General features: G+C 44.0%; 3 protein-coding genes and 1 long non-coding RNA gene across 5 annotated transcripts; all 4 read left to right on the forward strand.

Moving 5' to 3' along the window:
• The first annotated feature begins 7246 nt into the window (after positions 1 to 7246).
• On the forward strand, positions 7247 to 10490 carry LOC136664369 (uncharacterized). Its single transcript, XR_010795128.1, has 4 exons — positions 7247 to 7373; positions 8780 to 8863; positions 9773 to 9855; positions 10044 to 10490. It is a non-coding gene; the product is annotated as an uncharacterized lncRNA (long non-coding RNA).
• Positions 10491 to 35442: 24952 nt separating this feature from the next.
• sdk2a (sidekick cell adhesion molecule 2a) lies at positions 35443 to 209658 on the forward strand. Its single transcript, XM_066642524.1, has 45 exons — positions 35443 to 35699; positions 128975 to 129134; positions 132589 to 132695; positions 134179 to 134326; positions 138231 to 138364; positions 139393 to 139504; positions 140244 to 140434; positions 140662 to 140745; positions 143721 to 143915; positions 144790 to 144906; positions 145714 to 145881; positions 148204 to 148306; positions 152888 to 153064; positions 153702 to 153838; positions 154425 to 154572; positions 164024 to 164164; positions 165221 to 165402; positions 166363 to 166478; positions 167745 to 167940; positions 168855 to 168953; positions 169071 to 169262; positions 170847 to 170968; positions 171056 to 171165; positions 171389 to 171539; positions 171689 to 171926; positions 172047 to 172162; positions 172295 to 172484; positions 172917 to 173015; positions 173115 to 173309; positions 174113 to 174314; positions 174443 to 174546; positions 174797 to 174867; positions 176197 to 176332; positions 176989 to 177045; positions 177448 to 177549; positions 177951 to 178066; positions 180729 to 180915; positions 184773 to 184910; positions 186466 to 186627; positions 186889 to 187014; positions 187430 to 187594; positions 188918 to 189058; positions 193020 to 193164; positions 202834 to 202963; positions 207389 to 209658. The coding sequence occupies exons 1-45, from the start codon at positions 35615 to 35617 to the stop codon at positions 207788 to 207790; spliced, it is 6597 nt and encodes a 2198-aa protein (XP_066498621.1). The 5' UTR covers positions 35443 to 35614; the 3' UTR covers positions 207791 to 209658.
• A 4829-nt stretch (positions 209659 to 214487) lies between these two features.
• cdc42ep4a (CDC42 effector protein (Rho GTPase binding) 4a) lies at positions 214488 to 232215 on the forward strand. Of its 2 annotated transcripts, none has more exons than XM_066642849.1 (2): positions 214488 to 214809; positions 229213 to 232215. In XM_066642849.1, exon 2 carries the CDS (start codon positions 229381 to 229383, stop codon positions 230419 to 230421), a length of 1041 nt encoding a protein of 346 aa, XP_066498946.1. In that variant the 5' UTR covers positions 214488 to 214809; positions 229213 to 229380; the 3' UTR covers positions 230422 to 232215. The 2 variants fall into 2 exon arrangements, with proteins under 2 accessions (XP_066498946.1, XP_066498948.1); XM_066642851.1 differs by lacking the exon at positions 214488 to 214809 and adding an exon at positions 216099 to 216116.
• Positions 232216 to 261914: 29699 nt separating this feature from the next.
• On the forward strand, positions 261915 to 264354 carry pmp22a (peripheral myelin protein 22a). The gene is made up of 5 exons (XM_066642487.1): positions 261915 to 262072; positions 262828 to 262917; positions 263032 to 263125; positions 263328 to 263468; positions 263574 to 264354. Exons 2-5 carry the CDS (start codon positions 262840 to 262842, stop codon positions 263720 to 263722), a joined length of 462 nt encoding a protein of 153 aa, XP_066498584.1. The 5' UTR covers positions 261915 to 262072; positions 262828 to 262839; the 3' UTR covers positions 263723 to 264354.
• The last annotated feature ends 24004 nt before the right edge of the window (positions 264355 to 288358 follow it).

The following is a 288358-nucleotide window of genomic DNA, read 5'->3' on the forward strand; positions in this document are numbered from 1 at the left end:
TTTATGAATGGAGATGCTGGGTGAAATGTTTAGGGACGTAATGAACCTCTGGTTTTGAACAACACACCCACACTCTAATCCACAAGACAGCATAAAGAATTACACAGACTGAAAATTCTGGCAGATATAGGTGAGCTTTGAACACAGCATCAGCTTATAGACCTGTTATGAGCTTGTATCCTACTCATTACATTTACATTTACAGCATTTAGCAGACGCTCTTAACCAGAGTGACTCACAAAAGTGCTTAATGTTCAGACAGAATGTTTATCCTCGCTAGTACAAACAAGTTCAAGTCCAATCTCCCCTCGAGGTCACCGTCAGAACACGGGCCAGTGCTAATACCTAGAAAGAACTAAACATAGTACGTGCAATACGCAAATCAAATCAAATTTTATTTATATAGCGCTTTTCACAACAAAAAGTCATCACAAAGCAGCTTTACAAAGATCCGGGTCCACACCTCCTATGAGCAAGCCAGGGGCAACAGTGGCAAGGAAAAACTCCCTCAGCACACGAGGAAGAAACCAAGACTCATACGGGGAAACCATCCTCCTCGGGTCGACACCGGAGAAACAACAGAGAACAGAAGTAAAAGTTAAATGATGACCGATGAAGGGGTTATAGTAATATAAATGTAGTATATTAGTGATGATGGAGAAGCAGAAATGAAGATGGTGAGGATGATGATATTAGTGATGTATGAGTCTGAGGAAGGAGGAGGTGATCAGTGATTCTGTGTGAGTTAAAATTAGGTGCAGAGTTAATCTGAGATAAAACAGCATGGCCAAGCATGATAGTGTAGATGAGACAAGGCCAGGATCTTGTACAGGACATGGGCTGGATCAGGGCAACACCTGGAGAGCAGCAGGACATCTCAAAGCATGAGAGAGAGACAGGAGAAAGAAATCCAGACAAAGGGAACAAATAAAAACACAGAGGTTAGTAGGGTCATGGTAAAGAACGGGCAAATTTGTCCTGGGATAAAAGCTTCCACTGGTCAGGCAAGAGAACCCAGCGACAGACAGCGTGTTGGCGGTTACTACAAAGCTAACTAAGAATGCTGTAGCTATGGTGATATGACAGGGTTAATACAGAACAGTGATAATATGAGACAATAACAGTGACAATACACAGCATCTTCTCACCCATTATTAAGGTTTCGTGGACTGTTCTTAGAACAGTAGCGACATTCTTCAAAAGTCCAATAGCTCTGCTGTGTGCTACTCTGAGTTGTAACCACTGCCATCTTTTTATTGACACCAAGTTTTCTTATCCATTGCGAATCCATCATAAACGTTACTGACATCCTGTGGTAAAATGACATCACCTCAGCTCCCAGTGTAAAACTAATCTTGCCCAAATAGGGCTTAGCACAAACAGGCCATGAAAACAACTGCAGTTCTAACTGTGCACCTACTAAATATTTCTAATAAAGTGGCCAGTAAGTTGAGTGGTGTTGATAGTAAAGAACTGAAAGGTGGAATTGAAAGGTTCATATGAGCCCAGTTCATAAGGGGTTAACGAGCAAAGAATGTTCTAATTGAGCTGGAAGTGTGACTGAACCACTGCCTTTGACGTATCTTTTGCCACATGCATCAGAGCTTGACTTCTTCTGAGAAACTGGAAATAGATTTATTTTTTTATTTATTTAATAAATAAATATGAATTCTCAGTCATTATCGCATTATAATCCGAAACCGTACCTGTACACCTGCTTTTTTCAGCACTTCTACCAACAGTTCAATGGCATTATTGAATGAAATAGTTCTTATTATGTGAAATTGAAAATTACACGCCTTAGGGAGCAATTATTATGGATTTTAAAAGGCCACACATCGACGCCATTCTTGAAATGGCAGTTATGGAGGTTTCTGCATTTATAAATATGAGCTTTTCTAAAGTGTTTTGTGAGTTTGTGCGAAATGAAAATGTACAGAGTGGTGGAAATATAAGGACGGCTTAGCCACTACACATTCAAATCTGTCCTCTCGGCATCCTATCCCCGTCTATCATTTGAATAAGCTGCTTTCCTCTGCTGTGCACTGACAATGTATGTCAGCAGACAGGAGCAGGATGACTAGAAATGGCTGCTGTGCGCCATTTGTATCACTCCAGGCCTGGAGTAGTAATTTATTCAAGGGCTCAGTGTGTGCCCTTTCGGTGTGCCATGCTTCTCTGAGCGTCCTTCCTCCAAGTCCAGATCCACGAGAGCCCTTAGTGACACTGGACACGTACATACACTGCAGGTCATAAACCCGGCGGATGTCCATTCATCACTTCTAGGATTCAAAGTGGTACCTGAGTCCTGAGCGGCTCGGTTCACACTTAAAAATCCCCCTCAATTTGAAAAACGTATTCGCCCGTGTCCTGTTTTGACAGCTCAGTTGTGTATGTGTTTTGAGCAAAATACAATAAACCTCAGTTCTGTTTGGTACCGTTTTCAATGTGTAATGGAAATTAATACAGGAAGCAGTGGTTTGTAAATCCCTTCTGACCTGAATGTAAATGAAAACGTTATAAAGTCCAGATACACTATATACATCATGGACTCTCCTTCTAATGAATGAATTCAGCTATTTTTATTTATTTGATCCAACAGCTTATTGTGGGAAATTCTACTGATACTAATTTATAGTTTGTCCCCTCCCAGTCATCCATCAACACCTAAACTCATCTCTGTTCTTCAGAATAACTCCTCAGGTTGATGGGATTGTTTCCTTAGATTTATGACATAAGAAACCCTGGTTGTCTGAACTCACCCAATCGCACTGCTGGTTCAAAGCGTTAATACTCAGGCCTGGCACTGACTGCTTATCTCGTGCAATATATGTGTCCAAAAGCCACTGCATGGACATGTTCATAAAGGAATAAACTGGATTTTCACTGGTGTTATTCATTCATTCATTCATTGTCTGTAACCAATTATCCAGTTCAGGCTTGCAGTGGGTTCAGAGCCTAGCCAAGGAGGGAATGTATCCTGGAGGGGGCGCTTGTCCTTCACAGGGCAACACACACTCACACATTCACTCACAACTAGGTATATTTTTGAGAAGCCCATTCACCTACACAATGTGTGTTTTTGGACCGTGGGAGGAAACCGAAGCACCCATAGGAAACCCATGTGGACACAGGGAGAACACACCAAACTCCTCATAGATGGTCACACGGTGTGGGACTCGAACCCACAACCCCATGACCCTGGAGCTGTGTGACAGCGACACTGCCTTGATCTAGATCAGTTCTCAAATTCATTCATTCATTCATTCATTCATTCATTATCTGTAACCGCTTATTCAATTCAGGGTTGCGGTGCGTCCAGAGCCTACCTGGAATCATTGGGTGCAAGGCGGGAATACACCCTGGAGGTGGCGCCAGTCCTTCGCAGGGCAACACACACATTCACTCATACGCTCACACCTACGGACACTTTTGGAGTCACCAATCCACCTACCAACGTGTGTTTTTGGACTGTGGGAGGAAACCGGAGCACCCGGAGGAAACCCACACAGAAACAGGGAGAACACACCACACTCCTCACAGACAGTCATCCAGAGGAAACCCATGCGGACACGGGGAGAACACACCACACTCCTCACAGACAGTCATCCAGAGGAAACCCACGCGGACACAGAGAGAACACACCAAACTCCTCACAGACAGTCACCCGGAGCGGGAATCGAACCCACAACCTCCAGGACCCTGGAGCTGTGTAACTGCGACACGTACCTGCTGCACCACGGTGCCGCCCCTCAAATTTATTTTCTCCAGTTATTCATACAATCAAAGTCATGTTTTAAGGCATAGTAAGTTCAAACTCCTATTGCAGGAGCATGTTTGAGTCAAACGTATATTTACCATTAGGTGTAATGTGTAAACAGTGTATTATTCTGAGCTGCATATCTCAAGTCCTATTGTAAATTGATATTTTTCTAGCCCGAGCCCAAATCTGCTCCCACTCATCATCTGGTGTAACAACTAACAAGTCTTTTTCCCCAAGTCTGCCTAAGATCATTTATATTGACCTTAGAGAATGTGTATAGAACTGGATCTTTGTTTCTGCATGAGACGTTTCAGAATAATTTTTCCAATGTCAGACAGAGTGGGAGTAATGCTAAGAGTGGTCTTTGTACTAATGAAGTCATCTTATAATGTAAGTTTTAAAAAGAAACTTTCTTCTAAACTAATTGCTCACAAGATTTAAGGAGGAGCCTTGAACATATTGACATTTGCATGTTTCCATACAAGCTACAACCTGGGTTTGTATGTCCCGGTGTGAAGTCTGGGTTCCTGACTGGATTCAGAGCAGGAGTGAGATGTGATCAAATTGTTTACAAACTAAGCACAAGCCTAATGTCTGTTTTGTATTATTAAGCTTCCATAAAGACTCCAAACCTTTAAGAGTCATTAACATTTTTAACATGTTTGAACAAGCTGAAGAGTCCCAATCCAGCCATGATCTAGAATTGTCTTTGAGCCATTCAGAAATAACACATAACTATTATAAAATTAGATACTATTCAAATCTGCCTTTACTTCCTGGAAGATGCAAGTTTGCCGTTTTCAGTTCGGTTTTCCCTTGATCCATTTAAAGAAACTCTTCATTCTTTATATTCCTTTAGAACTTGGTTAAAAAGTAAAATGTTCAAAATTATATGTAGGTAATATACATTTGGGAAATATATTCATTCATTCATTCTTTGTCTGTAACTGCTAATCCAGTTTAGGTTTTGCGGTGGGTACAAGGCAGGATCACACATCCTGTGCCAGAGGGGGCGCCAGTCCTTCACAGTGCAACACACACTCACACTTATGGACACGTCGAAGTCGCCAATCCTCCTACACACGTGTTTTTGGACTTTGGAGGAAACAGGAGCACCCGGAGGAAACCCACGCGGACACAGGGAGAACACACCACACTCCTCACAGACAATCACCCGGAGGAAACCCAGGCAGACACAGGGAGAACACACCACACTCCTCACAGAAAGTCACCCGGAGGAAACCCACGCAGACACAGGGAGAACACACCACACTCCTCACAGACAGTCACCCGAAGGAAACCCACGCAGACACAGGGAGAACACACCACACTCCTCACAGAAAGTCACCCGGAGGAAACCCACGCAGACACAGGGAGAACACACCACACTCCTCACAAACAGTCACCCGGAGGAAACCCACGCAGACACAGGGAGAACACACATACTCCTCACAGAAAGTCACCCGGAGGAAACCCACGCAGACACAGGGAGAACACACCACACTCCTCACAGACAGTCACCCGAAGGAAACCCACGCAGACACAGGGAGAACACACCACACTCCTCACAGAAAGTCACCCGGAGGAAACCCACGCAGACACAGGGAGAACACACATACTCCTCACAGACAGTCACCCGGAGTGGGACTCAAACCCACAACCTCCAGCTCCCTGGAGATGTTTGACTGCGACACTACCTGCTGCACCACTGTGGGAATGTATTAATTTCGATTATTCAAGTTGTTTACAGCCATGACAATGGAGTGAGCTTCCTACAATTGGAGTCACTGTGAATTTTACCCAAAATTAGATTGATACATACACTGAAATGTGGGCTTGTGTTGATATCTGGGTAAATTCAGATACTTAGCATTTAAAAGGAAACAAAGAGAGACAAACAAAAGGATGTCACTTGCATATGATGTAATTTTGTGTTGTTTGTTTCATGCTATTACCACTAATAAAATGGTCATGTCTTATGCCTGAGGTTCAGTGGCATTAGCTCAAATATAATGGTAAAAGATGACTTCAAGAGGTAAGTGTTCTGATCTATAGCCATTAGTGACAGCGTGGCTAGGGGAGAGTCATACACTATATGAATCCACCTCTTAAGCATACCACAAACTCATATTTCTGTAGCACATATAATAAAAAAACAGTTCTGGTCAAAAAAAGAGGCTTTTTCAGCAAGTAGAGATAAAGTTAGAGTATCCATTTTGTCCTTCTGTGGGATGCGGATGATATTTAAAAGCTTTCTGATATTGTGCCTGGAGCTCCATCCCTTAATTAAATCTATGTGGTTTTTAGTAATTTGAAATTTTTTTTAATGTAAGAGCCAGTATTTTGGACACCATATTTGAATCTGACTTTAACAGTTCCTTTAGTCTGTATGCTTCATTTAGGGTCTGCTAAATTACTTTTTTCACGAGCTAATATTACTTTTTGCTTTGTGATTGGGGCGTTTCCGAAATATATAAACCTTTATTATTATTATTTTTTTTTTTGAGGCCATAGATTTTGGAAAAAAAAAGAAAGAAAGTCTGCCTCAGCCCTGTAGCCTCCACTGATTAATGGTGTTTATACAAACAAATTTGAAACTGTCTGAAAATATTGTTAATTTTAACAATACTAAAGGACCTTATGCTAGCGCGACTATCCCCGAGGGACCCGCCTTCTTGAGTGTTTCGGTTGAAACCTAAGTGCTTGTGGGGCAGGTTGGCCACAGTGACACAGGGAGGTGGAGGAGTGATCATGAACGTTAGCCATCACAATATTTAGCATTAGCCTAGGCTTGCAGAGTTTCACAGAGAAATCCTGGTGCGACGTTAGGCCTAAAGTATGTTTCTTCTCCTCCGAGGGCAGATCCAGAGGATCCCTCAGGTATGTGAAGCACGTGACCATGTGTCCTGCAGCAGGCGTCACGGAGAAACCAAGAAGTAGCCAGCAGAGAGTGTGGAGCGCTCTGACGACAGCTAACTGGTCATGAATTTGGGTGTGGTCTTAGATTCAGCTCCCAAGAGTTCTCAAGGTCTTGGAAAGAATAAACCATCATTGGGGCAATGATCATCAGTTTCCCTGTGCAAAAAGCACCTGTACTGAGAGAATCAGTCCATCACGTTTTTCTGAATATGCACCTGAATTAAATAATAAAATAGAGATCATTTACTCTTTAACCCTAGCCAGATGTTTTGAGAAAAGCAGTTGTAGATGCTCTAAAGAAGCCTTCAAAGTGATTTTTTTTTCATTGTATTTATTCATTTATTTATTTTCTTGTCATTAAGATCAGCTTGTTTGTAGAAGACTTCAGTCTTCAAATGTAAGTCTATTGTATCTATTTTACAACACAAACTGCACTTTCACTAAGACAAAAAAAGTAGTCAAATATATGCCATTGTAACATGTGTTTGGTTCTGTGTGGTGTTCTTTTCTGTTTTGGATCCTTGTCATGTGATCGTCTCCCTGGTCATGTGATTACTTTTCTGGTGTCACGTGTCTTGCTTGGTTCCTAGATGTTTCTTGTCTGTGGTGTTGTTTTATAGCCTTTGTTTCTTGGTTCTGGGTCATTGTTTGCTGTCAGTCTTCTGTCCATACTTCAAGTGTCTGTTTCAAGGTATTTGTGTGGTATTTGGCTCTTTGTTAAGTCTTCAAGTCCAGTGTTTAGTTCCTTAGTTGTGTGTTTAGCCTCCATGTTTCATGTTTAGTCATTTAGTTCATTGTTATGCCCCCTAGCTCTCTGTTTAGTCTTATTTGCTCTCTCTTTGTCTCTTGTTCTTTGTTTCCCTCTGTTTGTATATTGTCCGTATTGTACTTTTTATGTCAGTTTTGTTTCTCTTGTATTTCCTGGCCTTAGTGTCTTGCATCTGGTCTTTGTTAGTGTCCTGTATTATTCATTAAACATATCTCCTACACTTACCTCCATCCCTGTTCCTTGTCCTTCAACCAAACCCCCGCATGACAGCCATTTCTATGGGGCTCAGTAAAAGGGGCTTGTTCTGTGTGGGATTTAAAGTCTGCCAGACATCTAAGCAGTTAAAATCCTCACAAATTCCTACAAGTGCCCTTGATTGCTTTGTGGGCATGGAATTTTTAACAGTGAATTTATCCATTAAGAGATCCGTTAAGCAGTAAAAATCCCCCCTTACTTTTGCTATTTCAGAGGAGAATCCTTTTGTTCTGGTTATGGCTGCTCCCATGAGGGGTCCCCACAGTGGTCCACGCCGTCAGATTGGCACAGATCTAATACTGGATGCCCTTCCTGATACAGCCGTCATGTGCCACCTGGGGGAGAGTTACTAGGAGGGGTCTGATTAGTGCAACCCCTAGCAGCTGGGAGGCGGACATGGGGAAAACACAATGGACTCCACACAGACAGTGACCTGAGGTGAAAAGGGTTTCACAGACCCCCAGGCAGACGAGCTCTGGCACAGAATCAAATTCTGTAACTTTAAAAAAAAACACAGTTAAAAAAATCAGCCGAGAAATTTGGAGGACAAGATAAATTATGGATGGACATCTCATCCCCATAGAGGACTTCTTTAATGGAGATATAGCTATCAAACCTAGCTTTAACATCTGCTTAAAAACTGGAAGTTGTACACCACTGCTGTTTGTTATAATGTAAATGAAGGAATAAAACTGTCCAGCTGTGCCTCAGGTACAGGTGCCCAACATCATCTAAATAGAGTTCTTATAGCAATAATACATCTGTCTGTTCTTTTTCGTAATGCATTCAAAACCTTTCTCACTTTAAATGGCCCATGCAAGTCCCTAACAGGCCGAGTTTTCCCATTACCCTCAAGTTTCATACCACTGACTGAGAGCTGCTTTATTGCACAGATATAAGGATTGTAAAATTATATAAAGACCATATAAATATTGTGCACCGCGACCCTGAAATGGAGAAGCGGAAAAGAAAATAAATGAATGAATGAATAAATGTCATAAAATAATGTCTAATAAGGTATTAATGTCATGTCTGAATCCCCTATTTCCCATATTTCCCCAAATTTCCCATAGTCCTGTGTGACAACATGAAAACATACTCACCAGACGAAAAGGACAGAAGCATCTAGTGGAGCCCAGCTAAGTTTCTGCACACATGTAAGTTCATCGTTCATTCATTGCCTGTAAGCGCTTATCCGCTTCAGGGTCACGGTGGGTCCAGAGCCTACGTGAAATCACTGGGCACAAGCACTCACACATGCACACCTATGGACACTATTGACACAGGGTACTTGAACCTACAACCTCCAGGTCCCTAGAGCTGTGTGACTGCGACACTACCTGCTGCACCACCGTGCCGCCCACACTAACCAGAAATACCCAGAGTAAACCTAGATGAATAATCCATTGTCTTCAAAAGTTGCAATTATTCTGGCTAGCATTAAGGAGTTGGTGTGTTCTCCCTGTGTCTGTGTGGGTTTCCTCCGGGTGACTGTCTGTGAGGAGTGTGGTGTGTTCTCCCTGTGTCTGTGTGGGTTTCCTCCGGGTGACTGTCTGTGAGGAGTGTGGTGTGTTCTCCCTGTGTCTGTGTGGGTTTCCTCCGGGTGACTGTCTGTGAGGAGTGCGGTGTGTTCCCCCTGTGTCTGTATGGGTTTCCTCCGGGTGACTGTCTGTGAGGAGTGCGGTGTGTTCCCCCTGTGTCTGTATGGGTTTCCTCCGGGTGCTCTGGTATCCTCCCACAGTCCAAAAACCCAGGTTGGTAGGTGGATTGGTGACTCAAAGTGTCCGTAGGTGTGAGTGTGTGAGTGAATGTGAGTGTGTGTGTTGCCCTGTGAAAAGCTGGTGCCCCCTCCAGGGTGTATTCCCGCCTTGCGTCCAATGATTCTAGGTAGGCTCTGGACCCACTATGACCCTGAACTGGATAAGGGTTACAGATAATGAATGAATGAATGGCTAGCATTAGCATTTTGGAATTCTGGTAATGTCATGGCATATTGCTGCCTTCAAAGCACGTCTCAAATGCAATTCAATTACAGCTACCTTCATGTCAACATTCTGCCTTTACAGGGACTGAATCATGAAAGAGCACGGGCAAGTCACTGAGGTTGCTACCTTCTATTCCGGACACAGCCAAAATAAGCAAAAACAAGGTGGTTACACCTCTAAATATAAGAGGGACAAGAGTATATGCCTGTTTTCTTCTTTTTTCCCCCCATCCTTTTCCATTGTATTAATAAATTGACAAAAAAAATCTTCAATATGTCCACAATGCCACTCACAACAAAGCCAAATAACCTTTAAAAACCTACTGTAATAGAGGTCAATTTTTTTTCTGTAGGCTGGAGAGCCAGTTTGCCAGATTTACACATATGCTCTTCCTGATGAATACTATCCCACCTTTGGGAAGCAGACCCAGTATGCCCTCCGAGGTGTTTTCTCGAGTTGAGAACATCCAAAAGTCTCAGCAGGCAACATGCAAATTTCGCTGGTTGAACCCAGGGTTATGTTGAGTTTGTCTGGGCACAGCGGAGCATATCAAGCTTCGATGTCTTGGAGACACTGGCACAACGGCTGGAATTCTCTGCATTTCTGCAGGATTGCTGCTGAGAAATTCTGATGGAGGGATATTTTATTCTAAAAATGTGTCACATCAGATTGCTACCCATCTGCTATTACCCCTGGAAAACATCACACTTAAAGGATATTCACACAGCTTTTGTATTTCGTAAGACGTTAAACAAAACACTGAACATTCTGGCTTTGTGAAACCTTCCTCAAATAAATGATTATGATGAATGGTGCTTTTTAGATTAATTAAACAAAAATATCATGGAATTACTCACCTTTTGGAATCATCTAATAAACCACTAATAAAAGGAATATTCTCTATCCATGTAAGTGCTTTATTTATTTACATTTATTCATTCATTGTCTGTAATCGCTTATCCAGTTCAGGGTCACAGTGGGTCCGGAACCTACCCGGAATCACTGGGCGACACACAATCACACATTCACACTTTTGAGTCACCAATCCACCTACCAGTGTGTTTTTCGGGAGGAAACGAGAGCACCTGGAGGAAACCCACGCAGACACAGGGAGAACACACCACACTCCTCACAGACAGTCACCCGGAGGAAACCCACGCGGACACAGGGAGAACACACTCCTCACAGACAGTCACCCGGAGGAAACCCACGCAGAGACAGGGAGAACACACCACACTCCTCACAGACAGTCACCCGGAGGAAACCCACGCAGACACAGGGAGAACACACCACACTCCTCACAGACAGTCACCTGAAGGAAACCCACGCAGACACAAGGAGAACACAACACACTCCTCACAGACAGTCACCTGGAGGAAACCCACACAGACACAGGGAGAACACACCACACCACCCGGAGGAAACCCACGCGGACACAGGGAGAACACACTCCTCACAGACAGTCACCCGGAGGAAACCCACGCAGACACAGGGAGAACACACCACACTCCTCACAGACAGTCACCCGGAGGAAACCCACGCAGACACAGGGAGAACACACCACACTCCTCACAGACAGTCACCCGGAGGAAACCCACGCAGAGACAGGGAGAACACACCACACTCCTCACAGACAGTCACCCGGAGGAAACCCACGCAGACACAGGGACAACACACCACACTCCTCACAGACAGTCACCTGAAGGAAACCTACGCAGACACAAGGAGAACACAACACACTCCTCACAGACAGTTACCCGGAGAAAACCCACACGGACACAGGGAGAACACACTCCTCACAGACAGTCACCCGGAGGAAACCCACGCAGACACAGGGAGAACACACCACACTCCTCACAGTCACCGGGAGGAAACCCACTCAGACACAGGAAGAACACACCAAACTCCCCACAGACAGTCACCCGGAGGAAACCCACAGAGAAACAGGGAGAACACACCACACTACTCACAGACAGTCACCCGGAGGGAACAAACGCAGACACGGGGAGAACACACTCGTCACAGACAGTCACCCGGAGTGGGACTTGAACCCACAACCTCCAGGTTGCAACACTACCGTACCGCCCAATCAGTATTTAATTAAATGAATGGACTATTAAAGAAACCAATAAGCCATTTTAGGGTTTTTCTAAATATGATTATCAGTTGCGAAAGTGTGACAGGTCATAGGTCTGCATTAAAATATACAAAGAGGTCACATGATCAGGATGTAGCAGATGTTTTTGTCACACCATTTCTTTTGCCAAGGTTACTTCCTGCCAGACTTTTACATCAGATGATTGTGTCTGGATGAACAATAAAACAGCTTGCTTGTTTGTTTAAAAATCTAGTAATTTTATGCAACCTTGTTTAAACACCCCCCCCCCCCCCAGGTGTCTTTTAAAGAATGAATTTACATAGACATAAGCATTTTGGTAAAGACAGTCTGACACCTAAGTGGGAATAAAAGAAAACAACATGGAAAGTAGTGAATTAAAGGAACCACATAAGCTTCAACTTAAGATGTTGACATAGTGGAATTATACCCACAAGCCTACGCCTCAGAACATCTTTTTTAAAGGCCATAGAGTCACAGGCTTTTTTCAGAGGACACAAAAACTATTACAAAATGAAATGATTTGACAGGTCCATTTTATACTTAAGGCATAGAAAGTGAAGGACCAACTGCCTCACTTCTTTCAGTTTGTGCTGAAATTACCCAAACAATATTAAAAACAAAACACTAACAATTTTCAATACGCAAGGATGGTTCAAACATTCTAAGAGCAAGGAAAAGCTTCTTTGGCTTAGAATGTATGAGTTTCCACTGGACAGAGCACACCAGCTTTGGAAAATAAAGATCAGAGTGGGATATGCGTAAGTACCACTTACAAATGGGTAACGCCTGATCCCGTTTCATCACTGCACCTGATTATTGCTACAGAATTGCTATTCAGAACAACAGCATTCCAGAAGATTAAGCCAAACTGCTTTGTGTTCAAGTCTCAACCACTTTATCAAATGCTAAGCCACCACCTCCTAACCTCAGCAAACAGGAGGGAAAGGCTTTAATCACACTGAGTGTGTACAGATCACAGTCCTGCCAGCGGACAAGGGGAGGTGTACAGAAGTGTTGAACACTGAGGATTACCATTTTAAAGTAATTACACCACTAACACAAGGTTAAGAGGTGATCACACTGGAAAACAGGTAATTCGTTTTTACAATTATTGGAAAAACAACAAGCTTCAGATTGCAGTTTATATTACTGCGTTCACCATGAAGCAACAATTCCCTGTGTGAATGGGGCATAGCTGTGCAATGGTCTTCAACTGAGGCCATCTTCTACATTGAAGAATATGGAGAAGGAACCAGCCAACTTGGTCAGGTACTTGGAAGAAACATGGGTGAAAATTAGAAGTCATTAATAGATCCATTTACAAATCACATTTATTCCCTAATGAAAGCATAAAACTCATTAGAAAAGACATGATTAAAACAAGTTTTCCTTTTTTCAAAGATGGGAAGGTGGGGGTGGTTACATAAACTATTGGATCTTGATTGCATTCACACATTCTGAGGCCAGAGATAAAGAACGTGATTACATTAACGTAATTTCACTCTCACACTTACAACAGATGTTGGTGTTTGAATGAACACATAAATATCTTGATTGTTTCTATAGTAATCAGATGTGTTTTTACACATTGTTTAAGTAATGTTCTACAGGGTGGGTCATTTATATGGAAACACCTTAATAAAATGGGAACGGTTGGTGATATTAACTTCCTGTTTGTGGCACATTAGTATATGGGAGGGGGGGAAACTTTTCAAGATGGGTGGTGATCGTGGCGGCCATTTTGAAGTCAGCCATTTTGGATCCAATTTTTGTTTTTTCAATGGGAAGAGGGTCATGTGACACATCAAACTTATTGGTAATTTCAAAAGAAAAACAATGGTGTGTGGTTTTAATGTAACTTTTTTCATGACAACAATTTATAACATAACAACCATTCCCATTTTATTAAGGTGTATCCATATAAATGGCCCACCCTGTACATCATGCTGGTTCCAGTTTTATTGAATAGTGGTTGAAAGATCAGCTTTGCAGGATGGATTTTAAATATCCAAAATCTCAATTGGACTGAGATCTGGACTCAGGCACAGATTCCCAGCAAGTTTGTTTGCCATGCCGTGGAACGGGTTCATTTTAACATGCTTTATTTCGTTTTTTTGGCAGATTTTTGTATTTTCACACAACATTCTGAGCAAACTTGTTTTCCAAAGTCATAATATCCCTTGTAAGAAAAGTATACTTGAATGGTGCTGAAGCAGTTATGTACTTACGTAATTTTGAAACTATTAAATAGTACCTAATCATTACTAATATGTAATTTAAATTATATTAAGTTACATTTAAAGTACACAGAGTATACTCATATGTTATCTTCAAGACAATTGTCATGCCCTCGTCCTGTCATGTCTGTTTTCCCTGCCATGTGCTCTCTTAGCACATGGCTCTGTTTGTTGTTGTCCATGTCTCCGCCCATGTCCTGCCTTTCTTCCGCCCCCTCGTTATCTGTCTCAGGTGCGTCTCGTCTGTGTTAAGTATTTAAGTCCCCTTGTCTCACTTCCTCTTGTCGGTCATTCGTTCCAATTCACAGTCTTGTTGTTTCCATTGTATTGTTTCGTTTCATTCCCCCAAGTCATGTTGTTTTGTTTCCACTGTAATTCTGCCTTGTCTGTTCCTCGCTCTATTGTTGTCGGTTTGCTATCTCCAGTCTGTCTGTCTTGTTACTCAGTTTAGGTTTCTCTCTTGGTCTGTTTAGCTCCTCCATGTCTAGTTCTCTGTCTTAGCTTAGCATCTTTAGTTCTTTCTGTTTAGGCTTCTGTTCAGTTCTCTCTGTCTAGGTTAGTCTGTTTAGTTCTCTTTGTCTAGGTCTCTGTTTAGCTCTGTGTCCAGGTTTGTCTATTTAGTTCTATGTCTAGGTTGAGTCTGTTTCTCTGTATGTTTAGCACTGTGTTTAGATTTAGTCTGTTTAGTACTCCGTGTTTAGGTTTCGTCTATTTTACTCTATGTCCTAGTTTAGTTCGCTTAGCTCCTTTGTCTATGTCTCTGTTATCTCTGTTTTGTTATTCTTTCATTAATAAAGTTCACTGTGTTTTAGCAAGTGCATCCACCCTGTGATTCCTGACAACAATTCAAGTATAGTTCCCTGAGCTGCCAAACTATACTCTAAAACCATAATAAACATATGATTAAATTAAGCATTAAATAATTATAAAATCATGAACTCTAATCATGTCTCTAATAAAATTGAAGCAGTAACACAAATTATGACAATATATAATTTTACCAGTTTTATACATGTAAATTAGAAGTATATGACTTGATGTGGAGCAGCTGCACGTGATCCTGCTGTCACCATGCTCTCAGTGCTCAGCATTAGTCTAGCATAAAGCCCTTAGCACAGTTTTCTCTGAAGTGATAGAGCACCAAACATTACATTGTGTATGAGTTGGGGAGGTGGTTGTAATCCTCCAGTAACGCTGTAGCGGCTAACTGCTGTCAAATCCACTCAGCAATGTTTCAACATTTCGTCTAAAGCTTTCACAGTAGAATAGAAGCTGTTACCATAGCAAAGGTGGGGAAAAGTACACATCAACACCTTTAATTTCAGTATGCTAACAGCGCTAACATACAGTCAAACCTGCATCACTCAGACTCTCAGGTCTTACAGCTAATAGCTTACTGTCTCTTCAGTGTGGATGCCAGGCTGTTGTGATGACCTTGTTGAAAACTGCTCACATTCTGTGCTTTTAAGTGTGAGTCGAGTGCTAGTTTTCTCAGAGGAGGAACTTGTTCACATGATGTGTTTTTTGTGAGAGGGAAAAAAGCAACAGAACCTTGAAAATGTGAACTGGATATTGTAGTTTATGAGCGTTCTGCCATTTACTGCTGTGCACTGATAATTTATGGTCTAATGAAGCAGTAATAAAATGTGGATTATCGGAACATTTATATTTCCATTATCATTGGGCTGTCCGCTTCTTTCCTTGGTGAAAATAGCGCTGATGTTACAGCTTTGCCACGCTGTGGTTCATCAAACATATCAACGTCCATGAATTCATCACTCGACTTTGTGTGGACTCTTGTGGAATCTCATTTACCAAGACAACTGACACCATTTCAAAGCAGCTATACTGAAACCCTTGTCTTGTCTAACGAATGCGTGAACTGGAAACTCTAAAGGTTCGGAAAAAAGCGTCAGGTTTCCTTTAAAGAACACCAGGTGAGAACACTAGATCTGTATTTTTGCTACAGTTGCAGAGTTTGGGGGAGGTGGGGTTTCCTACCCTCCTCCAAAGGTTACACAGTGTAGTTTCTGCAGTGCTTAGCCCAAAGTGGCAATGGCAAAACCTCTAATGTACCTATTACAGGTCAGTGGAGCATCACAATGATTTTGAAGCTGTAATTTTAAGGTAAAAATACTATCTAGTGTTCCTTTAAAAAGGGAAAATCTAATCACTGCACATAGGTTTTTGTGTTTGGTCACTGGCTTCATGAGTAAGTAGGGGTGGGATGTTTCAGACTGTTTGGTTTTCAGGAAGCCTTTGGAGGGCGATCTGGGCAATGTCGTGTGCTCCAGTGAGGAGGAGAAATATGTATCTTGGCTTGTGATTCATGGACTCGGAAGGCACCGTGGGTGTTTTATCCCAGTGAGGTGGTATTTTTCACGTTTCAATCTGCAGCTTGGCTTTACAAGCATCTCAGGGACAGTTGCTGGGTGTGTATGTGTGTGTGTGCGTGTGTGAAGGATGATTCCTCTCCAAGGGGAAATCAGATCTTTCCAGCACAGTGCAGTGTTTAGCTGTGGCTCAGTTAAACTGATGCTGTGATATGGCGTAATTGTATCGCTGCGACTATGTGCGGCTGTGTCCATGACCGTGTTTGTACACAAACATATGTGAAGTAGGGAACACTCAAGGCTCGAGAGAGGCGAGATTATCAGAAGAAACATCTGCGTCACATTAGAACAGCAGCCGCAGTGGGAGATAAACCAAAGAGCTCCCACTCTAATGAGCTGCTTGTGTGGAGCGCTGCAAAACACCCTCCTATCAAAAGCCCAAAAAACTGCTAATCACTGCTCCTCACACGGGGCAGCTTTCTGGGCCTCTTAGATCAGTCCGTTGCACGTGGAGGGTTCTAAGTGGATGAAAAGCAGACAGTTCTCGTACTCTCGAGGCCCAACTAATAAAGGCGCCAGGCTAATCTTAACTTTCTTTATTGCAGCAATTTCTACATCTCTGCTCAGGTCTCATATGAGTCCCAGTAGGACTCTGAAAGGATTGGCACTACACCCCCTCCTCCCTGCGCTATGATATGACTCTTTCCCAGGCGCAGTTTTATATCCTTCATTAAGCATTCCTTTTTCTCATTTCAAAAAGCTCTAAAAGTAGCTTTCCACTTAGGATCATTTAGAGGATCCGTGGCAGGTAAGTTAGTTACTCCGTTTCGCTGACAAAATGAAGACAAATGCCCTTTATTTCATTTGGTGTTCATTCCAGTTCCAGATCTAATGGTATTCATTTACAGGTTAGTCCTCTGTGGAGGTCTTGTAACTCTCCCAGACTTTGTTAGAGTGTATAGTTGGGATTGATTGCAAATTTAATCCGTATTCGTTTTCCCAACCAAGGCTAAATTTTGCCTGTTAAAATTAGAAGGTCATGTTGATCTTTCTCTGAAATGCTGGAGTGTGGCTCTAGCTGCTGAGCAGAGATAGGGACAGACGCCCTCGGATTCTTTCAGTTGTAAGCGGCAGAGGCGACTTTCCAAGAGCTTGAGCCATTGCCTTGGATGCCATTAGGGTCGTGTGAAAATCCTTTTCCTTTGATGGTAAAGCTTTCAGTTTTCTCCGTGCTTTTTCAGCTTCCCTGTTACTCAGTAGGTAGCACAGACTGCTCATCAAGTGGACAAAGTCGTGGGGTCAGATGTATGACAATTTGCGCTAGTGCAGCCGTAATGCGCTTGCAATGCACCTCAGATGAAGGGGAGATACAGTATGAAAAAAAAATCACTTTCTATAGGCATCCATCCATCCATCCCTCAATTATCCACCGCTTATCCGGGTCCGGGTCATGGGGGAAGCAGTAAGAGCAAAGAAATCCAGACATCCCTCTCCCAGCCACTGTCTCCAGCTCCTCCGGGGGTATGCCGAGGCGTTCCCAGGCTAGTCAAGATATGTAGTCTCTCCAGCATGTTCTTGGTCTGCCCCGGGGCCTCCTCCCCATTGGACATGCCCGGAACCCCTCACCAGGAAGGCGTCCAGGAGGCATCCGGACCAGATACCTGATCCACCTCAACTGGCTCCTCTCGAAGTGGAGGAGCAGAGGCTCCACTCCGGGTCTCTCCTGGATGACCGAGCCCTATGTTCTATAGGCATGTGAATATTAATTTGGGGATCTGGAATCTATCATTCCAAAGATGGGATTGCACTTCTTTCGGATTTTGTAGTGCTTTTTATGTAGAGTGCACCATTTATATGGATACACCTTAATACAATGGGAATGGTTGGTGATATTAACTTCCTGTTTGTGGCACATTAGTATATGAGAGTGGGGAACTTTTCAAAATGGGTGGTGACCATGGCGGCCATTTTGAAGTCGGGCATTTTGGATCCAACTTTAGGTTTTTTCAATGGGAAGAGGGTCATGTGACACATTAAACTTATTGGGAATTTCACAAGAAAAACAATGGTGTGCTTTGCTTTAACATAAATTTATTCTGTCATGAGATAATTACAAGTTTCTGAACACTCAGATAACCTGTTCAAAATGCTGTCCATTGTGTTGGATTGTCAATGCAACCCTCTTCTCCCACTCTTTACACACTGATAGCACCCTCTTCTCCCACTCTTCACACACTGATAGCAACACCACAGGAGAAATGCTAGCACAGGCTTCCAGTATCTGTAGTTTCAGGTGCTGCACATCTCGTATCTTCACAGTATAGATAATTGCCCTGTAGAGTGCAGACACTTTAGAACTGTCCCGCCTTTTTGTCTGAGTCTCTCCAATCACAGTGCTGAGCCTTTGTTTATGTGAGAGACAAAGTGGAGGTTAAACAGAGCAAAATATTATGAGCATAGTTTTCGAATTAGAATCACTTTATTGGCCACTGTGCTTGCACACAGAGGAAATTGTTCTCTGCATTTAACCCAATCCGTGGAGTGAAACACACATTTACACGCACACTAGTGAACACTAGGGGGCAGTGAGCACACATGCCCGTAGCGGTGGACAGCCCTAGCCACGGCGCCCAGGGAGCAGTTGGGGGTGTTAGGTATCTTGCTCAAGGGCTCTTCAGTTCCCTTACCACCAGGCCACAAGTAGTTATAAGAAATAGTAGTACTGTTTAAATGTGAGGGAAACAACAATGGAGAAAAATAGAACCAAGTAAAAATAGCTGGGTCGTGCAGCAGGTAGTGTAGGGACCTGGAGATTGTGAGTTCAAGTCCCGCTCCAGGTGATTGTCTGTGAGCAGTGTGATGTGTTCTCCCTGTGTCTGCGTGGGTTTCCTCCGGGTGACTGTCTTGTGAGGAGTGTGGTGTGTTCTCCCTGTGTCTGCGTGGGTTTCCTCCGGGTGACTGTCTGTGAGGAGTGTGGTGTGTTCTCTCTGTGTCTGCGTGGGTTTCCTCCGGGTGACTGTCTGTGAGGAGTGTGGTGTGTTCTCCCTGTATCTGCGTGGGTTTCCTCCGGGTGACTGTCTGTGAGGAGTGTGGTGTGTTCTCCCTGTGTCTGCGTGGGTTTCCTCCGGGTGACTGTCTGTGAGGAGTGTTGTGTATTTTCCCTGTATCTGCATGGGTTTCCTCCCGGTGACTGTCTGTGAGGAGTGTAGTGTGTTCTCTCTGTGTCTGCATGGGTTTCCTCCAGGTGACTGTCTGTGAGGAGTGTGGTGTGTTCTCTCTGTGTCTGCGTGGGTTTCCTCCGGGTGACTGTCTGTGAGGAGTGTGGTGTGTTCTCCCTGTGTCTGCGTGGGTTTCTTCCGGGTGACTGTCTGTGAGGAGTGTGGTGTGTTCTCCCTGTGTCTGCATGGGTTTCTTCCGGGTGACTGTCTGTAAGGAGTGTGGTGTGTTCTCCCTGTGTATTGACAACTCAAAAGTTTTTTACGTGTAAGTGAATGTGTGAGTGAGTGTCGCCCTGTGAAGGACTGGCACCTTGTGCCCAGTGATTCCGGGTAGGCTCCAGACCCACCGCGACCCTGAACTGGATAAGCGATTACAGGCATGAATGAACGAATGAATAAAAATGGCTGAAATCCAGAGATCAAGTTTTTTGTCGTTGCTCATTGTCATTTAATGGAACAGGTGCTGAAAATGGGTATTCTGGACAGGGCTGTTTAGACAGGGTACAAATGATGATTTGTTGTTTTGTTATGGTATTTTAACTACAGCAGATATGTCAGAAACTCCAGAGGACTCCAGAGAACTGTGTTAACTTATGGAAAAGGTGGGTATAATATATCTCTCCTTTTAATGTTCAGTTTACTGCAGGTAATCACACAAACCGCACATACAGTCAGCTCCATGATTAATAACATGATTTAAAATAATATGAAAAATAATTAATATCATTAATAATTAATAAAGTCTATATATTTTCAGTTTAAGTTAATTTAGGCGTTCAGGATTCCTTACGCGGCTCCCCAAACCTTCTGCTTCATATCAGAGTCTACAATAATGGTATGCTGAGACAGTGGCTCTAAAAGATGAATGACTTTCTTGCTTGTGTTTACTATTAAGGCAATAATTATGAATCTGTCTGGAAGAGCTGTTAAGTATAGTCGAGGATCCTGTGTTTTTAGTCTTGTGTGGATTTTCTTTAATAATACCTGGGAAACCTTTTAGGATACAAGGCATTGTGGACATCATGAATACTTCCTCAAAGGGATTCATGAGGGATGCATGCTGTCACAGCTGGAGGGAGGACAGGGAGGCGGACGTACATGCAAGAATAGATTTATTTAAATGAAAGTAAACATGAACGGGAGCAAACTGGAGAGAACAAAACAAGAAGCTTGGACTGATGTAGATGTGAGCAAACACAAGACAAGACAAGACAAACACAGAAGCAGACCTCTACACACGGCCAGACAAGGGAGAACTGAAACAAACGAGCCTAAAAATACACAGGACCACAGAGGAGACAGAGGTGGAGACACTGACGAGAGGGCGGAGACAAGGGAGGAGACAAGAACAAAACAAAAACAGGGCCATGTGTTCACATGGCAACAAGGCAACAACAAACAGGAACACACAAGACAGGGCAAAAGCATGACGCATGCGTATTTGTGTGTTTGTGTGTGTGTGTGTGTGTTCACAAACTCTGGTCCAATATGTGACACACAACTTCAGCCACCCTGCAGCAAATTGATTGGAGCCTCTGAGGTTTATGTGTCAGGGAGTCAGGGGCTGGCAAGTTCACAAGATGAAAGCAAACTAGTCCATGAGTAGCATATGCTATTTTTTTTTCACCGCCACTTTCTGCCATGCCAGCTGGTGATAATAAGGTATTCTCTTCTGTCTTGGGCTTCTTTGACAAAGCTCTCAGCAGTCCTTTGACCGGTCTCATTAATTCCAGGCCATGACATGGGCTGTTTATGCCTCCATTGCCATGATGAGGTGTCTGGAATTTCCACACTCATGTACTCTAGACTGATATTGAGCAATCAGGATGCAGTGTGAGTGCGTGTGTGTGGATCAGCTCACCGAGGCCAGGACAGGAGGAGTGACTCAGGAACATCTGTTGTAGTTTAGTTTGTGCAGCGTAATATGTTGTAGCACACTCTCAGCGTATGCTCTACATTCTGCTTCCAGCTCCTGCTCAGCCTCTCTGTTAACAACAAGGAGCATCAACTATGTAGCATTGCTCCCCAGGGACAAGAGGAACACCACAATGAACTTGAGAAACTTCAGACTGAATCAGTGGAAGATCATACAGCAGAGGTTCGTTATGTAATCCGCTGTCCCTGGTGACCGCCAGAGCAGTCTTTTCTGTCGGAACATACCTGGATATTATAATTGCCTGTATCCTCTAACATTGCAGCTGGCTGGTCGTTTTAATAGCAAGAACATTCATTGATTTAAAATCTGTTCATAGAAGAGTGTTTCTATAATGTTTAATAAATATATATGTGTCTATAATGAAAACAGAAATATTGATGGCTATTGCTGTATATTTTAAATGTATAACTCTATCTGTCGTAACATAATACTCCCTTTACTCATAGGTGTACTTTGTATGTCTAATTACAGGTGGCAGTCCATCTGTTGCTCTGTATATTTTGAACCCTCCGAACCCTCTCTGACACTGACATTGTGGTGGTGTGTTTGTGTGTGTTATGATGGTACGTGTGTATCATTGCTGGACTAGAGGACGAGCAACGCAAAGTGTGCCGCATCAGATGAACTACTGTCTACAAGGTCGACCAGCAAGGTAGGTGTGTCTAATAGAGTGGAGAGTGAGTAGGTACAGTTGATAAAAACTTCAGCAACACTGCTGTGTCTGATCCAATGCACCATACTACTAACACAACACCATCATGTCAGTAGCACTGCTTCACACAGAAAGAGCCACCACCCTAATCACAGCTGCTCTGTGATGGTCCTGAGAGGGTTCTGACCATTGAATAACGGGGGGTCATAAGGGGGCTACGGCGGCATGGTGGCGCAGCAGGGAGTGTCGCAGTCACACAGCTCCAGGGACCTGGAGGTTGTGGGTTTGATTCCTGCTCCGGGTGACTATCTGTGAGGAGTTGGTGTGTTCTCTCTGTGTCTGCGTGGGTTTCCTCCGGGTGACTGTCTGTGAGGAGTTTGGTGTGTTCTCTCTGTGTCTGCGTGGGTTTCCTCCGGGTGACTGTCTGTAAGGAGTGTGGTGTGTTCTCCCCTTGTCCACATGGGTTTCCTCCGGGTGCTCCGGTTTACTCTCACAGTCCAAAAACACACGTTGGTAGGTGGATTGGTGACTCAAAAGTGTCTGTAGGTGTGAGTGTGTGAATGAGTGTGTGTGTGTTGCCCTGTGAAGGACTGGCGCCCCCTCCAGGGTGTATTCCCGCCTTGCGCCCAATGATTCCAGGTAGGCTCTGGACCCACCGTGACCCTGAATTGGATAAGGGTTACAGATAATAAATGGATAAGGGGGCTAGCAACAGATGGACTACAGTCTGTAGGCACCAGTATGATCAAATAGAAATTGGCCATAGCTTAATATAAATTATATAAAATTATTAAAATAAAAATGGACATCCACTCTAGGCTTCATTCATTCATTATCTGTAACCTTTATCCAGTTCAGGGTCGCGGTGGGTCCAGAGTCTATCTGGAATCAGTGGGCGCAAGGCAAGAATACACCCTGGAGGGGGCGCCAGTCCTTCACAGGGCAACACAGACACAGACATTCACCAATCCACCTACCAACATGTGTTTTTGGACTGTGGGAGGAAACCCACGCAGACACAGGGAAAACACACCACACTCCTCAGAGACAGTCACCAAGAGCGGGAATCGAACCCACAACCTCCAAGCCCCTGGAGCTGTGTGACTGCGACACTACCTGCTGCACCACCGTGCCACCCCCGCTCTAGGCTTATTAACTTTCAAATATCAGCTGCAGTCTTAGACTCTGGCATGTTAACAATTGCTCATTTACTCCAGTCCATTGAGAATGACTTCCCTTAGGACGCTGTCTGTGGCAACAGCAAATTGGCACTTGTTAAGAGCGCAATCTCGATTTGTCTGTTTTCGTAGAACTTTATTTAGCATGTGGTCATGCTCTGTCCTGTCTGCCTCTTAAGCCAAGATCAGCACGACTCTGAAATTTCCCCTTTTAGACATGAAATCAATGTCTGAAAATGTTCAGGCAAATTGTATTCCAAATAAGAGGCTTGCTCAAAAAAAAAAAAGTGTCTACCCATCAGTGTCAAAGTGGAATTTGCCAACATTCCAAATTTGTAAAGATGTTTGCCCACTTTGTGCTGTGCCAAAAGCTTATCAACTGCTGGCAGAATATCACTGGCTGGTGAGGCTCATGAATCTAAACCTCTCCATTCAGCAACACTACCATCAATGAGCTCTATGGCATTGTCCATTGCTTTTCTATTTTTGAGATCAATTAAAGCTGGCCTGAATACCGATATTCCAAGATATGTCAGTTATATTTATGTAAATTCCTTTATGTAGTAAAAATAAATAAAGGGTAGGAATATCCACACTGGAGGGGGCACCAGTGCTTCACAGGGCAACACACACTCAGAGCTACGGACACTTTTGAGCCACCAATCCACCTTCCAACCTGTGTTTTTGGACTGTGGGAGGAAACCCACGCAGACACAGGGAGAACACACCACAGTCCTCACAGACAGTCACCCAGAGGAAACCCACGTAGACACAGGGAGAACACACCACACTCCACACAGACAGTCACCCAGAGGAAACCCACACAGACACAGGGAGAACACACCACACTCCTCACAGACAATCACCTGGAGGAAACCCACACAGACACAGGGAGAACACACCACACTCCTCACAGATAGTCACCCAGAGGAAACCCACACAGACACAGGGAGAACACACCACACTCCCCACAGACAGTCACCCGGAGGAAACCCACGCAGACACAGGGAGAACACACCACACTCCTCACAGACAGTCAGCTGGAGGAAACCCACGCAGACACAGGGAGAACACACCACACTCTTCACAGACAGTCAGCTGGAGGAAACCCACGCAGACACAGGGAGAACACACCACACTCCTCACAGACAGTCACCCGGAGCAGGACCCGAACCCACAACCTCCAGGTCCCAGAAGCTGCGTGGCTGCGTGTGCCATATCACAGATTTAAAGTTATATTTGGATTTTGGACCATTTTCAATAGTTCAGGCTTATTTACACAAAACATACACTGAAACCAAATATGGCATTAACTTAACCATAGATGTGACATTAGGTCATTAAAGTCATTCATTTTCTGTGACAACTTCTTCCTATCCAGGGCCACTCAGTTGCAAGGTGACGCAACGTGTGGTGTCATTGCCAAACAGCTCCAGGGTCCTCGGGTTGTGGGTTAAATCCTTGCTTTGGGTGACGGTCTGTTTCCTCCAGGCGCTCCGGTTTCCTCCCACAGTCCAAAAACACATTGGTCAGTGGACTGGCGATTCAAATGTGTTCATAGTTTCACACATAGTTTAGTGTGTGGGGGAATGTGAGATGACTTGTGATGGACTGGTACCATGTCCATGGTGTGTTTCTGCCTTGATTCCTGCAATATTTCTGGCTGGGCACTGGGCAGCAACCCTGAACAAGATAAAAAGTAGATAGAGTAAATAAAAGAATCAAGTCACTAACTCAGGTTAACCTTCACTTCTTAGTTCCGTAGCCTGACCTGTATTATTTGGAAGACTAAAGCGAAATAAATATTAAAGCCATTAAAATTGTGAACAATGTTTTACACAAAGAGAAACATTCATTTGTTCGTTGAAGGACATTCGGCTTTATCTGGCTCAGGTTCATGTTTGTGTATGAAGGTTTATTCACCCACACCAGGATTTAAACGTGGAGCACTATTTTAGATATGGAATGGAAACTTTTCGCTCATTAAACTGCTTTAACTCTCAATATTACAAATCTATGCAAAGAGTTTTACATTGTCAGTATCATTACTATTGTCCAGGTAAACAGACGTCCAGTCTTATTTTCTAGCATTCAGGCTAATTGCGTTTAAGATTCATTTATGCGTCTAGTATTTTCTCCAAGTCAAAACCTGGAATGTTTTAATCAGACAAATGATGGAACGTTCATTCATTCATTATCTGTAACCGCGTATCCAGTTTAGGGTCGCAGTGGGTCCAGAGCCTACCTGGAATCATTGGGGACAGGGTAGGAATATTCACACTGGAGGGGGCGCCACTGCTTCACAGGGCAACACACACACTCACTCACAGCTACGGACACTTTTGAGCCACCAATCCACCTTCCAACACCTTTTTGGATTGTGGGAGGAAACCCACGCAGACACAGGGAGAACACACCACACTCCTCACAGACAGTCACCTGGAGGAAACCCACGCGGACACAGGGAGAACACACCACACTCCTCACAGACAGTCACCTGGAGGAAACCCACGCGGACACAGAGAAAACACAACACACTCCTTACAGTCACCTTGAGGAAACGCACGTGGACAAAGAGAGAACACAACACACTCCTCACAGACAGTCACCCGGAGGAAACCCACGCAGACACAGGGAGAACACACCACACTCCTCACAGACAGTCACCCGGAGGAAACCCACGCAGACACAGGGAGAACACACCACACTCCTCACAGACAGTCACCCGGAGGAAACCCACGCAGACACAGGGAGAACACACCACACAGTCACCCGGAGCGAGACTTGAACACACAACCTCCAGGACCCTGCAGCTGTGTGACTGCGATACTTCCTGCTGCACCACATCACAGATTTAAAGCCTGTAAAATTCAGGCTATGCAGGCCAGCCCCATGTTTAATTTTGATCCTCCAGACAGAGCTTGCTTAGACCTTGCCAGAGTGTCCTGAAATGATTCCCTGCTTCACCGCTGTGCTGAATAAGACCCACAATGTTCAGTGACTGAATGTCAGACAAACCTGTCATAACAAACATCTTATCTTCAATTTTTATTTTGTTCTTTCATTCTCAGTCTGGCGCCAAATTGGCCTCGTTCCTGTTGTGGCTGCTAATCTGGGCTGTGGAGTCTTCTTGAGGCAGGCTGGAGCACGCCATCTTTTTTTTTTTTCTTTGGTCTCTGGCAGGCTTTTGTGGTCAGTGGAGCACCAGTGTGTGTTTGGAAAGGCACTGAGATTGCAGTGTCTCAGTCCATGCACTTTTGATTGAGTGTGCAAGGTCCACAAATGAAACCAGTCTCCCTTTCATTCAGAATTATTCCTTCTATTCCACCTGCGCTGAATGGAATTGTGTGGACGCTTCCCTTCTTGAGGGTGTTTTGGGGGGTATTAATAGGGAATTTGTCTCCATTTGCTGCAGTAAACATATGTACACAGGATCATGGAACACCTTTGAGAGGATTTGATGGCAGTCAACCACAAACCCTTGGGGATTCCAGGCACAGTATGTGGGGTGATTAGTTCTGAATCAGAAAACCCACTCCATCTCGTCTCATCCCAAAGGTTCTGAACGCTGCTCCACAATCTTGTGCACTTGTTTCCTAAAGTGGGGTGCAGGATGTAGCCAAGGATGGGTCTGGTTCAACCAAACTGGACCAAGGCCACCGCCAGACAAATAAATCTGCAAACCCAATTTTGCCAAAACCCAACCAACAGTCAATTTCTTGTGGTTTACCAAAGGGGGCACTGCAGAAAGGGTTGGGGAGCTATTGCTTTAGTAAATGCCAAGCTATTGCTTTACTGTTCAATGCAAAGTGCCAGCTGGTGCAGTATAAATCCCCTCGCTTTCTACCCCCTCAGCCAGCACATGCTGGTTTTAGGTTCACGTGCAGCTGCTTTAGAGCATCCCGTTTATTTGTTGATATTTTTTAATCAATTAAACAAGCCACAAAGGGTGCACATTGTTTATGGAGAACATTGCTGCACACAGATACGCTCATTAACTTTCCTGCAAGGTTTGTTTCACGGACTCTCCTGAAATTTTCTCCACCTTCCACAGTTGTTTATTGGACTTCTCTGAGTCTTTCCATTTCAGTGCTTTCACTGTGGTGCTCTTTTGAAGCCTGGTTGTATGACAATATTCTAAGGAGGCCTACTAGATGATGCCACTGAATTCCTAACAAGCTGCTGTTTCTTGATGTCTCCATGTTGTCTTACTCGTGTAATTGCAGTAACACTGGATCTTGGCTTTCTCTTTAATGCTGACTACGGCTATCTCAAATCATTTCGTCATGCAGCGCAGCAAATTGAAATGTTCTGCTAGCCTGTGCACATCAGTAATGAAAGTCTCTACCCTTTCACCCACTTCCTGGCAGGATTTGTTAAACGTAAATAACCTTATAAGAATGGCCGTAACACATCCTCGTCTGCCTACTTTTTTGATCTTTTGGGGCTGGAAAAGTGAGGATATTGTCAGCTTTGTCCACTACCTCAGTATCCTTCCCACGGTCCTTCTGAACACAGACACACCCAAATTCTCTCAGCCTCCTCTTTGGCCTTGAGTTGGGCTGCTATTCACTGGCAGAAATGTAAAATGCTTGAGTAGAAGTAGAAGGTGAGCTTCAGCAGAAAGTTAAGCACAGACCATATCTCCGATGCACCTCTGTTTACTTCCTCTGTCAATGGTAAAATTGAAAGGCCAGCATTTCACTATAGTCAGCCTTCAGAAGTGAAAAAGCAATCTCAAGTGATCTTCAAAAGTCAGTGTAAAGCTATGACAGTTCACATTAGTCATATGATCTGAGAGGGAAGTAGGACTGTAGAATAAAGGTTACCCTTGTGTCCTGTTAGACTTCTGTTAGAATTCTTCTTCCTGACGCAACCCTCCCTGTTTATCCAGGCTTTAGGATGGGCACTGCAAGGCTATGCATTCCATTGGTTAGGTACACACACTCACACATATGGACGATCTTCTGAGTCACCAGTCCGAGGGAGGAAACCCACACAGACACAGGGAGAACACACCACGCTCCTCACAGACAGTCACCCGGAGGAAACCCACGCGGACACAGGGAGAACACACCACACTCCTCACAGACAGTCACCCGGAGGAAACCCACACAGACACAGGGAGAACACACCACACTCCTCACAGACAGTCACCTTGAGGAAACCCACGCAGACACAGGGAGAACACACCACACTCCACACAGACAGTCACCTTGAGGAAACCCACACAGACACAGGGAGAACACACCACACTCCACACAGACAGTCACCTTGAGGAAACCCACGCAGACACAGAGAGAACACACCACACTCCACACAGACAGTCACCCGGAGGAAACCCACGCAGACACAGGGAGAACACACCACACTCCTCACAGACAGTCACCTGGAGGAAACCCACGCAGACACAGAGAGAACACACCACACTCCTCACAGAGGAGTCACCCAGAGCAGGACTTGAACCCACAACCTCCAGGTCCCTGGGCCTGTGTGACTGCAACACTACCTGCTGCACCACTCTGCCTCCCAACAACACAATTAATTATACCATGCTAATTACAAGACTGCATTTTTGTTTTCTCATAATCTTAAATCAATGTCTAGTGACATTTGCCTGGCTCTAGAACGTCTTGTAGTCTTTTAAGATCTGCAGAACCAAAACATTTTCACCTACTGTACTGTCTTTGTAAGACTGCATGTAAGATGTTGGAACATTTCTGTGAGGATTTTATGGTGTTCAGCAAAAAGAGCATTACTGAGGTCAGGCATGATATTGGATGATTAGTTCTGGTTCAGAAACACTACTCTTGCCCAAAGGTACTCTCAGTGGATCTTTTCCAAGCACCAGTGCAAGGAATTTTAATACCCCTCTAGCCAACGTTTGTCATTTAACATGGTGACTATAGGCTCATATTCTGCTCTCCAGAGGTTCCAATTTTTCAGGTCAGTGCTTTTATATGGATGTTAATGCAAGCTGCACATCTACAATTGAACATGAAATGTCCAAGATGAGTACTCCTTAAACTGATTTCGCTATTCACGAGGGGTTTATGAGGTTTTGTTCTGTGATGGTGTGTGAGGTAATCCAGAGACCGATATAGAACAGTCACACTGGTCAGCTCACACTGCCGCAGCTGAATTTATTCTGTGGTAAAAAAAAAACCCTTTCCCCTCAGTGTTTATTTAAACTAATGCAGAGAGTTATTTCAGGCTCTTCACCGGCTGCTTTTATTCTTGAGGCGTGCTAATGAAGGCGTCAGGCAAGTCCTAAAGCAGACACCAAGGAGGAGGCACAAAACACCCCCGCCTTTTTCCCCATAATTTACTTTTCCTCTGGAGTGGATTTACATTCTTCATTAAATGAATATTTCTCCTGTTTTTATTCAGTGCCTAAACAAACATCCAGAGCTGTTCCATTACGTCGCAAGCCACTGCATTTTGATCGCCTGAACGTAATGGAAAGGAGACGTTGAGAGATTGGTATGTAGCATGTAGGGGAGAGATTGTATTACGGGCTGATTTGTATTCATTTGGGTTCGGTGGCTAATAAAAGGTAAGGTGGAGAGGTATCTGTGGGCCGATTGTCATTTCTGAAACATTACGGAATGAAGAGCTGTCTCATGGCAAAACCCTTTGGGTGCGATATCTCTGCGATGGACTGAGCGGCCTATGAAATGTGAAACAAGGAGCCCTGCCTTAAATAGACTACCGATAAAATGTGACACTCGTGTCTGCTCTGGTAATAAGCGAACCCAATTGAATCAGCACAAAATGTCATATCATAGGGGCCTCCAATCAGGAAGTGCATGAACAGAGCTAGTGCTGCGGCCGTTCCATCTGTTGCAGCATGGAGTAACAAAAAAAACACAACAACAACAACAACAACAACAAAAACCTGTCAGAAGCAGGGCTTTGACAACGATAAATAATGAGTACTGTCAACATACCACCCGGCTCAACACTATACAGCACATAAGCCCACGTTATAATGAGGCGTACCAGCATCCCACAGCTGTAAACAACGGTCCCATTGAGAGAGCACTGAGTTTAAGCCAGTCATTAGGCTTCTCCTCAGTGTCCCCCGTCGGCTCAACACAGCGTGCACCTTCGTCAACGGCCGTTAGCCACCTCTCCCTGCTACGCTGGTCAAACCGCCGTGAATTCCACATGATTTTCTCTGTTCTTTAACGGTGTTCCACGTGATGCCGTGTGTGGGAAATTGCCTCCTCTTGTTGTGAAGCTAATATAGGCCTAGGACACTCAAAGAACATTTAAATATAATCACTAAAAAATAATAAAATGTTGCTTTTTTCCCCGACATGCCCCAGTGATTAACTACGGATTAATAAATTGCCCTTGAAAGAATGCGACTGTAAATACAGGCTTTTTCACTGCAGTTGTGTCTAAGAGTGTTATTAAGATCAGCCCAATTTTGCCCTCCTCATGCCAAAAGCAGCAGATGTCTGATGCTTGGTGTTTGATATTTCTTTAGTAGTAGGCTATTACAGCGAACGAGTAATGGACACTCATGTTGATTATACACCAGCTCTTCGTGCCTTTTTCTTCCTACCGTATATTGCTCGTCTTATTTATACTCGATGCCGTTATTAAATTGCTTCTCCTTAATTAATGTCTTCATTGTTTTGAATGTTTCTTTTAATTTGTTTACTCTCTGAGTCTGTTTACCACCTCACATCATAGTACCGACACCACATTTTCACTTATTAGTTTTACAGTCAAAACAGCCACTTTTCAGCATCTGAAAACAACGCAGAAACGTTTATTTAACACTAAATCAGCCCTCCTTCACAACCTTCATTATGTTTTTCCAGGTGACTCGCTCGCAGTTTTCCACAGACCTCTGCAGGGATGTTTTTTTTTTAAAAGCCTTCCGCATAATCCGTGTAACCCCCAACACTTTCAGTGATGCTGAGGTCTGTGCTCAGGGGACCCACAGCTACACAGCCTTAGACTCAAAGGGTTGGATTGTTTTCTCACAGTAAAGAGAAACACCTATGGATATTTTTCAGATGGGGAGCTTGATGTTCTGTTTGAGATCTTATCTGGGGAAACAAAAGTGTCTTATCTATGGCAGGGGTCACCAGAAGCGAATGAATAAAGGCTGATTAACATATTAACTGAGCGGGATCGGGTGGTGTTATGCCTGACTGAAATGGAAACCTGAAAACCTGCTGAGCCGCTGACTCCTGGTGTAGAGCACCGAGTTTCTTGCGGCTCTTTAGCTCGATAAACCTAGACAAACATAACCCCCCACAGCTGAGTCAGGACGGAGAAAAGAATGTTTCAGAACACTCAGTGGATATCGACACAGTTATTGATGGCAAATGTACAGCACAACGTCAGCTGTGGTTACTGTGTGAATGAGGAGAACCTCAGCCTTGGAGCTCCAGTGCAACAGTGAAGAAGCAACCTGACACTGAACAAGCTCTCGGCTGATTGTGAAAAATGGTGTAAAAATGGTGTAAACTGTTTTTCTTTCTGTAAAACCACTGCTTTAACGCTTTTCTGTCAACTTTGCTACTAGGCATATGATATTTTTTTCCATTGTACCTGACTGTCTCACACAGCGGAAGAAGGTAAGGTAAAGACAGATGCAGTTTGCCCCCGCAGTTTGCCCCTGCATGTGATTAGGCTCAACCCGAGGAGACAGGTGGGCCGTTTAGCTCTCACACACACCACCAGCTCATTACGAGACAGGCAGCCTCCTTCCTTGAGGGTGGAAAGCAGGGCATTGACATTAAGCTGTGGGTTAGAAGCAGTAGGTCTGCCTCCAACAGGCCTCATCTACCTTCAAATCACGCCCTGCCTGTTTTACCTGGAGGATCAAGGGCCCTGTCACAGCTACTTTTTTTCTTCTTCTTCTTCTTCTTCTTCTTCTTCTGCTGGAGCGCTTTCATTGGTTCTGTCTTCTTCCCCCACACAAGCAGATGTTAGCGTGTGTCAGTGGGGGGTGGAATAAATAGTTTGTTTACGGTGATCCTGCTTACTCAAAGTGATGAAGACTTTGGTGGATGTCCTCAATGTCAGAAGCCTACGTTGACACCCTTCACAGCTCCTGTAGAATCGCAGCTGCGTACCAAAACGCCGTGGATGCTGCGCATGATTGATGTCGCTGTGATGATGATGAACACAGGCGTAATTTCCAGGGGAGGACGGTTTTACAACCTACCCAATAATTATAATGCAGCCATATAACCCGTCCAGTAATTAGTTTAGATGATAATTACGCTGCAATAAAACATGGCAAAATATTGGTTTTGCTGATATGCTAATAAATGTATCCTGCTGATAAAACAAATATTGATTCAGATATTATAGTAGCCTTCTCCACCTGGTGCCTTCTAGGTTGAGAGTCTCATGAACGTATTAATATCTGTAACATATCACAGTCACATCTGACAGAAATAGCCCACATTTGCACTTGGTTAATGAGGGTTATTTTACCACTTATAATCACTCAACTGTGAGGAGCTTGGTGTGTTCTCTCTGTGTCTCTGGTTTCCTCCCACGGTCCAAAAACACACGCTGCTAGTGTCCAAAGCTGGACTGGTGCAACGAATGAATTAATGAATGAACAGATTACCACTTGGGGATTATATATAAGGTGAAAAAAATAAGTCAATTCATTCATTCATTCATTGTCTGTAACCTTTATCCAGGCAAGAATACACCCTGGAGGGGGCGCCAGTCCTTCACAGGGCAACACAGACACACACACATTCACTCACACCTACGGACACTTTTGAGTCACCAATCCACCTACCAACGTGTGTTTTTGGACTGTGGGAGGAAACCGGAGCACCCGAAGGAGACCCACGCAGACACAGGGAGAACACACCACACTCCTCACAGACGGTCACCTGGAGGAAACCCACGCAGACACAGGGAGAACACACCACACTCCTCACAGACGGTCACCCGGAGGAAACCCACGCAGACACAGGGAGAACACACCACACACCTCACAGACAGTCACCCGGAGGAAACCCACGCAGACACAGGGAGAACACAAAAAATAAGTTTTATTTACTTATTTGTTCTATTTCAAGTTGTTCTGTTCTTGAGGATAATCTTGGATCTGAAAGTAAACGTGAGTTTTTTGTGAGTGTGTGTCACCCTATGAAGGAATGGCGCCCCCTCCAGGGTGTGACCCCGCCTTGCACCCAGTGATTCCAGGTAGGCTCCGGACCCACCGCGACCCTGAACTGGATAAGGGTTACAGATAATGAATGAATGATTGAATAATATCATTTATGACAATGCTAATATGTTTTTTCCACATCAACCCAACCACCCACACCTGAGTGAAATCTTTTTCTAGTCCCTTCCTTATACTGTTTCATACAAAAATATGTCACATTAAGAGTGAAAATACAATAAAAGAACTGCTGAAACACTTGAAAATTCTGAGCTATGCAATAAAAAATCAATTCGCCTGGTGAGAGTGGAATAAGCCTCTAAATGCTGTAAAGATTCTGGACCAGTTCAAGGTTTGAAGCATTCATTCAAACCAGGAACCATAGGCAGCTTTAATTGTAAGAGAGTGACCCCTCCGATTACACATGAAGGTAACGACCCTCGCTGCTTTGTTTCATCTTCATGGCGTGCCTCTCTCTCGGTTGTGTTCTCTGAATGTGACCTGCTCCACGGTTGCAGGTATGTGAGTCATGCTCGTGCCCTGGTAATGAGCACCAGTCTCTGGATCTGCTCGGAATTCAAAACCACATTTGCGCCCTCAGGATCAAAGCCTGCGGTCTCAGACAGGCAGCCGGCTTATACTGCCATGGGAAGAATTCAAATCTCTCCGCCCCTCCACTGGCAAATCTGCCTAGCCGCGTTTTAACGTTGCGCCTTTCTCTTTTTTTTTTTTGAGGAAGGGGGTGTGTAGGCATGAGACGGCTTAGGAACCAGTCGAGCCCTCCGGTGCAGTCCTCAGCTCAAGTCTGCTGATTTCACTGTCTGACTTTCGATGATGCTTAAATGTCTTTGATAGCCCTTGAACACAGTCATTACATGGAAAAACAGGACTGCGTTAGACTTCTACGCACAGAAACTGGGCTAAACGAATGAGTACATCTCTCACAAACACTTATCTTGTGTTTATATGAGTGCTGTACATGTTATGTATTAAGGCTATGAAGACCTTATGCAGTGGTTACTTTTTATAGTTTGTCTTCATCAGTCACTTGTGGGACAATATTTACACGTACATATTTCCCAAGGTGCAACAGGTAGTGTTGCTGTCACACACCTCCAGGGTTGTGGGTCTGAGACACACTTCAAATAACTTTCTATGAGGAGTTTAGTGTGTTCCGTGTCTTCAGGATCATCCTCCATGTTCTTTGTTTACAAATGCTGGTAGAGGGGATTGGCCAGGTAAACATGTCCATAAGTGTGATTGTGCTAGTGTGTAATGCCCAGGGTGTATCCCTGCCTTGTGCCCAGTGATTCTGGGTAGGCTCTGGACCCCCAATGACCCTGATATTTCAACCCCACAGCCCAGGATCACAATAAATCACAGTAGGTTTGAATGTCAGTGAATGTCTATTGAAACTACTAGTTTTAAAGGTGTGTATGACCTGACTAATAACCGTTAATGAACTCGTTGTAAACCATTCATAAATGTTTATGAGGGTAGCACAAATGTAAAGTGCTGCCAGATGGGGTAAAACGTCACGACCCTTCAATTTGAGCGTCGAAGCGCTTCTGTCACTCGCCGCAAGGGGGCAACAGCTCACAGCGCAGTTCTCCAGCACGCGCTGCCCGGTATGAGGTAAATACCGGGGGATTACATGCGTTTGAGCCGCGGGCGACGTTGAACAACCCTTACTTTCCCTCAGTTTCAGTGTCATTTCGCCTTTCTCGGTTCTCATTCAACGGCGTAGAGCTCGTCGTTCGGTTCCGAAGCTCGCATGCGCGCCGCCGCGGGAGGCGTATCTCCAGCAGCAGCCCGCTTTAATTGACTTGAGGAAAGTGAAGCGCGCGCAGCTCTCCTCTCCGAGCGGCTCAACTTTCGCCTCGACTCGGGCGCGCAGAAGAAAAACAGCAAAGATACGGCAAGAAGGCGAAAGGAGAAAACGCCGGACGATGGGCGCCACTGGGGGTAGTTGGTGAACTTGACTCTGATCGTTTTCAAGCGCGCGGACGCATCCCCTTCTCTACGGGAGAGCTGCGAGCGCTCCGCGGGAAAAACGGGCACCGCTCCTCTGGCGCGCGCACCACCACCATGCTCGGGCACATGTTGACGGGGACGGGGGGAGCCGCACTGACGCTGTTGGTTTTTGCCGTTTTGAGCGTCGCTCGTGCTCAAGGTAAGCAACACGGGACTGCGAGACGGTGTGTGTGTTGTGTCTGTGTCGACGGAGCTTGCTCTCCCTTCGCGTCACTCTGGCGCACACGCTGACTGCGTCCGTACGCACGTACGCTACCGATATCCTACACCTTCTGTTTGTAAGGCTCTATGTAGTGTGCTGAAATGCAGTTTTGGACGCAGCCATTCCGGTCCTGGTCCATCAAATAAAACTATAGGTAGGACATTTTGAAACCCCCTTCATCTGTACAAGCTCCAGCGGGAGATTTGAGAACCTTAACAATCTTAAAAAGACGCGGTAAAACGTTACAATAACACGTTTAGGGTACGACACCAATGACACGAACGCGCAGGGACCCCTGGAAGGATGGGGCACATCATTAGGACACCCCTCTGGCTCGTGCCATTTCTCTTTTGTCGTACAAAACGTATTGTAACGTGGACAATACTCTGGAGACTTGGAGTGGACCTCTCACGCGCAGTCAGTTGTAGAGTAACATCCTCATCATCATCATCACCATCATCTGTTGGCTGTGGTTGCTCTACATCCACGCAGTTGGATAAGTTCAAACAGAGATGGGGCTGACCTCACGCTTAGGCAAGAGCACAAACAGACAAACAAGTAAATAAATTAGCAGTGAAGGTTGCTAAATAAACAAATAAATAGCTCAGAGCCTCTGGGAAGCATCCTGAATCTTATGCTACATGCACAAACAGGTACCACTTCATAATACGACTACCTCGGTGGTGGATTTATGCTTGATTCACGGATTAATTAGGTCTTAAAGCTCAAGGAACCATTAATTAACAGCCATAACACATAAGTCAGAAGAGTAATCAGCAAGGTGGAGGTTCCCCATTCATATTTGAATGCGATCCCACTTTTTTAGACAGCAACAGGTCAACTGTTGCCTTTTTAAATGGTGTGCTGTACGCTACACGCCTTATAAGAAGTGAATCCAGCTACTGTATCCATGCATAGGTTGTGTAATCGCCATAGAAAATGCATCTAAAAGGGGCACTCTGGTGCAGCTGTACATGAGCTCAAGGTCACAGTGCTTAAGCATCAGCTATAGGAGCCATTCACTAGACCCTGGAGCAGTAGAACTGCATTTTCCAGTGTAAGGAACCTATAAATCTATCCAACATCAGTCCTTGATCAGTCCTTCTCACAGAAATGTTCTAAAGGCTAGTCCAGTGCCTTCTCAGAGGAACAGAGTCTGTGACTGAATCAACAGGGGTTTTAGCGTCTTGTTATTTAACCTTTAAAAGGAATGTGGGTTGAGTAGGTGTCCACAGATGTTTGGCCATGGTAATGTGGCTTGTTGCTTAAAATGAAAATGAATACCCGATTAACCTTTTTGTGCTGGAGTAAGCAGCAAGGTCCAGGTTTACAGTATGGATTAATGATGGCTCATTGTTTAGAATGAAACACCTGTTATAACTTCTTATTAATAATTACTGAGGACAGCTAATTAACACCCAAACCATTCATCAACCTCGTATAAGAGCGGTTCTGTTGTAAAGTTGCATTGCCAAATGTGTTATATTGATTCTTGATTCTTGGTTTTTCTCCTTATGGCTTGTTGCTCTGAGAGAGAGAGAGAGAGAGAGAGAGAGAGAGAGAGAGAGAGAGAGAGAGAGAGAGAGAGAGAGATAGTGAGAGAGAGAGAGAGAGAGATAGTGAGAGAGAGAGAGCGATAGAGATTGAGAGTGAGAGAGATAGAGAGTGAGAGAGAGAGAGCAAGAGAGATAGGGAGTGAGAGAGAAAGAGAGAGAGAGAGAGAGAGAGAGCGAGAGAGATAGAGAGAGAGAGAGTGAGAGAGAGAGAGAGAGCAAGAGAGATAGAGAGTGAGAGAGAGAGAGAGTGAGAGAGAGAGATAGTGAGAGAGAGAGAGTGAGAGAGAGAGATAGTGAGAGAGAGAGAGAGAGAGAGAGAGAGAGTGAGAGAGAGTGACAGAGAGTGAGAGAGAGAGCGAGGGAGATAGAGAGTGAAAGAGAGAGAAAGAGAGAGAGTGAGAGAGAGAGAGAGAGAGAGAGAGAGAGAGAGAGCGAGAGAGTGAGAGAGAGAGAGAGAGCGAGAGAGAGAGAGAGAGAGAGAGAGAGAGAGCAGTGGTTTGACTTGCCTGGGTTAAGCTGCTGCCCTTTCTTTTTTTTTTTTTTTTTGGATGCCATCTTAAATTGCAGCCTTGGCCCCTTTTACAGCATGCCAAAGCTCTTTCTTTACAGTTCGGTCCGGAGGACATTTGACCTTTTGCCAACGTGTTGCACATTGTCCCTTGTGTGCTTTTCCTGTCCATTAGTTGCTATAAAAAAAAAAAGAATAGTCCTGAGGCAGATGGTTGATATACAGTTCAGCGATCTGTCCCATTCGACCGGCGGGCCTCAAAGTACTGGCCACAGTGATTCATTTACCGTGAAGTGGCTTGGCTCTGGCGTCGTGCTGTTTGATTATCACGATGCCCTAAACGACGAGGTGCTAAAAGCAGCATAATCCTCCAACTTGTTTGGCTTTGTACAAGCCGCGCTACGATCGAAAGTGCCCCCAACCTTATCCAAGAAGCACTCAGGCATCTCTTATTATGCACAGCGCAGTGGTGCAACCGCTTATTAGCATCTCACACCGGAGCAAAGACGAAGCCCAGTGTGGACAGGCCTGGAGACAGTGTTAGTGACCGTTCGAGTAGTTCCTCACATGCTTCACTTTTCCCTCATTGATCCACATTTCCTCCCCTTAGTTTGCTTTCAAAGTCCTTGAGTGGCTTCAAGGGAGCGTAGCCGCTAGTTAAAGTGGTAGTTCGATTGAAAACCAAAAAAAAATCTAATCCACACAGTTTTCTGCTTTTTCTAAGTTGATCTGTTTTTTATTTTTTTTTTTATCCAAAGTCTGCTTCTTTAGTTTTGCACGGAGAGCACAAGCAATGGTTTATACCCCACCAATTAACATCAAGAGAACCGCATATCTAAATCATCACACAATTGCCACAATCCGAGTCTTAATTAGACTTTATATGCTTCAGATAGCGTGAGCTGTTATCAGTAAAAATGAGTAGAACTGTCCTCTTAGCAAACGGGGCATGATTCACTGCTACTGTCTGAAGGATCTTAGACATCCCTTTTAATTAGTGAATTCAGTGTCCCATTGTGGACACAGATCATCAGTCGGGGCGTGCACAGCTCGGTTAATTTTCCTGAAACAGCAGGATAAGCACAGGATGCTCTGGTGAAGCCGCAGCTGTATATGAGCTTGAGATCACCATGCTCAATGCCAAGTGCCAGTCAGAAGGGAATGAAGCACCTCCCTCACAAACACTGGGCTGTGGAGCAGTGTCACTGCATTGTGACTGATAGCAAAAACGTTTAGGTGCCACATAGAAATCTTTTGTTCTTCACGGTTGGGTCCAGAGGTCATTTGACCTTTATATGAGCCTTTTAGGATAAATGAACTAATCCTGCTTAAACAGGCTAGGCTAATTCCAAACAGTGGCATTTGTCACCAGTGCTGCTTTACTCAGTTCTCTCTAAAGCTTCTTGGAACAACTCGTTAAAGATATGTTTAGGTTTACGCCGGTTGTCTTGAACCTACCGACTCAACCCAGTTTGAGGCAAGTGTGTAAAGTGTAAGACAGTTTAAGCGATGCTAACTGGAGGGTATATGCACCTACTGCTTGTTAGGAAGACGGTACATTAGATTATTATTAAAAAACAAAGAAGCATCACCGCGCTGTGGTCTGTAAGTGGCACACGACAGAAGCACTTTTACTGCTGCCCTGCACTGAGAAGTGATTAGTGGGCTCCACCTGAGGCCGCTGGCTGCTATGACACTATGGGGCCAACTCGTGTCTCCTCGCGGAGGGGGGGCAGCACAGCAGGAGCAGAGTCAGAAGCTTGGCTGGATCCTTCTCTGTGGGTGGCATCAGAGCCAAGATGGGCTTAAGAACCTCAAACATTCTCTCTCTCTCTCTCTCTCGCTGTTCCTCATGAGGTTGGTGTGTTTTTTCCTGGGCCCGCTCGCTAATGAGCGTCCGTACCACCGTCGCAGTGGTAGGTAGAGCAGGCTCACTCATCCGTTCAGAGCGCTTCGGAGCCCAGAGTGTTCCGCAAATTAGGGGTGCGCGAAAGCCGTGGAGGTCCCTGGAGAAGCAGAGGTGTCTTGTGCTTGTGTTTTCCTTTCATTTCCTCCTCTGTGTCTCCTACCTTGAGACGAGCGCTCCTCTCCTGCTGCGTTTAACAGTTTGCCGCGTTTTAATTCACGCAGGGATACCTGACAAGAGTCCACACAGGAAGCAGTTCTAACAACGTTGCGTGCATGCCAACCTATTTTATATTCACTTAGACAGCTCTCTGGAAGCAGAAAATGGGGTGGGGGGTGGGAGGAGGGGGGGTGCACCGACGTGATGCCGCTCGCCTCCTGAGAGAGGAATCAGCAAGATGATTCATGTGTTTGCAAAGATCTCTAAGAAAATCTTCCCAGCTTCTTGGTCTAAAATGCCCTAGTGTGTGCACACGCAGGCTTTTGTCTCATCTGGATGGAGACACCAATGTTCCGCTGGTCCGAGAGAGAATTTTCTAGCGGCGCATTTGTTGTGTCGCCTTGACAGCTGTCTGCCATTTCCCAATCTGTAAATCTTGTGATTATATTTGATAATCCATCATGCTTAAAAAAAGGAATTCATTCGAAATACTTAAATCCTTATGTGATTAAAACGGTCTGTTCCGGCATGGAGGCAAGATGCTACACGCTCAAAACAAAACAGATACGCACAAGCACATATGTCGAGGCATCACCATGCTTCCGTTCACGCGTGTAGACAAGGCCCGGCCGTGCGATGCACCAGGATCACCGCCCTGAAAAGTCAGAAACCATCAAAAGCACAGTCAGAGTTTAGAGCCCACAATCCGGCTGTTAACTCGTCCCGGAGCAGCCGTGAAAGCCCCCACCCGGACGAGCAAAAGCTTCTGGTTTTGATGTCCCAGATGGGATGTAATGAGCGGGGAGGGCCGCGGCACTCCGGTTGCCACGCCGCAATTATGCATACACAGACGCGTGCTCGCTCTCTCTTTGCGGCATATTTATCGCCAGGCTACGTGACACTTATTTAATTACACGTCTTGGAGGCTAGGTCTCAGAATGGGAACAGATGTCGTCTCGTGAATTTTTGACAAAACCCATGCGTTTTCCTGCAAGGGCGGCTGGCTGTCTGAGCAGCTTCCCCTCAACTCATCAAGTACAGGACCTGGGTGAAGCCAGTGACAGCTTGGCTCCCGCCACCAGACGCGGCGTCTGTGCTGTGGCTGCGAGGGCTGAAATACATTTGTAGGTCGACTATGCTACTGTGAGGATTCAGGCTTAAAGGGGACATACTATATCCTTTTTTTCCCCAGTCCCCTGGAGTCTACATTAAACGTCATGTCACATGATATGTTAAAAATGCCACAAAAACCAAACAACACAAGTCTGTCCCTGTCTAAACGTCGCTGTTCTGAATGACCCGTTTCAGCACTTGTTTCTTTATATGAGAATGAGCCACAGCTCAGTTCATTGTGCGGGTTCAGGAGTGAGGAGGAAGGAATTGCGGCCATATTTAATCAGCACACTTTTAATTCATTCTCCACACTTGTTGCATTTGTTTTGCTCCATTTAACCTCATCTTTGCGCTCTCACTGGTTCAGTCCTGTGATTGGAGAGACTCGGACGAGGAGGTGGGGCATTTCTACAGTGTCTGCACTCTACATAAGATGCAACACAATATTAGAATGACTAGTTTTATCTCATCTTTTCATACATTGTCAGTTATTTTATGTCAGATTTTGTGGGTTGATATACTCCAGGAGCACGGCACGGTGGCGCGGGAGGTTGTGGGTTCGTTTCCCCCTCTGGGTGACTGTCTGTGAGGAGTGTGGTGTGTTCTCCCTGTATCCGTGTGGGTTTCCTCCGGGTGATTGTCTGTGTGGTGTGTTCTCTCTGTGTCTGTGTGGGTTTCCTCCGGGTGACTGTCTGTGAGGAGTGTGGTGTGTTCTCTCTGTGTCTGTGTGGGTTTCCTCCGGGTGACTGTCTGTGAGGAGTGTGGTGTGTTCTCCCTGTGTCTGCGTGGATTTCCTCCAGGTGACTGACTGTGAGGAGTGTGGTGTGTTCTCCCTGTGTCTGCGTGGGTTTCCTCTGGGTGACTGTCTGTGAGGAGTGTGGTGTGTTCTTTCTGTGTCCGCGTGGGTTTCCTCCGGGTGACTGTCTGTGAGGAGTGTGGTGTGTTCTCTCTGTGTCTGCGTGGGTTTCCTCCGGGTGACTGTCTGTGAGGAGTGTGGTGTGTTCTCCCTGTGTCTGCGTGGGTTTCCTCTGGGTGACTGTCTGTGAGGAGTGTGGTGTGTTCTTTCTGTGTCCGCGTGGGTTTCCTCCAGGTGACTGTCTGTGAGGAGTGTGGTGTGTTCTCCCTGTGTCTGCGTGGGTTTCCTCCGGGTGACTGTCTGTGAGGAGTGTGGTGTGGTCTCTCTGTGTCTGCGTTGGTTTCCTCCGGGTGCTCCGGTTTCCTCCCACAGTCCAAAAACACACGTTGGTAGGTGGATTGGCGACTCAAAAGTGTCCGTAGGTGTGAGTGTGTGAGTGAATGTGTGTGTCTGTGTTGCCCTGTGAAGGACTGGCGCCCCCTCCATGGTGTATGTAGATACTTTATACTTGATACATTGACATGTGTGATAACAAAAGGTGCTAGATTTACATCGGAAGTGTTTGCTTTTTGGTTATTTACCTGTCAAAACATGAAGGTTATATACAAGCTACAAGCCAGCTATATCTGCGCAGTGAGATAACTGTGAAAATGTCACATGAAAGTAATACTAAACTCAGCCACTAAAATTATAACCTACTGCTCCCAGAGAAACTTAACTTATAGCACCAGAATCAAGATAAATCAACTAATTTGGGGCTGTAAAATCATACATCGCAGTGTTGAGTCATGTTAAATCACCGCACAGGACTTTTTTTTTTTACTGCGACAGCCCTAGAAAGAACCTAAATAAACAAAACATAAAACAAACAAACAAAAAACACTGTTTCTAAACAAATACACATAATGGCTCCAACATAGAGACCAGAGAAAACCAGGGAACAGAGCGAGCAGCTAAAATATTGGAGTGTATTCTGTGAACACAGTGGGCAATATGGAGGTCAGAACTTTATTGCGGAAACATCTATATATCGTACAATAATTCAATAATGTAACAAATGCGACATGCCTACAATTATGTTCCCTAATTAATAGTCCTGTATATGTATATTTTCCCATTATCCTGTGGATCCAGGGGCATTCTGGGAAACGTGTATGCATGGCAAAATTAATTGTGCTTAGAACATTTGTGATTTTCAAAAACACTGCGTATTTTTTCCACAAAGGAATCGGCTTAGACTCTAATATTAGTTCCTAATACGGGCTTGACACTTGACGGCAGAGGTGTATCCTGTTTCAAGCCCCTGGAAATGTTTCTACAAATGGATTGCAGTAGAGGGAGTATGGATAGATGAAATGAAATCTTTATATTTATTGTTTGTTTTAGTTTTGGGTGCCATCCCCACACCCTCATCACTAGTAGATGAAGGTAGTAGTCGCTAGCGGAGTCAGGATCAAACCCATACCCTTCCTCTGCTTCTTCCCAAAAATAAAACTCATCCTTGACTCGCCGCTTGGCTCCCTGCTCGACCGTGGTTGCTCTCGCAGCCTGACACTATTTATTCATCCAGCAAGGGCGCCAGGGTTTGGCCGGCAGATTGGAGACACTGCCAGGAAATCGAGCACCCCAGCGACCCCCAGATAGCTCTGGACAGTCTGCCACTCGGACGGAATGTCATCCTCCCTCCTTCATGTTTTGGCACTGATTAATTTGCCAGAGGAGAGATGGTGGCCTGATAGAGGGAGAGCGCGAATGTTGCCCTCATCGCTCTTCGGGAGGCCTTTTTAACCGACTCGCTCGAGCGGCAAAACAGTGTTTGTAGTTCAGAATGAAAGTGTAATCAGATTAGTTCGGACTTCAGGCCTTGGCACGTCGAGGCCCTTGCTCGGTAATTGCCATGAGCTGCAGGGTTATGACTTGTCAGTGCGTGCGTGAGGCCAAAGTGCGCCATGCCCAACGCCGGGGCCATGACTCGCTGCCATGTAAATGTCACCCCCACCGAAGAGATCCGTGCCTTTGCCTCCATGCGAGCACAGCGTCATTATTATACAAGCCATTATTATTTCGCTGCTTAATACTGAAGACAACCGATTCATTACAACAAATTGTTGGTGGTTTGCCAGCAAGGCTTTGTCAAATCTTTCTCAGTTGGTTCACGTCGGTTCAGCGCACTTGATATTCAGTTCATAAAATCCCCTCGTCGGAAGCTGATATCATATGAAATGCTTTTACTGCTTGATGCTATTAAGACAGTGAGAGATATGGGAGTTTTAAAAACTATTCATTTGATTTAACGTGATAAGCCCGTTAGAGGAGAGAGAGAGAGAGGGAGAGAGAGAGTGGGGATAGAGAGAGTGAGAGATAGAGAGAGTGAGAGTGGGGATAGAGAGAGAGAGAGATAGAGAGAGTGAGAGTGGGGATAGAGAGAGAGAGATAGAGAGAGAGAGAGGGGATAGAGAGAGAGAGGGAGAGAGAGAGAGTGGGGATAGAGAGTGAGAGTGGGGATAGAGAGAGAGAGGGGATAGAGAGAGAGAGAGAGAGATATAGAGAGAGTGGGGATAGAGAGAGAGAGAGAGAGAGAAGGATGAGTAAGGAAAAGCAGAAGGAAGGAAGACGGATGGAAAGAGAGCATGCCCCTTAGATTAAATGCTTGATGAGGGAGGTGTCAATAATGAAATTCTTGCCTTTAGAGAAAACCCATTATTTCAGGGCTCATTTAAATCAAAGGGAATCGGCTCCAGTGAGTTTTTCCTTCTCCTTCTCCTTCTCCTTTTGGGTTGTTTACTGACAGGGGAAGGAGAGAGAGCCCTTGGGGTGTAATACGCTTAATAAATGTTCTACATGTGAACTTGCTTACGGGAAAGTCGTGCCAATTTACCCAGGAAACCAAAGAAGCTGTGTTTCGTGCATCGGAGCCAGAAATGTAAATGGATTAAAACAGGGGGCTTGGTGGAGAAGGGTGGTCATGAAGAAAAAGCGCGAGGAGATGGTGGATGTATCTGTATGCGCTGTAGACGAAAGACCTCAGTGCTCCGCAGGTTTCTTTTTGAACAGACCTTGGCCACTGACTCATGCAGAATGGATGTGAAATTATCAAATTCTTTTCACACTGTTGCCCTGGGAAAGGGTGGGGGGGTGTGGGGGGGGGTACGTATAGTGAAATTGTGACAGTGTGTCATGTGCTCGGTGCATACGGTCTCGTTCTGAGCCCCTGGGCTCTTCAGTGTAAACATTTAAAGAACAGAGCGCCTCAGCTCAAGGAAAACTGCAGCAAGAAACAAAGGCCGATACAGCTCCTCTCTCGCCCCCCCCCCTCCTCCTTCTCCTCCTCCTCCTGGGAAATTTGGAGCGTATTCTTGTGTTGCGAATAAAACTGCAAAAACAGAAGCAACTGCAAAAAAAAAAAAAACCTACTGATAGAGGCATTGATAGAGAGATTGGAAAGAGGAAGGGTTGGGGATAGAGGGAGAGAGGGAATGAGGAAAGGAGCAAGCTTACATTCTGCATGTGTTTTTTCTTATATATACCCTTTGCAAGGAAAAAAAACACACTAGGGCGCTGAACCCATTTTTATGTACAAAAGAATGAGTTCAGCCGCCGCAGTTCTTTTCTTCTGAATGCAGCAAGAGACAGACTCAATTCAGGTAGAGCCAATCAGAAGGTGCAGATAATTTTACCAGCCACACGGCCGGAGCCTCATTGTAAAACACGCCGTCTCATATAGCGCAGAGCGGTTCTGCACCGAAGAGCGAGGCGCCTTTCTTCACTGGCCACAGGGTGGACATGGTCATCTGCAAGTGCTACATGCCCAAGCATTGCTTTTATTATTAGCTGCTTCTTTCAAGGGAAATAAACGAAGCAGTGCCCTCTGAGCACACTTAGCATTGGAGAAACTGAAAGGGTCCTATATGCTGTCGACTGGCTACAAGCCCATGTTTCCTGGACCTGAGAGAGAGAGGCGGCTTGACTCTTGAATATTTGTGAGATGTGATGGTGGGTGTGCGATTAGGGGGCTGCTGAAAATCCTCAGCACGTGCATTCTGCCTGTGGCTGGAGGGGGGGTCCTTTCTTATTCCCCTAACATTATCCACCCTCCGAGCCAACAGCACTTCTATAACTACGGTTTCAGGGCATATTCAGGTCTTAAGTTTGTGCCCGCTGGCAGTCGGGTTAGAGCAGTGGTCTTCAGAATATTTTACAGCACGCACCAGGGTGGTGCAACAAGCAGGGTGTCAAGGGCCCTGGAGCCACAGTGGGTCCCTGAAGTTTGACCTAAAATTCGAGAGGAATTCGAATGCGTTCTTTATAGATCTTTATAGTTTTAGGGTAAAGAAAGACTTTCACACGTTCTGAAGGAGAAACCTGAGAAGGAGGCCAAGATTCAATTAAAGGAACCCATCCTCCTCTAGTCCACACCAGAGCAAAAAAACAAAGAGCAGTGTGTAAACAATAAGTAGTATACATAAAGAATTCGTTATAAGGAGTGTAGGCTGCTGTATGACACATTGTTCTGAGTATATTTAGAGCTGTGGTAATAAAATATAGGGCGAGGCAGGTGAACAAATCTAATGCAAGCAATTCTAGGTGTCTGCGGTGTGAAGGTGAGAGACATTGGCACATACAGGGGGCTCAATAAGAGATGAGTAAGAATCTGCAGATCTTGAGATTTGTTCTGGGGGAATATATCCCAAACCACCAGGGAGCCAACACATGCCTCCAGAGCTGTCTTCTATTTTTTAAGCTTAAATGAATATTTTACCCTTCAACATCTGCAGTGTACTTCTCTTATAAATAAGTTTAAGTTCAGTGTAAATCAATATCTCAGACATAATCTGTGTACGACCGTTTCATTGTGTTTTCCGATGTGCCTTTTAGAAGCACTGAGGTTTCTTGAGAAGATACAAGACCCTTTGCCGTGAATGACATCAGAGTAAACATCGCCCAGAATTAATGCAGATTTACAGAGTTATAATGTATGAATAGTAGGTTTTAAGGTGTTGTTATGAGTGTTTTTAAGGCCATGTCTAAAGCACATGTAGCCTGTGTTTTTGATCGTTTCATTGTAATAGTTTCCTGGTAGTTTTGGAGTTCATTGAACACTTCAGTCGTGTAGTTCCTCCACAGCTGGGGACACTTCTGAGTCCGAAAGTTTCTCCAGAAAAGAGAATTTCACATCAGCGCACTCCAAATGACTTTGTTTACAGCTCAAGTGTTTAATTATGCAGTAATTTAGGAAAATCATTGGAATTCCCCTTTAACTTTTAATTAATCCTTAATTATTTGTTCTTTCTTGCATACGAAATAATATGATTGGAGTAGTTGGGGACTAACTAGTAGGATGTTGCCTGGGGCCCACAAATGTTCACGAGTGGCCCCAACAGGCTCAGGCTCATCTTCATTTAGTGCAGCGATTCTTCTAATTAATGGACAGACTTCATCTGAGAGTTTGTTCTTACCTCGGTTTAAGTGTTTTGTAGATTGAATTCGAAATATATACATTTTTCACCAGATGTTGTGGCAGTGAAAACGCAATTACATTGTGAACATCTGCTCACACAGAACTTCTTCTGAAATCAAGAGGATTAACAGGAAGTTTGCCCCTTTCTCTGTAGTAACAGCCTCTTCTCGTACGGAACGGCTAAGCCCTAGAAGCTGGAACACGCTCCCCATGGATTTGATGGCATTCTGTCACAGTAGAGTTAGTGGTATTGTCTGGTGTTGACATTTAGTGATGTGTAGCTGCTCCAGAGCTTCCCGTTTTGTTTTGATGGCTTCCGGTAGCTATTCACTGTTGTAATTGGTGTCTCCAAACTTTAGGACATAAGGTGGACTATGTTAATATTTAACGATTAATTATTAATCATTTGATGTCAGCCTGTTCTTCTCAGTGTTAATTGGAAATGATGGAGATTCTACGAGTGCCACATGATGAGCTTTGACTGTGCAGATGAGCGCATCTTTGCACACCCACAACTTCACAACCCCCCCCCCCAGCACCCCTCCACACCCTCCCGTGGTCTTGGCAGGCAGCCGGGGCTCAGGCCTGGCTGGGAGCCTCTGGCCGCATCTAAATGCTCGGCGCTCGCTATCGATTAGGACAAACGCAGGGCCCTCCCCACCGGCTCGCCTCGACCCGCCTGGACTCACAGGGGACAGCGAGAGCAAGGCGTTTTGATGTTGCTGTTGTTTTTCTTCTCCTTTTCCACCCTTGCCTTTTTCCCTCCCTCGCCTTGGGCCACTTTACATGCCAGGGACGTAGCCGGTACAGATGTAGCTAGTATCCCCTCTTGATGAGAAGCGGGGCCCTCGCTGCTCAGCTACAATTCCTCATTGTGCAAAACAGTCTTGCAGAACAAAACCGAGTGTGGCACTGGGGGCGGACCGCATTCCCCCGCGCGTATCTGCGCGTCCCCACCTGTGAACGTCTCTGCCTGCTCCACTCATGCTGGAAAAATGTAAATGACTCACTACACCGCAGCGCTAAACTTTTAATCGGAAGGCGGCGAACGCCAGGCGAATGCCTTCACATTTGGCATTTAGGGAAATGGCTCTTGAAGGTTGATGCTGATATTTTGTTCGGGCGAAATCAAACATCCTAAAAATGTCTTCGAGTCGGGAACGAATTAGGTCCTCGTCTTCTCCTCCTCGTCTTGCTGCCATTGATGAGCTCTAGTACTGAGGGAGTTGAGGTGGAGAGACTTCAGTCAAAGCATAGATTCTCTTTTTCCTTTTTTCCCTTTTTTTTCCCCAGCCTCCTTCAAGGACGCTTCTACTATATATGCCTTGTAAAATTGACAGTTTCATTGGACTCATAGATTAGTACCAGTTAATTAGGTCTATTGTTATGACAGTGAGGTATGAATCTCTAAAAAAAAAAGTTAATTCCCATGCAGCGTGGGCTTGTGCCCTGAATGATTTAATAAGCGCTCGTGCAGCTGTGAAAGACTGGGAGGTTAAATGTGCAAACTGTAGTGCTTGGCAATTTGCACCTCTCAAGGCAATGAATACTGACAGGGATAAAAGAGATCCTCGGCAGATATGTTTGGCTATTTATTTTCATTTCAAAGCACCAAAGTAGAATCCAATAAAACAGTCTTTATGGCTTTGATGCGTTTAAACAGATGTGAAAATACGCGCTCGGAATTCGCAAAAGCTCTCGTTTGAGCGCATTCGCAGGTGCGCAGTTGCCTGATGGGCTCCAGATTTGAAGGTGCCGCTTCTGACACCGGGACATGAAACACTTCCAGAACCGAGCAGCGTTTCCAGAATTAGGCAAAGCTAAATCCACCAAGTCTGCCATCAGAATCAATTCCGGTCAGCGGAGGGTTTCAGGAGAGAGGAAAACACTTTTTAATGTATACTGCCGTACCTGTCTCAGCTCATTTGCATGAAAAGCCAACATCTACCCAATAATGGTCTTGAGACTTTTTAAATACTGACCTTTTTACTGCACGCTTTTGCCTCTCGGGTCACGTTTTGTCGATTACTGAACCTGAGAGGTTTCTTCATAAACAGGAACATGTTTTCAAACAAAGAGAAGCTGTGAACTCTCTCAGCAGTCGTCTACACGAGGCTCAAAACAGCACCAAACGTTTAGCATCTGAATCTGAAATGTGAGGGTTCTTTATTTATTTTTTTGTTTTTTTTCCGAACATGGTATGAAAGTCAAACCTAAATGCCCAATGTCTTTGTCATTAAAATTAACACCCTGATCTCTTTGCCTTTCAATCAGAAAAAGCCCATATACTGTTCAGCCAGCAGAATGAATATAACAGTCAGTGAGCTGTTTAATGGACTGTATTATAAGCCATGTTCTTTATGGATTTCACATTGACATTGCATTGACTACACAATACAATGAGAAGAATGGCCTAATAACGATGTTGAGCCCCCCGCAATTCCCCGACGTTAGTACTGTGGACAAACACCCTCAGCTAAATTTTGACATCTGCCAAACCTGGAAATGACTCACATATAATTACACTGGAAGCGTAGCTCATGTCATGTAGAATTAATTCAGCTCTCTTTGAACCGGTTATTAGCAGTCAAACATGGATTGATATCTGCGTGGAGTGAGTAAAGCATAAATGTTCTCCACCTACAACTCCCCTCGCAAATCTAGTAGCCCATTGGCACTGGAGCACCGTGGCCCCAACACTGCGGCTGTCTTGGCTGCTGCTTTAGATGAATTAATATTTGCAGTGGGATTTGTTTGGTCAGAGGGGGAGTGTGAGACCAGAGTTAAGAATCAATGTCACACCAGATGTGTGAAGGCTGGCAACTCCGAATGCGAGGGAGCGAGAGAGAGAGAGAGAACTAAACAAAGCAGCGTGGACTGGGTCTGTAGATGTGGGTATTGCTATGTTACACAGCCGCCCACATCCCACCGTCTGTCCCAGTGCCAGTTAGGAAATGGCTGACAGTTAAAGTATAGGGTTTTAGGTGTATGTTTATGGATGTTTATACAGAGCTGGTGGAGAGCAAGGATTGTTGAATGTGGTTTCTGTAACATTTCCACTGGGTGCAAACCCACCATCTTCAAGTGAAACCACACCCTGGACACCACGCCCTGGATAAGTGTTTCAAAACACTGGTGTGAAGCCCCAGTTTTAATGAAATCATTAACAAACTCTTTATCGGTTATGTTACAGGAACACTAGGTCGTATTTTTACCTTAATACCACAGATTCAAAGTTATTACGATGTTTCACTGGCCTGTAATAAGGATAGAGCCTCTGGCATTGATGTAACCTTTGGAGGAGTGCAGGAAAACAACGCCCTCTTGATTTTAGGACAGTGCCGTGGAGCTGAATTAAACTTTCCAACTGGAGAGGGAGCCCAGCAGCCAACATAGAGAATCTTACCTAGTTTTCCTTTAATATAACTTGGAAGGTAATGCATGACGTGCCAACAGATGTGCCAACTTGGCTAGCATCCTGTGTCAACAACAGTTATTAATTATTAATAATTTAAATGAGTAATAATGGTAATTTCATATAATACAATTTCAACAGAACAGTCTGTGGACATTTTTCTTAAATGTATCTCATCTATTTACTGATCCTTGTAGACTAAACCATTTGTTTCCATGAAAAATTCCAGCATATTTCCACAAGCTAATTAGCTCACACCATTATAGCTTAATAACAAGCTATAGCATATAGGCTAGAACATGTTGTTACTCACAGACAGACGGGGGTTACAGTGACCAAAGGTTAATGAGCAACGGTAACCTTGACAAGAGTGAACTTAGCTAGGAAGCAATAACAAGAGCAAGTTACAAGCTACAAAAAGTTACTGAGTTGTTCCAAAGATGAATAGAAATGTGTTAACACATGTCCCTGTTTGATCCTTCCTAGCATCTTTAGCAGTACACACTGAAGCCCAGATGTTTTTCAGCTGTATGTTGCTATTTCACCAAGAAGGACTGTAGTGCTTTCATTATGATACATTGTGGTTTCAAATGGCTTTTTAAAAAGCAATACCTTCAGCAGTGTTTGCTGAACAATGCCTGCGGGAGATCAATGGATCAATCACCAGCAACAAACTAACAAAAGCAATAGCAATAGGAAGGACCACAGTGGAGCTCATGAACCTCCACTGAAGGAAGAATACGCAGTACAGAGGTATTCAGGCAGTGGTTGCGATATGTAGCTACTGTTGCTCATTTAATTTTTGTAACGCAAATTGGGAATTGTAGACATCTCTGTCAATTTGTTGATACCACTCTCATTACTGTTATAACGGTTCCTTTCTGATAGTAGCCCTGATGTGTCCGTATGGATACTTCCTCTTCCAGCGTTACAGTAAAAAGCCAAGCTCCACCCCTTCCTCAGTTGAATCCAGCCTGTCAAAGAAATGCAGTGAACCATCCTCTTTCATCCTCATAATCACCCCCACCATCTGTGCTCCGTTTTGACCCAAAGGCCTGTCTTGTACGCTCCTTGCCCCCTGGTAAGGTCAGACCTCCTCAATAGAGTTTTATTGTTTGCTTGTGGATGATCTAGTAGGACAAACTCTCGGTCTGATGCACTTTGACAAAGACAACCGGGCCATACGAAAGGTCATCGATGTATGAAGGGAGGGAGAGAAGAAGCAGAAGACCCAAAAAAAATGAGTTCTGCAGACATAACCGAGACATGGTGGCTGAAGGGAGAGGACGCCCACGTCAGGCTGAATCAGAGCAGCGCCTCGTGATGCGAACAAGACTTGGTGTGGTCAGGGCCCAGAGCCGTGTGGATCTGTAAGTCCACAGGGCTGAGGGCGGCAATGTTCTCATAGCCTTAACCGCCTGCCTCCCTGGACCGCTGCAGAAAGAGCAAGCCTGCTAGACCCACAGTACTCTTAAGCACACGGTTCTAAAGTGATTCGTTTACGATTTGATAGATGGTAGATGGTCAACAAGATCTGGTATTTCATTGTTTTTGGCAGCAGTACCAACAAGTCCGGCCACGAGTTCCTAGTGATTTCCAGTGGTGAACTAAACCTTCCATTTGGAGTGCAAATATTGTTCCATAAACCATGGAAGTAGAATAAACGGTGTGTTTATTATATTTGTGGGTTCTAACATTCGGAATTCCAGACATAAAGGTTCATGTACAGCAAATCTCCAATGTCAACCTACAAAGCTTGATCTCAGAGTTCATCAGCACTTTCCGGCCTCGCCCCCACATCAGCCACTCAATCATATTTACTCGGAATCATCTAATATTCCGACTTACTGAAGGATGTAAAGGAATAAAATCCTATCTCCAGGGAATCCAGGGATGAATATATGGTTGAGAAACACAGACATCAAAGTGAGAGCTTGAGGAAATATTTAAATACAAACTGGCATCTGTCTTCAAATTGTAAAAGGAGTACCTTAACATCAGGATTCATTCATTATAAACATTATAAACACTATAAAGGCTCTGGGTTGCCTGTGTTTAACAAGCAGCTGCTGCATCAGTGATGTGCTTCACAGCAAGTACATGCAGGTTGCCTTTCTTTCTTTTAAAGCAGAGGGGACTCATGATGAGAACTCATACCTTATATATGATGTTTGATCTCAGACTACAAAACATCCGTCTTCGCTAGTTCTTTTGGCTTGTGTTGCTCATTGTAGTCAGTTGGCTGATGCATCATCGACGCAGGTTTTAAAATGCTTTCCTTTGCTTGCCTCCATGAGGCATGTTAGTTTTACAAAGTTTGCAAGTAGCGTTGGCCTTGGTCTGAGCCAGATACTGTAAAACACTGCTAGTCTGATGAAATATTTTCTTTCAGACCACGTAGTGAAATCTGGCTCATGAATATTGTGTCATTGATAGGTATTAGAAATATTTCAAAATGTGAACCAACCCTAAATTTGGGCTGAAAAAGAAAAAACAGGCAATTCCAGCCTATTGCATATTGATCCTCCAATCACTAATTATGGTGTTATAAATGTTTATATTCGTCTCTATAGGAACAAAGCGCAATAACTTCAAGACTGCACATTTAGAGATGACAGAAATGCATCTTTATGAAATTGTAATTCATTCTATAGCGTAGCTGAGAGTCCAAGTTAATCAAAGCATTTTCATATAATTACTAAAAAACCCTGATTACATTTCTGAATTTGTCAAGACTTTAATGACAGAAAGATACATCATGGGCTTTTGAATTAGAAACTAGTGCGTCCCTATTTTGTGTTTTTTTTTTTGCTGCTAGTGTAAGAGCAAGTATGCTAGACCTACAGGACATATTACACACACAAACACACACAAATACATCTAACATTACAGTCACAAGTGTACTTGTGACTGTATAACGCACATGCCTGACACTGTAGCACACGCTAGCAACAAGATCAGCATGCGATCCCATTGTAGTCAAGCAGCGTAACCTTGAAGAAACAATATCTGCCAGATCCAGAATTCATGCTCAATATACACGGCTAAAGCAGGTTCGCGGCCTCTGTCCTTTTCTTTGTGGAGACGTATCAAACAGCTGTGGCTAGCCACTGTGATTACAAAATTCTATGTTTTGAAAAGTTCAAGTCCAGCAAGTAGTGCTTGCTTTGTTTTAAAACAAGTAAAACATTTATTAACTTCTGCTTGAATGGAAACTCTAAATCTTTAGACCACAACACAGGAGGAAAACCTTGTTCTATATGAATTGAGAAACAAATCAAACAAATTTAAAAAGGAGAAATCAACTAATCTGAACTGTTATCATCATTACATCATGATGTAAAATTCCAGCACTGTCATCAAAATCTTGAAATAGGGCTGGGCAATTATTCATTCATCCATTCATTATCTGTAACCCTTATCCAGTTCAGGGTCGCGGTGGGTCCAGAGCCTACCTGGAATCATTGGGCGCAAGGCGGGAATACACCCTGGAGGGGGCGCCAGTCCTTCACAGGGCAACACACACTCACACCTACGGACACTTTTGAGTCGCCAATCCACCTACCAACGTGTGTTTTTGGACTGTGGGAGGAAACCGGAGGAAACCCACGCAGACACAGGGAGAACACACCACACTCCTCACAGACAGTCACCCGGAGGAAACCCACGCAGACACGGGGAGAACACACCACACTCCTCACAGACAGTCACCCGGAGGAAACCCACGCCGACACGGGGAGAACACACCACACTCCTCACAGACAGTCACCCGGAGGAAACCCACGCCGACACAGGGAGAACACACCACACTCCTCACAGACAGTCACCCGGAGGAAACCCACGCAGACATGGGGAGAACACACCACACTCCTCACAGACAGTCACCCGGAGGAAACCCACGCCGACACAGGGAGAACACACCACACTCCTCACAGACAGTCACCCGGGCTGGGCAACTAATCGAAGTCGACATTCAGAACTTTTAATCGACATAATCTTGTCTGTATCGATTATACTGATTATTTTTATTCTGTTAGGTCCCCACTGTGTTTTTTTATGTACTGTCCCTTTAAAACCATGCTACCAAGCTTTTGGTCTTTCATTGTGCAGTGTGCAGTTAATGAAGATTGGCCACCAGGCTGCTCCAATTTAGCCATGAAACCTCCCACGCTACAATGACAGGTGTTTCAGTTTCAGTGTATTTACAGTACAAACCTTGTCACTAATCTGTGAGGGTAAAAAAATAACTAACAAAAACAAAATAATCGTTCATTAATCGTAGTCATGGTAAAATGCAAGTAACCGTGATATTGATTTGCACTGATTTGGAATGGATGTGTAACTTCTAACTGTCAAGTAGCAAATAGTGAGAAAAGGCAATAAACACAAAGGTAGAACATTTGCAGAAGCACAGAGAAGCTGGATATTTGAGATGTGGAGTGAGGTTTTGTGGATGGATGAGTTTAAAATTGTAATTGTGTTTTCTCGGATTCTCAAAAGCCGAAAATCCAACCAGCTGTTGTATATTATGTAATACTCCAATATACAAGTTTAAAAAGTAGCACGGAATTTATCCCTCCTTTGAACACAGAGCAAGTCTCCCAAACAGATTGGAGGCTGTAATAATGAAAAAAAATGGAGTACAGAGTAAATGGTGAATATGCGGTGAATATGCGGTGTGGCTGCGGAGGCACCATGTTGTATGTGATAAATGTTGTAGTTATGGCTGTATTCATGCCATATATATTTACCTTGGGTTTATCTGACTGCATTACAGCCTTTAGGAACAGTGCATCAGAATCAATGTATTGTTACATCCACTGTAGATAGGCTCAGTATAAACACGTAAACATGGGCGCATTGACATATGATAGTGGCGCTAATGGACGGCAGGGCCTGTTAGCATTTCATTAGAGAAGAGTGAGCTATCAGCATGTGGGCAGGCTGTGAGGTGAGCTGACGGCTCCCCCTGACCTGCCTATTGATCCGTCCGCCTCATTAAGCCCCTCGTCCAGTGGCTTTCACGGCAGCGCACCATCAGTGCTCACCATAGTCTGCACAACGCGAAGGAGAGGATGAAAAAGCACACAGACACAGCCATGCGGCCGGCTTCTCGCTGTATGCAAACAGGAGGGCGGTGGTTTTTAAAAGCTTTAATCATGGCAGGGTTGTGAGGGCCGTGTGCTTTTTTTCCTTCCCCCTGAAAGCCTGCTTTATTAATGGAGTCCCGAGCCCATGGCCTGGAGAGAACGGGGGACTGAGCAGGAACAAAAGACGCCCATCACGTCCCTGGGTGGACATCGTAAAACACTTCATTAAAAGACTTCTCTCTTAATGGAGGAGTGCTGACAGTTCTGGCTCTCAGTTCTAAACTCCTTTTATTTGATGTGTGTGTCCCAAATGCAATTGTATTCATTAGTAATGAATTTAGAGGATGGCAGCGGTGGGCTTCCTTGTTAAGATGCAAATGCTCTGATGTAGCAGTTAAAAAGTTTATCATGATTTCTCCGAGCAGCTCCAACTCCAGTTTTGTCTGTGAACAACTGCGGGAATGGCCTGAATATAGCCCCTTTGATTTCACATAGCCTCAAGCCTCACAGAGGTTCTGGTCACCACCCTTTGCCTCTTGGAGATAATTACTATGAAGAAAGATAAACGACCATCTGCGATTGGTTCTTCATGCCCATGTGATGTGGCAGAGCCAATCAATGACCTCTTTTTGTCGGCGCGGCACGAGCCTGCCGGCTAATTGCACTCGTTAGCAGCTAGCGTTCACACCCTCGCTGTTCCCCGCAATTAAGAAATGTTATGAGGCAGAATAACGCGGTGGGTCAAAGAGATAAAAAGGGTCTAATTAATGCTCATTTAAATGAACCATTTCTCGTTTCAGAGGCAGTAAACTGGTGTTGAGTTACCGAACCGGATTGTTTTGTAAAGAATGCGAGTGTATGGCTCAGAAATAAAAACCATTGTTGCTTGACAGGAGCTACCTTTCCAGTGATTGCCCGTGTTATTCATTTGTGGGATGAGTGTTGTCATGATGAGCGAGAAACGGTGGAGCTACATTAAAGATGCGTCATTATGAATGACACTCAAGATTAATGAATATGAATACATTTATAAAAATAGGCAAGCAGCTCTTCTGACTGGGATATTGGGAGTGACAGTCACATGGACTAGACCCTGATGGGAGTGCAGGTCGTGCCACTGGAGATAAGGATGCTCTCACTTCTCTCTCCCAGTCCCCCAACCCACCCACCCACCCTCTGCCTTTTCCCTCGTTCTTTACGCCTGTCACTTGCAGCAAATCCTGAGCGCAACGCTGACCCCATCTCTCCATTCCCTTTCAGACCCTGGAAGAACTTGTGACACTTTGCTTTTAATGCTTCCCCATTGAGCCGTTATTGATCGCCGTGTTTACTCTTTGTTCACACAGTAATTTAAAGAGACACGACGTTCCATTTTTCATGCTGCATTTGAATTACACCTGAAACATCTTGGCATTTTTAATGACTGATGCTGGCAAAAATAAGACACAAGCTGCGGCAGCTCATTTACATCTCCCCAAACTACAGCTGTATCAATCAGCCATGTGGAGCATTCTGGAGTTGCAACAATACATCACCGGTTTCCTCCAGCATGGCTCGCCTGACATTTATGTTCATAACCATTATCTAATATTGCTCTCCCTTTGACAGCATATTAATTCAAATGGTTGCAGAATGACAAGGCATTTATTGATATTAGTCCACAAATGGACGTAAATTGTTTTAACCCGTAAACATAAACCATAACGTCTCTAATGTATTGAGAAATCGCTATTGTTCTTTTCCTGTTCTTTTTCCGTGTCTGAAAAATATTAAAAAAACAAGTGGAACGTGCCTAGATTCTCTTGAACTGAACGGTCTTTAGAAGTATTATCAAAAATTTGCACTCTTCATGGAACTCATCTACGTGTAGAAACGCACACGCGCGCAATCCCTTCATTTTGGAGATAGCCTTTGCAGGCATCGGTTTGTAGTCCTCTGGTAATCAACATTAAATGGCTTTTCCTCTCCTCAGAGAGCGTGGAGTCACTGAGTAAGTTCTGCTGGGAGCTCAGATAAGAAGAGATCACAAAAACACAAATATGCAAATGAGCTCATCTGGCTCTCTCTAGGCAGCAGTTTTAATTGATTAATTGTAGATGTTTATTTGATCGGTCGCGGTTTAGTAAACCAAGACGTTATTTGTCAAGCTGTTCTGCATGGCAGCGTAATTGTCGCGAGAGCATATATATGCATAAATATAGGCTTCTTGGTTTCAGAGACTCTCCTTTTTGGCTGCTTTTGTCTCAGATAGTTTCTGTTGCGCTGCTGAATTACTATTCCAACGCTACGCAGCTTAACAAAGCCCACGAGGCCAGAATATGAAGGTCCTGCTAGAGCTGTAAAATGGCAAATACTGTGTAGTAATGTGTGTTAACAGTACGCAACTCGGAGGAAGTCTTCTTCTGAGGATTGCAGTGACGTTGTGGAGGGCATCCAGATTTTAGAGGAGAATACAGTAGTTCTCAGTTGTGGTGAGCTAATAGGTTTATACAGAGTGTCTCAAAAGTAAAGAAACACTACCATGTACAAGCAAACTAACCAAGAGGCAGTGATCCAATTTTAGACACAAGCTGTGGAGGAAGGGGGTAACTGTAAGGACATGGTTTCCCACTTCCCCTCGTAGCTTGGGTCTTAGGTTTAATCACTATAATTTATCCATGTGTTTCCTTACTTTTGAGACTTGTACTTAAAAGAACTTGACATGCAGTTGCAGTCGTTTCATGTCCTTAGTTGAGGACTAAGTATTCTCAGCATGCTGTTCTCTCAACATTGCAGACAGGGGTTCATTTCCCAGCTCATGCAGGAGCCCCTAACAATACCTTCCAAACCTATTATCCTACCACTGTAACATGGCAATTGGCTTGAGGTAAGAGCATCTGCCAAATGCCATAACTGTGAATGATGCATGTGTTTGTTTGTTTTTTTTGAGCTATTTTATCAGTATTTAAAAAATAATTCCATTTACTGCAATGAAGTATGATGCATCAACAAAACAAAACAAAAAAAAAACATGAATTTCTTGTTTTTGCTAGAGTTTTGTGTTAAATATGCCACTACTCATTCTTTTTTGTCTGTTCCAAGAGAAAAGCTAAACAGTAGGGATGCACAGTTCATGAATTTTTATGACCAATTCAGACTGCAATTTCTTCCATTCGCAGTCAGAATGGAAGATGGACAATTGGTTTTAGCCTTAGCTCAAACTCTGTGAGCTTAATGAACACATGAATTACACTTGCAATGTTCTAGTATCTTCAAGTTCATAAAGTTGCAATAGAAATAACGTAATTGCCTGTCGTATGGGCCAAATTTCCATTTAGAATCTGTAAATGAAAAACAAACAAAAAGCCTGTTGTGAGAAATGAAAGTGTGTGGGTGGGTGGTTCAGTTCTTAGCCCAAACTTTTCTCAAAAAGTTTATAATACACAAATATTAGTTTCAAAACTCTTGTCTCCTGTGAAATTAAACTGCAATAAAAGCAGCGTAGTGCCACAAAAACCAACATAATTGCGCCCACCACTTAAAGCCTAGGGTGGTTTAGCCCCTGTCCATTTGCAGTGAAGTTATAAGGAGTGTTTCAGTTTGAACTGCTTTTGCGTGAGGCACAGTACAAAGCAGTAATTCACTTGGAATGAAGAGATCGTTAACCGATATCAGACTTGATACAGTGATGGAAACGACTTGTTCGAATCAAAGGCATGCGGCGAGGTTGAAAAATTGTCTACACAATAGAATAAAGGAGACATACAGAAGGTCATTTTCTACATAAAACGATAATGAATTCACAACAATTTCAGTTAATGCACAAATTGAACTAATTTTCACTGAACCTCGATCCAAGTGTTAGACTGAAACAAACTTCATACTGTAACTTCATACTGTTTCACACTCCTTTTAAGCTTAAAACTTGTTATTTGCTCCTTTCAACACTTCAGGAGAAGTAAACGAGCCTAAGAAGTGCGAGTGTTATGAGATTTAAGGCGTATAGACTCGCACATCGGGACACGTTTAGTGGCGTTTGAACGCAAGTGCGCTAATATACGCAACAAGCAGAGAGATGAAAGACTTGTTGTTGACTAGTTGTGTAGTTCACGTTGAGTCTGTTGGTGTATTTTGGGGGTTTTGAGAAAGAGACGAGAGAGAGAGTGGGATCTATCTGATCATAACTGATTCAGGCTGAGAGGAGATTTTAAAAAGTGTGCTTAGCATTCCTTTCCTTCCCTTGTTTGGTAGACCTACTTTGCGTTTGTGTGTGTGTGTGTGCGCGCCCATGTGCCCTTTATTAGTGTGTGCGGCTGCAAGTGCATGTGAGTGTGCGTCTGTAAGTGTGTGTGCATAGGCACAGTAGGCAGAGGCGTGAAAAACAGCACCGTGTGATTGAACGACTCCATTGAAATGTCAAGAGTCATCAAGCACCATTCAATCACAATCAGGCCTAACTCTCCTTGTAGTTTATTCTCCAAAGCCGTGTGACACACCGTGGCTGCTTTTTCTGATTTAGCCCCTACTTGACTTTGCCACAAGGTTTCTGCTGCGGGTTTCAAAAGCTGGGACCATCGGTGCCTCGTCCCCGGGGTCAAGGGTCAATTAAATCTTATTGAATAATAGACGGAACGAAGTAACAAGCGTCTAGGTGTAAAAGACCACCTGTCCTTTTCTCTTCCCGTCGCTCTGATTTGTGTGTGAGGCCCTGCTAGGGCCTGTAATGTCCTGTATATATGCAGGGACTCATATTGCAGTCACAGCCACACAGGCTGAAATTGGTGGTTGAAGATGAAGTTGAAATTGGAAAATGGTTATCATGTCTGCATAAGGAAACCCATTTGAATTTGCGGGGAAGAGCGAGCCCCAGCTGCGTGCTGGGGAGAAGGATTTGTGAGAGCTGTTTTCTCCAGACTTCACTCCCAAGACTGGTGGGTCCAGTCCTAGGAACAGATATCATATCATATTCCTTTAGGTCCCTCTTTTTTTTGTCCAGTTTCTCGAATCAGCACTTCTTTTTTTCACATTTGGAATAAGTACAATGCCCCATCCCTATCTACTTGTTGAGAAATATCAAGCTCGGGAAAAGAGTCAGCACCAAAGCCCATAAATTATGATAAATTAGGCCAGAGTGAATGGAAATATAGGCTATTAGGCTGTACTTTATCCCAAAGCCTACCAGGCCATGCATAACTTAGCATTTCATGTTTTAAAAATTGACACAATGATTCAGGAGACTTTCATATTTGCAGGTGTTAGTGGAAACAATGCAAAGCAAGAGCCCACTTAGTTTTTTTTTTTTTTAAATGAAAATGCTTTCAAAGGAGAATGAGTGCAAGTGAGAAGTTTCCAGCAGAAAACAAACTAAAATATTTAACTGTGCGGCAAGCTGTGGACATCAGTGTGACATTATCGACGGAATATTGATTACAGCTTGTGCGTTCCCTGTCAATTAAAGTGATAAGAATCCTGCCAGTAAATTACAGAATTATATCAGCGTTCCTAAAAATAATAGTGTGGCCAGAGTAGGAACATCTGTGCCAAAGAAAATCATGAAAGAAGCTAAATTCACGAATGGGTGTGTGTATAGACCTATTGAGAACTATGTACTTAACCCACTAGGGTCGAAGAATGCGATGTTTCTATTAATATCTTAGCGATAGCACTGCGTAGAAATACAGTTCAAACACTCTGTGAATGTGCAGAAACTGCTCTTTCGATCACGTTATCACGACTGTACCCTATACTGTACATCCCGAATTATGAGCCTATGAATGAGCTTGAGACACGCCTCCTCTGCCTCTTGCTGCGTCTAACTGGTGGATTCGCTTGTTTTTAAGACTCTGATAAAACTGAGTAAAGGGATGTTTTCATAAGAAATATAAAGATTTTCTAAAATCGGATTTAAGTTTTTCAGGGTTAGAGACAGATTATCTCTTCATGAAATGCTCTAGGTCACATGTGCCTCTCTTAACGAGAGAGCTGAGATTGTTCTGAACATTTTGATATAGAACATGTGGGCAGTATATTATAATACAAGTGCTTTAAAGGCGAATTTCTGAAAATTGAGAAAATGTTCTTAGACCCCAAAGGGTTAAAGGCATGTTATATGCAAATTAGTTCATTTATACAGGCACCAATCCACCATAACATTATAACAACTTCTTTGTTTCCACACTCACCGTCCATTCTCTCAGCTCCATTGACCATTCGGGGACATTTTTTAGTTCTATAATTCAGTACATCTGTCAGTACATGAATACATTTGTCAGTAATGTTAATCAGGTGTATCTTATCTTTCCGTATTTTATAAATGTGTATAATCAGCACCGGTTATCGGCATTGGCCCAGAAATCTCATGCCGGTGCATCTCTTTTATAGTGTGTTGTGTTGGTGTAAGTGGATCAGACACAGCAATGTCCCCGTGTCCACTCACTGTCTATTTTATTAGACACACTTGCCTTGTTGGTCTCCCCTGTTGATGTACAGTCAGTGAGAGTACAGGGATTGGTATCCATTGATATGGATACACCTTAATAAAATGGGAATGGTTGGTGATATTAACTTCCTGTTTATGGCACATTAGTATATGGGAGGGGGGAAACTTTGCAAAATGGGTGGTGACCATGGTGGCCATTTTGAAGTCGGCCATTTTGGTTCCAACGTTTGTTTTTTCAATGGGAAGAGGGTCATGTGACACATCAAACTTATTGGGAATTTCACAGGAAAAACAATGGTGTGCTTGGTTTTAATGTAACTTTATTCTTTCATGAGTTATCTACAAGTTTCTGACCACTTATAAATTATTGTCAATGCAAACCTTCACACACTGATAGCAACACTGCAGGAGAAATGCTAGCACAGGCTTCCACCCTGTAGATTTGTTGCTGCAAAGCCTCTAGTCCATTGATGGTCACTAGATGCTGGAAGCTATTGGCTGGATGTTTTTGGTTGGTGGACTATTCTCAGTGCACTGCTGTGTCGAGTCCATTCTTATAAGCACAACACACACTAACACGTCAGTGTCACTGCAGCGCTGAAAGTGAGCCACCACCCTTATGACACCTGGTTTGTTTCATATTCCTGTGTGGGTGCTGAGCATTGAAGTACAGGAGGAATGGACAGTGAGGGTATAAACAAGAAGTGGTCATAATATTATGGCTGATTGGTGTATATATGCATGAACCAACCACCTGTTTTTCGTCAAAATGAGTTTGAATAACAGTTTAATCCTTCAAGAAGCTTCAGGTTAGTTATTCCTTGAAGAACCCTGCTTGTAAATGTCTTTTGCAACTGTGGAGAAACTGTTCATACCCTAGAAGCGTAAGGAGGTTAGTGTGGGAGTAAGAAAAAGAAATGGATTGAACTGTGAGATTTCCAGAAAGCTGTAGAATCTGTGAGTTCTTCATGAAGTGGATAGATATGCAGGTAGCAGATGAAGTTGGGATGAGTGAAGAACGTAATTGACAAGCATGTGACAGCTCATATCTTAACAAGCCTACAAGTCTATCACATAGAAAACACAGCCGGTGTGGTGTCACTGAATTGCCAGTGTCAGGGGTGCGTATATGAGCTTAGACTTAGTGTGAGACTACACTTAGAATTAGACATAGGATCTTTATTGTTTTCCACTCTGGGAACACATGATACTTTCTATGGCTCCCCATCTCAAATATGGCAAATGTGGACAACATGGGTATAACCCCCCCTTCGATGGGCTTCGATAGCAGTAAAGCAAAATCCAATAGCTTTAGGACGATTTGAAGATCTGTACCTGAGCTCACTAAAGTACATGCAGCTGAACTCAATCAAATTATCACAGGAATCGTGCTTCCTTTGGGTTCTAAGTGACAGAGCCGCCGAGCAATGGCCGTATCACTCAAAGATCACCAGTTCAATCTCCAGTGATGCCTCAACCTTTAAAGACTGGGAGTCTTAAGGGAGCATGATTGGGCTTGCTCTCTGGGTGGGAGGGTGGGAAGACCCCCTCCTTATCAAATGTCACAGCGGCAGCCAGAACGTGTCAGTGATGTGCCAGACCTAGGCGGTCGGCACTTTCTTTTGGCTCGTTGGGCTATCCGGTGCCATTTCACTGGGAGGAGTGCGAAAAGAGACAGTGATTGACATCTGCAAGTCTCCCAGTGTTAGTGGCATCGTATGTGATAGAGGCAGTTCAGCTAATTGTTAATGGAGTGGAATTGTGCCCTATCATCCTCATTTTACTTTAGGGCCATATCGCCCACCTCTACTGTTCACCAAAGAAAGAATGGGATATAAACCTATGCATATACACAGGGGTTGGACAATGAAACTGAGACACCTGTCATTGTAGTGTGGGAGGTTTCATGGCTAAATTGGAGCAGCCTGGTGGCCAATCTTCATTAATTGCACAACCATTGCATCCAATGGTTCAAACATTGTGTCCTGAAGGCGGTGCCGTGTATCAGGACGACAATGCACCAATACACACAGCAAGACTGGTGAAAGACTGGTTTGATGAACATGAAAGTGAAGTTGAACATCTCCCATGGCCTGCACAGTCACCAGATCTAAATATTAGTGAGCCACTTTGGGGTGTTTTGGAGGAGCCAGTCAGGAAACGTTTTCCTCCACCAGCATCACGTAGAGACCTGGCCACTATCCTGCAAGAAGAATGGTTTCAAATCCCTCTGACCACTGTGCAGGACTTGTGTATGTCATTCCCAAGACGAACTGACGCTGTATTGGCCGCAAAACCAGGTGTTTTAGAAGCTGGTAAAGTGGATACAAGGTAGATACAAGGAAGAGAAAAATCTTTTTACCAATAGCCTTTATTTCAGATCAGAAATATGTGGATGAAAAGATGTCCACAACCATTTGGATGTACAGTGCAGTGTTATGTCAAGGACATAATTATTTTAGTAGAAAGTCGGGTTTGGCTTCTGACAGATCTGGATTTTCCCACTTGTAAACTGACCTCGAAAAGCCACAAATTTCTATTTTCAAGTTGGAAACTTGGGATTCTAGTGAAGCACAGATCTGCCAGATGCAATGTGCAACAAGGCCATACATCCTTTCTGCCAGTAACACAGTGAATTTACTGTCTACACAGTGACTATGAAGAAATATACCTCCTCTATATATTCTCGTTGTGTACCTGATCTATGGGCTTTTCAAATAGCAAAGAAAAAGGATACTTATTCTCCAGACCTCCACACTTACTTTCCACGGTGGTGGGCGTATTTCTCAACATGTAGCCCAGTGAAGTGAAGTGGCGTCTAATAGTCAACCATCTGGTATGCACAACCTTCTGGTGAGCACCTGAAGGCAACGTTATAGCGCTGCTGTAGATATTCTTAGTATATCAGCGCCTGTTCGCTTAGGAGCTGATGTTTATAAGCCAGCATTCTCTGATATTGTCTATTTGTGATAAATGCTAAAGGTCAAAAGTCGGACGTATGGAGTAGAGAAGCGGCCCTGGTGCTCTCTTCATCAGAACGGCGCAATAAACGAAGTGAGAAAAGTAAGAAAAGTAGATTCTTGTCTTTGGAAGTGTTCTTGAGTTTGTGGCTGTCATAACAAAACCTCAAGTCCATTTTTAAACTTTTTTTTTTTTTCTTCTTTGCAGTCCAGGTAAACGCCGGCTACTCTCTATCTTGTGTGAACATGACAGGAAGAGTAGAGCGGTGGAATTTAATATAATATGTCCTTAAATGATGAAGCACATTTTGCTGTTCTCCTAAAAAGATGATTTTTCACAAAAGGCTATTATCCTTTGAAGTTAAGTGCGTGGAACTGGTTAAATGCTGTAATTAGGCAAACAAATCTGTGGACATCTCCTCGTCCAGCCTTTCTCAGTTTCTCATAGTCTAGTGTATCGGTAAGGAGGTTGTACCCTTTAATTTCCTGTGTTTCTTTTCAAACGACGGCTGCCTTGAAATTCATGTTTTCTGATGCTGTTAAAATGTCCTTACACCAGCTTTACAGCGTTTATAACAAGAACACTGTAGATTAATTAGACCTGGATTAGTCATCGTGGTCATGAGCCGTGCATGTTTTAAAGTGGGTGAATAAAGACGAGGTGAATTATAAAAACATAAGTCTTCGTTTTAACTGGAAACTCACGTCATCAGCTGACCTGAAGGAGCAGTTATGGCTCTGTTTACTGAGGGCAGTCTGGTGGATTTTTTCCCTCATATTCAGATGAAGAAAGGGAGAAGTCATCACTGGGTGTAGAGCGGTTTCTGTTGCTGAGATGGAATCATTTTTACTGGTTTCCTGAAGCTGTTTGAAGGATTTGTATCTTAAACTCTTTAATGTGTTTTGGTTGCATTTACACTCAGTGCATATTAAAAGGCCATGGTTAACCCCCTGGAGTCCGAGGGGGTTTTCAGACGCTCTGGTGTAGTCTGACATGCCTTGACTTTTTTCTACAAATTACACCTATCTCAGTAAAAGTGTCATGCATCTATATTTTGATTCAATTTACTTTAAATTTAGACTTTCCAAAAACATATTTTCAGAAGTGCTGATATATTGTGAAAAAAATGGTCTAAATCTAAATAGGGTACAAAAAGTTGGGGTCTTTTCTAACATTTCTAACCCATACCTCTGTCCATATTACTGCAGAATTCCAGGGTATATTTGCTGATATTCCTATATTATTAGCATATTGGAAAAAATAAGTCTGTGGCTTCGAGTTCAGGTTCGCGGTGGGTGCAGAGTCTACGTGGAATCATAGGACGCAAGGCGGGAATACACCCTGGAGGGGGCGCCAGTCCTTCACAGGGAAACACACACATTCACTCACACACTCACACCTAAGGACACTTTTAAGTCGCCAATCCACCTACCAACGCATGTTTTTTGGACCGTGGGACGAAACCCACACGGACACAGGGAGAACACACCACACTCCTCACAGACAGTCACTCGGAGGAAACCCACGCAGACACAGAGAGAACACACCACACTCCTCACAGACAGTCACTCGGAGAAACCCACGCAGACACAGAGAGAACACACCACACTCCTCACAGACTGTCACTCGGAGAAACCCACGCAGACACAGGGAGAACACACCACACTCCTCACAGACAGTCACTCGGAGGAAACCCACGCAGACACAGGGAGAACACACCACACTCCTCACAGACAGTCACTCGGAGGAAACCCACGCAGACACAGGGAGAACACACCACACTCCTCACAGACAGTCACCCGGAGCGGGACTAGAACCCATAACCTCCAGGTTCCTGGAGCTGTGTTACTGCGACACTACCTGCCGTGTTTATTGTTTTGCATGTACTCACAAATGATTCATCTGGTCTTATGCTGATTGGAGGCCAGTGTTTGTTTTGTTTGTTTATTTGTTTGTTATTATTATTATTATTTGAAAATGTGAAACTTCTGTGTTTTTCAACGGATGATTGTGAACCAATGCCATGATTTATTTGGTATTTTCTGAAATTCCGACCCCGTTGGTGCTCCACATTTCCAGATGATCCTGAGGTGAAGAGCCGAGCTAATAATGCATAATGCACCGCCACTTGATGAAGCTCAGCAATGACCGGCAGCTTGTTCTGTGAAATTTCTTCACTCTGTGCGATGGTGGATTATTTATGTCCTTGCCGTTCGGCGGCTCATTGGGATGCCTAATGATAGTCCCAAAATTACTACTTATTGGAAATCAATAAATTTCATAATAATGTGTGGGTAATGAAGCCGCCTCATGGTCCTCATCACTCTAGTCTTAGCTCCTGCGACGCTCCTTGGAGTGTGTGTTTCTGTGCAGTTTCGAGGCTGATACAGTATTTCAAGGATATTGCTAGGGCGAAAGCAGTAGCACTTGGCCAGTCGGTCTTTCCATTTAACTCCCACTGTGTGTGAAATGCGGTGCGCCACTGCAGCTATCGGCTTATTGATTGTGATCACAAGGCAGTAATTTGCCTGGACTTGCAGGGACATGATTAAAGATCCTCCGTCCAGCCGAGGTGGCTTGAGTTGATGCTGAGTGTGACATTAAAGTACACAGTTTAGCAGAGAATACAAGGTGCACAATTTTGTGTGGTTTATTATTGCATTTTTCAAGACTTACTCCGAAAAAACTGGGACAACAAACAACACCTACAAAGTAGGAACAGGCAAAATGGCCTTGACCTTGGAGACCTCTTCTTACGTCCTACAGTTCTTTTGATAGGAAGGACTTTATTGGGTTCTTGTCGCTTTTGCTGTTGCAATATCTTCTGTTTTTCTGGTATGGCTTTACACAAGCTTTGGGAACATTGCTGTGAGGATTTGATGGCTGTGAGGATAAGAGATGGATCTCCATATCTCCTGATACCATAGGGAAGAACTAAAGTGGAATTTTGACGATCTAGAGAAGAGCGTTCGTGCCCCGCAGCCAGTTGCTGGAAGGCTTTACAACCCTTTAACCAACGCTGGTCATCGGGCATGGCGATCTGAAGCTGACGAGGCTGCGTGAAAACACAAGTTGACAGGAACTGCACATGGATAGACGCGTTTAAATCTTTGGAATCACAAACCCAGTTTGTCACAGGTTTTTGGCAGGGCTTCTCTTTGACTGATAGGTAGGAGGATGTGCCTGAAAGTATGAGCAGAGCTTTAGATTAAAGACTGAAAAAGCCGTATAATGTTGAGGAAGACGTTCTAATTATGCTTCAAATCTTGAGGTGGATAAGTACAGATTAATACACTCTGTTCTTTACAATTGAATAGCTTTTTTTTGCACTCTGTAAAAAACACATCTCTGGTTTCAAGCTTATATAGTTTTTGTGAGTGTGTGTGTGTGTGTGTGTCTGCTCTTGTCTGACAAAGAGCTCGACTTGTCCACAGCTCCTCACAAACTAAAGATCCCCCTGGCACTTATAGTGATCCGCATAGCCTTTAAGTTCCAGCGTGTCTTTATGGGCTCTTAGATAACAAAGCATCCTCAATAGGCCTCACTTTTGACAGTGTCAGTAGTTACAGAGCCGCCAGCTCTTTTCTTTGTAGAGCAGTGGTATATTAGCAAGAAGAAGGTTGGTGAGCGGGCAGGAGGGAGAAAGAGAGAAAGAGAGGGGTGGGGACAGAGAGAGAGAGAGGGGGAGCGGGAGCGAGAGGAGATATCTGCAGGATACCTGCCAACCCTGACTCTAATTAGGTAGATCTTAGGGAGCAGGGGGGTGGTGGAGGTTGAGATGAGCCCCATGCGAGAAGCTTGTTAGGGTAAGAGATGATGCTATCTCAGGCTTGTTGGTTTTGAGGTGTATTTGCCAGTAGTAGGAGCCTGTGTGTCTGTGTGTGTTTGTTTCTGTGTGTGTGAAGTGAGAATCTGCTGAGAGCGGGTGGTGGTGGTGCTGATAGCCCTTTCTCTCCCCCCCCCCCCCTCTCTCTCTCTCTCTCCACACACACACAGACACACACTCCATTAAACCTCAGGGCTCCAAGAGCCTGGCCGTCCACCCGTGGAGGAGAAGAGAACTGCCTCTGTAACAAAAGAAGCGCTTGTGCTTTACTGCCCCGTTCTTCTCTCTGCTAACTTCCATGTCTCTCTGGACTTTATTAAAGGGAGGAATGAAAGACAGTTTCATTCAATCTCAACAGATTCTCCAAAGTTCCACCCTGTGGAAGCTCTCAGCCTTCTCTACGTCCATGTTGAAGGGTCAGTTTTGGTTTGGAGGCAGTTCCATTCACTGCTGTGGTAGTGTTTCACCAAAGGGCAGCATTTGTGTTTTTATTTCAGGTCAAATCTGTCACGGCTCATTAAGGCAACTAGTAAAGCTGCCTCTAATAGGAATGACTTCACACATATCTATACAGGGGGTCCTCGACTTACGACGTTGATCCGTTCCTACGTCGCGTCGTAAACCGATTTTCGGTGTACGTCGGAACATACGTACATACTGTACGTAAATAACATACTGTAAGCACTTATCCTATCGTAACACCTATCTTCCTCGGTCCTGAACCCCGTAACCGTGTATTCTTCTGCCGCGCACATCAAACATGTTTGGGAGAAGTGTCGTAAGCATGAAACATCGTAAATCGGGACTGACTTAACCCGAGGACCTCCTGTACCCCAGTAAACAATTAGCCGTTGATTCAACGTTGAAATAACGTAATGACTGCCGTCTAATCAACGTTCTCTTAAGGTTGAAAATGAAAGTTGAAAAGACGTCCAAACACAGACATTGAAAAGACAACTTTTAGACGTATTTTGGACGTCCATTGACGTTATTAATTGGTCCCGAAATAAATTACTTGTATAAAACGCGTTTTGGACTTCCACTGACGTTATCGATTGGTCACCACTTAACTAACTTATTAAGATGGATTTTGGACGTCCATTGACGTTATTAATTGGTCCCAAAATAAATTACTTATATAAAACGCGTTTTGGACGTCCACTGACGTTATCAATTGATCACCACTTAACTAACATATTAAGATGGATTTTGGACGTCCATTGACGTTATTATTTCGTCCCGAAATAAATTACTTGTATAAAACGTGTTTTGGACGTCCACTGACGTTGTCGATTTGTCACCACTTAACTAACTTATTAAGATGGATTTTGGACGTCCATTGACGTTTAAAATATGTCCTTGACGGACAGACTACTTTTAGACCTATTTTGAACGTCCAGGGACGTTCTTTGTTTACTGGCACATATCAATGTGTATTCAGACTTTATAACAACCACCAAATATTTGCCATTGTTTTTAATTCTGTAACATGATTTAAACCCCCCACTGTTCATTAAAATGTGTCAAATTAATGAACAGACCAATAGAAAATAGTCCCATATGCCTAACAAATGTTACATCTACGTAACTTGACAGTTAAGAAAGTCCTACAAAATCCTGAATGCTTGTTTCAGCAAATGATTTTCCACAAAGGATCCATTTGTCGAATTTGATCTAATTTCACCTCCGCTAGTGTCTCAACGCCTGAATCTGGCACAACTTTACAACAAGGTGCTTGGAAAAAAATCAAGGATTTGAAGGTGAAATAAACCAGCCCTACTTCTTGACTGGAGATTGTAGATTTTATTCAGTACCAACATGCTTTGGCACCTTGGCCTTCATCCTCATTTATACACATGCTGAAACACAAAAACAACCAATGAAAAGACTTATTTCTAGCCAATTAAAAGCAAGGTAGAGGATAATAAGAAGCGGTCTTGTTACACAGTTTAGTTCCACCAGAGCTTACACACAAATGGAGTGGCTCACCTCCACATAACACACCTTAATGAAGGCCTAGATGTCAGAACACAATGGTATTTAATAAGATCAATAATCTCCAGTCAACAAGTGTTACTGGTACTTTTTTCACCCGGAAAAGCCTTTATAAATGTCTGTAACATGTATGCCAATTTTCTCAAGTCAAGATTTCTTTTTCTTGATGTGTCGGCCATTATCTAAAATTATTTAAATATTTAAGACCTTGGTTTGGTGACCGCCATTTTATGGCTTTGCCTTTAAGTGTATTTTGACCTTTTAATATTTGTATTTGGAGAGCAATACCTCTCTTAATCAAGACGTTTTGAAGACTATGTTCTTGACAAACTGCCGCCACGATGAGGAAAACGTTATTACACTGTTTGTTTTTTGGCTGTTTTTTGTTTTTTCTTTTTTTTGATGGTAATACTGGATTTAACACTTCCTTCACCTTTTCACACTATGTGCAAACATTTGTAGTGAGTGAATTCAGCTCTTTAAATGTTGACCCATTGCCGACACAGTTCAGTTGTACACATAGGTTGTGCAAGAGGGGTATTGAAACCTCCTTTTAATGCTCTTAATATCAGAAAAATGTTGAACGAGTAGGTGTCCATGAACTTTTTGTTATAGGGCCTATGTATTTATAAACTTTAACACTGACATTGTCCCAAAAGCACCTTTACAGAAATCTTGGTTCTGACTCCTACTATTAAATGCTTAGAGACACAAAAGCAAGGACACACTCCCTAGGAGCATGCAGAAGCTCTCAGAGGAAGCGAAAAATCATCTGCATAACTGTGAAGAGTGTAGAAAAGTGAGAATGAACACTCGCACGACACTTGGATCAGACAGAAGAGAGATATAATGTTAGTCGACAACTGAAGTTTGAAGTCTATCAATAACTGTCAGAAAGGTTGGTTATACATAATACACATAAACACGGCATGGCCAGTGGTTTGCGGATGCTTGTTTATCTAATATCTGTTTTGAAATAAAGGGTTTTAATAAGCAATATAGATGCTGTAACAGCCTCTTATCTTCTGGAAGGGCTTTATAAAATAGATGTTGGAAAACGCCTGCAAAGATTTGAGAGCAGTAAACTATTATGGAGGTCAAGTGCTGATAAAAAGCAGAAGGAAAAGAAATGTCACATCATTTTATCTCAGAAGTATAGGATGAAGCTCTATTACCCCAGAAAACAGCCACCTAATTTTTTGTAACTGCAGCTAACACAGCACCGTTGGACGGCTGAACATATTCAGATTCTGTGGTGGTAACTAACAGCAGTGAGAAGAGTGAATGAGTATAAATGTCCCGATCCAATCTCAAATATCGGCCAATTACAGCATTGTTTTACTGATACGTATCAGCTTTATTAAGCTCCATCTTTGCTTTCCTCTAGGTGGCGAGCTCACACTCCCTCGTTCTCTGCCTCCTCCTCCTTGAGCAGGTTGTGACCGATGTGAATATTCCCTACAGCATGTAGCACGCTTCATAAATGTTGTGATCTGACTCTGCTGGCAAATCGCAAGTCATCACGCCTCTTCTACCTGCATCTGGATTTCAAATTCAAAGCCCTCTGTAGAGTTTTCATTTCTTAATGTGAGATGTTCAGTTTCACGCAGATACACTGGGCGGATTTTTATAACTATAATGTACTTGAAGTGTGCACTGTGTAACAGTATTATCTAGGAAAATATAATTATCGGATCAGGACCCTGTATTGGCAGATACTCAAAAAAAATATCGGAATCGGGATCAAAAATCTTGAGAATAAGGCCAGTTAAAGGCGTAGTTTATGGTTATAATCAAAAACACTTTTTATACAATTCAGAAGATTTTTCCTCAGTGCTACAACACTAAACAGCTCGAGTTACAAATGAGTTTCTGTGGTAATTCAATAGATAAAAAATTACAGACAAGTTAAACCAGCCATGTACAAATAATAGTCATTATTTTCCCTCAAACACACCATTCCACCTTAAAAGAAGCGCAGATTAGACCCCACAATCGTAGACGCTCCATTTAAGTTCTCCTGAGCTCCCAGCCTTGAGGGAATGAGGCGTCACCAGACGTTATACTCTCTACCTCCCAGCACGCTGACAGTGACCAGGCTGTTGGGTTTGACATGAACCATGTTGAAGTGTTTATGAAGAGCTAGCATAAGGTTAGTTGACGGTCTCCAGATTTTGATTATGAGATGGAACTTGTTGAAAGGGCCATTACCAGGGTAATGTAAGGTTACTGATTTTGGAAATATTCACTCTGCTGATATGACACTAACCTTCACCCATTTCCCCAGGCTGAATCAGGACCCCCCCACTCCCCCACCCACAGAGATGCAGCAGGGCAGCCCCCTGTCAGTACCGGCTCACTGAACCCATTCAGAGGCCGCAGGCACGGTGAGCCACTGCAGATCCTGGTTTTGTGTGGTTTTGTGTGGCCTGAAAGAGAAAAGGCTACAGACCACCAGCGCTCAGCCAGGGAGTTTTTGACCAAGGGGTTTTGGAATATGCCAGCTCAGGGCAAACACAGCCATTTTGGTTTGTGGTAGATGGCTTCGTGCCAGCCATCTCGCTGCAGATGTATTGAGAGAGCTATTGTTACATACTCTATTTGCACATTGTTCACATACGTTCGGGGCATGTGGGACAGGGACTGGATGTATATACTATTGATTAGAAGTGCAGCGATGCTGTTTTTAAGGCTGACTCTGATGTTGTACTGTACATTATTGACTCTTTAGAATATATATTACATCAACAAAAACAATCCTACTCTAGATGCCCAAAGTTTTCTACTGAAACAAGGACATTAATGGGTAGCCCCCTGCCATATACCCACTCCCCACCACCCAGTAGCATTCATCTGCTCTTCTGGATTCTTCTTCTCACTAGATGCTGGAATATTTCGGCATGGAATTAAAAGCATGAGAACATTAGTCAGGTCAGACACTCGTGTCGGAAGATTAGTTCGGAATAACAAAAGCCACTCCAACTCATCCCAAAGGAATTTGATAGAGCTCCATCACTGCAGAAAATGCACTTCTACTGCTTCACAGCCCAAAGTTGCGGGGGATTTTATTCCTCCAGCGGACACTTAACACTGGGCATGATGACCTTACGCTGAATGTCTGTGTGCAGCTTCTAGCAGAATCCACTAATTAGAATGTATGAAAGGGGCAAAATAACATAGAATTTCTCCACATTTTTGGGATGTTGTGAATAATTTAATCACTGAGATGTTTTGAAATGAAATTGTGCTTTGTAAAGTAATGTGCTGCTCCACTGTTATCTACCAAACCAATATAGCCATTTTATTAGCTGTCTATAATAACTCTAAAAATGATTAATTTGTTACAGTATATATTAATATAATAGTGGTAAACTAACATTGTTGAAATACAATCACGTGTTTGTAGTCCTATCCCAGTAAACAAGGAACGTCCCTGGACGTTCAAAATAGGTCAAAAAGTAGTCTGTCAGTCAAGGACATATTTTAAACGTCAATGGACTTCCAAATTCCATCTTAATAAGTTAGTTAAGTGGTGACCAATCGATAACGTCAGTGGACGTCCAAAGCGCGTTTTATACAAGTAATTTATTTCGGGACCAATTAATAACGTTTAATGTTAATGTTAATAATGTTTGGACGTCTTTTCAACTTTCATTTTCAACCTTAAGAGAACGTTGATTAGACGGCAGTCATTACGTTATTTCAACGTTGAATCAACGGCTAAATGTTTACTGGGATGCCATAATTTTAAATTTAGAATGCTACATGTTAATCCAAAACGTTTACACACTTCTCTGTGGTCTTAAGGAAACATCCGTGGCATGCTTTGATCAAAATACCACAAGGATAAAAAAAAAAAACAGAACTGTTTTTCTGAGCAGAAACACTGGTTTTTAGTTGTTTTTGGTCTTTAATTTCTATTTCTCCAGTCTTAATCATAATTCAAAACATAAAATCAATAAAAAAAAAACATGCATGGAGAAAAAGTAAACAACAAAAATCAAATTAATAACAACCTTGATAAGAAATTTCCACCACAGGGGATTTTTATTTGTCTGCACACGTATAGTACAGTTTTAAAGTATCTGTACTCTATATAAGAAGCAGCACAATATCAGAAGGACTTGTATTTGTGTTATCCTGTGTTTTCAGGCTTAGGCGGATAAACAAACTAACAGAAGAAAACATTGGTTTGTTTATTTCACAGTTTATGCATTGGTTGGTCCTCCACATCCCAAAATTAATGTGCTAATGCACTAAAACAAAGTTATTTTTATATTATAATGTGTTCCCTTTAAAACTAAACTGTCAGAGTTGCCTCAGGCTTAATGCAATGGCTTTCTGTGATGCAGATGTCTCGTTTCTATGACCATGGTTGTGAACAGTCCATAAAACGGCACATTTCATATCAAACCTCACAGAAAGCTTTGAAAATGTGGTGAAATTCCCTGTTTATTTGTGTTAATGTAAAGGCGCTTTATCCCAAGTCATTTTGAACTATAGCTATTGGTCCATTCATTGTCAACTGCTGCATTCAAAAGATAAAAACAACAAGCACAGGTTTGGAAATGACAGCCATGGGTTTTCATGTTGGAAAAGTGCTGATGGCCAAACTGTGGAGGTGGACAGATTTTAGTGTCTGTACTCGTTGTCTGCAAAAGTGCTGAGTCTTTGTGTGTACTTTGTTTATTTGTATATGCGTTCAGAAAGAAAAAGAAGCTTAGTATATCATAGATGAGCTATGAATAGTTCTACGTGGTCTTGGCTCACTCTGCTGTGCTATTGATAAAGGCTATCTTTTTCATGCTAACAATGGTGCGTTTCTGCTGTTTTCTTTCTTCCCGTTTCTGACCCACAGTTACCAAATACACAGAAGTAGTCAGATGAGGGGTTGCCATGGTTTCCGGAGGGACATGCAGAGTCTACATCTTCTGTCCTGTTGCCTTACTGTGATAATAACAAGGCTTTTGACATTTCTGATTTTGATTTGGTCAATTTTCAGGTTGGCTAGTCCCACCAGGAGGTTCGTGTGGCCCCTTTAAGTGTGTCCTCGGTCATTATGAGTCACGGCCAAGCTTTTTTTTCTCTGGCGGCCTGGACTGGAGGAGAAGAGCGTAGAGTGGGCCAGATGCCACCACCACTCCTGACCACATGAAACAGAGAACAGGCTTTTTTCTGCCTTAGCTGTAAATCTATGCAGTTTCGTCATCTGGCACCCATTTAAGGCAGCAATTTTCTCTGCATGCAGTAGTTTTAGTGCGTCATTAACTACTCTGCATGGTTGGCGGGCAAGCTAGCGTGTTAGTGAGGGTGTGTGTGTGTGTTTGCGTGACCCTTGCTGTGGTCAGTGAAGAAGGGCACCAGCTCTGAGCCGAGTGAAGTCTCTTCCCCATCTGAGGCCAAAGCCGCTGAAAATGCATCATCGGAATAACCGTTAGCTACACGCTAATTCAACGGCACTTGACATTGGCTGAGTTTTTAATAAGCACCTTGTTTAATGACAGGACGCAGGCTAGATAAGGTGGCACCATTCCAGTCCATGAGTGGCTTGGAGTCATTTCCTTGAGCTTTGCAGCCAGAACGGTTTATGGGGTGCCTTCATTAAAGCTCACCACACATCTTGAAGCAATGTTGGTGTTTGACTACATTTGGGTTATCATTTCCTGTAATTCCTCCAATTACAGTTTGATGGTGATGTTAAACCTAGCAACGAATGCCCTCATTACCCTTTGGATGTAATTACTCACATGCTAACATAAGCGAGCCTATATCCTCTCTCTCCCTGACTTTATAATCTCTGTCTTTCTCTCTCCCTCTGGAGAAGCCCAAACTCTAATCTTAAATATATGTGTCTTACACGGTTGCAAATCCTTGGCGGTCAATGAAATCCTGAAGTCTGCAATCTGTAGACCTCACCAGGTGTTGGTTATCTTCCCTAGTGGTTCTGTAGGCCTGTAATGCTGTCTTGTTTCTTACGGCACATTACAGTGATTTTAACGCTATTAGGGAGTGATGTGAAGTTTGGTACAAATCAGTGAACAACAAAAAAAATTTTCAAGCCAGCGGTATAATTTACAGCAGGCTGTTAGATTCGCACAAACAGCGATTCAGTAAAGAACAGAGTGTTTTTTTACTAACCTGCCTCATTGATACAGAACTGTTTATGTAGTTTTCAGTGGATGAATATGGTGCAATCAATCAGGAATTGTCTGCAGTGACCACATTCTGTACATGAGAATACCTTCATGCCCCCTCCCCACTTTTGTGTTTGTTCATTGCTCTACTCGACTCTACGTGCCCGGTCCCTTGCATTTTGCAAGGTTTATACATTACATTTAGCCCCTACTCGGCTCACGTGGAACCAGGCCCCCTTTCAGTGACTGCACTGTCAGAAATAAAGGTACAGTACAGGTACAATATTGTGCACTAAAAGTACAAACACTGTAAATGTTCCTTTAAAGGTACAACAGTGATGTTAAATCCAGTTGTGTTTCCTAAAGGTACATTCTCCAGAAGGAGCGGTGATTATAGGACTCTGTAAAATAAAATAACACAATCTAAGTCCTGGAGATGAAGTTGGGTGTATAGAACAGAACACCAATATTGTACAATTAAAAAGTTCCCTAACTAAAGGTGCTGAATATGAAAGGTACCACCACAGTGACAGTTTTTCTGAAGGTGCTGGTACCAGAGTTGCGTAATCGAAAAGTAAAAGAGCAGGGCCAAGCCGAGCCAAAAAGGTACCATGTAGTGGAAAAGTGCCAGTAGACTCCACTGTAACTTATTTTTAACACTGATTCATACAAAATTGCAACTTTAAATGGAACAAATCAAAATAACAAATTAGCTTTACAGTGGAATTATTACAAGTGGCATGCAAGATCTTCACTTTGATAACCACTGGTGTAACCAGTTATCAGTGAAGACTTAGTGCTAGACAAGACAGTAGTAGCAAAATAAGGTGACATTAGACACATGAGTTATTAGTCTTCTCTAATAACTTAATTGTGATTAGGCTCCCTGTGAATATGGTACCTACCCAAGATCTTTAGGCGTGAGGCAGTAACACCAGGCGGAGAGGGCACCAGTCCATTACAGGGCTATACACACTCACCCACTCACATAGGGCTGGACAATAATTCAATATCAGTATATATCACAATCTCAAATGTATCAATAACAATATGATTTTTGTACACATTTTCCAAATGTAAATATATATTATTTACAGCGTCTGTCACTGACTGACAGTTATTACAGGGCACTGCCATCACTTCATTGCACTCCGTTTTAAAGTTAGTTTGCTTTAGTTAGTTTATGATAGTGATATCGTGTTTTTCTATGTGTTTTTTTTTTCATATCAGTATCTTATTTATATCATTCATTCATCTGTAAGCGTTTATCCAGTTCAGGGTCGCGGTGGGTCCAGAGCCTACCTGGAATCATTGGGCACCAGTGGGGAATACACCCTGGAGGGGGCGCCAGTCCTTCACAAGGCAACACACACACACACACACACACACACACATTCACTCACACACTCACACCTACGGACACTTTTGAGTCGCCAATCCACCTACCAACGTGTGTTTTTGGACCGTGGGAGGAAACCGGAGCACCCGGAGGAACCCCCACACAGACACAGGGATAACACACCACACTCCTCACAGACAGTCACCCGGAGGAAACCCACACAGACACAGGGAGAACACACCACACTCCTCACAGACAGTCACCCGGAGGAAACCCACACAGACAAAGGGATAACACACCACACTCCTCACAGACAGTCACCCGGAGGAAACCCACACAGACACAGGGAGAACACACCACACTCCTCACAGACAGTTACCCGGAGGAAACCCACACAGACACAGGGAGAACACACCACACTCCTCACAGACAGTCACCCGGAGGAAACCCACGTAGACACAGAGAGAACACACCAAACTCCTCACACACAGTCACCCGGAGCGGGAATTGAACCCACAACCTCCAGGCCCCTGTGATTGTGACACCTACCTGCTGCACCACCGTGCCGCCCTGAATTATATCATATTGATTTAAATTAAGAAATATATTGCAATATAAATTGACCATATCGTCCAGCTCTACATTCACAGCTGTGGATAGATTTACACAGCCTCTTCACCAACCAGAATGACCACCAATCAGCCAAAGACCCTAGTGCTGTGTGATTAGAAAAATCTTTTTGTGTGTGTGTGTTTCTAAATGTTCTTGAAATACATTTAAAAAAAACCCAGCTGAAGCCACTCATTTGAAAGTTCTTATAAATGAAGCCCAAGTGGTTCTTTAATGGCATCATTCAAAAGATCCCTTTTTAGCTCCTTTATCCATAAGAGTGCACACAGTATAAATACTGACGTATGAGAGGTAGCTGTGTAACGTTACAGTGACAAGCTGCTTTCCTTGTTGTTTCTGAGCTGAGTGCAAATATAGTGATGTGCTATCGTATGTGCAAATATTTCAGTAGTGCAGATTGAAAGAGTCAGAAGTGTGCAGTCGCTGAAGTGCTGTAAAGACTTGGGTTCTGAAGGTTGGAGGGAATAAAAGTGTTCCTGAAGCCGCTCGTTTTGATGATCAAGAGCCTGCATTGTCTGCCAGGAGGAAGGAGATGGAGTCTGACGAAAAAGTGAGGTATGCTGGGTTAGAGGGGTCAGAGGTTATTTTCCCAGAGCTTTTCTTGATGTGCTTGATGTACAGAGATTGCACTGATGAGGGACTTTTTTTTTGCCTTTGGTCGTGTCTCGGGAAGTCAGATGCATATTCAGTGGGTTTTAGGAAAGGTGACTCGCTTGGCCTTTTCACATTTTTGGTCTTCAAACATTTGTTTCTTTAGTACAGGTTTTGTCTCACTGCAAGGAGATGTGTGCCATCTGCTACAATCTGAGGTATTTGGGAAGATCAAGGTCTGGATTTGTTTTTTTTTTAGATGCTTTCAGATTAGTTGCTTTTTCTGCCATTATTGGAGATATGGTGTATTAGTGTTAGGGTTTTTCCTGCATTAAACATGGCTGTCTCTTACATTTTTGAGTGTTTTGTTAAGCTCCAAGTCTGGAAAAAAAAAAACTCAAGCCTTCGACTGACTGAACAACCTGCAATTTCAGAGCAATTTTGCAAGTAACTATTTTTATTCCCTCTGCATGAAGTCGTCTGATTGGCTCACACTGTAGCCTATTGAGAAGAAAGTAGTCTTGTTCTAGCACACAGAGCTCAGTCCTAATTGGCTAGACTCACTGCCAGTGAAAAGGGTACACAGCTTGTTGAAAGGAGTAGCAAATGTGATTATTATTTTCACATGTGAAATCCAAATAATATTCTTCAAAGGATTGTTATGTGGAATGCTGCACACGTCTGGATTACGCTGCACTGCTGTGTCTTCTACAGCTGTGGTTTTGGTAAAAGAATACTTCTTCATTCTAATCAATCTCACAACATAACTCTTATGACTTTCTGTTTTTTATTCTAGATATCATTAATGGTTGTTTAGAGCCATTGGAGCTGTGTTAGAGAATAAATGTGGCCTGGCTAGGAGGTGAACCTGCTGGTGATCAGGAGAGTACAGTTAATGAAAGGGCAGTCGTGGCCTAAAGGTTCAGGAAGTGAGCTTGGGACGAGATGTGACAAGAACCCATACTTTGGTACCAAGTCGATACCACAATTCTGAAAACGACACGGCTCTTGTGTCCTGTGGTACTGGAGGTACAGACGACTTCACAGATCTCCCAGACTACTCGAGGTCACCATAATAAGGCTACACGCTAATAAGCCGGGAAAGCTAAAATAACAACATCAACACGAGGAATGACGTCTGAAGCAACTGGTCTGTTGCGACTGGTTGAAAAAAAATGTTACTAATAGAAATATTTATCATTTGAATCAGACGACCAAACAAAACTGCTGCGTCACGACGCCTGAGGAGCCCAGAAGCGACTCTCACACAAAGCATGCCAGCACTTACATTAGTCTGTCCCCTTCAAAACGAGACCAAATTTGAGTCTTTCCGTCAAAACGTTTGTTAGTAATCCTCATGTTTGTGTAAAGAGCACTGGCAAAAAGTTTAAAAACGTACAAAAAATTACAAACAAACAAGCTTATGCTCTCAGCATTCCAACGACACATCAGTCAAGTCTGTAGACCAATCAGGGGCCAAGTTATGGCAATGTTCAACACACAATAATCAATAAAAGTCGCAGCCAATCAGAGTGAAGCTCCCACTTCCAACATGTCTGGTATTTAAAGGTGTAGAGTGGGTAAGAAACAACAGTAAACAAAAATGGAAAATAATGTTTAAATAAAAGCATTTATGTTGACATGCATTCGTTTTATTGGTTTAGAATTGGTATTTAGAATTGTGGAATTGTAGTGGTATTGGTACTGACTTATACATTTCAGGTATCGTGACATCCCTACTTGGGACTGAAGGGTCGCAGGGTTAATCCCCAGGGCCAGGGGCAAAGTCAGGGTGGGGGAAGCAAAAGAACAATGTCCATGGCTGAAGTGTCCTAACTGCCCTGCACTGAGGTTGCTGCGCTAGGTGTGTGTGTGTGTGTGTTCATTTTCCGTAATTACTAGTATTTCTGTGTGTTTGTTTGTTCACTGCCACTGGTGGTTTAAAGGCTGAGTCCACATTTCATTGTGGTATGTTTCAGTGTAGCAATGGAGGATTTCATTTTATTTATTCAGTTATTTTGTGTTGATCAATGCCGGTTCCCATTTATATAGTAAACCCTCTGAGGTCACGCTCGTGTGTTCTTCTCCTCTTCATTCTGGATTGCATTCACGATTTGTTGAACCTGTTTTTCTTCATGACTGCAAGCATTATTTGGTTATTCACTGCTTCAGTCTCTCGTGGTCTGCCAGGTTGTTTCATAACGCTGAAGACGACTAGCGCATTCTTCCTTTTTATCAGTGGTTGATTGTGATGTACCTGGTGTTTTGGCAGTGTTCCTGATTGATTATTTCGATTGTCAGCCACATGGTAGATTTACTGACATTGACATAAAATGGGCTCTAGAATGAAACTATATTATTTCTCTTGTGACTGAATTAATGAGGCAATAACACAACTGCTAGGCAGTATTGATAAAAGTCAATTAGCGCAATATTTTTCATATATGTCACTGTATAAGACGGTATTTAAATTACAATTAATAAAGTTAATGAACCTTTCCTTTTAAAATATCAACTTTACGTTTTTTTTTCTTTCCCCCTACAATTACAGGGATCCTTACACTATGTTGTCAATGTTAAAAATAAATAAATAAAAGAAGCCTTTAGAGAAGAGAGAGTTTATTTATTTTAAAAATATATACCTTTCAAAGAAAATTCAAATGTGGCACCATTTCTTTGTTAGCACTGTTATGGTTATGAACAGTTGTTGTATGACATATTTGCACATTGCATGCTGGGTAATGTAGAGGGGAAGTTCTGTCCAATAAGGGAAAAGCTAGTTTTAGACCGGGATGCCTCTTCAGTGCTGATTTCTCTGCTCTCCGTGTGTGCTGGAGTACCGAGCCAAAATAGGGAAAATTCCAGAAATGTTCAATTACTTGTTTACTTGAACTCTGTGTGTGTATGTGTGTGTGTGTGTGTATGTGTGTGTGTGTACTGGCAAGGTGCCACCTGAAGCCTGTGGCCCGTCACTGTAGGATGGGATTGAACTCAAGGGAAGTGACACTAAGGGCGATTGGCGTGTTTTAACCTGCTGTCCCGGAGCCTCCTCTCAGCTTTACATGATGCGAGCAAGCCGTCATTTACTCTCTCTTTATTAGTATTACACACCAGGGCTGTGGCATGCCTGTCCCCTCTCTCCCCTGCTGCTGATGGGGCACAATACGGCAGCCAGAGCACGTGAAATTCATCTACAAGCGCTGAGAGTGCGCCGCTGTGAAAACACAATGAGTTTACTGGGGCTTAGCAGATGCGACCACTTCCAATTCAGCCGATTCATTCAGCCACATGTAGAACACGGCCTCAGTGTATTGGCCATCAATACAATACTCCGTCCTGAATCTAATCTGAGGAGCTGCTTCTTTGAACCTATTTAGGTTAAGTGACTCGCTTCCAGCAACATGTAAGACACACACCAAAAAAAAAACAGTCCCCTATGGACGTGTGTGCTTTGTATGTTTTCTGTGAGTTGGCACCGACTAAAAAACAGGCACAGACCGTGTTTGCCCTCTGAGCCATCTGGGTGTTTTTTTTCCCTGGGCTTGATTTGTTTCATTCCAGATCCAAACAATGGTATTACAGTAACAAAGTGACAAGATAACAGCATGATGATGTCACCGATACCCACTGCAGGACGTGGAAGATGGGAAACAATGATATGGGGATTAACATGCTTCCAGGAAAGGGGTTGTTGTTCAGATTTAGACGCGAGATTCGGCTCTGCTCGCCCCGCCACGGCGGTGCACCACATTATTGTTATCCGCCGAGTTAATCCTAATCCCAGGTTTTAGGCACCTCACACATATGACAACAACAGTCAAAGCAGGGGGGGCATCATCCGGCAGCCTGTGGCCTTTTAAAAAGCAGTCCCAGGACAAGGGAGTGTGTTAGGATTATTGCTTCCTCGGCTGGAGACGAAATCACTTGATCCACCCTCAACCTTCCTATTGCCACCTCGGAGCCCACAGCACCAGATTACGAGCTGTAATCTGCCTGGGATTGGTGACAAACATAGCCTAGGGGTACCTCTGCTATTTGAAATTTCCAGAAATACCCCCCCCCCACACACACACACACCACCACTCTTTTTTTCTCTCTAATCTGCAGCCTCATCCTGTCCCCACACTGCCCCCTGGGCCTAAGTGACGTCACTGCAGGCTCCAGTCGCCACTCTTCAAAGATGATCTAATGGCACTCGTCAGCTCTCCCTCTTGTCTTCATTTCCACCATCCTGTCAGGACAACTCTGGAGAGAAGTGGTATGATCTAGTCCAGCCACAAACCGTCCACTGAATAATGCATCATGTACCCACAGTCGCTCTGCCCGCAACTGTTTAGAAAGAGCTCAATCTCCTTCACTTTCCAAAAGGTGCTCTTTTTTGTAAAAAGAAACTAGTAATTTGTGATTTTTTAATTTTTTTATTTTTTTTCCCCCAAATGTGAGACGGGCCGCTGTGCATGCGGAACTCGGTACACATGGGCAGGGAATTGAGAAGTGCAAATAATTCCCTCATGTGGAAAGCCGGCAATTAACTGGGGATGTCAGCCTTTGTAAAATATAATTGAGTTCAGGACGAAATGAATGTCTCTAATCCAAGCGACAGTGCACTGTCAGTCAGAGTTTCAGATTCCAAACCAAACTGTCATGCTTGTTTACACATTTCCGTCTGATTTCCAGACCATATTTCACTCATGACAGACTCATTCTAGCACATGGACGCAATCTTGCGCATTGGCGTTAGCTTGATGGAAATGTAGCTTGATGGAAAAAGTCAATCTCCGCCTATTGTGCTAATAACAGGCGTAATAGATTTTCAAACTGTAATTTATTCTCACTTTCACAACCATTATGACTCTGTCACTTGAATTGTGGCATATTTATGCCAGCTACGTCAAAAAGCACCTTATTTTATTGGTATTTGTCATTAATAGTGTGGACCGGACTTTCTGGTGTGGATGCAAGTACTCTATTAGCATCATCAGAGACCCCAATTTCAAAGGTCATTGGCAATTGCTCTTTTACCTGGCTCCCCAATCGATAGACTACTACTTCTATGTAAGAGGTGTGAATTACCCTTTTAACATCAGCACCTTCACTGTAGCATCTTAAAGACTCATCTCGGAAATGTCAGCATTTAAAGCCACTCAAATATCAGCTGTCGGGCCAATGAAAGAGGGCGGCAACCTCAAAGCACTTCCCCCAATGACTCCACTTAGAGCACAATTGTTTTTGTCCCCTCCAATTTTATCCCACCTGAATCCTCTCCCCCCATTGCTTCTAATCTCTGTCCTCTTTGTTTTAACCCTCTTACAGAAAAGGTGCAGGGCCGGTGCTGACTGCAGGCTCCTTAAAGAGCGTACAGACAGCCTGTGTGTTAGGATGAATGTCCAAAGCTCTCGCCAGGGGTCTAAGCTGACCTTAAAGGACACAAACCCCAGCCGACTTGGGCCCGTACACAGAGGGCCCACGTCACGGTAGATTAAAATCTGTCTGTCCAATGGCCTTTTGTTGCCACGTTCTCCATGCTCAGTGTTAATCAGGCAATGGGATCACAGTGTTGAGAGTATGGTGGAGCAGACCGGTCCATTAGCTGCAAATTAATTGCGCTGTTAGACCCCGGAGTGAGCCCCCGATTGACTCCTGAGACACGCTGCCATTGCCGCGGCGACGTATGTGAATGTACTTGGCAGCGGCCTCAATGGAACGCAATGGAACAAATTCCTTTTTGTTTTGGCTCTCATTGAGATGTGGCGCTAGGACAATAGGGCAGCTGGCATTAATGATGTTTATTTACACAATAGTCAGCATTTTGCAGATGTCACGTCGCTTTTATGGGCACACTGCAGCGTTGCCGGGCAGCGTTGCAGTGGCCTCGCATTCGCAGATGAGATGATAACCTTCAGCGCTTCGGTCTGGCGGCTTTCTTTCTAAACGTATTCCCCTACAGAGGACTGATTACATGATTAAGTGTGTAATCAGTAATGTAATCTAAAGGATTACAGATCTTAATAATGTATTCTGATTGGTTTCAACTGCCGAATCACTTCCCATTCAGGTTATATTGTAGTTTACCTGTTTTTCCATGGGGTGAAAGCCCTCCATCTGGAGCAGCTTTATCACTGTCAGATTTCTGCATTTGTTTTCAGTTACCTTCCCTGTTTATTAGCTACCTTCATTTACATTATGTATTGCGTTAAGATGATATTTAGTGCATGAAAGTTACATACTGCACTCATTCCATTGGAAGTGCCTTAATTTAATCCTGCAACAAACTGCATCAGCTGAAACTGAAGCGTAATTAATCTTATTAAATCCTTATGTTTAACCAGAGCGTTTGCTGTGTGTTGTTCCTTTGTACTTTAACTATTTAAGCTTTTATTCTATTGGGTTTATCTTAGCCTCACTCAGTTCAGTTTGAAGGTTAAAGTTCTTAAATGTTTTTGATCATGTCTGGAACTCTGCATTCACAAAATCTTTTATTTCCTTAATCCCAGACCTTGGTTCTCTTGTTGCGAAGCTGAAGGCTACTGGAAATTTAGCGTAGTTTTAAAAAATAAAGGCGCTGAGAAAGACCCTTTGAAGTAATGCCATGGAAGATCAAACCTTCCCTGTGTAGAGGGCCTTTCAGTGGTTCTTTAAAGAAAGATCTTTTGTAATTGAGAATATGAAAGTATAAGTGTGAAGAATACTTTAGGATATAAAGAACCTTTATAAAATGTAACAGTGTTATACATTACACAACTGTATGATTTATCTTGAATGCTAATGGCCTCACGAATGGTTTGTGGACACCAATACAAAGACAATACAAAGGACTTCATGAGTGCCTACATGGAAACCTTATCTTTTGGCTGTGAGCATATGAGTGTCTAGCAGTGGCAGATGAATTCAAACTGTACAATAGGACTGTCAACAAGTAGGCGTCCTCAACAAAACATGGTAGTGGAAAAATATTGACTCACACGTGTGAGAATGCCTTCCTGCTGCTCTTCCTTAAGGCGATTTCGTCAGTGAGTTCAGTGAATTTCTGCAGGACGTTACAGTCAGTTGACATCAGAATCAGTTGAGTCCCTTAGTCTCTGTTGACGTTTATACTTTATTTTATTCTCGGCCCAAACCCTTCACCACATCATTACTGCGTAGGTTTTTTTCAGAATGTAACGTGAGGTGGGTCATGGCTGAGACCCTTGTCATAGCAGTATCTACACTACTCTTTATGTGTTTGGAATTTCTGCTAAAAAATTTGGAGTCTGTTTCTAAAACTTGGCAAATCTACACCTTCAGTGTTTGGCTAGCGATCACAGAGAGTTGGGAGAGTCTGAGAACAGTTTATTCCGTGGCTCCACAGCCACCATTGGCGTTTGCCTCTCAGTTGCTTAGGAACAAAAATCTCCCAACGTACATTGGTACGTATTCAGCTGATGTAGTGACCTCCAGAGCTCACTAGAATTAAGAGTGTATTGTGGGAGAGTTTGTAGTGCCCTCAAAATCACTCAGGAATTCCATTTTACAATATGGCCAAAGGAACATGGCCAGGAACAACAAGGCGTCCATTTTGGTAACAGCTGTAGTTTATACATAGTTCAGGATTCAAGTGTTTGCAAAAAAAACGGAATGATTAACTGAATGATTAGATTTATATTTTCTTCTACTACAGAAACGGAATCGTGTTCATTTGGGTCGTACGGCATCTGTGCACGCCTTGATATGTTTGTTGTTATTTACATTGAGCTCATTTCTGTCTAGTTTCACACTGCAGTCTGAAATGAATGAGCTTTACAAAGGGCCTACTGAGCTAGGGAATTCACTTTTTTGTTACATGTGACTGCAATCCCTTGTGTGACATTGGCTCCTGCAGTTACTCATATCTGCGTTCATGCTCTACTGCACCACAGTAACTGACTGGCAAGCTCTTGGGTGTGTGTGTGTGTGTTTTTCTTTAATGCTCCTTTGGTCTTAGCTAGCTTTGACTTCGGAATTGCGCTGGGAGACATGGGTAAGCTATAGACAAAGACATTTGTAATTTCGTGAGTAGTTATTCCTCAGAAATCAGATTGCACGGGCCGAAAAGTTTCACATGGGAGTCGACCCGGTCAGTGGCCAGCTGCGAGGGCCGTGTGAGGTCCTTTTCATGCTGGCAGAACAAATGCAGGACACCAGACTGCAAGCTCAGCACATGGGAAAGAACCACCGCAACCCACACAATAACACTGGGTGGGTTAAAGCCCCTTCCTCCCCCCGTCCCTATTCACCACTTGTTTGCTTAGCGTTCTCAAGAATGTGTCCTTAAATACCTTTTTAATTTCAATGTGAAGCTTTACGTCGGCACCACGTTACACTAATAAAAGGCCCAGTCAGGCTTAGCTGGCTCTATCTCCAACCCACAGAAATGTCTGTGGCAAGAGGGGGAAAATATTTTTTGTGTGTGTGCTTGTGCACTTTTGCAGCTACTATCGCCATCTTTAAACACAAAGGCAGTCTCGACTCCATATTTGCTTTGAAAGAGGAGCAGCAGAACTGTGTAGCTCTTAAACTCACGCGTCTCCGTCTCCTCCCATGGCTTTTCTTCCTTTACTCTACCTGTAGGACCATAGTGACTCACAAAAACCTATGTTCAGTTCTTTAACTAGGTCCCTGCCATCTTTGGGCAACTGTTGTTGCCAGTGTGGAAGTACAGCCGCATGACTCGCTACATGCATGACTTGATCTATTAAGATCTGCCACAGCTGACGGCGTACGAAGGTGAGCAGTGAGCGAGCACACGTGTCCAAGCTTGTCCAATCGAGCGGCCGAATCAGGAGGAACTCCAGCTGTAGGGGATCCAAGGGTGTAGTAGGCTTGTGATCAGAAGTGGAATTACAGGCGACAGCAATCGCTTTCCATTGGGTGGGCAAGGCAGCTGGAGCATGACGTGCTCTAACCACACTGTCGATGGCATACTTCAGAGACCAGCATGAGTCTGCAGGCGCAGATGCTTCAGTGAACTCCAGATGAAGTGTTTGTTACTGGAAGCGCATAGTGTCAGGCTGATGAACTCACTATATCAGCCAACCTGCCCTTCTTTCATTGTTGTTCTTTCATTTTTTTACTCAATTTAATCAAATTAGATTGTAAATGACAGGGCACATATGGCCAGAGGGGAGACCACTTGTGAGTTAAGCTGAGCTGTGAGATGGAGGGGGGGGGGGGGTTATATTTAATCCCGCTGATGCATTTATTTCTGTTAAATAGATATTGTCCAGGCCATTCTCAATGGCAGAAGTTGCCAGCCTCCTTTCACCACACAGAAGCCATCCACAGTCCGCTCAAGGGAGACCTTAATTGCCATTCGGAAGATGAAAAGGACGAGGATTTAAAGAGGAGTTGAGCGACCATTGTAGAAACTGCCTTCCAAGAGGCTTAAATGAGAAGGAGAGGGAGAACAACAATGTGCGGATTACATTCAGGATTTGTGTGAGGAGCTCATGATCTCCACCCTCATCCTTTTATCAGATTGAGGGCCTGGGATTGAGCGGTACTGGTGGTAACCATGGCAAAAGAACACAGTGACCCCTCTGTCCTCACCCGAGAAGACATCAAGACATCACTGCAACACGGAAGGAGACCGAAAAAAAAAAGCCCTGCTGCTTAGAGCCAAAATGAAATATTCGGGCATTATCACTGTGATTTAGGTCTTTATAGGAATATTAGGGTAGATGAAAGCCAAACGCGGAGAGAATCTGAAACAGTGCTACTTAAGTTTTACTGGACTAATAAATCACCGACCCCAGAGCCTGCAGATGATTCTCCACATTCAGAGCAGGTAGGGAATGGCTCATTCCGTCCTTGTCAAAGCAAAAAGTCCCGAGGGAAAGATTACTTCAGGAAGATTCCCTCAATTTCAGTGTAGGACTCTTTCGCTTATGGCGAGGGGATATAGTGCTGACCACACAGACAAATAGACCGTCCACAAGTATGTCACAGTGTATTACATTTGGAGAGAAATATTTCAGTGAAAGGACAGCTGAGACAGTGCAGCACTGGCAGATGACTCTAGTGTGAGAAAGAGAATGAGCAAGAGTGATGAGCAAAGACAAACAGAGAGAGAGGGAGAGAGGTCAGACTACGAAATGAGAAGAACCCGATTTCTTCTTTTCCTGGCCGTCCCCTCTTCTCGAGAAACGGAGGCGGTAAATACCCATTCTGTCCTCTGAGACTTCATCCTGACCAGAGATACCACAATGGAGACCCTGATGAGGAGCACATGCAATTACTCTCTCTTAATAAAATCTCACAGTTCCAATTATACCCAGGCACAATAGCCACTACGCTTGGCTGCTGATTGAGTTCATACTCGGTGGGACTTCTAATAGCACTCTACCCCTCCCGTGCAAAGCGTTGCCTGTGTTTCCATCACCCAGCTCTATTCATGCCATACCTTCCACTCTCTCCAGGCTTCATTAGCCTCTCACAAAGGCCTGAGTCCCATCAGCCACAGTCGATCCGATCGATTGCGGCCATTTTAAGAATGTTACTTTAGCTCATTGATGATGTATACCGCCAGCACCGAAGGCTAGGAAAAGCGCTACAGCCAAGTAGGTGATGGCGAGGAGTATTGGCAACCCCAGCTTGGAGAAATATGAGAGGAGGAATGGGGTCATCGCCTCCTGATGTGTGGTTAAGGTCGTCCAGAAGTGCGAGAAGATTGCAGTGCTGCCTGGCAACACTCAAGCACTCACCAACAATTACGGAAAGGACATTCTGATGTCACCATAAAGAGGTTGTTGCATTTGTGTTATAAGTGTGCCATAAGTGTACGATCCTTTCCTGGTACTCTTTTATCCGCTCATATCCATTTTGACATTTCTGTAGACATTTACTAGCGTTTTTCAGCAAGCACATGGGATAGTGAAAGTAATATCAATGAGCTCCATCAATATCGCATGGTCCTCTCGTCTAGTAACTGTGTTACAGTCCTCATCTCAAACCGATTTCAAAGCCTACACCTTTTCAAAGTCTCCCCAAATGAGGCTAGCATCATAGGACTGCTGTGAACTATGGCTATGCTAAGCTAGGCTAGTTGTCTTTGCTTTCTGCGATTATCCGTGGAAGAGTCTTGCGCTCTCTGCGTGCTGTCCGTGTCTGCTACTTCAGTTTCAGTTCCTCCGAGAAGAGTGGAGCTGCCAGGGAGCTGCTCTTCTCCAGTCAGCACTCTGATGTAGGTCAGAGGCACTTTGCTCGAGCTTTTTCTCCGTCTCCGCTCACTTGCCTGAGCCTGCCGCCTGCTGATTGTCAGACTAATTTCATGTGGACCTTTGAACGAGACATTTTTTTGATGTGCTTTGATTCGTCAGGTTGTTTATTTGTGTCATACTACATCCTTGTCTTATGGTGGGCCACGTAGGCACCGATAGTGTGAAGATAAGGCATGGGAATTATATCTGTTGGTTGCCACTTCATATTTCCCCCTGACAAATCCGTTTCCAAGTTCCGGCATCTTGTCATTCTTTCGCCGACAGCTCGGAGCAGAGTACAGAAGGAAGAGGGCCTCAGCCTGGTGATGGAGCCAGAGAAGTGGAGGCAAAGGATAGAGTTACAGGAAGATGGAGAAGGACAGGGAGTGAGAAAGAAGCATTGATTACTTCAGGTCTCTCTACAAACTGGCACCCTTCAGTAATCCTTCAATGACACTCCACTGCTGTCATGAGCTCAAAGCTTCGCACGCAACCTAAAACCCACACACAAGCGCACACACAGTGTAACACGCTTAGGAACGCCAGGCCTCTCTGTTCTCCCAGGCTGCCAGTGAGTGACAACTGGGAGAGGGACATCTTTGAGGAAGTGAGGAAGTCTAAGCTGAATATGATGAGCTTTCCACCAGGAATGTTTATTCACTGTCAAAGATGCGCCACGGACAAAATTGCCATGTATCTGCTGCTAGACGCCATGAAGGTTTGGTCCATCCAGTTAAGCAGACACATAGAGCCGTGTGTAAGAACCATTAACTGCAGCAGAAACAGTGGACATTGAGCGGTCATGGATTGAATGTAGCAATAAGCAGCTGAGCGTTTATTCTGACTTAGTTACATCTGCCTTTTTGGATACATTTATTTATTTAACGTTACACATTCAGGACCATATTTGTATAATAATATATTGTCGCTGTCCAGTAAAGAACATGTATCTCCATTTTGGTCGATCTTTAGTTTGAACACGCAGCTGTCCTACACATTGTGGGAACATTTCACAAATTGACAAATTGACCAATAGAAATGCATGTACAGGTTGTATATTGTGTATTTAAATACATGTTGTATTTTGGACATCGATGATATTTAATGTTAATACAACTAATGTTTACACTACTGCTTCTATATTTAAGTGCTACATAATTAACATCAATGACAATAATAATAAAAATAAATTGAATAATAATAGATTTTTTGCTTTCTTTTGTAATGAAGCTGGACCCAAATATTTATTTTCCTAAAAGTAGGTTGTCGATAAAGGCAAAGCTCCACTCCACTCATAATTAGGTTTTTCCATAAGAGTCCTTGTAGAAATAACTGAAAACCTGCATAACGCTCTGCGATGCCACAGTTCCTGTAGTCAGCTTTGTACCTCGAATTAGACCACCTCCATGAAGCTCTTGTTAGTGCTGTATGCCTGGGTTAGCGAGTGAAGCCGGGAGATGATTCTCTGCTAGGAATCGAGGAATGCTAGGAATGGCCGTCTCCCCACCCATCCATCCGTCCATTATCTGTAACCACTTATCCATTTCATGGTCACGGTGGGACACACACACTCGCACATTCACTCACACCTATGGACACTTTCTGAGTCGTCAATCCACCTACCAACGTGTGTTTTTGGACTGTGGGAGAAAACCGGAGCACCTGGAGGAAACCCACGCAGAAACAGGGAGAACACACCAGAGGGTTTCCTTTGGGTGACTGTCTGTGAGGAGTGTGGTGTGTTCTCCCTGTGTCCTCGTGGGTTTCCTCTGGGTGACTGTCTGTGAGGAGTGTGGTGTGTTCTCCCTGTGTCTGCGTGGGTTTCCTCCGGGTGACTGTCTGTGAGGAGTTGGTGTGTTCTCCCTGTGTCTGCGTGGGTTTCCTCCAGGGTATGTTCCCTCCTTGCGCCCAGTGATTCCAGGTATGAATAATGAAATAACGAAAGCCCTCCTTAGAGATCTGGTCCATTTGCCCAAGGTAATTTAAGACACCACTGGCTTAAATATTAATTTTACACATTAATTTAATTACTGAGTATTAAGGCATCAGTCTAATACACCTGTCCCGGGATTAAATGCAATAATCTTATTACACAGTTTTCACTTTTAGTCTAAATGTAATTGATCAGCCAAGGCATGTTTGCCTCTTTCATTTTACCACTACACTTTAAAACGAACAGCATGCAACTCTCACCTTCATTCCTCAGAACATCAAATAGACTTGCTTTTCAGCTTCTGGACTCTGTATGAAGTGCTGTTATCTATATTCGGCTCATAATTCCAGTGTAAAGCTAAAGAGGCTAACTTTGGACGCTACCCCGTCTTGGCTGAAAGATTACGTAAATTAAACTCTTGCCCAAATCATTAACGGCAACGGCTCCAGGGCCTTAGAACCTGCTGCAGCACCACAGCTTGTGCCAGACTTGCTCCTCTGCAGTGGGTAGGTGTGATAGACTGTGTCACCTGGCTCCGAAGTAAAAAAAAAATATCCAGGGATGAGTGTGGCTGTTCCGCTTGGACGCTGAGCTCTCCGCCGGAGCGGGGCAGCCGCGTGGTGAAGCGGAGCAGATTGATTGGGTGGGTATTGATCAGAACATGCACAGGGGGCTAAAGGAGAGAGGGATGTGCTGTGCGCACCCCGCAGCTTAATGGAGAGGAGCCTGGTGGAGCCTGCCTCCTTTGATCCACTGAGGATTAGCGCGGCCGGCTGGGTACGGAGGCAGCGAGATGCTCGGGCCGCTAGACAGCCCGTCCAGTCGACGTGAGGGGAATGCAGGAGCCTGGCAGGATCGCAGGGCGTGGCTCGCTGCCTTACTCAAACCTGGCTCTTTCACAAAGGCTCTTTGGCCCATATTAATCATATTACATCAGGGTAAGAGTGTTGATGAAGAATCACCTAACCTCCCCCCTACCCCGACTGCTTTTGTTTAAACTCTTTCAACTGCCCCATCTTCTTCAAAAGCTTCTGATCACACTGTGCCATATCTGTGATGATCATTTACAAAAATATCAAATGAACGCAAACATTTTTCTTCAATATTTACTCCAGGATGTTGATGGTCTTGATTGCTGTGATCTCCTAGGCGCACTAATTATTCCATTGCTTATTCTATTGGCATCCAGATGGTGTTGCCCAAGGCGGATTTTTTTTGGAACTGATGAACATTATTCTTTAGTCAAAAAAGGCAAGAACCAATCCAAGATCAGCCCTGTGTTGGATGCAGACTTTCTCTATCTTCCATCTACACCTCACTGCCTTTAACTCCCTCCACCATGAGCCCTACACTCTCAGAAAAACACAGGTACATATTTAGTTTCTTGAGTTAGGGGACAAATTGTGGGTGTGTCTACAGAAGTCATGTGATACTGCTGAGAGGTTTTGGGAGGCACAGTGGCGCAGCAGGTAGTGATGCAGTCACACAGCTCCAGGGTTCGATTCCCGCTCCGGGTGACTGTCTGTGAGGAGTGTGGTGTGTTCTCCCTGTGTCTGCGTGGGTTTCCTCCGGGTGACTGTCTGTGAGGAGTGTGGTGTGTTCTACCTGTGTCTGCGTGGGTTTCCTCTAGTTGACTGTCTGTGAGGAGTGTGGTGTGTTCTCCCTGTGTCTGCGTGGGTTTCCTCCGGGTGACTGTCTGTGAGGAGTGTGGTGTGTTCTACCTGTGTCTGCGTGGGTTTCCTCTAGTTGACTGTCTGTGAGGAGTGTGGTGTGTTCTCCCTGTTTCTGCGTGGGTTTCCTCCGGGTGACTGTCTGTGAGGAGTGTGGTGTGTTCTACCTGTGTCTGCGTGGGTTTCCTCCGGGTGACTGTCTGTAAGGAGTGCGGTGTGTTCTACCTGTGTCTGCGTGGGTTTCCTCCGGATGACTGTCTGTGAGGAGGTGTGTGTTCTCCGTGTCTGTGCGGGTTTCCTCCGGGTGCTCTGGTTTCCTCCCACAGTCCAAAAACACACGTTGGTAGGTGGATTGGCGTCTCAAATGTGTTCGTAGGTGTGAGTGAATGTGTGTGTGTGTTGCCCTGTGAAGGACTGGCGCCCCCTCCAGGGTGTATTCCCGCTTTGCGCCCAATGATTCCAGGTAGGCTCTGGACCCACCGCGACCCTGAACTGGATAAGGGTTACAGATAATGAATGAATGAGGTAAGGGACATAATTATAACATATTTTTGAACCATAAATTGTAGATTATAACATTTCCTCCCTAGGACTTATTTAATTTTAAACATATATAATGATACATTACAAATATAACCCTCTCCTTCAGAGAACACAACTGGATTTTAAAACCACTGTTGTTTGTTTACATTTACATCTAGGGACAATAATAACGTACCTGTACCGTACCATTTTTTTTTTTTTGCTGAAATGTATCAGTGTATCCCAGTTATCACTCCTCAATCTGAAGGGCAAACAGTTGCAAGATTTTTGTTTCATTTCAGAACTAATTACCTGTTTAAACAGGCAGCCAGCTCCGCGTTCCTTCCCGCCGCCCGTCACACATACGTTTCTGGATGTGCCCTAAATTCCAAGCATGGGCGTCCACTGAAGTGCATCCCAAAACAGAGCGTCCTGCTGATTAATATCCCGCAGCACGCTTCCCAGCATCTTGCCTTCATGTTTGTTTGCATGCTCCTGACTGACACGCCGAAATAATGCTGTTATTGTCAGCTCTTACTGTTGCATGGATTAGTCAGATCCTTACAACATCAAAAAAGCAGGGTGAATAAAAAAAAAGAAAAGATGGCGTGATGTTTACGACAGTAGCGCTTTCGGGTGGGACGGGAAGAGTACGTGCAGATCAATAAGATTGCGTCTTGATATGAACGCCACCTCCTGAGCCTGGAGTTTGAAGGAAGTCGGTAAAACCAGCGTAATAAAGTTGAGGGTGCCCTCTCAATAATTAACACAGATGTTGAAAGAAAACATCTTTGAGGCAACGGGTACGAGGGAAGGCCTTTGATAACATCCCAGCAGCTTCATAAAACTTTCACGCTTCAAAAAAAAAATAAATCAAGTCATTGATATTTTTTTTTTGTAACTTGGCAGCTTGGTTTTTTTGTGTCTCGTGGGCAGCCGTGATTGGAGGTTGTCTGTGGGCACTTCCAAGATCTTCCCCCAACAACCCTTCCCTCCTTTCTACAAGCCCTCTTCATTTGTCTCACTCATACGCTCATTTAGGGAATAGAAGTGATGAGGGAAGGGATTGGATTCTCGCGGTTCGAAGCAGCGTGGCCGTATTTAAATGCATCCACTCCTATCTTGTCCAGGAAGTTTATCCGTGCCCATCCCCTGGAACTAAGGGAATATCCCGTATTAGTGATGTACAGATCCTGGCTGGAAAGGAACGGTGCATTAGAGTGTAGAGCTGTGGATTTAGGCACAATCTGATTTATTTGCAGAGCGACACATGCGGCGAGATAGGCACTCTAGGTGATGAAACGGAACGGCAGGTTTATGTTCCTTGTGGCGCTGGCGGAAATGACTGGTGGCATGTGATCTGCACTACAACAGCTTGTAGGAGGGCGCGGGCTCTCTGATATCCCTCTCCGGCTTGATTTAGGGGGCACGCCGCAGATTTGAATAGCTTTCATAAAAGAGGCTTTTGTAAAGCGCCGGTGTAAAACCGGAGTCAGGGGAGCGAAGGAGGGGGGGGGGCCTGAAAAGCAGAGCGTCGAACAAAAGCCTCGAAGGCTCGGGGCGAAATCGCAGCCGGGAGCTAGAGCTCTCCAGGAGTGGCAGGCGGGAGATACGGCGAGAGCCGGGCTCTGAAGGCCGTCGGCACGATCCACGGGGACGGCACAACACTACTCATGTTCAAAGAACACCTCACATGTGTACTTCCAGACTTGCTCTTTTTAGTTTGCATATTCTGAAATATTCGGGCCCCTATCTTCCCATTGGTCCCTCGGTTTAAAATAGTTTAAACGTTCTCTCAAGTGCAAGGATGAAATGCATTTTTTAGTTTTTTCCCTAGCAGCAGCTGGCCCTCATCCAGCATGGCAAGACAGCTTTAGGTTTTCCTTTTTTCCTTTTGGTATGAACCAGTTTTCATCATGTGAAGGCTATGCCTGGCCTTGTAAAAAAAAAAACGGAAAAAATAAAAAAGTCCTCACCGCCAACTCCCAAAGAAGTGCTGTCAGCTGACATGTCAGACACTGGTTACTCTCTCTCTCTCTCTCTCTCTCTCTCTCTCTCTCTCAGAGAGAGAGAGGCTTCTTCTTCTTCACAAGAGGCCTTAGCCTTGAGCCTTGTCATGGTGTGAATGTACAAGGACACCAAAGAGAAATCCAAAGACAGAGGACGCTACTAGGCACTTGAAACGTGGACGTTCATTCCTTCCTGTCCCTACCCAATATAAGAGGTCAGGTCTGGGATACACTCAGGCTTGCTTTGACATACTGAGCCACACCAGAACGTCTCCGTATTTTTATCAGCTTTTTTATTGATTTCCTTTGACCTGACGCATTAGCATGAGGGAACCCTCCGTTTTCCCATCGATCGAAACCGGTCACGTTGGGGGCTTCGGCTCCTTGTAAATATTTACGAGGGCTATCGATCGCGTTCAGCAGCTGGGCTGTTTGATATGACCCTTACGTTCGGTTGTCCAAAGATTCGGAGATCAGCTTGATACCGAGGCACGCTGGGCGAAGACGATCTGTATTCTCTGCATTCGTGCTGTGTCCTGCCAGTGATTAAGTGTGCTTTGCACACAGCAACAGTGTCTCTTCTCTAATTATCCCAAAGCTCAGAGTCCATTCAAAAGCATGTCTCGTCCCTTTGCTCAGATGGGACGTGCTGTATTTACCATATCCTTCTTCTCTCCCTGTGTGGCGAGACCAAGTGTGCAGCATCTGTGTGTTTTTTTTGTTTTTTGACACGTTGTGTTGAGGCGTCACGGTTGCAAACTCTGCTGGCCTCTTCTTTGCATCTTTGTTGCTGTTTCTCTCATGGGTACCTTGTCTATGTGTGTTTGTGTGTGTGTGTGTGTAAGGGAGAGAGAGAGAGAGAGTGTGTGCTGGAAAGGGAGGTGCTGAATGTTTAAAGACCACGATGCCTGACTAGCAAGGTCCACTAGCCGTGGATATTTCAATTAAAGCTTGCGCAGGGGAGCGTGGGTAAGAGCACAGGGGAGTCTATGCACCGCTGCACCATTGCCGCCACCCCCCCCTCCCAACAAACACACACACACACATATACACAAACCCCTCCCTCTTCCACCAGTCTGTTGTCTCAGAAACACAAAGGCTATTTTAGACGTCCAATCCACAGTGGGGCAAGAGCGCAGGCCTTAAGAGCACTCATGACTTTTTAATCTGTGGCTGCGGGGCTGCCGTCCGGACCCCGAGTGCCAGTGCAAGAGATGGATGGATCAAATCCTTGCAAGCCCACTCCATCCCTCTGTCAAAGGCATTGAGGCATAGGGAGAGTGGAGAGTGACGGGTTTGGGGATGGAGGAGAGAAGTGTGCGTTTGGGTGGGGGGGGGGGGGGGTGGAGATATGGAGGGACTGAGGGACACGAGTCAGAAAAGGGAAGGTGACAAATGAAAAAAAAATGGGGAGAAGAGGTGCTAGAGTAGTTAGGGCCATGAGAAAGAAGGGCAGAGTGTGAGATTGGTGTGTATTAAGGTCAGTGAAAGGGCCCGTGGTGTCGGTACAGTGACGGCTGAGCGCGACTTTTGTGGGTCAAATGAAAACGGGGACAATGTAGAAAGGGTGCGGCAGGATTGATGTGCTATATATACTTTTTACATGACAGCAATGGAGTTTCTTTTTCTTTTCTGTTCCCCCATTTTTCTCATTTTCTGACTAGAGGAAAGAGAAAGGGTTTGAATGCACTCATGCATGAGAGAGAGAGAGAGAGAGAGAGAGAGAATCTGATCAGAAACTTGGAAGAGAGTCAAGCCGGGAAGAGATTTGAAAAAGTGAATGCAACATCAGAGAGAAGCAGACCGAGAGAAAGTGTGTGTGTGTGTGTGAGAGAGAGAGAGAGATAGAGAGAGAGAGAGAGAGAGAGAGAGAGAGAGAGAGAGAGAGGAATCTGATGAGGTAGACTCAGTTGTCCCTAGAGAGGCTGTAAATGATATGTCTCTACCAAAAAGGAACATGGAGACAGACAACCACACAGGTGTCATTCACTATTCAAACATCAGCGACTGACAAACACACCGGGTTGAAGATTCGTGTGTGACACCTGTTCTCGCATCTGCGCCGTCTTCTTCGTGCGCGTATAAAAGAATAATGCACTTTATAAATGTATTTACGGTACACTCCGGTTCTGACCTTTCCATTTCAATTATGTAATGTGGCATTTGAAAAGTGATCTGTTTAGTACTAAGAAGTGCATTTAATAGTAAGCGTCGGGAGAAGTTTTGCTAAATTATGTAGCTCTGCAACTGCTGAAAAGTGCAGAAGGCTGTTCACATACCACCAAAGCCCCTTACGGGACGCCCTGTGAGGACCCTTGTGAAGAGGACCTTTGAAGAACTAAAACACTTTTCTTGCGCAAGCCCTTTCTTGGTAAAGCGCAGCTTTAGGGACGATGCCCCTCTGATGAAGAACTCAGTTGGCCCTGATGGGCTCCTTGGTCAGTGTCTACCTTTTTAAACAAGGAAAAGCTTCAGAATTTCAGGACTCAAAAGAAGCTATTTCTCTCAGCCAGTGTGAGAAAGATTCTACCCCCCAACACACCAAAAAAGAGGCATGACGGGAGTAGGAATGTGCTCCATACTGTATTATCTGTTATTACTTACCCTCTCATAGCTGTGTTTAAGTGAATTTAATAAAATTCTTAAGTGCTTAGCGCCGTTTCAAGCTCACGCCGCTGGTGCTTACCACTCCAGCCTCAATGCCCCTTAATGGGTTTCATGTAAATATGTTCATTTGCGATTTTCTCCGCCAATTCATCTTCCTGGATATTGTAGATAGAGATTATCCGGGGATTATGATGTTCGAAATAAAAAAGCCACACGATGTGTATTTACCCAGAGCTTAGGGCTGTAGATGGATGAAAGTGGGTCTCACATATGGAAAATAAAAGCGTGAAAATGCAGACCCTGCCTCCCCTCCATCTGGCTCTCAGTTGGCTAGCCATTTACTGATATTCATTTCCAAAAGTGGAATTCTAACAGACGTTTACGATGCAGATCGCAGGCCGTAACTCTGCGTGGTGTGGCAAGCAGCATTAATCCCCCAAAATCAGCCAGCCTGCTCACTGCTGCCAAGAGCATTAGGCCACATCTCTTTGATTGGGAGAATCCATTTCACTGCCTTTGCTAACCAGCGAGTGCCTTTGCAGGGTGGCATAGTATTGTGGCTTCAAAGAAATAATGACTCACTAAGAGAGGCAAAGACAGCCTGCCCAAGGAAATAAAACAGTTTCAAGTTAAGTTCCCTGCAGGGAAAGACAGTAATCTTGAAAAAACCCTATATTTGTCTATTTATGACACCGTGTCAGATAGGGATGGGTGGTATCCACACTTTGTATACTATATGTATTATTGTGGGTTTTGGGAGGTGTATAGTTGGGCTGCAGGTGCCTCATATCTGTGATTGTAGATCAAATGAAGGGTTTTCGGCGCTGTGCAGTTCGGCTCAGCACAGCCCAACAGCGCACACAGACATAAAAAACAGTTTCTGAGAGAGCAAATTACAGCAGCTGGTGCTAAGTGTAGTGTTTTCTACGTTTTTTGTCTATTTTCTGCTTCATTCCTCTCTTTTAACCCAAAGTTTTCATCATTCAACCCACAACTGCGGTTGTCTACTGGGTTTGTTTTTTCTTCACCCGTTTCAGTGTGCGCCAATCAGTAAGTGAGCTCCTAGGCGCCCCCTCCCTGTGGCTATCTTAAATGCACATTAAGAATTACTGTCCACAGAGAGATACTGTCCACATTTTTAAATACCACGGTATATGGTGCTATCATTATACCGCCCAACCCTAGTGTCAGAGAACCAAACGATTAAATTACAATTAATATCAGAAACACAGTATTTACAAGGTCTGCCACAGGATCACTACCGCTTCCAATGAGCCATGAAGTGTGTGGATCAATATTAATCTTTCTAGAGATATCAGTTTTATAGGCTTATATGGAGGGGTCTGTGTTTTGCTGCGTTCAATTTACCTTGTTAGTCGGACGCCCTGTGATACCTGTTGATATCACCACATTTGACAGTATTTGTAATAAAATGTATGAAGAAGCTGCTGCTTTTACACATTGTTGTTGTACAGGCAGCCATCTTGAATTCTGAACATGGGGCCGGTGAGGAGCTTCTGACTTTCAGAGAAGGAAATTTGACTTGTGGGTGTGTTCCAGTTAAAGGAGCCATCTGTAATATACCGACTGACAGTATGTCATGAAAAATGAAAATGATAAAAGTAACATATAATGATGTAAACCCATGGTTTTAGATGAAAAATTAGAGACAATGGATGTAAACCCAGTGGTTTATGTGTTTCAGACAAATAAAGTGAGTACTGAGGGCAGATAATGGATGTAAACACTGTGGTTTGTGCATTTTAAAGTAATAAATTGGCTTAATCAAGTAAAGTGAGTAATGCCTTGGCCCTGTATAGTCACATATTTAAGGTGGAAAGCTGCATGGCATGTAACACTACGTACAGCAGCAAAATAAAATCTTAGTCAATCCAATCTCTCAGAATAGGAACTTAAGATATTCTTCCATGGAATAGAAGATGCTGTTCCTTTCTTATTTGGCATCTTCCTTCTAGTGCTACAACTCAAGACGTGAGGTGTGATAAACAGCAAAGCAGTCCAGGTGCTGAGCCAACAGAAGAGAAGGTAATGAAGCAGAAAAAAATGAATTAAACTAAATGTGAATTTAATAACTGGGTAAAAAAAAAGATTCCTTGCTCACAAATATACTTGAGTAGACAGAATTGTTAAAGAGAGTAATGGCATAGAAGCTACAAATCCATCACTGAATATCTGTAACTGAGCGCACGCGTCTAGTTACTGCCCACCTCCGGGTCTGGGGTACGTAACCGGAGAAGTGGCTGAAAATGGTTGGCACATTTGAGCACCGCTCCATGTACACAACTTTAAGTGCAGCATTAAGTGCGTTAAAGTCACAGGGCGGGGGTTGGGCATAAAAAGTGAATTGTGCAGGAGGAAGCTTAAGGTTGTGATATTTTTTTTTCATCTTAATTTATGTAATTTCCAACCATAACCTCAGGGATAAACCTGACATTGTGTGAGATGTAAAAGTGCTGTGCCTGTAATTCCTTTTTTTCCCACTCTCTCTCTCTCTCTCTCGCTCTCGCTCTCTCGCTCTCCCTCTCTTTTAAGAGCCTCTTGAATATTTATAAGACAGTGTCAAAAAATAGAGCTAACCTTGATTTTACTTTCACAACTTCAACCCCACGTTGCACCTTTCCAGCCGCAGCTTCCAATACTCTTGCATATAAATTGGATTTGTTAGTGGAAGGTTGCAGATTTGTCTCCTGGGCGGGACAGGAAGTCCCCCCCAATCCTCCCCCAGCCCCCACCAGTTCCGATCTCAGCAAGGTTCTAATTCTCACCTCTCCTGTAGCTGTAAGGAAATAAGGAGGGGGGAAGAAAAACATACCTCTTCCAAACTCAACACCGGAGCAGGTGAAATCAGCCTTGGAATGAGTGGGAGAGCGGAACTGGAGGAGCCAACTGTTGCCCGGCAGAGTGCTGTGTTTTTCAGCTCTAGCTGAGGCTTTGTAATGCTGTTTGAATGGCTATTGATTTACTAGGCTCAGACTCGCCAGCAGGCCGTGGCGGATCAGATGCTCTGTGGTTTCTGCATACACCGTCAGGATTGCTGGAGATGGCACCAAATGGGCTGATTTCTAAAGGGAACTAAGCCAGACGCAGTGCCCTTGTTAGCGATAATTAACGCCGGCAGAGCACCAAAGCATCACCCTTTGTTTTCTAATGTTCTTCCATTAGCGACTTACATCTGAAGCACTGGGGTATAAAAAGCCAGGCGTCCTATCTGTGGGCTCATTCTTTGAGCTGTTGACCACTGTTCACCTGGAGTCTTTTTTTTTTCCGTCGTGGATTATAAGCAAAGCTGAGTTTGCTCGCCGCGGTCAAATTCATGAAACAAGACGCCACCAGTCTGCTGTTTTTAATATAATGTGCTGTTGTGCTCTGGCTCTCTTATTCGTGCCCTGCCCTTTCCCATGTCTCAGAGAAACCATCTGCATATTTAGTCTATTTTTAAAAGGTGTGGTCAGTCTTGCGTTGGCTCCAGAATTCCAGGAAGTGGAACCGTCTCTTTGCCCATGCTAACCACTATGTAGGGTTTGCCACATTGAGAATGTGCTGCTTATAGCTAACTCAAGACTTTATTCTGGTACTTGCAAATCCCAGTGCTAGAGCTCTACCCTGTACATTTCAGTGCTTTCCAGCTACTGCACATTTACAACAACGAAGGTAAAAAGTGTACTAATAGGCTGTTTCCTTGGATCAGGTGCTTTACAGAAAGAAAAACAACCACATATGCAAAGCAGGGTGACCTGTGGGGGTCTCATGAGTTATTCTAGGACTAGACTTGGAACGGGAGACCCTCTGAATCTGCACCTTCAATAATTAGAGCTTTCCAAAGAGAGAGGTTCTCCTCTCTTTTTGTTTTTGGAGCCCTGCCTCTCGTTCACAGCTACAGCAGGATCCGGTAATTGGGAGCCAGCATGGCATTCGGTGCCAAGTCATGCTAAGAAAGCTAAGAGATAATGGAGTTCTAGAACATCAGAGTGTTAGGATGCAAGGCTCTTGTGGTCTTAAAGGCAACGTTTTAGTTTAATCAAAAAACATTTTTATATATGGAATATTGTATATTCTCCGGTCTGTTTGCATGCTGGAAACTGGTCTAATGCATTTACGGAAGCCTAAAACAACGTTGAGACCTCCATATGTTGAAAAGCATGACCTGGGATGAGGATACTGCTTTATTCCTGCTCCATAGGTGGGTAATATTGACCCTACACCATTACTTAAGGTAGAGGTGACTCTTAATTCAGGAGAGCACTTACTGCATGAAAGTAAACACAAACTGAAAGTGCTACAAAACTAAACAACTCCAGTTTCTGTGGTAATTCAAACTTAAACAAGTTAAACTTCAGGCACGTACAACCAACAGTTCTTTTTTCTCCTGAAACACACTGCTCCACTTTAAAAGCTGCCGTGCTACTGAGCATAAACAAATCAGAGAGAACAACATTTCCCCACAATCGTAGGTGTTGCCTTTAAACAGAGGCGGCCCGAGCTGTCCAAACATGGGTGTGAGCAGGGCAAGAGCGGTGCGAGAGCAGGGGCGAAAGCAGGCTGCCCTGCTGCTCCGGGGTCAGGGGTCACTGATGAGGCGTTTATGGAAGCGCCGCGCCGCCTGAGGCTGGACAGGGACCAGAGCCGGAGAGTGGACTGGGAGGAGGGGGGATAATTACAGCATCTCTCTGTGCACCAGCAGCCCTGTTAGGAAGAATGACGGGAGAAAATGGTGGTCAAAAGGTCTGCTGGAAGTGCGATGAAGCGCTGTGACATGCTGCAATCTGGCTGGTTCAGGCCCAGACAGGATGCTGCCATTTACGCAACTGATTGTTTCGTGTCTGATATCAAAGTGATTTCTTTTTTCTCCTTCTTCTTTTTTTTTTTTTCCTGGTGGTCCAGCCCATCCCTCAACCCTCGCTAAGCTCATGAAAGCTTGTTTGTGGTTGGTTCCCCTATAGGCTTTTTCTGTGCTGAGGATGTTTTTTTTTCATCGGTGTAGGGGTCACCTTGGGGCTCACCCCAAGATGTTCCTTGGGCAAATGCCAAAATTAGAAGCTTAGTGATCACAGTGTGGGCTAGGCACTTCAAAAAGAGGCAGAAATGGCTGTATGTGTGTGTGTGTGTGTGTCCTTGATCAAATGTTAACAGTCCAGGCCACTGCTCTGAACTCACGGACAATATACTCAAATCCTAAGTCTCCTAGATTACTAGTGCTTTTGCGCCGAGTGGAGAGATCAACTCTGAGAGCTGGTGCGACTGTTGGGGAGGAAAAGAAACAACAAAAAGAAACCCAAACCGAACAGATTCTTTGCTAAAGCCAAGTAGATGGCGACAGTGCGGCAGTGAATGCTTCATGCATTTTGACACTTGAAGAAAAATTCCTCTGATGGACTCGCTCTTGAAATATGGCGCTTGTACCCTTGGCCGATCAAAGGCAGTAAAGAAAGCTCTGAAACGCGTGTGAATGATGGTCTTTATGTAAGGCATGTTCCTCGGCCTCGTATCAGATAAATAAAGCAGCGTCCGGGCTAAACCCCTCCCTCCTTTGGCAGGCGAGCTGCTGTAAATGTAATGAAGGTGGGTAGTAATTCTTTTCTCTGTCAGAGCCACACGTCCATTAGCATTTACATCCAACCCTGCCACTCAGCTCTCTCACTCTCTGTCTAGCTCTCCCTCGCTCATTCTCTCCCTCTCCTTCGCTCTCCACGCACTGATAAGAATCACAATCGGCAGCCTTTCCGCACCCTTATATTACAATGCCAGCCTGCGGAAACAGTGTGCGGCACCCAGCCATTAACACGTGCACTATCTCTCCGGTGCAGGGGGTTCATGTGGAAGGGGGGGGCAGTAGCTAGTACCCCACTGCCATAGCATCATCGTCACTAGGATACAGTTTAGAAGACAGATAGCACAGACAGTCATGGCAGCACATCCAATTCTAAGTCATTTACAGTGTTTCACAGCAGCTGGAATGTGACCGAAGCTCTTATATATAGAGGGCCCAGTAAAGGTTCATGTCTACGGGAGGCATCCTCAGTGGCCTGGTTGAATATGGACGCTTCTTGGACAGTATGTGCAGTTCCTGGAAGAGAAAAAAACCTCCTCAAATTCTTAAACGTTAAAGATTCCTCACACGTGCACATCTCATTTACAGAAGTAATTAAATAAGAGTGCATTATTCATCTGCGTGAAATAAAATGATGATATTAATCATTTATACAATGTGATAATAATGGCTGGTTTAAAATACTGTTCATGAAGAGAAATCCTTTCTTAAATCTTAAATGTGTTAAACCCCGTTTGGGCGGTACAGTGGCGCAGCAGGGAGAGTGTGGGGTGTTCTCTCTGTGTCTGTGTAGGTTTCCTCCGGGTGACTGTCTGTGAGGAGTGTGGTGTGTTCTCCCTGTGTCTGCGTGGGTTTCCTCCGGGTGACTGTCTGTGAGGAGTGTGGTGTGTTCTCCCTGTGTCTGCGTGGGTTTCCTCCGGGTGACTGTGAGGAGTGTGGTGTGTTCTCCCTGTGTCTGCGTGGGTTTCCTCCGGGTGACTGTCTGTGAGGAGTGTGGTGTGTTCTCTCTGTGTCTGCGTGGGTTTCCTCCGGGTGACTGTCTGTGAGGTGTGTGGTGTGTTCTCTCTGTGTCTGCATGGGTTTCCTCCGGGTGATTGTCTGTGAGGAGTGTGGTGTGTTCTCCCTGTGTCTGTGTGGGATTCCTCTGGGTGACTGTCTGTGAGGAGTGTGGTGTGTTCTCCCTGTGTCTGCGTGGGTTTCCTCTGGGTGACTGTCTGTGAGGAGTGTGGTGTGTTCTCCCTGTGTCTGCGTGGGTTTCCTCCGGGTGACTGTCTGTGAGGAGTGTGGTGTGTTCTCCCTGTGTCTGCGTGGGTTTCCTCCGGGTGACTGTCTGTGAGGAGTGTGGTGTGTTCTCTCTGTGTCTGTGTGGGTTTCCTCTGGGTGACTGTCTGTGAGGAGTGTGGTGTGTTCTCCCTGTGTCTGCGTGGGTTTCCTCTGGGTGACTGTCTGTGAGGAGTGTGGTGAGGTGTAGTTTATGAATTTGCAGTTTTAGTTTAAAGATAACCTCAGCAGGGAGGTACCTCTCCATGAGGACGGTTGGAAATAAGTCCTGGGGTGGTCTTGGTACAACTTTTATCGCCAACTACTGGTAAGTATCAAAAATTCAGAGCAACACTATTAAAAATAGAAAGAAATATTTCTGTCAAAACTGTAATAAATCTGTTGCACAAAAAGTGGACTTTATCATAGGAAACAGTCAGAAGGTTACAGTGGGCTAAGGTGAAGCAATCATGGGGTATGCAAGACTGAATGAAACATTGTGTGTGAGGAAACCAATCAGATTTGCCCACTCATTTAAGATGGGGATTGCATATCAGATAAAGGACAGAGGAGACGGTAATCATTACCTCACAGGAAGTGTTTAAGTGTACACTGAAGTTTTGGACACTTTCCTCATTCCTTTGACTGAAAATAGACTTTGTGATGATGAAGTCATTTTTCAGGATGATAATGTTAAAGGTTTTCTACAGAAAAGGCAAATCAGCTCAAAGATAAGGCCAGCAAACAGTCAGGATCTTATTGTGACTGGAACATTTTGTTGGAAATAAAAAAAAACATGTTCTTGGCAAGCTGATGTGTCTCATCCCAGTATAGTTTTACTATGGAGCCCACACTTCAAAGAATACAAGCCAAAAAAGGAACCGCAAAGTACTAATTGTGATTAATTTTCCACAACATTTCCCTTAATTTGAAGGAGTGGATTATCGTTTTCCTCTATTTGAGAGCTCACTAATAGGGAGACCAATCACATGCTTTGTACATATGACATGTGACACGACTCAGCCAATCAGATTTCAGTAGTCAATCAGAGCATTCAACAAGATGTTTGTCTACAGATACAATCCTAGTCGGGAAAAAGAGTAATATCAAGCACCACTAGGGCACACGTTATTAAGTGCTTTATTTAATAATGGAGGAAACCCACGCGGACACAGGGAGAACACACCACACTCCTCACAGACAGTCATCCGGAGGAAACCCACGCAGACACAGAGAGAACACACCACACTCCTCACAGACAGTCACCCGGAGGAAACCCACGCAGACGCAGAGAGAACACACCACACTCTTCACAGACAGTCACCCGGAGGAAACCCACGCAGACACAGAGAGAACACACCACACTCCTCACAGACAGTCACCTGGAGGAAACCCACGCAGACACAGAGAGAACACACCACACTCCTCACAGACAGTCACCCAGAGCGGGAATCGAACCCACAACCTCCAGGTCCCTGGAGCTCTATGACTGCGACACTACCTGCTTCCCTTTGTGGATTAATGAGGTTTTATCTTAGTTTGAGATGTGTTTCACATATCTGTCTATTGATAAAGTTAATAATCCAACTCTGTATCCATGTCTTGCCACATTTGGTGGAACAGAATGCATACTTTGGCATTTTGCTACCCATAACTCTTTGCAGATGCTCAGAGTTTCATTCACAGGTTCATGCAATTCCTGGAGTCTTGCCAAAGGCTCTGTTTGGTGCAACGTCTTTCTAATTTTCTTGATTCATCCTGGTTGCACGTTGACTTACCAGGGAACGCAAGTCCGTTCTTCGCATTCTTGGTTTTGAGAAACATCTCTAATTGTCCAAGCTCTCTGGCCAATGGCACGTCGTGCGTGCAGGTGTCTGGTCATAACTGAGCCATGCACGTCACGGTGCAGGGATGGATCACTTCCCCAGCAGCCCGTCAACTAATTAGGATCTAATTATCCAGGCAAGTGTAAACAATCGCAGCAGATGGCAGAACGCACGGAATTAACTCTAATGACCCGCGGCCCGGTGGAATTCCCATTTCGGCGCCTTTGTTTGTTATTTCCCTCCATTACTGTTTGCCCTACTTTCTAAATTCAGTTCACTCCTGCCTTCTCATGCCCGGAGAAGGCGCTTTCTGCCTCCTCTCCCTGCAGCGTGCTCGCTCTCTCTCACACTCTCCTCTTTCTTCTCTCTCAGATTGCTCGTGTGTTTGGAACACCTTCAACTCACCTGTCGTCAATTAGCTCGCAAAATGAACGCCTACATTGGAGGCTTCCTCTCTCTCTTTCTCTCTCTCTCTCTCTCCCCTTTGCTTTTCCACCTATTTTTGATGGAATTAGACTAGGCAGGCCTTCAGAGATGTAGGCTTTCCATGCTGAGTAGCGTGTAATTACAAGATGGGTGTCATTAAAAGCTTTAGCCACCTCGTGCAGGAATGAAGCTCCTCTCGCTTCACAATCCCAACCGAAATGCCAGACTTCACAGACCAGGTCCAGTGAATGGAGGGGAGGAACTCTGACTAGCTGAAATGGAATATTACATGCTGCACACTTATTCGCAGCAGTAGGGCATGCCGTATTACTGCTCACTTTAGCTGGCAGTAAACTGCAGATAAGAAAAGATCTTTTGATTGTACCGACTGCCAAATGGGACTCCTAACACCCCAAAGTCCAGTGTAACTTTTAGAACTCCATATTGAAGCACAGTATCACCTTATGTCTAAATAAAATGGCTGGATGCACAGGTTTAGCATTTTTATTTAATTAATTCACTGATTTATTGTTTTTTGGTTTTTTGGTTTATTTTGGGGAACTGCGCTTGTTTTGATTATGTAATCACATTGTTTACACTGGGATCTCAGTACAAGTTTCGCAAGCACAGTCTGCTGAAGTCCACATCCCAAGCAGACTCTCTAGAAGTTCATAAGCCCCCTTGTTACGACCTAGATCAGAGCTGTTCAGCTTCAGTTCTTGAGGTCTGGTGTGCAGCAGTGTTTGGTGATTTCCCTGCACAAACACACCAACTAAACCTGGGCTGAATGTCAATTGGTTTCTTAGGTTTGAAAACAAATGCTCCTGCACCGAAACACTGCATAATTTGATGAACAACCTTCCGTTTGGGATTTGAGCACTTATGCTATGTTTCCTTATTGGAAATAGAATGCACTTTTTTTTTTGCTGATAAACCCAGTCTGCACTTTACAGGGAATAGGGACACAACTGAGAATCAACCTGGACAATTAAGGCTTGAGCCGGACAAAACTGGACACTGCTGAACACATGCTTTCGAGGACTGGAATTGAATACCCTCATAGTGAGGCCTAGATCCCCGTGGAGTCTGAAGAAGGTCAAAGATCTAGATTGGGCTCACATCTTTGTATCTAAGACTTTTCCAGAGACCATTTCTTACTGGTCTCTAGAGGGTCACATGTAACTGGACATGAGACCAGCTGTGGTTTGTTTTAGCTTAGTTTCAAGCAACTTACACGGCTTTGATGTCATCCTTAGTATGATACACAATGAGTGTGCAGGGTTTCCATAGCGCTTTACAATTAGGGCGGCCATGTTGACAATGTTGTCCACCCCCACAATTAATTTCATGCAATTCATTCAGTTACTTATGAAAGCTTCTGATGTGTTTGCTTTCTGCTATGTCCAGTGATCCATGATTAATCAATCCATTGTAGAAAACACTCAATAATAAGCGATACTTCACAGTTCCAAAGTACTTTCCGTGACTAGTTTAATGTGTTATTCCTCAGTTTTCAGTCACAGGCACGCATTCTGGAGTATAATCTCGTGTCAACAATGGTACCACCTTGACAAACCAATTTTCTGTGGGAAACCCTGGTGTAAAATATTGCAGAAATACAGGACAATGCACTCCAGTGTGTGTTTTCAACAATCACAAAAACAGATTTGACATTTCTTTTATTGTGTTGTTGTTTTGCTTACAGCAAAATATACTAATCATTTATGTTCTGCTTAAATTATTGACAGTGTTCTAAACTAATTGAAAATTATTCGATCTCAAGGAGCAAAAAGGGCCCCTGAAGACAACCAAAGACCCCCCTGAACCTGGAAGTACATAGTGTGATATTTGCACATTTTGGATTTTGATTGGATCTGTTATGGCGCTCACGTTGTGGAAATGAAAATGGCAGTCTTGGAATGGTCTGCCTAAAATAAATGCCACTTGGTCTGGCATTTTGTTTCCTAACACAGTAAACATACATCTGCAAGTATGGCACAAATATCTAAGTATTTTATTGTGGGCCCAAATACTAGATACCGCTCAAAACTTGGACTGTAAGAATTCCAGTACAAAGAAACATTAAAATACATAGTAGACTGCCTCCGAAGCCACGTGGCTCCCTACAGCTGGCATTAGCATTCACTGGCTTCTGATTTGAACTGGATATAGTGTGGCATCTGGGTAATTTTCGTCTACGATTTAATGAACACTATGGTTTTGGACGCCGATCTTTCTGGAGTACTATTTTGGCATGCTGTTTCAAGCAGAAGCATGCGATTTCGGACCCAGCTTGGCTGTCTCTGGAGGCGCAGGCTGGAGGGCGAAGAAAAAAAAAATAGATACGGAAGAGGGATGCGAGTGCACGGCGTCTCATTAATCGGCGGTTGGCGCGCGAGCCTGCTCCTGGGTGTGTGTTGTGCCAAGCACTCCGGTGCCTAATTAAGCTCCAGGATATCGCAGACACGTCCCAAGGCACACATACACACACAGTCCCCTGGTGCTGAGTCAGAGAGAGAGAGAGAGAAAGAGAAGGCACATGGGGAGAGATATAGGATGAAACGATAAAGGGATAGAGGCAGGCAGAGAATGAAGAAAGAGAGGAAGAGGGCAGGCAGGAGGCAGGTATACAAACAAAAGGGCTTGTGAGGAAGCAGGAGAAAAGTAAGACGTTGCAACAGATCGGCTAGATGGAGACAGACAGCGAGAGAGAGAGAGAAAGAAAGACAGAGAGAAAGCTAGAGCTGTGCAGGCATTGTGTTGATGTGGCTTGCAGCCGCTGATAATTCAATCTTCTGGCCATTGACTGCCACCCCACACCCCCCCAAACAACCCTCACCCCTCCCATCCTTGCGCACCCTGTCTTCACTCCTAATTAAATATCGCTTTGATAGCTCAATGCCGTCTCTAATTGCGTTGGAGCAACGTCACCAGGCTGCCGGCCGCTCCAGTGGATCAAAAATTGGCCACACCGTTCTGCATTACACCTCGGTTAATCTCATCAATTACATGTCCATTAACCCATGGTGACCTGTTGCCGGTCGGTGCTCATGCGAATGCGCCCGGCCAGACCCAGTCAAGGTAATGAAATTCTGCACTGCAAATTGCTGCGCGGATTGAATTGTAACCAAAGTTAAACAAAGTAAGAGCTTCTCTATGGGTCCCACAGCCCTGATTTACAGACCTCACTGGCTGTGGTAGCACACACACACTTGTGCACACATTGGAGCTATGTACATATTGCCATGAGCCAGTCCACATATTTTTTCAGTTTTGATCCGATTCAGACACAAATCTGCTGAAACCGATAAAGATTTTGAGGATTTCCTCTGCATTTTCAAAAATAGCCACCTCTACACAAGAATGCCCAATGCCTCAAAAACTATTTTCTTTCTTTATTTTGCTGGTTTTAATTTCTCTTCCATTTCTTACTTTTCTTTCTCTCTCTGTCTCATCCCCCCTTCTTCCCTTTGTGTTCTTATAGGATTCTTTCTAAACCTTCAATAGAATTAGGCTCTCTCTCTCTCTGAGTTTTTTTTTAAACCTCAGTGACCAGTGATGGTTTTGTGTGGACAGGAAACCACCACACAGACAGGCATTTTTTTCTGTGTACGGGGCCTCAGTTACAGACTGCAATTGCAGAGGGTTTGTGTTAAGATGTGGAATGGAATGTGGATCGGTAACGTGCCTGGTTATGTTATGCCGCAGCTGCAAAATGAATCAGTATCGTCTATGTCTGTCCGATGAGTGAACGACATCAATGGCATTCATATAGGATCAGATTGGCCCATCTCTATGTACATATAAACATTTACACATATAAAAGTCTGTGTCTCTTTTTGCCGGGCTGCCTACCGGGCCGGCCTAGAAGAGGCATTTTCGCAGACTGATTTAACTGACTGACTCCTAATGTTGAAACATGCATGCATTAGTAGGAACTGTTAGTCCAGCCATATTTCGCAATTCCACTGACATAAACTGGTTCGCAAACCGGAAAGATTTGTTCCCAGCTGGAACCAAAGGGTAGTATGTTGTTCATCACGAACCGTGGCTGAATTAAAGGAAAGGAAGACAGGAACATATTCCGTTTGTGTGTGTTTCTGGGGCTGTGTTTGGCATGACACCATACACATTGGCCAGAGACCCTGGTTGGTCTGACTACACTAGGCTTGCCCAGTTTCTCTTAGCTCTTGTTTAACTTCTTAAACCTTAAAAAAGTAATGTGCCATGTCACATCAGTTTAGGTGCCACTGGAACTACAAGACTTCCACAAACAATGTCTGCTGAAGCCTGCATCCCAGGCAAGACACTCGAGACATTTATCATTGTCCCACTTATAACCTAGATAAGGGGTATTCCACTTCGGTGTTGGAGCACTAGTGTTCAGAACACACTCAATGAACTTGGCAATTAAGTGATGAAACAGGTGTGTTTTAGCAGGAACAAAATGAGCCGGACACGGGTCCAGGGCTTTACTGAGGAAGTCCATAGGGCTAAAAGTCTTAAGTCCTTCTCTGATAGAGCCACGTAGCCTGTGGACTTTCCCAGTAATGGAGACAATAAAACAAGTCTTCAGGTCCAAGGAAAGGCCAGTGTTTTCTATCATTGATGATGTTCTTGAGGGGGATGCCTGGAAACGTGTGATTGCCGTACTTCTCAGTTTTGTCAGATTGTGTTTTGAAGCAGATCAACAATGAGCTCTTTCAACAAAGACCATCAACACTGCAAATATCCAGACCTCCTTCTTTCTCCCTTGGGCAGATTCCCAAGATTCCAGCAGGGGTGGGTGATGTGGAATTAAAATTATATAACAATATTTCAGGGTGTTTTTGCGATAACGATAATTTTGGCAACATGACGAATCACTAAATTATATTTTATTCATTTTAAGAACATATAATTGCAACAAAACACTTTTCCTCCGGGTGACTGTCTGTGAGGAGTGTGGTGTGTTCTCTCTGTGTCTGCATGGGTTTCCTCCGGGTGACTGTCTGTGAGGAGTGTGGTGTGTTCTCCCTGTGTCTGCATGGGTTTCCTCTGGGTGACTGTCTGTGAGGAGTGTGGTGTGTTCTCTCTGTGTCTGCATGGGTTTCCTCCGGGTGCTCCGGTTTTCTCCCACAGTCCAAAAACACACGTTGGTGGATTGTAGGTCAAAAGGTGTGATTGTGTGAGTGTGTGTGTTGCCCTATGAAGGACTGGCGCCCCCTCCAGGATGTGTGCCTGCCTTGCGCCCAGTGATTCCGGGTAGGCATGAATAAGTGGTTACAGACAATGAATGAATATGAAATGGCCCTAAATTTCATTAAGATGATTTTAAAAGATCATAGATCTCAGACCTATCATAGATTTACACACTTGGTAGGAATTTACAATCCTTCTATGGGAGTTCTATGAAATTAGAAAAAACATAATAGAAGATTATTCTGTCTACACAATCAGTACAACAGGAAGTCGTTTCATTCTGTGCTAATTTCAGTCACTGCAAATGTCGACAAGCTGTTACAGACTTCCTAGAGAAGTCTTGATAACCACACTGTGTTGTGAGTGAGATGAAGCCGAAGATTGTAGCATTGTTAAACGATGTCCATTGCTGATGCTTGGCCCCACCTATCAGAAATATGTGGCTGGATACAGACTCAGGGTCCATTACAGTAAATGAATGCTGGAGGGCGGTGACATTGGGGGGCATGGGTAATGGGTAATGCAGGCCTTTCTTCCCCCCGCCGTATTAATTCAGGTTGGGGAGTGTTTGGCCTGAGCGCTGATGGGCCCCTTCACCTTGCTGCCGGGGTGGAGGGCACTCCTCCCCACTCGGGGGAGTTGATGAAGTGCAAATCGGCAGGGTGCCGGTTGTCACGGTGACGGAGTGACGGAGCAGACCGACCTTCGGCACAGCCCGCAAGCTGAGAGTGGCGGCACATACAACTCACCGGCAGCAGCCGAACACACAAACACACACACACACACAAGAATTCTCACGCAATTCACACAATCTAACTTTACTGACACAAGGGCACTGCTATGTACAGCCATGATGACCTCCTTCCATCGCTTTTGATGGAAAACTCTTATGCCTCTCACGCTATAGAATGTTGTCACAAGAGGATGAAGTCTTGGGTGAAAAGCACTTTCTTCAGAGGCCCTTTGTGACAGCTGACACCGGAGGCATTTGTGACAAGTGGAAGGCTTTATGACTTCTATTGTATATATAACAAATAAACCGCTACACTCCCGGTACGTCCATTTAAAAATGAGCCGTACTAAAAAAGCAGTTCTTGTTATGATCACTATACGTTGAATTCTGACAGGAAGGGAGCTTTGATCTAAACAGCCATAGAAAGAAACAGCCTCGCTTCTCATCAAGCCAGCTGTAAACTGAAATTAAAATCTTTTGAGGTCTTTTACAAATGCAAGTCACATGGGCATTACATTAAATTACTGCCAGAAAAGCTTCTGCTTTAAAAAAAAAATGCTGTTGCAAACCTCATTGAGTTTTCAGCTTCCCTTTACAATCTGACTGTTCTATAGAATCAAAATTCCACAGGAAAACACTCTCTTTAATGGTGAGAAAATCAGACTCTGAATCAGACTTTTCTATACATGTCCTTGCTGTGTCCCTCACTGATTCTAGTGATATAATGACTTCTACCAATATCTTGTTTATCTAGTCTTGTAAATTTGCTTCTGAATGAATGTTAATAGAGAAGTGCAAAATGAAAGGGAAAAAAGTGCAAAGTGCATGATACAATAGTGGAGGGTTAAAGACTCAAAAAAACAAGAACTATGCTATAACTCAGCGTTGACCATTCACTGACAGTTCATATGAATAACGTTCATTCTCATCGCCCTGTTGAAAGGGTGGAATATATTATTCAAGTCAGTTCTTGAAGTTAATGGGACGGAAGTAGGAAAAATGGGCAAGCTTTAGGGTCTGAGCCACTTTGATAAAAGACATACAGTGATGCCTGGATGAATGGGTCATGGGATCTTTATAACGACAGGTTTGTTCCCGGTATGCAGTGGTTAGCACCTACTAAAAGTGGTGAAATTGATGAACTGGCAACAGGGTCTTGGGCAACCAAAGCTCATTGATGCCCATAGAGGGCAGTGGCTAGTCTATCTGCTCCAGTGCCACAGTATAAACTGTGTTTGGACAAAGTATCAGAACACCAAATGCACAAAAGCTGGATATCCACATAGCTGTCAGGAGGCCCCTGCTGACTTAGTCCACCACCTGAAGTGCCTGAAGTGTCTACATTGGACCATGGAGCAGTGAAAGAAGGTATCCTCATCTGAAAGGTTACCTTTTCTTTGACATCTTGTGGATGGCTGGGTGTGTATGCATTGCTTACCCAGGAAAGATGTGGCATCAGGCTGCACTATGGGGGCTAGTCAAGCTAGTGGAGGTAGTTTAAGCCTCTTGGCACTGTTCATTTGGGAAGCCAGCGTTTGTGTGGATGATGCTTAAGGTTACCATGATCAATGCCAATCTGCCTAGAGAGGGTTTTAGACTGTGGTGCAGTGGAAATACATACGTGAGAATGGTGTTTGTGAACCACAGCTTCATAGGAATGTTCCAGATCAACACCACTGAAGTAGAACTCATGAGAGCAGCACCAGGTGGGGTGGGGGTGTGGGGGGGATGTGTGTAACTGGCTCTGTATGTACAGGTTGTTTTTTTAGACCTCAATTCACTTATGAAAAACATCCAGCAAAGGTATTTTAAAGAGAAACTCCAGAAGCACCTTGACCCCAGTGCACTTTTACGGGTGTTTGTTAACTTCCTCTGGTTGTTGTGACATAAAATACAGCCAGCGGTGCTCAAGAAAGAAAAAGGCAGGTATTTTGCGGCTAGTGCCCCCAAACAATACACCTGCATGTCAAACCGATAGCTGGCATTTACTTGTATTAAAGACAAATGCAGATGATTTAAATGAGGCAACAGCGTTTTTGCTCTCCCTGGCACTGTTGTGTTCCCTGGGCACTGTGGCTGTCTGCCCACCGCTTCGGGTTTGTGTGTGTGTGTGTGTGTGTGTAAGCTCACTGCTTAGTAGTTGGTGTGTGTGTGTGTGTTCACTGCCACAGATGGGTTAAATATGGAGTCTCAAATTTGTTGCACTGTTGTAGGATGTTGTTTTTAGCCGTGCCCCAGGGACCGGGGATGTCACGGTATGTACCTTTAACCAAACGATAAACGGAGACTTCTAACTTCTAAACGGAGACATCTAACTTGTATTACTTGGAAAAATAGACACATCAACAGACATAGTATTCAACAAAAACACACGATTAACTACCCGACTGTGTTCTGTTGCAGTGTTTGTGATTTCACTGCTGTTGCACTATAGAGATCGTCCTTATTCGCTTTTCAGTTTGTTGTGCGTGTGGGGAATACTGTTTTGGCTGGTTGAATAATTGATGGACAGAAAACTGACAGACAAGATAGCTTTTCATACAGCTAATGGAAGGTGTGTTCTGATGTACACTCATTGTATACAGGGGTTGGACAATGAAAGTGAAACACCTGGTTTTAGACCACAGTAATCTATTAGTGTGGTGTAGGGTCTCCTTTTGCGGCCGATACAGCGTCAATTTGTCTTGGGAATGACATACACAAGTCCTGCACAGTGGTCAGAGGGATTTGAAGCCATTCTTCTTGCAGGATAGTGGCCAGGTCTCGACGTGATGCTGGTGGAGGAAAACGTTTCCTGACTCTCCTCCAAAACACCCCAAAGTGGCTCAATAATATTTAGATCTGGTGACTGTGCAGGCCATGGGAGATGTTCAACTTCACTTTCATGTTCATTAAACCAATCTTTCACCAGTCTTGCTGTGTGTATTGGTGCATTGTCGTCCAATAGATACAATGCTTGAACCACTGGTGCAATGTGAAATTAATGAAGATTGGCCAGCAGGCTGCTCCAATTTAGCCATGAAACCTCCCACACTAAAATGACAGGTGTTTCAGTTTCATTGTCTAACCCCTGTAAGTGATTACAATATTTAACTAAAAGAAAAACTTTATTGGGGAAAACTGTGTAATTGAAGAAAGCCTGTAATTCCCTGTTGGGCCACATCTAGCTTGGATACAAATGAGATATACAGGTTCTGTATGGCACCTGTGACATTTGGCGCTGTGAGATTTTGCCGCTGGGGCTGTAGATCCTGCACACTTGTAGGTTGCAGAAGCTGGCATCGCAATGAATCTGGTCCCATAAATGCTCAATTGGTGGCTGGGCAGGCCAAGGGCACAAGATAACACCAGGCAACACATGGAAACACATGGCCAAAAGTTATCCTGCACATATCCCCAAGCAGTCAGTGTCCGACTATGCTATGCGATTATATCGCTTCCCACATTATCACATCAAAAGTTTGGGCAGTGTGTCTTCCCAGAGCAAAAGTAGGATTGAAGTGCCCTCCAAGAGGCCTCAATAATCAAACCCAATCATCATCAAATCCCAAACACAACCTTGATACGTCGCTAAAGACTATACGGTTCCAGTCCAGGTTTCTCATTAAAGACACAACTGCTTTCAACACCTCCTAACAGCTTGGTCAGAAGATGGTAGGCAATTTGTCGAAACAAACATCCTGCTGCTCTCAGTTCTCACTTATGTGCCCAATCTCAAAGTCTGGCATCTGGGCAAAATGTCTTCAAGTGCATTGTAGAGGCATGTCAAGCAGTCAGCGATCTCTCACCAAGAAATACACTACCCAAAAGCAGCTCTGACAGCCTTTTTATAAGACAGATGGTGAAAGCACTTTTACATGCTCTTGTGGCAAGTAAGTCCAATCAGAACACACCTGTAATCATTTACAAGTCTGACTGAGATATAACTGTGTGGTATAGGTGTGTGTGTTGTACTCGCAGAAGGAATAGACAGACCTACAAAACATAGATTTACATTTCAAGGGTTTTTAAAGTTAGTTATAATGCATGAAAAACATCAATGGTGTTACTTGAAGTGGCATTAGCATTAATGTAATATTAATGGCTTTAATAAGAATTCTAGTTTCATTGTTGCATACTAGTCATATAAATTTTGCTTACTGTGGACATTTTGCAGCAGTAGATGCTTGTAGCTGTGTGTTTTTTAAATAAAGACAGGCACACACACACACACACTGTGGTGAAACATTTGTGGAAATCTGCCTTTTAACATTTCTTCAATAATGAAGGCTATTTCTTTGCACGTTTGTCTTCTTTTGTGGCAGTAACAATGTCTTTTCTTTTGGGAAAGCTGCATTCGGCAATGGGAGCATTAGTGAGGATGGGTACTGATGTTGGACGATTAGTTTTGGATTAAAAAAAAAAAAAAACACTCCAACTCATCCCAAAATACTGAATGGTGCTTCATCACTCCAGAGAAGGCAGTTCCACTCCTCCACAGTCCAGTGGTAGGAGGGTTTTATAGCACTCTCGTTTATGCTATGGCCCTTATGCAGCTGATCCAGAGCATCCCATTTCATTTTTTACTATGGATAGTATTCAAGCTTTGTGGGCAGGACTGAATAATTAAACAAAATATATTGAGTGCCCCTTAAAGCAACTGAATTCACTGATTAGGGCAACATGGTGGTGCAGCAGGTAGTGTTGCAGTCACACAGCTCCAGGGGCCTGGAGGTTGTGGGTTCGATTCCCGCTCTGGGTGACTGTCTGTGAGGAGTGTGGTGTGTTCTCCCTGTGTCTGCGTGGGTTTCCTCCGGGTGACTGTCTGTGAGGAGTTGGTGTGTTCTCCCTGTGTCTGCGTGTGTTTCCTCCGGGTGACTGTCTGTGAGGAGTGTTGTGTGTTCTCCCTGTGTCTGCGTGGGTTTCCTCCGGGTGACTGTCTGTGAGGAGTGTGGTGTGTTCTCTCTGTGTCTGCGTGGGTTCCCTCCGGGTGACTGTCTGTGAGGAGTTGGTGTGTTCTCCCCGTGTCTGCGTGGGTTTCCTCCGGGTGACTGTCTGTGAGGAGTGTTGTGTGTTCTCCCTGTGTCTTCGTGGGTTTCCTCCAGGTGACTGTCTGTGAGGAGTTGGTGTGTTCTCCCCGTGTCCGCGTGGGTTTCCTCCGGGTGATTGTCTGTGAGGAGTGTGGTGTGTTCTCCCTGTGTCTGCGTGGGTTTCCTCCGGGTGACTGTCTGTGAGGAGTGTGGTGTGTTCTCCCTGTGTCTGCGTGGGTTTCCTCCGGGTGACTGTCTGTGAGGAGTGTGGTGTGTTCTCCCTGTGTCTGCGTGGGTTTCCTCCGGGTGACTGTCTGTGAGGAGTGTGGTGTGTTCTCCCTGTGTCTGCGTGGGTTTGCTCCCACAGTCCAAAAACACACGTTGGTAGGTGGATTAGCAACTTAAAAGTGTCCGTAGGTGTGAGTGAATGTGTGTGTGTGTGTCTGTGTTGCCCTGTGAAGGACTGGCGCCCCCTCCAGGGTGTATTCCCGCCTTGCGCCCAATGATTCCAGGTAGGCTCTGGACCCACCGCGACCCTGAATTGGATAAGGGTTACAGATAATGAATGAATGAAGGAATGAATGAATGAATGAATTCACTGATTATATGTTAGTACATGCATGTTTGTGTTGATCAGGAGGCCAATCTACATTATCAAACTGAGACTATACGATACATGAGGTTTTGCTCCAACCTGCAAGCCCGGAGGGCCGGAGTGGCGGGGCCCAGGGCACGATTGACTTCCCCAGACTCGTACACAGGTGCCAGAGGATGATTAAATAGAGGAGGAAGTGGCCACCGCTGTGTGGGAATAAAAAGGGAAGAAATACATTACGGGTGTTGAATGCGAGCCCGCGCTGTATGATTGCATGCCAGCGTGGTGCACTGCAAAAACACAATGGGGCATGTTTTATGGATCCTGCCTCGTGCCTGTGCCCTTTGTCTGGGAGCTATTAAAATTCTGTGCGTGAGTGTTGCCACCCTATTTGCCTTCAGCTGTCAGGTTAAAAGAAGGTGGGCTTTGGCTGTAATGGCGCCGGCGGCCGGCATTGCCCACCATGTGCTGGCAGGCGGGCAGCGGAGGCTGGGGCCACGTCTTCACCACCACAGGGTCTTCGGCTGCTGAGGAACCTCCCTCAGGCTCTCCATCTGGACCCTCTTTCTCCACCAGTTTTGCTGCTGTTTCGAACACACACATACATACACATAGAAATTACCTCCACAGGCCTCACTTGGCTGCTGCCCTGCGTGGGATGGCACCAGAAAGGAAGCATGTCCCTGCTGACCCCTCTCTGAAGATCCTGTAGCAAAAGAGAACCTGCCACCTCCAAAGCATATGGACACTAATGAGAAATGGCAACTTCATTACAGCTCGGGTAGACTCAGTTTAGGATCCTTCTGACCTGGGGATTCCATGTGTGTGTGTGTATAAGAGAGAGAGAGATATATATAGAGAGAGTAATAGAATGAAAGAGAGAGAGAAAGACAGAGAGCAAACCACAGTGAGCAAAGCAAAGTGCTCTAGTCTCTTTCATGGCCCTCTCAGATCAAAGCCCCGCACTGAGCCACACACCACCAGCCTCCTCTCACTTCCCTCATCACTGACTCCCACATCCGTTTTACCTTTTAAATATAAAGGTTCCTAAATAAAATAAAGCTCTAAGGTCCTTATTGCGTGGATGTTATTAGAACTATAAAGAGGTCGGTTATATTCCATACTGTAGTACTGCAATCTGTGAGACCACCCTCTTTTATTTTCTTCTCACTCAAAACCCAGAAGAAGTATCTGCTATTTATTTTTTTACACAGCATTTGGATAATGGTGCTTTTCCACTGCACGGTACCTGCTCTACTCATACCATGTGCCCCAAGCTCCATAAGACGATCTACTTGCAAAGGAAAAGGATGAAAACTATGTTGGTCCATGGAGTCATACCACAAACATATTTATGTAGCAAACTAAAGCTGAGAACACAGCGGAATTAAGGGAGATCACAACACAAAAACAGAAAATTAAAGACAATTAAATATGAGAACAGAAATACAAATGCAAGAGCAGAACTACGACCGAAACCACACCATAAGTGTGTGGGGAATACAATGGCACCACTTGGTGGAATGGAATGCAGGTCTTGCAGCTACAGCAGCTGCTTCTTACTCTGCTCATGGCTTTGTTGCAACATTATTTGCTAAAATTATAAAGTGCTTTTAGTGGTTGGGAGCATTTCAGGGTGAGCGTCCCTCCAAAGCAGTGTTAAACGATGTTGAGTTCTTGTATTTGTGTATCTTTCCTAAATGCAGTTGTTTTCTCAGCTTTTGTTTTCTTTTGTAAATATTTTTATGATATGACTCATCAGGCCACCGTAGAAAACAAGTCATAAAAGAAAGTTTCAAAACAATTTAAGGATTTAAAGAAAATGGGACATGCAAGATATGATGCCACCATCCGATCATCAATAATTAGTTTTACTTCTTCAAGAGAAAAAATCAAGCCCCACTTTTGCTTCAGCTCTGAACTCTATCCACAAATGGATCCTTGATGAGGAGGAGTCTGAAAGGACGTGTAACTGTCAGGAAACCTTTTATTTTTAAGTTTGTTTTTCAGATGTGTACAGAGCATTATTTTCTCAGCGAGCAAGTTTTGAAGTAGTTTTCTGAAACTTTCCTGCAGAACTTTAGCCAAAGAGCTCCAAACTGCTGTGGTGCATCGACTTCAAGCCTGCGAAAAAAAAAGGCTTGTGGAGTGCAAAGAAAAGAGGGTTAGTTTTTGAAATAACAGTGAAATGTGACTCAGGCTCAGAGGTGCTTGCAGGTGTCTCCTACCTGAGCGCTCGCAGAGACAGAATTCCTCCACATCATGGAGAAAACAGGCATTATTAGCATGGCTCTGGCAGCGCTACATATCTACCTGTGCTTTCTCTCGCTCTTGCTCTCTCTCTGCGTTATTCCACCCACAGAACAAACCCGCTTGGCGCCGAGGGAGCAATTATGGGGAGCTGTGGAGCTTTTTGGAGAGGCTGCTCATTTCTTTTCAAATGCAGGCACGTTGGTTGGACGAGAGCAAGGCGGTATGGCCTGCTGTACCGCCGGACGTGCGCGATATCCCTGGGTTTCCATCTTCTCATCATCGCGGCTTTCAGGCAATCGATGTTGGGGTCTGCTTTTGCATCTGCAGGTCCCTAATGGTTCTGTGTTTATAATGCTGGACGGCTAAGTGGATGGACCTGGGAGCTGGCTGCACTGCATTTACCCACAGGAGGAAATGAGGGCGGCGGCAGCGGCGACGGCGACGGAGGCTGGAGAGCGTAGAGCCTGGGGGTGGGGGGTGGTGGGTGGTTTGGTGGGGGGCTGAAATGGCTGGCATTTTATTACTGCTCACACAGGGATCATTTCTGAGGGCTGTTACCCAACGGCAATGATTTGGAGGAGTGGCAGGGGACATTAAAGGCTTTGATTGGACTGATAATGGTGTGCCAGTATCAACTAGGGAGGATGAGGAGGGTCATCTTTGCTTGATTGAGCTCCTGCTGCGTGTATGTTTGCGTGTGTGTGCTTGTTCATTTCTCTTAAGTATTGGAAAACAGTAATTTACTGTGTGTTAAAGACATGTGCAATAACGGCAGGTCTTAGAACTTTTTTGCATTTCAAACTGCAGGGCCTAAGAGACGGTGCCAATAAAATCCCAGCCAAACTCTGTGACAGAATGTGTGACATCATTTATGTTCACTTGTGCTTCCTGGCAGATTATACGCTAAAGATTCTCAGACGATAAGGCGTACGATGCAAAGAAATAACCACAGTCTTCTTGGATCATCCATCAGTGCCACATACATACTTGCCCCAGTTCTGTGCCCCCCCTCTAGTTCTTTTTCACTTGAAAATAAGGAGTCTATGGGTAGCTCTTCTCAATAGGATTGTGATCAGGGATTAATTTGTGCCACAACAAGCTACATCCGAACCTCACATATATTTTAGTGGATACAACCATGGGAATATCTGCCTGGATCTGGGCCTGGTTCACGGAAATGTCACTGCAGCAATGCAAGGCTGGATATTTGGGATAATGAGATTTAATCTATTTATCTGAGCAGAGTTAATTTGCTCAAAAAATAAAAACAAAAAACCTAATATTAGAGTAAAATCAAGTAACAATGGTACAGTAATTGGTGATATCCTGTTTGTAAATCTTTTGGTTCAACCATTTCCAAATCTCTCCTCGTGGTAGTTCAGCATTGAGGTTATCATCTAATACCTGGTTTTACTGAGGTCCTATCTTAAATATTTAATTATGTTACATCAAGTGTGCTTTCGATTTAACAAATCCATACAGTCACAACTTTACACACTAAACTTTACACTCGCTAGCAGCCCATCACAACACAGGGCTAGTAAAAAAAAACCTGGGTAAAGTCTGAGTGAGCACATGTGTGAACAGAGCCGCTAATATCCCAGAGTATCCCCCATGCGCACTGATCCATACCTCACCACGCCAGACACAGAAAATCTCCCACTGTCCTCTACATGTGTTATAGGAACACTCTGGGACATCTCTAGTATTGTATTTATGTATTTGTATTTATCGTAATAATACCAGCACCATACTTATTAATACGATAAATAATTTTAAATAATTATAATAAGGTGAATAAGACTTTGGCACAGTACTGTATACAGATTGAAACTAACATTATTGAGCCTTACTATATACTACAACAGTAGCACTGTCTTATACATTCCAGATATCTTCTTGTACCTGTTAGAAGACCAGGTCTTGTAGCAGTCTTTGTTTGGTGAGCATGGGGCTGGCCCCTCAGCGCTTGTTTAACTCAGTCAAATGAGCAGTTGAAAATGTTCAGTAATGAGCTGTGGGTTGCAATCATGTTGGCACCCACAAAAAATAATGGATACAACACATCAACAAGATTAGTAAACATTTGCAGTTTTGCCATTGCTGAGCAGATAGTCGTTGTTAGTGATGCCCCTGAAAAAACAGGCTGAAAAAATATGTTTCTAAGAATTTGAATGCACCTTTTGTTACAGGGAAATAACTGCAGTGGATGTTCCTGCGAGGTGACCATTAATTGTCAGCTTCATTCCTGTCTTATCTCTTATATTAACTGTAGTTAGCAAAGAAAAAAAAACAAAAAGAAAAATGGTAAACCTTGAAAACAGAAGGAAGAACCGCGCTGAAATGAATGAATGGAATTCTGTTCAGTGCCATTGCATTTTATGTGGCTGTTTTCTCAGTTGGCAGCATGGTGGCACTACAGGTATTAACACTGCCACACAGCTCAAGTGTTCAGTCCTCACTGTGTGTGAGGAGTTGTGTGTTCAGCTGGTGGTCTTCTTTCGCTTCTACATGGGTTTCTTGTGGATGCTATGCTTTCCTTCCATAGTGTGTGTGTGTTTTCATGTGGGCGTGAGTGAGTTGCTTGGTGAATGCTTGATGCCCAGCGATGCACTGGCGCCCAGTCCAGGGTGTGTTTCTGCCCAGCAGCCAATGATTCCTGGTAGACTATTATTTTTAATGAGGGTTTGAATCTATCGCTAATGGCTCCCTACTTCCTACAAAGTCCACTACAAGAGCAGCTAGGGTTTTAGCTACGTCCTCTTCATGGTTCCCTGTTTGAAACCATAATAAAAACAACAAAGCTATATGTATCTCAGATGCATTCCTTAGCAGTGGGAATGTTCGTCCCTCAAATAAAATTAAACATTGCTGAGCAGAATAAAAAACCTCACTGTCTTTATGCATTCATTTTGAAGAATCTGCATTTGAGAGAACATTTGGTGCCATTTTAACATTATTGTTATTTACAAGATCCAATCTGGTGAATTCTCCTTACACTATGTATACGTCTAGACCTTCCCTCTCCCATTAACCTGTCAGTCCCATCACTGCTCACTGATCTGGGACCTTACCACTGACAGATGAAGACCTGGTTGTGATGTAGAGTCAAAATACATCTTGGGAGATACTGGAAGAGATTCCCCAGAGGGAAAATATAGAAGGAAAGTCTCAGAGTGGTGCTTTCTTTACTGGAAACTGAGCAGTTGCTCCAATTCCATGCATAATTCCTACTGGAGTGTCTTTTCGGCTTTTTAAACATGCAGTAACAGTGGGTACAGTTTGAGATTTTGATCCCGTCCAGTCTGGACACATCCAGAGCTTTGCTGTATGCTAACTCTGGGCAAAAAGAAAGGCACTAATTTGGAGCTCGTGTCATATATTTTATTGCAATATAAGGGTTCAGAAGATGTATTTAGTTCCCTATATCTGGACCAAGGCAGAAAATGATTGCATTTAATTTCAGGTTCATTCAGCGCCCACACACTGACACATCAGACACGGAGCCAAGAGGTATACACTACATTCATGTGGAGAAAAAAAATCACAAAAAAATAGGCAGATTTAATGATGTACATTTGGCACTTTTCTGAATCACACTTAACTGAGCTTATGGGTGTTATCTGACTTATCTGTTTGGGCGTTGCCCCCTCCCTGTGTGTATTCACGCCTTGCGCCCATTGATGCCGGGTAGGCACCGGACCCACCGCGACCCTGGACTGGATAAGCGCTTACAGGCGATGACTGTAATGAATGTATGTTTGGGTGTTTTGGAGCAATAAGATACAAGTGTTTGTTATATAGTGGTCTCATAACGACCATGATGCAGGGAATGGAAATACATACCTCATCTATGTTTAAAAGCAAAAATATCCATTCAGTCAATAGCAATAGCTGTGTTTTGTGTTTGGTTTACTGCCAAAATCCTTGAAGGAAGAAAATTAGGTCACAGGTCGCTCTCACTTTAATTTGTTAAACAAAATTGTAGTCAGTTGTGAGCTGGTATTGTTTATAATTGTGTGTGTGTGTGTATGTGTTAGGGGTGGAAAATGGTGTTGGGGTCCAATTATGTGTCCCAGAGTATGTTTGTTCATTAGATGGTCTGCCCTGTTTTACCACACATTTCACTCTTCACCAGCTCATCGTCTTCCCATTGGACTAAACGTATTATCCCCTAACCCCCCCCCCACCCTCCCAATACCCCACCCCCGGTCTCCCACAGGGTACAGCATATCATCACTCGCTGCTTCAGCTGAGCTCCGCCAATAACTGCTCAGGCAATGAGTCACTGAAGAATTCCGTGTTGCTTCAGGCAGCTGCAGCTTATTGCCTCTATTAATACAGGCTTTAATTAGCTCCCCCCCCCTCAAACATTGTGACAATCAACTCGGGTGTCACCCTGTGGAGAATGAGGCAACGTTGTGGTCGATACGTCTGATCATGTGCTCCTCAGGTGCCTAATGAAAGCTCTTCGTCTCCCAGGCTCCAGGCCTCCACGTGCAGATCTGTAGAGTGAGCCCCCGAGTCCAGATAATCCGCCGGTATTAGAAAGCCTGAAGATGAATGGAGGCGCTAGGAGATCGTAGCTCATTCTGTCACGTTTGCCGGGCGAACAGCTCCATCTCTGGGCATTCTTGAGCGTTCTCGCTCGGTTACGCCACTGGTGCGCCGGGAGTCACACTCCATCTCCGCCAGAGCATCACTGCTCTCCCTACTTCCTTTTCGGCCCGGCTTCCCAAGCACTTGTAAAGCCCAAACTAAACCGCACTGTCACTACTCATTCTCCACCAAAGGTGCAGGGCTGGCTTTAATCTCTGCAGTGGGTGCAGGGTTCCTCAGTTCGCCAGATAGCTCTAGCTCAGAGTCATGTCTGTCCAGTAGTAGGAAGAACTGGTCTGCTAGACCGACCACCTGAGTTATATTGTGGAAAAAACACATGGGTGAGGATGGTATCTGACCAGTCGTGTGTGGTGGGGACAGAGTGGTGTTTAATCACCCCTGGTAGCTTAATGAGTGGACAAAGCAAGTTTTAATCACCCTGCGGTAGCATGTGTAATGTGGCTGAGAGCGTTTTAATCACAGTCACACTAGACCTGCATGGTTCTGTTTATTCGGGTCCAAGTTCTGTTATAGATAGTGAAGAAATTGGGAAAGCTGCTGGAGGAATTTAGAAAAAGATCTCTCTCTCTCTCTCTCTCTCTCTCTCTCTCTCTCTCTCTCTCGCTCTCTCTCTCTGTTCTAATTGAAAAAATGACCCACTGTCTTTAGATATGAAGCACACACATGTTTATCTTCCAAAATAGTGTAAAAGAGCAGTCAATGGTAATTATACAATGGTAAACAATGGCGCAGCACTGAGCATATTAGTATCACTGAAATCCAAATGTGTCATTTTTCCATTAAGTAGTTCTATGGCGAATACACTCCAGGACTACAAAGTTAAAAAAAAAAAAATCCACAAAATGTACGGTAAAAAAATTGCCACCTGTGGTTTTGTGGAATTTCACTGTAAAAAATATGTGGCCACATTTTTTGGCAAAACTTTACATTTACATTTTACATTTAAGAACAGTTTACAGTACATTTCTGTTAAAAAACAGATATACATCGCAAAAGCCATAGTATTTACATAAAAATAACAAAGAAACATTGTTTTGCCATAAAATTAACATGTAAATAGTGACAAACGAGAGAATGAGACTGAGATATAGACATATTCAGATACAGCCAAACCACATCCTATAATCAGCCTTTAAAGGAGGTATTGCTGAAAGGACCAAGGAAATGTGCGACATCTGGGTGCCATACTCCAGCACTCAGAACACAGGCTGAGAAGCAAGGCATGCTGGGACCTCTCTAATGAGTCTCAGCTCCTCCCAGTCCTGTTTAACAGTGAAATAATCTATTTTTTACAGTAAAGAGGTGTAAAACATTGTATTTTGGCTGATAAATGTATTTACGGCACTTCACTGTTACAGAAACTGTTTTCAACCTTTTTAGAGTTTACAGTCATTTACTGTCATGGTTTTACAGTTTTCCACCATAAAATTCACAGAAACTATGGAGAAGCAAGGCATGCTGGGAGCTCCCTAATAAGTCTCAGGTCCTCCCTTTCCTGTTTAACAGTGAAATAATGTAATTTTTACAGTTTACAGTCATTTACTGTCATGGTTTTACAGTTTTCCACCGTAAAATTCACAGACATTTTTTTACAGTGTAGGATTAATCACTATCAACCTGTAGAAACCTATCCCTAGAAATCAGGAACATTCCAACATCCAGGACAATCCTCGTATATAGCGCCTAAATCCATAAATCCAGTTTACTGAGAAATCCCGCTTTGTGAAATCCTGGATGCAAATAAGCAAACACTAAAGAGAAACATGAATGTGTCCCAGTTTAACATGTGCGTATGTGTGTTTGATCTCTAATGTACCATTCCTCTGTGCAGATGATGTTCCCCCGTACTTCAAAATGGAGCCGGTGGCTACCCAGGTGCACCTGGAGGGGAACCGTTTAGTGCTGACCTGCATGGCGGAGGGCAGCTGGCCCCTGGAGTTTAAATGGCTCTACAACGGCACGGAGCTGACACGCTTCTCGCTGGAGTACAGGTGAGCTGCTGGCCCGTCCGTGCCTCAGCGCCATTTGTCATCCCCGCCGCATAATTACCGCAACAAATAGACACATTAATCACAGTTTACCTTTTAACAAATTTCTCATTTGCGGGTATTTATTCAGATCCCGGCTCATTCCTATGCATTTATTCAGAAATGGTGGAGGATCATAAGCCTCTTGAGATATGGCACCTCATTCCCCATGCAGGCGCGAAAATGACTCGCTGATATCGATTCCTGGCTGGCATTAGTCGATGTCATTTCCTGGCTGGTCGCAAGGAACGAGTGCCAGGTTCAGCCCATGACCAGCCCCTTGCCTTTTGTTTTTTTCTTTTGTGTTGTTTTATTTTTTTGGTTTATGCATTCTTTATAAACGCTGCATCTGGCATGTGTCAGGAATATGGAATTATATCCATCAAGCCATTGTAGTCAGTGAAATGGAAGGTGCATTATTCTCTATAGCCGCAAGAGCCATGTAATATTTATAATTCTAAAGGCAAAGTGAATTGTTTTTTTTTTTTTCTCCCCCTACGCACACTGGACGTGTTCCTTTCTTTCTTCACTTCACTCACAGAGTTTGTGCTGACCACAGACCTGCAGATGGAGGCTTTCTTTCTCACTGCAGGATTTAGCATAGTACTAATGGATTTATTCCACCTGCACGCAAGCTCTACGCAAGGGCCTTCATCTAGCTCTTGGGTGGGCTTTGTGCTCCATTCTCTGAGGTCTTTTCCTGCTTTTAGGAAAAGGATAGAAGAACAACTTGTACCCCCTTGTACAGTCTAACATCAGAAGGTTGAAATATTAGGAAAAACATATAGAAGCACTTAAAAGATCCAGTAATGTTCATTTCTTTAACACACACACACACACACACATATATATATATATATATTGTTCCCTCGTTTATAAGCGAAAATCTGCGAAGTAGGGACGCTATATTTATTTCAGTATACTATAGTGTACTATACTAAGGCTTTATAAACCCTCCCCCACACTTTTACCCTACATTCCCTTAATAACCAATAGTTTCTAAAAGTAAATAAGCACTATTTACTGTAAATCTTAATATTTTATCATTTACAACATTCCTTTATTGTTAGAATTTATATTTTTAATATGTTTTGGGATTTTTTCATGTAAAAATTTGTCAAATATATATTTTCCGCCAATTGAGTTCCAAAGAAAACCCGCGAAATAGTGAAAATCCCATTATTTTTATGTGATAATCCCATATTTTTCCCATTAATATTTAATAAAAACCCGCGATGCACTGAAGCCGCGAAAGGTGAAACGCGGAGTGGCGAGGGCCGGCTGTATATATATATACACAGGGGTTAGACAATGAAAGTGAAACACCTGTCATTTCAGTGTGGGAGGTTTCATGGCTAAATTGGAGCAGCCTGGTGGCCAATCTTCATTAACTCCACATTGCACCAGTAAGACCATGTGCATCCAATGGTTCAAACATTGTGTCCTGAAGGCGGTGCCGTGTATCAGGACGACAACGCACCAATACACACAGCGAGACTGGTGAAAGACTGGTTTGATGAACATGAAAGTGAAGTTGAACATCTCCCATGGCCTGCACAGTCACCAGATCTAAATATTATTGAGCCACTTTGGGGTGTTTTGGAGGAGCGAGTCAGGAAACGTTTTCCTCCACCAGCATCACGTAGAGACCTGGCCACTATCCTGCAAGAAGAATGGCTTCAAATCCCTCTGACCACTGTGCAGGACTTGTGTATGTCATTCCCAAGACGAACTGACGCTGTATCAGCCGCAAAAGGAGGCCCTACACCATACTAATAAACTATTGTGGTCTAAAACCAGGTGTTTCACTGTCATTGTCCAACCCCTGTATATAAATATAAATATATATATATATATATATATATAATGAATTTGAAATTTATTGAAAGAATAGCCCATTTCACAGGGGTCCTATAAACACAAATACAAAATTATAGCAACAAGGCAACTTAATGTAAACTACAGAGATAGTCACTAACCCACAACCGTCCACACCCCCGACCCTCAGCTCTTATTACAGTAACTGAATGATCAATCTGTTCCATCAGCACAGAGAATAACTGGAGCTGATATAAACATCCAGGTGGAAACAGGTTGCTTTCAGAGTAGAAAAAGAAGATCTTAAAATAATAGGAATGTTATATCAATCAGGAGCATATTTGTATTGAAATAAATGGCATCCAAAAGTAACATTTCAGAGAGATTTTATTTTGCTCCACAAAGGCATTAATATATACTACATTTCTAAGCATTATGAGAAAGAATTCATTCAAATTCGAGTGCCTTCTACTTATTAATATGTTTTATTTTTCCAGCGGAGGCTACAAATGTCACTGTGTGCCCTTAAGTGATTATTCTTCTATTTTGTGACTAATTTTTAGAGAACTCTTCTACAGCTGGGAATCACACAGAATTTGCTGAATTTGTCTCTGCACAAAAACTCTGTCCTAACGTGTTTCTGAGCCAGGAGCCTTTTTCTTCATTTTCTTTCAGCCTTTATTTGAGACAGAGTACGTTGCTCTAGCAAAAAACAGAGAGAGCTGTCCAAGAGCTTTAGTGTGAGATCCCAAGTGGCTCCAGCTCCCCACCTGCATCCTCCTGCTCAGTCAGTCAACCATACACAGTGTGCGTGCGTGTGTGTGTGTGTGTGTGTGTGTGTACACGAATGCATTTGAGAGCAAGGATCACGCTTCTGCTTGTTATTCCTCCCCACTCCTGATCAAAGGGAGAACCTGAATCCACTCGACTACAATATCAGGAATACGTGAATGGCACTGCAGGGAACGCTGAACGGACCGATAAGGAGCTCAGTGTGAGCAGCTAAGTGAATTAGGGATTCATTGAACAAAAGTGATGGAGCTCACGTGTTGAGACCTTAACGCTGGAGGTGTGTTACTCCCAGCCGTCTGACCGCTTCCCCAGGGTGGTCACAGATACCTCCCATCACACAACTCCCAACAGGCCCCCAAAACATCAGCTCCAACACACATACACACCCACAGCCACACTCACTTTGACCATTCCTGATCTTTGTTATGGCTTGCATTCGAACTTAATGGCCTCGTGTTCTGCAAGTTGTCATCACGGCGTCTTGAAAAAAGCCTTCCATTATAGGCGAAGCGGGAGTGGGGGGGGGGGGGAGACAGCCTACTTAGAGTTAAGCGTGGAGCAGGTCTGAGTGCAACGGCCAAAAATTCCACACTCAAGCAGAATGCAAGTGCACGATGATTGCTTATAGCCTCAGGAGCGAATGGGCTCTTCTTGGAAAGCCTGAGATATTTCATTTTGTGATATATCGGTGCTGCGCTTCTGCGAATGCCTGTGCCAAAGTGTGTGTGTGTGTGTGCGCGCATGTCAGAGTCTTTCATGTGGAAAATGAAATGGAAATAAGTGACTGTCATGAATGTCATGTCCACAGGTACCTCATCCCATCGTTAGACCGCTCCCATGCCGGCTTCTACAGGTGCATAGTGAGGAACCGAGTCGGAGCTCTAATGCAGAGGAGCACTCAAGTGCAAGTAGCCTGTAAGTGCAAATGAGAAAGCTGCAAGAATGAAATCACAGGTGGGAGGTGGGGGGGCTGGGGGTTAAAGGAGAGACAATCTAATTTACACAATTATCACCTCAACTCATTGCTTTTAGTTAGAGTATCTGAAATAGGATGAGTTATAATGCTATCTCTCACTGTACCTATACCGTATCTAAAAAAGTGGGCAGAATACTATGAAATAAGCTTTAGATTTAGTTTTCTAGTGTGTTAGTACATTTAAATATCACTCTGTGGCATGAACCACTTAAGCAAGTCTATACTAGGTGGTTTGAGGCATGAGATATATTGAAGCATGCAGTTTCTCTAATGCTAAAGGTCTAGTACCTGTTATTTGTCTCTGAGGGTTCTGACATCCCTGGTCTGCTGTAGGTTTAGATGATCTCCAATCATGATCAAACTGTGTGACCACTATACCAGCATCCAGAACACAAGCCATGCCGGTTTGCTGGTAATGGGTCTATTGTGGTTCTTCTAAGGGCTGTGATTTAGACTCAGGGGCATATGATCAAAAACCTAGTTTTCTATCTTCTGTGTATGAGTTGTGCTAAGGCCATGTGAAGCCATTAGCGTAAATGCTATTTTACAGTGGACTACAGCAGAGTCCGGATCAATAAGCCTTCAAATAATAAACCTACAGTCCAACGCGCTAAACACGGTGCTGCGTACAGGAACAGCTCTGTTTGAATGATTAAACAAGTTGAAGTACGCGAAGGCTAATTTTGCTGAAGTTTTCGTGAGTTACACTTCATTTTCTTTTATAATTCGCTAGCGCTTCAGCTGGATTAGCTGATACACTGTCTATCATTGTTGCAAAATTAACTACAGATTAAGCATTTTGTGTTGTTTTGCCACTGTCTTTAAGGACCACAATTACTCTGTCTTCTGTACTTCAGTATGAAGGATTTTCTGTTATGAAAGGCTCGTTATTTGAAGCCGTGTCAAATCTGACAGGTTTTAATAAGGGAATTAATGTTGCAGTGAGTGGCTGCAGTTAATAAGGAGAATAAAGTCACGTTTTCTACTAAGGACCCAGAACTTGACTCGCAGTCAGACACCAGCAACTCAAGAGTACACTACGATTCTCGTGAAGTGACTGCAGAAAACACCTCTGCTCCAATTAAAGAAGCAAAATTTAGACGTCAAATGTGTCTTGGTTGATCCACTTCATTTTCAGTGAGGGGCAGATTGTGTCAATTTGATTCTTTGCCAAACGACTGCTTTGAGTGAGTAACTCTCTCTCTCTCTCTCTCCCTCTCTCTCTCTCTCTCTCTCTCTCTCTCCCTCTCTCTCTATCTGTCTCTCTCTCTCTCTATCTGATTCTCTCTCTCTCTCCCTCTCTCTCTCTCTCTCCCTCTCTCTCTCTCTCTCTCTCTCTCCCTCTCTCTCTCTCTCTCTCTCTCTCTCTCTCTATCTCTCCCTCTCTCTCTCTCTCTCTCTCTCTCTCTCTCTCTCTCTCAGATATGGAGGGTTTCACGGAGGGCGAGCGTTCTCAGGTGGTGTCACAGGGCGAGGCTGCGCTCATCTTCCCCCCGCGGATCCCCAGCTTCCCACGACCTCAGATCACGTGGTTCCGGGACGGACGCAAGATCCCCCCCAGCAGCCGAATGTAAGCCTCGAGCGGCTAGGCTCGGACCACGGCGGATCAACCTTAACACACAGCACATTATTATGAGCCTTGCCATATTATTGTTCAACCACCCCACAAGCTCGGCTCCTGCAGCGAGGCCGGACCCCTGGGAAGAGTGCGGCGGGGCTCATATTGCAGCACCTCATTGCAGCATTGATAAAGTCAGCTATAATAAATAAGAACCCCTGTTGACTCTGGAGCGGGCGTGATTGAAGGCTAGAGAGAGAGAGCAGGCGGCGGGGGAACCAATTAGACAAAGTGGACAAAAGGCCTTTATTGACGACCTTGGCTGATTGACAGAGCTTTCTCCTGACTGCACACATCCTGTGTGGGGTGTGTGTGTGTGAGAGAGTGAGAGTGTGTGTGCACTCTCACAAACACACGTGCCTCTGTGCCCAGTCAGTGTTAGGTCCGTCTTTGTAATCAGTTGAGATTAATTTACCTGGGCTGCCAGCAGGCTGCTGGAAGAGAAGCAGCTCGGTTGTTTGAGGATCTATAATTCAGGCGGATTGTACGTTGTGTCGAAGCTGATGTGAAGCTTTCTGACACCTGAGGAGGAGAACGCTCTCTGTGCTGTAGACTGGAGAAGGGTTTTTTTGGTGGATCAAGCCCACAGTATAGCTGTAGCCCACAGACCAACAATATACTGGAAGAAGCCCATGTTTCAGTATCTAATATTGAGTGTTATTGCACAGGTAACTATTGCTGTATTTCCACTGTTTCCACTGGTCCCTACTCTACCAAACTTGCTTTTTTAGGAAACTGTACTTTCTTTGAGTCCTGCTCATGGTTCCAAGTACAAACCACGATGTGTAAACCTTGCAGAGCTCTTTTGATCCAATCACAGTGAAATTTAGATATATTTAGAACCAAGTATCCATTAGTACATTTTTCAAGCTTCAATAGAAAATACCTTTTTTTATTTATTTATTTTTACCTGAGTCAAAATGGCATCTCATAAAATGACACCGCGGTCTTTGGAAGAGGTACAAATGTGCCTTGAGGTAGCCAACATAAGACTCTAGCGAGAACTGGACGGTGCAACAAGGAAAAACATTAAAAAAAACTACTACTACTGATCTTTGTGAACAAAACAAAAACAAAATGCAAATTTGTAATGAGTAAGCAATGCTTAATATTACCGCCGCTGTTGTCGTGGGTTCTGTAGCCCGTGGTATTCTTTATAGACAGTGTTTCACAGAGGAGAGCCTCTGTAGTGGAAAACAAGCCTGGTACCAGGTCCCAAAACCGAGTAGAGCCGAGTAGAGCAGGGACAGTGCTGTGGAAAAGTGACATATGTCTTCAATGTAACAATGTAAATGATGCTGGAGAGCTACCATTCCCACAGCAAACCAAACTCCCTTAATATGTGTTCATTCGGAAGCTCCACATTTTTTAAGGTGGAACCGTATGTTTGAGTAAGAAACCCACAGTAGTTTGTACGTGGGTGACGTTTTTTTATTCACTGTTTGAATTACCATAGGTGCTCATTTGCAGCTCGAGCTGTTTCGTTTTATAGTAATTTGTGTGTGTGTTTTCAAATGTCACCATGCAGCCAGTTCCACCTTAAGTATTCTGTAACAGATAAAAGTCAATGTTGCCCACTAATACAGCAGAAATAGACCAACATCCTCATCTCTTTTCGTGATTTTCAACAGTCAGTCTCTCCTCTGTCCAAATGTCTCAGATGCTCCGAAGTATCTCACGGCTAATGTGATTTTTGGAGAGTTGGATGTTATTCCAACAGAGACAGTGTGGTTCTGTAGTTTTGTTGTTGTTGCTGAGGGGAGAAGGAGAGTGCAAATAACAACCAGCTCTTTCTTCTTTCCTTAGACGTATATAGTTTGTTATTTTTGGTGCATCATTGGCCCAGTGTATTTCTTTTTTCTGAGCAATAAAATGAAAGAATCACCTTGAATAATTTTAGCCTGAAATCATGAGGTACATCCCTAGAGTAAACATTATACATCAGAGTGACAGTTTAACTTCTGCCAAGTCTTGGGCTTCCAACCCTCACACTGAAGCTTTGCTCAGCCAGGAGCTTGATGTAACGTAAGTAATTATGGTAACAAGCGTGCCTGATGTGACGCTATTCATTTCTCCTACAAACATTCACCTCACATTAATACTAACTCCCATGCGTCTGACTGACATCCGTCCAAGCTGGGGTTCCTTGCGGCCAATCTGAGGCTTTGCCCGGTCCAGCCTGGGGCTCGATCTGCGGGGGCTGGAGCAGCTGGATGCTGCTGGACTAGGCATGCGCTTGAAATCCCAGCTGAGCCTCTGGATGCAGAGGCAGGGGTTACATAAAACTCACAAGTCTCCACCGGATTGCTCAGTGGCAGCTCCGGCAGAGAAGAGCTCTCCTCGTGGCTCTCTGTGTCAGTGTCACTGTGGCGCTGATGCTGAGAGGCTCTGACAGTGTACGATTTGTTTACTGCTCGCTGGCCGTGTCTCTCCGGAGCATTGATATTCCGCTGTGGCTCTCGCAGACCCGCTCCACGAGAGCCCTCACTCTAATTGTGCAGGAGTCGGCTTAACCTGGCCCCCATCGGCCGGCCCCTGCTGACAGCTCACTGCCGTCTAATCTTGCTCTGTGCTGAGTGTCGCCTCTCATTTGAGCGCACACACTCAGCCCGAGTGGTCGCAATCCCAAAGCACTTCTCCTCCCCGGGTGATCCGTGCAAACAGCATTACTAATGCGGCCTTTTGGACTTTATCAGTTTGTTTATGAGCGCTTGTGTGCTTTGTGAGTGCTCGAGGGGAAGTGTAGCTGAAGTTGGTCTAGGTGACAATACACAAAAATGATACCATGATATATATTGCCTAATCGTTTGATAATAATAACAGTTATGGGTAATTATTATATTTCTTCCCTGACGTTTAGTTTCTAGTCTGAACATTGTTTTAAACTAAAGATGTCTGTTAAACTGACAGCATGTTTTTAAAATAGGGACTGCAATACAGATTCAAAACACTTGTCTACTTGTCTGCCCCCTCTCCCTGCTCCAGAGACATGAAGCTAACACAGGGTGAGGGACACTGAACCTACACAAACTAGCACAAGAACGGTTTAAGGGCTTGGGACAATCATAGCAACAAAGAGTGAGCCATAATCAAACTATTTACACAGAAAAGTGTTCATCGTTTCACTGAAATATCTACCTATGCCATGTAGTGTTCATTGTTGTCCTGTATTCCTGTATCTACCACCTTCAAATCTGACTTTCCACCTTAAACCCTTCATTAGAAGAGGCTTATTGTTTTTTTCCTTCCATGATAAATGTCGTTTTCACAATTTTCATATTCTGACATTTGGTTCCACCTTAAATAGGTCAGTTTATTAGGCACATATTGGAGCTATTCCCCCTTAAATAGGCGGCAATGCGAGGCTGAAGCAAGCGCTAGCTTTTGAAGCGTAGCGCTTATTCCTTAATATCTGATGACGCACCCTGGTCATTTTGTGATTGAGAACTGTAAATATATTACAGATTTCTGCTGTAATTTGATTTACAAATCTGAAAAACACTGCCAAGTATTGGTTGGATATAATCTGTAAATATTTTCCTCAAACTCTTGGCTTCTCCATAATTGGAACAGTGACAGCCACAACCTAGCTATGTTTCCTAGCTGTCATGCTAGTTAGTGCTGTCGTGAGTGAATGACTAGACCACTTCTATGCTCCTGTCGAGCTAATAATGCAGTCTTCTAGTTCAAGCCTTTGCCAATAATACCAGATGAATCATTATATCCAAAGGACTGTAAAAGTGTGTCTTTTGCTTTGAAATGCCTTTGTTTTGATTCGTGTTAGCATTGTGTCGTCCGTGGTTAGCCTGAGGTGTTTTTTGGGCATAGTTAATTCGAATGTCATTTGTCGTTCCAGAGCTCTCACACTGGACAACACCTTGGTCATCCTGTCCACAGTGGCACCAGATGCTGGCCGCTACTATGCCCAAGCTGTTAATGACAAGAATGGGGAGAACAAGACCAGCCAGCCGGTCGTTCTCAGTGTGGAGAGTGAGTATGGACGAATATCTATTCAAAACAAAGCAAAGCCAGTGCCATGTTCTGCTTCATCAACACTGATAAATGCAGTGATGTAGGAAAAACAGCAAAATGAGCTGCAATGAGACTGCGATGGTGATCTGCCAGTGCTGCAAATGAATGGCTTTCCAACAGGTGACCCCAACCATATACAATAACATATGCAGCTTTGGTGCCCTCTGGTGGCCGGCCATTTATTCTTCTGACCATCTATTTTTTTTTTTTTTTCGCCCCCCCTCCAGATCAATAGTCCCTGATTCCCTGCCCAATCCGTTTTAGCCTGTGGCGGCCTATGGTGGTCTGTTATATCCTGCCGCGCCTCAGTGACAGTGTGATTAAGCAGCCACATAAAATCAGCCCCTCTCTTTAATAAACCCCCACCACAACAGTGGATTTATGAAAGACAGCAGGCAGGGGGAGGAAGAGAGATAGATATATATATAGAGAGAGAGAGAGAGAGAGAGAGAGACTCAGAGAGACCCACCTGTTCCACAGAATAGCCAGAACATAAGATAAGGAGATCCGAAAGAGGAGAGACAGAAGGAAGTAGAGAGAGAGAGAGAGAGAGAGAGAGAGAGAGAGAGATCAGTGATTGAGGGCAGGCAATCGATGGGTGGCCAGAGCCTTTTTGTGAAGCCAGCGAGTGATTTTGCAGTGAGTTTAATCAGCATGTCTGCACCTCTCAATCAGGCTCCATTCAATAGCATGGCACCTTAATGATGGTATTACTGTGTGCAGAGGAGACAGAAAGAGTTGTCTCTCAGGTGCAACACAATAAGGACTAGAGAGCAGCACCAATTACGTGCACAATACTGTAATGGTCATGGTTGTGTACGGAAGCAGGGAGGACATTGGGTGGTGGATTCAAAAGGTGCAAGAGTGAATGTAAAAGTGGTGGCATTATGGTGAGGTGTGGAGATTATGGTTTGAGCGAGAACAAACAACTTCGGTAGAGAATAGCACTCAACGTTTACCCTCACTCTCCCTCTCTTCCTCTTCAGATGTGGGAGGGCCTGCTGATCCGATAGCTCCCACCATCATCATCCCCCCGAAGAACACCAGCGTGATGGTGGGAACGTTCGAGGTGACGCTGGAGTGTGTAGCCAACGCTAGGTGAGTGGCCACGCATGGCCGGAGCCTGACCATCAACTAGCATTCCTTTCATTTGTTTACATGCTTCAGAGAAATGCAGACAAATCATACCTTTGTATCTGCTGCCTTCCAACTTTCTCTCTGTGTATACTTCTCTCGCCTTCTCGCTCCATTCTCTTTCTCTAACTCAATGTGGCTTTCTATTTCCTGCTGTCGTCTCACCTCTTGTTTCTCATTCCGTTTTATCTTTACTCTTTTTTCATTGCCTCTCTCTCTCTCTCTCTCCCTGTCTCTCTCTCTATCTCTCTCTCTCACTATCTCTCTATCTCTCTCTCACTCTCTCACTGTCTCTCTCTCTGTCTCTCTCTTTCTCTCTATCTCTCACTCTCTCACTCTGTCTCTATCTCTCTCACTCTCTCTCTCATTCTCTCTCCCTCTCTGTCTCTATCTCTGTCTCTCTCTCTCTTTCTCTCTCTCTCTCTCTCTCTCTCTCTCTCTGTCTCTCTCTCTCTCTTTCTCTCTGTCTCTCTCTGTCTCTCTCTCTTTTTCTCTGTCTCTCTCTGTCTCTCTCTCTCTTTCTCTCTCTCTCTCTCTCTCTCTCTCTCTCTCTCTTTCTCTCTGTCACTCTCTGTCTGTCTCTCTCTCTCTCTGTGTCTCTTTCTCTCTCTCACTCTCTCTCTCTGTCTGTCTCTCTCTCTCTCTCTCTCTCTCTCTCTCTCTCTCTCTCTCTCTCTCTCTCTCTGTCTCTCTCTCACTCCAGACCCCTCATTAAGCTCAGTATAACATGGCGTAAGAACGGCGTGGTGGTAAACCGTGGTCTGAGAGACTTTAGCCGGAGACTGACCATCAGCGGGCCACTGGTTAGTGACAGCGGCTACTACGAGTGTGAGGCATCACTCCGCAGCAGCAGTGTGCCGTCTGTCACCGCTGGAGCTTATTTGCACGTTCTTGGTAACACTCTGCAAGACACACACACACACACACCTCCGACACATCCAGGTGTTTGATTGTCTAATTCAGCCAGGACACCTATTAACAGAACAGGGAGGAGTGTTTTACAAACATGTAGAGGCAGCTTTATTGAACTTAGCTGAATACAGTAAGCTTGCGTTTACAGCTTTTGCGGTCTTATAAAAGGTTTTATAAGCTGCGCTGTTATCTTTGACTGCTCTCTGCAGAACACCCTCAGTTCGTGAAGGAGCCAGAGCGGCACATCACCGCAGAGATGGAGAAGGTGGTGGACATCCCCTGCCAGGCTCGAGGTGAGTGTGTTTTTACATAGCGTCGCTGTCCAATTAAAAATATGGATCTCTCAAAATAGCAACTTTACAGAAGAACCTTCTTTGGAGCATTTCTGTTGGTTTATTCAAGGAAATTTAAACAAAAAATTCATTCATTCATTTATTATCTGTAACCCTTATCCAGTTCAGGGTTGTGGTGGGTCCAGAGCCTACCTGGAATCATTGGGCACAAGGAATACACCCTGGAGGGGGCGCCAGTCCTTCACAGGGCTACACAGACACACACACACACATTCACTCACACACTCACACCTACGGACACTTTAGAGTCGCCAATCCACCTACCAACGTGTGTTTTTGGACTGTGGGAGGAAACCGGAGCACCCAGAGGAAACCCACATAGACACAGGGAGAACACACCACACTCCTCACAGACAGTCACCCGGAGGAAACCCACGCAGACACAGGGAGAACACAACACACTCCTCACAGACAGTCACCCGGAGGAAACCCACGCAGACACAGGGAGAACACAACACACTCCTCACAGACAGTCACCCGGAGGAAACCCACGCAGAAACAGGGAGAACACACCACACTCCTGACAGACAGTCACCCGGAGGAAACCCACGCAGACACAGGGAGAACACACCACACTCCTCACAGACAGTCACCCGGAGGAAACCCACGCAGACACAGGGAGAACACACCACACTCCGCACAGACAGTCACCCGGAGGAAACCCACGCAGACACAGGGAGAACACACCACACTCCTCACAGACAGTCACTCAGAGGAAACCCACGCAGACACAGGGAGAACACACCACACTCCTCACAGACAGTCACCCGGAGCGGAAATCGAACCCACTACCTCCAAGCCCCTGGAGCTGTGTGACTGCGACACTACCTTCTGTGCCACCATGCCGCCCCAGTTTTAAACATGATACATATTATTTTGACCCCAACCCCCCACCACACCCCAGATTTCTGCTACTTTATGGTGCACCCATTGTGGACACAGACATTAATCTTTGTGCACTCAACTTGTTTACTCTCCCTGAAATGGTCACCATTGTGTCCCTGAGACTCTGGGGCAATGGAGCTGTGTTCTCTGGAGTGACTAGACGCTATTCAGCATCTTTGGGATGAACTGGAATAGAGTTTGTGCAGTAATTATTGAACCCTTGGTGCTGAATGCCATCACATCCTTTCAGAAAGTACACAGTCGAGACTGTTACTCTTGAGACTGTTAGTCTTCATTGATTTCGTTTCAGAACAAATACAAGATGAGCAAGTGTCCGCAAGCTCTTGTCCTTGCAGTGTATTTTGACAACAGTGTCGCTAATTGTGCCCTAATCTCTAAGCATTTCCCCCATTGTCAGGATATAGCTATTTCCACCCCTGGCACTGCTACAGCCATGTTTTTGAATTGGCTGGGAAAAAAAAACGTACAGTACATTACAGTTTCTCATGAGAATGAATGTGATTTGTGCCAGTGTTCGCTTGATACCATGGAACCAATTTGTAAAGCATTCTGTCTATGAGTACATGTTGCCTTTGGCACAGCTAATGGGGATCCAACTAAACCAGTAAACAAGCCCTTCGTGAGTTAAAGTGGAGACGTTAGAGGAGGGAAAACACTAAAATGAGCAAGACAGAGGTACTCTGGGATCTGAACTGCCAATAAGGCAAGGCGAGTTTATTCGTAGAGTATGTTTCATATAAACAGGCTATTCATTGTTCTTTATGAATGAAAGTACCAGCCCCACTTACAGAAATGTTGGAACATTAGAATCGCATTAAAACTAAAACTGTTATTTTGTTCATTTCCTTTATGTAATTTTCTGTGTGAATGGTGAATTTCAGTGGTGGATTTAATTATATTTGTTAAATATATATGCATTTAGTTATTGATGTATATTTAGTCGTATTTAAAGACCTCAGTGCGCCGCACCCACAGTTTGGATGTTGTTTTTCATCTTTGGTCTGACCAGAGAACTGAGTTCCACTGTCTTTTGGTGCGTCTCAGATGACTTTGGGCTCAGTGGGTTCTTCCCTTGTCCTCTCTGCACCTCGATTGCTCTTGACCTAAATCTTTCGCAGTCTTATGCTGAGAAACATCGTCATTGAACTGACTCACAATTCTCTCACAAAGTGGTGAACCAAAGACTACGCCTTTGGTGGATGCTCCTTTTATACTCAGTCTAGACGAGCTCACCTGCTAATTGAGGAACAGGGTGTGTTTCTGTCTTACGACCATTGATTCTGTGTGGGGACTGGATCCACTGAAACCCTTAATTGAATAAACTGACAATGAATGAATGAAGGGCGGCACGGTGGTGCAGCAGGTTAGTGTCGCAGTCACACAGCTCGAGGGACCTGGAGGACGTGGGTTTGATTCCCGCTCCGGGTGACTGTCTGTGAGGAGTGTGGTGTGTTCTCCCTGTGTCTGAGTGGGTTTCCTCCGGGTGACTGTCTGTGAGGAGTGTGGTGTGTTCTCCCTGTGTCTGCGTGGGTTTCCTCCGGGTGACTGTCTGTGAGGAGTGTGGTGTGTTCTCCCTGTGTCTGCGTGGGTTTCCTCCGGGTGACTGTCTGTGAGGAGTGTGGTGTGTTCTCCCTGTGTCTGCGTGGGTTTCCTCCAGGTGACTGTCTGTGAGGAGTGTGGTGTGTTCTCCCTGTGTCTGCGTGGGTTTCCTCCTGGTGCTCCGGTTTCCTCCCACAGTCCAAAAACACACGTTGGTAGGTGGATTGGCGACTCAAAAGTGTCCGTAGGTGTGAGTGTGAGTGAATGTGTATTGTCCTGTGAAGGACTGGCGCCCCTCCAGGGCGTATTCCTGCCTTGCGCCCAATGATTCCAGATAGGCTCTGGACCCACCGTGACCCTGAATTGGATAAGCGCTTACAGATAATGGATGGATGGATGGATGAATGAATAATAATTACAGCAATAAAATGTCAGCCTGTACCTCTTTCTCTCTCTCTATTTCTACCCAGGTGTCCCTCAGCCGGACATGGTGTGGTATAAAGATGCTGTCCCCATAAGCCCAGTGAAGACCCCTCGCTACAGGGTCCTGGTGGGGGGTAGTCTGCAGATTAATGGCCTGCTGCCGGACGACACCGGAATGTTCCAGTGCTTCGCCCGCAACCTGGCCGGAGAGATACAGACCAACACGTATCTGGCCGTCACCAGTGCGTACTCACATCATATGGGACTGTCACAAGCTCCGCCCACAATCCTCTATTCCTACCACTTCACCACAGCCTTATTCATCTCCTGCCTTATCTCACCCTGCCACATCTGTCATCTTACAAGCACAAAGACTTATCAGCAGCTTTCACAGAGCGAGAGAGGGAGAGGGAGAGAGAGAGAGGGAGAGAGAGAGGCAGAGAAAGGGAGAGTAAGAAGTGACAGAGAGGATAAAGTGAGGAAGAAGGGAGAGGTGGTGTGGCAGGGGTTAGAGAGAGAGAGAGAGAGAGAGAGAGAGAGTGAGAGAGAGAGAGGCAGACAAAAGGGGAGGGAAGCATATAGTAAGGGATGACAGGGAGAGACAGAAGGTCAGGAAGTAAAACAGAAAGAAAGAAAGAATGAGAGATAGATGAAAGAGTAAAGAGGAGAATGCAGCACTGAGAGAAATAAAAAAAAAGGAGAAAGAAGGAAAGCAGAGAAAAGGAGGAGGAGAGAGTGAGAGAGAGACCAGGGAGAAAAAGAGAGGAGAAGATTGAATAAGAGAGGGATGGAGTAGTAGTACCAGAAGAATGGCGAAGAAATGAAGAGTGAGCAATAAAAAAAAAAGAGATAGGGAGCAGGTACAGAACCCGCGAGGCATTTGTCTTCCCTCCCAGTCTCGATGTGTGATAAGATTATTCTTTCCCGTTTTTATTTTATCTGTCGGCTTTGGCTTTTTTTCTGTAATCGAATGCATGGGAAAAAAGAAAGATTCCCGCGTGCGATAACTCTATCCTGCACCAACACAATAAACACTGCTGAGGTATGGTGGAAGTGGGCTGTCAGTAGAGTGTGTGTTTGCGTGTTATCTGAGTGGTCTCATCCTCTCTGCCCCAGGCATTGCTCCCAACATCACTGCGGGGCCACTGGACAGCGCTGTGATCGACGGCATGTCCGTCATCCTGCACTGCGAAACATCCGGAGCACCACGGCCAGCCATCACATGGCAGAAAGGTCAGACGCTAATCAGTCATCTCACACACACACACACATACACCTGCTTGGACTCAGGCCCCAAAAAAAAAAAGTGGAGTGTTATCAGAGCACCTCCTGGAGCCAAATCCATCAGAGCAGCTGCAGAAGGCAAGGCATTGTGGGATTTATCATGCAGCGAAGGCACTGGTCCTTTTGATAAACGGATGAGGCATCGTTTCTCTGATCTCTTCCTTTAACTCTCTCGCTCTCTCTCTCTCTCTATCTATCTCTATATATATGTTTTTTTTTAACAGGAAATTTCTGTACACTCTCAGTCCCACCTTGACAATGCCCCCAGGCCGTTATCCGTTATTTTCAACTCATACAAGAGCAGGCTGCTGTCTCTTTAAATGGAGAGAGACCTATAAACATGGAACATCTAAAAGCCACAGTAGCTTTTCAGAAAACATATTTGAAACCGATCGATTCTGGGTAGGCTCCAGTCTCACGGCAGACTCTGAAGAGGAAGGAGCGGTTACAGAAAACGAATGAATAAAAAAATAAAACATTTTATGTGTTTGGTTTAAATGAATGCTTAATTTTTCAACTCGTCCTTTCCCACAGCTTTCAGCCAATAGACTTTTTAATGAAGGTTAGAGGGTGTAACTTTCCCTGTAATCAAATGCCATGTTGAGTGTTACACATTTTTCCAGTCAGTTTTCAACCTCCTCCTCCTCTTTAATGTCTTCAGTCTCTCTCTCTCTCTCTCTCTCTCTCTCTCTCTCTCTCTCTCTCTCTCTCTCTCTCTCTCTCTCTCACTCCCTCTTTGCCCCCTGTTTTCCACAGGCGAGCGAGTGTTGGCTAGCGGCTCTGTGCAGCTGCCCCGCTTCACCCTGCTGGAGTCAGGCAGTCTGCTGGTCAGCCCCTCTCACCTGTCTGACGCCGGCACCTACACCTGCATGGCCAGCAACTCTCGTGGCATCGATGAAGCCTCGGCCAACCTGGTCGTGTGGGGTGAGTGAGGACAGGGGGTGATCCATAACATTGTCTTCTCACAGTGGAATTATGAAGATACACCTGTGTTTATTCAGATCTGAAACAAGAGTAGAGCTTCTGGTGGTCTGCCGAAACTGCTTCATTTCCCCTACACTTTTTAATCGTGTTTTAACTCTAGTTCTGGATCTGCTCTTATTTTCTTTTGAATTATCATTTCTTTAGGCAGCGTATTCTCTTACATCTAATTTCCATAGAAATATCTCCTGAAAATAACCGGCACCTAATGGCTGTTTTTACTGGCTTTGTAATTAAACGAAGGGGGTGTACTTTTGCACAGCAGTGAATATTAGTCTTAAAGGCCCTGTGAAAACCACAGGGTGTTTCATTCTAAACCAAGTGTATTTAATTAAAATTCATTGAGGCCCAGTTGCTAAACCTCGCTCCTAGCCAAGGTCCAAATGTGGAGGTTTGTGCTTCATCTTAAAGGGGTGCTTCACATTGCTGCTTTTGATTAATGCCATGTTTTGAGAGCGTGTAAGAGTCACAGGCTGCAGGAAAAGTGAACTTAAACTGCACCTTCATATAGGTTTCCTATGTGCTGATGCTCAAAGGCAGGGGTCGGCAACCCGCGGCTCTTTGATCCCTCTGATGCGGCTCAGCTTTTGAAAATAATTAATGAGTATTTCATTAAAATGTATTCTATTTTGGTTCGTTCATCAAAATGTAATTCTATGAAGATTATGGCGATATTGTAACATTTAAAATATTTTTGTCGCTCTTAATACACGTCACAACTTCCAACGTGCGACACCCGCCAGTGTGCGGTTTCTTGAACTTTTTGACCGCTGACTGCACGGCGCCAGTAAAATAATGACGGCACGCAGAGAGAGGACAGTACGAAGGAGTTTTAGGGCCACAGCGTAAAAAAAAAAAAAAAAAAGATTCCGAGATTAAAGTCAGAATTCCCAGAAAAAACTCGGAATAATTCTGAGAAAAAATCTCGGAATAATTCTGAGAAAGAAAGTCGGAATAATTCTGAGAAAAAAAGTCGGAATAATTCTGAGAAAAAATCTCGGAATAATTCTGAGAAAAAATCTCGGAATAATTCTGAGAAAAAATCTCGGAATAATTCTGAGAAAAAAAGGCGGAATAATTCTGAGAAAAAAAGTCGGAATAATTCTGAGAAAAAAAGTCGGAATAATTCTGAGAAAAAAATCTCGGAATAATTCTGAGAAAAAATCTCAGAATAATTCGCTGCGTGTAATGGAGCAGACACAGTGTAACAGAGTAGAACTCCGGCGCCCACGAGGCTCCATCGTGTTACGGCTCGGACAAAAGACTAAAGCCTTTATGCATCTCAGTCAGGGGCTGCGTCATGTCGTGTGAATGCGTTTAATAAATAATTCATGCATAAGGCTTTAGTTTTTTGTACGAGTCCGAGTTCTATTCGCTCTGGATCCATCATTTTCGTGATCATTAATTGTATCCTGTGAAACTAAGTGCCATGGGTTCGTGCACCGATTCAGAGTTTAAACACTAATCACACTGTGGTCCTGATGTGGAAGAGAACTGAGTGTTTATTAATGAAATCTATACCACAGTATGACTTAAGCAACACACTGCATTCCACAGTTATGCTGTGTCTGCTTCATTATACACAGCGAATTATTCCGACTTTTTTTCTCAGAATTTTTCCGAGATTTTTTCTCAGAATTATTCTGACTTTTTTCTCGGAATTCTGACTTTAATCTCGGAATCTTGTTTTCTTTTTTTTTCAACGCTGTGGCCCTAAAACTCCGTCGTAGGATAGCGTTTTTGTTTGCTGCCAGTGGATAATTTAAGTTCGGCGTTTTTTTTTTCATTACGACAAGGACTCAAATAGACATTGAGTATTTTACTTAACCGTCAACACAACGTCTTTTTTTCGGAGTTAAAAATGTTTTGTTGCATGCAGAAATTATTATTTCATTTTCTCTGCAGTCGTTCATTAATTTCATAAATGTAACACAGTATAGTTTGTTTATACACAGCACAAAGGCAAAAAACCCTGTTATACGCAGTGTTATTTCATTTATAATTTCAAAAAGGTTTTGTGGCTCCCAGTGTTATCTTTACTGTGTGAAATGGGTCCAAATAGCTCTGAGTGGTAAAGGTTGCCGACCCCTGCTCTAAGGGATAGAGGGTAGAGAGTCTAAAGAATTGACCTCAGTACTTTAAACCACATGCATGAGCCTAAGGCAAAAAGACAAAAACAATACATGATGACGATTAAAGGGTTAATGCCTGGAGAAAGCTGACACAGACGCACATGTGATGTTGGTATTTGTGCATTCTCCTCAGCTCGAACCCGCATCACCAACCTTCCACAGGACCAGAGCGTCATCAAGGGCACCAAAGCCTCCATGTCCTGCGGAGTGACCCATGACCCCAGTGTTACAGTCAGGTAAACTTTCACAGCCCAGTGAAATCATCTTAGATATTATCCGTATATTTTCTTATTGTTATAGACTTTATTTACTAGTTTAAAGTAAATGTATCATGTGAAATGATCACTTGGCATTAAACATTGAGCAGATATGAACTAGATTTAAGATGAATCCACTTGTCAAGACGTCATTTTTGTCCCTCTCCTCTATCTGTACTCTCTCTCTCTTTTATGTACTCTCTGTAATCTCCTTCTGTCTCAGCCCAGAGAAGAGTTTTACTGCTTAGAAGTTGTTCATTAATGACTCAGCACACTTAATATTGATTCTCCTGCTATTCCTGATGAGAGATAGTGTTAGAGAGAAAGAGCATGCGCTGAAAGATATGTCAGGTCCAGTGAATAACGAATGATTCAAGTTGTTTACGTCATCAAAACTAAGAACCACACATCTGAGCCCGGAATGAGACGTCACTGAGGAGTCAACTAAAATTCAGGAAGAGACATGCGAGAGATTTCTCAGGAGTTCTAAATCTGAGCAGCAGGAGACTTAAGCCAAAATCTCGGATCTCATTGTTGTCTAGGTGAAACTACAGAGATATTAAGGAGAGTTCTTCTTTTATTTTCCTTCTCTCTCTAGCCCTCACTCTCTCTCTCTCTCTCATCTCTGATCAACAGTAACTCACTCACTCAGTCTTGGCAGTCTCTTTATTGCGCTCAGTCTCATAAGAGTTGATTTAGCTGTCACCTGCTGAGCCGCTCTTATTGATTTGATCGAGGGAAACAGATGAATATGTAAACAGAGCAATAACTTAGATGCAGACTTTAATTAAACACAAGACACAGGAGATTAAACCAGGGAGTCGATGCAGCTCCAATTAAAATGTGTGTGTGAGTGTGTTTTTGTGTGCCAGTGTATATTATATATGCTTGTTGTGTGAGTGAGTGCATGTGTATGTGTGTTTACATGCCAGATGAGATTATACATGCTTGATCTGTGTGTTTATGTTCTTGCATGCCAATATATTTGTGGGTTTGTTTGTATGCATGTGTCAGGATGCATTTTGTGTGTGTGTATATATATATATATATATGCTTGTTTTTGTGTGTACGAGAGCTTGCTTATGATAAAATATATGTGTGTATATTACATAGGGTGGCGCAGCAGGTAGTGACGCTACCAGGGACCTGGAGGTTGTGGGTTCAAGTCCCACTCCGGGTGACTGTCTGTGAGAAGTGTGGTGTGTTCTCCCTGTGTCTGCATGGGTTTCCTCCGGGTGACTGTCTGTGAGGAGTGTGGTGTGTTCTCTCTGTGTCTGCATGGGTTTCCTCCGGGTGACTGTCTGTGAGGAGTGTGGTGTGTTCTCTCTGTGTCTGCGTGGGTTTCCTCCGGGTGACTGTCTGTGAGGAGTGTGGTGTGTTCTCTCTGTGTCTGCGTGGGTTTCCTCCGGGTGACTGTCTGTGAGGAGTGTGGTGTGTTCTCTCTGTGTCCGCGTGGGTTTCCTCCGGGTGACTGTCTGTGAGGAGTGTGGTGTGTTCTCTCTGTGTCTGCATGGGTTTCCGTCGAGTGACTGTCTGTGAGGAGTGTGGTGTGTTCTCCCTGTGTCTGCATGGGTTTCCTCCGGGTGACTGTCTGTGAGGAGTGTGGTGTGTTCTCTCTGTGTCTGCATGGGTTTCCTCCGGGTGACTGTCTGTGAGGAGTGTGGTGTGTTCTCTCTGTGTCTGCGTGGGTTTCCTCCGGGTGACTGTCTGTGAGGAGTGTGGTGTGTTCTCTCTGTGTCCGCGTGGGTTTCCTCCGGGTGACTGTCTGTGAGGAGTGTGGTGTGTTCTCTCTGTGTCTGCGTGGGTTTCCTTCGAGTGACTGTCTGTGAGGAGTGTGGTGTGTTCTCTCTGTGTCTGCATGGGTTTCCTCCGGGTGACTGTCTGTGAGGAGTGTGGTGTGTTCTCTCTGTGTCTGCGTGGGTTTCCTCCGGGTGACTGTCTGTGAGGAGTGTGGTGTGTTCTCTCTGTGTCCGCGTGGGTTTCCTCCGGGTGACTGTCTGTGAGGAGTGTGGTGTGTTCTCTCTGTGTCTGCGTGGGTTTCCTTCGAGTGACTGTCTGTGAGGAGTGTGGTGTGTTCTCTCTGTGTCTGCATGGGTTTCCTCCGGGTGACTGTCTGTGAGGAGTGTGGTGTGTTCTCTCTGTGTCTGCGTGGGTTTCCTCCGGGTGACTGTCTGTGAGGAGTGTGGTGTGTTCTCCCTGTGTCTGTGTGGGTTTCCTCCGGGTGACTGTCTGTGAGGAGTGTGGTGTGTTCTCCCTGTGTCTGTGTGGGTTTCCTCCAAGTGACTGTCTGTGAGGTGTGTGGTGTGTTCTCCCTGTGTCTGTGTGGGTTTCCTCCGGGTGCTTCAGTTTCCTCCCACAGTCCAAAAACCACTGGTAGGTGGATTGGCGACTCAAAAATCCCCCTTTTGTCCCCCACCCCGGCGTGTGTTCCTGGTAGGCTACAGACCCACCACGACACTGACCTGGATAAGTGGTTATAGAAAATGAATGAATGAGTATATTACATGCTGTATACATATTTTTTGTAAATATATACTGCATGTCATTTATTGTGTTTGTGTGTCACAATTAACACATTTGTACTTGTTTTATGCATGTTTCTTTTTGCATGTTTGTCATTCTTAAATGTTTCAGATCATCAAACAAATTTAAATATTAGTCAAAGACAACACAGGTAAACACAAAATGCAGTTTTTAGATTAAGGTTTTTATTATTAAGGGAGAAACAATATTCAAACCTACATGGTCCTGTGTGAAAAAGTGTTTACCCCCCAGTTAAAGCATCACTGTACTTTATCACACCTGAGTTCAATTTCTCTATCCACACCCAGGCGTGATTACTGCCACACACCAGTTCTCAATCAAGAAATCATTTAAATAGGACCTGCCTGACAAAGCAAAGTAGACCAAAAGGTCCTCAAAAGCTAGACATCATGCCAAGAGCCAAAGAAATTCAGGAACAAATGGGAAAGAATGTAACTGAGATCTCAGTTTGGAAAATGTTATGAAGCTAATTCTAAAGTTTTGGGACTCCAGCGAACCACAGCGAGAGCCATTATCCACAAATGGTGAAAACGGTGGCGAACCTTCCCACGAGTGGCCGGCCGAGCAAAATTACCCCAGGAGAGCAGCGACAACTCATTCAAGAGACCCCTGAACAACATCCAAAGAACCGCAGGCCTCACTTACCTCAGTTAAGGACAGCATTCATGACTCCACCATAAGAAAAAGGCCTGCATGGCAGAGTGCAAAGACGAAAACTACTGCTGAGCAAAAAGAACATTTAAGGATTGTCTCAGTTTTGCCAGAAGACATCTTGATACTCTGTGAACTGACAAGACAAGAGTTTAACTTTTTGGAAGGTGTGTGTCCCATTACATCTGGTGTAAAAATATCACTGCATTTCAGGAAAAACAGCATCATACCTACAGTAAAACATGGTGGTGGTAGTGTGATGGTCTGGGGCTGTTTTGCTGTGATAAACAGAACCATGAATTCCGCTGTCTTCCATACAATCCTGAAGGAAACCAGCTTGGGTTCTGCAGCAAGACAATGATCCACAACACACCAGCAAGTCCACCTCTGAATGGCTGAAGAACAACAAAGTGAAGACTGTGGAGTGGCCTAGTCAAATTCCTGACCTGAATCCTATTGAGATGCTGTGGCATGACCTTAAAAAGGAGGTTCATGCCCAAACCCTCCAACGTGGCTGAATTACAACAATTCTGTAAAGATGAGTGGGCCACAATTCCTCCACAGCGCTGTGAAAGACTCATTGCAAGTTACCACAAGCGCTTGATTGCAGTTGTTGCTGCTAAGGGTGGCCCAGTCAGTTACTAGGTTTAGGGGCCAACACTTTTTCACACAGAATCATGTAGGTTTGGATTTTTAATAATAAAAACCATCATTTAAAAACTGCATTTTGTGTTTACTTGTGTTGTCTTTGACTAATATTTAAATTTGTTTGATGATCTGAAACATAGTAAGAGTTGCTTTTAATTTAAATGTTTCTTCTGTAAAGCACTTTGAATTGCTTTTGTTTGAAGGGCGCTCTATAAATAAACTTGCCTTTGACAGGCAAAAAATAATAAAAAAAAGAGATCATGAAGGGGTCAAACACTTTTTTCACACCATTATTTGGGCATGGACTTTGGTCTGAACCTGGTCCAAATTAAGCCAAAGCATCAACGTTTCAGCTCAAGCCTAACGCAGCCTGAAACACATTGTCAGATTTGTGTTTTAAAAGCATCAAGAGGTTAAACTGACCTGGTCACATAAAAAATTCACCTCAAACCAAGAAAACAATTAGGTTTGACCCTGAATAAACCCAAAGTGGACAGAATTTAGACCTCTACCTGATTTAACCTTCATACCACCCTCAGTTACATCGAGTTTGAGTCTGAACTTACTTGCGGGCAGTTGAGTTCCACTGAGTTCAAGCCGTCGTCGGCATTCCTGCATGCATTACTTATTATTGCTTACATCTACAGAACCATGAGTGCCTCAGTTGGCCATAGCTTGTTTTGTAGTATGTACCCATTGTTCTTTTTCCTTGTCCAGACACATATGGGAGAAAGGCGGCCTGCCAATAGATGTGAAGACAAGCCCACGCCTCCGTATGGACCCCAACGGCACGCTGCACATTTCCCAGACGTGGTCAGGAGACATTGGGACCTACACCTGCAAAGTGACCTCTGTTGGGGGCAACGACTCTCGCAGTGCTTACCTCAGAGTCAGGTCTGAACTCTCTCTCCTTCCTTTCCGTCTTTCCATCCCCCTTAGCACATTATAGACCGCCACGCACTTTTCTCGACTTTGTTAGCTCCACTTTCTGCCTCTTTGCATTATAGATTTCCTACTTGTTCGATCTCTCTGACACTGCGGGTCAGGGAGCATTGTAGCTTTCTCCATCCTGCACATGTCAAAACTAGAGGTAATGGGACGCTGGGAGAGTGTCATGACCGTTGAATGTTGTCTTATTCGAGAGGTCAGCACAAAGACAAACTCGGCCTCTTCCCAAGGTTATTTTTAAAATCGATATTGCTTTAATAGTTAATTTGTTTCTGTGATTTAATGCTGCATTTTCAGTATTTGTTTTCCAATGATGGATCAGCACTTATTCAGATGAACTTAACGCTTTCTACTGTACAGATGGTTAATGTTTATCAGCCTGAATATTAGTAACAATCTTTAGAAGCTCTTGGTGGACCTGGGGGTTCTTAACTCACTCACACGTGTTTAACAAAACGCACTACAGCTCTTGTGATGTTCAGGATCCTGATATTAGTATTCCTGCCTGGCCAAAATATGTTACGGACATTAAAATGTGACCACTGACTTATTCAGTTTGTCTCTGTGGTTCTTCCTCCTGCAGACAGCTGCCCCATTCTCCTGAGAACCCTATCGCTACGTACAGCTCTACAGAGAAGCGCTCCATCAACCTGACATGGGCTCAGGCATTTGATGGCAACAGCCCCCTCATCCGCTACATCCTGGAGGTGTCAGAGAATAGTGAGTGAACCGTGGAGAATGCCAGAAAAGCCTTGAACAATGAAACAAGTGCAAAATGCCTGCAAAAGTTTATAGATATTTCTTATAATTTGTGAAAATGATCAAATGAAATGGGCCAATCTGGAGCAGCCGTGCATCACAGTGTTCACTGCAAATCATGGGCTGGGGGCATATAAAGCGATGTGATGGAGAAACACCATTACATTTGGGTTGAAATGGTATGGCATTGTGATACAGAAATAGATATTCAGCATAGCTACCTCCCTTTCCTTCTGCTATTTTGTATGAATGACGTTAATGACAGCCATATAGAGTGCATCATTGATATAGTCCAAGACACACATTTCTTTAATTGTAGCCTATATAGTTTTACGTGTTTATTTTGACGTTGGCTTCGTTTGGATGTGTCTGTGTTCAGATATTCTTGATTCAAATCCAGCAGTTGCCAGGTTTCACAGGTGATTTGGAACAGGGATATGACCAAATTGTGGGCATTGGCTCTCCAGGACCAGACCCATTTGCTTCTGCTTGACTACTGACCACTGTACCCTCTGTGTGTACCTGTGTCTCTTTCTCTGTGGGTCAGATGCTCCTTGGACAGTGCTCTTGGCCAACATTGAACCAGAGGCAACCAGTGTCACAGTGGGTGGTCTCATCCCTGCCCGCTCCTACCAGTTCCGCCTGTGTGCTGTCAATGACGTGGGCAAGGGCCAGTTCAGCCGGGAGACGGAGCGGTCAGTTGACAACACTCTCTTTTTTCTTTTCCTTTTTTACCATTAGCACTTTGTTAGAACTGACAGCTTGACAGAAACTCAACAGTTTTTTTTTCTTATTTAAGATAAGGGCAAATCCAAAACTGAATTGACCGTAGAAATAGTGGACAAAGGCAGACATGGACTGAAAAGAAAAGGACAGGAGCCACAGGGAGGTGGATTGGTCAAAGGAAAAATGATAAGAAACCGTTCTGGGGGTGGGGGGTGGGGGTGCCATTTCATTTCATTTTGTATATGTAATTTCATGGTACATAAACAGAATTGCCCATATATTAGGTACATCCACCTTCCTGATATTGGCCATTTTATCAGGCGTACACCTCCAGTTCTGTGCAAAATTCAGTGACCCTTTATTTCCTGCCAAAATGGCCTTTAGATTCAAGGTTTTTCTTTTTTCAGGTGATATTTCTAGGTAGATTTGATGTTAGATAACCTGTTTACACAAGGAAGGAGAAAGTCAATGGAATGATGTGAAAAAGCAGTAGATTTAGAAAATGGAGTTACAGAATTATGAAAAGGACTAGAGCGAATAGGACCATTCAGTCTTTGATTACGGATCTAGATGTTTGGATCTAAAAGGATGTGTACACTCTCAGAAAAAAGGTACTATACAGATACATTACTGTCACCAAAGGTAGAAACGGAGTAAATGCACCTTTAAAGGTACAAGAGTGTTTTTAAAGTCCAGGTGTTTTCTGTAAAGGTATATTCCATTTGATTTCATTTTTATATTTAATATTTGTAGAATTCTGTAAAATAAATACAAAAAGTGAACATCCAGGGTGTGGACATTGAGATTGTGAAGGAGAATAAATACCTGGGCGTATAAACTGGACTGGTCAATAAACACAGATGTCTTGTACAAGAAGGGACAAAGTCGTCTCCACTTGCTGAGGAGGCTGAGGTCCTCTGGGGTGTGCAGGACACTGCTAAGGACTTTTTACGACTCTGTGGTGGCTTCGGTGATCTTCTACGCTGTGGTCTGTTGGGGCTGTGGAACTCTGATAGGGACAGGAAGAGGCTGAATAAATAGGTCAGAAGGGCTGGCTCAGTCTTAGACTGCTTAGAATGCTAGCAAAACTGATATTGTGGATAACCCCTCTCATCCCTTATATGCGACTTGAGCAGCTCCTTTAGCAGACGACTGTTACACCTTCAGTGTAGGAAAGAGAAATACCGAAGGTCATTCATACCTACTGCTGTTAGATTATACAACACTCACCATATGTAATATATACCATTATCTGTCTTTGCACTCCCAGTATTACAACCTCTGCCCTTTCCCAACAATGCGAATAATCATGTGCAATAACTTCTCACGTGTAACCATCTCTGTATAGTTGTATGGGTTATATGTTTGTGAGTATGTGAGTTTTTAAGTCTTTTTCTCCTCTAAGTCTTTTTTATTGCATTACTCTTTTTTCCCCACTTCTTAAATTTATGTGCTGCTGTAACAAGTGAATTTCCCCGATGTGGAAGTCAAGTCTTAAAAACAGAAAATAACTCCTGATGAAGTGGGGTGTATGAAATCAGTGTAATTTTAAATCTACAATTAACATAGACCATAGTACAGTTATGTTCCCTAACTAAAAGTACAAAATATGTGCCCTTGCGTGGACTTCTAGTGACAGCAAAAGGTACCACCACAGTGTAGGAATAATTCAATAAAAGTGGGTGGTCAGTATTGTACCTTGCTGGTATGGATATACTGTTTGAAAGTATCGATCATATTTTTCGTCGTGCCATTAGTCAGTGGTAGCCTCTGGCACAGTTTCTGACCACAGGATCTCTACTGGGTTCATATTTATGTGCACTGTTCTCAGGCCAGTAGAGACATTCAAGTGATTAAAACCCTATCAACGCTGTTGCATCTGATACACTTATACACTCTTAAAAATAAAGGAGCTCCAAACCGTTCTTTGAGTGATGCCATACACGAACCAGATATGGGTTCATAAAGAACCAGGTTCTTCATGGAAACCAAAGTGGTTCTTCTATGGCATCGCTCAAAGAACCTAACACATGTTAAATGCTTGGTTTGATTAGTGTGCCATTAAAAACAAGCATTGAAATCATTTTGTTGTCTCCACTGTAGGGAGAATGGAACATTCAAACAATGTTTTGTCGGTGATAGCAGGATTTTAGTGTTCATTGATGGTGTGGTGTGTGATTGACAAGTGTTCTAATGTTTGAAAGATCTCCTAAATAGCAGATGTATAGAATAAAATGGCTGGTGTTTAATAATAACCCTACTGTATATAATTAAGCTACAGAAAACAAGCTGCAGGACACTAGCCTGGCTTGGAGCGACTTAATCATCTACGTATTGGGGTGCAGTCAGGGCAATTAAGGGCCTTGCTTTTTCCTATTGTGCCTGAGTGCTTGTAATCCCTGAGCTTCAAGCTGGGAGATTCAGCCAGGACCAAGTGTGGCATTTTCACTGGGGACTTAGCGCGTGGCGGGAAAACAAAGAGCGGGGGCCACAATCCCCATGTAGCCTTGCACTTAAGCACACAAGGACACACACAAAGGCCCTGATGAAAGAAGCAGAAAGCTTTCATGTTGGAGGTAGTGGGAGAGGGGGGGGGGGCAGTATTCCAGTGTAGAGGAGGAAGTGGTGCTTGCTAGCCAGGATGCTGAAGTGCTGGTGGATATTTATGCGCTTGTGTCTGAAAGCTGGCGTCTAGTGGAGTTTCAGAGGCAGTTTCTCCTTCAAAAAAAACGCACCCTGATCCCATGGGATCTATCCTGACGTCTAAGTAAAGGAGCACATGCGCTTAGACATATACACACTTACATATCATCACCTAAGAAAGAGCCCCGAGGGAGTGTTCCACAATACTTCGGATTATGCACGTCAGGCAACAGTTTAACACGGATTTGATGTGTCGTGGATTAATATTAATGGTCTCGTGTTCTGATCTGTGGCATATTTGCCTATCAAAGTCACCCAACCCTGGGTTTGGCTCGAAAAATATTCAGAGCACGGCTCGCTTAAACGGCTTCTCAAATCAGTTCGATGCCCGCCTGACGAGCGCGATTGGACGCGACAGAGTTGATGATGATGTTTATTGAAAATCAGAAATCAAGCCGGGATCAGATATATATTTTTTTATATTTCTTCCCCCCCAAAAAAGGCATGAGATAAAGTAAACATCTCCGTCGGACTGCAATATCCTGCTATAGCGAATCAATATCCTGCCACCCAGAAAGGCAAAAGCTCTGACCCAGCTGTCTACAGCGAGAGAAAGCTCTTCAAACAGGGAGCTGCAAAATATTTAAAAGGGAGCAAAGCTGCAAGACTCAGTGCTGATGCAACCCTCAGTCAAGAAGGAAGGCCTGAAAAGGCAAAGTAAGTCAGAAGGCTGCTCCTCTATGACATTATAAAGAATTCTTTCAAGCTTGATGCTGCAACACCAAGCCGTGCTCTTGGGCAAAGTTTGAAGCGCGACTTGGGATTCAATGCAGTGCTGACGCAGACACATACACACAACCCAGCTCATGCAACCAGTTACAGTACACCGCCTCTCAGACGTTAGGAATCGCTTATGTTAATATTTGTAGGCTTATGTAGACATACACTACATCCTGAATTTTGCAGGCCCTCCTCTTATAATGAGCGAATTCTTCTATTATACGATGAACCCAGTCATAGGTGAAACAACAGCTGATACAGTCTCCGAAGGTTCCGCATGGCCTCATGCCAAGTCTCGGATAGAGGAGTAGAAAGCCCCCCAGCACTGAGCTGTCAAACACTGGAGCTCTATCTATGACTTCAGGGATGAGTTGGTGTGGTGTTTCTGATCCAGAAAATTTCATCCAACATCAGTATCTGACCTCACCCAAAGCTCTACTGGCAGAATGCCACCAAATCTCTGAAGAAGTGTTCCAACGTTCAGCGTAAAGCCTCACACATTTGTGTTTTATGTTTTGCCGTTTGCGCTGTTCGTTGGGCAGCACTTTGGTCAATTTTTGTTGTTTTCAAACGTGCTCTATAAATATAATAGTTTAAGTTGTATTTCATCATTTCTAATTCAACATTTGAAGTAAGTTTGTAACAGTAAAATATCATTATGATAAATAATATTCCGTAATTATATGTTTACAATTCGTTCTTGTCGAATAATCTGCCTAGAGATTTGATCACCACATTTGAACAGGAGGCGTGCTGCATATTAATTTTTATTAGAACCTAATCCTCGATGCCATACAGCATTCTCAGGCATTTAAAGATTGCAGCTCTGTTTATCATTCTGAATACATCTGAATAAATCTTTTTACAGCTTGCTAGCTTCTTACTCATTATTTCAAACCTGTGAGGTTGCACAGAGCAAGCGTATTAGAATCAATTCATGCATTTATCTGAAACCAAATTGCTTTTATATTATTGAAAACCATGGATCCCAAACTTCTCAGCAGTGTCTCTTAAAATGTTAAAAGACTCGTTCGTATCTCGTGTAAATGAGTGTGTATACAGGTAAGGATTGGACGAGGTTGTTGAACATTCTTAAAGATTCAAAACATACGCTTTTAATTAATGTATTCAGCTGCTTTAATGCGCACCTATTGGGGAGATGTGTTAAATTATGCATGCACAGTTGGTCTTCTCCATAGAAAAGCATCAGATAAAATGGGATGCTCAGAAGAATCTGCAAAGGAACCTAAGGTCACCATACCTAGTGCCAAACAACTACTAAATAGATTAAAAAAACGGCAGCTCTGCAACGGAAGAACTGTATTTTTTTAGAGTGATTAAGCACCATTCATTTCACTTGGGATGAATTTGGTGTGGAGATTGTGATCAACAAAGTAGAAGCTGTTACTGTGGCAAAAGGGAACAATCTATTTAGCAGCACTATTCATTTCAGCAGATATGTTGGCTGAGTAAACGCCTCCAAACATATGGCCATGTAGTATATTAATTTCTCAGTCTGTACAACACATATATAAATACAGGGTGGGCCATTTATATGGATACTTCTTTATAAAATGAGAATGGTTGGTGATATTAACTTCCTGTTTGTGGCACATTAGTATATGGGAGGGGGGAAACTTTGCAAGTTGGGTGGTGACCATGGCGGCCATTTTGAAGTCAGCCATTTTAGATCCAAATTTGGTTTGTTTAACATCGAGCCCACCATTTTTTTTCTTGTGAAATTCCCAATAAGTTTGATGTGTCACATGGCCCTCTTCCCATTGAAAAAACAAAAGTTGGATACAAAATGGCCGACTTCAAAATGGCCGCCACAGTCACCACCCATTTTGAAAAGTTTCCCTCCTTCCTGCCACAAACAGGAAGTTAATATCACCAACCATTCCCATTTTATTAAGGTGTATCCATATAAATGGCCCACCCTGTAGCCTTAGCTTTAAAACCACCTGCTTGTTTCTAGGCTCACTGTCCATTCTGTCTGATGGTAGTCCATCTGTTGCTCTGCATGCATTGCAAGCTCCCTTGCACCGTGCTTTTCAGTGATCAGGACCCTCACTGGTCCACCACGAGAAGGTTTCATTTGGCTCCAGTGACACTGATGAAGTGGTGATGTGTTAGTGTGTGATGTGATGGAACGAGTGGATCAGATACAGCAGTACTGCTGAAGATTTTAACCCCCTGCTGGACTGAGAATAGTCCACCAACCCAAATTATCCAGCCAACAGCATCCTGTGTCCACTGATGAAGGACTAGAGGACGCTTAACACGAACTGTGCAGCGACAGATGAGTTCTGTCTCTGACTTTACATCTCCAACATGGACAAACGAGATAGGTGTCTGATCCACGTTGTACCATTTCAACGCACACTCCATCAATCACATGCTCAATGCCAAGCATTGGCAAGTGGGGTGTACTGACGAGTGTATAATATATACTCCCTCATACTGCCATCCTCCGCTATACAAACGAATACAGTCCATATGCCTTTATCTGCTTAAACACAGGTTGCCAGAGCTTCCTTCTAATACCTGCACACTCTCTCAGATCACAGGCTATTCTCTGCGAGTGTGTGCTGAGTCCTTGGGGGGGTGACATAACAGCTTTGAGAGTGCCGAGCTTCCGAAGCATCCGCCTTTGATCCTAAGCGCCGCGTTTTTATCTCGGCCCCAGAACTGCTCTCTCACCCAGGAGAAATCAAGATGTCAACTTAAATTGATTTAAGGAGAGCCCGGCTGCTTTTTCCTGCTCCCCGGCATTAGCTCAGTTTTTTTCCTCCTTCTCTGTGTTGGCGCCTTTGATCATCATCATGCTCGGCTAGAAACCCGGCTCTCAGGGTCTCCCTGGGTCTCCCCGGGTCTGCCGTTCACAGCCAGGCCTTTTTGCTGTGGACTCAGGTGGCAAAAACCGGTGGAAGAAGACAGGGACGCAATCGTTATTCTCTCCCCTTTCTGGCCATTTAAATCCACACACACACAAAGAGAGACAGAGAGCACAGAACACAGAGCAAGGCCTAGTGTTTATCTTCCTATGATGAAGACTTTGGCTTCTCCAAAGAGACTTTCACATGAAACAGTGAAACATTCTTTGATAACTTCCCCGCAAACTCTATCTGTTTTTCCTCTGTCCCCACCCCCTCCTTCTCTCCCTCCTTGTCTGTTGTCCCTCACTCTCTATCTCTCCATCCCTTTCTCACTCATTATTTCTTTCCTTTTTGGTCCTTTTTTAGTCTCTCCCTTTCTTTCTTTCTATTATTTTTCTTCCTGTGCCCCCTTCATCACTACATTCCCAGTTCTGAAGTGTTCTAAATTAGAAATGAGAAAACTGTATTGATAAAGTCTGGTGTAAATGGCTGTGCCGTTGGCGCTGGAGAAACTGGAAATGATCCGAACTCTTTCACAAATCACAGTCTGTTGCCTGATCTCTCTCAAAGCTCTTGTGTTTGTGTGAGGGGTGTGTCTGGGCTTACACCACCACACACACACACAATTTGATAGATGTTTGTCTAATTTTCTGGACTGACTTCAATAGGAGTGTTAAGTTTTCTGAGCAGCACCACTGGCCCTATCTCTGGGAGATGATGAGTTTCATCCCTGTCCAATTACACAGTGCTAGCGGCAGTTCAGAACGATGCAGATGCATGTGTTAGCTTTCACCTTCTCAGCTTGACATTCACTGTGTGACTGGGGGAAAAGACACCAGCCGTCTGTTACAGACGTCTTCAGCTGCTCCACTGTTGTAGGCCTTCTCTGTTAAGATTTAGCTGGTATTGTCAAGTTGAATTGAATAAAGAGGTTTACATACAGTTGAACATCTGTACAAATACACACACGCAATACCTACAATACGTAAATATCTACGTTTACATTTGCATATTAAGATTTGCTACTTCGGCGGCAAGGTGGCGCAGCAGGTAGTGTCGCAGTCACTCAGCTCCAGGGACCTGGAGGTTGTGGGTTCGATTCCTGCTCCGGTCTGTGAGGACTGTGGTGTGTTCTCTCTGTGTCTGCGTGGGTTTCCTCCTGGAGACTGTCTGTGAGGAGTGTGGTGTGTTCTCCCTGTGTCTGTGTGGGTTTCCTCCGGGTGACTGTCTGTGAGGAGTGTGGTGTGTTCTCCCTGTGTCTGCGTGGGTTTCCTCCGGGTGAGTGTCTGTGAGGAGTGTGGTGTGTTCTCCCTCTGTCTGCGTGGGTTTCCTCCAGGTGACTGTCTGTGAGGAGTGTGGTGTGTTCTCCCTGTGTCTGCGTGGGTTTCCTCCGAGTGACTGTCTGTGAGGAGTGTGGTGTGTTCTCTCTGTGTCTGCGTGGTTTTCTGCGGGTGCTCCGGTTTCCTCCCACAGTCCAAAAACACACGTTGGTAGGTTGATTAGCGACTCAAAAGTGACCATGAGTTTGTGTGTGTGTTGCCCTGTGAAGGACTGGCGACCCCTCCAGGGTGTATTCCTGCCTTGTGCCCAATGATTCCAGGTAGGCTCTGGACCCACCGCGTCCCTGAATTGGATAAGGGTTACAGATAATGGATGAATGGATGGATTTGCTACTTCTTGAAAGACAAAGCGATACCTTGGTCTATTTTGAGGAGTCCTATATCTACACCCTGAGGGAAGAATATCAAGTTCTAAATGACGTAGGTGCTCTATCTTACAAACTGCAGAAAACCTGCCGGTTTTAAATACTCTACAAAGGAGTTCCCCATCTGTTATTTGGATGTATTTTGTTCTTCACGGTCAGCTTACCATGTAATCAGAGTAGAAGAAAGAACTGGTTCTGTAAAAGGCTTATTAAATAAAACAGTCATTTTCAAGTTTATATTAAAACAATTTAACATCCTAAGAATGCATTAAGTGTCTAATGTGGAGGGAGAGAAAAAAATCTTTCTGAAATCAATTGCTATATTTTTGGTCTTAGGGTTTTAATTGAAGGAGCTGTCCTCAGACCAGCTAATAGAGTCTTTACCACTGGCGTTTGTTCTGGTTTAACAAATTTGTCCCTTGTCCCTTTATGTACAGAGATTCACTGAATATTTTGATGGTGTTTTACACCGTAGAAGGGGAAATATCTAAAATTCTTACCATCACTCATTGCACTTAAAACGTTGGATGATTATTGTTATTCTAGAACTCTTGTAATGTGGTACAGCATTATTGCTTTTTTTTTTTTTTGTAAGTGTAAAATGCCACTGTAGGTCGGCACAGTGGTGCAGCAGGTAGATGTCGCAGTCACACAGCTCCAGGGACCTGGAGGTTGTGGGTTCAAGTCTCGCTCCGGGTGACTGTCTGTGAGGAGTGTGGTGTGTTCTCCCTGTGTCTGCGTGGGTTTCCTCCGGGTGACTGTCTGTGAGGAGTGTGGTGTGTTCTCCCTGTGTCTGCGTGGGTTTCCTCCGGGTGACAGTCTGTGAGGAGTGTGGTGTGTTCTCTCTGTGTCTGCGTGGGTTTCCTCTGGGTGACTGTCTGTGAGGAGTGTGGTGTGTTCTCTCTGTGTCTGCGTGGGTTTCCTCCGGGTGCTCTGGTTTCCTCCCACAGTCCAAAAACACACGTTGGTAAGTGGATTGGCGACTCAAAAGTGACCGTGAATGAGTGTGTGTTGCCCTGTGAAGGACTGGCGCCCCCTCCAGGGTGTATTCCCGCCTTGCACCCAATGATTCCAGGTAGGCTCTGGACCCACCGTGACCCTTACAGATAATGAATGAATGAATGAAAAAATGCCACTGTCCTGTTTTTTTTTTTTTGGAACATGTTGCAGGTGTCTAATACTAACAAACAACACAAGTCAACAGAATAAAACATTACACCTCCAGCACAATTTATTCTTTATTATGTCAAAATGGATTTACAAATGATTCCTTTCTGCTTCTGTTTTCATTTCACATTACCAGCTGTTTTGGAGCTTTGTTTGCAGTTGTTCAGAAGCACTGCTAAGTAGCTGATAGATTGATTTATCAGTAACTCCTAATGACACCCGCCTCCATCCCATTTTTTTTCTCAGGCTGACGTTGCCCGAAGAGCCGCCCAGCGCCCCTCCCCAGACGGTCATCGCCAGTGGTCGTACTAACCAGTCCATTATGATCCAGTGGCAGCCTCCCCCTGAGAGCCACCAGAACGGCCCACTGCAGGGCTACATCATCAGGTGAGAGCCCACAGCCACACACACTTCATCACACACAAACACACTCTTCCTATCGGAGTGGGTTAGACAGGTAGGCTTCAATTCAGCTTTAATTACTGAACTCGTGCGCAGTCAGCCGAGCAGCAGTCCCACCAGGACCTGGAGCACAATGCCGTAAATCCAACAGAACGGAATTAACTCTTGCATTGTTCATCCGAGGCCCGTTTAACTCTGCATGGTGTAAATTGGACCTGAGTACTGTTAGAGTTAATGTCCCCCCGGGACTCAAGCTTGTATATAAATTGGACATAATAGACACATTCATTGCCATAGCGAGCCCCAACTGAGACAAAGGGGCGGGAGGTGGATCCATGCCCACGGTTGGTTTTATTAGAGGGTTGTTCCACAAGTCATCGTGATTCACAGAACGAAGCAGCGAATCCTCTGCATGAGTAAAAAGTGGGTAAATCACAAGCGTGTGCTCAGCCATTCAAAACAGAGCTGAGAGGAAACAAACAGAAAACCTTGACAAAGGAAACGAGACAAAGGTAGAGACTGCATCGCTCCAAACAAATCCCAGGACTAAATGAATAGTCTCACTCCAAAATGCTGTAGCAGTTTTGAATTTAATGAGTTTTTGAGAAGAACAGCAGCTGATGTATAATGGAAAACGTTTTCTTTCCCTAATAAAGGTGGTATTAATCATAATATGACATTGATATATTTTTGTACATGTAAAGCGTCCCTCTACAGAATATATTGTGACAATAGAAGGTTCTTGAAAGGAGTCTCTAGTCACTTTGGAATGAACCTTTCATAGCGCACGCCGTCACAGTCCAAAACAAAGCCATATCTATGAATAACTTAGGTGAGGGGCATAAATAAAAATTCTTATCTTAAATGTACGTTACAAGACTTAAGTCCCAGACTTTTCTGTTGGTGCATTTTGAAAGTTTTACAGAATAAATTGGGAAGAAGCACTTTCTGAAACAAGGTTATGATTGCAAGCTGTTGGAGCTGTTGCTTTTGTTAGTTTGTGTGCTCCCGGTGTCACCCAGTTTGACTGTATGGGTCCAGGTACTGCCTGTCAGGTCTCCCAGTGGACTGTCAGATCAAAAACATCACCAATCCAGACCAGACGAACCTTCTGCTGGAGGACCTCATCATATGGACCAATTATGAGATCGAGGTGGCTGCATACAATGGTGCAGGTCAGGGCATCTTCAGCCAGAAGGTCACGGAGTGGACGCTACAAGGAGGTGAGGACTGACAAATGACAATTTTAATAACAAAATTTTGTGAGGTTACCGTATATATACCGTCCATTACCGTCATACACAACATGCAAGATTTGAGGGGGAAGTACAGTGTGTACTGAGGTTGTGTCAGTGTTGCTGAGGTGATTGGTGTATGAGGCTATGTTCACACAGCAGGTAACAGTGGCCCAAATCTGATTTTGTGATCAGATCTGATAGTTCTGCTGTCTATCTGACATCAGGTTAAACAGATCACACTCCCAAACTGACTCACGCAAAAGGACGATGCTTCAGGCAATGACCAGAAGGAAATGTCCATTTCCGTGTCCTAAACACCTCAGACTCTCAATGGCTGGAGTGACATAAAAGGCACATGAATTCTGGTCTGGCCGTTTAGAGAGAGTTGCATTGTCATAGATCGGATATGGATCAGATCTTAGTAGCACATTTGAAAGTGGCCCAAATCTGATCTTAAATAGTCACTGATTCAGTGCGATTTGTGCTGTTCACACAGCGACACAAAGAACACACCTGCGTCACATATGAAGAAAAAGATCGGTTTTGGGCCACTTTGGAACGTAGCCTGAAGAAGACTCTGGTTGAAGCCAGTAGTGGATCTTTTAATGCTACAGAAATACAGTAAAATGACTGTACAGTATCAAATTAACTGTAAATTAACCATGTTTTACTGGTAGATACGTTGCCAGCACTTTAATATTCTTTTCCACAATGTACATCTGTTTTGCTTGTCCAGAATCCGAACATGCAGCTACAGTTGTGAGGCCGTGCTGTTACCTACACACAGAGTATCGATCCTCTCAATGGAACATTTGTCATAAAACATTCTTGCATCCTGAGTTGTAAATCTTTTGTGCTGTTTCTGCCCTCCTTTAAATCTCACTTAACTCTGCTCCTTTTTTTCCTCATTCATCGCTGTCTTTTTAAATGGGCCATGCTTCACAGTGCCCACGGTTCCCCCCGGCAACGTCCAGGCCGAGGCTGTCAACTCCACCACAGTCCGTTTCACTTGGAGCGCCCCAAGCCCTCAGTTTATCAACGGAATCAACCAGGGCTATAAGGTTAGCACCTCCCTACTGCTCTCTAGTGTTCAGAGTCAAAAGAGCTATTTTGTGTCTTTTTCGTTTTCCATTTTTTTTTTGACATTTGAAAATACCTGGAACACAATGAACTGACCAATAGATGTGGTCCAATAACAACTTTTTACACGAACTCTCATTGAAAGTTTGGTATGTTTTTAACTTCTTTAGTCCATACATTAAGGGCTTGGACGTGCAGCATTTCTCTCCAAGTCGAGATGTTTTGTTTTTGTTTGTTTCTATGGTATTGTTAAAGGAATCGATGACGGAAGATTTGGATTGTCACTTTTAAGTTTTCGTACTCCAAAGGTAACTACTCAGTCAAGACTCTTTAATATTGCACTGGAGCTAAATGGCTAATTTGAAACAAATGGCATGTCTAATGCTTTACAATTAGATGTTTTCATTTCATTAGATAAAATAGTGAACATGTATTTACGAACAGAAACCAGGGGCAACTCTTTCATCTTACACTTAACAAACCTCATTCGGTTAAGGAAGTCCCAGATAGACTCAAATGGTTCTTGTCCACTGTATACTACCAACACCACTCGGCTGTACTCTGCTTTGTAATTAGGCAGATTTGGTACCTGGTATATGGATCTGGGTATTTTTTAGGACATTCTCACTCAAGGTTCCAAGCAAACCCATTAGTTTAATTAGTAAACCTTGCAGAACACTGACTGACAAGGGAGACTTGTAACAAACTAGCCGTTTGTAAAATCTCCAAGCTAAAGTAGAGATCACAACTGTTTTTATCCGACTAAAGTGCCAGTTAATACAATTATGCAGTGGTATTTTTAAGATTTTCAAAAGTTCCTTGGGTTGGTGGCCAACAAAAGACAAAAGACTTGGATGGAACAACAGCATGGAACAATAGAACTAAAGGTATCTGTCTGAATGGGTGCGTGGAGCCCAGTTTAGTCCCAAAAACAAAAATAACACACAAACACATGATGAGTAAACAGAGCTTAACGACTGCTGCCGTTGTTGTGGTTTCCAAAGCCCATTGTACCCATTGCAGATGGTGTTTTATGACATCACCAGTCTTTGTGAAACTTTATTATTGTTATTGGTAATGGGTGTTGAGATATATAATAGTGTAAACACAATATTAGTGTTTATTAAAATATTACTTTATTTTAAAATATTAAGCATTCTCTCTCTCTCTCTCTCTCTCTCTCTCTCTCTCTCTCTCTCTCTCTCTCTCTCTCTCTCTCTCTCTCTCTCTCCTTTCCATTCCTTCAGCTGCTGGCCTGGGAACCGAGCCATGAGGAGGACATTGCCATGGTGACAGTCAGGCCAAACTTCCAGGACAGTGTCCATGTTGGATATGTCACTGGACTGAAAAAGTTCACAGAGTACTTCACATCAGTGTTGTGTTTCACCACACCGGGGGACGGCCCCCGGAGCCCCCCACAGCGAGCCCGCACACATGAGGACAGTGAGTACAACCACTTTACACTAAATTCGCATTAACTGTACTGTAGCATGTGTCACTTTACAAGAAAACAACAACAACAGAGAACACAGGCAGAAAGAGAGAAGGGACTCTGAAGTTCACTCCTAGATACCCAGCTGAAATCTGTTCTTAGGGGCTAGGGTTGAAGTGTTCTGAACCCTCTTAACCTAGAACTACTACAACGCACCTGTCCTTTTCAAAGACAAGATTGAATAGTGTAATATATATGCATGAATACATGGGAATAATAGTCAACATTTTAATCACAGTTAACTGTAACAGATGACTGCGTAATTACTTTGAAGCACTGAATAGTATACTTTAAAGAGCATAAGTGTGTGAGAGAATGAATTGCAAGTCATTTCTATGAATGGCACTGGCACAACTACTTCTTACAAACAAAATTCTTAGAAAAATGTTCACAGTTCCAATTGGATTTGGATTTAAAGGAACACTATAAATTACCTTACAATTACAGCTTCAAAATCATTGTGATATTTAACTGATCTGTAACAGTAGAATATATGGCTCAGCACTGCAGAAAATACACTATGTACTTTTTGGAGTAGGGTAGGGAACCAGCCCCTTGCCCCCTTGTTTCAGGACCGTGCTGTAAAAGTGCATTACCGTTTGCAAATGTAGGGGGAGCCCAAGAGCAAAAATCTAATTACTTTCTCTAACGTTGTCCGAAATTAAACTGCACTTACAGAATCACTGGAGTGAAGTAGTTATGACTGAGGACTGGTAGATGAAATGGTCCTAGCAACTCATGCCTGCTTTAACTGTTTTGAGAATGCAGCCTCCAAGTAGCATGTCTCCCAAACTAAACTCAAGAACCACTGAAATGGACATCTGTTCATGCATTTTTTACTTGACTTTTCTGACTCTGTCCTCAGCCCCAGGACCAGTGGGCCATCTGAGCTTCACCGAGATCCTGGACACATCACTCAAAGTGAGCTGGAAAGAACCACATGAAAAGAACGGCATTCTCACCGGTGATTACGCTGCCCACACACCTGTTTGTGAACCCTGGGGAATATGGCCTGTTTTCTGTGTTATGATCTCCTTATGCTGTGGTTTCAAGCTTAACCTACTGCACTTTTCCGCTGTAGGGTACCGAATCTCCTGGGAGGAGTTTAACCGCACAAACACACGGGTCACACACTACCTGCCCAACCTCACACAGGAATACCGTGTCACCGGGCTGACCGCTCTCACCACCTACACCATCCAGGTGGCAGGCATGACCTCCAAGGGTCAGGGCCAGCTCTCTTCTTCTACCATATCCTCAGGAGTGCCCCCAGGTAAGCAACAGAAAGCAACATGAAAGAAGACAAAGGAAACGTTTGGTTTCTTACATGCATGCACCTATTTTTAAGTGATTTAGCTGTAATTTAGGGTCGTTATGCTTGATTTTATACTAAAATCTCACCCAGTAGATTTGGAGGGCTCTTCCGTCCCATTTTTCCAATGCATTTCTGCATTAAAATATGTACATATATTATTCTTTATTTATTTTTTGCTTATCACAGTTCCCAACATGCCTTACACATATGTCATATAGTTATTCATCAGGCTTCTCATTGTGATTATTATTATGTTTCCTAGGGCAAACATGAGCAATTTGGTTTCTTCTAGTATTAGCTAATCCATGTATCCACACCAAACCTTCAAGTTGCATCATTAGAAGGTGTTATTCAGTTTTAAACTGGAAAATCTGTCTTTAGAGTCTACTGTGGCACAACTAAAAGCCTGTCAGTTGGCATGTATCTAACAGATGTAGTGGTGGTTACATGAATCATTGGCGACAGATTGTTTCCTTTAATGAAAAGTGATTCAGTAAGTGTTACCAACAGTATGTTCACAAATACATGTCGTGTTATGGTTATATCATTATATCATATCATTATAAAGCCCCCAGTGTGCAATACGGTTTATGTCCTGCAGATGTTGTTGTTAGTGTTGGCTAAGTAAAATCCAATAACATTTTATCATGATCTACTTTGTAGATGTTCACCTTTAACTTGTTTGAAATTAAATATTAATTGGAACATAATGAAATGTTTTTCATTCTTTAATGTCGCATTTGCACTGACATTAAATTAAGCCTTACTCCAGCAAATATGCTAACCTTAATCGTAGCTCTGCGAATAATGCGGAAGGGATGATCCGCTGTGGCGACCCCTGAAGGAAGAAGGATTGTAGCTATGCTAATATGCTAATACTAACACGGTTGATAGTGTGCTTACCTAATTTTTATGTTTAGAATTTAGAAACCCACATGTTGGTAGGTGGATTAGCGACTCAAAATTGTCCATAGGTGAGAGTGTGAAAGAGAATGTGTGTCGCCCTGTGAAGGAATGGCGCCCCCTCCAGGGTGTGTTCCGGGGAGGCTCCGGACCCACCGCGACCCTGAACTGGATAAGCAGTTACAGACAATGAATGAATGAATGGATTTTGGAGCATTTCTATTGGTCTACACATCAGGAAATTTTTACACAGTGTTAAAGACAGCTGTTCTGTTCAAACACTGTAGTAAACAAAAAATGTACAGTAGTTTTATTGTAGCTTAGCTACCAGCTAAATACAATCAATATACAGTGTAATATTATTTTGAATTTATTTCAGTTGTGACCATTTTACAGGAACTAACTGTAAATTATACGGCAAACAGTTAGTTATAGCAAACTACAACTTACACAACAATACACTTATACGCTACTTTAAGAAACGAATGTTACTGTAAAAATTATACTGTAATTTACTGTAAATTAAAGCAGTGGTTTATATTTGTGTTGTAGTTGTATAGAGTTGGGGTGAATAGTCTTTTTTTCAGGGGTGTTTTTACAGCTCAGTTCCCTTGTTTCCTCCTGTTTCTTTTTCTGCAGAAATGCCTGGACCACCCACTAACATCGCCATCTCCAACATTGGACCGCGCTCAGTGACCCTGCAGTTCAAACCCGGCTACGACGGCAAGACCTCCATCTCCCGCTGGGTGGTAGAGGCTCAGGTAATGTCAACAACTTCTGTCTCTCTCCCTCAAGCTGTCTCCATTTGCTGCCACTGAATAATAAGAATATCCCTGTCTTTCTGTCAGATCGGTGTGATAGGGGAGAACGAGGAGTGGGTCATGGTCCATCAGCTGTCTAATGAGCCTGACGCACGATCTCTGGTGGTAGAGGGTCTCAACCCATACACGTTCTACAGGTACCTTTCTAAATGTCTGGGGGAATAGCGCTCCATTTTATTGTGCAGTGTGACAAATCACACCAACAGACACTCAAAGCAGTCCTCCAACATGGGTCAGAGAGCGTTCTGTTTAGTTTAATCTAGTAATTAATAAAATAGAAAATAGAAATTGAATATTGTTGCCATGTCATTGTCAATGTGACAGTGTGGTCCCTCATCCTCATAAATCAACTGCTTGTAGGTTTCGCATGCGTCAAGTAAACATAGTGGGCACCAGTCCTCCAAGCCAGCCCTCCAGAAAGATCCAGACCCTGCAGGCTCCACCGGACATCGCCCCTGCCAATGTGACCCTGAGAACGGCCAGTGAGACCAGCCTCTGGCTTCGATGGGTGGTGGGTGGATGTCCAAAACATTCTTCGAATCAAACTGCATTTACAAAGACACAGTTTAACAAAAGCTACAGTACATTTTTGTTTACATGAGGTTAAAAAAGAGGTTAAAGTGTGACACTGACACACAGAGCACCCCCTGTGTTTTGCAGCCCCTGCCGGAGTGGGAGTACAATGGGAATCCGGAGCTGGTGGGCTACAGGGTGCAGTACTCTCGTTCCGGCTCCAAAGGAGGAGTGCTGTCCCACGTTATCTCAGACAGACTGGAGAGAGAGTTCACCATAGAGGATCTAGAGGAGTGGACAGAGTATGAAGTCCGCGTACAGGCCATCAACGGCATCGGGTCTGGGCCATGGAGCCAGCCGGTCCACTCCAGGACCAGAGAGTCAGGTGTTCTGAAAGATTTCTGATTTTTAACTTTGACTAATATTGTTAAAAGCTAAAGAAATATAGAGTTCTTCAACAGTGTGGGACAACACTGACCGAACTGTTTATATATCCCTTATGCAGTGCCTTCCAGTGGGCCGGCCAATGTCTCTGCCTTTGCCACCACCTCAAGTAGCATCCTGGTCCGGTGGGGGGAGGTGCCAGAACCAGACCGTAACGGCCTTATCCTCGGCTACAAGGCAATCCGTTTTTTATTTCTTCAGTTCCCTTCAGTTGTAAATCTATAGTATACACAGCACTCGATAAAAAGACGTTTTGAATGTACTCAGTTGTTGATATACTGGTTTTAACGAAGAGAGTCTGTCTATCAGGTGGTGTACAGAGAAAAGGACTCAGACTCAGCCTTGCGTTTCTGGACTGTGGATGGGAACACAAGCCACAGTGTCCAGCTGACCGGCCTGGACAAATACGTCCTCTATGAGATCCAGGTGCTGGCTTTCACACGAATAGGAGATGGTGTGCCCAGCTCACCTCCAATTTTGGAGCGCACTTTGGATGATGGTAAGGCATCAAACCATATCACCATATATACAGTGTGTGTGTATACACTAGGATGGGCGATATGGCCCTAAAGCTTCACAGTAAACAACAAAACAAATACAGAATAGTTGCTGTGAGATTCTGCTTTGGTTACTGTTCATTGGCTGTTGATTCTCCTCGTCCTCAGCCGGGTGTTTCAGCTGGAGGTGGTGAAACAGATTAGATGTTTCCCCTTTCTGTTGTTAGAGGCTTCTTTCATTTCTTACATAATACCATTGTTTATTATACATCAGATATTTTGTAACCAAACCACCTCCAAATGGCTGAAGTCACTCCTCTTTTTGGAGCAAATTCCTCCGCCTCAGAGCCACTTTCCACCACACTTCTCTGTGCCTAAGTGACTCGTGTATAGAACATGTGCCGTATTATGAGTGTATTCATCACTGCTTTCAGTTCCTGGTCCCCCAGTGGGCATCCTTTTTCCTGAGGTCCGAACCAATTCTGTTCGGCTCATCTGGCAGCCGCCTGCCCAACCCAACGGCATTATCCTTGGTGAGTTGGAATCTATCAGTTCACTCAAAAGACAGGGGGCTATTGTATGCTGTAGAAGAATATATTATAAGATTTTCTCATGTGCGCCGTCTCTTCCAGCTTATCAGATCACCTACCGGCGAAACTCCTCCAACAGCAACTCGGCCACGGTGGATGTGCTCAGCCCCAGCGCACGTCAGTACACAGCCTCTGGACTGAAACCAGAGAGTGTTTATGTGTTTCGCCTCACAGCACAAACCAGAAAGGGCTGGGGGGAGGCTGCTGAAGCCCTGGTGGTCACTACAGAGAAGAGAGGTGCAGAGATAGTTACTTCAAATATTTTCGTACTGTTGTATGGTCAATGATACTTTATATAGAGTACCACGCCCACTGAGGGACGCTTTTATTTCTGTTTTGGGCCATTTTCCACGTATTGTGAATGTACAGCACTTGTCAAAAGTTTGGACATCTTCTCAGTCAATGTTTTTTCATTGTTTCTACGTTGTAAAGGAATGTGGAAGACATCAAAACTATGAAGGAACACATACGGAATTGTGTAGTCAACAAAAAAACAGAATATGTTTTATACTTTAGATTCTTCAAAGTAGCCGTCTTTCGCTTTGATGACAGCTTCACACACTCTCTCCATTCTCTCAGTCGGCTTCATGAGGTCGTCACCTGGAACGGTTTTCAGTGAACAGCTGTGGCCTCGTCGAGAGTTAATCTGTAGAACCGCTCCCTTCTTAATGTGTTTGATACCATAACTTGGGTTGTGCGGAGGTAGGGGTTGGTACACAGTTCTATACCGTGACTAGCGCTATTCAACCAGTGACTGATGAGAAGATGTGTCCAAACTTTTGACTGGTACTGTATATAGTTACATTACAATTACAGTTAATGCTGTAAAAATGGGCTTTCTTTGCACTAAAGAAGATTTAAAGTGCAACAAATTGATTCTCCCTCAGTGTGGTATTGATTGAATATGCACGTTCAACAGATTTGTCTAGTTGTTTTAACGGAGCTAATGACCTGTTTTCCATGAATATATAACATTCAATTGCTACCCGCCCTGTGTTGCATAATCAAATTAATGTAATTTATACCGTTCCCCTCTGCAGCTCGTCCCCAGCCTCCCAGTCGACCTTCAGTTCCCCAGGAGGACGTCCAGGCCCGCAGTGTGCTCCTGTCATGGGAACCAGGCAGCGACGGCCTGTCTCCAGTCCGCTACTACACCGTACAATACAAAGAGCTGCCCAGTAACAACTGGACCGTCCACTCAGCATCAGTCAACCACGAGGCCAGCTCCTATATAGTGGACAAGTAAGACAGCATTGTTATACAAATTGGAATCATCGTCGCTGAAGTTCGAACGCAGATAAGAATGTGGCCAGTGTTGTAGGTCGTGTGTTTGCTTTGTCATCTTATATATGTGTGTGTGCTTTGCCCAGGCTCAAACCCTTCACCTCCTACCAGTTCCGTGTCAAGGCTACTAATGACATCGGGGACAGTGAATACAGCGAGGAGAGCGAGGCTATCACCACTCTGCAGGACGGTAAGGCCCTTGGCTTCATGTTAGAATAAATGACATTGATCATGGGGATTGTGCACTGAAAATCCTCCTTTTAATCGACAGTGAGACTTAATTATGACAGTGCACTTGCTGTAATTGTCAGAATAATGCTGTCTCTGCTGGATCCGATGGGGGGAAAGCTTTATCATTGCCTAGTGGTCCATGCTCCAAGAGGATTTGTACAGTTCAGGAACTGTTGACTGAACAGACCATTTGTTTGTCTTCCATTCAGCTCCAGACAAAGCCCCCACAATCCTCTCCGTCACGCCACACACCACCACCTCCGTGCTGGTCCGCTGGAAGGTAAAACCCCTATCATATTCTGTTGTTAAAGGACTGACAGGGCGTCTTGAGCTAGGGATGGCCCAGTCTGATCTGAAATATTTGTTTGGAAGCTAAGTCAGGGAATGTTTTTAAAGAAGCACTGCTTATACACCGAAGGAGCATTGGATTACGGACAGCTACCTTGTATTTACACTCATTTTATCAGCTCCACTGACCATGGAGCACTTTATTGTTCTATAATTACAGACTGTAGTCCACCTGTTTCTCTGCATACTCTTTTACCCCCATTTCACCCTGCTCTTCAATGGTCAGGACCCCCACAGAGCTGGTATGATTTAGTTGGTTGGATTTTTAATGCCCTCAGTGTCACTGCTGGACTGAGGATAGTCCACCAAGCAAAAAACACCCAGCCAACAGTGTCCCGTGTCCACTGACGAAGGACTAGAGGACGACCAACACACACACATCACATCAGATGAGCCATTGTCTCTGATTTTACATATACAAGGTGGACCAGTGAGGTAGTGAGTGGACACAGGGTTTAAAAACTCAAGCAGCACTGCTGTGTCTGATCCACACGTACTAGCACCGCAAATAATAACACACTCCCATCGCGCATGGAAACAGAGAGACTACAGTGTGTAATTGTAGAACTACAAAGTGCCCCTCTTTGGTGTTCCTAATCCATTGCTCGTTTTGTGTGTATGATATATATTCGTAACCTTTTTCATTGTCCCAACGTGTTTTAAATTTACCTCTAGTGTAGGTTGAATGCATGATTGTTACAGTAAAATGTATCAGCTTTAACGCACACTGCTGCCTTTCTTGTTGGATGCACTGATTCAGCAAACACATGCTGAGGCACATGAGCCTAAGGTCATCAGGTCAAGTGCCAAACATCGGGCAGAGCGGGTTTAAAGCCCCAGGGACTGGTCTGTGAGGCAGTGGTAATGAGTGATTGAATTGCATTGGATTTTGTAACCCAAAACAAATCAGTCAAGATTAGTACCTGGCTATGCTAACGTTGTAGTGCCATCAGATACTCACAGAAATGTCCAGCGCTTGGTGTGCGTCGTTTCTAGAAGAGTAGAAGCTACGCATTAATACCCTTCATATCAGAAGAAGAGTCGCTGTCAACAAATGATTGGGCCTTCAGTTTAAATCCTATTTAAAAGTGGGTTGGATCCATTAGCGTTAAAGTATTTTTCAATATTAAACAATATCCGACTCCAGTCAAAGTGTGGGACAAAATACACTGAACGGCTCATCACTCACAATAACTGTGTCACCCCGGACCACACAGCTCAAGCGGCTAATACACCAATGATCTAATCTGACCACTTGCAGCCCCCTCCTGAGGAGCAGATCAATGGCATCCTGCTGGGCTTTCGGGTTCGCTATCGGGAGCTGCACTACGACCGTCTGCGCAGCTTCACCGTCCGCACCGTCAACAACCCCTCGGCCAACTGGGCGGAGCTCACAGGTGAGTCTAAATTTAACCCGCACTCGAGCTCAGCTCGGCCCGATTGTTTAACGGCAAAATACCTCTCGCACTCAAGGACACGGATCAGTAAACAGTCCGAACACAGAGCGAGGTTATGAATAAATAAACGAGCTTTCTCTACACACACCTGTTTGCCCAGATGCTCGCACATCTCTGCAGGGTTTTTTTTGTTGTTTTTTGTGCCTAAGTCCAGGCTGGGCTCTGGCTTGTCTCATTAATAGGCATGTAATCAAAGCTGCAGCACGGCTCCCAGCTTTTGTGTTTGTTTCCGACGCTGGACTGCCTCCACTGCAGCGGGCTTCAGCAAACAGCCTGCTCTCTACTAAATCACTAATCCAATTTCTCTCTCTCTCTCTCTCTCTCTCTCTCTCTCTCTCTCTCTCTCTCTCTCGTACTTATTCTCTCCTGCTCTCTTCACTTCTCCTCTTGTCTGCTCTTTTTTCTGCTTTGCACATTCTTTATCTCTATTATTCTTTTTTTCTCCTCTGGTCTCCTCCCTTCTCCTATCTTCTCTTGTCTCCTGCTCTTTTCTCTACTCTTACCTTTTCCTCTGCTATCTCCTTTTCTTTTCTCTTCTCTCTCTTCTGTTGGCCTGCTTTGGCTCTCTGTTCTCTGCTGCTGTTCACTATTCTCAGCTCCCTACAGCGTGAGGAACCTGAGTGAATCCTCACTCACCCAGTACGAGTTGGACAGTAAGTCTACAGACTCCATCTTTCTGCTTCTCTGATTTGGAATGATATTAGCATTTCAAATCCACAGCCATCTGTTAGAGTTTAGAGAAAAGGAAGGGACTGTCTTGCTCTCTGACTCTGTCTGTTTCACTCTCTCTTTCTCTCTCTCTCTATTTCCCTCTGTCTGTCTCTCTCCCTCCTTCTTTCTCTCTCACCCTCCCTCGTTCTCTCTGTATGAATTTCCACCCCATTTTTTAAAGCTTCCCTCACTGAATTTCTCATCTCACTTGCTTTGCGTCATCAGCAAAATGCCATGAGTGAGCTGCTGTATAATAAAGGCATATAGAGTGTGATGTGATTTTCTGTATAATGGCTGATATAATTCACAATGTAATGTGTTTCTGTGTGTTTTGTCCTGTGCAGAACTGAGTAAACACAAGCGCTACGAGATCAGGCTCAGTGTGTACAACGCAGTAGGGGAGGGGCCTATTAGCTCCCCACAGGAAGTGTTCGTAGGAGAAGCAGGTGAGAATCACGTGTTAGCTAACATGACATAACTTGGCAGTTAATGTTCTCCTCCAAACGTTGAGCCGTCCACTTGCACTGTGTAGCCGCAGTTAGAAAAGGAGCAGGTGCTGGCTTCACATGTCTCAGAGAAAGCATTTGCTCGTGTTCACACTCCCAGCTTGGAAGCAGCGTGTGACTGGGCTCTCGGAGTCTTAAATAACAGCCAGTTTTCCTTTTTCAAATTGCCAATGACTAAATTGGGGAGAAAATTGGGTAAGATAAAAAGAAGCTCCTCATTAGCACACAGTCCCACTCTCCATCCATATTGAACTGCTGTGGAGCCGGAGTGAGTCAATGATCCTTGATTTCTCCGTTCTCCTGCAGTTTGTGATGAGTCTGGTCTTGTGTGTGTTCACTAGTGCCAACGGCTGCCCCTCAGAACGTGGCTGTCCAGTCTTCTACAGCAACTCAGCTTGATGTCACCTGGGACCCTCCACCACTGGAAGCTCAGAACGGCGACATTCAAGGCTATAAGGTATAAACAAGCTATACATTTATTATATTAACTGCACCCGGAGGAAACCCATGGAGAACACACCACACTCCTCACAGACAGTCACCTGGAGGAAACCCACGCAGACACAGGGAGAACACACCACACTCCTCACAGACAGTCACCCGGAGGAAACTCACGCAGACACAGGGAGAACACACCGCACTCCTCACAGACAGTCACCTGGAGGAAACCCACGCAGACACAGGGAGAACACACCACACTCCTCACAGACAGTCACCCGGAGGAAACCCACGCAGACACAGGGAGAACACACCACACTCCTCACAGACAGTCACCCGGAGGAAACCCACGCAGACACAGAGAGAACACACCACACTCCTGGCAGACAGTCACCTGGAGGAAACCCACGCAGACACAGGGAGAACACACCACACTCCTCACAGACAGTTACCTGGAGGAAACCCACGCAGACACAGGGAGAACACACCACACTCCTCACAGACAGTCACCCGGAGCAGGACTCAAACCCACAACCTCCAGGTTCCTGGAGCTGTGTGACTTTCCTGGAAGCGTCACAGTCTGTGAGGTGTTTAGTGTGTTCTCCCAGTGTCTTTGTGGGTTTCTTCCGGGTGTGTGTTTCCTTCCTCAGTCCAAAGACATTTTATATTCAAAAGTATCCACAGGTTTGAATGTGTGAGTGACCCGGTGGGCGTTCTTTGATGGACTGGCGCCGAGTCTAGGGTGTGTTCCTGCCCTGTGGCCAGTTATTTCGGCTGGGATTCAGACCCAGTGAAGCCCTGAACAGGATAAATTGGTCGAAGAAAGTGAATGAATGCATGTATTCCCAGTGTTCCTCTATGATAAAGCTATTCTGTTGCTTTTTGCATCAGTAATTAGGCAATATTAATAAATAATAGGACTGAATAACAAAATTAATATTTAAACAAGTTCTCCTTGTTTCAAAAGACTTCTACATTATCAAAAGATCCTGAAATAAGATCTTACAAAGTGATTTTAATCGCTAAATTAAGTGTGAATGGGGCTTTGGCTAAAGGTCAGTTTGACCCTATTAACCGTACACCTTCAGATAAAACCTTTCTTCCATCTTAACACGATCATCAGTGAGGTGAATCCAAATGACCCTGTCTCTCTCTCTCTCTCTCTCTCTCTGCTTTCTCTCTGTCTCTCTGCCTCCATCTCTCCCTGACACTCTCAATCTACTTCTCTCCCTTCTCCATCTCTCTATCACTCTCTTGTTACTCTCCCTCTATTTCTGTTGTTCTCTCTCTCTCTCTCTCTCTCTCTCTCTCTCTCTTCCTGACACTCTCAATCTACTTCTCTCCCTTCTCCATCTCTCTCTCTCTCTCTCTCTCTCTATCTCTCTGCCTCCCTCACTCCCTGACACTCTCAATCTCCTTCTCTCTCTTCTCCATCTCTCTATCAATCTCTTGTTACTCTCCCTCTATTTCTGTTGTTCTCTCTCTCTCTCTCTCTCTGTCTCTCTGCCTCCCTCACTCCCTGACACTCTCAATCTCCTTCTCTCTCTTCTCCATCTCTCTCTTTTTACTCTCCCTCTATTTCTGTTGTTCTCTCTCTCTCTCTCTCTCTTCCTGACACTCTCAATCTCCTTCTCTCTCTTCTCCATCTCTCTATCACTCTCCCTCTATTTCTGATGTAATCCCTCCCTGCCTCTCTCTCTCTCTCTCTCTCTCTCTCTCCTGACACTCTCAATCTCCTTCTCTCTCTTCTCCATCTCTCTATCACTCTCTTGTTACTCTCCCTCTATTTCTGATGTAATCCCTCCCTGCCTCTCTCTCTCTCTCTCTCTCTGCTTTCTCTCTGTCTCTCTGCCTCCATCTCTCCCTGACACTCTCAATCTACTTCTCTCCCTTCTCCATCTCTCTATCACTCTCTTGTTACTCTCCCTCTATTTCTGTTGTTCTCTCTCTCTCTCTCTCTTCCTGACACTCTCAATCTACTTCTCTCCCTTCTCCATATCTCTCTCTCTCTCTCTCTCTCTTCTGTCTCTCTGCCTCCCTCACTCCCTGACACTCTCAATCTCCTTCTCTCTCTTCTCCATCTCTCTATCAATCTCTTGTTACTCTCCCTCTATTTCTGTTGTTCTCTCTCTCTCTCTCTCTCTGTCTCTCTGCCTCCCTCACTCCCTGACACTCTCAATCTCCTTCTCTCTCTTCTCCATCTCTCTCTTTTTACTCTCCCTCTATTTCTGTTGTTCTCTCTCTCTCTCTCTCTCTCTCTCTCTCTCTCTCTCTCTCTCTCTCTCTTCCTGACACTCTCAATCTCCTTCTCTCTCTTCTCCATCTCTCTATCACTCTCCCTCTATTTCTGATGTAATCCCTCCCTGCCTCTCTCTCTCTCTCTCTCTCTCTCTCTCTCTCTTCCTGACACTCTCAATCTCCTTCTCTCTCTTCTCCATCTCTCTATCACTCTCTTGTTACTCTCCCTCTATTTCTGATGTAATCCCTCCCTGCCTCTCTCTCTCTCTCTCTCTCTCTCTCTCTCTCTCTCTCTCTCTCTCTCTCTCTCTCTTCCTGACACTCTCAATCTCCTTCTCTCTCTTCTCCATCTCTCTATCACTCTCTTGTTACTCTCCCTCTATTTCTGATGTAATCCCTCCCTGCCTCTCTCTCTCTCTCTCTCTCTCTCTCTCTCTCCTCAGATATATTACTGGGAGTATCAGCTGCAGAATGAGACCGAAAGGCTGCGAACACTCTTCCTGCCCGAGCTGGGGGTCAAGCTGAAGAACCTGACCGGCTACACCACATACATGATCAGCGTAGCCGCTTTCAATGCCGCCGGGGATGGGCCGCGCTCTCCTGCCACCAGAGGGCGCACTCAGCAAGCAGGTACACCACCACAGAACTTGAGGCATAAAAGACGTCAATCATCTGCGCCATCGTTTACAGCAGTGGTCCACCTCAGGAGTCCAGTATCTAGTCTTGGGTTTTGTATTCACTGGGAGGTGGAATTATTGGTGGTCTGTCCGTTACTTCTACCACACAGTGAACAGAAAATAAATTGTCCCAAGACCTCATTAGTTGTTTGTTTGTCTTATTTCAACAGTTATTTAAGCATAACATACTAGCTAGCAATTCTGGGTGTGTTCATTTACATTTTCATAATTTTATTATTATAAACATTTATTTACACTGCTTTTACTTTAATATTTCTCTTCCTTATTCAAACAGTTTATCTCACATCCATTTTAGAATTATATCCCAGAAAGTGCTAAGCATTTTTGACAAATTGCTGACCATTTTGACTGTAAATGAAATAAATGACTTGTACTGTGAGGGAACATAAGGCTGAAATGATGACTCACAGTGTTACAGCACATCACTATTCTGTAGCAGATGAAAGAAATAGACCCTGGGAAAGTGATCTAGAACTTTTTGCCCGTTCTGTTCCCACAGTTCTGAGCTGAATACATTATGAGACGTCAGCGCACAAGGTCACACATCTTGCTGAATGCAGAACCGCTACAATAATTGGACTTGAAGGAGATGGGTTGTGTTTTTGGGTGGTTTTAATGGGGTCTGACAGTTTCTAGGAGTCGTTTGGCACTTCCTGGATGGGAAGGCCTCAGGGCCGGAAGCCTATGACAAGGAGGGATCTTGATGGCATGGGTGGCATGTGGTGTGAGTTTTGGCAGGATTCAACAAAAGAGCTCTGTGCTCTTGCTGTCCCATGCTCTCCACTGTGGTCTGGGCAGAAAGAGAAGCCTTTTTTTCTAGAATAAATTCCTCTGGTTGTTTCCTCTCCCTTGAAAGCTCTGACAGTGGAGCGGCGAGGTGACGGCAGGGAACAGAGACGGCAGGCTGGGGCTCAGTGCTGAGATCCTGGGACCTCAGCCAAAACAAGCTCCTCGGCTCCTGCTGTAAAGGAGGCTAGCATTTACCACAAGATCAGCCACATCCCAGATGGCCTCCATGCATTTGGATAACAAACCTAAAAGTCGTTTCAGAGCTGGTATTTGGGCCTGGCTTTGTGAACCTGTTCGCTCGTGCTGTCCCTAAGACTCTTTGTGGCTGGAGTGGTCAGTGTAAATTCCTCCTTTGTCAACATCTGTCAGACATCTCAAATAGACCTGCTGATGCATGAGAATGGACAGGAACCACAGAAGCAAATTTTGAGATTTGAGATCATTTCATTTGCATGCTAATTTAAGGCTTAAGTTTGCTTACGTTTCCACTGCAGAAATAAGGAAGTAACGGTCAGTCGTTTAACCCTGAGTGTACCAGACTCGAGATTACATTAGACCCAGGTTCCAGGCGTGGATTTTAAAACCTCCATCTGGTGTAACACTATACAATAGCTGCAACTGTGAATGTAGAGTGTCCTATAGACTGCGTTTTTTAAAATCCCAGCCTGGAACCGGGAATCAAGGTACGAATTTGAAACTTCTGCTGTCAGCGAGTCCATCCATCCATCCATTATCTGTAACCGCTTATCCAATTTAGGGTCGCGGGGGTCCAGAGCCTACCTGGAATCATCGGGCGCAAGGCGGGAATACACCCTGGAGGGGACGCCAGTCCTCACAGGGCAACAGAGACACACACACACACACACACTCACACCTGCGGACACTTTCGAGTCGCCAATTCACCTGCAACGCGTGTTTTTGGACTGTGGGAGGGAACCGGAGCACCCGGAGGAAACCCACGCGGACACAGGGAGAACACACCAACTCCTCACAGACAGTCACCCGGAGGAAACCCACACAGACACGGGGAGAACACACCAACTCCTCACAGACAGTCACCTGGAGGAAACCCACACAGACACGGGGAGAACACACCAACTCCTCACAGACAGTCACCCGGAGGAAACCCACACAGACACGGGGAGAACACACCAACTCCTCACAGACAGTCACCCGGAGCGGGAATCGAACCCACAACCTCCAGGCCCCTGGAGCTGTGTGACTGCGACACTTCCTGCTGCGCCACAAGAATCAGAAAACACACCACCAGATTAACTCCAACACGAAGGGCAAATTCACATTTTCTTATTCACAAGTATGATTTCCAGCTTCACGACAACACTGCCTCACAGAGTCAAATTGGTGCTTTTTTCCTTCTTTAAATCCACAGCTCTTTGATGTAGCATCTTCACTTTGGCACTGAGACAGGTGCTGAGTGTTGGTGATTAATATTCCTTATGGTATTAAAATGTCAGTTTTGGTTAGTTTTTACATTGGTCATATGTATAAATACTGCAGCTGGAAGGAGAGTGAGTTTATGAATAGTACTCCATTACTGTGACATATTTGGGTTTTGTAGCACAGTTAGTGCTGCATTTATTAATCTGGCTTGTAATTTTCTGTCAGTGCTGATTGTCATTCATTCATTCATTATCTGTAACCCTTATCAAGTTCAGGGTCACGGTGGGTCCGGAGCCTACCTGGAATCTTTGGGTGCAAGGCAGGAATACACCCTGGAGGGGGCGCCAGTCCTTCACAGGGCAACACAGACACACACACATTCACTCACACCTACAGACACTTTTTTTTTTAACAAGGCATGTTTTTGGAGTGTGGGAGGAAACCCACGCAGACACATCGAGAAAACACACCACACTCCTCACAGACAGTCACCCGGAGGAAACCCACGCGGACACAGGGAGAACACACCACACTCCTCACAGACAGTCACCCGGAGGAAACCCACGCAGACACAGGGAGAACACACCACACTCCTCACAGACAGCCACCCGGAGGAAACCCACACAGACACAGGGAGAACACGGCACACTCCTCACAGATGGTCACCCGGAGGAAACCCACGCAGACACAGGGAGAACACACCACACTCCTCACAGACAGTCACCCGGAGGAAACCCACGCAGACACAGGGAGAACACACCACACTCCTCACAGACAGTCACCCGGAGGAAACCCACGCAGACACAGGGAGAACACACCACACTCCTCACAGACAGTCACCTGGAGGAAACCCACGCGGACACAGGGAGAACACACCACACTCCTCACAGACAGTCACCCGGAGGAAACCCACGCGGACACAGGGAGAACACACCACACTCCTCACAGACAGTCACCCGGAGGAAACCCACACGGACACAGGGAGAACACGGCACACTCCTCACAGATGGTCACCTGGAGGAAACCCACGCAGACACAGGGAGAACACACCACACTCCTCACAGACAGTCACCCGGAGGAAACCCACGTGGACGCAGGGAGAACACAACACACTCCTCACAGACAGTCACCCGGAGGAAACCCACACAGACACAGGGAGAACACAGCACACTCCTCACAGATGGTCACCCGGAGGAAACCCACGCAGACACAGGGAGAACACACCACACTCCTCACAGACGGTCACCCGGAGCGGGACTTGATACCTTGGTCCCTGGAGCTTTGTGACAGCGACACTAACCTGCTGCGCCATGACTGATTGTCATGATTTATTTTATTTTAATATTGTTTCCCTTGAGCACACTGCAGCAGTGATGAATATATCAATCATATATAAAAATGCCTGGTGTAGCATAATGGGTAATATCAATTCAATTCCCAGTCCTGGCACTGACACTGTTGTATCCGTAAGAATCCTGACACTGCTTTTGCCTACATCTGTAACATGATTAAACTTGCTCTGAATAAAAGCATCTGCCATATTCCATAAATATAAACGCAATGTAGGCAATGTATGTCTGTGTTTGTGTTTCTCCACAGCTCCCAGTGCCCCTAGCTTCATCCACTTCAGTGAGCTCACCACCACCTCGGTCAACATGTCCTGGGGAGAGCCAAAGCAGCCGAATGGCATCATCGAGGGCTATCGCATTATCTACGAGCCCTGCACCCCCGTCGACGGTGAGAAACTCGCTACAAATTACTGAGATAGGCTTTAGGAAGCCGCTTGATTTACACCCTCCTTTAAACTCCCAAATCTCTGACATTTGCTTTCAAAATCGGTTCAAGCTGTGAGCCTCGCATACGAAGTCAGAACATGTAATAGCTGGCATACCTCGGCTACACTTCACCCTGTCATTGAGTGAGGCATGGTTTAAACACGTCTAAGTGTGGCTTATCCGCTGGATTCCTGGCTAATTTGGAACAGAAGAAAAATGAGAGGAAAGTGAGGGCTCCTGTGGTCCTTAAGCCTCAGTAATGGCTCCAGAGTGGTCAGAACTGGTTGGAGTGTTGGAGCCAGATGTTAACGTTTGGTGTTTGTAGGGGGCCTCTCTCTCTCTCTCTCTCTCTCTCTCTCTCTCTCTCTCTCTCACTCTCTCTCTCTCTCTTTCTTGCTCTCTTCCTCTCTCTCTCTCTCTCTCTCTCTCTCTGTCTCTCTCTCTCCCTCTCTCACTCTCACTCTCTCTCTCACTCTGTCTCGCTCTCTCTCTGTGTCTCGCTCTCTCTCTAACTCACTCTGTCTCTCTCACCTCTCTCTCACTCTGTCTCTCTCTCTAACTCTCACTCTCTCTCTCACTCTGTCTCTCTCACCTCTCTCTCTCTCTCTCTCTCACTCTGTCTCGCTCTCTCTCTGTGTCTTGCTCTCTTTCACTCTCTCTCTCTCTCTCGCTCTCTCACTCTGTCTCTCTCTCTCACTCTCTCTCTCTCTTTCACTCTGTCTCTCTCTCTCTCTCTCACTGTCTCTCTCTCTCACTATGTCTCTCTCTATCTCTCTTCCTCTCTCTCTCTCACTCTCACTCTCTGTCTCTCTCTCTCTTACTCTCTCTCTCTCTCTCTCTCTCTCTCTCTCTCTCTCTCTCTCTCTCTCTGATCCCATAAGACATGCGCAAATAAAACGGCCTCATTCTGTTGATCTTTGCCTTACAGCATATCGGGTTTACACTGCCGAAGTCAATAGTTTGGGGACATCCACGTTTTTTCAACATTGTTTTAAATCCTTCTTTGGATAAAAGCGTCTGCTAAAATGCCATATGTAAATATTTGTTTGACTTTTTTTCAGCAAACAAATACAGGAGAAGGATTACAAGCTACATCTAAGGCATGTTCCCCTGTTAACCTTATAATCTCAGTTGATAAGCATTTATTATTCTGAGCCTCTGCACTTGATCAGAAACGAGTGAAAGTCACACACTTTCCAAGAGTGGAGGTGGTTATAGATGAAATAGTGGGTACAAAGAGATTTGAAATTGGACGTCCCATGAATCAACTGACATGTATTTGGAAAAGAAATACTGCTCTGTCACCTTCGAAGGCCCAGCGCCCCCTCCAGGGTGTACCCCACCACCGTGAACTGGATAAGCACTTACAGACACTACAAGAGGACGTGTCCCCAAACTTTTGACGGTCACTACATATATACGTGTGTGTGCGTGTGTGTATGTGCACTCTCTCTCGCTTTCAGCATGTATCTAGAGTTGTAGTGTCTCCTTTACAGACTCCTCTCCTCACACTCCAGGTGTCAGTAAGGTTGTTACAGTGGATGTGAAAGGCAGCGCCCCCCTGTGGATGAAAATCAAAGACCTGGCAGACGGAGTGACCTACAACTTCCGCATCCGTGCCAAAACCCTGACCTACGGGCCAGAGGTGGAGGCCAACATTACCACAGGGCCCGGAGAAGGTCTGGCCGTCTGAGCTTTTTTTGTTTTTTCCCTCATACATGTGTAGCCGGTTTCCTGGACCTGGCATGGACAAAGAATAGTTCATGACTAGGTTCAAGAAACCAGCCGGTAGTATGTTGACTGTAATCCTAGCTTGGCTTTTTATTAACACTTGAGCATTTCTTGTGTTAAATATTGTTGATGTTTCATGAGTGGTGCCCTCTGCCTTGTGTTTTACTCCTCTTTGTTTTGTTGTTGTTGTGGTTGGTCATTGTGTCCAGGTGCTCCTGGGCCTCCAGGTGAGCCGTTCATTTCAAGATATGGCACTGCCCTCACCCTTCATTGGACCAGCGGTGACCCTGGCCGAGCCCCCATCACGCGCTACGTTATAGAGGCCAGACCCTCCGGTCAGTTCAAGCATCCACAAAGACATGGCTAACGTGTGTAACTTGCAGCCCACGGGAACTCTAAATGTGCTGCGCTGTAAACAAATGCTTCACAACTGATTACAGTAGTTTTCACCTGTTATTAAAAAGCAGTTATACTGAACCTAGTGGCCTGGATGTATCAGAGAATCTGTACTAAGCCTATTTTTAAAATGGCTGCCACTATGGAGGTCACATGATCTATGGAACGTATACTGTGTCATTCACAGGGGGAATGAATGAATGAATGAATAAACTGCATTGGTGGAACTTACTGTGATTTTAAAGTTGTAGCATTACATTAAAATGTCTGTAAACTGCTGTGTAATGCCCTAATGTATTTTACAGGGAACTATGATTAATGAGTAATAAATCTACACGTTTTAACTATCATTAGATGAAGGATTGTGGGATATCCTGATCAAAGACATCCCCAAAGAAGTGACATCATACACCCTAAACCTGGACATGCTGCGAGAGGGGGTCACCTATGATTTCCGGGTCATTGCGGTCAATGATTATGGCTATGGCTCTCCCAGTGCTCCCTCCCCTTCTATATCAGGTGAGGAAGACAGAACTCCTAACAGATCCAGATTACAGATTATTTTACTGTCGTAACGGAAATGTCATGTATAGGAGACAGACGAATATTCTTACATTTCAGCCATTTCTATTTAAACATTTATCGTTAAACGCTCCAGGTGACTGTCTGTGAGGAGTGTGGTGTGTTCTCCCTGTGTCTGTGTGGGTTTCCTCCGGGTGACTGTCTGTGAGGAGTGTGGTGTGTTCTCCCTGTGTCTGTGTGGGTTTCCTCCGGGTGACTGTCTGTGAGGAGTGTGGTGTGTTCTCCCTGTGTCTGCGTGGGTTTCCTCCGGGTGACTGTCTGTGAGGAGTATGGTGTGTTCTCCCTGTGTCTGTGTGGGTTTCCTCCGGGTGACTGTCTGTGAGGAGTGTGGTGTGTTCTCCCTGTGTCTGCGTGGGTTTCCTCCGGGTGACTGTCTGTGAGGAGTGTGGTGTGTTCTCCCTGTGTGAGGAGTGTGGTGTGTTCTCCCTGTGTCCGCGTGGGTTTCCTCCGGGTGACTGTCTGTGAGGAGTGTGGTGTGTTCTCCCTGTGTCTGCGTGGGTTTCCTCCGGGTGACTGTCTGTGAGGAGTGTGGTGTGTTCTCCCTGTGTCTGCGTGGGTTTCCTCCGGGTGACTGTCTGTGAGGAGTGTGGTGTGTTCTCCCTGTGTCTGCGTGGGTTTCCTCCGGGTGACTGTCTGTGAGGAGTGTGGTGTGTTCTCCCTGTGTCTGCGTGGGTTTCCTCCGGGTGACTGTCTGTGAGGAGTGTGGTGTGTTCTCTTTGTGTCTGTGTGGGTTTCCTCCGGGTGACTGTCTGTGAGGAGTGTGGTGTGTTCTCCCTGTGTCCGCGTGGGTTTCCTCCGGGTGACTGTCTGTGAGGAGTGTGGTGTGTTCTCCCTGTGTCTGCGTGGGTTTCCTCCGGGTGACTGTCTGTGAGGAGTGTGGTGTGTTCTCCCTGTGTCTGCGTGGGTTTCCTCCGGTTTCCTCCCACAGTCCAAAAACACTTGTTGGTAGGTGGATTGGCGACTCAAAAGTGTCCGTAGGTGTGAGTGTGTGAGTGAATGTGTGTGTGTGTTGCCCTGTGAAGGACTGGCGCCCCCTCCAGGGTGTATTCCCGCCTTGCTCCCAATGATTCCAGGTAGGCTCTGGACCCACTGCGACCCTGAACTGGATAAGCGCTTACAGATAATGAATGAATGAATGAATGAATGAATGAATGAATAATGTAAAGGGCATCTGGTCTATGATGGTTTAAATAAGTGATGGTAGAATTCTTCTTGTATTTGTTGACGTTGCCTAAATGCTGTTATCTTTTGCATTTCCAGCCCAGAAGGTCTCCCCCTTTTATGAAGAGTGGTGGTTTCTTGTGGTGATAGCTCTCGTTGGACTGATCTTCATCCTCCTGCTGATCTTTATCCTCATCATTCGTGGGCAGAGTAAAAAGTACACCAAGAAGACTGATTCAGGTGTGTACCAGAAACTAAATTTACATCCACGTCCAATATCATTTTTCCCTCATAATAAGCTAGTGTGGCATGACAGCACCATCATGCACCTAAATTTACATAATAACCTGCAGAAACTTTGTGATATATATTTTGTTTGCTTTTTAATTGGTCTTAAAATATTGTATTTTTACGATATCAATGGATAACCACTAACACTGGCAACTGCAAGCTGTCCTTAATGTACGACAAAACGTGCAATGTCTTTAGTGCTTCTGTTTCAGGGCGTCTGCATTCTCCCAGCATCTCCACGTATCTCCTGCATCTTACCTTTTGTAATCTTACAATAAGAGTCAGTCTGTCTATGTCTTGGATCTCTGTAACGGTCTTAATCCAGTGTTGTTTTGTAGGAGGGTGCGCTATCATCCATTTTCTAGTAATGGCTTCTTTGGCAGCAGCTAAAAGGATCTTCAACAAGTACATCTCTCTTCTGGAGGTTCACAGTCGTACTGCCTAGATGCACAGCCAAAAACAGTTGTTTGATATCCATACCTACAATCTGATTTCCATTTGTTTCAATGACAAAAATGTGCCAAGTGCATAAAGCATGGATTTCTCTCGCTCTGCCGAGGAAGACTCAACGTCAAGCAATAGCTCGTGATTTAATTCAAAGAAAACAGGTCCTCTTCCTTAGAAACACAGTCATGGTATTGATTGAAATCTGTTTTTTTAGACTGAGTGTCCACATCTCCAGTCACGTCTGATTTGTATGTTCAGACTACAGTCGGGTTTGCTCAAGTAGCTACATTGTTCGTCATGGTGAAGATGCAGATGTGAGGCCGGGGATTGTAGGAAGGCAAAAATCTCCAACCATTAAAGGCTAAGCACCAGCGATATGAAAGTGTCAAACAAATAAATAGGCGTCTTGCCTGTGACGTAGATGGTGGACAACGACTCTAGAAGCTGCACTTAATTTAATGCAAAATGATGAAAAGGTGTGTTGTTTTTGGCTGCAATCAATCAATGTACAGTGGGACATCTGTGCACAAATGGCCCAAAGATCCCAAAATATCCAGAAAATGGACTAAATTTGTCCACTTTAAACGGACACTTTGGAAAGGACCATCCGCTCACTCCGTTATCTGTAGCTCATTTCACTGGCGCTTTTCCAACAATATGGGCATGTAAGGACACCAACGAAAGGTGTTCAAGAGCCTCTGTAACATGGAGGTAAACAGGGTAAGGACACTCACTTCGCCTGTTTTAGTTGGTGTTAGTTAACGTTAGCTTGACTCGCTAAACTCGGTGGCTCAGATTATACTCGGCTACGTAGCTGCATTACGGAGGTTTATAGTGTCGGATGAATTCGAGTTCGACTTCGATCACATTTACAAGAATAACGGTACCTCTACATTTGAGTTTAGCTTATTGCTAGGCTACTGTCATGAATAATGTTGGTTATTTAGCTAGATACTGTCATAACAGTCAGTCATAACGGTGTTTTACCGCGGCGTTGTTCAGCTGTTGTCCACCAGTGACGTCACGGTTGCGTTCAAGAATTTCCGTAGCGAGCTCGGGTTTTTCCGTCAATTTAATAAATTTGTCCGTTTTAAAGCAAATTAAGCTGCTATTTTCATTTTAATTCATACTTATATATGTCAGTAACTACAATAATGTGGAATATTCATGGAGGTCCATTAAGTGGTGCTTAGCTTTTAATGATTAAAAAAAGATTCCAGCCTTTTGCACATTTAGAAATCCAGTTTGAAAGCACCTGCAAATATGGCTTGGAAAATATCCAAAGTATGAAATGTCAGACGTCATGTAGTTTGCTCAGAACGGATATGTCAAAACATCTGCCTGTCTGAACAAGGCCTCATGACTCAGGGTTAAATCAACAGAAGCATCATTCAGTGACTCAGTGACTCCTGTTAATTGCTGTAGTGCATGATGTCGTATCACATTATTAGATGCCGGAACACTCTATGTCCTTCTGGGAACACCGGCCTCTGATATCTGCTCATATGCAGACGAGGCACATTTTCTCATGGTCAGCAGTCCACACACAGGTGACCTATGAGCCCAGTAACTAACAAATCAGAGCACAAGCACTTAATGGAGCGTGGAGTGATATAAGCACACACACTTCCTGAGAGAGGTCACTTTGGGACTGTACACATGCGCTGCAGCTCCGAGAGAGAGAGAGTCATGGTGGAGAGGTCAGGAGTCTGTATGTAGGGTGGGGGGTGGGGGGAGGGGCTCTCACATGGCTGCCCCTGAGCTTTGTCAGCGCTTCGGTGTGTGGTGCCAGGGCCGAGGTCAGTAAACACAGTCGTGGATGGGTGTAGGAGTACAAGAGAAGTGCTTGTGTGAGACACAAAAGACTACTCTCAGGGCCCGGACTGCCCCCCCCACTTCACCCTCCACTCCGGCCCCTCCAGTCCCAGGCTGTCCATCTGCCTCTAACACCCTGTTTGTTTTAGCTCAGTCCCGTCTGCTCTGGAGGTCTGTTGGGGTTGAGGTCACGGTGGCAAGGAGAAGAGAGTGTGTGTGGGGTATGGTCACTAGCCACACAGACACATTCCTCGCAAGTCACACTTCAGCACAGCGTGTCTAAGTGGTATATGTATGAAACTCCACGTAGCAGATACCAATAGGTATTAGGACTAAAAAAATATGGAAATACTTAATCATAATGAATGGTTTATTTAATTTCAATGATGTTGTGAGAAGGAGAGGTTGCCCTCAAAGGCAAAAAGTGGGTAATTTAGTGACATTAAGCTGTCTAGACTTGAATTATCCCCTTCTGCCTTTCAGAGCCACCACTGCAACAGTGTATCTATAGTTTCAGACTTTGGTTTCGCTTCCATTAGTTTGCTGCTCATTGATTGATATGTTTCACTGCCCAGCATATTCATTTGATTTATTGAGTGTGTTTTAATACCCACTGGATGTGAATCTGAGGGTTATTTAAGACTCTGGGGAACATTCCTGATTTGCTGTTCTCATACCGCGTTAGCATGTTAGCTTTTGTATTACCCGTTTTGCTAATGGCCCTTATGACCACAAGTGAATAGCTCTAATGTGCCTGTGTGTGTTTTCGTGTCACAGAGAAGAGATTAGCAGCGGTAGGAACATTTTGTTTAAGCTTTAAAGCTCTCTGGTTTCACTCAGGTCCTGTAACCTGTAATTTAGGCAGCTTTGATTTAGCATTCGCCGCTATGGTTTCATCCACAACACCTCATGCAGTCATGACACTGGTTTGTTTTTAAATCTACACCTGGAGGTTTTCTTGAGAACTATACTTTAAGGTCGTCTCAAAAGTGAGGAAGAACAGCTGGTCAGCATTTGACACTGCTCTCTGCAGCTGTGTTCCAGAAGTCTCACTCTTGTCAGCATCTTTAAAATGTTTTTCTTGTTTCCTTAATTGACCTCAAGCACACTGACCACATAGGAAAGTCCCAGTATGCAAAATAGATAAAAGAGATTGGAAAATCTTAATCAAATTGTAGTGCATTTCCTGTTTAAATGGTCTGTACCTGCAGTTTATAAGACCAAATGTTTGTGGATGCACTGCTCGTTAAACTCTTGTGAAATAAAGGGGATTCGTTGAACGTAGCTGGAGTGCAAGCCTCTGCTCTGCTGGGAAGGCTTTGTACAACATGCTGGAAGATTTCTATGAGGATTTGATTGAATTCAGCTGTGGGAGCATTATAGATGTCAGTTACTGATGCTGAAAAATAAGTGGATATTAGATAGTGATCCATGGCTTCCAGAGAATGCAGTTACATTGCTACACACCCCAGTTCTTCAGGTTATTTTACTTCTGCCTGACACCTGGCATTGAGCTTGGTGACCTTTAACCCCTTAAAGTAGCCAAATTATTTGAAATTAAGGGGTGTTCCCTCTCTTTAATTTCAAGCAGTTACCATGCCATAGGATTCAGACTGTCTTCATACATGTTCTCTCATTGTGTATGCAGGGGGCCACTCCAACTGCACGTCTCTGCCCCTGTCCCACGGAGAGATGATGAGGCTGGACGAGGGCCGATTCCCAGCGCTGGAGCTCAACAACAGACGCCTCTCTGTCAAAAACTCCTTCTGCCGCAAGAACGGCATCTACACTCGGTCTGTTTGCTTTCCCATAAACTTAAATTAAATAAATCAATTAAATTACTAGTGATGACAAGGTGGCTTTAAGTGTGCAGCAGCAGATAGAGAGCAGGCTATAATTGTAAATGTAAAATATGCATTGTGATAGATACTGATATCATGTTTAGTAACTGTAGATTAAAGCAGAGTACACAGTTTTTACATCATTAGATGCCATTTGTGACAGTGTTTTTTTATGAAACTGCAGATGATTGAACAAATTTCAAGAAGCAAATTGGTTTATTTGCCAGTAGTATAAGAGCATTTAACCAGATAAAATGACTTCAGTGATGTACTTGATGTTTTGACTGTATCTGATATATTTCCACTTGTTTAGATATAATTTCTTGGTACTGTAGCTAATAGGGGTGGCACGGTGACGCAGCAGGTAGTGTCGCAGTCTCACAGCTCCAGGTTGTGGGTTCAATTCCGGCTCCGGGTGACTGTCTGTGAGAAGTGTGGTGTGTTCTCCCCGTGTCCGCGTGGGTTTCCTCCTGGTGCTCTGGTTTCCTCCCATGGTCCAAAAACACACGTTCATAGGTAGATTGGCGACTCAAAAGTGTCCGTAGGTGTGAATGTGTGTGTGTGTGTGTGTGTCTGGAGGACTGGCGCCCCCTCCAGGGTGTATTCCCGCCTTGTGCCCAATGATTCCAGGTTGGCTCTGGACCCACCGCGACCCTGAACTGGATAAGGGTTACAGATAATGAATGAATGAATGAATGAATGATTGTAGCTAATAAACTGGCGACTCGGTGTATATGAGGGAAATCTGACCTTGACCTGTACAATTCTATTAGGTGTACATTCATTCATTGTCTATAACAATCGCAAACCCACGCAGACACGGGGAGAACACACCACACTCCTCACAGACAGTCACCCGGAGGAAACCCACGCGGACACGGGGAGAACACACCACACTCCTCACAGACAGTCACCTGGAGGAAACCCAGACAGACACAGGGAGAACACACCACACTCCTCACAGACAGTCACCTGGAGGAAACCCAGACAGACACAGGGAGAACACACCACACTCCTCACAGACAGTCACCCGGAGGAAACCCACGCAGACACAGGGAGAACACACCACACTCCTCACAGACAGTCACCCGGAGGAAACCCACGCAGACACAGGGAGAACACACCACACTCCTCACAGACAGTCACCCGGAGGAAACCCACGCAGACACAGGGAGAACACACCACACTCCTCACAGACAGTCACCCGGAGGAAACCCACGCAGACACAGGGAGAACACACCACACTCCTCACAGACAGTCACCCGGAGGAAACCCACACAGACACAGGGAGAACACACCACACTCCTCACAGACAGTCACCTGGAGGAAACCCACGCAGACACAGGGAGAACACTTATTAATTAACAAATATTCTCCTGTCATTTAATTCAACAAAAATTAACTTACAAATCTGTAAGTTTCAAAATGGCAAGCGAAAACATTTGTTCTGTTTTTCAGGATAATATTGTATCCAAAAGTATGTGTGAGTGTTGGTTTAGATGATTTACAGATGGTAATTGTGAATGTTGTGTAAAATACTTTTTGTTGTTTGTTTAAAAAAATGTTAAACAACAGCTACCATAAAATGAACAGGAGAGTGTTTGAACATTGAGTTACAATTATAAGTTACATAAAAAACACCTTGCCACTTATTTGCACACCTGACACATATTAAATGGCCTCTAGTAGTGAATTTGTTTGTAGGAAAAGGCTCTTTCTTTTATTGCATTTTTCAGCAGGACACAGAATTTGGGAAATCTCAGTCGAATTGATTTCCTGACTTTAGGAAAGCAGGCTGCATTAGAAAAGCCAAACCAAGCATTGTGTCCTCTTTGCCCAGAGCTCGGTCCCACAGCTGATTCAAATTCAGCTCCCTGCCATCCATTAAATGTATTGAGTAGAGAATTGGCTCAGATTCTAATGGCAGTTACCCCTTTTCCACTCTCCGAGAGAGCAATCTGTCAACCGAAAAGAACGCGAACAGACTGTGCAGAACAACCCTCCCCCTCCCTCTTTCAGATACTTATTGACATTCTGAGTGCACGCTTTAGAAACTTGCTTTTTATGTAAGCGCTCTGAAACAAAGCGCCTCTTTTTTTTCCACGCATGAGGATCTTGTTTGTTTCCTCCAGACAAAAGGGTGGCTCTTGGCGAGCCTTGACCACATTCGCAGTGGTTCTTTCTGGACATGGATGCTTCCTGGGCTGCTCTGTCAGTCCTGGACTGAAACGGCGTCCACTCTCAACACAAGGGCTTTTGAGTTTGCGCAACGTTTGTGCAAACAGAGATAGTGTGAGCTCCTATCTGCGCTGAGGTCAGCAATCTGCAGCCAAGTCTCTTGTGAGGGACTCAGAAGGCCGCATTGGCCCTGATGGGCGGAGGGCTGTGTACGTGGTCAGCTTGCTTAGAGCAGTAACGGGAGAGGACATTTTGGGCCCATTAAAGTGGAATGTGCTGGAAGGGGGGGGTGTGTTGTGCTGGTCTGCTATCCAACTGAAGAGGCCTGCGTGGGATCAAAGGATCCAGACCGGCTCCCTGGCTTCTTTGAAGAGTTACGCCTGGGCTATAGCGCTGCTATGGAGCTTCCCCCCTCCAGGGAGAGAGGGAGGAGGGACTTAGAGAGAGAAAGGAGGAAGGACAGAGGCCTCAGGGTGCACACACCAACTGCGATTGTACAGATCAGAGTTTTCCAAGAAAAGGGAAGCACTACAGATGAGAGAATTCTAGTGAGACTTTGAACAGTGTGTTGACTTTACTCGTAGGCCTGTGCCTGCATGAACCTGTGACCTGGCCTTGTTTACGTTTGATATTAATATCCATCTTGAGTGTCAGGCTCATCTCAAAGTGAGCTCAGGCTTGAGCTCAGGCTTGAGCTCAGGCTCATCTCAAAGTGACCACATCTGATTATATTCTGTGACTGGGGAAAGAGCACCATCTACCTGTGTCTGTCACGTCTGTTTTCTCTTTTCGTTATCGGAGAAAATGACCTGCAAGTCCTTGATAGTGTAAATGTTAGAGCTGTTCCAAAGGTTTGATTCAGTGGATTACTCACGCAACCTGTGAGCAAACAGGATCGGAGATGGAAAAATAAGCAACGCTGCTGCTTTCATCTCTGCTCTGATGATGCAAGTCAGTGATTTCAAGGACACATCATGACACACTGTTACCCATTCACACCAGTATTCTGTGCAATCCTGTTATTATCGGACCACACAGGTTGCTTGATAATAGCCGATGTAAATGAACAGACCTTGCTAAAACATGTTTGCACTGTGCTACAACTAACCCACACTCAGAGTGTGTTACTGAGGAGCTTGGAATACTGTCAAAGGCTCGACACAGTATTGACCAGAGTGTCTTTATCTGATATGAGAGTCTTTCCACGTAAAAAAAGATATCGCTATCTAGAATTTCAAACATGTTTAAGCACATTTACTGTTTTTGAGAAAGAGTGAATGATCATGCAGTATTTTGTAGATTTAATGGGTATTTGTAATTAAAAATACAAACATTCTCCTGCTCTTTAGTCATTTTATGGTAACTGTTGAAAAGTACTGTGAGGAGTGTGGTGTGTTCTCTCTGTGTCTGCGTGGGTTTCCTCCGGGTGACTGTCTGTGAGGAGTGTGGTGTGTTCTCTCTGTGTCTGCGTGGGTTTCCTCCGGGTGACTGTCTGTGAGGAGTGTGGTGTGTTCTCCCTGTGTCTGCGTGGGTTTCCTCCGGGTGACTGTCTGTGAGGAGTGTGGTGTGTTCTCCCTGTGTCTGCGTGGGTTTCCTCCGGGTGACTGTCTGTGAGGAGTGTGGTGTGTTCTCCCTGTGTAGGCGTGGGTTTCCTCCGGGTGACTGTCTGTGAGGAGTGTGGTGTGTTCTCCCTGTGTCTGTCTGGGTTTCCTCCGGGTGACTGTCTGTGAGGAGTGTGGTGTGTTCTCCCTGTGTAGGCGTGGGTTTCCTCCAGGTGACTGTCTGTGAGGAGTGTGGTGTGTTCTCCCTGTGTCTGTCTGGGTTTCCTCCGGGTGACTGTCTGTGAGGAGTGTGATGTGTTCTCCCTGTGTAGGCGTGGGTTTCCTCCAGGTGACTGTCTGTGAGGAGTGTGGTGGGTTCTCTCTGTGTCTGCGTGGGTTTCCTCTAGGTGACTGTCTGTGAGGAGTGTGGTGTGTTCTCCCCGTGTCCGCGTGGGTTTTCTCCGGGTGACTGTCTTTGAGGAGTGTGGTGTGTTTTCCCTGTGTCTGTGTGTTTCCTCCGGGTGACTGTCTGTGAGGAGTGTGGTGTGTTCTCCCTGTGTCTGTGTGTGTTTCCTCTGGGTGACTGTCTGTGAGGAGTGTGGTGTGTTCTCCCTGTGTCTGTGTGTGTTTCCTCTGGGTAACTGTCTGTGAAGAGTGTGGTGTGTTCTCCCTGTGTCTGCGTGGGTTTCCTCCGGGTGCTTGAATGAAAGAATGAAAGAATAAAAATGAATCTACTGTAACATGCTTATTATCAAAGCCACCATCTGACATAAACCTGACACTGCATGTGAAATGTCAAGGTTTTAGACACCTAGGCCTAACACACTCACTTAAAAAATCAGGAGAGAGGCTTGTAAATTAGTGGGATTGGTTGGATTACTTGGATCAGATGTGATAAAGCAGAGAAAACAGCAACGTATACAGAATAACGTTCTCCAGGACCAGGGCTGGGAAGCACTACGGTAAATAGAAGGATGCAGAAGGTGAGGGATTAGTGCTCCTGGGGGAGAGTAAGGAAGGGATTCTGGGTTGAATAGCTGATGCTCCAGTGCGGATGATGATGGGTGTTGGGCTGCTTGATGTAGCTCCTCCTCAGTGCTGCTTTAAAGCTTTGCCTCCTCTGAATTTTAAGCAGATGCCTTATCATAACACTCCCCTCCCCCTGCCCCTATGAGCTCATCTCAGGGGCCCGATTCTGGGTTAACCCTTTCACAGCCAGTGGTCTTTCAATGGTCTATAAAAAGGCTGTCAAGCTCTGCTTTTAGGAAACTGCAGGCCATGACAATACAGATCGCTTTATGGCTGCTGTGATTCATCAAAGTAATCAACCACATTAACATTAATAGAAATATGCCCGTATGTGTACTCACTCCCTATAAACCCACAGCGTGTAAAGTCAGTCCATATCATTCATTATCTGTAACCCTTATCCAGTTCAGGGTTGCAGTAGGTCCAAAGCCTACCTGGAATCATTGGGCGCAAGGCAGGAATAAACCCTGGAGGGGGCGCCAGGCCTTCACAGCGCGACACACATTCACACATACACTCACACCTACGGACACTTTTGAGTCGCCCATCCACCTACCAATGTGTGTTTTTGGAGCGTGGGTGGAAACCGAAGCACACGGAGGAAACCCAATCGGACACAAAGAGAACACACCACACTCCTCACAGACAGTCACCCGGAGGAAACCCAATTGGACACAGAGAGAACACACCACACTCCTCACAGATAATCACCTGGAGGAAACCCAATCGGACACAGAGAGAACACACCACACTCCTCACAGACAGTCACCTGGAGGAAACCCACGAAGACACAGGGAGAACACACCACACTCCTCACAGACAGTCACCCGGGGTAAACCCACGAAGACACAGGGAGAACACACTACACTCCTCACAGACAGTCACCCGGGGTAAACCCACGCAGACACAGGGAGAACACACCACACTCCTCACAGACAGTCTAGACAGAGCGGGACTAGAACCCACAACCTCCAGGCCCCTGGAGCTGTGTGACTGCGACACCTACCTGCTGCGCCACCGTGCCGCCCCAGTCCCAGTCTCATACTCACAACTATGAGTAATTTCACACAGGCCGTCCACTTGATTTTTATTGTGTCTCTTCATAAACTGGCTCCTGCAATTTCTAAATTGTTGGAAGTACAAGTGAGATATTTATTGGAAAAAAACGATTGAACTTTGTTTTATTCTAAAGTTGTGTTTTTAAGAGTACAGGCCACTCATATTAATGATTAGCCTGGCTGTAATGTAAAGACTCTTTCCATTCAAGTCAATAAGAGCCTGGATGTACATGACTAGGTATAACAGCCCAGAGGAGAAGACTATGTGTAATCCTACATCAAAGCATATGTCAGGAATCTAAAAACCATCAGAGCAACTTTGTAAGAGCTAAATCACTCACTCATTGCTAGTCTCTGGTTGCCCTGTTTATGAAAATCCCTCCATCCCTCAGTTGTTATGAGCCCTTCATCCACATACCTGAAGTTCCTCATCTCATTACGCTCTGTCCATGCTTATGCTCCAGAGTCTTTGTTCTGTGCTTTGATTTATACGCTAAGCTAACTGAAGCAGGGCAGCTTTGGAGTTCTCCTGCTCCTCCTCTTTCTCCTCCTTTGGCTCAGTTCAAAAGCTAATATCTCCAATGACCTTGGCTCTGAGCCCACCGTGGCTCATTAGGGCAAATCAAGGAGACTGGAGCTCAGAAAGGGCTCTACTTTGATTTGGGCCTTCTGTTTGAGCAGCTATATTTCTGGGACAGGCAAATGTTTTGCTGTCCTTTGGCTCTGACTAAAGCTTACTGAAACATCTGTTGCGTTCTGGCAAAGTGGGGAGAAGCCCCCCGACCTGCGTGAGGGTCCTCATTCAGATCTAATCTACTGAGAGAACCCTTGTGTGAGGAGTGCTTGCTCGCCCGAGGGTCTAATTTGGGTAGCGTGATGCTTTTGGAGAGCACCAGTAAAGCCTGGGCCCTTTCCACATGCCAAACAGACGCTTCACTATCTGCTCAAAGATCAGAGCAGCTCCGGAGATTAGGGGCCAATTATGAATGGCTGTTCTGTGGTGAAGCTGTTCCTCTGAACTGTCCTGCTCTTTTCCTGCCCTCTGTCTGTCTGCCTGACTTACACACTGCTTCTAGAGAATCCCTTGACTGTGGTTAACCAATGCTTTCATCTACAGTCCCTCGGTGTGTAATGCCATTACACTCCTTACTGACCATGGCACTTGCAGTGGAATGGGGAAAAGGCCTCATTTTTAATGGAAATCACAGTTTATTATGGTTATGGGAATCTCTAGAACATCAGATTTTAAGGAAAAGAGAACTTGAATGGTGCTAGAGTTTTTACTTTGCTCTAATCCTAACAAAGGGAGGTACGGTGGTGCAGCAAGTAGTAGCAGGTCACTCTTACACAGCTCTTGGTTCTTGGGGTTGTGCGTTTGAGCCCCGCTCCTTGTGACTGTCTGCGTGGGCTTCCTCTGGGTGACTGTCTGTGAGGAGTGTGGTGTGTTCTCCCTGTGTCTGCGTGGGTTTCCTCCGGGTGACTGTCTGTGAGGAGTGTGGTGTGTTTTCTTTGTGTCTGCATGGGTTTCCTCCGGGTGACTGTCTGTGAGGAGTGTGGTGTGTTCTCCCTGTGTCTGCGTGGGTTTCCTCCAGGTGACTGTCTGTGAGGAGTGTGGTGTGTTCTCCCTGTGTCTGCGTGGGTTTCTTCCGGGTGACTGTCTGTGAGGAGTGTGGTGTGTTCTCCCTGTGTCTGCGTGGGTTTCCTCCGGGTGACTGTCTGTGAGGAGTGTGGTGTGTTCTCTCTGTGTCTGCATGGATTTCTTCCGGGTGACTGTCTGTGAGGAGTGTGGTGTGTTCTCCCTGTGTCTGTGTGGGTTTCCCCCGGGTGCTCTGGTTTCCTCCCACTGTCGGAAAACACACGTTGGTAGGTGGATTGGCGACTCAAAAATGACCATTGGTGTGAGTGTGTGAGTGAATGTGTGTCGCCCTGCGAAGAACTGGTGCCCCCTCCAGGGTGTGTTCCCACTCTGCACCCAGTGTTTCTGGGTGGGCTCATGACCCACAATGACCCTGACCTGGATAAGTGGTTACAGATGATGAATGAATGAATAATCCTAATAAAACTGCAAGGTGTTTGTTGTCTTCCTTGAGATCAGATTCGGCTTAGTCTTTTAGAGTTAGAGCACAAACCGCACTGATATAAAATAGGGGGCTGGCCTATTGCTTCTGTTGAGTGCATATATTAGCACATGGCTGTGGTTGTTAAAAGCCCTGTTCTGAAGGCTTTATTATAATACATTATTCATCAATAAAATTACAATCTTGCTCATCCATATCCCACAATGTATTTTTTTTTCAACGAGGTCATAATTCTGTGTCCATATAAAGTTTACCTTTTAACCCTTTTGAATGAATAAGACTTTTTACAGTGCATTTAGGACTAAAATATGTACATTTGTTCAGATTTTTTTGGCCTGAGGACAGTCATTATAACTTCAAGGTGCCTGAGTGGACCAAACTGATGAAGGCTTACCTAAGAGTGCTGCTACTCTATGAATAACAAGCTTCAAATCACGTACAGGTGTTAAGGAAGAAAATGGCTCGGGCAAAAGTCAAACATTTAAAAGATTATTTCTGACAAAATAATTTAAAAGTTAAAAAAAAGACTTTGTGTACGGCTCCAGGAGTGTTATATTAAACATTCATTTAGCAATATGACACAGAGAACGTTTTAAAGGGCATTTCTCAGTGGCTACCCACGGTTTCAGATGGGTTTAAACCATTATAAAGATAAATTAACATGATACAAAGTAGTTGGCCTGCTGTTAAATAGTTCTACACAATGTAGAATGCTAGTGTAGAAGCAAATATTTATTTGTTGTCTGCGGTCTTGAGCCTACAGCTGAATCAGAGCCCTGCTGATATTCTGTATCAGCTTCAGTGCTTCCTTTTGTATGATATATGTATTAACTCTATGGTTACTCTATTGTAATGTGAAGTGAAATTGAGTGGCGCAGCAGGTTAGTGTCGCAGTCACACTGCTCCAGGGACCTGGCGGTTGTGGGTTTGAGTCCCGCTCCGGGTGACTGTCTGTGAGGAGTGTGGTGTGTTCTCCCTGTGTCTGCGTGGGTTTCCTCCGGGTGACTGTCTGTGAGGAGTGTGGTGTGTTCTCCCTGTGTCTGTGTGGGTTTCCTCCGGGTGACTGTCTGTGAGGAGTGTGGTGTGTTCTCTCTGTGTCTGCGTGGGTTTCCTCCGGGTGACTGTCTGTGAGGAGTGTGGTGTGTTCTCCCTGTGTCTGTGTGGGTTTCCTCCGGGTGACTGTCTGTGAGGAGTGTGGTGTGTTCTCTCTGTGTCTGCGTGGGTTTCCTCCGGGTGACTCTCTGTGAGGAGTGTGGTGTGTTCTCCCTGTGTCTGCATGGGTTTCCTCCGGGTGACTGTCTGTGAGGAGTGTGGTGTGTTCTCTCTGTGTCTGCATGGGTTTCCTCCGGGTGACTGTCTGTGAGGAGTGTGGTGTGTTCTCTCTGTGTCTGCGTGGGTTTCCTCCGGGTGACTGTCTGTGAGGAGTGTGGTGTGTTCTCCCTGAATCTGAGTGGATAAGCGCTTACAAATATTGAATGAATGAATCTATATTCATAAGAATATATTGGTATATTTTATTCAAAATGGATTGTTTTTTCGACTTTATATCTGTATAAGGACTGAGGAGTGTATGGTAGTTTTTTAGCTCTTTTCGTGCCTAAATACCATATCAATATTTAGATATTTATATTACTTTAAGAAAGGCAGGATTCTATTTCAGTGCTTCTACTTCTGAGATGTATAAGTCTCCAGGCCCTAATCTCTATTTTCTTCTGCTCTGTCTTCTCTGTGCTGCAGGTCACCTCCACGGCCCAGTCCAGGCAGTCTGCATTACTCTGATGAGGATGTCAGCGCGAAATGTAATGATCTGATTCCAGCCGAGAGCAGCAGCCTGACTGAGAAACCCTCAGAGGTGTCTGACTCACAGGTACTGAAATCACACAGGGCTGGCTCTCTGGATGTAATTAATCCTAAGACCTGCTCTAAACTGCAGTGTCAGTGGTGTTTCAACATTACACCTTTCACTGGAAAGAAAAAAAAACAAGAATAAGCTCTTTTTAATGTCTCGTCTGTTTCTCCTGCAGCATGAAGTCAGATGGAAAGACAAAGGAAACTTTAGCTTAAGATATTTCCCTTTAGAATAAGAGGAAAACATAACATAACCCAGGCATCTCATGTATCTCCTCTAAGGTTTAGTGGAGATCTCACTGAAGTCTCACAATTTGCTGAGATGATAATAATCATGTTTATCTATAATAATGTCACACAGCTCCAGGGATCTGTGGTTGTGGGTTCGATTCCCGCTCCGGGTGACTGTCTGTGAGGAGTGTGGTGTGTTCTCTCTGTGTCTTCGTGGGTTTCCTCCGGGTGACTGTCTGTGAGGAGTGTGGTGTGTTCTCTCTGTGTCTGCGTGGGTTTCCTCCGGGTGACTGTCTGTGAGGAGTGTGTTGTGTTCTCTCTGTGTCTGCATGGGTTTTTTCCGGGTGACTGTCTGTGAGGAGTGTGGTGTGTTCTCCCTGTGTCCGCGTGGGTTTCCTCCGGGTGCTCCAGTTTCCTGCCTCAGTCCAAAAACACACGTTGGTAGGTGGATTGGCGACTCAAAAGTGTCCGTAGGTGTGAGTGAATGTGTGGTTGTGTGTTGCCCTGTGAAGGACTGGCGCCCCCTCCAGGGTGTGTTCCTGCCTTGCACCCAATGAGTCCAGGTAGGCTCTGGACCCACCGCGACCCTGAACTGGATAAGGGTTACAGATAATGAATGAATGAATGAATGAACCAGAAGTATCTCATCTCCTTTTTTGTCTTAATACTATTTCTTTGAAAAATCACTATAAAATCTCACAAGAACCACTGAGCAATACCATTATCCTCTGGGATTCACCTTTGTCTAGCTTTTGTCCATGTCGTCTTGTGGGCCTGGAAAATCAGTCTTAGAGTTCTTTGTTGTTGTGTTTTTGTTTTATCCTTTGTTTGAATTGAATAAGCGAGTAAGGCGGCCTATGCAGACAAAAGAGTTTTTTTGTTGCTGTTTATTTGTTCTTTATCTTCATCCGTATCGGGTTCCATTTCCACTTTCTGTAAAGCCGTGATCTCAAAACCGCTCTCGACCCACTTTTTTCTTGAAAAATGCTTTCCACCAAAGCTATTGACTTTCCTTTATAGGCAGACATTCATGTTTTATTTTTTTTTTTTTTTGTCATCATAGATAAAGAGGCATTCTTTTTTCTCCATTATGCATCACAGCCCTCCCCAAGGGAAAAGACCGCCCTCCCCCGGTGTACAGCAGTGTACGAGCACAACGGCTTGAGGCTGCACTATTTCTGCTAAGCCCGGAAAATAAAGGGTTGGCATTCTGTTCGATAAAGATGAGCGAGAGTGACCTTTGCCTGACAAATGATGCTCCGTATCGATCCAAGCAAAAGTACCTTGCCATTTTTATTCGTCTGTTCACTGTGACACCCCCTCCTTCTGGGAGACAGATGGGAAGAGTGGCCCAAGCCCATTCTCACGTCCAAAGACTTTGCCTCGCTTATTTCATTGGGACTTAGATGTTATCCGGCAGGATATGCGCCGCTGGCGAGAGATGGGATCTTTTAGGCTTAAACATAGGCTCCATGACTCAGCAGCCTTCAGGCCTGTCACTCTCAGCTACCACAGCAACGGAGTGATGTAGCATTTATGTTGACAGTAACAAACAATCATTGTATGCCAATGCAATAAAAATGGACTTAACTGAGAAATAATAAACCATGCATAGCTTCGCCACTCGGGAAATATATAACAAAAATAAAATAAGAGCCTTAAACTTTATTAAAATAAATATGTATTTGACAAAATTTCATTTCAATTGGACTGTCAGTCAGGCTGTATCTCACTGCAGCAGAGACTTGTAGAAAGTCAAAATAAGTATTGTTATCATACGTTTGGCAGTGCTTTTACAGGATTTTATAGTAAAATCACAGTAGTGAGGTCTGATACTGAAGTTCTGGGTCAAACACCTGAACTGAATGGTGCTTATATCACTCTAGAGAACCCAGCTCCGACGGCTAGGGTTAGGGTTATACAACTGTAGCCCATGTCACTCATTGTAAGGAGTGTACACCAACTTGAAAAATAAACCTGAATTTACAATCGTGGAGTCGTGGGGTTAAAATGTGAATGGCAGCTGGGGGCACTTTGTACTTTGTCTGTCTCTACCCCGCCCCCCACACCAATTTCCCTCTGTGGGATTTCTTCTGTTTGTTAGGCACCAACACTGTAAAAACATTGTTCCTCTGGGTTCACATAAACCCTTCTTTCATGAGTCAACACCATCTTGTCTTTTTCCTCCTCATTGCATTCATTTACGCCATTTACTTTGCACTTGTGCAAATAAATGCACCCAGCAGGACCCCTGCTAAGCCTCTGCTGGGAGTGATAATGTGCATAATTCACGTCCTTGGTAACAGAGCTGTAATCAGTTTCACGCTAATCTCATCCTCAGATGCTCCTCCCTCAGATGTACACAAGCTATTTGCTGTTTTTTTGTATGCGAAGATGGTCCCAGCTATCGGAATTCTCTGGGATACACACCAATTGGTGTCTGAAATTGCTGAAAGCTAAAGGTCACCTAGTCTTCAACTGTTTGTTCTGATTAGTGCAGCAACTGTGAGTCTTTCTAAGCCAGATGTAGGCCATGGATTGAGAAAAAACTGATTAGCATATTGTCCTTAAACCTGGAAGCTTTTAATTAGCAAAATATATAAACTTCAGTTAGCGGAAATGAACTGGAACCTTTACCTGTCTTTGTAAATGTGTACACCTCCTTATTTTATGAGGGGTTGTTCTAGAGGTACCTCACAGTAAACAGTTCTTAGACACCCTGTGTAACAAAAAACCCAGTCGATTCACTGATGATATTGTGCTTTCACACAGGGTTGCTCCAAAAATAGATGAAGATCATTTAAAATGCACTTTTCAGACTCACTCACTGTTGTCAGCCAATGCTTTTATAATCTAAGATAATGATATTTTACCCATTTTAGGACTCTCTTGTTTATACGTATAAGATCACAGCTTCACAGAGCTATGGGTAAGGCCATTCTCTCCCTTCCCATATGTGTGGTAGTCTAGTGTAGAGCTGCTGCTTCTCCTTAGCATTTCTAGAAACCCTTTGTGAAATGCGTAGTTACCATATCCACTGATTATGTTCATCATTACATTAGATTAGAACTCCCCCGTGTACATTTAGAGCACCATGGCTTTTTATGCAGGTGCTGGTTGAGTTTCTTCTTTAGTAGGTCTTACTTCTGATTCACACTCTTTGTAGTCTGTTTGATTGTAGTCTGATTAAGTATCAAGCAAATTACTTATAATGTTGTCATAATTATATAATTTCTCCTTCTAATTGTATGCCAGTGGTCGCCAGCATTCTTCCTGGAGATTCGCTTTGCTATAGAGTAGGGTGACCAGGTCTGAGACGGTGAAAAAGAGGACACGTCTCGGTGGTGGTGGGGGGGTGGACGACTACTGACGTGCAGACTGACCTATTAAATGTTTACAGAGAAGGTTATCGACCAATAACGGTAGCTCTACAGTCAGACCGTCCAATCTGAAGATTTTAGGCTACTTCACCACGCCCACTTCTCACTCAAGCGAACCAATCGGAGTAGGGGAGGGCGGGACTAGTTTGTGAACGAAACGTTTCTCGAAATTCTATGTAAGCGCTAGAAAAACAAATGTGAAATTCCGCCCGGACATTTTTTTAAGTCTAAAAAAGAGGACATGTCCGGGTAAAAGAGGACGTCTGGTCACCCTAGTATAGAGTAGATGCTGCGTTCTATTCGAACTCAGATGTCAGAATCCAGCTGGAATGCCCCCATAACTTGGACAACCCAAAGTTCAGAATCAAAGATGGCTTCCTGCACATCAACAGTGTGTAAAAGCAGTAGTTCACCGTTTATTAGGGCCTCTATCTGTTTGTATCCAGCACATGCCCAGTACTGTCCAACTGCTGTATGTGGATGTATTTCCATGGTGTTTGGATGCGTAACATTTTGTTTGACATCATTCCCAGCTCTGACATCTGACTTACGAGGTAATGGAATGAAGCAAACAAAGACGTCTAAAGATGTTTATTAACTGGAGTGTGTATAGTAGTACACTCTGACCAGGGCTGGTTCCACTTCCACTTAAGAAGTCTCATTAATTAGCTGTGTAATTGGATCAGACGTGTTGAAAAGGAGAAAACCACAAAGTATTTTAGACTGGAAGTACTCCACAGTCAGAGTTTGTACTTCGAACATTTGGAGCGATTCATTATGTGGCTGACTAACCTCCTGCCCTTTTGTCTGCCCTTGTCTCTGTCCAATCACAGGGTAGCGACAGCGAATACGAGATGGATCCCAACCGGCAGAAAACCCACTCCTTTGTCAACCACTACATCAGTGACCCCACCTACTACAACTCATGGCGGCGGCAGCAGAAGGGCGTGTCTCGGCCCCCGGCATACGGCTACGGGCAGCCAGAGGGCGTGGCTGAGCAAGAGTCCCGTCCCCACCCTCCCCCTCTGCCGCCGCTGCCCCCTCTGCTGCCCCACAGCACGCCTTCTCCACAGCCCCAGGGCCAGGGCACGCTCTTCAGGCCCAAAGGCAGCAGGACTCCAACACCTTCACTGCTGTCCTCCGAGACCCACACCCAGCACGCCCTCTACCGGCCCCCTAGCAGCCTGGGTACCTCCACCCAGACGCCCGCCACGGGCTTCTCCTCTTTCGTTTGATACGAGACTCTCTTTCCAATGAGCCAATCACAACGCGCCTGACTCTGACTCCTCCTTCTCCTCCTCCCCCCAGCGTCGCTGTTGTTGTGGTTTGTTCTTTCACTTTGTTTTTTTGAAGAAACTTTATTTATAGAGGTGTTGCTCAGTGTTAAACATCTTTTGCTGCTTTTTTTATTTTACTTCACCTCTCCATGAGCGTACAGTCGTATGAAGAAGTCGGGACGTCTTTGGTAAAATGACATGTTTTGGTGGTTTTCTAAATGACAAGAACACATCGAAACACATCCACCATCGGGTAAAATTTAAAAAATACACGTGTCATATTTCTGCAAATTATAGTGAATGAGTTCTATTTATATTATATATAGAAAAATATATTTTATTAATAGTTCTAGACAAATTGAAATATATATATGTACAGATAAAATAGTGCAGAAGTGTCTTCTTTAGAGAAAGTGTTAACGTATTTACTTGGAAAATCAACAAAACTTGTCATTTGATTTGAGCACCCAGACTTTGGAATACAGCTGCGTATGTGTGTTTGCACGCATGTGTGTAAGAGCATAGGAAAAAAAAGACAATCATTCAGCGCGAACATGTTGTTGTTTGAGATCAGATTAGTCACCTAGCCAGTCACTTCTAAACAAAAATAACACAGATACGCAGAAAATATTTTTGAAATGAGAGGCAGGACTGAAGTGAAGGAGATTACAGATATTTAAGGAGTGGAAAAACTTTAACAGGCTTTGCATGTACTACAAATTTCCCAAAGCGATAAACATGGTGATTGTACATAAATACATTCATTTGAATTCATTCAGTCACGTCTGTATTTGATGGCACTTTTGCTCTAAGCCTAAAACCGCAGCTAAATGTATTGGTGGGACAAGACGATACGATCTTCTTGGACTGAACTTTAAAGTGATGGTTCCGAACCCTTTATTCTTAGCCACTATGCTGTTTTTCAGAGCTATTGCAAAGCTAGCAGTTGTGGACACCCGAGCAGTTGTCGCTAGTCGGTTTTTATTGTGTCGCTGTGTTTCGTCATGAGAGAGGTTTGCTTGTGTTCATAGTTTTGGATCTAAAAAAGGTGAAAAGTTTGTTCAGGTGAGACCTGGTCCACTGCCAGGCCGTGACATCGCATCACCCCAGGCGACGGCAGGCGGCTGCACCGTGGACACCGGTTCAGCTCTCCAGAGAAAACACTGAAAAGCAGGTCTTTATTATTTCTGTGAAATGAAATGAGGACACGAGACCACACCGGGTCACGACAGGAACGAAACTGTAGCTCCAAGAAGCGACACTCGTGTGGGAGATGTAAGAGCATACGGCAATTGTTCCTCGTGAAGAAAAGCTGGACACCGAGCTGCATGTATTAACAGCATATAGGAGGAGACCACTGCCCTTATTTCAGCTGATTTGTACAGAAAAGTAACAAAAATAACAACAAAAAAAACAGTCATCTGTCCGCATGTGTTGGGATTGTATCGCCTAAATTCAGAGAACAGATCTTCATCTCACCAAGACAGTGACTGAAAGACTGAAAACAATGTCTGTAATTTCTTTTTGCGTCGTACGTACTTCTCTGAATATATTGTAGAATGTGTTTTTACAGTTCACAGTGTGACACCGTGTACACATAGGCCTGCTTGTTTGACAGCAGATACGCTTAATTTATTTATGATCATTTGATCATTCGCTTTTCTATTTGAATTTACAAAGTGAAGCGAGACACCGGCTTTATGTGGAATTCCTTCGGAAGGACTCAATAAACGAAATTAGTGATAAATCACAATCCACACAATCTTCTGTCTTGTTCTCTGTGAGGTGACCATCACTGTACAAATCCTTTAAGGAATTATAATGGGCCAAGCTCATGGTTCTTTTCCAAAATAAATTATTTTATTTTTCAGTGCCTCTGTGGGTCTCTTTATTTTTTTTTAAATCTCACATCAGTGTTGCATTCATTTTGAATATTGCAAATTGCGCACCCTTGTGGAGAATCTTCAGCCTGCTAAACGCGAGCGAGTGAGTTGCAAGCTAGTTTTATGACGCACTTCACATCACTTCTCACAGACACCTTGAGTGGTGTTCGAACCCACAACCCCGGAGCTGTGTGACAGCGACGCTACCTGCTGCGCCGCCCGCTGCAAACAATTTGATGCATTGAAATTATTGCAGTAAGAATTACATATTTTACATTCTTATTGCAATAATTTTCCATCCATCCATCCATTATCTGTAACTGCTTATCCAATTTTTTTTAGGGTCGCAGGGGGTCCAGAGCCTACCTGGAATCATCGGGCGCAAGGCAGGAATACACCCTGGAGGGGGCGCCAGTCCTTCACAGGGCAACACATTCACTCACACACTCACACCTATGGACACTTTCGAGTCGCCAATCCACCTGCAACGTGTGTTTTTGGACTGTGGGAGGAAACCGGAGCACCCGGAGGAAACCCACGCAGACACGGGGAGAACACACCAACTCCTCACAGACAGTCACCCGGAGCGGGAATCGAACCCACAACCTCCAGGTTCCTGGAGCTGTGTGACTGCGACACTACCTGCTGCGCCACCGTGCCGCCCTTGCAATAATTTTGATGAATCTAATAATTTAAATAATCAAATCACTTTCGATGAGCAGTTTAAACTCCACCTACCAGTACAGCACTACCAGTTACTGGTAAAGGAATGCATGCATTGTCTTTCTTCCTCAAGCTTCTCATATTTCACATTTCCATGTTATGAGAAAGCGTCTCCTCCCATCACCATCAACATCAGATCTATAAAGGGAAATGACACTTGATCCATCCGAGCAGCGTCGGCCTCCTTTCTTTCCCCCAGCCATGGCCTGAATGAGAATGTTAAGTGAGTGTAAAATTCATAAAGATCCTGAGAAACCGTGCCGTGTCGCAGTGGGAGAGTGGGAGAGCTCGTCTGGAGATAATCTCTTTATTCCGGACTGGAACTCGTTGATCTGAATGTGGGGTTAAGAGGGACAGAGAAGAAAACACCATTGTGTTGTGAAGAAGATAATATATAAAGCTCATCTGTCTCAGAACCTGTAAAACTCAAGATATCAATATCTCTAATGAACTAACTCCGGCTGGACTGATACTCACTAAGGCCCAGCGTCCTCAGAGATCATGGATGTGATGATGTCATGGCGAGTCCACCCTGTTACTTTTTAGGAACATGGGTATGATCATAGTCGTATCAAACACTCACATCTCTAGCTTGATAATGTAAACATATTTCACAAAAACCCTGGAAATAGATGGTTTTATGTACGTATTTAGAAAAACAGAGTGACATTTCATTGTGTTATAACAAGAAAACAAAGGTATTGTTAGTTAAATTCATACGGTACATTCCTGGCTCACTTGGGGTCAGTTTTTGCGCACAAAAGGAACCTAGTCTTAGATTAAACCACACCGCTAACGCTGTTTCACTGTTGAAAATTCCACTTAGTTCAGTCTTGGGTTTAATCTGTCTGTAGAAAATTGGCAGTCGGTCATTTACACAACCATTAATATAATTTATTTTCATCACAAACACTTTCTAAATGCTCTGTAACAAGGTGGACGTGACTCTAATATCACATGCAGATGTATTTTTGGCCTGAGATTAACTGATGAAACTGCTCATGTATCTCCAGCCCCGCAGGACGCAAGACCCCTCAACATTAATGTTTCTTAATGTTTGACAGTAACCCTCCGTGGACTGATAGATACTTATAACTTCCACTACTGAAGCTGAGCTGGGAACGTAGCCAGATGCAGGAAATCACTTTTAAATATGAGCAAAAGACTTTAACGTCTTCAGTGTACCGCCTGCCAAACTGTTAATGAAATAATAACATATGTCTAACTCATATAGTCTGCTCATCCTGTCCTTTTAACTACACATTTACACAACGTTGGCCATCAGAGGAGATGAATGTGGTAATTGTGCGTCATTATATTTAGTGGACTATTAGCTCATCCATAAAACCATCTGTACACAGAACTTTCTCCTTGGGAAACTGATACGTGCCCTTGATAAGAGCTTTGCTGCTAACAACGGGTAATGATCTAACTGTTTAAACATTCCATTCCTCTTAAGTACCCCTGCCTAAGGCTTTGTCTTGTAAGAGGATACGTCTCCCTAGAGGCCTGCGGCAGAGGTGCAAATTACACCCACAGCGGCCTTTTCTAAATGACCATTCATCATGCGAACGCACAAATGACCAGGAACCCGAGGGTGCTGTCTAAGTCTTCTAACGCCGTGATCGTTCAGCTGCGAGAGCCTTGTCGGCGTATAGTGTTTCAATTAAGAGAATACTTTCAAAGGCTTTGTCAGACAGAGATCAACAAAGAACACATTACAACTCTGTGCTTTTGTCTCACGCCAGTTTCCCAGAATGCAGCTTTCAGCGAGACCCTGGCTCTTTAAATAAATCTTGAAAACTTTAAAAAAAAGTTGATTTTCAAATCCAATGGTACAATGGTATTATACTCATGATCAAAGCTTCTTTTGTTTATACGAATGAGGGGATTGTTCTAACATTTGACAATAGGATTTGGAAATGTATTGGTTTTTTTTCCAACCTTTATTTACCAAGAAAAACCTGACAGAGTAAATGTGAAAGGGCCCGTAACCTGAAACTCTGTTTAGTTTCTGTTGAGATTTATCTAGCACACACTTTTGGGATTCATTGTTCCATGATTTCTTATCTGTCAGAATACACAGCTGTGTTGCTGCAGTGCATTCTGCTTTAGTGTTTCTTCTGTAATAACAGCCTCTGCTCTTCTAATGGGGGGCTTTAAAGAAGATATTGAAACAATGGTGTAAATTAGATTGCATGAAAAACTCTTGAACTGTTGTGTCTATGTGTAAAAGTTTAATTCACCTGCAGTTTGGGTTTAATTCTTTAAAACATCACTCTGAATGGGTAGGCCACACTCTATAGGAAGAATAGGTGGATATAAGTTTTAAACGTGTTGCATTTTAAGATGCTAACGCTGAATAGTTTGTGTAGCATTTAGTTTAAGAGCCATTCCAGTGAAAATAACAGCATTTTAAAACTCGATTCAAGGTTAAAGATGCTTCAAAATTATAGCATGAATGAAATACGCAGTAAAAGTCATTTGACATTCAGGATTTCTTAGAACAGAAACATAATGGATCATCCCCTCATCCTGCAGGTGGGGATTAGCCTATGTCATATAGCACTGTACTCATTGCATACTTTAATAAAGCTTTCTATGAAGTGAATTTGGTCTTTGTATATTAAAAATGTTTGTTAAATCTGGAATATTACTATGAAAATTAGAACAGATTATGTATGCATTGGTTTCAGTGACAAAGTGGAAAAACCTTTCTGGCTGAAGGAGGAGGAAGTAGTTGAAGATGGCAGAGATAGGACCATGAACTTATGCCCTGCTACTAACTGCACTTTAAGCCAGTTTTAAACAACAGCACTTTACATCTTTGAACTTTCACATGTTGGATATTTATGAGTAGAGTACTTAGCTAAATTTGAATAACTTTTAAAGGCTAAGCACCACCTAATGGACCTCCATGAATATTTCAGTTACTGACTGAAACATTGTAGTTACTGACATATATAAGTATGAATTAAAATGAAAATAGCTGCTTAATTTGCTTTAAAACTGACAATGTTATTAAATTGACGGAAAAACCCGAGCTCGCTACGGAAATTCTTGAACGCAACCGTGACGTCACTGGTGGACAACAGCTGAACAACGCCGCGGTAAAACACCGTTATGACTGACTGTTATGACAGTATCTAGCTAGCTGAAAAAACCACAGTGCCCGTTTAAAGTTGACAAATTTAGTCCATTTTCTGGATATTTTGGGATCTTTGGGCCATTTGTTCACAGATGTCCCACTGTACACTGAATGATTGCAGCCAAAAACAACACACCTTTTCGTCATTTTGCATTAAATTAAGTGCAGCTTCTAGAGTTGTTGTCCACCATCTACGTCACAGGCAAGACGCCTATTAGAGTTTCCCAACACCGTTTGGGGGGGGACCAACGGTCTTTTAAACCTTATTCCTTGAATTAGTAAGAAATAACTTATAAAAAAGAAATATGTTTTCTGACTCTCAATAAACACAAGTTAGGAACTCAAACTCCACTGTATTTATTTGTTTGACACTTTCATGTCGCTGGTGCTTAGCCTTTAACAAAATAACTGCAACATTTGGGATATTAATGAACAGAAATTAGTTTTTTAAGGTTTAGTTATTGACTAAGGAGGTGAATTTAAATGAGTGAGTTATAAGTCAGACCCGAAAGGTGCTTCACATTAAATATGAAGATAAACCGATGTTACATTATTTGGTCTTTTGTACAGCAATATACGTTTTTGTTTTCATTCAAGTCATTTGACAGTTTAATTCGTCACATTCAAGAGGTCTGTGTTCAAATGAAACAATAGCAGGTTTGTCACCTTTATGACCTCTGTATTTGGATATCTACAGCTTTAAATCAGAAATAACTTTTTATTTTCTCACAACACGTCTTCTAACGTATAAACATGTTAACAAAATCACTGAAAGGGTCCTGTAACGTGGCGTGAAGCGAACAGAGGGGCCGTTGGAACGGGGTTTGAAGTTGGCTGTATTTTGGTGCTCTGTCTCTTTAAGGCCCCCCGGGTCGGGGGCGTGTCCAGAGAGAGAGAAAGGGCCGAGCTGAAGTGAATGAGCCGCAGCACAAGTGCCGTGTTCGTTAGACGCTCGGCTACAGGAAGGATGCGGTTCTCAGCTGGTGGAGGCGAGCTGTGTGTACTCTGAGCCTGAGGGAGATTATATCACCGCTCTTCTTGCGCTATTCACTGCTAACTTCTTTTACAGACACGAGAAATGCCCCAACTTTTGTCCCGGTAACTGAACGGAGGACCGAGCCTCTGCTTCAGCCTGAGCTCGTCACCTGAGGAGGAGGAGGAGGAGGAGGAGGAGGGGGGAGTACGCTTCTAACCGTCGGCTGAACCTCAGACTGTTTACAACCGTAGGTTCCACTTATTTCTCAGTCTGTGCTAAAATGATACGTACAACTTCGGGTTATTAATAAAAATAATTGACTATGGCCCTGTTTTTGTAGCTTTATATCGCTTTAATATTCGAGGAAACATTCGTTATGAACTGCTAATGTTATCTAGTGTCCTTCAACTTGAATTAGCCTCAGAGCAGAGAGCTTATTGAATTCCACTCATTTTGTAGGAGCCCACCCTTCTACACAGCACAAAGGCTCTGCTCCACTTTTCTATTCATTCACTCACTCAATACAGGCCTATTCTTTTATTATTTGCCCATGGCCTCCTGAGCTCATTATTGTTCTCCATCCCTCGCTTTGTCCCCTCTATTAGGCCAATGTTTTCTGTTTTTATTTTTTTTAAAAACGTGCTGTTCTTCTGTCTCCTAAACCCCATAGTGGATTTGTTTGAGGTTATCACCCCCACTAATGTCCACCCAGTCCTTCATACAGCCTGCTCATTGTTGCTCTCTTGTTTTATAGCTACTTCCTCTCCCTCTGATCTGCTCGTGGCTGGTTTATGGACTGGCTCCTGTCCTTTGGGCTAATGGTGGCCCGTTGTCTCTCAGACAGTGGAGATACAACTCGAACCTGTCAGTGAGGGAAGATTTAACAGCCACGGTGCTTTCTTTGTCTGCTTTAAAGCTTGGGTGCTGCTGGCACTGCCTCGCTTTGCCTTAGTCTCTGTGACTCAGCAGTAACTGACTGGTGTTGAAGCCTGGTCAGATCTGATTGTGCTTATGGCTGCAGTTCTGAGCGTCCATCCATGTTCAGTACCAAGCTAATCATCACTTACTGAGCCACCAACACTTTCTGAGCAGTGGGAAGTTACTAAAATGGGGTTTTTACTTGATTCTTGGTGTTAAAAGGTTATTTTTATGAAGATAAACGCACACAGTTCTCCAATCACTGGTCAGCCACATTGGATGTGAGCTCAGTTTTTATTTATTAATTTATTTTAAAGAATAATAAGGAGCTGATATTGATATGGAAAGTGCCATTTGGGTTTTATTTTATTAAAAGCTTCCTTAGTTTCCTTGGTTATCGTTTCCTGTAGAATTTAGAAATATGTAAAGGTCTCTATGCCTTTATTTATTTATTTGAAATAGTCCTTTTTTAGATGCAGCAGTTTAACAATAGTTCAGTAGCAGGGGTTAGTCCTCTATTCAGTACGCAGCCCAGTTTTTCAGTGTCATTACCCAACTTTCCACAAAACCCCAGCAGCACCGTTCGTGTCACTGCACATCAGTCAGCCTCCTGCCAAACGCCTGAACTTTTAGACGGTGAGAAAATGTGTTTTCCTTTTCCATCCAGTATTGACCTTTTGGAATTGAAAGTAGGCCCCACCCCACCCCACCCCACCCAACTCTACTGGAGGAAATCGGATATATCTGGATGCTCAGTGCAGTAAAGCATATAATATATAAGCTATATATTTTGTCGTAGTATTCATCACCTTAAATATTCTGCTTATTCAGAGTTTGATGTGTCCCTCAAAGAAAGTCATGTAACCAAAGCATGAGTTACTGTACTGTAGTTATGTTAAAGTTAGCCTCTGTGTGGCTAAGATGTTTTTTTTTTTGCCCTCCCGTGTCTGATTTAGTGTTCGCTATTGATCCCAGCTGTAAGTCGTGCAGAGTTAATTTGGTAATTATACACTGTATGTGCTTGGCTTTATTAAGTTTCCAAGCGAGTCTCCGGTGTTGGGTTGATTACACTCGTATTGATTTTCTCTTTAGCATAGACTTTAGATTGTGAAGTGGCTCTACAAGACCGTGCCATAAGGTCTTTATCCAACAAATCTGCTTTGAGGTTGTAAATGTGAAGGAGGATATTTTCCTCCCCATCAGCAGTCTCACCTCCACCATTTCTAAAATGTTTTTCAAGCCCCTGGCAAGTCAATCAGCCTGTGTTACTCTGGAATACGTCCATTCCAACCTCAGAGGTTAATGCATGCTATTATTCCTTGCTGTGCTCCACTGGAGGCTGTGCCAACAGCATCATTACTGTCCTCTTCCTTTAACACACTCCTCTGGCCTTCAACCAAAATGACTTGCATTAAAGTTATTTGACTTTTCTGCGGTGAGTGAGAGCAAATTTACTCAGAGATTGGACCCTCGCTCGTTGTAGAATTCCTGCAACAACATCCACACACGCGATTTATACTGCTCCCACGTCCTTTTTTGTCTGAAATGATGTTTGCTGAGAGGTTCTTGGGTGTTAGTTGCTTGTGGGGCTGTAACTATTCATCATAGGGTTATTAATTAAGTAATGTCCTGTTTAAACTAACGAATGAACAAGTGTTTTTTATTAAGACCAGATTTACATGAACTTATCTGAACAAGAACAAGCCGCGCATAGCCTTTCAGAGATGATACAACACTTAACTCTGAGAACATAAACAAGGAAGTGAAGATTAAACACTAAATAAAGCAAGAGGGTAACCATCAGACTGTTCATGAAGACTTATTGATACACAGGGGTTAGACAATGAAAGTGAAACACCTGTCATTGTAGTGTGGGAGGTTTCATGGCTAAATTGGAGCAGCCAGGTGGCCAATCTTCATTAACTCCACACTGCACCAGTGAGACCATGTGCATCCAATGGTTCAAACACTGTGTCCTGAAGGCGGTGCCGTGTATCAGGACGACAATGCACCAATACACACAGCGAGACTGGTGACAGACTGGTTTGATGAACATGAAAGTGAAGTTGAACATCTCCCATGGCCTGCACAGTCACCAGATCTAAATATTATTGAGCCACTTTGGGGTGTTTTGGAGGAGCGAGTCAGGAAACGTTTTTCTCCACCAGCATCACGTAGAGACCTGGCCACTATCCTGCAAGAAGAATGGCTTCAAATCCCTCTGACCACTGTGCAGGACTTGTGTATGTCATTCCCAAGATGAACTGATGCTGTATCGGCTGCAAAAGGAGGCCCTACACCACACTAATAAATTATTGTGGTCTAAAACCAGGTTTCACTTTCATTGTCCAACCCCTGTAGGTGAAATAAAAATATACTTCCGTGTAATTATTGTGAGGTTCTCTTACAGTGTAATTCTTATATATTTTAATGCTCTAGTGATGATGATGATAATTTGTTTGTTATTTTGATAAACATTATTATTTTTATTGAATATTTGAGACCGAATCTGTTGTGGTGTTTTATTTATTTGCTGGTGGTGATGATTTTAATTGACTGTTCTAAAGCTAGTAACGGTAATGAGCGTTGTGGGTTTGTGGGTGTCATTATTTCTGTTTATGAAGGTGTCTGCCACATGAAGACTTGCTTTCACATTTTTTTAATCTGGTTTTTCACTTGCATTGAAGCCTTGAGCTGCTCGCGTCTGAACAACCCAGCGACATCAACCTCAGCTTGTGTGTGTGTGGTTGCTTTATGGCGAAACGTGTGCAGTTTTCATCACAGGAAATTCCTCTCAAGCAGCTTTTGCAGTGCAGAGAATGCATCCGTCAACTTCGGGAGATGGCATTCTGTGGCAAACTCTGCCATTATTATTATTATTCAGCGTAAGTGCAGATCATGGGCGTATGTAGCATAGTTATTGTTTGGATTCCAGTGTAAACAGGAATTATTAGTCAGGCATGGAGCCCTCAAATGTGCCTAATCGCTGCATCATGAGGCTTGTTTGACGTGATCTATTAGATCGAGCAAAACAACATTCTGACTGTGTACTCAAGCTTGTCCAAGCACTGCCAGTCCCTTTGATCCAGCCCATTGGCTAAACTGTTTCAAACTTTATATAACCCTGCAGCCCTGAGAGGGTAAACAGCCAGGCTTGTTCAACTCCGTGGATGGATAGTATTTCAGCTGGTGAATGGTGCAGTGACACTTTCTCTTTTTTTTTTTTAGTCAGTTGAATAAGAGGAAAAGCGGTTTTGCAAACACTAATCTAAAAGACACTCTTCAGAAAAGAGTTGTCTTTATTGCTGTCATGTGTTAAGACTCTGAAACCACTTTTATTACAACGTACAGCTCTGATTTGTAAGTCTGTTTCTTTGTTCAGTTTTAAAGCCTGCTGTCCACTCCGTCCACACCTGGGCTGTGTCATCACATTGGACTGTCGGCCAGAGTAGCTTAGAACTGCCAGACTTTCCCAGAAATTGTGAAAGCAGTAACCTCAACGCCTCTGAGAGCCACTTTTCATGGATCCCATAGTTAAAGTTTGATATTTTGTTTTTTCCTCTATAAAAAAAGGAAGGTCAGAGCCTGTATCTTTTTGTTTGGATGTTCACACCTGGAGTGAGCGTAAAGGAAGTGTCTCCACTCAGAACATTCAGTTCTGCATGCATTCAGACTGCTATAATAAGTCTCTAGTATATTTTGTATTGAATAAGTTGCCATAAGCTAGGGCAGCACTTTTATAGCTGAAATACCTCCTTGTTAAAACATACATGTTGATGTGTGCTAGTTAGGCTTCGGTGATCATTTTCTTAAACTGAAGTACAGTGAACTATTAAAGGCTAAGCACCACTTAATGGACCTCCATGAATATTTCACATTATTGTAGTTACTGACATATGACACTGACTGTTATGACAGTATCTAGCTAAATAACCAACATTATTCATGACAATAGCCTAGCAATAAGCTAAACTCAAATGTAGAGGTACCGTTATTCTTGTAAATGTGATCGAAGTCGAACTCTAATTCATCCGACACTATAAACCTCCGTAATGCAGCTACGTAGCCGAGTATAATCTGAGCCACCGAGTTTAGCGAGTCAAGCTAACGTTAACTAACACCAACTAAAACAGGCGAAGTGAGTGTCCTCACCCTGTTTACCTCCATGTTACAGAGGCTCTTGAACACCTTTCGTTGGTGTCCTTACATGTCCATATTGTTGGAAAAGCGCCAGTGAAATGAGCTACAGATAACGGAGTGAGCGGATGGTCCTTTCCAAAGTGTCCGTTTAAAGTGGACAAATGTAGTCCATTTTCTGGATATTTTGGGATCTTTGGGTCATTTGTTCACAGATGTCCCACTGTACATTGAATGATTGCAGCCAAAAACAACACACCTTTTCGTCATTTTGCATTAAATTAAGTGCAGCTTCTAGAGTTGTTGTCCACCATCTACGTCACAGGCAAGACGCCTATTAGAGTTTCCCAACACCGTTGGTGGGGCAACGGTCTTTTAAACCTTATTCCTTGAATTAGTAAGAAATAACATGTTTTCTGACTATCAATAAACACAAGTTAGGAACTCAAACTCCACTGTATTTATTTGTTTGACACTTTCATATCGCTGGTGCTTAGCCTTTAAGGGGGGCTTGTTTGCAAAATCCACTAGGAACAAATGTAAAAACTTCAGATGATTGGACTAACCCAGCTAAGATATTCAAAACAAAGCAAATGGTCTGATGTACTGGATCTGTGGTCTTATTACAAATTCAGAGCATTTACAGAAGTGGCAGGAAGGCAGAGCTTTGTTAAATAACAGTAGTAATGTCTATCACAATATTAAAAACAAAAAAAACAATACTTTGTCAAACTTTGATATGCTTTTGTGTGAAATATTTACATTTGGTGAATTCTCTGGGTGCATTGATATCACAGAAACTGGTCAGGAACCTCTATCGTGGTTCATCAGTTGAACTTGAGAAGATTGGGGACTCTGAGCATGGGTCACATCCACTCACAGTCCGTTTGTTTAAGCAGCAGAGTTGTTTGTTTGTCTAGCTCGTGACCAGTAATACAGTAAGTGATATGTTTATGGGAGTGTTTTTGTTCAGGAAGGGAAGGGAGAATAATTTCCGCTGGGATGGGAGGGCTGGGGCTCATATATTCCCGGCCCTTCCTGTTTGAAGCCCCTATCCTAACCGTTACACACGTCCTCGTACACTATATTGCCCCTTGTTTATCTCGCTTCTTTTCTTTCCCTCCATGATTTGCTCTCTGTGCCTTTTATATCAGATCAGGTCTAACTCTCTCTGAAATTCTGAGCATGTTCAATTTTGCACAGTATCAATAAAATTGACCCACCATCCCTTCTGAGATCAGTGAGCAAGATCCATACTCCAGAATGGATTATATTTCCTATATCTTATCTCTAAAGATGTCTTCAGTGGCCCGGGGCCTGGCGGCAGTGTGGGCAGACGGTTTTGCTCCTCCTTCTGGTCCCAGGAGACATGTATATGGGCGACACCCTCAACAAAGTTTCACAACGTTGACCTGCTGTCTGTCTCGCATCTTACTCTTTATATTTTCGATATGATTAACCTTTGTCTCGGCTGTTTAAACTTGGTCAAATTGTAGCGTATTTCAGCTTGAAAATGCCATCTACAGACATGTTTAAAGCCTGGGTAAGCTGCTTAGCTTCCTCTGTGCTTATCCGGTCTTGTCCGAGCTGTCCTCTGCACTGCCCCTTTGCTCTGTACTACAGTCAGTATTCAAATTTACATCTATTTATTTATGGGCCTTCAGCCTCTAATCAGGTGGTACACCCTAACAATCACAGTCTGTTGAGGTTGTAATCCACTCCCAGCGTGTGCCATTTGATGTAAATATCCATCATCCTGAGCCAAAGGGATAAAATAAAAAATTGGATTGGTGGCTGCCTCCCCTCACCACCCTGACTTCATATAATAGCTATGCCTTTGTTCGCTCTGGGGGCCGTTGTATCAGTTTGCATGCTCTTCTGTTTTTCAGCTTTGCTGCTGTTTTTGAAGAGCTCTCAATGGACCTCTCTGTAAACATTCCACTCTGGAAATATCAGGAAAATATTTGTTTGGAGCAGATTATAGTACGATATTCAGGCTTGACTGCACTGCTCTGGTAACAATGGACTGTGTGCACGAATAGAGGTCATTCAGTCACGTGTTTGAGCCTAAAATGGGTTTATTTATACATACCAACAAGTGTATTTCAGATTTTGGTGAATAAACCATATTAAAATGTATTTTTTTTTGTGGTTTTATTATTTGGCATTTTAAAATATTTGCAGGCAACTGGCGGCAATTTTACATCTGAATTTCTCAGTGTCCAATTGTACAAGCCGGGGGAAACGTTGAGCGGTGGATTTACTGCAGAGCTTTTCTAGGTACATGAATAAGTGTTGCACCCGTTTATGTAGAAGGCGTGAGAGAAAGCAATACCCTGGTTCCTCTTGGGCTATTTGGATGATTACTCAGACCTCACAATGAGGAGTGTCCATCTTGGAGTGAGGGAAGGAAGCCAGGTTAACGGAACTAAAATGCACCACAGGGGTTCATATCAGCTACCTTTATCTCTAATGGCCTCAAAGCTCTGTGTACAGATCATTATCTTCTCAAGCTCCTTAAAAGCTCCATAAACAGCTCAGGGTTTCAGCAAACAATGTGTTCTTCAACATTAACCGGGGCTCAGAATACTTAATCCCATGGAATTAGTTCTGTCTAAAGGTTTGGTCTGGGTCTAGAACTGTATGTTCTGAGAAAGGATGCTTGCAGTGAAATGTTGGTGATAAGAATGAATATAGTTTGTTGAGCGGTCATTTTTTTTCATTGGGTTTTCTCTTGGCCTCCTGCTGTATGTGCGTGTGGTCGCTGCCTGAGCCACAGTAGCTCTCAATTCACAATTTAAATTCCTCTCATATGGCTTCGCTTATTGTGTATTATGGGAAAATAGGCCAACAGTATTAGTCATTGCTAACAGGGGTATATTTTACACCATTGTGCAAAGATGCACTGATGTGAATGTATATTCTGTACGTATGTAAATATGAGAGTTACATCTATATGGATAGTGTTACAGAGACATATAGCAACTGGATAGTTGGTGTTACCGTAGCTCAATTTTAAGCGCACTTAAATATGATTTAAAATGCATTATTTTATAGATTTAGCATTTTTATACATTTAAAAACCACGTGGGTGGAGGCTTTTATGGTGCTTTTCCCAGCGCATGAGTTGGAGAAGGGTATGTCTGGAGGCCAAAGACACCTCCCAGTGGGAGGGACAACCTATCCCTAACCTCCCAGTCACTGGTGTCCGCCTACTTCCTGTGTATGTCCCTTTCACATGCTGCTCTCTGGCCTGTAGGTCCTGCCAACTTGCTGGTCTCCAGCCTGCCGAGATATTTAGTTGTGACATGGGTCCAGTCCCACAAGGCTCGATTTGGCTCGGCACACTTAAAGCTTGTGGTTTTTCCACTTCCACTTGTCACTTTGACACTTTAGACCACCTCAAGGTAAAGTTATGAGCTGCCGTTGTGTGTCTGATAAAAAAAACGTGAAAGCTTTTGTAATTTAAGAGATTTAACAAGCGGTTGCGAGGTGCTGGATTTGAATGCGCTCTGCATTTCATGGTGATGGACATGTCTATTTAGTACCTACTCTGCATGGTTGGAGAGAGCTGGGACGTTTCCAGGGACCAGGTACCAGATTTTGCCAGTGGAAAAGCAAACGAGCCGAGCCAAGAGTAGGTTCTATGCAGTGGAAAAGTGCCATTCGAGTCCTAGAAAGTCATCTTGGTCTAGACACTTTTACGTGTTCCTGTGATGTAATGCTATACTTTGTCTCGTCTTCAGGTCAGAGGCTCAAAATGACCTCTTCAGTAGACTGGTCAAGACCTTGGGGCTGATTTTAAGGAGGAAATGATTAATGATCAGCTGGAGAAAGTGTATTCAGGCAGTCATGTTTATGAAAAGTGCATGTGTGTGGGCGTCTGCAGCCTGCGGTAAGTGTAATTGTTTTAAGTGCTTGCACTCCTGAATACAAGCGCGATGGAGTGGCTGATAGTACATTTCAGTGGAAGTGTGAAATAACATGCATGTTCCACACCTCTCAATCAATATGCTAATTAACCGAATGGTAGCTTTGTTCTTCAGGTTGAGAAAGTAGTGTTTTAGGAGTTCTGCTCTACAATAAAGTGCATGCTGTTAGTTACTGATGGCTGGATCTTTCAGTAAACACTGCCCTGGATGACTCAAACACGTCTTTTCAGGAAAGAACCGACATTTTAGACAGAATAGCAATGAATCATTGTCAGACTGAATGCTAGGATGCACTCAACACTTTTCGTCTAGTTCACAGACAGCTGCTTGTTATTTCTCTAACACTGACACACGGATAAACGGCGCACCAGACGGGGAATACATTAGAGAACCAATCTTTTCTTTTTTTTAAATAGTGAGGTAACTCTTATTTCTCTGCACTGGTTGTGTTTGTGTTGCTAAGTTTATCCACGTCTTTACACTGTCACGCAAACTATGGTCCAGCACTGATTTGAGAGTCTTAGAAGACAAGGGTGCGTGACTATTCCGAATTTTCTTTATTCCATATTTTCAGACTTGTCTGATTTATGTCACAATTTAAAAACTTGTTCTTAATGAGTTAAAAATGTTAAAATAATAACAGTATTTTAATGTGCTAATTTTTTTTTTGTCTTGTTTCTTTTTCATTCACTACCCCATAATATGTATAGGTCGATGTGGCATGGAAAAATGTTTTTGTTTTTTTTGTTTTTTTCAATTAAATACACGTCACAACCATGGTATGTAGAAAATGACAAAGTATTTACACCTTTAACGTTTTACTATTGTTCTATAAATATAGTAGCGTTTTATAGTACAGGGGGTCCTCGACTTACGACGTTGATCTGTTCCTACGTCGCGTCGTAAACCGATTTTCGGTTTAAGTCGGAACATACGTGCATACTGTACGTAAATAACACACGGTAAGCACTTATCGTATCCTAACACCTATCCTCCTCGGTCCCGAGCCGCGTAACCGTGTATTTTTCCGCCGCGCCGCACACACCAAACACGAAGTTCACATTACGGCGTTTACAACGCAAAACCACGTAATCGAAACAAGGCTTTATACAGTAAATGGGAAATGTGTCGTAACCACGAAACCGTAACTCTGGACTGACGTAACCCGAGGACCTCCTGTTCTGTTTCCACCAACATAAATTCAACAGAACTGAAAATAATTTCTCTGCTGGAACCAAAAAAGGGTTGCTTCCTCAGCACAAAGTGGTCCATGTTGAGATTAAAGAAAGTCATGATAGAGCACAGAGCCTCAAATAAAGGGTTGGCGCACAGAGGGTAGCTTCCAACCGATGACGTATCTTTGGTTCCCTTCTAAACTGGTGGAAATGAGCCAGTTCACTGGAGAGCACGAAGGATCCAAGAGTCAGGAGCTGAAATGATTTTAGATTTCCTTTGGTGGAAAAGTGCTGACTCTCGCTTACAGTTAACTCAGAAAACTGTGCAAACTAACGGGTGGTTCAGGAACTCTGGCAGCTTATGCCAATTTCATTGAGAAACGACTCTGAATGCAGTATTGAAACCCTTACACTGGGACAGCTCTCTCTCTCTCTGGGGTCACGAGGTCACATTGTGCCTGAGAGCCAGATGTCTGGCTAAAGAAAGACAAGCAATTATTCTAGAAACGTTGGTCAAAATTGGAACCAGCTCCAGTTGTGTATTTTCCTGCGATGTTGTGATTGTAATGGCCATGTTTATGAATGTACCTCATTTAAGCCCTTAAACACACACAGGGGTCAGAGGTCAGAATGTATAGGGCCATTCTGGCAGCGGGGATGTTGGGATGGATGGAGAGACAGGGAGTAGGAGTTGTGTTTAGACTGTAAGAAGCCGAGGCAGAGGAAGGCCAGCTGCTGACATGGACATTGCGAGAGGCTGTTTGGAAAGTCAATGGCCCACTTCGGGACCTTTTGTTTCCCACGCCACCTTCTCATGCTCCCCTGCTCCCATCATATTCGCACACAGCTATAAATAAGCCCCACTGGCCCAGTCATGCCTCAGAAAATGCTCTGGAATGAGCTCTGTTTAATAGCCCTTACAGTAACACATGTTCAGGGGATAATGGTATGTGTTTATCCAATTTTAGCGCAACATTTTTTTAAATCCTGAGATCGAGTCAGTTCAGTTTTAAATATTTTACGTGGTGTGTTATGTGAATGCTTTACCAAGCATTATACTGCCTCTTTATTTTACTTAATACAAAGCACCCAGATGCTCACAAGCCTTGTCCCTATAGGGCAAGACATGGTTTATTTGAAACAGATGTGGGGGAAAATGTAGGCCCCGCATTTTTCACATCCATTACATTATTCTGATTGACCCTTTAGTTTTAAAGAATTTGGTGTGAGGCCACCATTCATAACACACTATTTGGGAATGGGAGGGGGTTCACACAGACTGCAGATAAGGAGAGATGAAACGGGGAGAGATACTTACCTCACAAACCTGTTCAACCATTGCCTTGAACATTCTGAACAGTAATAAAACGTCCTGGATGTGTGATCAACCAAGGGATTGCTATGGTTTAAAATGTTGGGTGAAAATAAAGCAGGGAAGTCTTTAACTTTGTTACACAAAGATGCTTTTAATTGTAATATGTAGCTACAATTAATTTGGTCCATTTCTCGCTACGTTAAGTATATGCTAATGAAATCAGCAGTGATATCTGAGGAGCAGATTGTTATTCTTGAGTCATTGGGTGTGTGTTGAGTCAGTGGTGTTAACTCTGGGGATGTCAGGGGTTGGGGATTTTTTTTTTTGGAGGGGGGTGGTGGGGGGGCATAGATTTAGGCTTCTGCATCTTTCATGAGCTGCTTGTTTTTCTTCCAGCTTCTACCACTCAGAAGCAACACCACACACAAACACGGCATTCTTTGTCCACGGTGACACTTCAGATTAGAGCCTGGAGAATATATTGCATCATTTCACTTTTTTTTTTTTAGTTTAATTAAAATGATAGACTTGTAGACGTTTTTGTGCTTCCCTTCATCTTGCAGATGTTTGCTCCCTTTTTATTTAAAGTGCTTTTCTTAACATTATTCAGTTGCCCTTCTTGAAACCATTTTAGAAGTCAGACTGCATCGCCAGGGCTTTTTGTTGTGTTGCTGTAAGATCCCATTCCTGTTCAGAGCATTCGCTGAGTGCTGTCATGGAAACAAGTGGGCCTGTAAGTACTCTGTAGACCCCGGGGCTATAGCACTCTTTGGCTAAACCCTAACGTCACTCTTTAGCCCTAGAAGTGGATGCTAATAGCAGAATGCGTTAATTTAATCACAGATGAATGTTGGACTGTGTATTGTTGGTAGATTGTTACATAACCATTGTGGAAAGTGTGGCTTGAGATGGGTGTAAAGCTATTCATCTGTAACGCAGAGATAAGTACTGCTGCTACAGCACAGAGTGTAGCTTGATTTAGCTGCTTGGCGATTGATAAGACGTAGCATATACACTATGCAAATAACTTCCATCCTGTAGACGTTAGGATCAAAGCTAGGCAGCAGTACTGAGAGAACATGCATGAGTTTAGCTTTATAAAAAAACAGAGCAGCATGCAGACAGGAAGTGTTTCTGTCTTTATTTTGTGGGGTGTTACCACGGCAACGTGTGCAGGTAAGACCATCATCAGGAAGTGAATGTAATGCTGGTGGAGGAAGGCGCAAACAGAAGGAGGTCAACGCCTGCTAGAGCACCACTACAGATGATTTCACTCTGCTATTGTTCCTCCAGCAAATGGGGACTGCTGAATATTTCATCATGGTTGGGACAGGAGAAACCTGTTGTGACTGCTGAGCGCTCTGACTGTCTCTCATTCCGAGAGGCTAAACTTAATGAGCTGGCATGAATGCCACAGAATAAAGGAGCTCTTCCTGGCCGTGAGTGGTTTCATCAGCATTTCTGCTGGCTCCTTTGTGCATTTATGTCAAGGCTTTCTGCATGAACACAACCTTTCTCCTTGGACTTGACTGGCATATCTGACATACCACTTTGCACGCTGTCTTCCATGGCTGGACCTAGTTTGCCTTTCTTAGAGGGGACACAGAGCAAATGTGTATTTCTATCAACATAAAAGTATCAGGTGACAGCTACCTGTAACTTTCCATGCCCAAGATGGATAGGCCAGTAGTGAGTTTGATTACATGATCCAGTGCAGTTTCTTTTAGCTGATCAGTTATTTTCCACTGTTTCAAAATTGTGCTTTCCTTAAAGGCTAAGCACCACTTAATGGACCTCTATGAATATTTCACATTATTGTAGTTAATGACATATATAAGTATGAATTAAAATGAAAATAGCTGCTTAATTTGCTTTAAAACTGACAATTTTATTAAATTGACGGAAAAACCCGAGCTCGCTACGGAAATTCTTGAACGCGACCGTGACGTCACTGGTGGACAACAGCTGAACAACGCTAAAACACCGTTATGACGGACTGTTATGACAGTATCTAGCTAAATAACCAACATTATTCATGACAATAGCCTAGCAATAAGCTAAACTCAAATTTAGAGGTACCGTTATTCTTGTAAATGTGATCGAAGTCGAACTCGAATTCATCCGACACTATAAACCTCCGTAATGCAGCTACGTAGCCGAGTATAATCTGAGCCACCGAGTTTAGCGAGTCAAGCTAACGTTAACTAACACCAACTAAAACAGGCGAAGTGAGTGTCCTTACCCTGTTTACCTCCATGTTACAGAGGCTCTTGAACACCTTTCGTTGGTGTCCTTACATGCCCATATTGTTGGAGAAGCGCCAGTGAAATGAGCTACAGATAACGGAGTGAGCGGATGGTCCTTTCCAAAGTGTCCGTTTAAAGTTGACAAATTTAGTCCATTTTCTGGATATTTTGGGATCTTTGGGCCATTTGTGCACAGATGTCCCACTGTACATTGAATGATTGCAGCCAAAAACAACACACCTTTTCGTCATTTTGCATTAAATTAAGTGCAACTTCTGGAATTTAAAATTTTAAGAAAACAATTATATTATTTATTATAACAATGGCAGTTAATCATCAATTTACATTCAGTCAAAAAGGGCACATTTACATTCAATGCCTGCCTTTAGATATTGTTTATGTAATCTGCAATGTAGTGTCCAGTGGGTATCAGTGGGTATCAACATTTCCTGTATGAGATCTTAATTCACGTTGAAAAGTCCTACACTGACATACGGTAGTATGCTAGTGCCATGCTGACGGTGACCAGGCTCAGTGCATTCTCCACCAGGACTCTGTGTTCACTCCTCTTATCCTTATCTTATCTCAGTATTGACTAAAACCTCGGTCTGCTAAACCCCAAGAGACAGCCTGTGAACTCTGATGAAGGTTGCACCCAGACTTCCCTCTATGACTGGGGGCAGGGCATCTGTTGGTATTCAGGGTTGTCTCATAGATAAGAGATCCTGGAACTGCTCCACCATTGACTGACTCTCCATTCCACTCACGGTGTATTGATCTTGCTCTGAGGGAGCCGAATGACACAGCAGTGCTGGAATTCAGTAATTGAGTTAGTTTGCTATCTACAGCTCTGCTGAGATCCAAGATGCCATCTCTGATTTTGTTCAGAGTCTTACGATGGTGTTTCTTTTTCTTTTCTTTCGGCAGGTTAGAGCTGCTCTGAAGATTGAAGGTGACGGCATCGCCAAAAATTGAACAGACGCCGGACGAGTGTGTCCCATTCATCTCTTCATAAAGGCAGAGTTCCATCAACTTCTCTGGACTAGGCCTTTGAGGACTGGATTTATCTTTTGCTGGACAGACGTATCTGCAAAGATGCCCATCCTGAAGCAGCTAGTGGCAACATCGTCACAGACCAAACGGCGCTCTCGCATGGATCTTACTACGGAGATGATCAGCGCTCCTCTCGGTGACTTCCGTCACACCATGCACGTGGGCCGGAGTGGCGACGCTTTCGGAGACACCTCCTTCCTCAGTAGCCACTCTGGAGAACCACCACGGGATGGCACTTATCCCCGCTCACCCAGACCAGGCCTGCTGTCCAGAACCTTTAGGAGCAGCAAGCGCTCTCAGTCCGTCACCCGTGTGGACCAGCGAGAGAACACGCTGCTGCCCCCAAGCGGCTCGCCTACATTTGTGAAGAATGCCATGTCTTTGCCGTTCTTGAACGATCAGCCTGTTGACACTGGGGACGGCAGGATGCTCAAGAGCCTTGCTTCCAGCCCCTTAAAGCTGCAGCCATCCAATGGTGCATCTGCCCATGGTCTGGACCTGGAGCTTCATGAGCGATGCTTCGGGGAACTGACTGACCTGCGCCCCTCTCCAACCTACAACGGCGGAAGAGGAGGAGGGATGAAACATGCTGAGTCTGTGATGTCCTTCCATGTGGACCTGGGACCCTCCATGTTAGGAGATATCCTCGGGGTCTGGGAGAAGGAAAACGATGACCTGGGCTTTGAGGAGGGCAAAAGCAGCGAAGGCCGAGCATCTCCGCTTCTTCTCTGTAGCCAAGGAAGGGAGGAAGAGGAGGAGGAGGAGCCAGATGTGAAGGAGGAAGCAAGAGATGAGGAAGCGGTGGAAGAGGCGCAGGAAAGGGATTTGGAAGTGGAACATCGAGCAGCCAGCTCCGTAGACCTGGAGCTCCAGAGTGAGGCCAGCAGCACCCCTGAGCCTAAACATCGGCAGCAGACTGACAGCTGTTCGGTCTCCAGCTCTGGCTCTCATGCCCTGGAGGACAAACCCACCAGCCAGCCATACGGGGGGGAAATGGACAGCACCAACTACAGCTACCACCAGGGAGAGGAAGGGGCCTTCTCTTCCTTCATGGAGGACGAGGATGACGAGATTCATGTATGAGATCTTACAAATCTGGAATAAGCTCTTAGACTATGTACAGAAAAGGAGAAACAAATCAAGATGGTCCTGTTGACATTGTACATAACCTGAAAGTCCAGAACTGTTGCGGGGTCCTCCTAAGGGCTGGGGGTGTGTATGAGCAGATCACAACCAGACTGATGGCTCTGATTCACTGTCCTGGCTAAGATCCTGGCTAAGATGAGCCCTCCCCCCCCGAGCTGTCAGAAGGAGGACTGAACAAAGGGAACTTGTGTGCGGCGAAGATAAAGAACACAGATGTGTTAACACCTTGCTTGTTTTATGTTTTATTTCCATTCTCACCTCATGTCCTAAATGAGAACCGGTGTATAATATTTTAGTGAAGTTCTGATTGTTTATGGGAACTGGGCTGTTGTCACTACACTGTCACCACCCTCTTTTTCTTAAGAATATTATGGCACATGCTACTAATGCTAGCGTGCCTCCAAGACCCAGGCTGAGCCTGCTTTCTCTCACTCCTGTCTCTGATTAGGACAGGACCCTGACAGCAGTTACAACACTGTACTTCACATGAAGCCTTTTGGTTCCACATCCTGTCAGATGCTGCCACTAAGGCTGTTGCACTCTGTGAGCATGGGAACTCCTCACTCTGAAAAAAAAGATTAAGAAACAGACAGTGGCGGAAGCGAAAAGGGGAGCAGTAGCAGATGTTTCATGTGTTGTTTTTTTTCTCTCTCCCTGGTGCTGACCTGCTGTAATTCAGTATAATGACTACAGCCAGGTGGCAGAGCTCTGGAGTGTGTACAGAAGTTTGTGTACGGTCCTACGCAGCATCTTTATCTCACCACTTCCTTCCTGGTCATGTGACAGGAACTAACCTCTGCAGCTGGCTACTTTTAATTTGTTGAAGTTCTGTTTTTATCTCTGTGCTCCATGTCTCTGGTGGAGCCAGAAACACCTTCTGTTCGCTTGGTTCCATCTTTCATTGTCATAGAAAAATAGTTGTAGCACTAACTCGGGTTTATAACGGTTCGGTATACGAGGCAGTCAGTTACCACCCTTAAATGGAGGTTGAGAATATTCACTCGGGTGTGGACCACCTTTTAAGCAACAGGGACACTAACTTCTCTTTGAACCGCCTGCTTGTGGATGCAGTTTGGAGCTACTCTCTGAAGGATGGCTTTGGATTGGCCGGCTTGTCGGAACGAGAGCGAGGCCTTCATTACCGCCTGCAGCTGTGCGGCTGTGTTTGCCTTCTCATTTGGTTCATTTGAACCCTGTAAACTGCAGGAGACTAATAGTTCGGAAAGACTGGAGTCGTAAGACCTCCTAACAGAGCATTGAGCAGCGGGGATCCCGTCAGCCTTAAGTACAAATGACAAAAGTGCCAAATTTAATCTGCTACATCCTCTAAAGTAAAACTGGCAAATTGGATATCATTTAACATGGGATTTTACAGGGGGTCTCCCTGGCTGACTTGATTATTCAAATGAAGGGCTAAACCTCAGACTTAATTAACTGAAATGCTTAGCTAGAGTATATTTGCTTAAACCACATTAGAGGGGGAAAAACACAGCAGTTCCAAGATATTTGCATAGCCATTTCTGGAAGTCTGTTCTGAAATTAAGTAAAAAAAAGTATCAGATTTATGAAACGATGTCTGTTAGATTCAGGCCTGCTATTTTACATGTGTACAGTAACACAGCGCGCTAGTCTTTTCTTACTTTTGTATGTTCCGTGTATATTTTTCCTGCTTGGCCGCCCTGATTTTGAAAATGCAATATAACAACATATATTTTTCAATAAAAGGATTTGTCATCAACAAGCAGATCTGTGTGTCATTTCTGCCAGGACTTCACTCTTAGTGACGCTGCTGTAGTATTGAGCTGTGGGTTTATGAACGTAGATTAACAGGTTTAAACACCACAATTATAAACTTACTCTTTTTTTTTTTTAGAATTTTTAGATTAACATTTTAGAATTCCTTTGATTTGGTCAAATGTCTCTCTGCCCACGACTGATGATGGTTTAACCTCTTATTCACACACAGCAGAAAAAAATTAGCTGCTGTTGCGGTGGGTCCAGAGCCTACCTGGAATCATTGGGCGCAAGGCAGGAATACACCCTGGAGGGGGCGCCAGTCCTTCACAGGGAAACACACACTCAGACATTCACTCACACCTACGGACACTTGAGTCGCCAATCCACCTACCAACGTGTTTTTGGACTGTAGGAGGAAACCCACGCTGACACAGGGAGAACACACCACACTCCTCACAGACAGTCACCCGGAGGAAACCCACACAGACACGGGGAGAACACACCAAACTCTCCACAGACTGTCACCCGGAGGAAACCCACGCAGACACAGAGAACACACCACACTCCTCACAGACAGTCACCCGGAGGAAACGCGCAGACACAGAGAGAACACACCACACTCCTCACAGACAGTCACCCGGAGGAAACCCACGCAGACACAGAGAGAACACACCACACTCCTCACAGACAGTCACCCGGAGGAAACCAACACAGGCACAGGGAGACCACACCACACTCCTCACAGACAGTCACCCGGAGGAAACCCACGCAGACACAGGGAGAACACACCGCACTCCTCACAGACAGTCACCCGGAGCGGGAATCGACACCCCTGGAGCTGTGTGACTGCGACACTACCTGCTGTGTAACCTGGTGTAACAAGGTTACTTTAGTTAGCAGCTAATGCAAACTGACAGTGACAGAGGCCTGGGAGGTATGTCTGTGTAAAAGAGCTTAAAATGGACTCATTCATTCATCCACCTTCTGTAAGCACTTCATCCCGATCAGGGTTGCAGTTCGCCAGGAGCCTACCCGGAATTGTTGGGCCCAAGGCAAGGAACACCCTGGTCAGGGTGCCAGTACAGCACAGGATATCACATATTCATCATTTCACCCTGTGGACAATGTCACAGCCAGGCAATATAACATGTATTTTAGGACTGTTGGAGGGAACTGAAGCCCCCAGGGAGAACCTACGCAGACAACGGGAGGACACCCTGAACTCTTCACAGTGCCCCGAGGTGAGGACTGAACCCTGGAGCTGCTTTTTAGGATTTTTGGAGAATGATATGTTTAAGATGTAAACAAAGACTTTCGGAGTGGTTTGGTTTGAAAAGCTCAGCTCCAAAGGAAAGAGTCTGGTTTTGTTCACAGCTGGGAACCAGACGTTTAAAGAATTAAAGCCATTTCGAATTAGCCTCGCAGAAAATTAGCATGAAATGTTTGTGAATAGACTGCACGGTGTCTGGGAAGTTGATGTAGAACAGTTCTGAGAGAATGGATTTGCCAGAATCTTAAAATCCATTCAGGGTGCTAAGGCAAAAAAAATATAATAACAATAATGTTTCGTTTACACTGGTGCTGACAGAAACTAAAGGTCTATTTCACATCAAACCACTCTGAAGGGTGTGTGTGATGGTGGTGGTGGCCCTGACCGCAGACTCACCTTCACAGCTGAGCCTGGTTCCTCTGAGGAGCGGGGAAATGACTGGGGGTGGGGGCCTGAAATGGGGTCTGATGGGGAGCTCTTTGTCCTGCCTGAGCTGCAGAGTGCAAATCCAATGTGGGCTGGAGCAGAGCGGCTGGCGATGGACCCGAGGGACCTGGACATTTGTCAGCAGACAGCAGTGTCCCTGCTGGTAATGAATCAGGGAGAGGCTTATGGCAGTGGCTCCCATTGGTGGGTCCTGGAATTCTGCTGATCTGCATAATGTCTGCTTCTCCTTGCATTTCCACATCTGACTCAAATAGCAGTCCGTTAAAACAGCTTCTTTAGTCAGGACAAGGCTTAGGAACATCTCTACCCTCACGTCTCGCTAGCTTCATATCCTCTCAATCCTGAATCACTGACAGCTGCTACATGAAAGGAATAGACTGCCTTACATCAGGGGCATGTCCTTAAAATTAGAAAATACAGGTGGCATTAAAGCAGTGCTATTAAAAGGCATTTATTTGGATGGATGGGGGTGGGGGTATCAAGCTAAAAATGTAGCCTTGATACACTTTCCCTTTAACTACAGTGAAGCCAATACTGCTTTAGGAAGCTGTGCTTCTGGGAGAGTAGAGAGTGTAGGCCTCTCCCTATTATTCCCTTCCCCCTCACACCAATATGAGTGTGTGAGGGGGTCCTTGTTGAAAAATTGATGTGCCTCCACACTTTACCTGTTCATTCCTACCCCCCCCCCCCCCCCACACACACACACACACACACACACACCTTATTTCCTCACCAGATCTAATCCATATAAAGCTCCCACAAAAGAGCGAGTTAAAGGCCCTTATTCCCCGTTCTATTCTAAAAGCGAATGTGTATTGATTTGGGGCTTTGACATAAGTAGAGTCGTGGCACTGAGTGTGCCATATTAAATCGTTGTTTTTAGTGGGAGTATGAGGGTCTCTCTAATATTTGTTGTCTCCTGCCACCTAGTGGCCATTCGACACACGAGCTGGGTTCACTGCTTACCTGAGTATCTCAGTGCAATGGAAATATTCAGAGTCACAGTTTATAGCCTTGAAATATACACAGCACCACTGCCCTCCACGTGGAAGATACCCCCCCCCCCCATCCCCCTGCCCCTGCTTTAAACCAAAAACTAGGGACAGTGAAGGCAGCAGAAAGCATCCTCTGTGATGTGGAGCCAGTCACTGCATTGTTTCAGGCTCCAGCTTTCACACCGTCCTCAGAGGAGCTCAGTAACGCGAATCAAACTGTTAAGAATATTTTGGTCAAAACTGAGCATGTGTTCGATTAACCCATTCGTGTCTGTGGGGTTTTGTCATGAGTTAAACGTAATTATAATTGATCATTTTGGCATCAGTGCAGAAAATCACTGTATATGTCATTCATTCATTCATTATCTGTAACCCTTATCCAGTTCAGGGTCGCGGTGGGTCCAGAGCCTACCTGGAATCATTGGGCGCAAGGCAGGAATACACCCTGGAGGGAGCGCCAGTCCTTCACAGGGCAACACACACACACACACACTGACACCAACAGACACTTTTGAGTCGCCAATCCACCTACCAACGTGTGTTTTTGGACTGTGGAAGGAAACCGGAGCACCCGGAGGAAACCCACAGGGAGAACACACCACACTCCTCACAGACAGTCACCCGGAGGAAACCCACGCAGACACAGGGAGAACGCACCACATTCCTCACAGACAGTCACCCGGAGGAAACCCACACAGATACAGAGAGAACACACCACACTCCTCACAGACAGTCACCCAGAGGAAACCCACGCAGACACAGGGAGAACACACCACACTCTTCACAGACAGTCACCCGGAGGAAACCCACGCAGACACAGGGAGAACACACCACACTCCTCACAGACAGTCACCCGGAGGAAACCCACACAGACACAGGAAGAACACACCACATTCCTCACACACAGTCACCCGGAGGAAACCCACACAGACACAGGAAGAACACACCACATTCCTCACAGACAGTCACCCGGAGGAAACCCACGCAGACACAGGGAGAACGCACCACATTCCTCACAGACAGTCACCCGGAGGAAACCCACACAGATACAGAGAGAACACACCACACTCTTCACAGACAGTCACCCGGAGGAAACCCACACAGACACAGGAAGAACACACCACATTCCTCACACACAGTCACCCGGAGGAAACCCACACAGACACAGGAAGAACACACCACATTCCTCACAGACAGTCACCCGGAGGAAACCCACGCAGACACAGGGAGAACGCACCACATTCCTCACAGACAGTCACCCGGAGGAAACCCACGCAGACACAGGGAGAACACACCACACTCCTCACAGACAGTCACCCAGAGGAAACCCACGCAGACACAGAGAGAACACACCACACTCCTCACAGACAGTCACCCGGAGGAAACCCACTGCGCCACCGTGCCGCCTTTATTTTATTTAAATTTAATTTTTAAATGTAATTATTAAATTGTTGAGATGTGAAGAAAATCAAGGTTTTCTGATCTGAAATGTGTTTTTTTAGAGGAACATCCCACCATGGCCTAAAACATATTTGATCTGCTGAGGTAGTTTTAAGAGGAAATAGCACCCAAAGAAATGATAATGATAATCCACATAGGTTACAGTTATCAGTTCATAAAAACACCCAGAAAACACACAAAGCTTCTCTACTGCTTTTGGAAACTAGTATTTCTTGTCACTACCAGTGTAAACCTCTGTCATTTTCTCCACGTTTGGTCAAAACACCTTGGTTCTGCTGATGTCTCAACAACTGAATTAGAGATTCCTCTTTAACTTCTTCACTGATGTTTCTGTGTTTGGGTTTGGGTCCAGAAGGGGGCCTCAGTTGTTCAGAAATGGAGGAGCGCTTCTGGCAGGTCTGCTGCCCTTCCTCCTGAATTCCGTGGCGGGAGCTGGGAGTAGTTGCAGAGACTCCAGCAGGCAGTGAGCATGAAGAAATCTGGAACACATTAAACAACCTGCTAGACTGAAGAGAGGAGGGAGGGGGGGCGGTTAAAGCTGGGACAGAATGCATGATTGTTCATCAACCTCTTTTCCCTTTGCTTTCCTTCCATACTCTCTCTCTCTCTCTCAGGAGGACCCCTCCCATACCGCCCCATTCTCCCACTCCTCTCTCAGAGCACATTCAGACATTTAAAACTTTCCTTTTGTCTTCTTCAGAGTTTGTTTACCCTGAGCCCGAGTGGTGGTCTGCTTGGAGACTGCGGATGAATGGTCACACTCGGTTTGAAGAGCACAAAGAGCCGAGACGGACACCGACCGGATACTCCGTCCTCCTCCCGCTATCTCCACAGTACTTCTTCCATAGAATAATGCACACATTCATTGGACAGATCCATGCAAAAGGAGCCCCTCGGGAATCAAAGAGGGGACGGAAGTGGAAGTACTGGACGACCGCAACCCCTTCTCCATCCCCCAACAAAACCGGTTCAGAGTAGAAACCCGATCGTCTCAACTCCAGTCACAGAGCACGGCCTAGCTGTTGATCTCAGTTCAGTGGAGTGTTTAGTCTACCATCACTGTGCTTCGGCATAAATTGAAAGCAATGAAACGGAAGAACTCTGCACTCTTCTTTCTTTTCTCCTTGCAAACCCAAACACTTCCCATGTCAGCAGACGATGCCAGATAGAACCTACTCCTGCACACAGACAGTCCAGGATATTCGTGCATGGACTCTCTTCATGGTCACTATATGGATCCAGGCTTGGGATCAGCTGATAAAAACACATTTTAACTGGTGTATAACATGTACACCGTGCAGACTTTAATTACAGCTGTCACAATAGTGCTTTGAGCGATGGCAGAAAAAGTAATGAGGCCCAAAAAGACATTTTTGAGCGCGTGAATTTGATAGAAGTAGAGGATTTTACGAACTTAACACGAAGTACATCATTTGGTGGTTCTGTAAAGCATAAAGGGCTCTAAACTCATACAACATACTTATGAAAACTATTCACTAGAACCACAATAATTACACTGTCATATAAAGTAAAAGTCTTTTTCTGGCACTGCTGGGAGAAAAAATAGTCAAATAGTTGTTGGCTTTGAACGGTGGACTATTATAGAACATTTACACAATGTGGACACTTCAAATGATTTAACTTACACACTTTATTTACCAAATAGATCTTTAAGTGGCTCATTATTTCTTCTTTAAACTGTCCTTTAATGGCATTAAAGGCTAAGCACCACTGAATGGACCTCCACGAATATTCCACATTATTGTAGTTACTGACATATATAAGTATGGATTAAAATGAAAATAGCAGCTTAATTTGCTTTAAAACGGACAATTTTATCACATTGACGGAAAAACCCGAGCTCGCTACGGAAATTCTCGAACGCAACCGTGACGTCACTGGTAGACAACAGCTGAACAACGCCGCGGTAAAACACCGTTATGGCTGACTGTTATGACAGTATCTAGCTAAATAACCAACATTATTCATGACAATAGCCTAGCAATAAGCTAAACTCAAATGTAGAGGTACCGTTATTCTTGTAAATGTGATCGAAGTCGAACTCGAATTCCTCCGACACTATAAACCTCCGTAATGCAGCTACGTAGCCGAGTATAATCTGAGACACCGAGTTTAGCGAGTCAAGCTAACGTTAACTAACACCAACTAAAACAGGCGAAGTGAGTGTCCTCACCCTGTTTACCTCCATGTTACAGAGGCTCTTGAACACCTTTCGTTGGTGTCCTTACATGCCCATATTGTTGGAAAAGCGCCAGTGAAATGAGCTACAGATAACGGAGTGAGCGGATGGTCCTTTCCAAAGTGTCCGTTTAAAGTGGACAAATTTAGTCCATTTTCTGGATATTTTGGGATCTTTGGGCCATTTGTGCACAGATGTCCCACTGTACACTGAATGATTGCAGCCAAAAACAACACACCTTTTCATCATTTTGCATTAAATTAAGTGCAGCTTCTAGAGTTGTTGTCCACCATCTACGTCACAGGCAAGACGCCTATTAGAGTTTCCCAACACCGCTGTTGGGGGGGGGGCAACGGTCTTTTAAACCTTATTCCTTGAATTAGTAAGAAATAACATGTTTTCTGACTCTCAATAAACACAAGTTAGGAACTCAAACTCCACTGTATTTATTTGTTTGACACTTTCATGAGCTGCTGCTTAGCCTTTAAACTCATTTTGTTCCCTTTATTTTAGAGTGTAGTACTTTCTGGTTGAATGTTGACACAGTTGCACTCAGTGCTATGGACACAAACCCTGTACCTTCATTTATGTTGGTTCTATTTCCACTTGCAAGGCTCCTCTTGAGCGAATGGAAGTTGGATTTTACAGTTTTTGGAAAGTACAACAAAAAATTACAATAAAACCCAAATGGAAAAACAACACGCTGCTGCTGCTGCTCCGGCCGTTGCCTGGAAGCTTCTTAACAGTAGCACTGCTTTTTCCATTGAGCCCTTTCCACAGAGTGTTTCAGCAAAGGGACTAGCCATTCTTTCAGCAGCAAGAGGAGGCCACTAGCTGGTCGTGTGAGTGGGCTGATAAATATAAACACTCTGCAGTTAGACCCTCACCTCTGCCCTCAAGCCCAGGGGACCACACACACACACACTCACACACACACACACACATACATACATACACATGAACAGGGCAGGGCTTGTGTACAGGAAGATCCCAGATTTTGTTTGTTATAACATTTATCAACATTCACAGTGTCTGAAAAGACTTTGGGAGCCATGACACATGAATGTGTTGCGGATACATTTGTTGGTCCTTTACAGATGTGAGGATGACGACCTCTTATAAGGTTCAACAGCTGTGTTGTCCTCATTTTAATATAAACCAAATATTCTATATTGTAAATATGATGCTGATATCCAAAAATATATTATGGCAGCGCCAAGTATGGGAGGGGCTGGGGAACTCAGAGGGAGCTCCCAGCAGGCTCAACGGTCGCTTTTTGTTATTTTTGGGGTTATTTGGTCGTATTGTGCTGTAAAAGGGTGGTTTGTGGTGTGTGTGTGTGTGTGTTGGACTACTATCCACCATCAGGACCTTTTCAGAGATGGTGGATAAGGGCTCCACCAGTTCAGCCATAGCTCAAGCCCAAATTGTTGCTTGTTCCCTTGCTCCCTTTTCCCTTGCGCCCTTCTAAGGGTTCACAAAGGTTGTTGATCACCTCTGGTGATGCCACAATATAGAAACTAAACACGAGGCCCAATAAAAAGGAGCCAAACAGAGAACGGCATCCACAGAAAGAGTGTGTATTGATCTGAACACCCAAAGCAACAACAACTGATTAGGACCTTGTCCCAAATGATTCATTCTGTCCTCTTTAGTCATTGCCAAGTCCACCCACTAGCTAGAACCCGTTACATCACCCAGTGCTACCAAGCTGGAAGAGTGAAGGCAAGCACATGCTTCCTTAGACACAGGTGATACAGCCAGAATATATATCTTTGAATTGCTGTTAGCATAACATCACCAGACATCTCAACACACTTGAAGGAGAGTGCTAACGGCACAGCACTGTTATGTTAGCTAATGGGTGCCTGCGTTGGCCAGTGACATTGTGCTGAGTGACGGGGAGGAAGGGAGGGCCGTCTTGCCCACCCAGAGAGTGTGAGGCCAGCTGGGCTCTCTCAATTTTTAAGCATGCCTTCTGCTGAAAATCTGATTCAGATTAGAACCATCGGGACAATGAAAGGAACACGGGATGCATGGGTCAGATTTGACTATAAATTTGAGCAGATGATTGTGGTCAGATTTCTTTAGAAAACCCTGTACTCTGTCTCTCTTCTCCAGAGTGTATGTTGCAATAAGTAGTTTCCTGTGTAAATCATAGCCCCTCTGGACGAGGCTCAAATACACAGCCTTAAATCTCTCCCCTCCACCCGCACTCCATTGCATTTGCCACTTCAGCGGGACTCTAAAGAGAGAGCACGGAGCGAAATATATTTTCACAGCCTTCGGCCTTTTTTCGCATGTAATAAACATCATCATTTAGCTGCTGACCAGCATTACGCCTGATTAAGGCCTCATTCCTCGCTAGTCATTAATCCAATCACCCCATAAATGCCACGTGGCATTTCCAAATAACTCCTCATCCACAGCATGCTTTGAAATCATCTTTGGAATAAGTCTGTTTTAGATTGATATTCCCTTGGAGAAACTGATAGGACTAAAGTCCCACCCCCGAGTTTCCCTGCCCCGCCTGGTCTCCTCATCCAGTTGGAGGCCAGCCATGAACTGCAAAAGCACATGCTGCCCCACCATGGAGCCTCCTGAGCAATTTCACCTGAACTGCCGCCAGACCCCATGCTCCTTTTGTTCTGATTCTCTAACAACATCCTAATCAAGTCTGTGTCAAGAGGTTCTGCTGAGGTCTACCATAGAAAAGGCAGCAAATCGACTTTGTAAAGGCATCGGTTGTAGAACTAATCAGAACTAGACAAATGGCACTGGATTTCAACATGTTGGTTTTTAAAACTCTATTAAATCACAGTCTTGAAATGAAAATGTGACAGAAGGAATGCAATATTGGTTTCTGAAAAAAAGTTATTTAACACACAGTGCCCTCTAGTGGAGAACCTTTATGCTGCTAAATGTGAGAGAGTTTATCGAGTTACCATCATAAATAAGATTTGTAAATATACAGGAGGTCCTCGGGTTACGTCAGTCCCAAGTTACGATGTTTCGTGGTTACGACACGTAAACGTAAACGTCGTAACGAGAAAGTGTTTGGTGTGCGCGGCGCGGCGGAAGAATACTCGGTTACGCGGCTCGGGACCGAGGAAGATAGGTGTTGGATAGGATAAGTGCTTACAGTATGTTATTTACGTACAGTGTGTACGTATGTTCCGACTTACACCGAAAATCGGTTTACGATGCGACGTAGGAACGGATCAACGTCGTAAGTCAAGGACCCCCTGTATATGTTTTTACTTCATAACACATTAAAGCTTTATACCAACGTGAAGTTTTTCTGATATTCTGGTCCTATAGTGTTCTCTGAAGATACACGCAACGGGAAAAGCCTGATCTGTGAAAGTCATAATGCTGTTCTTGTGCAGTAGGCATGCTGTGGTATGCAGTCTGCCACAGAGAGAGCAGGCGATGGGGTGACGAGGTCAAATCTGGCCAGGAAGTTGGGAGATCACCAGGGGTCACTTGCTTTTGGCATGTATTAAACTTTAACCCCAGAACCCCACCATCTCAGCTTCGGACAACTTCTCAAACGATTTCTTCCATCGCCAACTGCTGCTCCTCATCAGGCGTCCTTCAGTTGGGTTCACAGCATGCAGCAACACTCAGAACTTAGAAAGAACATTCAGGAAGTAGCGTGACCCTATGGGTGACTGGATCAAATATATAATTACTGAGCGCAGTATTGGAGCTGGGGAATCTGCATATTTTTACATATCTAAGAAAAGGAAGGGCTTGATCTGATGGTGAATATATAATAGTGACTGGAGCTTGCTGAAGTCAAAGAAAAGTTAACTTCATATCTTAGTATTTAAGGGGCTACTCTAAAATATTCAATAACTGCTGTAATATGTAATGTATTTATGAGAGAGAGAAACTGAAATATAGAACCCACAGACAGGACCTTGGGGTTTAAAGGGGAACGCTTGGTCAGCAGAACAGCTCCAGTTCCAGACTGAGACATTAAAAAAGCATGTGGATCTTCTGTATTCAAGTCCCCTCTGCCCCTCTCCCTAAGCTGTGGAAGACTCGGTGTGTTTGTGTGTGTGTGTGTGTGTATCTGAGAGTGAGTGTGAGAGAGAGAGAGAGAGAGAGAGAGAGAGAGAGAGAGAGTGTGTATCTGAGAGTGAGAGAGAGAGTGTGTGTGTGTATCTGAGAGAGAGAGAGAGAGAGAGAGAGAATCTGAGAGAGAGAGAGAGTGTGTGTGTATCTGAGAGTGAGTGAGTGAGAGAGAGAGAGAGAGAGAGAGAGAGAGAGAGAGAGAGAGAGTTGTGTATCTGAGAGAGAGAGTGTGTGTGTGTATAGCTGAGAGTGAGTGAGTGAGTGAGAGAGAGAGAGAGAGAGAGAGAGAGAGAGAGAGAGTGTGTATCTGAGAGTGAGTGATTGAGTGAGAGAGAGTTGTGTATCTGAGAGAGAGAGAGAGAGTGTATCTGAGAGTGAGTGATTGAGTGAGAGAGAGTTGTGTATCTGAGAGAGAGAGAGAGAGTGTATCTGAGAGTGAGTGATTGAGTGAGAGAGAGTTGTGTATCTGAGAGAGTGAGAGAGAGAGAGAGTGTGTGTATCAGAGTGAGAGACTGTGTGTGTATATCTGAGAGTGAGAGAGAGAGAGAGAGAGATAGTGGGTGTGTTTGTGTGTGTGTGAAATGTCTTGGTCTTATTTACTTATTTCCCTGCTTCCCTCCCATAGGGTAAATCAGAAGTAGTTGTTTTTCTATGGGCGACGCCTCCAAATGGAGAGTGAAGCGGGGCCTTTGAGCACATTCCTGGTTTTTAAAGCTCCACGACGGCCAGCACTCCTATTTGAAACGAGCCGTACTGATCTTACAGTGTACCATTAATACTGGGACTAGTGGCGCTGCATAGAGAAACACAAACTTTTCCATTACTCCTCACGGCTTCCTGTTTTCCCAGTTCCTCTTACTCATGTTCCCTCGAATCTCACAACAGCACGAAAAGCCTGTCTTTAAAACAAGGTCTGAGTCGAAGACCTCATTTATGCAATTTCCTCTTTCACTCAAATGTACTCGATCAGCCAAGACATCAAGACGTGTTTGGTGCCCTTGTTTAGTTTCGCACTGAAGCAGCAAGGGCCAATTAAGCTCAGCAATGGAAGCATGCCAGTTAGCACTGTGCACAATGTATTCTTTAATCATCAAACACTTGTCTCAAACCACACTGAGTTGTTAATTATTCTTAATCATGTGAGCCCAATAAGCCTGGGACGAAGCCCAAAAAGAGAAAACTACTTATTTAAATATGCCACCAGAAGAGTTATTCTGCATATATGTTCTCATTAGCATTAGCAGTGTGGATAACTAGCATTAGCAGTGTGGATAACTAGCATTAGCAGTGTGGAGAACTAGCATTAGCAGTGTGGAGAATAGGGTATTGTATAAGCCACATCCCACGTTAACAAAAAGGAGTGAAGTAAATTGTCAGTAATAGACACTATATTGTGTTGGTCTTAAATGTTTACCCTGATTTGCTTGGTTCTATTTTTGAGAGAAAAAAAAACAGTAGTCAAAATGGCTGCCACGCTATTTTTAGCATACTGTTAAAGAACAATTAATTTACCGTTAAATAACATACTTCCTTTTATTTATAGATATACATTATGTCATAGATACAAAGAATATTAGAGAATGCTTAACAATTTGTAATTGACACAGTTGTGTAGTGATTTAAATACTCGTTTACTTATTTATATCTGGTAGCTACAAGCTTCATTGTTTTGTTAGCTACGTTAGCTTTCAATTTCCACTGAACAGAACCTAAAAACACCAGCATGTCTCGGCTGATCCTCTATGCTCAGGATAAAGGGAACTTTGCGAAAGTTGACTTTTCGCTGAACTCTTTCTTTATGGCAGTCCACCTCCATTCCCTTGAGCAAACCAGTGGTGTACCGGTGCAGAGGGCAGTCTCCCGTGGTTCTCATGGACAGCTCCAGCTGCTGCTAACATTTTTTCTGTGCTCCTGACTTGCCTAGGCTTCTGACCCACTCCCGACAGAGCGCTGATGAGAAAAGGGAAAAATACTGCAGACTCTGGTCATGCCAGACCCAGTTCAGTGCAAACTCCAGGACCAAGGGACCTGTAAAAAACACAGAGCAAACACAAGCTGGCAACCTGCACTCAGCTTAGACAGGTCGGAGAAATCAAGGCCAAGTGGCTAGCTGTGTGTATGTGTGGGTGATTGTGTTCATCTTCACTCTCATTTCTGTTTTAGAGATGTCCCTGTAAGATTCTAATGTACAAGAACATAGTGTAATCCCCTCAACGTTTTCAATAGGTTACTTTATGTGATTCAAAACAACTGGTACATCCCTTATTACATCCACAGGGCAGTGCAGGGAACTACATTTACTTTTACTCTAGCACTTGTTCCGAAGTAAAATATTGATGGATTTCTTTTTCCGTTGGTATAATACTTTTAGTTCTACTTGACTGTATGAATATTATTCATTCGTTCATATTCTGTACCCGATTTTACAGGTCTGGAGCCTACCTGGAATCACTGGGCACAAGGCGGGGACACACCCTGGAGGGGGGCACTGGATAATCACAGGGCACCGTACTCTTACACACTCACATTTATGCAGCTAATCCACCTACCGAGTCCAAGAGGGCGTCATATAGAAAAGAACCGATTCCAACAAATGTCGGTTCCTCTGCTGATAGATGCTGGATATTCTCAGATATTCTCACTGTACATTTTTACATAAATAATAATAATACCGGGCGGCACGGTGGCGCAGCAGGTAGTGTCGCAGTCACACAGCTCCAGGGGCCTAGAGGTTGTGGGTTCGATTCCCGCTCCGGGTGACTGTCTGTGAGGAGTGTGGTGTGTTCTCCCTGTGTCTGCGTGGGTTTCCTCCGGGTGACTGTCTGTGAGGAGTGTGGTGTGTTCTCCCTGTGTCTGCGTGGGTTTCCTCCGGGTGACTGTCTGTAAGGAGTGTGGTGTGTTCTCCCCGTGTCTGCGTGGGTTTCCTCCGGGTGACTGTCTGTGAGGAGTGTGGTGTGTTTTCCCTGTGTCTGCGTGGGTTTCCTCTGGGTGCTCTGGTTTCCTCCCACAGTCCAAAAACACAGGTAAGTAGGTGGATTGGCGTCGCAAAAGTGTCCGTAGTTGTGTGTGTCTGTGTTTCCCTGTGAAGGACTGGCGCCCAATTATTCCAGGTAGGCTCTGGACCCACCGCGACCCTGAACTAGATAAGGGTTACAGATAATGAATGAATAATAATACCTTTTCATTATGGGTTTAAGCTTCGCTACCCATCTCTGCTCACAGCACAATTCAGCTAAATGTCCCCCCAACAAAGGATAAACACATCGTATTCATCCTCAAAATACAAAAATTGAATGGGATGACAGCCTGCGTGATTTGGAACTGCTGTTGGAACTGGAGGACGGATGATTTGTAAGATTAGGCCCTAAGAAGCTGAATCTGAGCTCACTCCCTTCTGGCTGGAGATCAGTGGTGATAAAACTTTCTCCGTTCCTCTCACCTGTGTTTGTTTTCTTGGCACAACGTGGATACGCTTTAAAGTAATCAGAACATTTTCTGGAAGAGCTGCTGCAACATCACTCAAGGTTGCACACGTCTCTGCCCTGGTGAATAATGGACTCTGTTTTGGATCCTTATCCTCTTAAGCCCTCTCTGTCTCTGTTTGTGTCTGATGTGCATCTGCATGACTGCTGCATTCCTCTTTAAAAGTAGAAAGAAAAAAAGAAAGAAAGAAAGAAATTATGTATTACACACACACACACACACACACACACACATACACACAATATATATATATATATATACACACACACATAAGTAATAGTTCAAATATAATTTAATAATTAAATATAATAATTCAAAAAGGCCGCAGGATGGTGCAGCAGGAAGTGTCGCAGTCACACAGCTCCAGGGACCTGGAGGTTGTGGGTTCTAGTCCCGCTCCGGGTGACTGTCTGTGAGGAGTGTGGTGTGTTCTCCCTGTGTCTGCGTGGGTTTCCTCCGGGTGACTGTCTGTGAGGAGTGTGGTGTGTTCTCCCTGTGTCCGCATGGGTTTCCTCCGGGTGACTGTCTGTGAGGAGTGTGGTGTGTTCTCCCCGTGTCTGTGTGGGTTTCCTCCAGGTGACTGTCTGTGAGGAGTGTGGTGTGTTCTCCCTGTGTCTGTGTGGGTTTCCTCCAGGTGACTGTCTGTGAGGAGTGTGGTGTGTTCTCCCTGTGTCTGCGTGGGTTTCCTCTACGTGCTCCGGTTTCCCCCCACAGTCCAAAAACACACGTTGGTAGGTGGATTGGTGACTCAAAAGTGTCTGTAGGTGTGAGTGTGTGAGTGAATGTGTGTGTGTCTGTGTTGCCCTGTGAAGGACTGGCGCTCCCTCCAGGGTGTATTCCTGCCTTGCGCCCAATGATTCCAGGTAGACTCTGGACCCACCACGACCCTGAACTGGATAAGGGTTACAGATAGTGAATGAATGAATGAATAAATAGGTTCACAGAAGGAATTTAAGCTAATGGAATTTAGTTTTTTTGACAAATGGGATGATTTGAGCATATTTTGTTCAACATATACTGTGGTATTTTGCATATTTACACTTCGTTTAGTTGCTGGGGGAGAGTGTGAGAGCACGACTGGCCTTGATTTACCTCAGCTGCTGTTGTACCCTTTTAGTCTGCATTCTCATCCTTAGTAGATAACCTTCAGTAGACTTCCAACATCACAGACTATAGCTGAACGAGTCTGTCTATTTTTATTTAAAATTCTCACAACTATCATTGTTTCACTCTCCAGCGTCAACACGAGGAGGATGGGTTTCCTTTTGCGTGACTTATCTCTGCTCAAGGTTTTTTCCTCTTCCTCTGTACTTTTCCTTGTCACTGCCTCTCCCTTGGCTGTAGTCACTGTAGGCTCTGAGCTGGATTCCTGGAAAGCTGTTTTGGATGGCACCTGTTATAAAAACACAAATCATTTTAGTCTGATGTGTGAATCTGACGCATAATTTGTGTGAGACTGGAGCTGGAGGAGGCTGCTAGGTCAAATGGCTCACCTGTGATCTAGCAACGTCAGTAAAACCGATGTAGATGTTAATGTAAAACCAGCTAGGCTCACGCAAGCAGCATGTATTTTTATGTATTTTTACTGAAGCCACAGCTCTGCTCTTTGTTGTTCCCAGCAGATCCCTTCGCTAACGTTATAAGTCACGGTTTGCCGAACCTTTACATTAAGCTCCCTCACTCTCTTTGTGCTGCTCTATGCGGGGGAGAAAAGCCTGATTACTACTGGTCATTACTGTCAGACATGGCACCTATTACGGCTAACGGCTCTTTGGCGCTGCGCTGGCGTAGGCTGAGGGAGTAGAAGAGGTCATATATGAAAGACCTGAGGGAGAGGTGGGAGGCTTTTCCTCTGCTCTAGTGAGACCTGTTTCTGGATGCAGTGTGGTTACCTCATCCCGGGGTGTTGGCCTGTTGTATTAAATGGCCTCTGCTGGTTCATACAGTCAACATTTTTTCTCTTTTTTGTCTTTCTTTCTTTATCTTTGCCTCCATCTCTGACGCATGAGGCTCCACAAAAAAAAAAAACCACGATAATCCACACGGACCGGCAGATGTGAATCTCCTCAGCTGACAGTTTCCAAATAACGACAGACACACTTGGACGGCCTCGGCGTCTGTGTACACATCGCTCACGGGGGTAGAGCAGTCTGTCTGAGTCCCCTCAGCTGTTGGACTAGAGCAAAGAGGTTGTTTTAAGAAGAGCGAAGAAAGTGCAGATTCCCCACATTGCAGAAACACAGCTCCCTACCCGTGTCAACCTCTTCCTCACTCTTTGTGAATGGAATGTTCAAGCGGGGACTGATATTCCACCCGATGGAAAATAACCCTGTTATTTTTTGTGTTAAATCAGAGACATATTTTCCATTTTGTCACTCATTTATTGTGTTGCAAATTGATTTCAAATGTTCCAACGTTGAAGGAGAGGCCTGTCAGGGCTTTGCCACATGTGTGCACGCTCCTTGCTCATCTGTTGGCGTACAGCCTTGGCAGAAAGTCCGAAACACATTGTTGGCCTTTCCTGACGTGCGACCGAATCGAGGACAGGACTCAGGGCTGAGGAGAGAAATCTTAACTTAAGACTTAAGAGGTTTTGTTGTTTTCTTTCAAAGGAGTTGTCTTCTGGCTCTCGACTGGCACACATGCCTTGCACAGATGCATATATACGCAAGACACACATGCACACACAGAGCAGTTAAGCCCTATTCTTGGTTCGCGGCCAAATATCATGTCGAAATGGAGAGTGTTATGCATTCCAGATGAGACCCTGGCCTTGCTGCCAGTTCTAACCGCTCGGATCTCGTGAATGTCTTCGAGCAGGCCTTCCTCAAGATAATGGAGGTTGACTTCTAGTGAGAAGTTGGGCTGACCTACAACAAGCAGTTGGAAGAGAATGTACATCAATGCAGGGGTAACTAGCCCTCTTTCAGAGTCGGATTTTAACGGAATGGAGAAGTGGCTGCAACTTTAGAAGTTTAAACTTGAGATCAACAACACTTTAACTCTTTCATAGCCGATGTGAAAACACAAGCGTCCCTTTCCCCTCTCACTCTTCCGCAGGGTGTGGGGCTGGAAGCAGTGGATCTTTAATTGGAAACAGGGCCTGTTTTTGTTTGAATCCTTCCTTTATAAAGTTACCCTCTCACAACAATTACATGGGCTCTCATTACAGCGAGCCGGGCAGATATACTAGCTTTATTACAAGGCCGCTGAATGCAGGAGCAGACGGCTTTGTATGAATCTGCTGAGCTACATAACCATCTGAGCCTGATTATAATCCTTGTTAAGGCCCCTGTGTCCATTGTAAAAACACACGTAGTCACTGGAGATAAAAAGGGTGACAATTAACCAAACCCAAAGCTCCAGTTTCCCTCAGGTTTCATTACCTTCCTCGTGTCTTCCACGCTTTAAAAACAGATTAAAAATAGAACAGTGAAAAGATGATAGAGAAGATATCGTAAGTGAGAAACAGCAACGCCATTTTCTCAGCTCAGGCCACAAACCCAAAGCAGGCCACACATTGGTGAATCGTATCACAGTTTAAATCTACGAGGTATTTATAGTAGGTCTGCTTTTACCAGTATGTGATTGTGTTGTTTAAAGAAAAAGGCCATTGAGTCAACCACGATGAAGTTTTACTACTTACTACTTTATTTATATATTCATTTAATTTGTTTATTTCTAGTTTATATTTTTATTTTTTTCTCAGTGCCAATTAGGAGGGGGCTTGATGTAAAATGTATTTACAGTACAGTGTAATATAAATAAATAGATGCATTGATCACGTATTGTTCATTCATCTCTGTAACCACTTCATCTACATCAGTGGATCCACAGTCTACTCTGAATTAAGAGCAGAGGGGGGGGGGGGTAGTCCACACACTCACCCTGTCACACATTCACACCTACCATCACCTACGTGCTGAAATAATATTCAGAGTTATAGAGTACTGTGCAAAAGCCTTAGGCACCTAAGATAATTATATATATTTAATCTACTGCCTTCTCAGTAAGTGTGGTGCTTGTATAAAGTATCACATATTCAAAGGTACAGACTGCTTTAAGACTATCCTGAAATCAAAGGCATACATGCCCAGGCGTATATATTCATTCATTCATTCATTATCTGTAATCCTTATCCAGTTCAGGGTCGCGGTGGGTCCAGAGCCTACCTGGAATCATTGGGCGCAAGGCGGGAACACACCAAGGGCGCGGTGTTGTGAAGGACACTTCACAAATGGCGCCAGTCCTTCACAGGGCAATACACACACACACACATTCACTCACACACTCACACCTAGGAACACTTTTGAGTCTCCAATCCGCCTACCAACGTAGGAAACCGGAACACCCAGAGGAAACCCACGCAGACACAGAGAGAACACACACAAATTTCACAGAGAGCATGATGCACATGTTTCATCCACATGCTTGTGTTACTCAGAATGGTTTAGTTCCATAGCATTTGAATCAGTCCTTAAGATCAAAATGAGCAGATATATATATATTAGGTTATATTGATACAGAGAACTTATTGACCTCCCTCTGTATAAACATATAGGCAGCAAGGGCAGGAAATAGGGAACGGAAGTTCAGGGAAGAGAATCCAGATATGACTGCTTCTACAAGTAATGCCTTTCCTATCCACACTGTTGTTTTTTATCAGCTGTCTTAAACATAACTCTGAGTACCGGGGAATAGCACAGAGCAGTGAGCCTTCCATCCGTCCCAGGGGCCACAAAAGTGTGTCTCTCTCCACCCTGTCCTCTTTCTCTCTTTGTCCACACACAAGGACACACACACACACTGTACTCCATGCTGCTGGCCCTCTCCCAACTATCCACAGTTGCACAATGGAAAAGACTGAGTGGAACAGAGATTCCCGAATGGTTTTTGGCAGATCATTTTAGGAAAAATTCTTTAATTGTACTGAATATTTAAATAATGTGGTTCTTTACCTTTCACATTTAACCAAGGGCCTATATTTAACATTTCTATTTCTTTTTTTATGCGTATGTAGTTTTTTATTTGACCATGTTCCAATTCATTATCATTTTTAACAGGCAGTGTGTTGCCCTCATTCACAAAGCGATTTTGCCTGAAACACTCCTTGTGACTTCAGGAGGAACGTGCAAAGCCAAACTGCTGTTGAGAAGACAGACGGACGTAATGGCTTTGGTTTCCATGACTTCACTAAACAATGAATTCGTATTGGGGTGTTTATTGCAGCGTAGTTTCCAAACATGGAGCTAAAAGTACATTTTTTGGTTCAACAACATATTTAAATTTTATTATTGTTTACATACTACAAAATAATCTTTATTTTCAGAAGTTCCTGGGAGAATTCAGTTGACGGATACATTCTTTAGGAAACTAAAATGAGTTCTCCACTGGCATTACTTCAGATGAACACTTTTTAAATTATTCATTCATTATCTGTAACCCTTATCCAGTTCAGGGTCACGGTGGGTCCAGAGCCTACCTGGAATCATTGGGCGCAAGGCAGGAACACACCTTCATAGGGCAACACACACACTCACACATTCACTCACACACTCACACCTACGGACACTTATTTTGAGTCTCCAATGCTCCTACCAACGTGTGTTTTTGAACTGTGGGAGGAAACCGGAGCACCCGGAGAAAACCCATGCAGATACAGGGAGAACACAGCACACTCCTCACAGACAGTCACCCGGAGGAAACCCACGCAGACACAGGGAGAACACACCACACTCCTCACAGACAGTCACCCGGAGGAAACCCACGCAGACACAGAGAGAACACACCACACTCCTCACAGAGAGTCACCCGGAGGAAACCCACGCAGACACAGGGAGAACACACCACACTCCTCAAAGACAGTCACCCGGAGGAAACCCACACAGACACAGGGAGAACACACCACACTCCTCACAGACAGTCACCCGGAGGAAACCCACACAGACACAGGGAGAACACACTACACTCCTCACAGACAGTCACCCGGAGGAAACCCACGCAGACACAGAGAGAACACACCACACTCCTCACAGAGAGTCACCCGGAGGAAACCCACGCAGACACAGGGAGAACACACCACACTCCTCAAAGACAGTCACCCGGAGGAAACCCACACAGACACAGGGAGAACACACCACACTCCTCACAGACAGTCACCCGGAGCGGGAATCAAACCCACAACCTCTAGGCCCCTGGAGCTGTGTGACTGCGACACCTACCTGCTGCGCCACCGTGCCGCCCCCTCTTTATTTATTGTTTAAAAAAATCTGAAAAATATAAAATGAGGAGATTCACATCTGCTGGTCCGCGTGGATTACCGACATGCGACTGCCTTCTGGCCTTGATTTACCTCAGCTGCTGTTGTACCGTTTTAGTTCGCATTCCCATCCTTATTAGATAACCTTCAGTAGACTTCCAACATTACAGACTATAGCTGAATGATTCTGAACTGAATGAAATGAATCACTGAGTAACTGAGGACTTCTGAGGAGTTGGATCAGTTGTAGATAATAAACCCTGCAGGGCTGTTGATCTCCAGGAGTCACCTCTGTAAAACTTCAAGTGCGACCAGTTCCCAGATCTGCCACAAACACAGAGTTCAGAGCGAGGTTATCAGTGTTGGTAATATACACATAAATGTGTTGTTAGTATTTGTTAGTGGCGAAATCGCTGTAATCTCTATGAACTTTAGCAGAAACAGTCTCAGAGGACACAGTTTCAGCGGCCAGCCGGAGCTCAGCCCTTGGGCGAAGCAGATTCTGGCAGAGCCTTTCAATGAATCGTCGTGGCCTTCCACCAAGACAAGCATTGGGTCAATTCATCTGAGCCGAGTGTTGGCCTAAACCTGCGATAGGGGTGTGTGTTCTGATGACACAGTCTCAAACAGGAAGCCAGGGCTAATGACTAGCAGATGGTGGAGGTAGTTGGGGGTGCCTGGATCTGGCTTTTGTCATGGTGTGTGTTTGTGATTTCTCTGGGTAGTGTTGCAGTTCAAGGAGGGTGAGGCAGAATGGTTAAGTTCATGGTCTGATGGTAAGACAAGGAGACATGCTATTTTTTCCATTAGCAAATCTGTATAATCGAATTAATGCTGCAGCGATTGCTGTTTTTGTGCAATAAAAAGGCACAGGTTTATCTTGAGAAGGTCAAAAATGGAGTCAGCTTTACTACGTTTTCAGAAACAACAGAGCAGCAAGGAACAGACAGTGCTGTCCATTAGGCAGCACTGTGTCTCTGACTGAGAGAAAGGCTCTGTACATGTTCCATGTTCCAAGTGTGTTGTGACTGCCCACTGCTTTCATCGAGGCCTATTATGGGCCTCCCTGGCCCCGCCTCCAAGATCTGTGGCCTGTTATCTGATAGTCACTAAGTGGCGAAACGCAAACAGTGGGAGACAAAGAAAGAGAGAAAGAGAAAGCTCTGAGATCTCACATGCCTCAAGAGCCGAGCACTTCCCTTTCACTCCAGGAAAAGCCTAGAAAACAGCGAGACTTGAAATGACGAGAGGCACAACAGCAACCGAAATTACAGCCCTCTCGCAGAAGACAAAGCCCTTATCATTCGTCATGCCGGACGGCTGTTGTAAACTTCTATCTTCAGCTACAAGTAGACCGATGGGACATGCTGTGCAAACGTGGTGGTAGACCAGCATCATTTCCAGTGTTTACATCCTTAGGGAGAAAAAAAAAGCAGGGTTTCCATGGCACAAATTCCCAAGACTTTCAGCAGAAGTATGCCAGGGTTTGTTGATCTAACCCATTTCACAGGGATGATCTCCTACACCCTGTGGATGTCATGGCTTTATCCTCATCTGCTCCTAACGTCAGACGGTTCCACCCTCAGAAATAAGGGCTCGTGGACATAGTGACATGACATAATACTCCATTCTGCCTATGCCAGAAAAGGCCCTACTTTTTTGGCTTCTTTCTAACGATCCACATTTCCCAGCGATCAGGCTGCAGTGGGCGGCTCTCCTCCCTCACTCCACTGACACAGGTTCCCCATGCAGCTGTCTGAGCCAGATGTGCCTGCCTTTGGCCAGAGGAAGCCCGTGTCCAGAAAAAATCACAAAAACGCTTACCAGCCCCCACCCCTGCCGCCAACTCGTCACGCTGCTAGTCTGGCACGCAAGGGCTAGCTCTAACCCTCCTGTCCGTCTTTATCTGCTGGGTGACTCACCAGGACAGCGTTGTTACGGGAACATATCTCATAGTATTGTGATGTTTTTGCCTACAAGTTTGTGTGTGAAGGGGGTAACCAATCAGAATTAATCTTAATTTATGAAGCTCACAACTGTCATTAAAAGGAGTTTATAGGAGGTTAGTTCTGTGATGCCATTGTTTCCAACTCAGGCCCTGCTTCAAATCAAATAGAACTTGTTATTAGTTGTTTATCCAATGGAAAATGGAGTACAGAGAAAGAATTAAATGCCAGAAAATGTTTATTAATGCCCTTTAACATCTGTTATTGCCACAGTGTGTTCCCTGCAGTAAGTTTATTATTCAGTACTCTTATACAAGCAGCATGTAGACGCCATAAGAACTTACATTATCTCTAGCTCACACACCAAAAAACCTACCTCTCTACCAACTGGTTTCAACGCCGTTTAGACTCACGGTGACACACAACACAGCAGTCTGTTCCATTTTACACACCATTTGCTGTTGCAGATAAACAAGGCTTCCTTCTCACTCTGTAAATCAACTGTGTGGTTTGTTCCCAGATCTGGAGGAAGGGACCAGAGATAGTTTGAGATATGTTTCCAGTTTGTTAATTGTTATTAGGCAGGTCGTGACACAGGGAGGATCCCCGCATGCTTTTCACTGCTTTAGCGGTCAGGGCTCTAATTAAATCCAGGCCAAAACAGGCTTACTAACGCTGATGTAAACCATCCCCATCTCGCTCTCATCAGGAGGCACCCTGGAAAGGCCAAATGTTTCGCCACAAGGAATTGTTTAAGGCTGTGTATTGGTATAGACTTTTTATGACGATAAATAGATGTAGTATTTATTAAGACGGAGCCACATGGTCTGACTGTACTACGCAGTGTCAGCCTCACACATGGTGTTTGAACACATGGATGCAGTTATAATGAAAGTAAAGCCTCACTGTAGGAAAGCAACTCCTTGTCCACAATACGGAGCAATGCTAAAGATTATTATTTATTTAATGTAACACTTATATAGCACCTTTCTAGAAACCCAATGACGCTTTACAATTAACACTCAACATTCTACACACACGCACACACACACACTGATTTTGTGGAGCAGAAATACTTTGTTTTTGCCTGTTTTGTTTTAATGTGATGCATCTAAAAATAAATTAATAAATAATACAAAAATATTTGACCTCCTGAGAATGTTTTTAATTGAAACATTAAGCATTTAATTAAATGTTTTAACAGGAAATGCGAACACACCCTGAGTGTATTTTGGATGAACTCTTGATCTAGGATGAGAAGATCCAGGACCAGAATGACTAAATTCTGAAGTTTATATTAAGAAGTTGTTAAGACAGTTTGGCCAAAAAGTGTGTGGACACCTTCATTCATTCATTGTGTGTAACCGCTTATCTAGTTCTGGGTCGCAGTGGATCTGGAGCCTACCCGAGGTAACTGGACGCAAGGCAGGAACACACCCTGGAGGGGGCACCAGTCCTTCGCGAGCAATACACACACACCTACGGACACCTTTGGGTCATTAAATTACCTACCAACGTGTTTTTAGACTGTGGGAGGAAACCCACGTGGACACAGGGAGAACACACCACACTCCTCACAGACAGTCACCTGGAGGAAACCCACGCGGACACAGGGAGAACACACCACACTCCTCACAGACAGTCACCTGGAGGAAACCCACGCGGACACAGGGAGAACACACCACACTCCTCACAGACAGTCACTCGGAGGAAACCCACGCGGACACAGGGAGAACACACCACACTCCTCACAGACAATCACTCGGAGGAAACCCACACAGACACAGGGAGAACACACCACACTCCTCACAGACAGTCACCCGGAGGAAACCCACGCAGACACAGGGAGAACACACCACACTCCTCACAGACAGTCACCCGGAGGAAACCCACGCAGACACAGGGAGAACACACCACACTCCTCACAGACAGTCACCCGGAGGAAACCCACGCAGACACAGGGAGAACACACCACACTCCTCACAGACAGTCACCTGGAGGAAACCCATGCAGACACAGGGAGAACACACCACACTCCTCACAGACAGTCACCTGGAGGAAACCCACGCAGACACAGGGAGAACACACCACACTCCTCACAGACAGTCACCTGGAGGAAACCCACGCAGACACAGGGAGAACACACCACACTCCTCACAGACAGTCACCTGGAGGAAACCCACGCAGACGCAGGGAGAACACACCACACTCCTCACAGACACTCACCTGGAGCGGGACTAGAACCCACAACCTCCAGGTCCCTGGAGCTGTGTGACTGCGACACTCCCTGTTGCACCACCATGGCGCCCTGTGTGGACAAAAAGTTTCTTGAATAAGAGGTATTAATAGGCTATTTTTCCATCTTTACTGCTCTAATAGATTATTTTTGTTTGGTGTTTGTACACTTCTAAAAGGATTTGGCATTTAGCCTTGTGATCATTAGTGAGTTAAAGTCCTGATGTTCAGTAAAAATCTCACTCCGGTAGCCATAGTTCCAACAGTCCGTAGCATAGTACTTGGAAGCTTCACATCCATTCAGAATGTAACACGTGTGGCCACTTTAGAACATCTAATTACAATATAATGTGTGCTCACCTAACTTATGGTCTGTGTCCACAATGGGAAGCTCCTTAATACACTATTAGGGAATGTCTACAAACTTTTGGACACAAACATATCATGATTTACTAAAGCTATTCCTCCAGCCTTTGGGGCAAGAAATAATACACCCTGTGAATCACTTGGGATTCAGCTGGGATCAGGTATTCAGTTTCCCCAGAACAAAACATGCAGATGCTGTAAACTCTAGCTTCAAGGAGTCTGAACAACTATTTAGTGTGTGCTGGCCTTAAAATGAAATCACATGAAGGACTCATGGAAGTTCATTAAGAGTTGCTTAAGCCATGCTCCACAGAGACCAACAAACAACTGAATTAATGCAGTATTCATTTTCCTTCTAGCATCTCAGCCCCAACACCCCCCCCCCCCACACACACACACACACAGTACTGTGTGGACTCTTTATGTGAGATCTTTCTGGCTCAGATGCAAAACAATATTAGTCATATCTAGAAGAAATATTGAACAGATATTTTAGTTTTTATTTTTTAAATTGATATTGGATCATAGTGTAGTCCCAAAGAGCAGAATGTTGAGGAGATCCTGGGCTAATGAACAAATGTATATACATTTAATTAATGTTTGTATTAATATTTCTTGACCTTTTTATTTTACAGGAATGCATAATTTAGGCTGCATTTTATTTGGTTAGATATACACGATCCAAATAATATTTGATTTAAAAGGTGTGCCCAAACCTTTGCATATATCAGCCTTACTGGGCCTGTGTAAAATTAATTCCGAAAACCTCAAATGTCAAATATATATTAGCTAACCGCCTATAAGAGGTATAGGGGAATAGGGGATAGGGGATAAGGGGAACTGTATACAGGGGGTCCTCGACTTACGACGTTGATCCGTTCCTACATTGTGTCGTAAACCGATTTTCGGTGTAAGTCGGAACATACGTACACACTGTACGTAAATAACATACTGTAAGCACTTATCCGATCGTAACACCTACCCTCCTCGGTCCTCCATCCGCCGCGCATACCAAACACGAAGTTCACGTTACGACGTTTACGACGCAAAACCACTTAAGTCGAAACAAGGCTTTATACAGTAAATGGGAGATGTGTCATAACCACGAAACATCGTAACTCGGGACTGACGTAACCCGAGGACCTCCTGTATATTTTTAACCAAAATAATGTTTAATGTTTCATAAGCCATTTTTACATTTGAACTCCTAATAGGTTCCAAAGATTTACCAGAGTTGTCCTTTCACGTATAGCACACAGAAAGATATTTTTTGTATCCGTTGTGTTCTCACAGCTGGAAATGCTCCACATTGGCCCCGTGCCTGAAGCACATACAAGATACTCCGGAACATTAGCGGCTCTATTCACACATGCACTCACTCAGATTTTACAAGTTTGTACTAGGGGATTTGCCGGGTAAAATCTGGGACAAATGTTATGGATGTTTGCGTTGACACATACAACTCCTCTGGGTCCAGAAAATGTCTGGCTTACCATGCATGTGTGATAGGGGCTAGTGCTCATGGTGAACCACTAAGTAAGCAGGGAGACATTACCCATGAAAGTTATTTATAGCTCTTCCCATCACCTGCAGCACTGAGCCAGAGCAGAGTAAACTTATCTTCCAACCACTACTCCGCCAGGCAGCTCAGTCTACCCACAGCCCTCTGTCCATCTTCCCTGCTGTGGAGTCCCTGCTTTAGAGTCAGGCCTCTAAGCCAACCCACAGAACAGCACGGCTGCTTTCCAGTGCCCCAGTCCAGAACACGCCTCCACCATAGTATTTACAAACATTACTCCAGCATTGTAGGCAGGCTGGGGACACCAGCTGTAATGTACTGAGCATCATGTTGATGTGATGTACAGCAGAGCAGAGAATTTTGTGAAGAACATAATAGAACTGAAATAAAACATTAGACCTAATAAATGATAAGTGTCATGTAGTGCTGTACAATACTTACTACAATGATACTTCTATTATACAGTACTGGGGACATTTTATATCCTGTGTTCTCCAATTCAAATCCTGTGAAATCAAAGTGGTTTCATGTGAAATTTTGTGAGAAGCACATATTTGAAATCAGTGGTTTTCATTTCTGCAGTGTAGATACAGTCACTTAATTTACTGTGCAAACTCAACTATATATATCTGGAGTTTTATAGCTAAAGTTAAAACAGTTGTAAGAATAATAACAGGTTTCTGTTTCACACTTATCTCTACAACAGGAATGGCTTTTTAAAATTCATTTTAGGTTTCTCAAACTTATAGTAAAACTGATGCCTCGACAATGTCTTTGTGCATTCATAACCATTTTGTTTTAAGCACTACGCGGCTTGGAATCTGATTCCTATCACCACTTCTGTGGGCAATTCTGACTTGGTGACTTTCTGTTGAATGGAGCATTGTACATCAAACCACTTTAATTCTTTTATGTATGATTGTGTGGTGCAGACATTTTCAATCAATTGACCTCTCTTTAATTAAGCTTCACAATGTTGGTTTTTGGGGGTGGGGGAAAGTGCAGGGAATGTAAGTGTAAACATAGTTGGTTTGAGTCACTCGTTCATCCGGTCTGCGTAAGGGGGTCTGGCAGAGTTTAAAGTCAGCTATCCTCCCAGCTGCTGGAGTAAAGAGGGGTGTTGTTACACACGTCGGCATTCTGGGCATACCGCGGGGCCACTGGGAGGGGCTAGGACTACTCACACACATTCACACAAACACACTCCTGTGCGTGCCTTCTTTCCCTAAATAATTATGGGCAAAAATGGAGGGAAAGACAAGCCAGGCTCGAGTGCTGAAAAAAAAACAATGCTTTCGTTTTCAATTGCATGTACAATACGAGAGAGGAATGTCAAATTATATATTTTGTAAGCATGGTTTACATGTAAATGATGGTCTGGTTTAAGCATTACAGAATCATAAACAACTTGTTGTGGTTTTGGAGGACATAGAAAGCAACATTAGTCACAGCAGAGTTCAAAAACATCTGAATGCATTTAAATGGGATTTTTACTATATATTTTGAGCATATGAAAGTCTGTATATTGGCATATATTTAATAACCAAATTATTTTTCTAAATATATTAACTTTTTTGCCATCATCTCACAAAAAATAATGATATCTCTATCATATTTATACTGGTAGATATGATCAAAAGTGATTATTATTATTTACATATTATTTTCTGGAAAAGCAGAAGGTTAAATTGACACTGATGTTAAAATTAGCAAAGCTTCTCTTTGTATTCACTATGATATATTCTTGTATTCACTATGATATATTCTTGTATTAGCTATGATATATTCTTGTATTCACTATGATATATTCTTGTATTCACTATGATATATTCTTGTATTCGCTATGATATATTCTTGTATTCACTATGATATATTCTTGTATTCACTATGATATATTCTTGTATTCGCTATGATATATTCTTGTATTCACTATGATATATTCTTGTATTCACTATGATATATTCTTGTTTTCGCTATGATATATTCTTGTATTCGCTATGATATATTCTTGTTTTCGCTATGATATATTAATGTATTCGCTATGATATATTCTTGTATTCGCTATGATATATTCTTGTATTCACTATGATATATTCTTGTATTCGCTATGATATATTCTTGTTTTCGCTATGATATATTCTTGTATTCGCTATGATATATTCTTGTATTCGCTATGATATATTCTTGTATTCACTATGATATATTCTTGTATTCGCTATGATATATTCTTGTTTTCGCTATGATATATTCTTGTATTCGCTATGATATATTCTTGTATTCGCTATGATATATTCTTGTTTTCGCTATGATATATTCTTGTATTCACTATGATATATTCTTGTTTTCGCTATGATATATTCTTGTATTCACTATGATATATTCTTGTTTTCGCTATGATATATTCTTGTATTAGCTATGATATATTCTTGTTTTCGCTATGATATATTCTTGTTTTCGCTATGATATATTCTTGTATTCGCTATGATATATTCTTGTATTCGCTATGATATATTCTTGTTTTCGCTATGATATATTCTTGTATTCACTATGATATATTCTTGTTTTCGCTATGATATATTAATGTATTCGCTATGATATATTCTTGTTTTCGCTATGATATATTCTTGTATTCACTATGATATATTCTTGTTTTCGCTATGATATATTCTTGTATTCACTATGATATATTCTTGTTTTCGCTATGATATATTAATGTATTCGCTATGATATATTCTTGTTTTCGCTATGATATATTCTTGTATTCACTATGATATATTCTTGTTTTCGCTATGATATATTCTTGTATTCACTATGATATATTCTTGTTTTCGCTATGATATATTCTTGTATTCGCTATGATATATTCTTGTTTTCGCTATGATATATTCTTGTATTCGCTATCATATATTCTTATATTAGCTAGCATATGATATATTCTTGTTTTCGCTATGATATATTAATGTATTCGCTATGATATATTTTTCTATTAGCTATAATGTATTTTGAAACACATTTTGAAACACATTTCATTCACAGTACGTTTTCTTAACGAACTAAAACACCACAGACACGTTAACATGGTTAAATCTTGATTTTCAATAAAATTTGTTTTACATTTAAAACATTTCCTTAAAATATGTGGTGAGTTGGACCAGTGACAAATTTCAAATGCATTGTGGAGTTAACCTAAACTTTTAAAACGTTTAGAAAACGATGTTCGTGGAGCACTGCAGTGTGTTGAATAATATGCAATAAAAATATGAATTACTGCAGATATATAGCACAAACATTTCCCTCAAAGATCACTGTAGGTTTAGCCTGCACTCTACCAAAACATTGTAGTACTCCCGGTTGTGGGCCGGGGCGGAGGGAGTGTTTGGTGACGTAGCACCGCTTTACAGGGCGGTGTTCTCACGTTCCTGAGGAAAAAAAAACGGGAAAGAAAATAGTGCTGTGGCGCTACATCTGGAATACAGGAGTCGCGGTTAGGGGAATCTATAGTAGGATCCCATAGTAAAAGCTGCTCGGCGTTTTCCTCCTGCACTCGTCTTTTCCTTTTTCTTACTTTCCAGGATTTTTGCTTCCCTGTAAGTTGGACTTGCACGGGTCATTTGTTTTCTTCACAAACTCCACATTCAATTCTATTTTTTAAGGATTATTCACAGAGCCGGGTCTTTGAAGATTTATCATTGGAACAAGAATCATTTGGTTTTATTTCCCCAACCTGGAGGAATTTCTCACTATTTTCTCGCTCGGTTCAGTGTGGTTTTTCCATGAAGTATATTATTCACTGTTGTAAAGTCGTTTCAGCGCTCGTCTGCTCGAGTTAGAAGTTGGTGGGATGTGTATCACAGACTACGCCCCAATACTTTCCCTCAGAGTCTGAACGCTTCAGTAACGGTCCCACCGTGGACACAAACAGCTGCCTGGGGGGTCTAACTGGGCTTTATAAACATTTAAAGTTAATCCTTTATCATTTTACTGTTTTTAATTTGCATGGAGTTTGTTAAAATTCCATTTCATATTTTGTTTTTATGGTAAGGTAACGCTAAACGATTTCCCGCCATTTTCCTCCCACTGGAGAAGACTGGTGTTATGTCCTTTAGTGAAATATAGACAGCTTTAAAACAAACTTATGTTTATAAACCTAAGTACGTTTTTTTTCGCACTTTAAAGGAGTGTTTACTGAAGTGTTTAGTGATTAGTCGTTTGAAATGAGCTCACCCTGGTGTTCAAAAAGAGAACTACATTTGTTACTGGAAACTAACTTGAAATAAATCAATGGTGGGAGGTTCCTCTCTGTTCATCACTGCTTCTGCACTTTTGTTGTTGTTTTCTTCAGGCAGACACCACCATGCTGGCTGTTCTATTTGCAATTGTAATCTTGCACGCCATAGATATTATTCTCCTCATCATTTCCACAGCCGCCAATGTGAGTTTGAGCATGTTTCCGGTGCTTAATGTCATTTCACTCCACACCCCAACAATGTAAAGTTTGCATACTTGATAAAATGACTCATTTGCTCTTGGCCGTCCCCTAATCCAGGCCTGGAAAACGGTTGGAAATGAAAGCTCTCATCTGTGGTATGCCTGCACACATCAAGAAGCAGGATATAAATGCAACGATACTATTGATGGAGGTAGGCCAAACTGATGGTCTGTTTGGGCCAAGCTTAATCAGATATTTTGGAAAGTTCATGGTTTTTTTGTAATGTAACACAATAGTGCAAAGCATTTGCAAGGCTTCTCAGGGTCATTAGCAAGTTCATATCAAACCCACATTGTTTATTTTCTACTTCAGTGATATTGTGAATGTGCAGAATGTGTTTTGTTGTGATTCAGACTGGCTGCAGGCGGTTCAAGCTTTGATGGTCCTGGCCACGCTATTCTGCATGCTCTCCTTCATCTTCTTCCTGTGCCAGCTCTTCACCTTGTCCAAAGGAGGCAGATTTTTCTTCACTGCTGCTTTCCAGGTCCTCTCCAGTGAGTATATTCTCTCATACCAGCCATATTTGAAATGTTCCTCCTCATAGAGAGAAAAACAGGTGTTAGAGAGTCTCTCTCTCTCTCTCTCTCTCTCTCTCTCAGGTCTCTTTGTGATGAGTGCTGCAATAATCTACACAGTGATGACTGAGGATGCAGGATCGTACGGCTACGCCTTCGTGTTGGCCTGGCTGGCGTTTCCTCTCACTCTGCTCAGTGGGTTCATCTACATCGTTCTGAGGAAGAAAGAATGAGGGCTGTGCAGAGGTCCCTCCCACAGCATCACTGAGACTAACACTACGTCCACAGACTCGAAACGGCCCTCTCCTCTTGGCCTGTGTTATTAACGCCAAATGAGATCAAGCAAAGTGACAAGTCATGAGCTCCACCGTGATGACAACTCGTAGAGGACCATACGCCATGCCGTCTGTGGCTTGTGATTCTATTTATGTCACTTTTACATAGCTTTTGTAAATATGAATGTAGAAGTATCGTCAATGAAGGCTCCATATTTTAAAGCTGACCCCAAAGGAGAGAAGAGTATACGTACCTGTTTATGCTTGTGTTGTTTTACCCATTATCGAATGCCTTATATCTAAAAGATGTATGCTCTCAAAGGGAAACTGTTTGATGATGACTTGAAATTGTAATTGTGTTTCTGTGCGCAAACCAAAATGAAGTTTTATTTTATAGTATTGTTTTTTTTTTGTTCTTTCAAATGATGAAATGGTGCTACGTTTTTGCCTTCACTAAATACAATTGCCAGCCATCCCTATAGGCTCAACGTTTGTGTTAAATTGAACAGAATCATTTTATGTTGTGTATTTTACTTTTAAAAGCTAATAATTTCTTCTGTATACCTTTTTTTTAATAAGACAAATAAATAATATCTAATTTTTCTCTGTCTTCACTTGCGGTATTTTAATTTTAAAGAGTCACCCGAGGTAGAACCGTCAATACACTAGTCACACACGGTCATCTCATTTTTATTACTGTCCAATAAAACTGAATCTCATCGCAGTGGGTCAAAGCCCCTATTAATAAGAAACTTTAATTAGTGCATTGTGTGTGTGTTATTGTTCCCATAGCCAGAGTGAACTTCATTTAGCACAGCCTAATGCTAATATATACACAAATAATCGTCAACTTGTGTTAACATCAAGATAAATAACAGCAGTATGATCCCAGTAGAAGACCTCAGCTAGCTTTGCCGCTATGGTAAAGAGCTTGGAGGAAATTAGAGCAAACCCCATCTCATGGGGGACTCAAGAAAATGAAGTCATCTTTTAAAATCTTTTCTTCGTGGGAGGAAAATAACAGATGTTCCAGCTGACGGGTGTATTTCCATGCAGTCCCTATAGGTGAAAAGAATCTACTGAGTTCTCCTGAGAAATTCCATATAAGACAATTAATGGATGTCTGTTCTGAATGAGAAGACAATAAGTCGGCTAACGGTACTGTTTCCATTTCTGTATTTAAAAATATGTTTACTGTAAGGAAAGGCTAATCACATAGACCCAGCTAAACTATGTCACAGAGTGGGAGGAAACCCACGCGGACACAGGGAGAACACACCACGCTCCTCACAGACAGTCACCCGGAGGAAACCCACACGGACACAGGGAGAACACACTACACTCCTCACAGACAGTCACCCAGAGGAAACCCACGCAGACACAGGGAGAACACACCACACTCCTCACAGACAGTCACCCCCGGAGTGGGACTCGAACCCACAACCTCCAGGTCCCTGGAGCTGTGTGACTGCAACACTTCCTGCTGCGCCACTGTGCCACCCACATACTTTTTTCTTTGGGAAAAAGAGAGAGGGAGAGTAAGGCCATACTCAGTAGAGTCTGGCCACAGACATGCACATGCACTCTCTGCCACAGTGACAGAAACTGCACAGAAGAACGGATTTCTTTGGCTGTTTCTGTTTTACGAATCGATGGATATCTTAACACTGTGTAATCTTTGTAGAGTTCTGGTGCTATATATGATGACAGCTTCCACTGAATGTTCTTCATGCAGCTGAGCAGTAGCTGGATATTTCTGATAATAAAACAGACCTAATCGTCACGGTAGGGTTGTTTATTTTTTTAAAGGTGCCATAATCACCCATTATTATCAGTGTAGAGTAACGGTGTAGCATGCATTTAGTAGACATGTGCACTTTGTAGTGTGTAGCCTACTCCCTCTCTCTCTCTCTCTGTAGGTTGGAATGTGCCCGGTTCACGTGTGTACTCTGTGTATCTCTACAAGCCGAACCTCTTAGCAATAAAGCAGTTTTGTTTTTTCTTGAGCTCATAAACTCGACCATCAGTCTGACAAAGCTAACGTCCATTCAGCGTCCGTCTTAAAGCTCAACAGTGCGTTGTATGTCTTTGCTCGGCAGAGTGACAGGATTTACTCGAGATTGTTGTCATTTTCTTTATCCCTCTTTCATTTCGAAATAACATACGGGACAAAGCTACATTTTTTTTCTGAATATTTTTCATATCAAATTTTGGCTACATGAGACTTATTCATTTATTTACATATGTGACGTTAAACAGTACTAAACCTTTGGGTCAGTACATTTTTTTATTTATCACAACTGAATAACAGAAATGAATAAATACAGCTAAAAACGTGATCGTGAAGCTAATTTCACACCATTGCTGTAATCACACCGGCCGCGTGTATCAAGCGCAAATGTATTCCTCAACAGACACAACGTGGCAGAGAGTGCACCAACGTCGTGAATACGCTGGCGGTGCATGTGCGGCAGAGACTGCACGTCTGCAGCCAGACCCTTCTCGCCGTACTTGCTTGTGGTATTGTACCTTGTGGTAATGTGCTTCCCTCATGTATATTCATGAAGCACATGCAAAACAGGGAGGGTTCTGGTTGGCCTATGCTCTGCAAAGAGACTGTCAGTCAGCCAATCAGTTTATTAGTGTGGGCAGGCAGTGTTGCGGTGGGGGGGTGGGTTCGTTATCAGCGAATAGAAAAAGATATCATTATTTATTTATTTATTTTTTAATTGACCTGTGAATTATCTGTCATTCATTTAATAAGATTGATATTGTTCTTGGTTTAATTTTGGCCCATTTTAAGGTTTTCTGTAACATTAGTAAAATTGAGAGAGAGAAGAGAGAGAGAGAGAGAGAGAGAGAGAGAGAGAGAGAGAGAGACAGACAGACAGACAGACAGAGAGTGAATGAGATATATTACTGCACAGAGACACATTACAGAGAATGTGATGAATAGAAGAATAACTATGACACACCTGACCATTTTTTATGTTGCAATGTAGATCTATCATTAATTAATTTGATTTAATTATTAGTCTTTGACGAAGGGCTTAATACATAAATTTTTTCCACAATTTGATTAGATTTCCTTATGATTGCTTTAAGCATATGTTCAGTGCATTATTGATGTAAAATAGAAAAACGGAAAGCACCAACATTTTCTGTTCATTTTAAAACATGCGGGATTTGAGGGTAAATGTGTTAAATATATTAAATATATTGTTATGGGTTATTTTTATTAATGCCATCTGATTTTGAATTATCACAAAGTACACATACATTTTTCCCAGTAAACATTTAGCCGTTGATTGAACGTTGAAATAACGTAATGACTGCCGTCTAATCAACGTTCTCTTAAGGTTGAAAATGAAAGTTGAAAAGACGTCCAAACACAGACATTGAAAAGACGACTATTAGACGTATTTTGGACGTCGATTGACGTTATTAATTGGTCCCGAAATAAATTACTTGTATAAAACGCGTTTTGGACGTCCACTGACGTTATCGATTGGTCACCACTTAACTAACTTATTAAGATGGATTTTGGACGTCCGTTGACGTTTAAAATATGTCCTTGACGGACGGACTACTTTTAGACCTATTTTTAACGTCCAGGGACGTTCCTTGTTTACTGGGTTATTAATGTTTAAGGACCAAAAGGATTAAGTGATGGGGCGTTTACAAATCCAGTGTACGATTATTAAACTGCCACAAGATGGCAACAGACACCTAATATTATTAACGCACAAGTGGCTTGCTCCTGCCGCCTCATTATGTTTTCTTATGAACATTACTGTTTGTAATAAGAATATTTGTGGCATTCAAACAGTAAAAACAACAGAAGATCCTCAGACTTTCAGCTTTTCAGCTGTTGAAAGTGAGATTAGTCTGAAGTTGGTGAAAACTGATGACACTAAGCTGCTCTCTGAATTATTACATGTAGGAAATGTATGGATTAACACAGCACGACTGCAGTCTCAGCCTTTGATCTATCAGCTCTGGATTAGGCCTAACCTGAAATCTGCCGTATGGATCCTGGAAGCTACAGAAAAGGAAATGCATTTGACATTTTGCTTTACAAAACTGACGTTAAGTCAGAAGGGCTTGAGGTTCTGAGATTCTGTGGAAGTAAAGGAGATGTTAAATATATTGCTGCTTGGATGCCTTTCTTAATTCAGTAACAAAGCAGCTGTCCTTCAGAAAAACTGTTAATTGATGATCATTATAATATTTCGTCCGGAGCATTAACACACCTTGAAGGGAGCGTCAGTCCTTCACAGGGTGACACACACTCGCACATTCACTCACACACACATCTATGAACACATTTGAGTTGCAAATCCACCTACCAATGTGTGATGTTAGATCGTGGGAGGAAACCAGAGCACCCCGAAAATAAAACATATTCACACAAGGAGAACGCACCCGACTCCTCACAGACTGCAGGGCTCAAACCCACAACCCCAGGTCTCTGGAGCTGTGTGATTCAACCCGTTGCATGACCGTGCGGCCCAGATATGTCAATACAGCAATTATTTTCAAAGACAAGGGCAGGGTGCCAGTTCATCACAGGGCATCACTCACACCTATGGACACATTTACAGAGCGAATCCACGTACCAGCCTGTGTTTATAGTGGAAACTCGAGCACCTGGAGGAAACCCACACAAACATAGGGAAAACACACTAAAATCCTTAAAGACAGTGACCCAAGATGGGAATTGAACCTACAACCCCAAGACTTTGTATGATAGTGACACTACATGCAGTGCTGCTGTGCCACCCTGGAAGTGTATTTATTCTCAAAATACATTCATTCATTCATTGTCTCTAACCGTTTGTTCTGTTCTCAGGGCCACTGTGGGTGCAGAGCCTACCCGGAATCACACCCAGGAGGGCACAGGGCAACACATGCAAACACACATTCACTCACACCTATGGACACTTTTGAGTCACCAATCCACCTACCAACGTTTCCTACAGTGTTCTTGGACTGTGGGAGGAAAACGGAGCACCCAGAGGAAACCCACGCAGACACAGGGAGAACACACCACACTCCTCACAGACAGTCACCCGGAGGAAACCCACACAGACACAGGGAGAACACACCACACTCCTCACAGACAGTCACCCGGAGGAAACCCACGCAGACACAGGGAGAACACACCACACTCCTGACAGACAGTCACCCGGAGGAAACCCACACAGACACAGGGAGAACACACCACACTCCTCACAGACAGTCACCCGGAGGAAACCCACACAGACACAGGGAGAACACACCACACTCCTCACAGACAGTCATCCGGAGTGGGACTTGAACCCACAACCTGCTGCACCACCCTCACAAAATAGAAAATTTTAAAATATTCACCAACAACTAACATCAAATATGTAAAACTTTATAAGTATAGTTTCAAGGATTTTGAGAACATTTAAAACATGATTGGCAGCTGGCATATTTCGCACATTTCTCATGTCATTGCTGCTTAATTAAAAACATGTATCATAGTTTTTGTGGATTTTAAGTTTACTACGTTTAAAAACAGCAGTTGTCCTTCACATTGAAACAAATTTCTGGACCAATAGAAATGCTCCAGAAGTACAAAGAAATAAATCTTTTTACACAGACTTCTATTGAAAGTTAAGAAAGGTATTTTTTCCTGTAAAATTACTATTGTGGGAGTATTTCTTTGGACAGTGACAATATGTTAAAGTACAGATGTAAAAGGCATCACAGGACAGTGGAGGAATTTTTCCTCTTTTGCTACAGTAACAATAAATACGGTAAAGTAGCACAGAGCTCCAGTGCTGAATTCTGGGAGGGCTTCATAACCCTCTGGCACTCGTATAAGCACTGTGTAAGCTTTGAATTATTGAAATAGATTAGAGCACACCGAGTAGATGGTGCCGTTCACAGTTACAAACAACACAGGCTGCTGCAGGTGTTTTTGTGAAGTACTCAACATATTGTAAATTTGTCACCATTAACACCCCTGTCACAGAGGCGCGACAAGTCTATAAACAGATAAATGGAGCATTACACACTTACATGCCTCAGCTAAAAGAGTTCTAACTTCCTCCGCACATTTTAACACTTCCTAATCTAGAACGTGTACAATTACTACTCCTACTCCCAGCTTGTGCTGTAACATATTGAAAATGTCAAGAAAACTCAGGGGGCCCATAATGGCCTCACAGCTCCATTTCAAACGTGGTTAACCTTAAGGGTTATTTATCACTGCTGGGGTCACGAGGGGACAGCCAGTATTTACTACAGGACATAGAGCCCCTCGTCTGGGGAAGGGACGGGGCGGGGGTGAAGCGGATATTGTCCTGAGCTTGTGTACTGAGCCTTAGTTGAACGTCCACCCTGTGAGCCGTTTTGTTTTCCATCCATCTATGTGATCATTTAAGCATTGATCTGGAGAAGATGTTTCAGGTTCAGAGCACTAAGTGTGGCCTCTGTGTTCCTGCCCACCTTGTCTGACGCCTTCAGCAGATGAAGATCCCACAAACGAACGTCCCCAGCCGGCTGGGGGATCCCTCCCCTCGCCTTTCACTCTTCAGATGGGTCGTCTTTTTCATCCTGGGCGTCCGTTTCCAAGGGACAAAAGCAGGCCTTTTAGATGGGAGTAAATGATGGAGAAAATGGGGAAGCCGGGAGATATTCAGGCCCAATTTCATCACGGCCATAAATCTCCCCGAAATCAAAGCCCAGTCCCCTCCCAGGCCCCTCCCCATCCTCTTTGTGGTGCTAATACACATTAAGGTGCGGCTGGCTGCTCACTTTGACTGTTTCGGAGAGGAGAGCTGGCTCAGGCTTCAGATGCTCAACCCGGAGACGCTTTTGACCTTTGACCCTGAAAGCTTAAACTAAGCATGAGCACATGGACACAGGAGTCTCCCCAGTCAACTTCCTGCTTCGGGGGAACTCCCAGACCCAGATCCATCAGCACGGAGGAAGAAACAAGGCTATGTTCCTGTAGGCCTTGTGCTGAAGCTGAGTTTATTTAGGCTACACTTTATAACTAGATTTTTCACTGGGGTGGCACCCTCCAGGGGACGTTTTCTGTACCTTTAATTAGGGTACGATAACTGGATCATATTCTGTTTTAAGAGTCAATTTTCTAGTTCCACTGATTTCAACTCTTCAGACTTTTATTTTGTTTTTGTATTTAAAAGTGTTATATTAAAGACAATTACAAAAGTTCACCTTTCCTTTAGTAAAAAATAAATGTAGAATAACTTTCAATGTACACTGTTTATTTTTAAGACACCTGTTTTACCTGTGACGGTACAGTAATTCCATTAGAGACAGGGTTAAGAGCTCGGACATCCGGGAGAGACTCGGAGTGGAGCTGCTGCTCCTCCACGTCGAGAGGAGCCAGTTGAGGTGGTTCGGGCGTCTGGTCCGGATGCCTCCTGGACACCTTCCTGGAGAGGTGTTCCGGGCATGTCCAACGGGGAGGAGGCCCCGGGGCAGACCAAGAACACGCTGGAGAGACTACATATCTCGACTGGCCTGGGAACGCCTCGGTATACCCCCGGAGGAGCTAGAGGCGGTGGCTGGGGAGAGGGAGGTCTGGGTTTCTTTGCTCCGAATGCTTCCCCCGCGACCCGGATAAGCGGTGGATAATGGATGGATGGTACAGTAATCCGCTTTTCCACTGCATGGTACCTTCACTACTCAAGACCACTTGGCTCTGCTCGCTTTTTGGGACCTGGCACCTGGTTCCGAGTCAATCAAAACAATTGTGACGTCTCCTGGAGTTTGGAGATTTTACAAATGCCTAGTTTGGGCTTAATGTCTTCACTTAATTGTGATTGACAAGTCTCTCTGGCCAATGAGCACTTTGCAGGGCTTACACATAATGTTTAGTCCCTACTCCTCACGTTTTGAACCAGGTCCCAAACTCAACTAACGGAAAAGCCAGTTGGGTAGAGGTAGGTGCCATGTTGTTGAAAAGCACCAATACACTGTGTGAAACTGTTGATGAACAAACCTTATTTGACTAAGATTGTGTTCATTCTAAAACGGTGGGCAGGCTTTACGAATAATAACACTACGACCTACACTTGGTATGATCTGTGATCCATTACAATATCTACATTCACATTGACAGCTGCTGTATGACTAAGATGTATGTGTTGCATATTAAAACACACTAATTTTTTGTGCATTCACATTTTATAGTTGTCATCATCCAGTGCCGCTAGCTTGTTGGCAGTGGCTAAATTGATGATGGGTCCTTTCAGAGCAGTAGTGTGTTCACTACTCTGTAAAGGCAAGGTTCGATCTGAATGAAAATAATTGGAGTCAAGCACTGGTAATGTAACTACAGCCTCAGAGACGAGACGGTGGTGTCAGGAATGTCCTGATCCTGAAGTTTTTCTTCCCTTAGAAGCACATTTGAGAGCTCCAACAGTGACCCAGTAACACAGAGCGCCCCACTAGGATATGCATGCGTATGAGCTACTTTCGAAGCGTGGAGAAGTGGCTTTTTCAGGACCTCTAAATAACCCATCTAACACGCTCAACTCCCTTTTCTTCTCCATGACCTTTTGCTCTCTGGGTTCAGCTCTGAAGTCAGCCAATCTGGAGGTGCACAAAGAGCTTCCTCTACACTCAGCTAAAGTGAGTGTTCATTATGAAGCTGATGTTCTGGAATGCTGTAACTTCATGACTTTTTCAAAGCTAGTGCAGGAAGTCAGCATAAAGTGCAACAAAACATTCCGCTAAAGGTGTGAAGAAGAATCTTTGACATTTTTCTAGACATGCGATTGTTCGCAAGCTAATTTTACACTTTGAAGCACCTTGACTGTCATCACAGTGCTATAGAGTGGGTTTGTGTGAATCTCTTGCATGTTTTCCTCCCTGTCAACACTCAGACTCCTCTCACTGTCTGATTCCCTGTCTCATCCTGAGGTGGTTCTGTTGCACTTCCTGTGGTTAGAGTGAACAAAGAGGGCTTTGCCATCTGCTGCCATGCATCTAAGGGTGTTAAAAACAATAATAATTAAAAACCCTCGACTAAAACTGATGCTGAATTTTGCTCCACTGACCAATGGATGGAGGTTATTATATCTTTCAGAAGCCCACAATAGACACTGAACATGGTGAACTTTGGCAAATGTGTAGCTGCCTCAACGTTTTGGTGTTGAATAAGGTGTGTATTCCTCCTACAATTCTAAATACACAATGTAAACCAGTTCTCTCCAAGCGCTTTGATGTGAAATACACTGATGTGGAGAAACTGACACAGAACTGTTCACAGTTGAGGTGATGTCTAAAATAATAAAAGTTATTACATGAAATAGTTTTTAAAATCTTGCTTTCTTATTTGTTTCTTTATTTATTTCTTTATTTACTCACTCACTCAGTCTTTTACACAACCCTAAGGTGTGAACTCTGTAATGAACTCCATGGCTGCCTTTAATTTAAAGTTGTGGTCAGCGGAGGCTGGGGCACTGTGTCATAAGCCCGCGTCTTTAAGCTTAATTACAGATGTTTGCTCTCTTTCATTTTCCTCCACTGAGCTCGTACAGTGAGCCCAAATTTCAGGCACAGAAATGTATTAGCGACGCTGCTCTCCACATTTTGGATGCACAAAAAAGGATTAGTTGAGGAGGCCATTTAAAGAATTGGTAAAGTGGTAAACATATCTGACTTGCTTTGGGATTTAGATATATTTCCTTAAGTACACTGTTCAAGATACGGCCACATACTGTATGGATAATTACATGTGCCCTGGTACTGTTTGGACAAGTGCTGCAGAATGTGCAGTAATTAGACTGTCAGAAGGAATGAAGGTAACAGTCAGGGTGACGGCTCGTCTGCTTTATTCTCAGGGTGTGGAGCTAAATGTTATTATGAGCATCCTTCACAAGGTTGAACCAGTTCATTTTACTCCTTCTCGGACAGACGGCTGATTAAATAAAGGCCAGCTCAGGTTCAGCCAGATCTTTCTGCTAGTTTAACCTTGCTGACCTCTGTTGGACTTTTCAGTGTGTTAGTGGAGAGATGCCGTGTGTGTGTGTGTGTGTGTGTGTGTGTGTGTGTGTGTGTGTGTGTAGGGCTGTGGTTAAGTAGGTTTGTTTGTTTAGTTCCCCCCAGACCCTCTGTTTTAGTGAGTAATGAACGATCACAGGTCCGATAGACCCGATTGAACTTTAGACAAATGAGGGCTAGGCTTACACACAGGGCAAACATTTTAGCCCCAAGACTGATGGGCGCTTTGAAGAGAGCAGCTCAGACATATCAGCTCACACACCACAGCTTTCAGGTAAAGGTCTTATCTATATAGGGATACTTCCTCTGAAGGCCTTAATGAAATTCCATCAGTAGAGTAACTTTTTCCCCTCACTGTGTATTCTCAACAAACACATGACATAAAGGATCAACAAAGTGCAAGTCCCTTCAACTATTTCATTTTAGAGTTAAAAAAGACTGGTTAGTGGATGCTATCCTCTCTGGTGGATGGTTAATGGACATTTGAGTATAAGAGCAGAAAAGAAATATTCAATTGCAGCCCTTATTAATTTTAGCAGATTTGCTTTCGGCTTTTAAATAAATTCTCAGTGATATTTACGGCACCCATAAAGACCAGTATTTAGTTCATTCATTCATTCATTATCTGTAAGCGCTTATCCAATTCAGGGTCGCAGTGGGTCCAGAGCCTACCTGGAATCATTGGGCACAAGGCAGGAATACACCCTGGAGGGGGCGCCAGTCCTTCACAGGGCAACACAGACACACACATTCACTCACACACTCACACCTACGGACACTTTTGAGTCACCAATCCACCTACCAACGTGTGTTTTTGGACTGTGGGAGGAAACCGGAGCACCCGGAGGAAACCCACGCAGACACAGGGAGAACACACCACACTCCTCACAGACAGTCACCCAGAGGAAACCCACACAGACACGGGGAGAACACACCACACTCCTCACAGACAGTCACCTGGAGGAAACCCACGCAGACACAGGGAGAACACACCACACTCCTCACAGACAGTCACCTGGAGGAAACCCACTCAGACACAGGGAGAACACACCACACTCCTCACAGACAGTCACCTGGAGGAAACCCACGCAGACACAGAGAGAACACACCACACTCCTCACAGACAGTCACCCGGAGGAAACCCACGCAGACACAGGGAGAACACACCACACTCCTCACAGACAGTCACCCGGAGGAAACCCACGCAGACACAGGGAGAACACACCACACTCCTCACAGACAGTCACCCGGAGCGGGAATCGAAGCCACAACCTCCAGGTCCCTGGAGTTGTGTGACTGTGACACTACACGACACCGCCACCCAGTCTTAGAAGTTTTTTTTTTTGAAGAAGAAGAAATCTCAAACATATTCAGTAATGTTTGGGTGTCGGCTTTCGGATTCACTGATGGTGAAAGTTCTGATTGTTTAGCACGTCTTGAATGGTTGTTAGAGTCCTGTTTTCTTCTAATTTAAGATTTTTTTTCCGTGATTCATTTTTATATTTAATGGCTGGATTGAAAGGAAATTTAAAAAAAAACTGAAGGTTAGTCTCAGATATTATTACAGTGTTGTGTGTCATTTAATGGAAAACAATAATTGGAATTTAGTTTAGTGATAGTAATTATACTGTAATATTTATTACAGCAAATGATCACTAGAGTCTCATTAGATCTGATCTACACATGAATTAGAGGAAGACATACTTCAGAAAACAGTCCACGAGGGACAACAGTTAATGACCTGAAATTAGAGCACTTTCTTTTGTCTTGAAGTGTGACATTGTTTCAGAATTTCATACATTAACTAATAGAGGCTGCTCTGCTTTGTGTGAGAGGCACCTCAGAATGAAAGAGGTATAAGAGTCTAGGGCCATGAATTAAATATTCATTTTCCTATTTTTGGCTTGAACAGGTATAAAAATGATGTTCCATTTAAAGGTGTTTTCATTCAATCTTTTTTCCCCGCAATTAATTCTTTTGAACTAACCCCTAGTGTTTGGAATGTACTAAATCCACTTTAAAAATGGCCACCCCTATGTGGGAAGCCCAATATATGGTGCATAAACGGATTCATTCTGAAACTACACAGCAGTTTGATTCTTCAAATCATAAGTTACCCATGTTATTGTGCAACATTCAATGAAATGTGTCCTTCGTATTTAACCCATCAGGCACACAGCTTCACAGCTTCAGAGCTTCAGGAGGTTGTGGGTTCAAGGGTGACTGTGAGGAGTGTGGTGTGTTCTCCCTGTGTCTGCTTGGGTTTCCTCCGGGAGACTGTCTGTGAGGAGTGTGGTGTGTTCTCCCTGTGTCTGCTTGGGTTTCCTCCAGGAGACTGTCTGTGAGGAGTGTGGTGTGTTCTCCCTGTGTCTGCGTGGGTTTCCTCCAGGTGACTGTCTGTGAGGAGTGTGGTGTGTCCTCCCTGGTTTCCTCCGGGTGCTCCGGTTTCCTCCCACAGTCCAAAAACACACGTTGGTAGGTGGATTGATGACTCAAAAGTTCATAGGTGTGAATGAGTGAGTGAACGTGTGTTGCCCTGTGAAGGACTGGTTCCCCCTCCAAGGGGTAATTTCCTGCCTTGTGCCCAATGTTTCTGAGTAGGCTCAGGATCCACCGTGACCCTGAACTGGATAAGTGGTTACAGACAATGAATGGATGGATAAAGTGACTTAGTATTCGAACTTTTCCCTTTCACTTGTTTTTAAACCCTTGGACCATTTTACACAGAGAAATGTCAATATTGTTCCATTTGCTGGAAAAAGGCTTAAATTAAAGAGTTAAAAAGACATTTCTATCCAATGTGAGACCACGTATTCGCTGTAGGATTTAAATCTGGACTCTGACCAAACATGAAGCTGATGGATTTGTTCTCAAGTCACTTCTTGCTGGTGTTTGGTCTGTGAGCACTGTCTTTTTAAAATAAAACAACCGGTTCTTCCTCCTTAGAGAATAACTTTCCCATAGTGGGTTGCATGATTTTTTTGCTAAATTTGTCACACTATATGTTGATACTCATTTTAAAAGCTTATTGTTTGGACAGTTCTGGGCCATGTCCAATTAGTGTAAGAAGTAGATTTTTATCATTGTCTGGAAATGTATTTAAGGCAAGAAATAACTGTTTATTGATGGAAATGTCATGAGTTAATTGGTTATTCCCACCCGTGCAACAGCACTACATCCCATTGGCTATTAGTGTCAATTCTTAGACAGATCTGGAGCCTGTATCAGTCTTATCTCACCATCGTCTGGGTGTGTTTCCCCTTGGATGAGCTGCTTCCTCAGCTATAAACACAAGAAAACAGCACAAAGCCACCGGAGTCTGATTAGATCTGATCTAGCCATGCTTTTATTTCCCACAGACATCCCCCCTCCTGACAGCCCGCAGGTTAATTGCTTTGCAGTCAGCTTCTAATCACTCATGTCTGAGAGCAGGAGGCCTGGTACTGAGACTTGTTTTTTGTCTTTTTGTCTCGCTGTGATGGGAACAATTGAACTCTATCTGTGTAGTCAGTTTTTGTCTGTTTCACTATAAATTAAAGAGAAATCTTTCACGTCTGTGCTGTACAGTTGATTACCATTAAAATATTTATCTGTATTTAGAAAATAACACAGAATCTGTTACCTGTCTATAACAGAAGTGAGTGGGCAGCTGCTGAAAATACAGATTCAACATATTCAACACTTCCATATAATCTGGGTTGGCTGGGAAGTGTTGGTGTGTTCTCCCTGTGTCTGCGTGGGTTTCCTCTGGGTCACTGTCTGTGAGGAGTGTGGTGTGTTCTCCCTGTGTCTGCGTGGGTTTCCTCTGGGTGACTGTCTGTGAGGAGTGTGGTGTGTTCTCCCTGTGTCTGCGTGGGTTTCCTCCAGGTGACTGTCTGTGAGGAGTGTGGTGTGTTCTCCCTGTGTCTGCGTGGGTTTCCTCTGGGTGACTGTCTGTGAGGAGTGTGGTGTGTTCTCCCTGTGTCTGCGTGGGTTTCCTCCGGGTGACTGTCTGTGAGGAGTGTGGTGTGTTCTCCCTGTGTCTGCGTGGGTTTCCTCCGGGTGACTGTCTGTGAGGAGTGTGGTGTGTTCTCCCTGTGTCTGTGTGGGTTTACTCTGGGTGACTGTCTGTGAGGAGTGTGGTGTGTTCTCCCTGTGTCTGCGTGGGTTTCCTCCGGGTGACTGTCTGTGAGGAGTGTGGTGTGTTCTCCCTGTGTCTGCGTGGGTTTCCTCCAGGTCACTGTCTGTGAGGAGTGTAGTGTGTTCTCCCTGTGTCTGCGTGGGCTTCTTCCAGGTGACTGTCTGTGAGGAGTGTAGTGTGTTCTCCCTGTGTCTGCGTGGGCTTCTTCCGGGTGACTGTCTGTGAGGAGTGTGGTGTGTTCTCCCTGTGTCTGCGTGGGTTTCCTCCGGGTGACTGTCTGTGAGGAGTGTGGTGTGTTCTCCCTGTGTCTGCGTGGGTTTCCTCCGGGTGACTGTCTGTGAGGAGTGTGGTGTGTTCTCCCTGTGTCTGTGTGGGTTTCCTCTGGGTGACTGTCTGTGAGGAGTGTAGTGTGTTCTCCCTGTGTCTGCGTGGGCTTCTTCCGGGTGACTGTATGGGAGGAGTTTGATGTGTTTTCCAAGTGTCCGCATGGGTTTCCTCCGGGTGCTCCGGTTTCCTGCCACAGTCCAAAAACACACGTTGGTAGGTGAATTGGTGACTCAAAAGTGTCCATAGGTGTGAGTGTGTGCCGCCCTGTGAAGGACTGACGCCCCCTCCAGGGGGTAATTTCCTGCCTTGCACCCAATGTTTCCAGGTAGGCTCCAGATTCACCGTGACCCTGAACTGGATAATGTATATATATTAAAGTTAAAGGGACACTAGAAATGCACTTGAAGTATGAAACCAACACTACTCCATGAGGGATGAAACCAAATGTTGATCTCCACCATAAAATCATGTGCATTGAGTCACATGATCCCAAACTGAACAAAGAACCATAACAGTGCTGTCAAAAGGTCTGTATTGGTATCTGTTAATAAATCCCTTGTGGAATCAGTGCTGACCTGTAATATAACATGCTGGTATAAATTTCTCACTGCTAAAAGCAGGATTAGGTTAGAGCCAGCTATAAACCAGGCAAGCGAAATAATTGGTGGAAGGCAAACTCCATAATCAGAGCTGGATAGACAGGCAGTTAAGAGGAAAGCAAATACTGTGATACAAGACCTCACACATCCACTTAATCGCTCTTTTCAGTTACTTCCATTGGGTCATTGCTATTAAGTTCTATTTACCAAATGTTTCTAAAAGGTCCTTTGTCCCTGTAGGTGCTAATTTTCTTACCCAGTAAATTAAACAGTTTTGTATTTGTTTTTAATGTATTGGAGCTATTGCATTTTTTAGTTTATTGTTGTATGGTTGTTTTCAAGGGTACGAGTCTATATTGTTGTGCAGAATAAAGGTTTGAATCTTGAATCGTGAAAATGAACACATTAACATACATTACTGCGCACAGGAACGCATTAATATATTGTTTAATTAATTGGCAACAAGCTAAATGTTTGGCCAGTTCTGGGCCATGTCCCGTTGATGTAAGAAGTGTATATTTATCATTGTCTATGAAATTGATGGACTATCATCAATAAATCATTTTTTGATTAAGGGGCGTTGCTAGGGAGACTGTCCACTTCAGTCTTCCAGTAAGGCTTTACCCTAAATGTCAGGATATGTGTGAAATATGATAGCCTTCAGCCGGTGTTAAATGATTAGTTAGTGAACCACAAACAACACTTCAGCTCATCTCAGAGGTACCAAATGATGCAACCTCACACTTCAGATATGCAGGTCAACTGCTGCACAGCCCAATGCTAAAGAGATTTAGACCTCTCTATCCAACGATTGGCATTGGACTTGGTGACCTTAGGCCCACATGGAGCTGCTTCAGAGCTTCTTACAGGGATTATACTATTGAAAATCTCTGTCATTTTAATAGAGCTCAATTTATTAATTGCAAGTGGTGTCTACATATTTTTGTACACGCATAACCCATACATCATACTGAAAATGCTTTTATGCTTTGCATCATTTCCCAGCTTTAATTGCCTATCCATATCTGAATTCCCTCACGTGGAATCAGAAACAGACGTGTAGCTCAAATCCCAGAGCGTCGTTATATAAAGAGGGAACATGATGCAACTCCCTTGCTGTTAATGATGACACCGTCCTGCTGTGTGTTTGTGTGAGGGGCCTGTTCTGTAAAGGCTGGCCATGGTTTGATGGATTTACAGACACATTTTTAGACAAATGTACACATACAGTCACATCTCTCATTCTTCTCCTTCAAATGGCCCAGGCTGAATCTCATTATGGAGAATTCTCGGGCGTCTAGACCAAAGCCCTGCAGCTGAAGTGGGGTTCATCCATGAAGGAGACTTTAAAAGGGCGAATTTGAAAAAGAAAAAGAAAAAAAAGAGAGAGGAAAAAAGGTCCACGGGGACAACTCTTAATCACTTGAAATTAGAGCGATTCCTTTTGTCTTTAAAGTGTGACTTTGTTTCACTTTGTTCATGTATTCCTTTGGCAGGAAAGAACACGGTCTACAATGTTTTTAAACTTGATAAACATCAAAAACCAAGCACAGCGCATTGGTGAAATTTAATGGCAAAACTGTGGCACATGAGGTAGTTGAATTTCATGGAGCACCAGGATCCTTTGGTCCTAGGTTCATTCCTGGGATCACTGTTTTTTGATGGTGCTCCAACCCTACAGATAACACAGTTCCACTGTGCCACATCCCTAAGCTGAGTGTGTGTGTGTGTGTGTATACAGTTGATCACCTGTGTCAGTAACGGTTCATGTAGCTGAAATCCTTCGTTAGAAATTTAAACAAACACTGGGCGGCACGGTGGCTTAGTGGTTCACCTCTCAGTGCTGGGATCTTGGGTTCAAGTCCCATCTGGGTGGAGTTTCCATGTTCTCCCTGTGTCTGGGTGGGTTTCCTCTGGGGCTCAGGTTTCCTCCCACAGTCCAAAAAACATGGAGGGTAGGTGAACTGTCCTGGTGTGTGAGTGAATGAGTGTGTGCCCAGATATGGATTGGCGCTCTGTCCTGGGTAAAATCCTAGTGTCCGATGCAGTCCTCCAGGTGGACGGTCGTTCCTGGTCGAGAGTACGCTGTGTGTGTTTGGCTGCCACTTCTAGCCAGTGTGTGTGTGGATTGAGTGTTCTGAGCAGTGTGTGGATTGTAAAGCGTCCTTGGGTGTCTAGAAAGGCGCTATATAAGTGTAACGATAGATAGATTTGGACCTTGAATGAATCGGTAATTGAAATATAGAAGATAATTAAAAAATTATCTTAAAGGTTGAGTATCAAGAAAAATATCACAAAACATAATTCACTAAGTGACTGAAAAAATGGTTCTCCACCTTCTGTTTGGAGTGTTTTTTTATTGCAAATGTGTAGGATGGGGGTACTTCAGGACCAGAGATTCATACATACACCAGGACATTCATATATATACACTCCCCTCATAGGATGTAAGCTCCACTGCACAGCTTTGTGTGAGTGGTAGTATGAAATGAAACACGAAGAATGAGAGGAAGTTTTTAAAAGGGAGTTTGATTCCTGTGCACAGTTAATATCTTGGAAGGAGAGAGTGGCTTTTGAATCACACAGAAAGGCTGCTTATTTTTGTGGAAAGCCTTGAACACTGAGCTACTTTCAGGGACGGGCTCCAGCTATGAACAATGAACAACAGTTCAAAGGCTTTCTGTCACTATTCAGCCCATCACGTCTTCCTCTGCGTTCATGATAAAGAGATCACTAATGCGCTCATTTAACTCCAGAGCTGCTGACTTTTCTCTGACTTGTTCAAACTGGCTTTCATCCTTCGTTAAGAGCAGCTCATCTCCCAGGTCTCGACAAGATGTTGTGCCATTGTGTTGTTTTTCAGGACGCAGTTGCGACGTGAGTTGCGGTTTACCACGACAAAATCGAAACTTTCTGACACTTAATCATCATTTTTTTCAACAAAACAGGCCTCACCTTGTAGCACTGACGTTGAGGAGGGTACACAAATAAGTGCCACACCCCCTCACTTAGAAGCTACAACACTGGCATGAAGCGAGTGTAGCCCACGGCAAACCCAGGAATCTTGACAGCAGCAAGATACTGATATAACCCACCCACCCCACCACACCCCCTTTTGTGCTTGTTTGCCCACTATGTTGCATAACAGGGATTCACAAGGCTTCTCAGCAGCTTAATCCAAACATTGTGAGCAGTTTAGACACAGACAAGAGCATTCTCACTGTTGCAAAATGGGTTCTTTTTATTTTCAACAAAATAATGCACCAGTGTTTTACGCAAGTGATAATATGAAGGTTTATGTAAATCAGTAAAGTACTACCAGGGAGGGTTTCATGAAGAGAAACAATTAATAAAGGTGATTCTTCTTCTTCTACAAACCGGATTCCAAAAAAGTTGGGACACTAAACAAATTGTGAATAGAAACTGAATGCAATGATGTGGAGACGGCAAATGTCAATATTTTATTGGTAATAGAACATAGATGACAGATCAAAAGTTTAATCTGAGTAAATGTAACATTTTAAAGGAAAAATATGTTGATTTAAAATTTCACAGTGTCAACAAATCCCAAAAAAGTTGGGACAAGTAGCAGTAAGTGCCTGGCAAAAGGAAATTGAGCACATAACGAACAGCTGGAAGACCAATTAACACTAATTAGGTCAATTGACAAAATGGTTGGGTATAAAAAGAGCTTCTCAGAGTGTCAGTGTCTCTCTGAAGCCAAGATGGTAAGAGGATCACCAATTCCACCATTGTTGTGCAGAAAGATAGTGCAGCGATACCAGAATGGTGTTACCCAGCGTAAAATAGCAAAGACTTTACGTTATCATCATCAACCGTGCATAACATCATCAAAAGATTCAGAGAATCTGGAACAATTGCTGTGTGTAAGGGTAAAGGCCGTAAAACTCTAGTGGATGCTTGTGATCTCCGGGCCCTTAAACGTCACTGCACCTCAAACAGGAACGCCACTGTCATGGAAATAACAGAATGGGCTCAGGAATACTTCCAGAAAGCATTGTCAGTGAACACAATCCACTGTGCCATCCGCCGTTGCCAGCTGAAACTCTACAGTGCAAAGAGGAAGCCATTTCTAAGCAAGCTCCACAAGCTCAGACGTTTGCACTGGGCCAGGGGTCTTTTAAAATGGAGTGTGGCAAAATGGAAGACTGTTCTGTGGTCAGATGAGTCATGATTTGAAGTTCTTTATGGAACACTGGGACTCCATGTCATCTGGACCAGAGAGGACAAGGATAACCCAAGTTGTTATCAACGCTCCGTTCAGAAGCCTGCATCACTGATGTTATGGGGTTGCATGAGTGCTTGTGGCATGGGCAGCTTGCATGTCTGGAAAGGCCCCATTAATGCAGAGAGCTATGTTCTGGTTCTAGAACAACATATGCTCCCATCTAGACGTCATCTCTTTCAGGGAAGACCCTGCATTTTTCAACAAGATAATGCCAGACCACATTCTGCAGCAGTCACAACATCATGGCTACGTAGGAGAAGGGTCCGGGGACTGAAGTGGCAGCCTGCAGTCCAGATCTTTCACCTGTAGAGAACATTTGGCGCATCATAAAGAGGAAGGTGCGACAAAGAAGGCCCAAGATGATTGAACAATTAGAGGCCTGTATTAGACATGAATGGGAGAGCATTCCTATTTCTAAACTTGAGAAACTGGTCTCCTCTGTCCCCAGACGTCTGAGTGTTGTAAGAAGAAGGGGGGATGTCACACAGTGGTAAAAAATGGCCTTGTCACAACTTTTTTGGGATTTGTTGACACCACGAAATTTTGAAACCACATATTTTTCCCTTAAAATGATACATTCTCTCAGTTTAAACTTTTGATCTGTGATTTGTGTTCTATTCTGGATAAAATATTAGATGTTGGCACCTCCACATCATTGCATTCAGTTTTTATTCACAATTTGTTTAGTGTCCCAACTTTTTTGGAATCCGGTTTGTATATAAATCTTAATATTCAGAATATAGGAATGAAGAAAATTGATATGACATATTCCATTTTAAAAAAGAAATGTGAGTGGAAAAAAAATGTAAGAGAAAAATGTGTGGGAAAATGTAATTTCAAGCTAAATACTGAAAGTCAGTGAGAAGTCAAATAAAAACGATAGATCCAAAAACTAGCTGTAACTGTCGAGAATCTGTTCCTTAGAAAGGGAAACATTATAATAAAAAGCTGTTGGTGTTTTCATAAAAGTGCTTGGAATGCGAGAATGACAAAACGAAGCCAACTTCCAATGCTGTCATTTCCACTAAAAGTCATCAAACTGTCTACAGTGGGTGTGTCCAGGGTCAGTCGCTATTGTTGCTTGTGCAGCATGGTTCAGTCGAGCAGTGCGTCTCTTGTTGGAAAAGACTCCTCACCTGTCCCTTTGCTGTGTTCTCGTGGAAAAGAGGAGTAAGACTGAATTTTGAAAATACTACATTAATTTGAAAAATTGGAAGCAAGTCTCATAAAAACAATGAAAGGCAAGAGGTGGACACCATTAACGCTAAACATTTAAAATCCTATTCTGTGCTCAAGGTTTCTGTTAAATGTGTTTTTTGCCTAATGATGATGATGATAAATGACTCGCTATGATGATAAATAACTGTCCAGGAAGGAGTTCAGGTCAGATCTTCTATGCAGTGTCCACCATCAGTGTCACCATCAGAGCAAGTATGTGCTAATAAGCCATTTGACATCTGACCCGAATTCAGTGGCCTCTGAGTGGCTGAAATAGCGAAAACAGAGCAGCACTGAGGAGTAGATTCTTCTGGTTCATCCTGATGTCAGAGATATTTCACTTTCAAAGCTCTAGGCCGCTTACCCTTGATATGTGGTGGTGTCACACAATAGCTGTGCCTCAGAGCCAAGGATGAACTGCATTTCTTGGCCGTTACATCACTCAAGGCTTTATAAAGATCCTTCAAATGTGGCTGGGATCCAACTGTGTCCTTCTAGACCTCCACTCACGAACATTAAAAACAATTAATGAAACATTGGATAACAAGAAGTTGCTGGTACATTTGGACACTTTCTATTGTAGTGTGGTGTCGGCATTTTGAATCTCATATATGAAATACAAGATTTAGAAAACAACAATATGTGGTGAACAATTACTGATCAGTGTTTCAGTGCATAAGTGAGATAATAGTGAAAGTTATGGAGACACAAATACATGTTCTCATTTGACCTCAGAGTGACTCTTTTTTAAAACTAACAGTTTGAAATCATTCTAAACTACTTAATGTACACAGTCTCTGAATGAGCTGTCTCCCAAAGTCTCAACACCCAGTGACAAGAGTTGGCTGGAGGGGTATAAGCCATACAACCCACTCCCTGCCCCCCTCCCCTGTCCAAAAGCAGTGGGATAGGTAGGAGCAGAGTTTCTGCCCCAGAAATAACCATCCATTATCTATACTTGAACACATTAATGTTTTGTGGCTTAATGGCATCATATCCTCACAGTAAAGAGGGACATATTATCTGTTAAAACTATTCATTTATAAAGTCTTTTTAGATAAGCAAATGTCCACAAACACTGCCATTGGTGGCAGTGCAAATAGAACCAAACGATGGTCTGACATGAGCAGAGTGACACATTCAGCAGGCGGTGATACTGTTAATGCTAGCACCATTGGTATATGGCTGCAGGACGAAGTAATACATGCACACAGACTATGAGCGCTACACAGCAATGTCGGGAAAAACTGCAATAATGCCAGACAGTCATGGAATCACTCAGAATTGCAGCAATCAACTTCAGTGACAAGTCCCTCTTTGGTCTTGGTGGAGATGACCAAATAATGTTTGTGTGGAGGCACCATGGTCAATGCCAAGACAAGGGTTTGTTGTCATGTGCCAGACGTCCAGGAGGCCTGGTTTCATGGTGTGGGGTACAATTACTTATGATGCCAGATCACCTTTGGTCTTCATTACAGGCACAGGATGGAATATCACAGGACTCCATTAGAAACCTACATGCTGAGACGTCTGGTGTGTTGCATCAGCCCAAAATCCAGACCAAGGCCACTCAGAGGCACTATTCTATATGAGTATCTCAATAAATATTGCTCATGTCTGTCTAAATGTTTAATCATTGTTCCTCGTAACCTTTATCTTCCTTCTGAATATCACTGCAATACAACAATAGTGTGTGTAAATAGTTTTAGACAATGAGCATATATTAAACAATTAATTCATTACATTAATGATCTAATTAATTCAAGACTAATTATATTTGTGTAAAGTCGGATTCTGATGTATTTTCATTTTCTGAAACTGCTTCAGCCTGGTAAGTCTCTCAAAGGCAAAAACACCCCCAGTACCTGCACAAGTCCATTACAAGTCCTAGTGTATTTAATTGTTAACTGCTGGATAATGTCCTTGTTAAAGCGCCTAATTTTAGGTCGTACACACGGCAGCCTAGAACCAAGAGAAAAGCAGACACGGTCTTTTCAGAACCATGAGAAATTGGCAGGATTCCTTCGCCCCCACTCTTCCAACCCTCAAGATAAGTCTTATCCTTCTCATGAACTTGGCTTTGCTCACAATTTACAGTCATGTCTCCCTTCAAGTTTGCAGGCATTACTGATGGATGTCGGCAGCCTTGACCTCAGCTTTGGAGGCTGCAAAGAAAGAAAGCTTCAAGAGCTTCCTCCCCAGGCCATCCTCAGCTTGAGAAACCACTACTCGCAAGAATCAGTCCAGAGATTCACTAATGCCCTTCATTTCCCCCAAACTGTAGACTACTAATCTACACAGAGCTAACAATAATAACGGGTTATCTGTGAATTAAAAGCCTAGAGAAATAAGCACAGTGTCAGGCTAGTTTTCCAGCCTCATTAGTTTGGATTTTTTTTGCTATGTAGAATAAACTAGGCCACCCTCCTGGGGGATCAAGGTGCTAGGTTTACACTATGTGGGTTTTATGCCTTCAGACTGAATATTGTACTAGCAGGGTCACAGGTACTTTACTCCGAGCCAAGGTGTACAGTTCATATCGTATGCCAATCATTTCTTTGGAGATACGAGTCTTGAAAAAGAGTCTTGCTGAAGGTTGCACAAACAGGAAAAGCCCAGATCATGGTTTTGAGTTTGATGATTATGGGTGGAGCCCTGCATGTGACCCTTCACCCATTCCAAAATTCGTATGTGCATCATCCATACGTAACATGAATGGCCATTTAGAGATGTACATGTGGTGAAACGAGAGTGTTTAAAAATACACTTATTCACTCAATGTTAAACATTACCCTTGGTGGTGGTCATGACGTTTGTAGAAGGATTTCAGGATGTAACATTGCCCAAAGTGAACCGTTCTGTGACACATTCCCTTGAGTGAAATCAAGGGTTTGAGGATTCGACAGCAGTAGCTTTCACTCATGCTTTACCAGAATCAAAATGCCCTTCAAGATGTTAGCAGGAATCCCCTGAGGCTAAGAGGGGAGAGGAAGTAGGGGTAACTTTTTTTTTCTATTTTATAATTTATAATGGGGACTAAGATTTCATTAAGGCTGCGTGGACTCTGCCATTCCCAACATTAACAGGTTCCTTGAACACCACCAGCAAATGCCTTTTTGTTTCTACATTAAACACTCTAATCTATCTAAGGGAAGCTATCTAATCTAAAATGGCTGTCTGCAGTGTTCAGCTGAAGCCTGAAAGATTTGTAGCTCCAGTGCAAAAAAAAGTGTAAGTTTGAATATTTTATTTATTTATTTTTAAGTTAATTAACTAAACTATTCCTTTTGTCACGGCCTTGTTCTGTCTTGTCTGTTGTCCCTGCCATGTGCTCACTTAGCACATGGCTCTGTTTATTATTGTTCATGTCTCCGCCCTAGTCCCACTTTTGTTCCTCCTCTTCCGTGTCTCATTTGTAACCCTGCCCCCTCGTTATCTGTTTCAGGTGTCCCTTGTCTGTGTGGTGTATTTAAGTTCCCTTTTCTCGCTTCCTTGTGTTGGACATTCCATGTTTGTCTTGTTGGTTCTTTGAGTTGATGCTTGCTTGCTTGCTTGCTTGCTCCATGTGCTTTGTGAGTTGTTTGGTTTGTCTATTTATATTACTCTGTTCAGTTCTGTGGTTTTGTTTAACTCTGTTCTAGTTTAGCCTCTGTGGCTCAATCTCTCTGTCTGTTTAGCTCTCTGTCCAGTTCCCTGTTTGTCCAGTTCTCTCTTTCTGTCCATGTCTCCTTGTCTAGGTGATTCTTTCAAAGTCTCTGTGTCTAGGTATTTCTTTAAGTATTCTCTCGAGTTCTTAGTCTGTCTTTATTTTTTTATATTTTGGTTGTAAATTAAGTCACTGTGCTTTAGCGTGTGCGTCCACCTCTGTGTTCCTGACACCTTTCATATCTTCATCAACAAAGTCTGTTGTGATTTGCTTTAAAGGTTAAGCACCACTTAATGGACCTCCATGAATAGTTCACATTATTGTAGTTACTGACAGATATAAGTATGAATTAAAATGAAAATAGCAGCTTAATTTGCTTTAAAACTGACAATTTTATTAAATTGACAGAAAAACCCGAGTTCGC

The sequence above is a fragment of the Hoplias malabaricus genome, chromosome 13 (assembly GCF_029633855.1).
Source record: "Hoplias malabaricus isolate fHopMal1 chromosome 13, fHopMal1.hap1, whole genome shotgun sequence".
NCBI lineage: Eukaryota > Metazoa > Chordata > Actinopteri > Characiformes > Erythrinidae > Hoplias > Hoplias malabaricus.

Excerpts from the sequence above, each read along its gene's own strand:
- pmp22a (XM_066642487.1), top strand. The coding sequence starts at position 262,840 with ATGCTGGCTGTTCTATTTGCAATTGTAATCTTGCACGCCATAGATATT. Across the intron at positions 263,126-263,327 it reads CAACGATACTATTGATGGAG|ACTGGCTGCAGGCGGTTCAA; the intron begins GTAGGCCAAACT and ends GTTGTGATTCAG. Across the intron at positions 263,469-263,573 it reads TGCTTTCCAGGTCCTCTCCA|GTCTCTTTGTGATGAGTGCT; the intron begins GTGAGTATATTC and ends TCTCTCTCTCAG.
- sdk2a (XM_066642524.1), top strand. The coding sequence starts at position 35,615 with ATGCTCGGGCACATGTTGACGGGGACGGGGGGAGCCGCACTGACGCTG. Across the intron at positions 35,700-128,974 it reads GAGCGTCGCTCGTGCTCAAG|ATGATGTTCCCCCGTACTTC; the intron begins GTAAGCAACACG and ends TCCTCTGTGCAG. Across the intron at positions 138,365-139,392 it reads GGTCGTTCTCAGTGTGGAGA|ATGTGGGAGGGCCTGCTGAT; the intron begins GTGAGTATGGAC and ends CTTCCTCTTCAG.
- cdc42ep4a (XM_066642849.1), top strand. The coding sequence starts at position 229,381 with ATGCCCATCCTGAAGCAGCTAGTGGCAACATCGTCACAGACCAAACGG.